We start from the raw sequence: 242681 nt of genomic DNA on the forward strand, positions 1-242681 counted from the left end.
GCCACATGGTGACACGAGGATGTTGGATAATATTACACAAGTGCTGCACCTCAGCTGCTCCCACTGACATCTATGGGACTTTATGGGATCATCAGTAAGTCAGGCGCTATATACTGTAAGTGTTTATGTTTCAGAGAGGTGTTGTAGGAAAAATACTCAGGCTGTACTGAAAGAAACAGGAATTTTAATGTTTAGTTCAAAATGACCTGTTCCAAAGTTCATCTCACATTTTCTTTGCTGTTTGTCTTCTCAATTTGTTAGTGCTCAGTAGAAAAGAGAAACAACAGATCTGCTCTTTCTTCTACATTTCTTGCAATTATGCTGATTTAAATTCTGCAATTAAGCAGTTGGAGGTGAAATATTCCTGAAAGATTCTGCAAATTCTAGCAGGACTTTTTAAAGGCAGAAATGCAAATCAGTATCCAAAAATAAATTTAGACTTGAACTCTTGGATTGAAAATTACCTTCCTGCGTTGTTTCTAGGACATGTAAAATTACTCTGACACCAGCAGAGGAGCCCATTAAATACATGACTGGTCATGTATAAATGAACCTCTTTGCTTGGGCGGGGAAGACAGTGACAAGGAAGATGACCTTTATTAAAGGTAAGACACAATTTAAGTAATTCTGTCTTTTGTTAAAATGTTTTTTTTTGCAAAGCAAGGTTTCTTCATATGAGCATCTTCCTATATGCTTATTTTTGAAAAAGTGTTTCACCAGTGGTGATAATGACCATTAAAATATGAATTATATTGATAAGAACTTAGAGATTTATGGCCTTGTGGTGGAAACTGCCTTTTTATATAACTACTTATTTTCAAGAAGTAATTATCACGGCACACCCAGAGTGAAACTGTGTTGCTGTAAATGCTGAAGGGTATACAGCAGTGGAATGCATACCTTGATGGTGATTTAACAGCCTTGGTGTCACTCAGGCATTCAGCTGAGTTGTACTAAAGTGTTTATGTACTTATAGTTTGAGTCATTAGGATAGACTCTGTACAATACAAGGCAAATACTAAACAGTTGCAATCTGTCATGGTTCACTTTTAGTCTTCAGCATTATCTTTAGGTGGAAATTTTCTTCTTTTGATTTCTTCTGCTTTTTGAAGATGTATTTATTCTGTGCATTGCACGATATGGTCTGTAGTTGCAGTTGCAGAATGATGCATTTCTATAAAAGGTTTTAATAAATGATTCTCAAAATGTTTGAAAGTTGATACTTGAATAAACATGAAGATTTCTGGATACTGCTCTGAAGTATTTAAACCTTTTGAGTATAGATTTTGAACTGCAAAATTCATGAAAACAGGCTCTGCAATGGGAATTACTTTTGTAAGATTCTAGTCATCAAACCAGTGATAATATGAGAACTGTATTTTGATGTTTCCTCATCAGACTAAATCCAGAGGTGCAGAGAGATGAAAAATAATGTGACAAATTCAGTTTATGATATACTTTGAAATCTCACTGGACACTAGTAGTAGAGGGAAGGCCTCTCAACCAGTAGTTAGTTACAGTCATCCTGATGAATTTCTAATGGGGATCATTTTTGACTTGTAGACTCCCACAGACGTTGATCTCCACACAGGTTAGAAGGAAGCTCCAGGATATAAAAAACAGTAGCTTTCAAGTAGTTCAAAACTTGAATAGATTAACTCAATAGTTTTGGAAATTTAACGCAATATTATCAGTTAACAGCATTCTGCTTTAGGAACAGACAATGTTGCCCCTTCTGAACTTATCTCTATAGAAGAGTTAAACATCTTTTGAAACAGAAGAGTCAATGCTTCTTTTGAGAGCATACACACAGATATTTTCTTTTATCATTATCCATTGTTCTAAAGAACCATTGCTTACAATATCCTTAACTGCTCAGATAAAGAAAGAATACACTACCCAAATCATTTGGGAGTAGATTTTTCTAAAGTTTTCCAAAGCTTTGGGCAGTCATTGGATTCATTAATATGGGATATTCCAAAATTCCTTGCAAGTTTCTTCCAGAGCCATATTATTCATTATTTTCTGTGTGTGTATATATTCATTTATTTATTTTTTACAACTCCATTAAAGATTACAGTCTCTAAGGAAAAAAACATCAATATCTGTGAGATCTAGGCTTACAATTTTACTGAATTATGGAACGTTTGATTTGTAGTTGATTTTTTTAAAAAGTTTGCAAACCTATTGAGTGAATGTTGATGAATAACGTACTCTCAAAAATAAAGAATAGCTAGTAAGAAATAGAAATCAGCTACGCACATCATAGCAGTCGCATAGGTATGCATTTCTGATCTGTTGACCACTGCTCAGCCAAATTTTATAACACCATTGGAGAATTATATCATAAGGTTTGCCAAGGACTCTAAGACTAAGATTTGTGCCAGGGAGTCTTGTTGTGTTAATTATGTGTTCCTTCCTACTCCTTTTCTATATAGAATTTTCCTGAAAAAAAAAAAAAAATAAATAAAAAAGCATGCTTCTTAAAATGTTAATTTCCTCTAAAAGATTATTTCCTCTGCTTCAGGAAGTTGGCATGCAGCAAACCACTTCTAAATCAAGCTGCAAGCCGGTACTGTAAAAAAACAAAGAGTTTATTGGTACCAGACATTTGTAAATAAGTAATTGACACTCATGCTATAACAATAAGCAATTCCAAAAAAAACAGGGAGCTGCCAGAATAAACAAGTTTGCAATGAGCTCCATCCAATGCTGTATATCCATCAGGGTCAGTCCCATCAGTGGTGGTCAAAATAATAGCTCTGGAAGCAGCTGGAGTTCTGCAGCGCAGAAGCCCTCTCCTGTTTTTGTCTTTCTTCCCTCTCTGCAGTTTTCTAGTAGGATTCCTAGGCATGGGCAGACTCCTAGCTATAGCAGTGCTGTCTGAACAGTGGTTCAGAGGGTTGGCAACAAATTTGAAACCTCTGGAATCACTGGGGTTTGGATACGCAGAGAACCAAGGTGAGATGCGTGCCTGGAGCACAGTGGCTCAAGGCTTGGGATTTTGAGGGAAAGGAATCGCTCACCACTGGGGCAGCGCTGTGGGGACAAGGCTCAGGAGCAGTGCAGGATGTGTTTGTCCTTCCTCTATTCTTGGTGATTGCACAGGGATATGGTGAAAACATGGCTTTTACAATAGCATTTAATTAATTTTTGAGGCAGAGTCCCCTTCCGCCCATATTTCAGGCTTTTGGTTGGCTCTCTCCCATCCACCCTCCCCACCACCATTTTCTGTGCTCTCTCCTTACCTCCTGCACTTCTGCCTTCAACAGGTCTCTGAAAAGCTGGCAGAACCATGAGAGGGGCCACAACAGACCTTTGCAGTTTTTCAGCAAATTACAATAATTATGCTAAAGTTAAAAGTTAAATGTCATGTAAGAATGCGTGTAGGGTCTGCGTTGAACCATAGGCACTCTTTGGTAACCATGGACATGTTAAAAATGTATTGGATAATGGGGCACCTGCGCATAAAGTTTCTGTTCAACGGAGAGTGAAATGTTATAATCTAAATAGGTGATGGTGTCTACACAGCTCTTTTAGAAAAGAAATTTTTGAGAGTTAGAGAATGGATCTCAAGGCTCCTAAAAGCCTTGGCTTGGTGTACCTGCTATATGATGAGTTTCTGTTGGCCTTGACCTTCAAGATACTTTTTTAAAGTGTTGTTCCTAGAAGGAAAGACAACTGGAAGGGTGAAAAGAAAATTCTTTGATAGAATTTAACTCTTTGATTGGGGGGTGAGGTTGCAGATCTCTGAAGTGAAAACTGAAAGGGCTGGCAAGTTGTTAACAACGAAACGTTTAGGAATGTCTCTTCTTACTCTCCAGGTCTGTGTCCAAGAAGGGTCATGTGTCTTGTTCTTGTCTTTTTTTTTTTTTTTTTTTTTTTAAGTTGGCACAAATAGCAGAAAAAAAGCCAGAAAACAAAGAAGATGTATAGAAGATATACGGAATTCCAGTGAATTGTATTTTGGTGTCAGATTGGTGTATGCTGTTGAAAGTAAGTGCATAAATCTATTTTAATTGCTTGCATTAAAAAATAAAAAATAAAGTTTAAAATCATAAATACTATAGGTTGCAAACAACACAAGACAAAGCAAATAGTACAGTAATAGATACACGCCCACATATATACTGTAAATCAAATATATGCTGCTAGACAGTAGAAATCCATTATTTTTTTTGAAAGTTAGTAAGTTTTTCCAAAGAGATGTTGCGTTGCTGAGGCTATTCTAGGCTAATAGGAAGAGTATTTTAATTGTTCAGCAATAATCTCTTCAGTACTTGTGTCATGACAGCAGATTTCTGAAATGTTACTGAGCCAAAGTCACTCTTAATTCCTTTGATGAGTGAACCAGTGAGTGAGAGCAATTATCCCCAAATTTAGCTGTTCTTTTATTCTTAAACTGATGTATAGTTCCCCAAAATATTAACTGAATAGCTTCTAAACACTTCAAACTTCAGCCTTGCGAAACTGCTTGCATGCTATTCAGTTCAGCTATGTTGCTCAGTATTTGTGGTGTGCGAAGAACTGCCTGTGCCTATTGTTTTTGTTCCCAGATTAAATCTCTGAAGGCTTTGGCAGTTTCAAACTTTGTTGAAGTCACTGGGATCTGAAGATGCTCACAACTTTGTAACCCTTTTAACAAACAACACCATAATAATAATAATAATTTTCAAAGGCCTACCCACCAAATACTGTAAGTAACAGTAGCAAAACCTTTTCATTTTGTACAAACACCAGTGCTTCTGGGAGACCATTCCATTCTCCAAATGTACATATGTTTGAGCAAAGGGTTCCCAGAAACAAGCAACAAGAATATTGAGACCATTGCTCAATAACCACGGTTTTTATTTTGCAATAGTTATTGAGATCTGCAGGGGTTTTCCTGGGTTCAAAACTTGGCTGTTTTTAGTAGCAATATTTTCAGTTGTGTCATATGAATTGTTTCATTTTGTTAGAGCTGAATGCTGTTATCTGCCATTTCGGAATTGCTAGCTATGTATCTTGGAGCAATGTAGTTGTATGCTGTACAAATAGCAAAAACCTATAGCAAAATGCTGTGTAATTTGAAAGTTGGCTGTACTCTCTGTGAGTCTCTCGGGTTTGTATCACTATCCAGGGGATGTATCTGAGCACCTTTGTTATTTAGCCTGGTTGATTGAACATTATGCACCTAGATTCACTACTTTCAAAACTTATTCTTGAATGTTCAGGTGGAAATTCTCTCTCAAGAGATATTTATTTTAATTTTTTTTTCATATAGATAATTGCCACTTAAGCCAGTTTTGCGGAAATGACACATGGAGATTTTAAGATGACCTTCACATGTTTTACCGAAACTTAGCCTACATAGGGTTTTGAGACACAAGTACGATCAGATTCTTTTTCTTGTACAGCTAAAAAGCATATATGCTTTTTTCCAACAGGTTTGCATAGCCTTCCAGAAAGAACTACTCTTCTTAAGCAGCAGGTAAGGAAAAGAACTTGGGTAAAAGATTTGGGGAGGAACAGGAAAGGACATTTAATATATTTAATCTTATTATACATTTTTCTACATTAAAGTCAACAGGCTGCAAATATATTCTGCTACAAAGCTTTTTGTAAGAAATATCTCTATAAGAAAATACATCTCATTAAACATTTCCTGTAAATAAATTATCCCAAATAACTACGGTTTGTAAGAGGAAAAGGGAGGGGGCTAGGCCAATGATAGGAAAAGATAAAAATTGCTGAGAGCCCATTTCTGCAATCCCCCCTCCCACCCCCCCACCCCTCGCTCAAGCTGGGTTACATTTTCTTTTACATGTCATCACAATGAAGGCAGTAGAGCTCCTCTGTCAGTGTAAACAACACTTGCAGAATTGGTTCCTGTATTTTTTGAGTATTTGAAGTGATGCTATTTGTAAGCCTTATTCCTGCTTCAATTATGCGAGAAAAACTCCTCTGAAATAACCAGAGTTAAACTGGTAGGACTGTGAGATTAAAGTCTGACCGAGACTATTAAAAACAGAAGAAACTATCTCAGAGCAGTCCCTCTAGACCAATAAAAACCAACTCCAGTAGGGAAAGAGGCTTGTGAACTACTCTTATTTATACTCTTATGAAAGATAAAGGTAACGTAGCTGAGGTCTGTGTTCTAATTAGGAAATCTGAGTAGGGGTGTATAAAAGCTATAGCTTTAAAACAACCACTGATAGAGACATGTCAGTGGAAAAAGGTGTTTAAAGTATGGGTGACATGGTCTTAAAACTATATACTGGTGTCCTTGCTTTCAGAACTGATTAAACAGAAAGATCTCTTGTGTTATAAAACATGACAGTGGGTAATTTTAGACAGCTAATTATGGTTTAGCATTAGGTCAGTTATAGAATTGGACTTTTTAAAAAAATTATCAGTCTCTTTACCAATGTCTATACAAAGGAATACTTGCAAATAAGTAAAATAAAAAAAAAAAAAAGTTTGAAAAGACCTGTGATAGAAATCAAACGATGTAGGCTGTCCTTTTTTAACCAGTACACAAACAATGTAGAGTTGTTAGCTGTTTTCACAGTCCACGTACTTCCATCACTCCTGGCAGAACAGTCCAGACTGAGAAAAGATCAAGTTCAGGTTGGATACACACGAGCCTGGTGTGCTGCAACATCCCATGATGCTTAACAGGTCAGTGTGGTCACACCATCTTCTTGCAGCCTTTTCTGCTGGAGAGGAGGTGCTCACAAGAGCCAACTCTTTTTTCTTTGCTACCTCTAAGAAACAAATCCATTTACGCTTCTGCAGAGTGCAACCAGATTGAACACTGCTAGCAAACTGTGGCCCATTGCTACAATTAAAATGTAAAACTCTGAGTTTATAGTGCTATGGGCTAAATCCCCCAATGAGTGCCTACACTGTCTGTTACAACAGCAACAGTGGCACAATTTCATAGCTCTTCATGTTATGTACTTCAACACTCTGCTGTCTCTTTTGGAAATGTCTATAATGCATGTATGTTTAGGCAAAGAAAGTATATTTAGGACTAACGAGCAACTGCCTGTATATAATTCTGGATTCAGCATGCGTGTATTTGCTTCATCTGTTCAGTCCAATGTATACTAGCAGTAAACCGAGACAAATACAAGCGATTAAGTACCATACTATGACATTGAACTACATAAAGCATTTCAGTTTACCTAAATATACGAAATAAAACCCTGTTTAAAGGCCTCTGACTAGAGAAATTGCTGCTGTCTTGGAATCGCAAGATGGCAAGTTTTCACCTCTTTTGCAAGGGCCTGCAAAATGTAGCACTCGTGTAGCACTCTTGTCCTGCAGGAGCGCTTTGCTGAAGTGTCAGCCCTGAATGACGAGAGTGTATGGACATTCACAGTAACTGCATTTCCCTCTCTCACACCTGCCATGTGTATTTTAGTGACCAATAATGTGTTGACAGACAAGCCTTCCTGGAATGCACTGCTTCCTATATGTACAATGTATACAATTTATTTAGCAGGCACTGTGATGCTGGAAAACCCCTGTAGCCCATACACTGAACCCCGGAACATCATGGGACAGCACAGCAAGGTAAGTGGCATTAATTTCCACCGCGCTTGTTTGCATACTAGCATTTTCCCACAACCTGTAGGAGTTATTTACAGAAGAACTGCACAGTGGGAAATCTCCAGCTGCTCTTGTGTTTGCCACCAGCTCAAAAAGAAATGCGTTTGTGACTTCTTTCTACTCCTACCCTAACTGTTGCTTAAGCCACTCCTCTTTCACGTGCAGTCCTTGTTTCCCACCATGCTGTAACGCATTAAATACATACAACCACAGTCACTTGATGCTGCCTTCCCAGTCCTCACTCAGATTTTCTGACATACGTGAAGTCGTGATTTAGAAGAGGAGGTCGCGTCTTTCCATACTTTGCAAGACAGCCCCTTGGCACAGTCACATCGTTGGAAAATCTCCAGTCCATGGGAGCCTTTCTTGCGCTGTTTGGTGCACACCTCCCCCTGGTGCAACACAGGCTTGCAAATTTTGGTCCAGAAATGGCGAGCACAGCAGTGTCCTTCAATACAGTCTGATGACCGCAGGCAGGGATCGCCTTCGTGTCCTAAAAGGAGTAAGCAAACTATTTTACCTCAAGGGAAAATGTGAAAATACAGGTTCAGTGCAGTCTGATGCCAATGAAGCTCAGAAAAAGGAGAGATGATATTTCCATCTGTGGCTATTTGAAGGACATAAACACAAGGGAAGAGATGAATTAGGAAGGTTTGGGAGGGTAATTGGTGCAAACTCTCCCAAGACTTAGGAAGGAGACTACAGGTTTGTAAGCACAATGCCAAGTGCTTAATTACATGACTGTTATAAGAGGAGGATGTGTACGGTCTTGCACAACTGAAAAATGAATTTTCGGTCCCCTCTGATACAGAGAAGACGGCAGATGCTATTTCAATCACAGGAATTGTTGGTTGATGTTACATCGCTTCTGGAGTTGTGCTCTGAATTCTCACGATAGAGATTCATGACCTGGGAAATGACTGTTGCTGCTTTGCATTGCTGTACTTAAACAGCAATAACAGGAGAGTTACTAACTAACGAGACAGTGCAGTGCAAATGCGCTCTTACCTTTTATGTGTGACAGCTTGGACTGTGGCCTCCCTAAGTTTTGCCATCCCAAATCCTTGCTAGCATAATGACCGTTCTTCTTGTTGCGGGGCCCGTCTAGAGCAGGGATGTGAGGCGTAAGGATGCTTTCAGTTACAGGTACACAAATACCTATGGGGAAAAGTCGGTCAGTCATAGATTTCAACAAGAGGAAAAGCAGCTGAGGAACATACTTGGGCTAGGATTGGGACTGGAACCATGAAAGCGAGGGGGTGCTGGGCTCAGCTCCAGCAACTCTCAGCTCTCATCACGGCTCTGTCACTGATCCCTGGCCCCTAGTTTCATCACAGCAGTGCTTCACTCACTGTCACTGTCTTGCTGTCACACTGGCTTTATGGTCTGAGCATCTGGAGACTGCCTTGGAGACATCTCTCTCTGATCTCAAGAGGAGAGTGTGGGAATGTAAACAGTACAGTTAGACCCCCCCCCCAGGGAAAGTATCCCTAGGATTGATTGGGTCTCTTCTGCCTCCTTACAAATATGGATTCTTTGCAGTTTTCCTGCAAATCAAGACACATTGAATGCAGCACTTGAAAAGATGCTGTGATTTTTGTCAGTGGCTTCATCATCTGGCGGTTTCCCCAGCCCAGAGGAGGAAAAAGTCTGGTTGTACACAAGCCTTAAACGTAAAAACTACTATTATAGATAATGAAGTGGAGAAAAGGTTTAAAGATACATTAAAAATACATACATATATTCCTTGCAGTGCAGGATATTAGAAATGGCAACTGTGGCTTCCTGCACAGGCGTGCTTCAGGGAGGGGGAGGAAGGGGAAGGAGGCAGGGGAGATTGAACAGCCTCTAGCCTGGCACAGCTTTTGAATTTCAACTCATGCTGCACTGTCACAGCTGTCCCTCTTTTCCCTTCTTGCCTCTCTTCCCTTCCCCTTCCAAGCTAGGCACCATCTGGTCCTGCATTGATATGACAACCATGAATCCACTTGGTCTAATTTTACTCTTTAATGGCCTCTATTTCTCTTGGCTCGTTCAGCATAAAACTTCCCCTGTCCAACCACACAATGGATATGCAGTTATTAAATGGAGTCACAGATCAGACTGGTTTCCTATGATTATTAGATCTTGCACTTCTCTAGAATTAGAAGAGAAAGAAGATCACTCAGCATCTTTTCTAAGCCAAAAGAAAAAGACAAGTAAAGCTTATAGCTGATGATATTTTCAGCTTCAGTAAAAATACTGGATAAAATCCCTTCAGTAAAAGGGATTCTATTTTGATTTAGGAAAGAAACTGGAGTTACCCAGAAACAAATACTTCTGCTGAGAACATTTGGAAATCTCTTTTCAGTAGATACTATCAAAATGCTGATTTTACAGAGGGAAAAGAAGAAATGACCAAAGAAGTACCATTGTTGCAGCGATTCCCAGGGCAGCACATTCCATCTCTGTGGCAACGCTTCTTCTTCCTCCGGCATATCATGCATGCAGATGTTGCTTGATGAGGACTGTGACAGTACCGCCCGACTTCACATTCCTTATCGTTGGTGCAAGGATAGGCCTGGTGGGTAAAAAGAAAAGTGAATCAGTGTGCAAGGGATGTATATAGTCCGTTTCCAAATAAAATAAATAAAAATGAAGAAACCTGCAAGTGAGATACCATTTGCTTCGACTAGGAGATAGAGGTAGGGACACTTTACAGCAATACTTATGCTTAAGCTGCTGGTGGAACTGTATGACAACGTCAGGAATTACAAAAATACAACCAGGTCCCTTGGTGATCATCTTTTCTTGCCTCAAACATACGTTGGCACAAGAGAACTTGTAGTTCTGTGGGTTCCAAGTTCTCAGCCCTCTGATTCATAGACGAGAACTTAAAACTCTACAGTGAAGAAAAAAACAGAGCCAGAAAACTTGTCTCAGTAGCTGAAAGTCCTGATACACTCTGCAACAGGCAACGTTTGAATTTGTCTTAATTCCATGAAGGAATTTTGCTTTGACAGGTGTCAGGTAGGATAGTAAGGTCACTGTTCTTACAGTCAGTGTCCACACCACACTGGTACAAAATTCCTTTGTAGTTGCACCACTCCCCACTGACCCACACCATTTGGAAGAAAACAAACATCTCCATTCAGCATTTCACTTTGATAACCTTTACTTTACGTATGTGCTTAGTATACTCCTTAAACCTGCCAACTGTTAGACAACGTCCCAATGGCATACAGCACAAAATCTCTTGCACATATAATTTCATGAAAGCAGAGAGAGACATACAAATTTTTCCCATTTTCATCAAAAACAACATTATCTTACAGGAAGACTGTCTCCTAAGCAGAGGGTGAGAAGGTTCTATATTCTCCTCTAAAAAGAGAGAAGGGCAAGTTTATTGCTACAAAAGGAAAAGCCACGATGCTTTAAGGACACATAATGACACCATCACATTCCAGGATCCCTTCTGCTGACTCCCACACAGCTACAAACTATGCTCACTGTCTGCATCTAATTTTGCTGCCTATTAAATTAATCATAGATTTTTTCCATTCCTCAAAATTATACTTGAGGAATTTGTTTAGATAAAAAGATGAGAATAAATTTTGGGCACTTTCTGGAAAATGATGTTTACACTTCCTCAACTAATTTTCTCCAGTGTTTTAAATGAATCAAATTGTTGCTTTTATTGTTTTAAAAATGACTCCTGCAATTATTTAACACAAACAAAAAGCTCAATTGACTAATTTTCAATGTAGAATTATTACTTTTAAAATATTTTTAATCAAGACTTGATTTTATTGTTCTCAGGAAAGACAAACATGGGGGCTGTTGAGAATTTGCTGTGAAAACTATTCTTTTACATGGAGAAGTACCTTTTTCTGTCTCTGCGCCATTCTCTTGAGAACTGGAGAAGAAAGAGGTCTGATAATAAAAACATGCAAGATTTTCTAGCTGGGTGGACCCACGCCATTTTCCATGTGATTTCATTAGTTGTTTTCTTTTTCAAAATGTATTTTACAGTAACAAAAGAGCTGCCTGGATATTTCCAGAGTGCTGCTGCTCTGTTACTCCTGCCCTCTGAATATATGCATCTTTGAAGAGTGAAGCTAGAGTGCAGCTGTTTGGAGTAACTAGGCGTGTGCATAAGGCTTTCTCCCTTAAGAATAAGCATTTCCTCTCAAGTTCACCCTCATTCATCAGAGGAGGTCAGATCTTTTAGCTAGGAGTAGTGATAAGAGACAAATGCAAATGCTCACCTGCATGGTACACTCAAGGCGTAAGTGGATTCTACCTATTCTAGCAAAGCAGACCTAGATAAAATGCTCTCTGCTCAATCTTATCAGTCCTTCCTCTTGGATTTTTCAGCAAGGAATAATCACCAAAAAATTATGATATAGCTAAAGTAAGACCTTACTAAACTAAATAACTGAAAATGCAGAAAAGTAATTTTGTATAGATCTGTGCATGGTTTTACTGAGTTTGGAAAATACTAACACTGCTAGCAGAGGGAAATGCAAATAAAAAACAGATGAACTAGCTAAAACCTGGAGATGAAGGCATTTTAGACCCTTGTCTGTCATCAAGACCTTCATAACCGCATCTTTTTTCCAATATGGGCATGTGGTATACACCTGCAACTTGTCAGCAAGAAGCCTACTTGCAGTTTTCTTTTGGTTCCTCAAATAGCTTTAAAAAAAAGAGTTCCCTGATTCTGAATGGTGCTAACGAATGCTCTTGCGTACCATATCTAGTGTCTGTTTTACTTTTGGCTTTTAGGCTGAGTGACATTTAAAAGACATCTAAGATATGCGCCTCTCAACTTGATCTTTAAGAATGGTGAAAGTAACAAAAGGCAATTTTGACATTCAAAATTGCCAAGAGAAGCAACATACACGTAACTCAGCCTTTAGTCCCACTCTAGAGCCCTGTCCTAAACCGAGATGACATTTTTGAAATTAAAAATAAGCCAAAGCATTCCCCTACCACAGGCCAACGACTGCAGCACATCCACAAATCATTTTGTGTTACATGAAGCTCGGACAACTGGCAAGTCCACTCAAAGCCCCAAAAGACCAGCTGCCAGCCAGCTCTGTGAAAAACCTCCTTGCAAATGCCTGATGCCATCAGTTGCCTTGATCTTTCTTCCAAAACCGCCATCCATTTGGTATCTTAGCTATCAATCACTGGGAGCTTGAAACAAAAATGTCTACACAGCCTTGTCTCCTAGTCACTAGACATTCACTGGAATAACTCCTACCTCCCACAAAGTTATTTCTCCCTCTTCACCGTGCTCAGTATTCAAACACAAAAATGAAACAAAATAATATAGTGTGTACATAGCCTTGGCTAACACGAGGGAAGGAAAATGTGTTCATAATTGTCCCATTGCCAGCAGTAGCTGAGCATCTAAGTATAAATATGTACATATAGTTTAAGATACAGGATAAAGAAAAAATATTTGTAAAAACATACAAACTAACAAGAGTCCATGCATAAGTCAAGGTTTTCAGAAACTCTTACACCACAGTGCCTAAAACACAGTCTTTACGTTTGGAGAATAGCAGAGAACATTTCCTATATACAATGCAAAGACACAAATCAGTCCCAGATGGAGAGGGAAAAAGCAAGCTGTAAACCAGCTCTACTTCCCCAGCAATGATAACTAATTCTACAAGGCACTTCATCCCTTCACATTCTTCAGCTCTACATATCATTTTCTGGTCGTAAATCTCTATCCACTAAACACGGCTTTGATATTATGGGAAACCAGATGAAACTGAGATAAAATATGTAGCACTCCCTGAAGCTGCATTTAAACAATCTTGCTTAATTTTTTTTTTTTTATTTTTTTTTTTTAGCCCAGATTACATGCAATCAGGTCACTCCTAGCATGGTACAACCTAGATTTGCCTGTGATAGCGTCACATTTCCAGATTGTTTTCTGATGAAGGGCATTGTTTGCTGAGATGTTTTCTCCTCAGACATGCCAATTGGTTTTGTATCCTCCTATAAAATATACTGCTGAATATCTGTCCCAAACCAAAATGCACAGAAAAGATGTACTGGATTTTATCTTGGGGGTTTCAGGCTAGATATTTAAATGGGTGCTGCTCTTTCTGAGCCAGGATGTCCCTTACATCAGTCCACTAAGACTAACCTTTACCAACTAAGTTATAGCAACACACAAACATTATCCTTTTCTATTTTGAGACAGAGGGAATCTCCATTCTGGTCCTTCCTGAGTTTGTATTCAAAATGCCAAGAGTACATGATAGAAATACCCAAGGATGCAGTTTATAAAGGGGGAAGTGTTTTTTGTTTTTTTCCTCCAGAGTTGAAAAAGTCCTTCCAGAGCCACTACTGAGGCTCTCTCCTTTGTGTTAAGTTCGCAGTGAGGCTGAGGAAGCAAGTGATTATCTCGCTTCCATGACTAAGTGGCTAATGCCGTGCCTTTGATTTGAGGAGCCTACAGGAGTGAGGTTTATTTCTAATTTCATCTTCCCCTTTTGCCAGAGGAAATCTAGCTTAGCACCTTTCCTCAGCTGACTTGCAATGAGGCTTTCTTGATATGTTTGCTGGAGTCATTTGCTATCCCGCACATTTTATGTGGTCGCCCTGAACCACGGAGTTTCACCACAAGCTGGAATAACACCGAGTGGTGGGGCCGTGGTGCTGTGCAGGCAGGCAGCCCGAGTCTCTCTGTCTGGCACTATAAAACGTAACGCAGAAGCCCTCCAGCAGAAGAGTAAGACAGATGCTGTAATGTGCTGAAGGGTGAGTGAATAGCCTGATGGCAGGCACACGTTATAGAGCTGTGGGAGATAAGGGCTTGAATTTCAGCGTGGCCTCCAGCAAATATTTGAAGACAGTATTCCCGGCCAGTGTCTTAGTCACCAGGCTCCCATTTGCTCATATTATGATGTCTCATTTCTTTTTATGCTGAAGCTACTCCACGCTGTGCTAGCAAACTATGTCAGAGAAAAGTGAGAAGAGCAACTGGCATCCTCACCTAGCCTGTGTCATCACTTACCCAGCACAAGCAGTCCCAGACACCACTGGCTGCAGACCCACCTCCAACACCGAGAAGAGCTGTACCTAAATAAGTGGTTTGGTGTAACAGATACCAGTACGGAGTCCCCCAAAAGCAGTTAAAGCTTTTTCTTTTTTTTTTTTTAACACATCATAAAGTCCTGGTGCAGAGTCAGTGCTGGCAGATGATCACGGCTACTACCACTCCCAGCAGAAGAAACAGCAAGAAGGTTATTTGTTACCCTCTTACCGTGGATCCTGAGCAGTGCTCAAGAAGAGAGCCTCAGTCTCATGTACCGCATAAATGACAAGCTCACTCTGGTTACCACACCAGACACTTGGCCAGGTTCTCTCTAACAAACATCCCACATTGGTTACTGGGAACTGACCTGCAGAACGGGAGAAAAGCCTCTGTCAGCAGTAAAGCTGGCAAGTGAGAGCGCTGCGGAGCTACCAGGACAATCCTTCACTGCACTCCCCCAGCAAAGAGGCAGGAGCTGCTGTAAAGGTGAGACAAAGGGCACCAGGAAATGGATACTCACGTTATCCTAGGAATAACCCTGCCTCCTAGGTACCAGCGTAGTAGCAATCACATTTAGGCAACTACTTGCACATCCCCGGTGATCCCTAGTCGTTAATACCCTACAGGAATACCCGTACTGTTAGGTTATGCTATCACATCCAGCAGAAATATTTTTCTGCTGTCAAAAGACCTCTTTTTTCATATCACCTATTTTCACACCGTGTCTGTGAGACAGCTGACCACAAATGAATTGGCACCGTGACTCAGGCTGTGCCCCACTTGTTCCTTAAGAAGAAAAGCTTATTTTCCTTATTCCAATTAATTACACATTTATAAAATCTAAAACAATGGCTGTTGGAGAGGTGGAAGCTGACCTCTCTACAGCCAGTGTGCTAACTGGGTGATCGCATAATTTATTGATCACATAATTTATTGATCATGAACTGAACTGTAGGTGAGAGAACAGGGTTTCCACCCTCCCCATTAGAGCCGAACAATAGAGCTTGCTGCTCTTTGCTCTCAGGACTGTGCACGTTGCTCAATATCCCACAGCCATCAGGCACGATGAAGCAACCAACTGGCTCAGTCATGGTCCTCTCATCCTGCTCTGGACAGGGCAGAGCTCTCTTTCTGAGCAAGGACTTTGTTCTCGTAGAGCAAACGCATGAAATAGCCACAGGGGTGCCAGGTCTGCTTTTGCTTTTCTCTCTCTCTCTCTCTCTGAGAATTAATTCAAAGTAAAAGCATGCCAACAAATTAGGAAATGCAAACATATGCTTTCACCAAATAGCCTGATGTCAAGAATAATTACAGAGAATACAAGTCACTGTTTGACTCCTTGGGTTAGGCTTGATCCTGAGCAGAGATCTCAAAATTGTTTTGTTTTTTAGCAGATCAGGATTGATGGGGCAGTTGCATGCAACACGTGGCCTGTAGAGCTGGATGAATACATTGCACAATGGATTTGTCCCAGTCAACTCTGGAGAGGGAATGAAGATTCTCTCTGTGCAAGGCAATGAAAAGACCTAATGGGATCTCACAGGACACAAACCTTTGTAACAATGGAAATAAGAGCTCTTTGCTCAGAACCACATAAATTGGATAAAACAAAATGGAAAAGAAAAAAAAAAAAAAAAGCACAAAACAAACAAACAAACAACAAAAACCCTCCTCCTATAGCTTTTTTTCCTGCAAGGCGACTGAACTGCTTTCTGATAGCTTCTCACATGTGTTCAGACAAATCCACGTCTAACAGACACACTTCGCCTCGCTTTCTCCTAGCTGTGAAGCAAGCATGTAAATTAAGATGCGGATGGGAAATGACCGCCATTTACTACTATTTTGTTTTTAATCCCAAATGAGAAAAGAGCTTATCAGCAGCCATCTGGAGCAATGCAGTTTTCCCACAGCACTGCTGATGTTGCTGTTTTCTATTCTTAGCTCGACACAAGCATAGATGATAGCGAGGGACCTCACTGTGCACAAGCAGAAAGCCACGGTTAATTTATCCCATGGAGGAAATCACGCTGTGCTCTCAGACAGCTCCAGACATGGATCCTGTCTCAGACTGATCTCATCAGAAACTCTCAACTCTCGGTGACTGCTGTGGCACAGACCCTTCCTGAAAGCAAAACTCACAGTAGTTGCAGTGAAACAGATTTACTCCATTCAGTTGCCATGACAAGCTTAACGATCCAATCTTTTATTTTTTTCCCCAAGCCTCTTTCTTGTTCAAACATCTCTGACCCACTTCTCTGCCAGACCCAGCGAGAACAGCACCATCTTCTGCCTCTAGGTTAAGCACAGACACTTTCTTCGAACAATAACTTATTTTTAACTCTTCAGCTTAAAACAACACTGCTGTTTATGAGGTCTGATTCAGTCTGACATGGTGCTACATCACGGATGTGTACATTGCAGCCTCCAAAGATCATTCCTTCAAACTGTGTGGCTAATGGCCCCAGAAGCCTGCCTTATTAAGACAATAAATATTCGTGTTTGAAAGTAATACTCAATCCACTGCTAGACCACCAGGGGAAGAACATTTCTAAAACATGCAGTAGTCCAAGCTCTCACAATTTGCGAGAGCCAACGAAAACTGAGATCTTAACAACCAAAAAACAAACTTCACTGAGGGCTCTCTGAACCGGCACGGCTGCAGGACTCACGCGGGTCCTGACTCAGGCTTTCCTCATCCCAACAAAATGTCGTGGAAAACAACCTCCTGCTCGGCCAGCGACAGGGACTTGCACGGGGAGATGTGCTTAGGGAGGAAGCATGTGGCTGCAGTACCTGGGGAAAGAAGTCAAACACCTTAAAATAAATACGGGAGCTGTTGCCCTATTGCACACACGGCTCTCCAGCACAAATGGGACCTCTTCCAGTGTGGCCAGAAGACTTCCAAAGACCTTTCATCTAATGGAGTCTCAATCGTACTGTGATCTGATGTGATCTCCCAGCCATACAGTGGTCAACTAGCATTTCTGGTCGACAACACAACCTCTTGTTCAACAGCTCACAATTCAACACCTGTTCTTACCTGTTCTCTGGTTTGTGTCCTGCTGGGAAGAGGTAAATGGGGAGTCTCTTTATAGCTGGCCTTGCCTTCAGGAGGACATACAGAGAAGCCAAACTAGAAGGCTGTAGTGCTGAACTGAGTTACTGCAGAGTCACAGAGGTGCAAAGTTAAAGTGGCTCAGTTGAATGCCTGGGTAAATACCGCTATTTGCACTGTGTTGGCCTTAATTTAGTGTGTTCCACATCAGCTGTGAAAGTATAAACTCATAGGTTTAAGACACTTACACTAATACACCTTAAAGTTTATTCACCTCAATGCTCCTTCGATTCCTCATCTAGATAAAACCTGGAATGAGCTCTATTTCCAAATGACTTAAAGGCCAGCACACTATGCCCAAAACATCTTCAGATATATGTTAGTTATACCACAAAACAGCATAAAACGACTGCCAGGATGCATATCCGCCAGGATATCATAGTTCCCAAGGCAGCTCAGCTCTGAGTCTTTCTGTGCTATCACACCTTTAAGGTAAGTTACCAGCCTCAGGCTCATACTGGTGTCACTGCTGAATCCTCCCACGTCAAAGGAAGCATACCACGTTTCCTGCACTATGCACGCAGGTGCTCAAGTTTCTCCTCCCTCCCTTGCATCACAACCATGGGACTACACAGCATTGCTCAGCATTTGGAGAGACCAGGAGTCTCCTACACTGCAACAAATCTTGAGTTTGAAGGAGACCTCCTCTTCCATAAAACTGGTACCTTACAAAAGAGATGACTAAAAAGGTTCAAAAGCTTGGGGAAGAGTCATTTTGTCCCCACATTTTAGGGGTTTTGTCCCAGTGTACATGTATGTGGTTCATATTGCCTGGTAAACTACCACCAACAGCACAACAACAGACAGCATCAAAACAACGTTAGGTAATCCTTGAAGCCAACAATGTAGTGCTAAATCAATGTGACAGGAAGCCTCTAGGTCTTGATTTTATGTCATTTTCGACTGCATCACCAAAGACCGCTCAGAGAATAAAGGTTTGTTGACACGCACTTTGTTCTATGTCCAGCCTCCGCAGCAGACTCTTCTTGTCCTTTTATCTCTGCCTTTTCCCCACCCCTTCTCTAATGGTTTTGCTTTTTAGTTTTGTCTCTAATTGGCTGTTCCAGAGTAGGATTCTTCTGGCTTTTTGATCAGCGTGTTTACTGCTATGGATGAGCAGTAGGTTGCCAAAAACAGTTTTCCCTCGGGATCTATTAACTCTAGAAGTAGGGGTTATTTTATTCATCTCAGAACATTGCCCAGATGGAAGCAGCTAGCAGATCCTGTGGCACAGAAAGTAGCAGGCACTAAACTGCAGGTAGGTACTCAGATATTACGACTGGGAGTAGAGTAACATTGCTGGGAACTGGCAGCAAGTCACTGTTCAAACACCTGGATCTGCATGTCCCCAAACTGTGATACACTCTCGGGGTGGAGCTTTTATTGGGAACCATCCCTGCAAACATGCATTCAGCAAGAAAGATGAGACGACAGCTTTACTTTCCGAAGTACAGCTACTGAGGAAACACACTTCCTTTGCTTTTACACATCCACAAAGTCTAGGAAAAGCAAGGGGGAAACCCTGTCATATTGAAGTCGGTGCAAAAATTCCATTTGTCTGCTCCAGAGCCTGGAGAGAAAAACGCTTCCAAGTTATAACCATTTGTGCAGTGTCTGCAGTCCTCATCCTGGAAAGGACTCCTAGGTATTCCTTGCAGAGTTCACTTTGCACAGCAGAATACACAGCGTTTAAGACACTAGTTTTCAAAATGCAGTTTCTCTGGCCCTCCTGCTTAAAAGGACAGCCCTGAAGGAAACATGAGTTCATGTCAGCTGGAGAGACGGCCAGAAGAAGACGAAGACGACGAAGGATGTTTCTTCAGATCTTACATTTGGTCTGCATAAGACTAAGAAACAGGAGGAACCTGTAACGCAACCTGGCTTTCCCCATCACAATAGCAGGAAAAATTACAGTACAGGAGCTGCAGCTCCTCATCCTGACTCCTTCCAGCATCGGCTGTGCTTGCAGCAGGGCCAGCAGTACTCATCCACTGGGACAACCTGAAGAGCTGCCATCCTGGGGCAGGGCTGGGGCACGGCCACCCCCTGTCGAGTGGTGAGCCTTGGGTTGCTCCCTGTTCGGCTGGCTCCTCAGCAACAGGGAAAAGGAAAAAACGTAATGCGAGGCTATTAAGGCAAATTATCACACTTGACACAAAGGAGGCCAAAGATGGCAGAAAAGGAAAGGACCCTTACAGCGTCATTAAAAAGTCATCATGCTCTTATTAGATGATTAAGTTAGGGCTGCCTACTCGACTTCAGCCTGTGGTAAAAATCGTAGCAATCAAGGTTTCAACACTATTTACCCTTTTTTTTTTTTTTTTTCTCCTTTTCTTTTAAAATGCTCCTAGTTAATTTTGCACAAACAAGCAAGCATGAACAACACAGCAAGGCAAGAATAACTTGTGAGTAAAACCAGATGAACACTAACATATTTACATAGTGTAATGACTTCACTATTAATTCAAACAAACCCAGGCCCCAATTCTCCGAAGAGAGAGCTCAGCACATGCAGTCCAGGAGGCAAGAACAGGGTGGCTTCAGACTACATTTCTGTCTGCAGCCCCGGAGTGAGCAGGGGCTGCTCTTGGTTTCAGCCTGCAATAGCCACCGAGGGACCATCTTTCATTCCAGACATCGCACTCTGACTACGCCCTCCTCTCGCTCTTACGGGCCCCTTTCCATCTCCAGGCAAGACTTCTCTCAGCGCTAGGGACCATAGCACAGAGGGGATGGGACAAAAATGTGGAAATCCCTTAGGGTCACAGTCATGCGATAAAAAAAAGAGAAAAAAAAGTAGACTCAGGTTTTGTATCTGCAGGGGATGGGGGTGCAGAATAGTGGCAGTCGTTTTTTGATAAAGGTACCAAAAAAAGTCCAGAGAAAAAGATTTAATCCTACGCAGTTCATAGATCAAGTCAAAAAGGACACTGTGCTCTTCTAGTGGTGATCAGCACACAATTACCTAGGATTCTGGCACATAGCATTGGATTAACGATAGGTCCAGCCCCCATCCTCAGAATAAGCTGACTCTGCAGCTAAGACTGCAATTTGTCCTCTTCCCCGCTACATTTTGCCATATTTTCTGGACTTATGTTTTCAAGCACTCTCGTCTAGTCTGAAAATAATATTCTTTATGTGGAGTTATGGAATCTCCTCTTTGTTCCTAGATGTCTTGGATGTTAATCAACATAAAGTCATTAAAAAGTTTAATCCCCTATGCTTGGCACAACATCAGACTGCGAGCAGTTTCTTTGTAACAGTCTTTGGAATAAATATCCATTAAAGATTTGTTTTTTCCTTATACTGGTCACCCACATTTTATAGTGGGTGGCCCTTTCGTTTATCCCCTTACTGTATTTCCATTTCTGAAGCTAATCCAGATGCAGCAACCTGATCCCATTTTTCAGTTCACGCAAGTTTATTGTAATGAAAAGTTCCACGTCTATCTGAAACTTGTTAGGAAAGCCAAAGAAACAGGAACCATGGCAAAACTGCACCACCTTCTTGACAGCTTTTATTCTGCGTGAGTTGGATTCTCCAAGGTAGTGCATGCCTCGCTGGCAAGCATTTTTGCATTTGGATGCCCCAGAGTGCAAACAAAAGGGTCAAGCCATTCCTGAACTACCCTTGTTGGGATTATTTGCATCACAGCCATGCCCAGAGGCAGTGTCTAGGTGCTGTGCTCCCCCACAGTTCTGTATGGTCAGCTTTTCAACTGCTGGGTAGTCTTCATAAGCAAGACCAAACAAGGGCAGAAAAAACATTAAGGTTGTTGGTTGGTTGGTTTTGTTGGCTTTTCTTCTTCCTTTTTTTTTTTTTTTCTTTTACACAGATGGAAACAGTAGAGGTGATTAAATGGCTCGGCTATGCCAAGGCCACATAAGAAGTCAACTATACACAAATAATTTTTTTTCCAGCCCCCACCCAATTAACTGCAAGATTCTTCCCTTTTTCTGAACTTGTACCCTTCCTTTCAGATGTGCACATTAGAAGTGATTCTGTACCTTTGGCAATTACCCCTTTTATAAGGGGATACAAATACAAATCAAGGCAGCCACGTTTACCAAACAAGTATGAAAAAATAAATTCCTACTTTCAAGTCTTAGCCACGATGTGTATTGTACATAAATAACCTGATTACCTAAAGCATATTTTACAGTTGAACATATTCAACCTGTTTAAAAACTGCCTTGTATTTCTTAGAGCATAGACATGTGCACAACTTGCCGTAAGCTCCATGCTGAAATGAACTGTTGACCATGGCTATGTGACTGTGACAAAGGAAGATTTCCTTACTCACTTCTTGCTAGAGCGTTTGCTGGAAGACATAAAGAAGATGTGATTTACTATTTCCCTTGTGCTACAGCAAAAATAAAAAAATAATAATAATGTTGTATTTTTTTTAGCTAGAAGTATTTATAACTGAGTCCTGGGTAGTTCAACTAGCAGCAATGCAACTTCAGCATTCAAATGCCGAATGCTATTTATCTGTTTGTGCTTGTGAGAACATATGCATATTTGTAATAGCTAACTATACACAGAGCATGATTCACCTCTTAGACAATGGATTATTTCCCTTGTTACATTGCAAGGAGGCAAAAAAAAGCAGACGAGACTGACAAGAATGAAAAGTACTTCATCACTGAAGAGTAATGAAGTGATGCTGGATGGCTTTCCCTGGTCATGGGAAGGGTATTTTTCCCACGTCAAGCAACTCTCTTCCATTTTCCTGCTCTTCATAATCTCCAGGAGACAGGGCTGCACAGAACAGTTCACACCTGAAACAAGCAAGACAACGCAATGCCATGGCAGGGCACCCTCAGCACCATGCTCTGACGAGCTCTCAGGCTTGAGGATTTCTCCCCCCTTGCACCGTACCAGCAGTGCTGGTGGTGGTGGTGGTGCACCCACCCTGCTGGAAGAGCTGCAGAACCCACCAGGCAGCTCTTCACATTTGCAGGAGTCTAAATTCACCCGTTTACGTGCTTTGTGAAAAACAATCAGTCAGTCAAACAGAAAACGTGACCTTGCACGTAGACCACTCAGTCCTGAAACAGACACAGTTCCCACTGGCTTTACAGGATTTTCCAAGTAGGAAAATCAGCCCATCGTGCTAATGTAGCAGAACATCGCTGTTAAAATGCTACAGCATCTTCTAAATCAGGCGCTTTAACTCTGCAGCTTAGCATTTTGAATCCTGTCCAGAGGAGCACGAATAGAAAAGCCCATCCCTGGAAACACTGAAATTGCCATTTTCATTGCTGTTGGTACTGTCAGTGGCACCAAAGGTATCAGCTTCTACTGCATCCTGCTTTGCAAGTGCCAACTCTCCATGTTCAGTGTGGATGCAAAAGCTAAAGGAAGCAGGAATGACTCCCTCTGGCCCAGGGGAAGCAACCCCAGTTCCCACAATGGGAAGTTGCTGCTCTGAACACTCCTGTAAATCCCTGTCCAGCGCCTGGACTCTCAGAGGCCTTGCTGGAGTTATGTTCTTACAACATTTTTTTAGACCTATACGGGCAGGCTGCATTGAAAGCACCAGTTTTATTCCCGAAAACCTGCCCTTGTCCCTCTGGTGCACTGTTCTCATTTCAATCAACATTCTCTGGACCTGGCCCAGAGACAAGACAACGCTCTACCTTATTAACCTTAAAAGGTTAAGGATTAAAATCCATACAGTGGAGAGAGATGCTTTATCACTAAACGAGAGTCATTTTCATCATCATAATTAAAATGATCAGTCAGAATTCTTGGCTTGAGGGTGTCGGGCCACCTTGCTGAGCTGCCACAGAGTATATGAATCAATACGTATGAATTACTTTAAATTTAGTATAAGTAGTAGATAGCATATAGTGTGCATATCGAGACTTGATATAATTTAAGTATCTTTAACCAGGTTTATTCAATGGAAGAGATCTTTTTCTCTATTAAACCAATGCAATCACGCTGAAATCTACAGCCTGAACGCATACAGGAGCATTGGGATCACTGGTAGCAGTGCAGATACTGAGAGCAGCCCCTCAGCAAGCCCCATCATACAAGAACTGCTCCTCAGTTAGGCTTTGGCGCGCTGCAGAATATTGACTGAACATGAAAATGCTGCCACGTTACTGCTACGGCATTTTTCTAGCACATTTTGACAGAACATAAACACTCTGTTTTAAAACACCCCTTTCCAAATATTTTCTCATTTTCCCCCACCTTATATTGACAATGCAGTGCCTCTCCCAGCTACTTACACAGACCTTCGCCGACCTTCTTTCCTTGTTCCTTTTCAGTGCCAGCTTCTTTTTACTTACGGTTGAACCGCAGTTGTTTACCGTATACCAAAATATTCGAGTTAATTATCTTAAAGTCTTGAAGTCAAAGTACATATGGTTTGGAAACGAGGGTCTGTCTTAGGCCTGCCTTTCATGTAAATACGCGCACACGCACACGGCGGGATGGAAAATGCCTGCATGGTACAGATTTGCCGAGGAACGTGCAGTAGTACCCTTATCATCCTTATCGGGTGTAACTCAAGAAAGGCTTTTGAAAAGTTCAAAAGAAAAGCAGCAAATTATTGTTTTAATGAGGCTCCATTAGGCAGGACTCTGTTCATGCCTCTCCCGGATCCCTGTTTTCATTAGCACGCAACATGAATAACAGCAAAGCTATTTGTACGGCACTCGCTGCTCGGGCGCAGGCTCCCACTCTTTCTAAGAGAAGCCCTGGCTTTCTTTTAGATGTACAATCCAGCCCTGCTGTTATCTGCTCTGGGAGAAAAAAAGAAAAAAACACTAATGCAAATTAATGGGAATTTTGTGGCTGGCCAACAAAGGGGCTTTCCCAGCCAAAATCAGAACAAAGGTTTTAATTTACTAAGTAAATCAAAAGCTAGAAGGCATAATCTTGCAATCTCTCCCTAATGTGAGCAGTCCTTGCTGTCATATGGGATCTCATGGTTTTGCCGGGCTTCACAATGGGTTTACCCATTAAAGACTTCACACATGAGTTAAGATGTGCAGAGCAGATCATAAATACATGGCAGCACAAAAATATTATGCAATGTAGATGTGTTAGTTGGAAGCATTCGCTTCTAAGTCGGAGCAACTTGGAAAAACTCTCAAAAAAATGCAAACAAACAGTCTGTTTTGTTCACAGAAAAGCTCAGGCTCTGTGCGTCAATTTTTCTGAAACCCCACATCCACTCATCTGTGCACGGAGCAATGTCATGGTCTGACAATGCCTTCAAAAAGTCCATTTTGTACTTCCGAAATGAAACCCTTTCAAAGCTTAAATAATCTGCTTTTGTAGCCTAACCAAGCTCATAAATATTTAAGTCATTAGACACATTTGCAACTCTAAAAATATTTTTAAAAACATCGCTGTGTTCAGAAAAAGCAGCTGTACAGCACTCCATAAATCTACTTTTTCTGCGTGTTCTGAGCAGAACCTGTTTCAATTTCAGTTCAGCACTGCAGAACAAACACATCTGAGAGAACAGGCCAGTTACTTTTTGATCCTGAGCCTCTCTCCATCTGCAATTACAGCTAAGGCAGCGCTTATGTTTCGGCTGCTCCATGCGGCCACCAAACCTACCCTAGAAAACAACCAAAGACCTACAAGGCGTCTGGTGCACGCATGGCCCCGTTAGTTCTGGTGGGATCACCGGCCAAAGGGTTTGCCCTATGTGAGGGAATATGGGAGCTCTGGGCTCTGAATATCAGGCTCCTTGGGGCAAAATAGCAAATACCTGCAGAGCTGTAGTCAAGTCCCAGCCAAAAGAGGTGCTGGATCTCTGCCTGCTGTGACAGCTCTGACTTGGGCGCCCTGCGTCGCTTCTCCATGGCCCACCAAGCAACGAGCCTTTTAGTGCTCCAGATTCTGCCTAAGTTTTGCCCCAAAAAAGGGCCTAAAGTGACTGGTAAAAGGTTTGCTGTCCCGGTCTCCCCCTGGCAAGGTGCTTTCTGCCAAGGGAGCTGTGAAGCCACCCCACAGTGGGGCACAGCACCTCCCGAGCATGTCTGCACCCAGTGTTTGCTGCTAACAACACCTCAGCTCTTGGCAAGGTGCCGCCACCCTTCAATTTCCAAGTAACTACCAAATTCAGCATAAGGGAGGGGATGTTTTCAAAATTCAGGAATTAACGCACTCAGAAAGCATTTTAACCACTTTTGAACATTTGATCCTACCCAAGACTTTGCAAGAAGCAGTACCACTGAAAGGCTACCTACCAGCTGTCCGATGTGGACCCTCAGAAGAGAATCACCAAGCAACACAAGCAAGAAAAGACTTTTTTTTTTTTTTCCAATCTGCTTTTCTATAACAGCCTTAGGAGTATCATATCACCAAAAGGAAAAACAACAACAAAAAGTGCTAAGAATGAGCTTCAGGTACTGTTTAGAGACTGGTTTGCATCCACAACCAGGGCTGATGACTTCAAGGGAGAGTTTCTCCTAGAAAATCCTATTTAGCACGAGGCAGTGTGTCACAGACTCCGTATTAAAGCTACCACATTCAGGATTTCAAGGGAGGGAGGCTAAAGCCTGTACACAGCGAGGCTGATGATTTCGTATTTAAAATTCCTTCACTTATATACACATGACACGAGCATATAGCAGAGAGATAACATGGGACCATCCTGGTATATGGCAAATAACAACAGAATATGACAAACCCCCATCATTTTCAAGTATCTTTCTGATAATATTATTTATACTTACAATTTCTGTCTATTGAGAGGCAGCTGAGGAACCTCAGTTTCAGACAAGACCTACATTGTCCTAAGCAAGTGGGAATAGGAATTCCAGTGTAAATGCCAGAAGGGTTCAAATCTAGCTCTGTGGTGGATTTACAAAGAGCTGAATGAGGTCCAAAGTCTTTAAGGATATGTCAACAAATCAAATTGAAAACACAGCTATTCCAACAAGGGATCTGTATGTACTTACATACCGCATATTGGCATACCTGCCATGGGAGAACTGGGTTTGGTTAACGTAGTTAGGAAACTCTTCATTTAAATTTTATTTGCTTCTCTCTTTTGAAAACAGCTTACTAGTTTCTTTTTTTCTTTTATGGGCCACCAAATTACATGTGACCAAATGTACCTATTTAGTGAAAATGGGTTCCATTAGTATGTAATCTTATCCTTGCATTGTTTTCTTCTGAAGGAAAATAATGGGGAACAGGTGGTGATGCTTAGCATCAGGCTCCTGTTTCTAGAATTACAATCTACTGGGAGCCACCAGCAATCTCTGAAAGCTGTCATAAGTGCTCAGGAACTAGTATGATCCAGAGCACACTCAATACATTAAAGCGTCTTTTTGAAAATTTAAGTAGGTGTGACAGGAGAAAACTGGCTGAATGGCGCAGGGATCCTAACGTGTCCCTGCAAAGGGTCGTGATTTCCTTCTGCATCCCACAATAAATAACTCAACCTGGCCTCCATTTCCACAGCAGAAATTAGACATTTAAAAAATTCAAATAGGTACCATATGCACTATAAACCTTTCTGGTTTAGCATTCAAACGGAGCCGCATTCACGTTGTTGGAAAATATGGGATTTAGATTCTCCTAGAAGAATATTAAAAAGCTGTTCCTTTACACTTATTTATCCTTTTCTCAGTATGACAAAAACAGCTGTGTTGATAAATATCTCCCTGATTTAGTTTGAAAACCTACTGATGTCACACCGCGCAAATTCACCCCGTGGGTCACGACACCGCGTGACGAATGGACATTTCTTTGTTTTATCAATCCCATCCTTGTCTTACCAAATGGGAAGATGTTGGGAAATAATTCCATACAACTGACGACTGTGTTTTCCAATGCCTTCTCATGATGAGCATGAGTCAGAAGCAACACCAGCTAGAAAGGAGCTAAACAAGCAAACAAGCATTATAGCCACGGTTTAAAATTTGGCACCAAAGCCAAGGAGTAGGACAAAGGCAACGTGCATTTGGCATGGCAAGTTCAATGGACACACAGCTTTCCAGAAGGAGATGCTGGAGGCTGGCTGATATGCCCAACTACTGTTTTGCACTAGATCTGCCAAGATACACACTCGCACGAGGAAGCACTTAATGCAGGTTTGCTCTCCGGCATTACAGTCTGGGAATGACAGAATTCAAAAGGAGATATTTGCAGGGCCAGATTTTGTGTTGGTGGCAATTGGCAATCACCCACTGATTTCTACAGGCATGTGTCAAATTACACCAAGCAGTCAGATTGTACCTCTTGCATAGGGACATGATGGCAATGTTGCATTTATTGTTACTGTACTTATTTCTTTTGGGACACCTTGGTCAAAGTCAAAGCAGTCCCTGCAAGTTGCAATCATTTGAAGCTAGGCTAACGTCAGCAGGTTTGGGGCTGGAACATGTGTATTTTTGCTATTTTTGTTCTCACCTGAGTTAGCTTTCCTCTAAGAAGGCAGCATGGTAAGCTGCAATTCTACAGGAACCACATTCCAAATCAACAGTGCTCAGGAAGTGCTTTTACTGCTCCTCCAAGTCCTAACGCAGAGAGAATCACCTTTCTCCAAAGAGACTCACATATGTGGTTCTCCTCATGAAGCCTACGGCTGTAACAAAAGAAAATGACACGGTGCCCATTGCTTTGAAGACATGATAGCAGGAAAACCACCTTATAGAAGCAAGACAAGCCCAGTCCACAAACCAGGGAGCGATGGCCAAAGACAAAGGTGTTAGGGGAAAGAGAAGGGCAAATATTATTTGCCCTCTATGCACATCATGCTAACAACAAAGCTTTTCTCTTTAAACTCTGTTTAAACAGAACTGTTATCACAGATTTTGTTTGTTTTGTTTTTAACCTAAGAAACACTAGCCTGGAGGTACGAAACCGCTAAGTCTTAATTTGCCTTTCTACCTGAAATCAGGCAGCCGATGTAAAGGGCTGTGTTAAACTGTCCCATCAGATCTATCCCAAATAAGCAGGGTTCTGAATTTTCTTAATAGAGCAAACATTTCCCACACTTAGCACTCCTGCTAACCTGCATCCAGCTACAGTGCCTGAAAACACTTCTGGCATGTGCAGCACCAGCAACATTCCTGACCAAATGGACAATCGCAGAATTATTGTTACTGGTGGTGACTGAACCAGCAAAAGTGCACAGCTTGATCCCAGGAAAGGTTTAATCTCCAGAGGATGAGATCATCCTCAGCCTATTTTGTGAGCTGACTAAATTTAGACACTGGCAAACAATTCACATGAAAGCAGGTTATGCCATTTTTCAAGAAACATGATTCAGAATAACTTTACTTGAATTCCAAACTTCAAACTTATCTTCTTATCTAACAGTGTTTAAAAAAATGGCTATTCTTTGATCAGTGAATAAGACTGAATACTGATGTTTAGCATCATGAATAATTTAAGTTTTGAAGAGATCTCATTTCTGGAAGGCCTTTTTTTTTTTTTTTTTTTTTTTTTTTTTTCTCCTCATAACAAAATCCAAAGGTTTCATGTCTTTATCAAACTTCCCAAGAATATGTCCTTTTATTTTCTACTTCTTACCTCTCACAAACTCACAACTTATAACCTTCCTGCTTAATCCATAGACTGTAAATAGTATATATTGCACATATATGTATATGACCATAAAGTTTTAAGTCAGCTGTAATGTACAAAACAAACAAACAAACAAAAAAAGCTATTCCAGTGGAAAACACAGACGTTGTCCTTTCTATACTATTTCTAAAATTAAGTCCTTGGCTAAATTCTTAGAAGATTTTAAAGCTAGAAATGTTTTAGTCACTTTCTGAATTTTTTTTTTTCCACAGCCTGACTGATCACTCTCTAAGTCAATTGCAGCATAAATTCCCCTAGCCTGGAGCACAATGATTTTGGATTTAGCTCTCATAAATATCACAAACTTATAAATATTGTACTGCTGAAACTTAATTTTTTTAATGTGTGAAGCAATTGTGATGAATCCTACCATGCAACAACTATGTGAGAGCAAAAGATAAAAAGGGAATTGAATGCTCGATTTCCACGGATCTCCCTTTGTGATCAATTTTTGTAGCCTTCCAAGCACCAGATGATTTTACCATCTTTTTTTTCAAAGAACAGGACTCTTCATTTTCAAAACCATGTGTTGCCAAATGAATCTCTAGTGAGTTGTATTATTCTGAACCAGCTGGGAGATGGTACATGTACAGGCATATACATATTACATAAGGGATGGAGTTCATGGTACTGTGATTTCAACAGTTTGCTGATAAACAAAGTGATTACTTTTTGCCAGGTTGCATTTCTCCACGAGCAGAACATGAGCACTTTGTGGCAGCACACTTTGTAGACAAACTGCGTTGCCCTGCATTTGACGCAGTTGTTCACCCCTCTCAGTTTGTAAAATCTGGATCCAATTTTCAAATGAAAGATCACTTTGCTGAACATTTATTTTTACTGTGGAATTGCTTTACCAATGTTTGGTGAATAGGCTCTTTTCAACCTCGGAGATTATTTATTTAGATATTTTTTTTTTTCTCTTCAAAACGTTGGTGGAAAATGTTTGCCTGCTGGAGGGGCACCACATGCTTCTGATCTGAAGGTTGACTGACTTGTACTGCCTAAAAAGCACCTTGTCAGCAAGCAGAAGTACAGGCAGGAGGTTAAATGGTTGTTACATATTGAAACGAACTGGGAATTGCAGCCCGGGCTTCCAATGTCTGTCAGATGAATTGAGTTCCAGTCTAATTCAGAGTCCTGGGAGCTTAGGTTTCTATACGCTGAGGAGTTTACAAAACTGAAAACTATAACATCACAAAGAGATGGATGAGCGAGAACTAAACACACCAGCGTGAAAGCTGCGAAGGATGAATGTGGCAGTACCCCACTGATAAAAGAGCAAATACAGGTTCCCAAAGCAAATACTTTTCCTATCTGTGACAAATCGTGGTGTAGGAGAAGGCTTCTGCTTAGAAACCATAAAAGGATTTTTGAGTACTCCACATTTTTTTCGTTGTAGGCTTAAAAAGAAAAAAGAAGCTTTTCATCCCAATATTTTTTATGGGAAAATGGACCAGTCTCAAAGGAATCTTGCTCTTTCCATTACATGTCTTTTTGTTTCCTCTTAAGAAATAAATGCACTAGGTTCTGATATTTCCAGGAATACTGGAACCAGAATATTTTGTCAAAAAGTAGAATTCTAAAAGTAGAATATATTAGATATGTATCTTTTAAAAACAAGTATTTCCAAGGCAAATTTAGAAAAGCTGTTTATTTAAACAGTATCATTTTCAACCACTGTGCTTCCTATTATACTTTATGACATGTAACACCATTCTGTATTAATTTCATCTGTGTCTTTCTTCTCCGAAACTACCCCGATTACCACTGTGTAAATGTTTGGATTGGTCATCTGAGTTATCATCTCCCGAATGTTTTGCGTTACTGAAAATATGAATTTATTTCAGAAAAGAGCATTTCCACATACCGGGGAATTTCAGGCGGCATACAGTGACGAGATTTTGGAATCAACCCCATAAAAGTTTAGTATAACCGATGACTCAGTAGACCAAGCAGTAGACTTTAAAAGACAGGCTTTCCCTCATAGGCGAATCAAGTGGTCCTTTGTGCTTTTGAATGAGGTGGTCATCCATCGAATGCAGCTCCTGGAGCAAGTTTCACAGCATTCGGTTTCATTTGCACCCCCAAACCAGCAGACCTTCTGGGAAGGTAATCCCTGCTGTTTCTCCAATACTTCGTGCACCTAGAATTGTTTGAATGAGTCGGTTCTTTTATTGCAATTTAACTTCTGCATATGTACCTTCTAATACTGGTAATGCAATGCTTTGCAGACATTGCAACACTTTGGAAGCTATAAGAAATTATTTTAACTATTGTATGAAGCCTTACTGAATCCCAAGAAGAGACTTAAATAAGATGTTAAATAAATAATTATTTAACAACAGTTCTTTGCTTTTAAATATACCCTCTTGCAAAGGCATAATACCACTGTCCTATGGGAAGAATTTCGAGTTTTCAATGAGTTTTTGAAAACGCTGACATGAGAAGTGACACAGACATGTTGGGTTGCCTGTAGACATAGCACCATAGAAACATTTAGGTTGGAAAAGACTTGTAAGATCATCAGGTTCAACCCTCACACAACAAGTCCACCACTAAACCATAGCCCTAAGTGCTGCGTCCATGCATCTCTTAAATACCTCCAGGGACAGAGGCTCCACCACTTCCCTGGCAGCCTGTTCCAGCGCCCAACCACACTTGCCATGAAGAAACTCTGCCCGATATCCAGTCAAAACATCCCCAGTGCAACCTGAGGCTGTTGCCTTGTGTCCTCTCACTTGTCACCCAAGAAGAGGCTGACACCCTCCTCGCTCCTCTCAGGGAGTTGTAGAGAGTGGTGAGGTCTCCCCTTAGCCCAAGTTCCTTCAGGCACTCCTTTTATATCTCATTCTCTAGATGCCTATGACATCTAAATAGGTGGGATGATTTTCAAAAGTGATTAAGCACCTAGTGCCTTTCATCTACAGCCTGTAATCATTGCTGGAATCTCAATTTGAAAAATCAGCCAGCATACCTAAAAAAGGTCCTGTAAAAGGGACCTGACAGCCCCACATTAGCCAGAAGAAAAATCAAAAACAACCCAACCAAAACAACAACAAGCAAGCAACCAGCCAAGCACTTGTGGCCCTTGTAAATACTATATCACATTATAAACAGTGTGCTCAGATAACCAATACAGTATGTATGCACAAAACTGGCAGAATAAATGTATACACCATTAGTTGGGATTTTATTTTATTTTTTTTTAAATAATAATAAAAAATCATGTCCTACATGTATAACACTGTATTTTCAGGCTGTGTGAATTCCCACCTTTGCGTGATGCAGATGGACATCTGGTGACATCAGCATCACAGTGAGGAAAGACAACCCCACCACCCCAGCACCTATAACACGGTGGCTTTTAGTTAGGTTCCCTACAATTTCTGGTGTCACGAACCTGAAAGATGAAGTGAGAGATTCTTGGGTTGACTGCCATCCTGAGCTGCTCTTTGTTCTCAGCTGTCTGTATCCATCTGTAGATGGAGCTTCTGGCACCAACTCAAGAGGAAGGGATAATTTGCTGTTGAGACCAAGTTTGCTGACCTTATCTATGGGAAGCTCTGCCTTCAGAGATCTGAGCAGAAAAATGAAGGTGGATGCTGAAGGCAACTGTAAGTAAATTCATTGAGCTACAAAGAATTTGCCATAGAGGCACCCCACAAAGTTACAGGATGTGCTTATGAAGTTTCTATAAAATATGAAGATACTCAGCCCTATGTATAATGATAACCCGGGAGGACAGAATTTACTCACAACCACAAAAGAGCTTGAGGAAGTAACAAAGGAAAGCCCCTGCAACCAGAAGACTCTCCCCTCCCCAAACAAAAATGCTCATTCTGAGTGATGAATGGTTTGAAAATCTGAACCCTTTCTGAAAGTATTTACTTCCTTTAGCTGACCAAATGGTAGCAAAGTTGTTTGAAATGCCTACCCCCACTTGTGTGTGCTACATACTTTGTAAATCTGTCCTAAGCCTCTTTGTCTATTGCTTCGTTTTTCCATTTCCTTTTCATTACAGTCATGTTTTCCATTCACTGCAGTGATCTCTCTGGAATATTAATGCGTAGTCTAGAAGTCTCTCTGGATAACAACCCCACACCAAAGTTTGTGGGAGTATTCACACTGATTTCAGTGGACACTTCTGGACCTAAAGCTCCAGTCCAGCAGTGTACTTAAATATTTGCCTAACTAATATTTGTATACATGCATCCTAAGCTTGATGAGCAAGCCAACATCATGAATACTTACATTGAACCAGATATGCTTAAGTTTCTTGATAAATTGAGGTAACAGGCTGGGTTATTAATGCTATCGATAACAAATTGATACTAGTTTATGACATTAATATAAATAATAAATTTATATTGGTAATTTGCTGTTGTGTTTAGTACCTACCAGTGCAATCTCTCTTCTCTGTGTTTGTCTCATCTCTGAGCAGTTCCATATGGCTCCCACAGCACCACAGGGCGACAAGCTATACCATATGAAATAGTAGTTCCTGGCTCTCTGATAAGCGCACACTGTCAGCTCTTGGTTCTTCTAGGAAAAATACCAAATGATAGCTCCCCACTCACCCTTTTCCATGCCATTCATTATTTTCTGTCTTTCGGTCCTGTGCTCCCACAAGACCAAACTGGGTGATGTGTCCCATTTAAGATCTCCTGTGTTGAAGCACTTCTGCTCTGATTACCCCTGCTGTCCTCCTTCCCCATCCATCCCAAACTGCTTTATATATATAAATATGTTTTAATTTATTTTATTTTACAAAAATGTGTGCAGTTTCTCCATAAGAGCAGCACAGCAAACTTAAAAGGGGTATAAAAATGAGCTTGTTTTGTTCTCACTTCCTGTTATTCCGCGTGGCTTCCCCCCATCTCTCTTTGCTGCTACTTCAACATGAACTGTCTGACTCCAATTTAGAAGTTATCACTGAACGTGTCCAACTGTGGTCACATTAGGTCCTGTACAGTGTTATACCTACAGAAGTGCAATTTCACCCAGGGTTTTATTTCCCAGATGCTCAGTATACCGGATTTTACTGCAGATCTTTGTGGACTATATAAGTTCTTATTGTTTCGAATATGTTTCATTAAAAACGTATGTGCCTCACTAACCCACTGTTTTCTAGATAATTTTCCAATTGAGCAGCACCAATCTCTAAAAGATTTGTGTAAAACTTCACTTACATCCTCCCTGCATTGTGAAAGCTGGCCATTTAGTCCCCCTTATTTTTTCCTGTCTCCTGATCAGATATTAGTTATTTTAATCAGGTCTGAAATGGGTTACCTCCTGGCAACTCAGTTTCTTTAAAGCTTCGGTACTTGAGCTGTAGCTCCATTCACACAACAACTTGACAAGCAGTGGCAAACTGCTTGCCAGAAACAGCATCGCTTGATTTTGATCTGCCATTAAGCCTTGTAAAAGAGTGCTACTTTGAAACATTAACCTTGATGTTATTTTTACAAATATGATTAAGGCTGAGTATTAAGAGAGCATTTTGTGAGGCAGGCTGGAAGGAAGGGGGAAGCCTCAGCCTCACACATGTTATCAGGACAGCAGAGCATTTGAGGTTTTTTGTTCTGGAAAATATTCAGGTGAAACATACTGTGAAAATAAACTTTAGAAGAAGCAAATGTTCACAAAATGTCTTCTCGCAGCTACCGTTTAAATTAATTTCCTGCCAATGGGGTCATTCTGGACAGGAGGGGATCAAAAGTAAAAGCAGTGTGAAACTTTGCTAAGTTTTCCCAGCATACAAGCACGAAGACTTCCAGGGAAGTCAGCAGCCCCAGGAGCAGCCGAGCTCCTGATCCTGCGGTAACACAGACACGTGTTGGGCTACCGGCAGTGCATGAACCGCGTTCCCGGCTGGTCTTGTGTGCTCGTGCACGGCTCATCCCAGCTGAATTTCAGCCCTGCACCACCTAAACGGCCTTCAGCTCCTCTAGAAACCGGTCTAAGGGTAAAGCTCAAATTCAAAGTGCTACATCTCAAAAGGCTTGCATGTCAGGGGAAGGGAAAAAAAAGAAGAAACAACAAAAACACACACGCGGAAATTGAGACCCAAATACTGACCAGTACAGAATACAATACAGCCAGAAGGAGCACTGGAGGTCAAACCAGGGAAAGAGAGGAAATCAAATCCAGAAACTAAGTGTCAGATTCTGTTGTGCAATCTGTTTTCAAAGAATCAGCTAAATCTGAATTAGCGAATTGCACATCGGCTTTTGCTCCTGCCACCGCTACATCCATGGGATCTGGGAAATGGCTTAGACACATCTCTGGAGAACAGCATGGGTCCGGTGCTTCCAAAAGGCCGAAGTCAAGACGTTCATGTGTCAGATACATGTGCCAGGGTAGCCGTCCCAGCTGCACAACACATGATGTGTCAACTGCTTTACATAGGGTGGGTCAGGAAGAGGCTCATTAAAGAGAAAAGCTACAGCTCTGCTTGCAACATCTCTGCATCCTTGTCCGGTTTGACACCAAAAAAAAATAAAAAATACACTGCTTTCAGAAAAGGGTTACTCTGGATGGAGACTGAAGTCCATACAGAATGGCCAGATGAACCACGTCTGGTACATCGGATACAGATCCTTCACTGACATTTCATATCGTTATTTCATTGAGGGAACAACGTAAATTATTCTTACTTAACTTTTTGTGTAGTAATGATTATAACAAAGTACCCTAATGAGTAAATTCTGACCATCTTATGTAGGTGGTGAAAGACAAGAGCGCTTCTCCTTGAGCATACTTTGCAGTGAGGGAGTCTCAACCTAATGATTTCTTCCGAGCTGAATTTCTCCCCTGTCTGGAAGTGGCCACAACCCCTCTCCCTGAAGGCCCCCACAACCTAATTCCCACTGGAAACACTCAGAGAAGTTGGTACACAAACACGGACTAACCTCTGAGGTGGCTTTCCACACTGCAGTGTGTTTCGCCTCTCGGGTCAAATTTTGCAGAGTTAGGAGCATTCACATGGCATTTCTGGGCAGCGTGAGCTTCTTTCTGTGGCCACATTTTTCTGGTGCATCTGCTGGGAAATGGTTCTGGAGGGAAGTGAGTTACACCACTTCTTTGGGTACTGAACTGTCACTGCTGTGGACGCACCCCTCAGCGGACCTGGAGGCTATCCCTGCATGACTGAAGGTACCATCGCATGGCTGTTATAGAGGATAACCAGGCTGGGCTCCTTTTCCCCAGCCTCGACCCGTCTGTTCTGACCCTTCAGGCCACAGAGCATTGCGGGTGAGAAACCCCTTCAGTCCCACTGAAGTCGCGAGTGACAGCACGTCCCAGACCTGGAGCTCACGCATCGCCATCATGCTTGCTTGTACAATGAATACACCGGCTTCTATTTATCCAAAACCTTTAAAACAAAGCCAAAATTAGAAGCGTTATCCTGCTCTTCATCTGTTTGGTCCTATCGGAGGAGGATTCTGCGGGTAGCTCACCGAGACAAGAGCCTGGAAGTGGATGCCCCCTCCAGTGCTGAGTGGTATCTCGGCTAGCCCGGCCTGTCTGTGGTCCATGCCTCTTCTGAAAAATGAAAGATTTTCACAGTGCTAATCCCCGTTACACAGGCAATCTGCAGCCCATTTGCTATTCCTTTTTGGCTTTATTTTTAACAGGGCCTTAAAACATATTTTTCCTTAAAATGACAACATTCTTTTCTGCCCTCTTTGTTCGTGGGGCTTTGTGTGCTCATAAACAGTTTAAGAGTTCCCTTCACACCTGCGATGCACATGTGTGCCTGTAATAAAGGCTCTCTTATCTATCCTGCGCTGATAACTTAAGAGGACAGTGTTGAAGAAAAGGCACCGTAATTGGGACTGCGATAAGCAGAACCAAACCCAAACCTACAGCAGTGACAGTAAGGCCAGCATGCCTGGGAAGGAGGGAGACTGACACATGAAGCTCCTCGGAAATCTGTTTTTCAAGGTGCCCAGGGTGCCTTTGGTTTGGCACTCTGGTGTTTAAACTCTCCATAACCTGAGTTCACTGCAGTGCAGAAATAACAGAAATCCCCACTTGCATTTCAAATGAACATCTGCCTGTCAAGCATCTCCACGCGTTCAGGTCTTTAAACTTCCTACAAATGTTTTTTAATGAAGCTGTCCAGACTTTGATTCATTCAAAATCATGCCTCCCTGTTTGGAAAAATCAGGAAGGAAAGTGGGGAAAAGCTAATCCTGAAACATTTGACTTCCAAATTCATTGTTCCAAGTGCCCAAAGTTTCAGCACTCCTGCCAGTTGATCACCCTACGCTTCAAGTGAGATCCAAAGACAAAACCACTCTTGTACATTCACTAACAGTAATAATATTGCCTTTCAGCTTTTGGTTCCTCTCCGTCTACCACTGCTGTTTAGCCAGTACTTACACCAAGATTTTCATATGCATACAGACAAACATACAAGCTAAGAAAGCCTGAGTTCCCATGTCTGAAATCCTTACAAAATTTTGCACAGCCTTGCACATGTTATATGTGTGTGCCATACCAAGAAGCAGAACCTCTTTTTTTCCCCACATATCAGAAAAAGGTCCTTTTTTCCCCATTCAAGTCAATTCCCTAGAGCAACGAAGGGACACAGTCACCCTTATCCCTCCTCCTGGCCCTGCAGTAGAGCTGAGGAGCTGTGAGGAAGGCGAGCAGACCTGCGAGCCCCGGCCAGGCTCAAAGACGCACGGGAACAGCCTGCATCACCCCAAGGTCTTGCTCCATCCTTCCTTGAGCTCCCTGCACTCCGTGTCGCTTATTTGGAAAACCGTGCCAAAAATGCTTCCCAATTAACGTAATCTGAGCTATGCTGCAGCTATGCTGCTACTCAGAAACAGCTTGCTCAGACAATGCCCCCTGGAGACTTGTTTACACAGCGTGGAGCAGATCGGCACGCATCGGACGGCCACGCCGTGCCTTCTCCTTTCGGCTGCCTCCTGGAGGTTACGCTCCGCTCCCGCTGCCCCGGCTTCAGAGCCGAGGTCTCAGAGGAAGGAAAACCCCAAATCGGCCTAACCACAGGATGGTTGGGGATCTGCGAGGCTTTCCTGGTCCCTTTTAGCTTAAGCACTGGTACGAAGTCTGAGAGAAATTTCCCTCCGCAGAGGAAAGCTTAATCTTCTGGTTAGACACCACCACACACTACAATTTGATACTTAATAAATTCTCTCAAAGCTATAATACAAGTATTCACTTGGTCACTTATCCTTTTAGCAATAAAAAACAACCGAGAGTGAAGTTCGGTTGCAATTTGTTGCAGCTGCTGTGGCAAGGACCCCCTTGGAAAGCAATTTCCAGAGGATTCTTCTTGTTAAAAACCCATTTCCTTCGCGAGGAGTGGGGTGTCTGGAAGATAGCAGTGGGGACAAAACCAAGCACAGAAGTTTACAAGCATTCCTGAAGAGCTTTTTAAAAACCCTGTATTTATTCAAACAATTACACGAACATTTCATGCAGCTGAGCAGCTTAGCCTCTCCACCAGAGACAGACTTCCAAGCCTGACTTTTGACAGACGTTTTTCCCCAGTGCCCCCTGAGAAGACACGGGCGGCAGCATCAACACTTGGCCCCACCATGGAGAAGGTATGGATGTTATCTCCTGGTGTCCCGGTCCTCCCATGGCTTCCAAGATTTCCCTTCTGCAGCACCGACCCACGCTTCCTCACCCTTCCTGCCACAGGACCTGACTGAACCGCTTTGCCCTGAATAATACACACGGTGAATTTAGCTTTGTTGGGAGAAACAGGGACTGAAAGGGTCTGGAGGAACAACCCCACAGCGTTCAGCTCACACTTTATGGCGCACGGTCAGCTCTGAGGCTTAGGTGGTGTCGTTATTGCTACCCGAGTGGATGAAACTGAACTTGCAGAATGAAACCGGACTGAAACCTCGGGATGACAAAGCTGCTAAAACCTTCAGGATGTGCGAAATGCATGAAACAACTGCTGTCTTCACATTTACTCGATGGTTCCCATCATCCCAGGCCATTAATGAGATGATCTCCCCATGAAGAGAAGAAGAAGGATGCCAGGCTATTTATAAACACTCACAAATTTACCCTCAGGTAGCACACCAGCCTTCTCTAGCCTGTCAGATGGACACCCTGTTCGCTGATGCAAACCCACGATGGTAGCAGCTTTTTTCACCACCTTCCTGCTTCTTCAGTTATTATTATCCCTTCATGTCTTTCACCATACCCTCCATCTACACACGAAAGCTGTATGTTAATAATCTAATCACAACCTGTAACTCTTTCTTTGGTGAGGAATGCCACCATCCTCTTCATCTCTAAATGAGGAGATGCTCATTTATCAGCTCCTGTCCCCTTCCATCTCTCCTAAAAAATGTCAGGGGAGACCTGGCGTGAACAGGACCCCCCCCCCAGCTCTCCTCCTACCCAGGAGAAGTGGGAGGTTTACAGCTCAGTCTCTGTGTGCCGGACAACCTAACGCCCCCCCTATAGAGAGATTCACAAAATTTTCTTTTTTATCATGGAAAAGAGGAGCACCTCCCAAGCAAGGTCACCACGAACTGGAAGGGAGGCAGGCTCTGCTCTTTTGCTCTCAAGCCACCAGAGAAGAGACAGAAACACAGCAAGTTCTGCAGCCCGGACCTGTGCTAACCCTGCCAGCTAAGGCCAACAGAAACCCCATCTAGCCTTTTTTTTTTACCCAGCTTTTGCTCAGGACACAAACTGTCTGCCGAGCCCAAAGCTCCTGCCTGCAGCTCTATGGCATGTTGGACAGAGGTTTTCCTCCTCTAACATCTACGCTCTATGAGAGCTCACCCTGAAGAGGAACCATATAAGCAAAAGCACTTTTGTGTTAAACTCTGCATGAACACAGTCATAGTAAAAAAAATTATGGAAAGCACCAGTAAATCTAGGCACTGTAAGAGCAGGTGGAGGCTTCCTTGTAGCATCGGGAAGCCCCAGAGCTCCTTTCATTAGTGACTTCAGAAAACAGCCCAAGGTATTTGTGATGGGAGCCAAGACCCACTTAAACACAAGACCCAGATTTTGATGGCTCCCTCTGAGTTGACATGAGTGCTTGAGACTGGCCACCAGAGCACTGGGGCTGTCCTCTGTGAAACGCTATGGTTTCGCTGTTTAAAAAATTAATAGGAAGGGAAAAAGTCATATGAAAGCAAAAAGGTTAAATGCAAGATGGTAGCACATCTGACATTGCTTTTTTTTTTTTTTTTTTTTTTTTTTTGACACCGTATGAACCTTTCTGATGCTTGTGGGAATGAGCTGAACTAGGTTAACTCCAACGAGATTAGTCAGGCTTAACATCTTGCACTTCTGTTGGTGGTTTTACATATGATGCTCGATCCCCTTTCCAGAGACCTTGTTTTATGCCAAAATGCCTCACTTCGGGAGCTTTGCTGAAGAGATGCACCATTTTGTGTATGCAAAAAATTACGATATGTTTACGTACAGTAAATCATGCCCTGTGGATGAAGGCAAAGTGAAGGAGCTCTTCCCTCACAAGAGGCATTACTTTCAGTGACGCAATGTCTAGTTACGAATGAGATTTCAAGAACAAAAGTTTCCTGCTCCACCACGAACACATCCCATTTGCAATTCCTTTCCAGAGATCTCCATTTTCGGCATCTAAGCCTTGGAGGGAAGAGATCAGAGTGCCAGCAAGCCACTGCTTCGCTTGGCGCAAGTGCCAAAAGGCGCAGACCGCTCTCCCATTCACCGGCCCGATGAGTGCGCTTCTAAAAGCATGCACAGCCTGGTTCACACTTACATGATGCACGGAGAATGAGGCAGAGGGCTTGCAGAGCAAAGCAACACCTCATTCCCGAGCATGTGCAGAACAGCCCACCTTCGCTCGCTGCTACAAACGCTCAAACAATGCCATTTGCGGTACACATGTGCAACGTGCATGTCTCCGAGATTCATTACTGTGCAGATGAAAATTCAATCATATCAAAGCTTAGCTTGAGGAAAGACCCAAGGGGCTGAGCTGTGTGCTTATGCACTTTGAGGGGGGAAAAAAAACAACAACCCTTAAACTTTTTTTTTCTTTTTTCTTTCCCCTTTTTTTTTTTTTTTTTGGTAGAATTATTCCGGTATTTTCCTTTAGTAAGAACAAAATAGCTGCTAAATGATTGAACTCCACATCCCCTCTGCTTCTATCCATCTATTTTCGTAACTCTTTCGTTTCTGTACAAACACTAATGTATAAATCATAGATGGAGTTAGAGTCAATCCCAAGAAAACTGTAACTTAAATGAACAAAACTCATCATTTTGTTTGAAATCTGCTGTGTTTTGGTCCTTTAGCACAGCCATACGTATCATTTTATACTCTTTCTCACCTTACTTTTTGTAGCTCTTTCTAGAGCAGAGGATTCCACAGTTTGGAAGGCCTGCAAATTCACCTGTTTTCATTGCAATTTGAAATTTGCTTGGTTTTCATCAAGTTTGACATGAAGATAAATCTGCCCTTCATCAAAACAGAAAAATTGTACCGAAGAAAAGTGATGGTTTGGGGACACATTGTCAGCATACATCCTGTACTTGACCAAAAAAAGAAGAGATGAACGTACATGTTCTCTGATGAAAATAAAGACTTTTGCAGGGAAAATTCATTTTAAACATACAAAGCCAACCTGATCTTAGGCAAAATTAATATATATACATAAAATCAACCTGATCTTCTTGGCTTTTGTAGAGCCCTTGCACATCCATTGGTGTAAAGCTCATAGAATTTGATTTCAATCTAAAGATGTCAGAAATGCAACCTAAGACAGCCAAAATGCAAGGATTTTCATAAAAAGTTATCCTTGGTTTCCTAACCTATTATCTAAATCCACAAGGAGCGTTACCGGTGGAGCAAAAGCAGAGAGGCAGTTTCTGTTTTTCTTCCCTGTTCCGAAGGATCACGGCAACCTCTCCTCCTTAGATCTGTCACAAATGTCCAGGGACTGCAGCGCAGGCACCGCGCCACAGAGCTCCCCGGCCGGGGCTTCTGCAAGCCCAGGTGGGAAGGGAAGGTCTCTGCCTTGAAGCAGAGTTCTCCAAATCATTGCTTTTACATATGTAAAAAAGGATTGTTCGGATATACTTTAAAAAAAAAAAAAAAAATCCCAGAAAGACAAAACCGAAGAGGAAAGCCATGCAGGCAAAACAAACAGAAGCAGGAGCTTGATGGGACTCCTCCTTTGCGGAGTTAAATTCCTCCTGAGTGACATTTCCAGGGTGAGGCATTTGTAAGTACAACTGTAAAAGGACCAAGGCTCAACTGACAAGCCATGAGATATGAAGTGCTTGCAAGACGCATCCGGTGTTGAGATAATTAAAATCAAAATTAAACTCGAGCTCTACTTGCATCTGTGAAGCATCAGTTAATCAAACATAATGAGTTAATCAGACTCATTTTTCGGAGGGCAGAACGCAATCATGCATCATCTTTTGTCTTGTCCTTGGACTCCGACAGACGCTAACTCTTCTAAGTATTTGCACACCCGACAGCACGTCAGGGTCCTGGACATTTTCTAGGCACTGCCGCGGCTTTAATAGGAAAGAGTCCTAATAAAGCCACTTTATAGGAGCTTTTACTCTATATTAAGAAGTCAAACAGTAATAACAAATTAACAGGGACTCCAAGCATGACCCGAGAAGGAGATAATACCCTGCATCCCATATTTTTGCAATCCAGAGACAAGCCACTCAACTATTTAGCAAGACTGCTGCCAGTAAACCAGTGTCTCCCAGATTCCTAACAGAAAAGAAAAAGAAGAAAAAAAAAAAAAGAGCAAAGAATACATTTTCTGGTGACCTCTGCAGATTTAGCAATCCTGTGCTTTTTTGGGTTCTGTTTTAATTTTTTCATTTATTTATGTTTTAAACTGCTGCTGGATGTAACTTCTAGGTATTGTAATTAATTTATTTTTAATCCAGTGGCGAAATAATTCATACTGGCCTGGTTTCTAGCTATTCAAGATATTGCGGTTACATTTTTTGGTGTCTTTGGTACATTTTACTGCAGCATTCTCAGGGCGCTGCAGTCAATTACTAAATCTCATGCTGTTTTACTTGCTCCAAAGCATCATCCAAGCATTTTCTAGCAAGTTCTTGTGGGCTGCTATGTCCTGTTTGAGAAACACATGCGTGTCCACGCGCTGATAGGTACGAGATCAGCGTCACTGCAGACGTTTTGATTAATGCCTTCTCGGTTTGGTTTCTGTGGGCTCGAGGCTCCTGGCTCAAGCTGGGATAGAGTAGAAAAAAATATAAAAACCTACATTTTAAAAATTAAACCAAGTGCATTTGAAAAACAAAGGCTTAGCTGGTATCTATCATGCCTCTGCAGTGTTGTAACCTGCCCCAGCTTGGTCTCTCTCTCTCGGGCACCCCACGGCCGTCCTGCTTCTCCCCTTCGCTGCTGCTGCTCCCGCTGTGCGCGTGGGGGAAGTGGGAGGGATGGTCCCAGCGGGAAGCACAAACCCAGCCAGCTGCTCGGCGGCAAGGGGAACGAGAGAGAGGACTTGCTGGGGATAAAGAGCCGCAAGAACGGCTTTTGGGAAGGGCAGAAGGGCAGAGAGCTGCAGATGGGAGAGAGAAAGTGGCTGGAAGGAAAGCCTGGTAGTGCTCTGCCCACCAAATCGCCAAAGGCTGCTGAGCACGAGGGAGTGCGAACCCCAGCAATGATGCAGGTCACGGAGAAAAGGGTGGACTACAACCCAGAGGCAAGAAATCAAGAAGGTGGTGAAGGGAGTCAAAGAAGCATCACGCAGAAACCTACGGACGGCAGGGATTGTCGGTCCCAGCTGCGACACGCGGGGATTTCTCTTCCACATTGCGTCCTGAGGACGCAGGAGAGCTTGCCCCAGCGCAGCAGAAGCTGTGCCTAACACGCAGTAAATTAACACACCACTGTCGCTGATCCGGCCTTGTTATTTATGGCTCTATTCGCAGCCTTTTATTTAATTAGAGAGATGATATATCCGTAATGATTTTCTAGAGGGGCTAGCTACTGCAACATTAGCTATTCCTGGAAGCCACCCCTCTAAATCAAGCTTTGAAGGGGAATTGGTGGCAGGCAGTACGCGGTGCTGACCCCCCTGAAAAGTAACAGTCCAACACCCGCTGTACGATCCTATTTCTGAGCATGTTTTTCCCCTGTGCAAAGGCTGTAGACACTTTGTGATTCCCTGTGAAAACGGGAAAACATTAGCAGTTTGCAGAAAGGGGAAAACAGGAGTGATGGTGAAGAACAGCGAAGACAGTGAAATCTCACCGCTTTAGCACGTCAGTGCTTCTCATTCCCTGCTGATCCAAGGCAGTAAAGGGAATAAGAACAGAAAATAAATAATATTCCTCAGAAAGACATAAAAACGCAAGTCTTACTAAAACCCACGCTTGCCCTGCTGGTCTCTCCAGCAAGCCAACTCAGCTTGCTTCGCTCGCACAAGTATTTTCATTAATTTGAACTGGAACTTTGCCTGACAAAGGAGCACAGGATCTTCCTTTTCTGGGCAGCAGCACTGTAACCACCAGCTGAAATACATCAACACTCCAGATAAGCCATGAACTATTGTATCCGTTGATTTATAGCTGATTAAAGACTCCCAAGTTGCTCCTAGTCCTACAAATTAACGGAATTGAAAATGTGGCATTAACGTATTAAAGAAGCACTCTGAAAGCGTGTTAGGCTACCAAACTAAATGAATAAACAGGTTGCAGGCTGATGATCCTCTGGTCCTCACAGTAGTTTCGGTGAGAGTCCTCCGATTCCCACCGCACGTATCAGCAGAGAGCTCAAGGCACACCTCAGCGCTGTCACAACAGCCCGTGCAAAATCCTGTTAATTTGGCTTGAAGCTGCATGGCCCTGGTCCTTAGTGAAATTATTTCCAATTGTACAAGGTACTCAACTCACTATTTCATGGCACGGAGATAGGAAAAGTACTTCCATTTCTGATGTTTTATAAATTCCATTACTGCAAAAGACTGTTTGGGAAAGAAAAGCGTAGGCAGCTCTACTCTTGACAAATGGCAATATGAAACTTCAATACAAAGTCCCATCACCTTAACAAATCAAGAACTAACCTACTAAGAGAGCAACTTCTAAAAATTATCACAATGTCATGTCTTAAGTGGTTGAAACCACTTGTGAGACCATTGTAAAAACACAGCGGCTTACCAACCCTGCAACTGGAAGCATCGCCAGAGATAAAGTCCTGCCACAAAAGCAACTACTGTCTTTTTTCCTTCTTTTTACTGCAATTCTGTGCTAACTATTTTGCTTCAGGTTTAGGGTCAAAAATAATATCTACAATTACTGCTAGCGAGTCTGAGTCGTTTTCCTGGTGCACGCTGGTGTGAGCCCACGCAGCACAGAGAGAGTGGAAGCAGCACTGACAGCCCTGGACAGGAGGTGAGGCGTCTGATCCTTCAGGGGGTTTGCTCAGGGGAGGATGGCAGAAAGAGGCTCCCACAGGTGAAAACATGGTAAGGGCTACAAACGGGATGTCCTACCATGCCTGCCAACTCTTCTACCATTACAGAAACTTGCAGTTTTGTCTCTGACTTGTGCGTTCATGCCGATAACTAGAAATCCAACAGCTCAGATTGGCAAGCTAGGGTCAAATCTTGGAGATGCCACTGATGGGCAGTACAACCTGTTCTCCAGGAACTAGACAAGTCGTACTCAATCATCCTCATCATTGTACCGAATACCCACTGAGGGAAGGATGGGGAAGGGTGGCAGGACCTCTCCCAAAGGCAAAAAGTTCCCATCGTGCCTGGGGCTGTACACAGAAAACAAAAGAAAACCCAAGGAGAACATACAATAAAGCGTGCCACGCTCCTGTATTTCCTCTAGGTGATTTAGCATAATAATTATTACAACATGCACGAAGAAAGAAGGCAGTACTTCAGTAACATGAAACTGCAGCGCAGCATCTGTTACTGAACTTTGCTCAGAGGTAAGGAGAGGCGACCAGATTCTGGGTGAATTATAAAACAATTGGGTGGTTAGGGAAAAGAAAGCTTGGAGAAGTTTAAAAACAAATTTCTCCCACGCAAACCCCAAAGCTACCACCCCTGTTATTATGCCTGCACACAAACCCAAATGATAACATCCAATTATTAGGAAGCTGATGTGAAGCACTGCAATGAATTTAGGGGGTTGCTTGAAGTTGCAGCTTCTCTGCTGCTTTAAGGAAAATGTGGGCAAGACAGAGACCCTTAAGGCACCGAGTATTTTGCCTCTTTAGTGCTGAATGCTGGCAGCTCCCTTGCTGCTAACACTGTTTGTTGCTTATGAAAAGCAGCTGTCTTTTGAGGTACTAATAATACCCGATCATAAGTAATCTGTATTTTTCTGAAGTAGCCTACCTCCTTCAAGAGCAACATTCATACCATCCAAGCTGAGGCTTGATGGAGAATCGGAGGACTGATGGCTTAAAATACTGCTTTATGGGTTACCACAAACAGAGTTGAGAGAACATTTCCTATCAGGCTTCCAAATTTCAAAGCAGGCTAGAGAGACAAGAAGACTCTGTAGTTCACGAGCATGTTAGGTTCTCCTTTTTCATAAGGTTCCCACAACCTTTCATTTTCTCCTTACACTCAGACTTCGCGTTCAGGGCTGTTACTCCCTGCTTATCTCATCTGGATATAAGCGCACGGAACTTCTAAAACCACTGGAGCGTACTGGAGACGAGAAACCTGGAATTTATTTTCTGTCATATTAAGCAAATGAATGTGCCCAGACCGATACCACTGGGACAGCATGACTTCTCGTTCTCACATGGAGAAACACCTCAGAGATTAACTTCCTAGGAGGGATTTTTAAAAGCAGATTTCTTTTGCCACTGGAAACGCCACGTCCACTTTACGGTCAAATTTTCCTCACCTATTCAAATTCAATTTATTCAGCGTCTTAGAGTTAACAAGAAATTTCTTCCTTTACTTCCAGCAACCCTTTGAAGGATCCAAACAAAGAAATACTGAAGATGATTTTCTTTAGATTACTCTTTCTTTCATCAGTTACTGATCCGACAGAGAAAAACTAAAGGTTTTAAAACCTTCCAGCTACCACTTGCAAAGCTCCCAAAGCCTCTTCTGAGATGACCTTGTCCCAGACAACCCGGATGAATAAATTAATCAATGTAATACAGTAAAACTTTGCAAGCAACATGAGAGGGGGACGAGCAATTCTTTGCATATAGCACGCAGACGGACAGACACTCGAGCAACGAAGCGATGTCCTACCTCTCCTTGCCGGTGATAGTGCTTGGGAGGTTTTCTCATCTGCTCTAGCATTTTGCCCTTCTTACTGCTAGCAAGCGTCAGTCCCTGGTGGATGCCTGCGGATCTGTTGGTTGCCTGAGTTGGAGCCTCCCCCATCAGGGTGGACTTGATGGAGTTCACCTTGGCGCTGGAGCTGTCTAGCTGGGAGCTCTCCACGATCAGGACCGCGGCTAGTAAGAGGAGACAGCAGGAGCACTTATTCCACATCAGCATGATCATCTCCCCTCCCCCCAAAAGGATTATCTTTCTTTTTCTTTCTTTCTTTTTGTTTTTGTTTTGTTTTGTTTTGTTTTTTTTTAAGGCAAAGTAAAAGAAAAGAGAGGTGTAAAAAGGTTCGAAAAAATCTCTCTCACAGCTGCTAATAAGGCAACGGGTTTCACAGCCCCGCACTCAGGGAAGTGCTGTTCTGAGAGAGACGGGAGAAAAGCAATAAAAAAAAAAGAACTCCCCTGGAAGAAAAAAAAAATAAAATAAAATAAAAATAGGTGTCAAGTCTATAGGCACTGAGCAACTATCGGGTCTGTGCAGTGGTGGCTTTTTCCTCCGGGTCCTTGAGAAGTCCAGGCAATTCTGTAGTGCCAGCGAGCAACAAGCTGTGAGGCAACTGCGCCCGGGCAGCTCCCGCCAGCGCAGCCCCCAGCACGTTTGCTCCAGCTTCAGAGGCAGAGCGAGCGAGCGAGCGCCTTCCCCCTCTCCTCCTCTCTCGCCGCACAAGCCAGCAGAGAGGAAACTCAAACCAGATCCAATCCGAGCAGCACCGGCAGAAGCTGGGCTTCGTTTTCTTTCACTCTCTCTCTCCCCCTCTCTTTACTTTTTATTCCCCTCCTCCTTTTTTTTTTTTTTTTTTTCCTGTCTTCTGCCTCAGCCTCTGCAAACAGTGGGAGCGAAAGCGCACGGTCTCCTCCTTCTCCTCCTCCTCCTCCTCCTCCTCCTCCAGCCCGTCACCGCTGTGGGACGAGGGGCTTGGGGTGTGCAGGGGACCCCAGGGCAGGCAGCACACCCCAGGGGCTGTCCCCCACCCACGGCAGGGCCACGGGGCTGGGGGCAGAGTCCAGCAGCTGCTCGCTGCCCCCCGGATTTTTATAGGCACCCCCAGCCCGGGGGGGACACCCTGCTCATCTCCCCCAGCTCCCACCTCAGCCTGGTGGGGCCACAGATGCTCGGGTACCCAGCTGGCTGCTGCCCGGGCTCCCCAAATTTTGCCAGCTGGTGGCCGACCCTCAAGCCCCATCACCTGGGTGGCTGTCACCCCCGGTGCCACAGCACCAGCACCACCTGATTTGGGGAAGAGAAAGGTGACGGACACAGGGGGCAAAGCCAGCAGGGCTGGGGTAAAGCCAGCTCCCAACTGGATTTTAAATTGTTCTACAGGGTATGGTGCTTGCTGTCACCCAAGTATCAGATGAGCTCACCTTTACTGGTTATGAAGTTAGAAACAATCTCATTAGAGCCTTAATTTCTGAAAAAAAAAAAAAAAAAAAAGTAATTTTCTGAGTTTAAATTTCGCTTTTTCCTGCACTCATATCTGCAAGGAGGAAGAAGTAGCAACTAAGTCAAATTAGAGCATTTGTCTTCCTCACAGCCGTTTCCTTTTTCCATCTTTGCTCAGCCTTCAGTAAATTACAACTCTGTCTTCATCTCTAATAATTCCTGACAACATTTGTAAGGGAATGTGCCTAGAAGTTCAGAAAGCAATTTGCAATCGCACAAGGCAGCAATAAAAGCCAGTCCTTTCCGATTGTTTCTGACTTGGCCTTTGACACCTAGCCCTCCCTGTGCTTCAGCCCTGCCAAGCCCCAAAGGCAGCGCGAGCAGCTCGCAGGGCCGCAGGAAAAGCTCCAAGAGATAATTTCATCAAGAGCTGGCCGTGATCCACACCACCACCACAATCTGCAGAAGAGCATCCACAGAGCAGCACCCAGCCCACACGGATGCACGTGAGCTGCCTACACACACGAGCACCCACCCACCCACCCAGGCAGGCTCATGCTGAGATGGGGAGACACGAAGCGGTGACAGCTCCCAGATTTGTCATCAATCCCGAATTTCCTCTTACTGCTGTCACCGCCTGACGTAGCCACATTTCGTGTTCTTGCTGGGGCCAGCACGAGCTGTAGCTCTCACCTCTTCCTGGCATTCCCCATAGGTGTGACGGCGGAGCCTTAGCGCTGACCTGTCCTGCTTCGTGGCTGGTAACAAATTCACAAAAATACAGCTTCTGCAGGTTTTGCTGCGTTCTGGGCTGCAGGACCACACACTGGCATTTTGGCTGTGATGGACGCTCTCTAAAAAAAATAATAATAATAATAAAATAAAAAAATCCACCCGTGTTTCTTTTGCACAGGAAGCAAGAGAAATGTGTAAGTCAGCAATGGAGCACTGACCACCAAAGTCGCCTCGACTAAGGGAGGATTACAAAGAGAACAAAATAAGCTGATGAGGCACACAAAGAGAATCCATGACAATAAAAAAACACAAATGATGACCTCATGCGAGTACCATTCAGCTCTTCTTGAAATAAATGGACATGTGTGGTATTAAAAAGAGCCACGCAGCACCTAAAAGGACCAGACTGTAAGCGTACTGTGTCTAAATTAAAGATAATATCCATTAATTACTTAACATTAACATTACTTAACAAACATAAACATTAACATTACTTAATAAACATAAATAGCAAACTGCATCCCAAATCCCTTGACGTAAATCAGAAAGTCCCCCAAAAAAACATACCCTACAGAAATGTGAAGAAAATGGGGTAGGAACGATCACATCTTTTCAGATATTTAAAAGCAGATGCCCAAACTCATTCCTTTAATCAGGCTGGATTCAGCTAAGGATGAAGTTAATCAGTCGGGGGGGCCCTTCCCTTCCCTGATGGTAACTACAAGTCGGGTTTGCTACCACAGTTCTTGTGTGGTAAGGATAGGTAGTACTCAGAGAAACAAGATAATTGCTATTTTGTTGGTTTTGTTTGTTTTTGTTTTTGTTTTTTTTACTTTTAATCAGTATTTAGCCCATGCTTCAGCCTGGTCAAATGCATCCTTCCAAACTTGGCTGTGGATTTCCTACGCTCCTCATTGCCTCAGTCACGTCCTTTAACGGCAGAATTACTTGACAACATCTACTCAAATAAAATGGCACGGAGGCAAAAATCTCAAGGAGCATCCCTGTTTTCCAGATGTATGACTACTATGTGCTACGACCTAGAATTTCAGCGACATGAACAACTTCTAAAACACATAAGCATGCAACTATGCCTTCGTATCTCTCCTCAGATAAATTAATGTGCCTTGTATAAGAAAAGGAGGCTTGCCTTTTGTCTTATTTGCTTCCATAAACAGAAGAGACACAACGAAGCTTGTACTTATAGCCAAAATAGACGCTCATACCCTGCAAAAATGTTGGAGGTTTCAGTGCTCCAAACACATTTCTGATTTACAAATGCTTTGGTGTTTAATTACACTTAAAAATTTAACGGAAAGAATTGAGTGGCCTTAAACAAACAAAGATTTTCGTATAGTTTTTCCAGTTTCACCACTTTCTCTTGCCAAAATCAAAAATGGCCAAAAAAAAGTATTTCCATGTGTTCATATTTTCATTGAGAATCATCAAAATTTTAATTGATTTTCTGCTATACATTTTTCTGTATGAAGTTGTGTCCCCCCCCTTTTATATTTTTGTCCAGGACTAGATCCATTGATCCAACTAGATCCATTGCAGCCTTTTTTTCTTTTTTTTTTTTTTTCCCCTATGTTTATTAGGAGGCAGAAGAGGGGATTTCATGTGGGTGGGAAAGACATGGAAAAGATGAGTAACCTTTTTTTTTTTTTTCTCTTCATTTTTTTTCCATTTTCCTCTGAAACTTTTATTTGAAATGAATTGTTTGGGGGAAAAATCTAGCAGAAATGAAGATAAAGGCAATAAATAAATGAAGATAAGAAATTAATATATTCAATTCAAGGACAAAACCAAAATACAATAAAATTAGGAGATCCTTTACCAGACCTCCTCCAAAGGGCCAGAATTATACACTGCAATTGCAGAATATTGCAGGCCAGATTATAATCCTGCCTACTTTATAGCAACTATATTTTAAGTCACTTGACTTCAATTGAACTGGTTTTGATTTATACCAGCCTTGGTTCAGCCTAACGTCCTATGTTTTTCTTTCCCTTAAATAAACAAAATTACCTGTTCTTCAAATTAAATCTGGTTTTAATTCTGTATAAAGCACTTTGGGATCCTTGTTGTATGAAAAACTTTCCCTGACATAGAGGTGTATTGTTTTTTGTTATTATTTTTTAGGTTCACCAGCTGCACTGAATTTCCATTGCCCCTTACAGCAACTCTCGCAGCTTGGATATGGCCAAATCTCCTTTAGCACTGCCCCTGGGGCCTACTCTGTGCTTTATTTAATTTCTTACTTAAAAAAAAAAATAAAATTAAAAAAAATGCTATCAGGGCTATCGAGCAATAGCGAGTTTTTCTAAGACTGTAGCTCAACAGTACATCATTTTACTTTAAGAAGTATATTTTAGGAGTTCCTTCCTGCCCTCTGTCCTCATCTCTCTGTGGGGGTGCATTTTGGGTTTACCTCTTTCTTTTTCCACTGCCTTTGTGAAGAGGGTGCAGGAACTGGGCATCGGGTGGGGACAAAGGGTGAAGGGAGCCCCTGCTGTGGCATTTGCCCCAAACGCCTCGTGTGCTGGGACTGCAGCCCCAGAAAAGTGCCCGGAGGACTTGTTGGGGTGTGCAATACCCCCAAAAAGCACAACAAATGGGTGTCAGCTCCAAAAGTGCACATTAATGCAGTCTATGGGCACCACGAAGCCCTTCTTCCCAGGTGATAATTCCATACTAGCAGCAGGGGAAGCACTCTTTAGAGCTCAAGCCGTGTTTCCACCAGCATTTTAAGGCCAGGGTGAGATCTGCTGCCCTGAGAGCTGGCCTGCTTGGCGCATCCCCGAGCACCGCACCGCAGCACACGCTACCAGCAGGGTTTGTGGGCCACGTAGAGGGGTGCTGGCGGCGGCAGCACGGCCGCAGCATCGCTCCTCGCTGAGCTGCCACCACAAACAAGCCCCAGCAGGGGCTCGCCACCAATTTCCGAGCAGCCCAGCCACATCGAGAGGCCCCAGCTCACCTCTCCCCCTAAAGGTTCCCGGCTCCCCAAAACCGCCGGCAAGCGCGGCCGCTTGTGCAAGAGCCTCAGCAGGAGGCACGGCCGCAGCCCGGAGAGAGGCAGGCTCGCAGCGTGTGGCCCCGGCCACGGAAACAGGGACAAATATCCCAGCCTTGGAGTCTTGCTTTTTTGGGTCCGATCCCTAACGCCATGCTCGTCATGCGCAGGAAGGCGAAGGATGCCATAAAGCTGTTTTGAAGTCCGTATTTATGATTTTTGCTCCTGCTGATTCTTTTTTTCCAAAAAGATGAGTACTGAATGTTATTGTTATTCCTCATAAATAACTCCTTTTCTTGATTAAAACAGTCCAGGACAGTGTCACAGTTAATTAATGACACGGGGTGCGACTGGCTCGGTCACTCCCGGTTCGGGATTTCAATCAGCCCCGCTGATGACCATTAACCCTTCGGAGGGGGAATCACCGATTTCTTGAGGGGATGACAAAAGCAGAGGGAAACAAATCCCAGACCACCAAAAATAGTAATTACTGACCAGCATTGCCAAATACAATAACCAGTCAATTACAATTATTTTAAGCTATTTGATTATTTTCTCCAAAAACTCTTTGATACATCACGGCACCGCATACAGCCGAGGCAGCAGGTGTTTTGGCACCAAGCGGAGGGGAGGAGGTGCTGTCCACACGGAAAGGTGTCAGCAAAGCTGCAAAAGATGTGGGTCTCACGCACCTGGAGCAGCAATGGTCAGGCTCCAGCCCCAGCACGACACAGCTCAGTGCCCAGCACGAGGTTTTCCAGAGGAGCCCGACGCGCGCACACAGACACGAACTTGTGGTAGCCCAGAAAGATGCTTGTCTTGATATGGAAATAGCTTAAATTTCAGCGTCCCTCCCCGCAGCTGCGTATGTTGGAGGGTTGTTAAAACCATAAAAATACTTATAATTAGCCATTCTACGTACACCCATTTTCTTTGCGATATTCTTGGCAATATTGGAGCCGAATTACTCAAACTTTCCGAAGAAAAATAACTGTAAGGAAAATTCCCTTCTCAGGAATGAAGGCAGCAGAAAATTCTGAGGTCGAAAAGGGAATTAGAATGGAAATCATTGTGCAACCTTAGCTATAATAAGTACTGAGAAAGCCGATTGCTATTTATTATGTTTATCTCGTGCTTTCTGATAAATGCAGTCGCATCTGAGGACTCTGTGTCAAGCATATAAAACAGCAGCTGTAAACATATTGCTTTGGCTTGCAAACCTGACTTAAGCAAATGCTTCTGGAGCTAGGACATTGTATCCACAAGGGTGTAAAAAAAATCTCACTTTCAGAAAAAGAGTAGACTCTGCTTTGCCTAAAAGTGAGATGGGGAAGGTTGCTTACTTCTCCGTACGATTGCTCAGTTTTACTCCTTGTCTTTATTTAAGACAACTACTCAAAGACAAAGAGACAAGTCTTCTAGAACGTAAACTCCTGCAAGTTTTTTCTAGTACACAGCCACAGAATGAGGGGATAACATGATACCTGATAACATGATACTTAGCCACAATACAAAAATTTAAGCTGAATGTTCAGTTCATTAAATAGAGTCAAAATCAATCCTACTAGCAGCCTAATACGACTCTAGTTGATAAAATAAGGGTCTCATAAAATAAGAGTATCACTTTCGAAGTTCCCCTCCAACTGGGTTGCATTCTCTGAAAAAAAAATGTAGACTTTAAAAACAATTGTCCTAAATAAGGGACATCCCATTTCTGTTCTTAATGACATAATGTTCTAAAGGTCATTTCTGATCAATGTAATCCTTTTATCCTCACATGTATACAATAATCTACCATATATATATATAAAATAAATGTCTAAACAATAAGTAACTTTGAAAAAATATTTGAAGTATTTGATATTCGCAAGTGGGTTTCATCTCTTGGGTTATTTTTTTTTTCTCTGATTTGTTTCATTTGGAACAGTTTCTCCATTGAAATGCTGACATAAAGGCTGGTCTCTGATCACCTGTAGAGGTGTGCTTTCCAGGGGATGTGATGGTTGTTGTGAAGAGAAATAACATCCTATATGCAATTTTCCCCAAAGTGGGAAAAGAGCAAAGAAGTATCCCACTCATCAGACAAAATAAACTTCAAGACAGTGCCAAAGACAACCCATCTCTTTGCTCTGCCTGTTGGAAGCAGACAGAAAAAAAGAGGTCCGATCCATACTGGTTTAATGGTGCTGCCTATAAGGCTGGCAAACCAAATAGTAGCAAAGTCGAGAATTATGGCACTATTTTTTTTCTACATATTATCTTCTGAGAGGGCAAGATTAAGGTAGCCATTCAGTGAGCTATGCGGGCTGCATTCCTAGCCAGCTGCACGAGTGATGGAGAGCAACTGCGAAGCTCAGTAGCTGCAGATAAGGAGAATGCGTTGGGGTTTTTCTCTTGCACACGCATTTATTCTCCATTTTCTGGTTGCAGTGGTTTTCCCCCTTTCCTCTCAGCACAAGGAGAAGACAAAATCGATCTGAAGGGGAAGGAAGGAGATCCTATTCTCTTTGGTGCACAGCCAAGTGCGATAGAGAGAAGGGAGCCTGCTTCACTGCTCAAAACACAAATACCCCAGGGAGCATCTAAATTTATTCCCACTCTGGTGTTTGGTAATTCAAAGACAATAACTATGTAAACCTCAGCCTAAGCTTCCATCCCAAAGCTTGGCTCTTCCTAGTGCTGTGCTCCAGGGCCTGCGGTGGCCCAGATTCTTCCAGCCGAAAGAGTTAACGGGACTGTTTTTGCCAGCCTTACTCAGCAGATCACCCCTCCGAGCCTTGCTGGAAGAATTTAGCACCCAAACCTCAAGCAGTGACTCGAAGACCCCTGCCAAAGGAACTTGTGGTTTAAGCCCATGGACACTGATGGAGTTCCAAGAGGAACAGAACTGGTCCTTTGCCTTTTTTGCTGGTATCCACAATAGGCAGCTCTATTTTTCTGCATAACAAGGACCAGAATACTGAGCGGATTAGCTGCCAAGAAATGCAGAACAAACAGACTTACATGTTTTTCCCTTTATTTCCATCATCTGACCTTTGCTTTTTATGTCTTAGGAGCAAGCTGCAACTTTATTTACATGTTATAATCTAGATGAAATGCTAGCTTGTGTGTAGAAACTATGTGGACTTTGATCTTGGAATTTGATTTTCCTTTTTTTGTTATTTTCTTTTCAAAGAAAAACACAATGAATTGATGGAAACACTGAAATGTTAAGTTTTAGGATGACTCTCATTTCATATTTCTGATTCCTTCAGCCCAGGCTAGATCTTTTTGGGTTCCCTAGAGGCTTGAACCATTAGTTCATAGTTCACCATATTAACTTGCATCCTGACATAATAGGTACTGAAATGGCTCATATTGCCCAATTCAGTAATGATTTTGAATCCCTGTAGAAACACTTCACTGCAAGAAAAGGTGTTATTATCCACCTCAGAATCGTATAAAGTACCAGCAATTAGAGAACAAATGGGTAATGATTAGAACAGAACTCACACGATGAGAAACAGAGCAAAAATTAATAGGGAAAGGGAAAAGGTGCAAGTAGAGTCAAGAGGAAGAAGTAAATGAGAAAATAATCTAGGGATTTTTATGGATATTTTATAATAGGTTTTACTACCCCAAGATGTCAAACCTGCAGCTTATTACAATGACTTTTTTTTTTTTTTTTTTTCATCACACTGATGAATTTTGAACATTTTCATTTTAAAAACTTGAATTTTAAATTCCTAGGTATCTGCTTAGGCTTGGCTCTGACTGCCTCTGTACAAAGAACACATCACTTCTTTTATACTTCTTTCATCCCACGCCATATGTCTGGCCAACACTATCTTCCTAATTTTACAATGAAAATTATTTGCTGCCGTGCTAGGATATTCTTAATTTTTCTTGGTGAGGGATTTTCACCAAATAGCAATAAATAGTCTGCAACACTGATCAGGGAGGAGGTGATGAAGAAAGAAAAATAAAGTGCTAGTTTCTACATACAGTTTCTTATTAAACCAAGGCATCATTTCTGATGTTAATTTTCTAATTTAAGTGTAATAAAATATATATAGATATTTATATCCACATATCACAAGCATACTCTTGTGATAAAACCCATGCTACTTTACCTAAAACTCTGAGCGAGAGAAGGTTCTTCGTGGGAATTCTATAAGCAAAGTGAAATTAATACGGATTTACTGTTACTATATCTGTATTATTTTTTAGCAGATGTATTTAAAAGATCTTCACGTCTTTTCTGTTATCTCTGTCTGCACTGGTTTACAGATGACCAGCAACTCAGCACTACAGGGACAGGAGCAGGAAACATCTTTGTGGAAATAACCCCTTCCCAACTTGCATGGTACTATTTTGTGACTATTTTGTGTACAGGCTAAGAGACTTTGCATTCGCTACCACCTGTGCCCAGCAGAGTCACTTACAAACCAGTTACACAATCCAGGTGGCTACTATCAGTGGTAGGTACTCACTCAGCAAAAGCCGCTGCCTGATATCATGCAGTCAGTGCCCAGGAGAGAATATTTCCTCCTGGGGAAAAAAAAATAAATCAAGGTGATTAGAAGCTCTCACACACATGTGCACGAGTTGACTATAATATTATAAAAGTTACCGTTCTGTTCCTAAACACTGAATTTACAGATGCCTAGCCAATTGCAGCAGCATTTGATAACCTTCTTATTCTGCAGCAACACTGATGTCACACCGGGTTTCGAGGTGGAGCCTGAATCATTTTCTGATCACGTTGATTACACTTACACCACATTTAATTTACTCTAGTTGTAATTCCTTAGGTGATCTTAGAAATGGGGAATACTTTGTCAATACTAAATGTAAAACCTCTGCAAACCAAAGGGGAGCAGTGTGTGTCCTCGTGTCTCTTGAAACCTTTTCTGAAACCTGTTTCGGAGGCCGCCTGTCAGACACCAGCTCCCCGAGACAAACGAAGTGCCGCTCGTAGAGCAGGAGCGTACGTAACCTGCTTTCTGCAACCACACGTGCTGCAAATGAAGCTATCAAGTGCACTGACATTGCTGCCTTACGGCTTAAAATAACATCCGCGTGACGCCTCTGCGCTGTGCCCTTAGCTCAGCTGGGGATTTTCGGAGCGCTGGGTGTGCTTTCAAAGAACACCGCTCCAGTTCCTGTACAAGACGCGAGTATCCTGGCTCTGAAGCTGGGAAACAAAGTTAAGAATGTGTGGGTTTTGGCTTCAAAATTAACCATGCTTTAGTAATCTGGTATACCAAACTGTTTCTTATTAATGTATCATGCAAATACTCTCCAGTCCTCCCACAAGTCTGACACTTTCCCAACATATCAATAGCAAATGTTCTGTGAAATGCAACTTTTCTGATGTAGGCCACCCTGACTTTCAGTGTGATCTCAACCCACCATCCCAATCTTCATGGCAGATGCCGAGCGGGGCCGTTCTTTAATAAGGGAAACAATATTGGAAAAAATTGTTTGATACATCTTGTTCGGTTTTCTTCAGTCAAGAGCCAACTGCCTCCCTCCATCCCCCTCCCTTTTTTTTTTTCTTTAATGAAGGCTGAATGGATTTAAGCTCGCTGTGTTCCCTGAGTCAAACCGTAAGGTAGTTTAGGGAGTGGCTGGCACCCGTCCCTCTTTCACGTACTGTCTCGAAATGCGTCAACTTCAACCCAGCTGCTTTCTGTCTCGGTGCAGACGAGTGGGAGAACTGCCCACGGGCTTTTGTCACACGAGAAACGAGCTTCTCGGAGGCTGCATGGCGCCTGTCCCCCTCTCCCAGGGCGCTCTTATTTCACGTTGCTGCTGCCCCATCACCTGGCCACACTAAACAAGTTTATAGGCCCTTTTCCAGACCGTGGATGTGGCTAAGCCAAGACGTGGCAGTGCCACATCAGGCCACCTCCAGGCACTAGGCTGCAGCCTGAGGCACACACATCGCCGGTTTTGGCCCAAACGAGATAGTCTGAACCTACAGATGAGGGATAAGGGAGGAGCAGATAGTCAATGGATGTTTAGTTTTCATATGCTTGTGCTTTATGTCTTTTGCACTGTAATTAAAGCCATAGTGTTATCTACTCTCCTCTGCCGCAGCCGTATCATCTTTCAGAGGCTTTTTATAGGCTCTACTTGCAAAGAGAACCTCAAGGAACGATTAGGACAGATAACCTCCTCTGGTTTTTAGCCATCCAAAGCACAGCTTTTCATCTCCCCCCTGTTTTTAACGTTATCTGTGCAGATGCACAATGCTCTTTTCCCCGTAAAACCGTGCCTGGATGGACACCAAAGGGAGATGCAACAGCCCCAGCAAGCAGTGAAGTTACAGAGACCCTCTGCAGGAGTCTTCGCTGCTACATCCAATAGAACTGCTGGTCATTTTTTGCCTGCTGTCTTTCAGATGTAGCTCTTGGAGCTAGGAGATGAAGGGCAATGTTTAGGAACAACACAGGCTACCACTCAAACAAGCTCTGTTTGCACCAGTACGAGCAGGAGTTAAAAACAAAACCTGGGTGAAGAAGCCCAGGTCTTGACGCAGGGCTTCTAAAGCAACGTCTTCTGCCATATTTTATTTACTCTTTGCTTTACCAGTCGGTGCAATACCTGCATCCCCTCGCTGGAAGTTGCCACAGCTGCAGATGACAAATGGCTTTGCACTCAGGCATAATTCGAGATGCAACAGAAAAAGGAGGGGGAAAGCAGCTCTGCTAGGCTTACTGGATTATGCCTTTTTAACCCCCCAAATTGAAAGCAACTGGAAATACTTAGGAAATTCAGGAGATTTAAGGCTTGTTTATACAGCAGATGAAAACAACTGACCCAAATGCCTCTACATTTAAAAGCTCTGAGGTAGAAGAATAGCTCATATATTAAAAGTCACCAGGCCCTCTAGGTTTGATCGCCTACAGAAAACTAAAACCTAATATAATTGTTTTTTAAAAATTGATTTCCTTTAACATGTGTACAAGATTAAGTGGTTGCAAATAGAAATGCTAGATATTCTGAAATACTTACGGGGAATATCTGAGTTGCTTATTCTGGCAGCTTCCATAAGGAAGTGGATCAGTATGGTATCTGCATTTCCCTCCCCACCCCCTGGAGAAATATTAAGGAAAGAAAATATTAAGGTAAGAACAAAGAACTGGATAAAATGGATGCAGAGATGATAACAGAGACTGAAAGACTGGTCTAAATGTTTTTTTAAAGTCAAATTAGCAATTGAAAGAAGCAGACTGCAAGTTTTCTGGTTGCAGTGCATCTCTGTCTGATTTATACCTGGTTTATTCTCCTCCATCAGAATTTCTGTAATTTCAGGATTATTCAGCACGGTCACGCGCCCTCTAGTGAGCTACACAGCGCTTGCATCTTGCTGGCTGGGGAGCTGTCATCTGAGAGTTTCTTCTCTGCAATGCCCTGTGCTATTTCTCTCTCAGAGGCTCTCACCGTGCCTTCAGCCTGAGCCTCCTGAATCATGGGGTTCTCTGTGAGCCCCTCTCTTAAGGGCAAAGGCTGAAATAATCCAGTATCCTGAATTAGGGAACACGAATACTTACCCCATCGAGCAACGTTGAAAGCAAAGCTAAACTTTGGCACTGTGGAATCCTAATGCTCCACGGTAGCGAAGTATCAAAGGCACAGCTCAGTGTTTCAGGAACTTTTTCATAAGATATTTCATATCCTGAAGGGAAAAAAAAAAAAAAAAATCTAACTTGAGAAACAAAGGCACTTGGCATTACCCATTCAGAAACTGTAGTAACTGTACCAATACACACGCTGCTGTTATGTATATGCCCTCTCCACAGGCACTCTGCTTAGTGAAGAGGACTGAAGTGTCTTCCCTGTGAAGAACATCTTCACCTCTCCGAACATCTCCTATGATGAGACTCTGAACAAGAATCTTCTGCATTATGCCCCATAAGGCTGGATCATCTGTCCACTTTCAGACAGTAGCCATTTGGAAACGGAGCCCTGCCAGGCAAACAAATGTCATGACTGCTGAGCAAACGGTGCTCACAGCAGGTTTATGCTATGCTATCGCTTGGCTGGTGGATATTTTTCCTCTGTGGGCTCACATCAAACACATCGAGATCCTTCATGGGCCTCACGTATCTTCTGTGGCACTGGCTGGGCAGCTCCCCCTTCAAAGCAATGCTCTCTCCTGGCTAGGTAATTCAGGTCTTAGTCACCAGCTTCACCATTCACACAACTCAATTTTAACACTCTTAAAACTTGAAAGGATTGGATTCAAACACAGGACTTGCTCAGAGCTTACCACAGTTCCTTGTTGCTCATTTCTGCCCCCAATGCATCATTACCCACATCCTTACAAAGAGTTACTCTGCCACAATACATAGCATTTGGCTTGATAGTAATAATGACTGATTCGTATGAAAAGAGCAATTGTTCTTCCTATTGCCAACGGTAACAATAAAGCATCCTAACTCACTCCATACAACATACAAATGCATGGAAAACATGATTCTTATTTTATGAAAACTATTATAATTCTCCATAATTAATAAAAATTGCACTATATTTATTCTGAAGGAAACAACAAAAATAAAGAGAGGCATATGAAATATGAATACTTTTAGTGTTAATGCCTTTTCTCTAGGTATACTCGGAAAATGACATAACACATCAAGAAAACGAGCTGCTGACAGATTAAATATTACGCTTGGAATGCCAGTCACATCTGAAAAGTATAAACTATCTTTTGGAAATGTTAATTTATTTATTTATTTTTAATAGAAGAGAAACTGTTGCATCCAAGTTATGCGGTACAAGTGATTGTAATTCACTGCTTTGCCACACTACCAGCTTTAAAAACAACAACAAAAAAAAGCAGCATAGCAAATGTGTTTTCCAATCCTTGGGCTTTGGCATATTTTCCAGCCACTAAGTCCTGACCTGCACACTTCCATTAAGTCCTTCTTCAGCTCTGTTAGGTTCAGCTGTGCACTTAGACTGGTGGTTGAAACACATTTTAGTCTGATGGTATGGGCTCACCTAATTACAGAGATGCATCAGCCCTAAAATCCCCGATTCTGTAGGAAATAGCTGCTGGATTACAAACATGTTTTTCACACAACCCTATCTCCTCCACGTAGGAGTTGCCGTAGGAGTTACTAGTGCTGTCTGCAAACCTCGTCAGCCCAGCCGGAGTGGTTGGAATTTCTCCACGCTGGGCAACAACAAACGAACTTCGCACGAAGACACGGATCTGGACGCTGCAAGGTAGTTATTCCAGGGGAAATTACGGCTGACAGCATAGCAGAGTCTGGTTAGCAATCCAAGTGACATTCTGGAGTATGCAAACGATTAAGTAATAATGTCTGGACTGGACCAGAGCAAGACACATCAGACTCCACTGGGAACTTCGGTGGCTAAAAGAGCACTAAATAATCTCAGGAATCTATCTACAGATTAAAGATGAAAACAATGCTGTTACTTTGCTTATATCCCTTCAGTCTGGTTCACAGCTTTGTCTTTGGAGGATGCCTCTTTCCCCAGCTAATGTCTAGCCTGGATCTGTAGCCAACACTTTATAGCAATAACATCCATTGTTTGGATGAAGAAAACGTATTGGTTAGCAACGAAGTCTGATTCTTATCACAGAATCGTCTAGGTTGGAAGAGACCTCCAAGATCACCTAGTCCAACCTCTGAGCTAACACTAACAGTAAACCATATCAAATATGGTCTCCTTTCTTTGGAGAGTCCATCACTGGCCATACCCAAAGGAAAATGAACACAAACGTTTACTGTTCTAATTAGAAGCCCTCATAATTGATGGACATTTATTTCCAAAGCTTTCACTCAGCAGTATAGATCAAGATGTGTGGGCAGACACAACTACACGTATACTTGGGAGAACAAGTCTCACCTGTGATGAAGGAAGATCATCTCTTCTGTGTAGACAACACCCTGCTGAGTTTCCCACTGGTGTTCTTGCCAAAGTAGAAAGCTCATGATCCAAATACAACGCACTGCTTTTGGAAACCTTGCCCAGGGCTCCTTGACCTGGTGTAGGCAGACATTATTTTTACAAACGCGTGTTTATTTTTCAGATCAGGCCTGCTGTCTCGCCTTCCCACCTGAGCAAGAAGCAGAGTTTTGGAAATCATCGCTGCCTCTTTATTAACTTCTCTGTGCAAAAAATGTTTTTCACATTTCCTTAAGGGGAAAGAGCACAGAAATAACATGTCCTGCTTTACCCAGGGCACAATTTCACCTAAACATACAACCAGGCAACATAGTGTGGCAAAACACTTCAGCTATAAAATTCTGAATAAAACAGCACAGAAACTACCCCTCACCTCTCCCCCATCTAAAATCTTGAATCCCTGCCAATCCAAGCATAATCATCTTGGACAATACGGTAATTTGGACTCTGCTTTCAAAAGGAAAAGTTGGACACTTCCCTCTGAACATTTCTTTTTTTGTTCCTTCTTTTTGTTTGTCCATGCCCAAGTTAAAGAATTTTCCACGTGGATTTTGGAGCTGCTGCCCCCCTGCAGTTCACCTGCCTTCAAGAAGGTTGTGCTATTCCTCTGACACCCAACGCAATCAAAGAGAGCAATCACAACTGAAAATCTGAGTTAGGGTTATAGCTGGAGTGATGGTAGAAGACAGATATCAGTGCTCATCTCCTCCTCCTGCAGTGATTAACTCATGTTGCCTTCTGCATTTGAGTTCATATGTATTTTAACTGCTTGAAGGTAAATAGGGACTTAGGGGTTTTATGGACATGGTCAATAAGAGAGACATTTTCTGAACATTAAGAGTGATGTTAGACCCTTGGTCTATCCTACCTGTCACCATCTGTTGTTCTGATTAGAGGTGGCACAGGCTCACACGCTGCCCTCTAAATATGAGGGATCCTACCATAGATCCTGTGCATCTCCATATTAGGTCTCAAAAGCAGTCCTACCAAAGTCTTACAGTGTAGGACAGGAAAGTCTCTGAAAACACCCTCCCAGGCAATAAAGGATAATCAAAGGTGTTTCAAAAGAAGTTAAGCAGAGCTCTGAAGACCAAAGAAGAAAGCAGTCTATGTACATAAAACTTGTACTATGTCATAAATCTAATCCACGTCTCTCATTCAGAATTAGCTGCCCTGCTCTCGCTCTAATGAAGTACAAGGCCAACATATTCTACCCACCTTCACTGAAAGCCAGTAATGAAGCCGTGTGTGTCTCTGTGCAGCATCAAAACAGATTTCACATGATTGTTTTAAATAGCAAGAGGACTGCATGGAAAGATGTCTGTATTTTCTTAATAGCTGTAACCACACTACATAGCACATGTCAAAATTCTGAAAAGAGAACAGATTCCTGATGCTTTGTACAATGTATATAGTTTCTTTGCTTTGATGTCTCCGCTTCTTTATTGTATTAAATTATCTGGATTAAAAAAGACAAAAAAAGAAGGTTGTCTTTTGTCTTATTACTGAACTGTCAAACATTATTTGAGCTAAGAGAACAGCCAGGGCCTCCAGGACAATTTGGGGAATGGAGGAAGGAAGGAGGAAAGTAGTTAAGTGACCTGCCTATTTGCAGATACTGCAGTCACAGAGATTGCAGGGGGATGACATTGTTCTGAAACTTGCTAGGAGCAACTTCTTTTTAGCTTACAAAGAAAGGGATCCTACCCCATCACTCTTCACGGGAGTTCAGCATCCCTCTCACATCATCTTTTTCTGCAATTCTACCTCTCCTATATTCCTCAGAAAGGGTTTTGAGCAGCAGGATGCAGTGATGATCACAAGTGTCTCTGGTCACTGCTCTGGGAGTGGTGGAAGAGATTTCTTGCATGCTTTGTCTCCTAACAAATAAGCATGACATAGAGAAAGATCCATTTCTCTCTATTTTTATTATTTTTTTTTAATGTCTAGGGAAAAATGTCTGCCAACAGGACTTATATTCCTTCCACTGATTTTTTTTTTTCTTTACCTGGAGCATCCTTACAATTAATACCAGCTGTTGCGGAGAAGGATTTTGGTGCCCTAAATAGAGATTTATGACTTCAAGGAATAAGCAAGAGGAGCACAGAAATCTCAGAGAGAAAAGATCCTGCTGCCATGGCAGAGAGCTGTACATCAAATAGACCTGTCTCTGCAGAGGAGCTGAAAAAGCGCTCCTTCAAATCACTCATGCATTTGTAGCTCTGGATAAAAAGCCTAGCCCTTTGAAGTCAAAGGCAAAACTCCAGATGACTTTAGTCTGGCCACAGTTTCAGCTTTGGACTCGAATTCAAATGCAAATTTAACAAATCACCAGGCATAATATGGTTCGGGTTATTACAAACTAGGCACAAGAGAGAGAGAATCGGCTCTGCCGGATCGACATCCTGTGTGCTGGAGCTGAGGCTTCTCTCGCCCTTCGCTCGGGCTCATTCACTGCAAGTTCCCACAAGCTCTGCTCACCACACGGTTCAGTCGAAGCACAGATTCCAGCCTCTAACCCTGACAATAGGCTTGGGTTTTCTTGAACTGAATAGTCCCTTTTGTAAAAATGGTCCCTGAAGCTCCCTGTTCAAGCAGCTGGGAGACTGGGGTTTGCTGACCTGGCCCGAGACCATTTGGGCCCCGGACATGCACAAATCTCTTTCTATAACATCAGAAATGCTCAAATGCTAGCAGATTGTGATAAATTGCTACGTTGAGGTCCTAAGAGGGAGAATTAAAAGTTTAAATGGAAAAATGTTAGTGGAAGTGACATGAACTTACAGGTCTGCAATTGATCATATTTAATAAATGTTGCTCGCGTATTTCTTGATCTGGAGCCAGTGGTTAATACAGGCATGAAGAAATGTAAGCTCCCCCACCCTCCGTGGGCTGCTTCTGAGCCATAAACAAAGCCTGACAAAGAGCGGAAGCGGCTGAGGTTGGTGTTTAGCACCGCATCACGAGCCCAGCGGAGGGTAGAGGGAGGAGAGCACAAGGTAAATCCATCCCTGGAGGGCTCCGGGTGGCAATGCCTGCACTGCTTCCTGGAGCTCCGGGACATGCTGCTGCTCCCCCTAGAACAGACAAAGTGCATTTGTTGTCTAGTTCTTAAGCAAAATCATCATTATATTAAATAAGTAGGGAGATAAAGATGACTGCTAGACACACAGCATGCAGGAAGCTCCAGCGGCAGCAGCACCGTGGGTCAGCGTGGGACTGGAACAAACCACTGGAGGCAGGAGGACAAGAAAGAGCAGGATGGTGACGGCTGATACTGCACCTGATCCACTACAGAAAATAAATGAGACACACAAAAAAAAAAAAAAAAAAAAAAAAAAAAAGGTTTAAATTAATTTCTTACAGCCATACCTAAGTATTATGGTTTGCCAGGCTGGCAGTATGAGTAATTTTGCAGCCTGCTGTAGTGGAGGAACACCCTCACCAACAGTAAGCGCAGTGTTTAAATTCTGAGCATTAACCTTGCTCCTTTTTTCTTGCCTACCGAAACAGAATGACTCGACTAGAGTTCCTTTCAACAAGACCAAGAAGAGTAACATTTCTCGTAACAAGGAACCTATTTAAACTGAGGCTGGCAAAAATGGTGCCAATTCCTTCCATTCTCTGAAATGCTTTCTCCTTTGTACTTGCTAGAATTTAGGCTGCGGAGGATTTCCGTGTTAACGCGGAAAGGTCTGTTGACATGCAAAGACTAACACTTGAGAGGTCCTGAATTTATTTGGTATTGGGATAAAATCACCAACAAGTTCACTCATATTAAGAGGCTGTGTAAATATTGCCTCATAATTCCATGTGTAACTTCATTCTCGCAGAGACACTTGCAGCTTAACAAGGATTTTATTTGCCATGGAAAATTAAAGGACAGCATCCAGCAGATTGCACAGACTCTCCCAAAGATACATGTCACACACAAAACTCCTGGCAAAAGCCAGCAAAAGGAGAAGCTGCTTAGCAAGCAAATAATAGCGCATCATTGCAAGGTCACGGAGCTGAGTTTACAGGACAGTGCTCACCATTTAAAATTAGCCCTGAACAAAAGCTATTGCCAAAACAAACCCTTTTCTTCTGCTGTCCTTAGGAGATGGACACAACAGCCTTGGGGAAATTCCAAGCTGAAAAATCACCCTTGGTGGTTTTGGCCTCAGCCACATCCTGCTGCGAGATACAGGATAGGGGCTGCCTGCTCTTGCAAAGCAGGAGGCAGCTGGGGAACACGCTGTCCCTCCTGCCAGGAAAAGGAGGAAAGCTGAGAGTAACATGGCACACCGGCTCTTGTTTCGTGTATAAACAGAAAAACAACAACTGCCTCTGTAATTTCACATACCAGAAAAGAAGAGTATTGATTATTAACCCTCACTAAATCTTATGCCTACAGGAGCTCTCTTCCCATCAAGATCCAGCCGATCCAGGTTTTGTCCACCAATTTGGCGATGAGTTGGAAAACCATCCCTGAGGCAATGTTATTTAAAACAAAACAACCTCTTATGCCTCTTGAAATCTCCTTTCTTTACAGTAAGCACCTGGCCTACTCTGCAGTAAAGATCACCATATGGTATGTGTCTGTCCTGCTACTGCTCTGTCATTTCCACTCCTATTGCTCATGTTCTGCCATCTTCTTAAATAAATACCCCGTCAAATATGCATATACATTGAATGTATATGTTGTTTTTATAAAGGAAATGAGAACAGAGATCAGCGTGTGGAGAAGAGCATGGAGGTTGTCCTGCCTATTAAGACCTTCCTACATATATATATTTCATGTTATGCTTTGTTTTGTATCTTCTCACTTGTTGGGTTCTGCCTGCAGTTGTACTCTGAGATGGCATCAGCACATCACGCTCTGAGCTTCCACCTCTCCTTGTGATGGTGTTTTCACACAGCATGATGGAGAATTATAGCCTGAAATATGAACGCCAATACAACTAGCGTGACCCCATCATCCTTCGTAGCAGGGCAGCCAACCACCCCTCCTTAATGGTCTAAGCACAAATGTTCCTTCAGAAGGGAAAAACAGTCTTCATTATGCCTGGTAAATTAAAATCTAGTTCTTGGGACTGTGAATGTGTTTAATAACAGGACTCTACACAGGAGCTACACAGGACCTATGGCACAATAAGAGGGCACTGCTAGCATCCAACCTTTGATTGCAGGAATTCCTCAGACACAGGTGGCAGGTTCTCTTTGATCACGAAAATGCAAATGCACACCTCAGGTTCAGCGCGACGTACTCTGAGAACTCCCTGGGAACGTCACAATCTGAAACCAAGGTATTTCTATAAAGTTCGGACCCGACAGCTGAGCGTTTATAGAGCTGTTTTCAATTACAACATTAAGTCCAACAGTTTAAAGCCAAGACTCCTAATTTACAACAGTACTTGTTAATTTACAACACTGAGCTTGTATAACGTTTAAGTAAACACTGCACTTCTGGATGACAGAAAGCTAAACAATGAAATAAAACTTCAGAAACATATCTACTCCTGCAGTTTTCAAAGAGCTTCCAGTTCTCCAAAAACAAACAGCTCCCAGCTGCCCAGCATTTATGGTCATGCCTCCTGTACTGCTAAATATGTAGAGAGAAAGGGACCAACAGCTTCAACATTTTTCATTCAGATGATCCTTCCACCAAATCAGATTTTAAAGGTAAATTCAACTTTTGCCTGCTGTAATTCTGTTTTGGTTTGTGAAGAGAAGGAAATAGAAGGAAAAAAAAATAAACAAAAACAGAAAGACTAAGGATAAACAGGAAATGTACTTTATTCTTACCACTGAAGAGCTAGCTCAGTCCTCAGAAGTCTGTCTTCCACTGAAGCTAAACCCTCATCTTTTTCTTGAGCCTTCCAGCTGGAGAGGACTCCCTCCTGTTTCAGACTTCTGTGGCTGAAAGTAGTCAAGTTGCAGGCTCCTCATCCTAATCAGCCATTGCCTCACCTCCTTTCCCACTAAAAATCTCAGCTACCCTTTTTTTCTCTCCCTCACATGCCACTCTCCTTTCCTCACTCTTGCGGAGACCTCAAAACGAGGGATGATCAAACAAGTAGGAGCTGTGCAGGACGTCAGTTTTTGAGAAGAACACAGAATCGTAGAATCATGGAGGTTGGGAAAGACCTCCACCTGGTCCAGCTGTCCCCCTGCCACCAGTAACATCTACAATATATATGTCTAAACATCCAAGACGAGATGGAACACAAAACACTATTTTTCGATGAATTATTGCATGTGTCACAAGAGGCATACGCTTCATTTAAGACATCCATGTAACTGAAATTATCATTTTTTTTTTTTTTAACTCATCCCAAAAGCCTGCTGTTTCCAAAACGCTGCTGAGGACGATTCCCTTTAAGGTCTCTCTTGGTTTTCCTCTCAAGCCTATAAAACCAGAGCCCTCAGAACTTTTGAGTTTTATCCTCAGTAATGCGTTTGGGAGAACATTTCAATATGGAAGCCCTCGAAGGGGCAGGAATGCAGAAAATGTGTTTCACAACAGCCTGCCACGGTACAGAGTATGAAGAAAGGACTCGGAGACTGGAAAAGCTGAGGCATGTTCAAAGAAGCTGAGAGCCTGAGGGTAGGTTTTGCAAAGCCCGAGTAATGACTTGAATAACACTGGTGAGCCACGGAATAGGACCAAGAGCATCAAAGGCCTCTTGGGGAGAAACAGGAGAGGACAGTGGCTTCACAACAGCTTCGTGAATACGCGCTACTTGGGATCTATAATGCCATAACAAATGAAAAGGGTTTAATAGACAATATTCTTTGGGGGTGGGTGGGTGGGTGGCAGGGTGTGCTGCGTTACCAGCATTTAGTCCTTTGGGAATATTCGGCATATTTGTGAGCAAAACATTGTGTAACAGCCTAGGAAAATGCCCTCCAGACTCTTCGCCAGGTCTCTGGAGCAATCCAGCTAGAAGCATATACAGCCTAGTCCAGAGAAAGGCCAAGAGCGACAACTCCTTCTGAAATTAATGGGATTTTTGAGTGTTCAGCATCCCACAGCTGGCTGAGCTCCTTTATGTGGCAGTAACTGCAGGCAGCTCTCTGGCTAGGGCAGGGAGAGAAACTCCGAGTTACCAGCCCATACAGCACCCTGCCCAGCTGGCATTCAGCTGCCATCACTAAGACAGAAATCCTGAAATTAATTGCTGGCTCATTTTTGAAGGCAAAATTCCCAAGGACACCAATGGGATTTTGCCTAGGATAGGATGTTAGCAAGGACTCCAGGCTTTGAATTATTAGTGATAGACGTTAAAAAAATACCAAGGGATGCTCTCCAGCGAGATCAAATACCACCCATATAGCTTTAAATTTGGAGCGTTTTGTCCATTTTCTTAGCATCTAGAACAAAGACCCTATTTATCTTTGTCTTTGTTCTACACACAGATACATCACATTGAGGTTCTCCTCTAAAGAGCTCAGAACCATATTTAAAGTGGATCTCTGCAAGTAGTAAACGCTTTAAACATACTAAAAAGAGCCACATTCATTCCCTACCAAAATAAACAAACAAACAAAAAAATCCCAAACACCACAAACCCTACAACCCAGAAATAGGAAGAGTATTATCACAATACTTGAGCGGGACTGAAAGGCGAGCACTGAGTGATAAAACAAATACTAAGACACGGGATGTTTGAAGCAGAAGGCTTAGCATGAACTGGAGAAGAAAAAAAAAAAAAAAAAAAAAGAGTGTAATGCTACCAAAATGGAAAGCTTAGTGTTTTACAGAAGTAAAATTAAGTTAGCCTAAAAGACACATACAAGCCACGTCCAGCCGAAGTGCTCTCCTGTAACAGGATACACGCCTAGCAGATAGTAGAGACGCAGTAAATGTCATACAGGTTCAGCAGAGCAAATCTTTTAATACCGTCTTCCTTGACATTTTCATAAGCCACCAAGGAAGACACAGACTAGATGAAACATCATATTCAAGGAGTTCTTAATGGCTGACTAATTGGAAACACATATGCAGATGTGTATATACAGAGACATTCCACAGGAGCCCGTCCTTAATTGGTTATTTCCACTATTTTTAATAACAGCTTGAATTATAATGTTACCCGTGGAATTAAATAAATGTCTAAGTGGAAAAGGACTGCAATGACACTGGGCAAAACGGTCATTTTTCACAATAACACTGATATTACAGAGAAATAATCTGGGTTTCAAAAAATATATAAAAAGAAGGACAGACATAGGGTTGGGACTAAAAAGTATGAATTATAGATAAATATCCTTTCCTTCATTTAGCAGAAAGAGAAGGCACATGAAAGAATATACTGCTGATAAAGACTACCCATAGTTAGGCCACACAACGTAAGAAGCCTAAGAAGCCAGAAAGACAAAAATGCATCATTCCCAATTAGTGAGAGCCCATGGGGCTTCAAGCAGGACTAGAGAAATACCAACATAAAAGCATAAATCACAGCTAAAATTACATTAGTAAAGAGGCATAAAATAGGTATCTGAGTTCTTTCTCTCTCTCCTTTTTTAAAGCCTGTTTTTATGTCTTGAAAGTTCAGGAAGAAAATTCATCTTCCCGTTCCAGTTACATTTCACCCAGAATCACCCCAAGGTCACACGAAAACTAGTGGCGCTGGCTAATGGTTGGAAACAGAGGATGTAACGTTGTGGAGGGATGCTACTAGGGAAAGAGAGAAGGGGCTGTCTGTGGAAGCATGGCACAGCAAACTCCAGCACTCCTACCTCCTGCAGGGAGGAGGTTTCCATCAGCCCAGTCTCTCTCCTCACTTGCCCTCCCCGCTGGGCTTAGAAAACCCTCTCAGTATGCACATTCCACATTCCTCTGGCATATCAAAGACATATTAATACATTCCTAGCATGGCACTCGAGGGAAAAAGTATGCCCAAGAGATGTAATTGTACTCCCAGCTCTCTGAAAGTGAAATACGGTCCATCTCTATCAGGAGGTACAAGCAACGCATAGGAAGGAATATATTTACTGGAGTAAAGATGGCACATGAAAATGAAATTTAGCATGGTTTGTTTGAATGCTTTTTTTTTTGTTTGTTTGTTTTGTTTTAAATTTGCACCTCCTGAAAGCACTAATAAGCTTCAGAGATCTGTACCAGTGCAGAATCCCACGGACAGCAATGGGACGGCAAGGGAGCACGAGGCTCACCCAGGTCTGCACGCTAAGAGATAAAAGCAACGCCTGAGCGTCTGGCTGCATCCAGCACCTACGGACCTTTAACTTACACTAATTGACATCAGAATGTCCTCTTGCAGTAAATCAAAACGAGTTTTGTATCACTTTGTGGATGACTTGGTTATCAAGTATTGGACGCAGGCCCAGATCTTGCACAGCGAGCTGAGCAGCGCAAGGGTATGTCAGCACAATTTGCAGTGAAGCCATAAATCTGCTGAGTCTCTCTATGACACCAAACACCAAACTGAGGTGAACGCCGTAGTCTAGCAAAATAAAACATTTTATATAAATTGCTTCTACAGCGTGTTGCCTTACATTGCCATTTGCACGATAAATAAGAGAGTTTCAGGTCGTACACAGAAATGCAAAAGGAACTGTTTTAAGGAAGAGGATTCATCCCCATGGGCTATGAAATAATGCTGTTATGGTACCTTCAAAATCTGTTGGAGTTTCGCTATTGAACAAAATGCAAGCAGATTTGGACGTCAGTGAGTGGATTTTCTACAACACCTGTGGATGTTTTTAATTCCTGAAGTACACATGATGTCCCAAGACTGCATTTGGCATTGGAATGAGATGATTTTTGAGGCAACGTATTCCCAAAGTATTCAAACATTCTTCCTTTTCTCTTTATTTTCTTCGGTAGTACCTGCTGCATCACACCAGATTTCATTCATATGTTGAGAGAACACAGGATGCTGGAGGTACCCGCTTGGGCATCTTTCCCTATTCATCTGAATTTTTATAGACTAAAACAGCAGCCTTTGCTTAACAGCATTTCATCTGTTTCTTAGAAGACACGGAAACAGAAAATGACTGGAAATGTACAGTATAGAAAGCACTATAAGAATTAAAAAGAAAAAAAGAATGCAACCATGGTCTATTTTTCATGTTTCAATGTGCTATTTGTAACAGCCTAGAAAAGCCTACTCATTAACAGCAGTTGTTCTAAAAACATGCAGCAGTTACTAGTCATGAGCATATAAGTGAAGGAATTTGAGATATTTATAAGCAAGCTTTTGACTTTGTAGATTCCTCAGTGGTTTTCCAATATTAAAAAAAATAACAAAAAAATTAAAAATTACCAAGCACTTGCTAAATTTATTAATCTTCAAACCACAGAAATACAATATTCATCTTGTCTGCCAAATAAACTACGGATACCTTCCATATCAAAATATGTTTTAGCATATACTCCGAAACACACTGTACAAAAGAGCACAGCTGCTTGTTCCATTTTACGAGTTTCAAATAAATGCTCGGATGATTACGAGGAAAAGGGGTCGGAAAAAGGCACAGACAGCCAAAGGAGAAAGTAGGCATGCATTATCACGACACTAGTCCACTCGTTTCTTTAATGCATCCCAGCCTGCGTGCAAAAAGCCTTCAGAGGCTCCACAATCAAAACTTTGTGCATTTTCTCACTCTGAAAATCCTAGCGCAACAAAATGAGCCTTGCAATGTGACCCAAAGGACAACAAAGAAAGTTTTTGGCAAAACGATAAAAGATGCAATTTCCATAGCTATGGCCCTCTAACTGAGAATGTCCCTTTTTGATTAAACCAACTATGAGATCATCTCCAGCGCTGAGCAAACAACTGCTATATTGTCATGCCAGGAGTATGTTGCTATTTGTGCTAAGGCAGGAAGGCTTTCCACTTAACACTTAATTTATTTTTATTTAAACATTACATAGCTCTAACATAAAACAACGAGAACCTGGTGCTGACGGGTGTGATGATCTCTGCACTCCTGCTCTTCGCATCCAAAACGGCTTTTGGTCTTTTCAGACATAAGTAAGTCACTCATTCCTCCGATGGAATGAGGTGATTTCTGAGGCAACGTATTCCCAAAGTATTCAAAACTAGTTGCAGACAAAATTTGCACTTACTTCCTCAAATCAGTTTCTCTTCATGGTTTTGGTTATCTTGATCAAAATCTACCTTGGGACAGATATTTCTGAATAAGGTGACTTAGTTCTTAATAAAGGGACTTACATAGCAAATTTATGGAAGATTTTTTGGTGCTGTTTTGTGATTATTTTTTTTTAAGCTTTTTTTTTTTCCTGCTAAAAGAGTGGCATAGGAGGCAGTGTAACAGTCATTAAAAAAAAAAAAAAAAAACAAAAAAAAACACTGATCCAGCCTAATGTTATAGGAATGTTACAGACATAAGGAAGAAAGTGCTTCACAATCAAAAATAAGGTTAGGCGAGTGAGGAGAAACATAACAAAAAAAAAATCTTGAAGTGTTAAACTGAATAGAAGATAAATACAAATGCATTGTATTGACTGGACTTATTCTATCTGCTTCCAGTGCTATCTACAGATCACTAATCAGGGGTGGTATGATTGCAGAAATATAATAACTGTTATTTCCTCCTCTTTATTTCCAAGAAATAGTGCTAGTGTTCAGAAAACCTGGCAGAAGTACACAGCAATAATCCAAAGGCATAGTTTTACATTTAAAAGCCTACAATTTCTCAACTTGAAATCTGCTATTAGGGCCAAATTTTACAAAAGGGCTAGAGTTTCATACTCTTGCTTGCTACCAATTTTCATCTCAGGTCTTAAAAAAACACTCTTCTCCAGCTCGAAGGATGTTTAAAGTGAATGCAGAGGTATCTGAGAGAGGCAACGTAATAAAAGTTTCCAGCAAATGTTGTCAGAGTTGCTACCCACCAATCCTACTGCAAACTTGTGCAAATAGAAACGGATTAAGCAACCATAATTTGCACAGACACCTTCACCCCTATTACAGAAAAAGGGACATGAGGGACATTTGTCTCCTTCTGTAATTTTATTTTTTTTTCTTAAACTTGCTGCAATCATCGTCTACCCCTCTACTATGTAAGAAATGCAACTCTGATTAAGAAAAAATTGCAAGCGAGAACCTGGCTGAGTATCCAAATCGCTGACCCTCTCATACCTCAGCTTCTGTGAGATTTACGTTTGGAAACGTAAAGCCATGACACCCTTCAGTGTGAAGAAGAGCACAGCAATATTAAGATTTTGTTCAGCTGCACTGTGTCCTACAGTTATAAAAACGTGGTTTGGGGTTGAGTTAGGAGAGAGGGATGACAAATATTGTCACTTGCCCAACGCCACAGAGCAGGAACGCAGCAGCATGGAAATAGCTTCCAGGCCATGATCGGGCTCCATATTATAAGCAGTTAATATCAGGTACCTGAAAAAAAAGGTTTGATAGCTTAGGAGCGACTGGCTGTGCTTTGATGACATGAAATATGTGCTGCCTTATCAGCATTTAATGCCATCTCCAAATAATAAAGCGAAGGAAGAGAACCAAAGCTGACAGAGGAATTGAAAGGGGACCAGTGATGATGTCAGTGTTGCTAACTGCACTATCTAGATTCTTTTTATTTGATCCCTTTCCCATCAGTGATCTGGGCTGGCACAGAAAAGCTTTGTGGTATTTCAAGTTGTGATACTTCAAAGCTCTGTGCAGTAGCAACAGCAGAGCATAAAAAAGGGAACTTGGATCAGTGGCTTCAGCTCAGGATGATAAAGCAACGTGCATCAACAGGGACGGATCCTGGAAATTGCCTTCACCCCTCCACGAGAAGCCCCTCCCCAGTGTCCTGACCTCCTGCAGAAGATCTCCTTTAGAAATTTTGGAACACAGGCTCTAATTCTTGCTCTAATGGTGCTTTTTCCTGCAGATCACCTTGCCTCTGTGCAAAAGACATTAATATCCTACTTACCATCCTCCAGGGACTCACCGTTGCCTTAATCACATACAAAAGTTCATTACAATTGCTAAGGTAAAAAGCATTATATGGAAGTTTTCAATCAAAGCCTCACAAATCAGTAAAAGAAATGAGGGGAAAAAAGGTTCAGTTGCAGATATTCCTCTTCCAAGTGTGAGCTGCAACTAATTTAAAGTGCATGTTAGAAAGGAACGCATCATCTCGCTTACCAAGAGCTCAAAAACCAGGGCAGACAAATGGCTCCTGAGAGGGCGATTCCCAGGGACAGCCCGCCAGCAATCCCCCATTTTAATCCACCACGATCAATGACAAGAACTGTATCAGAACAGTCAGCTCTCCCTTTTGCTTCTTACTTTTCGTTACAGGAACTAAGCTGCTTAAACCAAACGTTGTGCTGGTTCATGTTGGCAAACCTAGGACACCTAAAGATGTTCTCTGCATAAGATATTATGGCTAAGTACAAATTGAATTAATATGATATTTGGAAAGTATCATTGTGTTTTGAAATCAATAAAGTTAATGGATAGCTTTGGGGAAAAAAAATAAATCTGTAGGGCTGTAGCGATTCAGTGCAGCCTTAAAACAGACCTATGAGTACGGTAACAATTTTACACCATTTCTGAGAGCTTGGGCTGTGGACATTTGTTGTGATGGGCAGCAGGTGTAGGGAAACTGCCAGCGAGAAATTCCTGTCTGGTAATACTCTCACCCAGCCACCGCTACCGACCCAAGATATGGTTTTCATCCTATGCTGTTCCTACACAAACAACCTGGAAGCATCGTAAGGTGAAATATCATGTAACATTTTACACCACCCCGGCTTACTTAGGGGGGTATTAAAGCCGGATAACGCTGGCTCTTCTACACATAGCCTGCATGCTTCCTATGACCGTCTCACAACCATTACTGTCTCTCGTTTTTTCCTGCTGATGAGAGCAACTTGCTGCAGAGGTACCTTGCCTGGGCTGGGACTTTACGTGTTTTGTATTATTAGCCTTGCAGGAAAATAAGGAACAAGAAAAATCTCTTCTTTTACCCTGCGACAATGCAACCATATTCTGATTTTTTGGTTTTAAACTATATTTCTTCCAGTACCAGTATTAACCAAAGAGGCAGTAATTTTTTAAATAGAAGCCCATGATCAATATGCAAGGGATCTGTATAATTTTGTATCTAAGTTTGCTTGGAATACGCCTACCAAAAATACAGGAGTGGATAAAGTATTAAAAAAGGAAGTTAAAAGAGTTTAAATAGGCATTTACTATATTTTCCTAAAGCAAACAGTAAGTTAACCACTTCCATGGTTAAGCTCTGCTGTCTATTGTTTTCTGATTACAAGTACAAGTCATTACAAACTGCACTTTCTTAATAAAGAGTCCTAGAGCAAGGATTTTCTGCAACAATTGTATGAGGGTTTTTTCCAAGTGGAAATAATTGTTCATCTATAAAATCAAGGAAATGTGAAAGTCCAAAAATCTTACCACCTATTAGCTCCACAACCTAGGTAGAAACTCAACAAACATGTTCCCACACTGGGCTGGGGGAGCAGAGCCTTGCCAAGCCAGACACATACGTTCCTCAGGAAGAAAACATAACACCTTCCAAAGCGCATAGACATTTACTACATTTATGCTTTTTTCCCCATAAATAATTATTTGCACACCAGATTAACAATTTAAATTCACTCAGAGAAAACAAACACCCTCTGGGGAACCGACCCTTAATTTGCCAATAGTGCCTTCATTCTGCAGCTACTGTTTTTCATGGCTCTTTAAACAGGAATACATTAAAAAGCCAACGGGATGGTTTGAATTCTGGTATTTCTACGACTGCAAAGCTATCTTACAGCTCTTCACATCTCACTCTTTGATGCTGGATTACCTTTCTTTGGCCTATCTGCCAAGGGATAATGTGCCAGGAGCCTTTCCCTGCAGTAGGCAAGCAGCCAGGACCCTGACATTACCTGCGCTCTCATTGACTTTGTTTGATGAGGGTAGGGCTCTCCAATTTCTCCACCCTGCCGAAGGGCAGAGGGATGCTACCAGCTTTTAACATATCATAAGGAGGCTATTCTCATTCCGTAGATTATCTCAGCTTGATCACCACAGCAGGTCCGTTCCTCATCCAAAACAAGAGGAACCAACCTTTTAGCACCACGAAGGTCTTGGGAGAGTTTGGATGTTTTCCTGCCACGCTGCTGGCCCTCGCGTACAGTAAACACCGGCATCTGGTGGCAGCTCGGAGAATCACAGCCCGGTGTTTCCGAAGGCACAGCAGGGAACATAAAATAGAAATACGTCTTTAAAGATGGTAGCTTATGCATGAATTGATACTCAATGATAAGATGACCAAACCTCTAATCATGACCATCAGCTAGATCAACATCCTTGCAAGCTCCTCGTGACAGCGTATTTATATTCTTGGCAGGAAACCTGAGTCAGCCAGTTTCTAGTGCAAATCTGATACGAGTGGTTGATCTGAACCCCATGGAAAAAGCTCTAAAGATAGTGCCGGTGGACAGGGCTTCTGCTTGTAGAGAACTGGATACTGGAACTTAGACAGTGCTGCAATTTGTATGAGATTAGTCTAAGACTAGCGCCAAGTCATTCAACTGAGTTCATATCATCAGTATAAAGCTGTAAAGTGAGGGTTTGTATGTGCAGCTATTGTCATTCCCATGTATTTTTATGTCTGTTTCAGTATCTCCTACCGCATCTCTGCTGCAACACCAGGGAGCTTTTCTTCTGCAGAGTCCAGCCTGATACTGAATATTTTACATAGTGTGAGGAGTTTGGAATGAGGTTTGTTTATGTGCCTGGAGTTATATGTCCTCATCCGAACCAAAGTGCTCATACTTCTGAGCTTCATGCATTACTGCTCCTCAGGAAGCTGTCTCCCCAGACATTATTCCCAATTTAGAAGAGCAAGTAAACACATTTGAAGTATGGCAAAATTGGAAAGGACTAGCAAAGTAAGTGCAAGAATGATGCTAGGGCTCACTTCAATCTAGTTCATTCGCTTTCTTCAAAAGCAAGGTTAGAGAGGAGTAGACGGATGACCTCGTATGCCTACCTGAGAAGAAAAGGAGACTGATAAAGGCTATTGAAACCAAGCAGGTAAAATACAAGACACAGCAGCAGAGTGAATAAATTCAGATGAAAAATCAGAAGGGTATTTCTACTGAGTGAAGCTGAGCTATTCAACCAGCCAATACAAGGGCAGTATTGACTAGCGCTTGAAGCCTTTAATTCAAGATCGGATGTTCTTTAAAAATACGTACACTGTCTCAGATAGTTCCTGACATGCCACAGAAATCATGGATTAATAATCTATGGCCTGAACCGTGCAAGGAGCCTGACCAGATGATTTTAACAACTTCTGGCCTTAAAAATGTATGCGTATATGGTACCAAATTGAGCGTGTAAATAATTCCTTCCCCGTTTGCTAATTGCAATGATTTCAACAGGCCAATTGAACACCTTTAATTTAATTATGGGATTACATGTAATACTCACAAAAGACCGTGATTCGGATCTGTTGGAGGTTACAGATGTCTGTCCAAATAAAGTTGATCATATGGCCATTCAAAGCCCAACAACATTCTCAAGCAGAATAAAGAATATTACCCAATGCAAATTGACTTTTTTTTTTTTCCTCCCCTCTTTGGACAACCTCTTTAGAGGTTTGGATCTGCATAACAGCTGAGTCAACTTCTCTTTACAGAATCTGTTCTGATCAGACATTTAAAATTCTTTGAAAGTAAAAGCAACTTGGAAAATTAAATTGTGTTTCGATTTATCTGACTTCATTCCAAGTCTATTACATATCAGATGGTTTATATTTGAGACTCTTTTAAAGAAGCAAGCAATATTCTGGAGGTTCGTATAATTTTTAACTTGATGCATCGCAAAAAGGGGCTTTATAAACAATAATGACTCATTGGTGCCTAAGACATCACACCACGTCAAAATCATACCACGTTTTTTCCCAAATTCTTTCTTGCTTCCATCAGGCATAAAAAGCCATTTTATGCTACAGAAGCCTCTCATCGAGAGCCTCAGTGCCTTGTATAGGTTTTCTGAATTCTCCATTTCTGAATTTAAATACATAGAGGCTACACATCAAAAATAACCTGAAGGCCTTTGGTCTTCCTCGTATGAGAAATGTGAAGAAAAGACTCCAGTCACTTCGCTTCTGTTTGAGTCTGTCGAAGGAGAGGCAGATGGATAAACTAGACCAATGTTGAAATGACTTGCTTCCAGCACCTCCACAGTTTTGGAAATCACATCTCCCTGAGCACCTCAGATATCCTTTTTCTAGGCACACAAAAGGATGCAGACCTACAACAAAGGAGCTTTGTGTGTTTCACTACCCACCATAGGCATTAAACTCTTAATGGCTGACATGTCTGGAGCTGAAAACTGCTGGCAAAACATTTCTTGTTTTTCTCTCAGTCTAGGAAAAGGAGATATTGCTTCTATATTAAGGTATTCCGAAATGAGTCACCTACAGCAGCGTAACCTGCCATTTCCATTTGGTAACAACAGAAGACATCAATTTTCAAAATCTTATCAGAAGTCACCAGTCCGTAGGTATTAGTGGCGCCTACTGAATGTTATCCAGGGAGCTAACTGAAAACATCTGCTCTTTTACTTCACAGCAAATCAATAGATTAAATCAACGTTCTCTTTCCTCCTTTATTCTGTTCAATAAAGGCATAGGTTTTCTTTCATTTTTCTTCTATTTCTTTTAATAACCCACTTCTTCTTGCAAGTCAAATCCAAGTATATTATAGAGATTTCTGTGTCTCTTTCTGGGCTTACTTGGGGAGACACATATCTATGCTCTAGCAGAAGACAAGAAGAAGTAATTATTTTTGAGGCATGTATTTACAAAGGGCTTGGTAAAATTATACCTAGTGTTTGGACTGCCGCCCAGCAATACTAAAAAAAAAATAGTAATAGGTACTAAAACAAAAACATACTAGGACGAATAATGTTCATTGCCTTTTTTTCAAGTCTATAATTCATGCTATAAAATTTGATGTTATTATTAGAAATACCCACCTCTGCTCTCATACATTTCACCAATGTGATACAACACCACAAGTGTGAAGCATGACGTGTTTTGCAGAGTCACCCACGTATTTAGGCAATTTCTGACTAGATTCAAAACTATATTTGTGTGTTTGTAGATACTGTATCATCCCACCAGCACCACTCGTTAGACTTGCACCAGGATGTACCAAACAATACAGCCCAATACCCAGACTAAAGTATTTTATAAATGAAAAGCACACTTCCCTCAAGTAGTAGACAAAATTAAGCACTTCTGGACTGATGAAAGATTAAAGTAGAAGTGGTCAAAAAACAGAAGGAGGAACTATCTTTTCTACAGCACAGTTGGTATTAAAAATTATTACCGAGATAGCAGAACTGAGAATTTCTGTACTTGCACTATATCAAGATGTGTAAACGTAGCCTGAGGATTACCTTCCCAGTCCCTGAAAGACAGCTCTAGATAGGGATCTGTAATATTAAACTGAGAACAACTTTATGTACACAGCTTGCACCTTTTCTGTTACAGATGGAGATTCCACATTGCTTATGAAGTCTTAATTCACTGTATTTTGACTTTATAAATGAAGACACTTTTACCCCTGACAGGTAGATGTAAATAAAACACAGGAGAGGCATGTTTGACTTGAGCCAAAATTGTGTTATATTCACGACATGCATTGCAAAGCTGCTACGGGAAGCACGTGGAAGTTTTATTTCCGTACGTATGAGAAGTTGATAAATATAAACAGAGCTAGCCTACAACAAGGTGACATATACAAGTATATAAAATCCTTTAAATCATGCAGGAAAGATAAATCACTGCCTGACCCAGATAACAAGAGCTCTGCTAGCATACTTTGTAGTATATTGTATCCATACGACAACCTGGCAGAGGCTCCCACATAAAGCCAGTAACACGGGAAAGGGGTATTACAGCATCCACTCCCTGTCTTACAACCATTTGGATCGAGGCTTTTGCCCCATGTCACGGCCGGCACTACTGACTTAAGTCACAGTAAATCAAACCCCGTTTTGGCTCAGTGACTATGAAAAAGGCAGTATAGGGATCCCAGCACCATGTCATCTGAGGTTTCCCATCGGCACAGCACAGCAACTTTACAGCCTTGCTAAAGTGAGCTAAAGCCCGAGGGAACGTTCCCCAGCGGCCTGAGGTGTGGATAAGGAGGATTTTGAGGAAAATGTAATTGAATACGGTGTCAAGGTAAAAAAGGAAGGACACAAAGAAACATCTCTTAGGACAAGAGAAGAAGCAGAGACAAACACAGGGGAAAAATAAAGAAGCCACAATGCACTGCTAAGCAAATGTTAGGCTGGAAGGGTGTAGTGGCTCATCAAATCAGCCCTGACTTGGGCCATCTTGTCAGCCAGAAAGGAAACTGATTTAACTGACATCTGATGAATGACAGAACAGCAAAGTCAGTCTAAAAGTGGGATATTGTCGCTTTCTATCTCAGTTCCCATGAACAAAGCAGGTTTTTTTCATTTAGGTTTTCTCTTTGTTAGCTATTAAAACAATGATGCCTCACTTGCTACCGAACAAAAACAATAAGAAAACGGGAGGACCCAAGATGCCTGAGACCAAACCCCATAAAATAATTAAACTTCAGACCTACCCAAATGCTGACATCAAATGTGTAAGAGTCATTGATAGTTCTCTGTTTCATTATGGGAAACAGAGATTGATGAAACACAGCTGTGTTCACAGCAATTGATGGCATACATCATCATTTCCACAGCATTCACATTAAATTACTTAGCAGCTATAGTGCCAGTATAGATTATGGGATAACCCAGCCCTTTCTTTTAATCTCAGGCATCTGGAATTTCAGGGTCAGACGAACTTTTTTTTTTTTTTTGGTAGGCAAGAGAGACAAAGTAGTAATATCAAAAGAATGAGAGTACCAAATCTCCTCTAAGGAATATGTATTCACACAGCACTCAAAAATAACATTTAAAGTAATTCCTAAATTTTAATATATATTAATATCCAACCGCAGAGCGCAGGAAAAGGGAGAGAGGCTTACGCTTACAAGAAGTTCAAAAAACATCCCGTAAAACTATTGGCAACCTAGAATCCTTCTATATGAACCTCAGCTGTGAGACTTGCGTATTTGCATTGCGTTAGACAAACCAGGAGCTCCATGCCCTCAGAAAGGCAGCTGATGTGACCAAAGGTCCAAACGATCCCTTCTAACCAAAGCTGTGTGGTACTTAAATGCAAGACCTTTCTGGACAGTGTTAAGTTGATACTGAAATTGCAACCAAGCTGCTTTAACACAGGAACCTCAAGCACTAAACAATTCAGCTGAAACCCAGATGATGTGATTACAACCGGGCAAGTGCTTTACTTGCCAATTCGAGGGTTCAAAGACAGCTTCTCTATCTGAAATAGCCTTTAATTCGAAAGCAGACTGGACAAATAATAAGCACTGTGATCATAGTATGTAAAAATAAATATATTTTTATATATCTACGTATATAAGAGGCAGCAGCTGAATGCATGTTTAAATAAGAGGCCAGGCTAATAAAAAGAAAACCCTGTATTTAGGTTATTGTTTTAAAAAATTAAACTCACCACGATATGTAATAGAGCAACAGCATAAGGAAGCAGCAGCACAGTAAAAAGCATGTCTTCTAAAACTGCCAAGGACAGTTTAGTCTAAACCACAGTGTAAATTGTGAATAATAAAAACAGGAAACTCTGGATTTCCAGTGGACTAATCTTTATAAAATAGCAATAGCCTCGGGAAACCATAAAAATAAAGCCACTTGACCATGTTATTGATTTATGAAAATATGTTCCAGAAACCCCCCACCTCAAACATGCACACATTTCCATGCCATCTTTATGATCCTTTATGTTCTACAAAATGCAAGTTTCCCACCATTTTACTGAACTTGGAGGTGACGGTTATGTTACAGCTTTTCTTTCCACTGTGGTCTCTTGGTTTTCTTTGCCACACACGTTAGATACTCTCTTACTTATTATCCACTTCATTTACAAGGTAAATTTTGAAAATGTTTCAGGAAAGGTCATAAAAAAAATAATTTAATTTCTAGGAGTTTCAGTAATAAAGAAGGTAAACAACTTCATCTAAAGCAAGTGAAAATTATCAAGGTCATTAGAGACACTCAGCGTTCAAAGCAGGTTTGTTGTTGTGTCACTAAATTTGTGTAAAGGGAGTTCACATTTTTGACATTCATCACGATAATTTAAAAGAATACATCTCATCTATCTTGAGCCTAGCAGTTTTAAAGCATTTCAAATGAATTAGGGAAATATTTTGAAGTTCCATTCAGCATCGTGTGTTCAATGTCCTGAGTCACTTGAAGGAAGAAAGCAACGTCATATTTCTTGAAACTCTTCCACTATTTATGACACCTGATGACTTTAACCTACCTGGTCAGAGTTTGTGTTGCTTCTACAAAAATAAATAAATAAAATATGGTATATATGTAAAGAAATGTGCTTGCCACGGCCACAATTTTAACCTGAGAACAGTCAGCTTTGCCAGCCTGCTCTGACTGCCAAACATCCGACCTGAGAGCTTCTGCACTTTGGTGCTCCTGCACATCAGCTGGGAAGCTGCAGTAATTAATCCAACACAAGGGGATGATATTCCACCTCAGATCACATCCCCAAAAGACATTCCTTCCAGCCTGTTGAATGAGAATGCCCAGAACGTACCCACTTTGCAGAATTTGTCACCTGTAGTAACTCTGCTTGTAACAAGACAGAACCTGGCAGCAAATAAGCATAGAGGTAGAGGAAAGGTATCCAACATTGTCTTCTGGGATATCTCAGAGAGAAATGGATGAACTATGAAGCATACCATATTTATTCCCCTTAGTCGACACTGCACAGCAACCTACTGTAAAAGGGTAGGACTAACAGAGAAAAAAGAAGAAATTCTTCCAAGTCAGCTGAGATACTCCCCACCTAGGAAGACGCTGCCCACCTGAAAAGTGCTTTGAATGTTTTTATCTCAGTCTCCAACAGCTAAATGAAATTATATGCTGCAACTAATAAGCTCAAGGCACTGTTTCATCTGCCTTAGCCTATGTCTCAGCCATCCCAGGACAATCACGAACCCGGATGATCGAGGGGAGCCAAAACACACTACACAGAGCATATCATTCCATCATTCCTTGAGAACAAAATAGACTCATTAGCCTATTGTATGCATTTGTACACATGCAAAAATACAGCTGTGCACAGCTTTCCTCAGAGAGAGGAGAAGCAGCCTGGACCCTTTTCCAGGCTGGATGGTAAAGTTTCACGCTCCCCGTTTTTGGCAGGTAGCTCCATGTCACAATGACATTCCTGTTTTCTGTCAAGGCCAGGCATGGGTTTTTATTTTCTGCACTTGGAGAAACACCTCCCTGTCCTGGGAACTTTGTGCTGCAAGTATTTCCCCTCCTTGAAACATTTGTCCTACCTGAAAAGGCGCTTAGCGAGTCCCCACATCCTCATTCTAATCAGGGGTCCCCGAGTTTGATTTATGGAAGCAGTAACTGAGCCACACTGCACTATGATGAAGCCGTTCAGTAGTCGCACAGCTCTGCAGCAGCCTAGCACAGGGCTGTTTGTAAGTGTGATTGCTTGCTCCATTGGTCAGGTGCCATTGCAGAGCCTGGGGAACAGTGATGTATAGCAGTAGACTACATTTTCATTTTGACTCCACGTTTGATCCTCTGGTGAGCTGCAGGAGAACAATTATTTGCTGCTTTAGCTAGGCTGGGTTGGAATCTAATGTTACAATTGATGAGGAAGGGCAAATTCTCTCCCATGTCTGTTTTTGCTGAGATCCCATGTGCTGCTGAAAACAGAATAAAAATTCATCATGTCTGTTTTATGCCTCAGAGTAATTCCTCCACACCTTGTGTCTTTTCCCCTGTTATCCCAATCACAGTGCCTTTCCATGCCCCTGCTCTGCAGGATCAAGCACCTCCGTAAGAGGTTTCTGTATTTCTTAAATAGCTGTATTTTCAGCTCCGTCTGCCGATGTTACATGACTGTGTGATATACCTACCTACCTCAGTTGACTACGTGACTCATAATTCCCCCTCACCTCCTGCTGTTCACAACTTGCTCAATCACAGAGCAAGAAAAAGGGGTGCCTGCTTGCATGACTACTGCTATGAGGGGCAGGAGTGGAAGTGTTTTCTCCCGACCCCATGCTCCCACATAATGTAGAGCTGTGTCTTTGAGACTCAAGCCATTCAGTGCTTCTATCTATTTTATTCTTCCTTCTCCGAAAGTGCTCCCTGGGCGCGGAAGCAGGTGACACCCTCCAAGAGCATTTCTGATATGCAAATGTCTGCAGGGGCAGCTCTCTGGGTGGCCCGTCTCCAAGATGGGAAAATCCCCAAGACTAGCTCTGCAGAGCCCAGCAGCGCTTACACAGGGAGCAAGACAGCAGCGGTGGATATTACAGTAACTGCACTGGAAAATTCCCCCATCCTCCCCTGAGCATCTGCTCCGCACGTGGTGAACAGACCTTCTTTGTCTCTTGTCCAGCAACATGCGAGTGAACCCGAGTTCCCCCAGGGAATGGAGGGATACAGGAGAAGTCAGCATAAAGATTTGTGCTGGAAGGATAAAAGATAACAGCCTGTCAAACTGCAGACCTTTAAAGCTTAACACTTTCTTTCAAATTTGCTCTCACACTGCTATCCGCTGCCAGGATATACGAAGTTTGTGACCCCGACTTACATTTACTGCTTCTTAGCGAGACATTTCAGAAAGGGAAAAAATGGAGAAAAATACAGTGTATAAACAAAAATACAACTGGTAACTATTTGTATCCTCAAATTATGTTGAGAACTGTTCAACTTGTAACAACCACAACTGTGCGAGACAGCATACAGGCTCGGGCAAACGTTTTCTTTGGTCATGTCTTTGCAGAAGGCTTTATCATCTCTCATGCACACCTTGCTGCAGCTCCCTCAAAAAGTTTCACTTCGCAGTTTCTTCCTGATAAATTCAAAAGGCCAAGACATCGGATCTTACCTACCTTGACATCCAAGCCCAAGTCATGTGAACTGAACAGGATTTCATGTGGAAGCACACAGCAATCTGAGATTATTCAGAAAAGCATGGACTAAAAGGTGGCTTCAGCCAAGTACAGTTAAGTCAGCACACAACACCTGAAAAAATTCCAATTAACAACTGAAACAAATTCGTGCAGTACGAGGACAAGACCATGCTGTGTGAGGTCCCAAGTCCCTAGCAAGATGTTTAGTTGGCAGCATGTGTCTAGGCTGGTCCTTCTGCAGCTAGCCCTGTGCTTCAAGTTCACAGTGTAGACAAAATCACTTCGGTTTTTGGTCTGCAGTATGTTTAAAAGCATTACTATTTCATACTTTGAGTAAGTCACACAGTTCCAGTAACTATTTTTCCTTAGAGGAAGAACAAATGGCCTCAAAAAAGCATTCTGCCTAAATAGAAAGACTACAAATGCACCTCAAGGGACATACACCATGTACTGAGGTGAAAATCCTCAGCTATTTCATAGAAGCTGGGGCAACTACTACACACACATGAAGTGTAAAAATGGTGGCTCAGATTTTTAACATTATCAAATAAGCGAATCAAGGAATATTTTGAATTTTTCTCTGTAGTACTGTTGTATGAATGTGCTGGCTGACTCTCTTCTCAGGAGGCAGCTTAAACATCCATGAGACAGGATAAACGTCATTTAATTTTAGAGCCCATGGAGGTATCTCGCTTCTAAATGAACACTTTTTGAAAATATTGAGGTAAAGAAAATGATCGGTACAGAATCAGTATCAGTACAACCATTTCTGGCAGAGAAGGGCGCAGTGCAGTAGTGCTGGTCCCTACAAAACCACCTCTGACCCTCAGGGTTCACCAACAGAAGAGAGTGCAGCATGTGTCTGAGATCACCTGGATCCTCCATCCCACTGCTTGGGTGTTTCTTCCTTGCAGCTACCTTCTGACAAAGCCCACCCAGGGGCTAACAGGGAAATCCATTAGCTGCTGCTCACCTGGTGAACAAGAGGGTCCGTATCCCATCGTGAATCCCCCGTGCTCTCCAGCCCCACAGGCTTGTCCATGATTGCATTTCTTGTTGAGTACAGATCCGCGTTTGGATATTGTGCAGGATGGAAATTCTCTCGGTTTTCTGGAATTCATTACAACCTTGATCCACTCCAAACATACTGGGAAGCATGAAACAATAGAAAGAGCCTTCCAACTGTCACCTTGGATTTGTCATCAGATGTGGAATATTATAGGAAAACTTTCAAGAGGTGAAATATATATCTTCCAAGCTGGCAAAATATGCAAAACAACACTTCATCATCTTTAACTGGCTCTCAGGTGTCTCCCCATACAGTTTAGCTGTCATTGAATTGAAGTTATCTAGACCAAGCCTGTCAGAAGGGTTTTAAGCTTTATTGAGGGTCAAAACCATGCAGACAAAGACTCCACCCATTTCAATATTTCTGGTGTTATAAAATACACATTTCTGCAGTGAGGCTATTGCCTGTTTATATGCCACATACCTAGTCTGCAGTGCATCTTTTAGTGCAGTGTGGCCAGCTAAAGCAACCAAACTGTATCAGCTCATTTCTACGACGCAAACTCACGGCAAGCTATCAACAAAACCTGTACAATGGAGCTTCCCAGCTCTGTTGTGCCATCCATGTAAAAGCCGAACATATTTCATCTGCAGTAAAGTCAAGGCTGCTCTGACTGAAACTTGAAACACAGCCACCGGCTGCTGGTCTGAAGTAAAACACAGTCACTGCTGTAATTTAAATGTGTTAGTTATAATATTTTCTTCTATGTTTTAATGCGGTGTTGGCCGAAACCCAACAGGGAATTTTTGACAACTTCTGCCCAGCTAGAATCATCAAAACCATTTTAAGTGACCCGTATGTGATCAGTTGGAAAAAAATATATATAACACAGTAGCTATATAAAAATAGTCAATAATTGATTCAGCAACTATTCTTCATGTAGTCATCTTTGGTATTAAAAAGCTATAAAGAATTTAATGCTGCAGGCTTTCTGCTGCTAGTTATTTTTCCTAGCACAGAAGCACTAAAATCAACAGCCTCTGCCTCTCAGTAATAAAAGCATAGGCCTATGTATCTACATATTAATACTGTAACATTTGAAGATTCTGTGTCTCGGCTAAAATGAGTCCATCTGTTGTGCTCTGACTAAGATATTCCCATAAAATACAGATGCAATAAGAGATGTACAGTTGCAGTCTCATGCTTTGGAGTTTAGGAAAAAAAGCTAAACCTTCTGTCTTGAAGAAAAAAAAAAAAATCTAAGGCAAACCAACTAAGCACAAATGGCTTCATCTTTTGATGTTGCTGGATCAAGCATTCTTTGCTGGCATGTTCAGAATCAAAAGAAACATCCTGATAATGAGACATAGTGTTTTTGTGATCTTTTTTGATTTCCTGTATTAACATTAATGAAATAAAGAAGGCAACATCTGAAGTCTAAGGTCTTCATTCTTCCACAGCACAAAGTCCTTTGTGGCCAAAACAGAATTAAAAAATAAGTTCTCTCTCAGACAAAAAACATATAAATCTGTTTTGCAATACGCAAACCTATTTCTTATTAAGTTTTATGTTCTCTACTCACTTCCCTTATCTGTTTGCTCATGCTCCATTTATGTGAAGATTCACATAAATGCTCAAGCCATTTGTGTTGTTCACATCACCAAGACAGGGTCTACCTGAAGCTCAAAAAGATGCAGAAGTACCTACTGGCCTATACGCTACTTGAATTTCACCTGCTGCTTGTATGCTTATGATCCTTTATGGAAGGAATTATTCTTAACAACCACCTAGCTCCCAGACAAAATGTTTGGGGAAGAAAAAAAAATCTAATTAAGCATCTATGAACAGATATGATGCCAAAGAAACGACTGTGGAAATCATCCTCTCTCAAGCCAAAGAGAGTTGGAACACAGCTTTGGCACGTCCCACTGATACGCCTGTCACCTCTCAACTGATTTCAGAGGAGTCTCCATTTCTGGTTTTGTTCACTTCTGCTAGGGTGAAAATACAACATTGCCACTTGTAAGCATAGACACTAAACACCATCAATTTGAACACTGTTCCAGCTGAAAACTGTTTCAGCAATACTGAAAATTTGCAGTTTGCTGAGGCACTCAAACGTGTACATAACTTTAAGGAGTTGATTCTGCTGACTTCATGCAAGATTATCCCCAAACCAGAACTCTGGGCATACGTAACCTTCCTCTGCATTGAGTTAGAAAAAATATATATATCTTTTTTTTGACCAATTTAATAAGATACAGCTACAAATGTGATTAAAGATGATATCTTGCCAAGGTGGCCAAAGACGACAAAGTCAGCCATAGCACAGAAGCACTTCTTGTTGTTTTAGCCCTTTATCTGCCCTGTAGAAATAACACTGTGTGTGTATGCAGCTTTCAGAAAAGGAGTCTCGAGCTCTGCTTTGTACTGGAGGAAGACCATTTGTGAGCCTCCTGTTAGCCATCCAGGATGCTGAAGGAAAAAAAATGGGCCCCAGGCAATTTTCCACCTCTCTCTCTCTCTCTAAACATTAACATACAAAAGTAGGACTCAGAGAGCCAGCAATAACAGCCCCAAAGAGCCTGCAAACCCTGTGCTTCCCCATGGGACACCCTAAAGGTTACAGACAGAGGATGTTTGAGTCTCTTCCATTTATACCAGATCACGAAATAACATTTGGTAGAACAGCACAAACTTGCTCTACCATCAACGTGAGCACAAAAATGACACTTCTCCCATGTTAGCCAGAGCCTAAATTATACACACTTTGAGATGGGCACTGAAGGACAGATGACACCTATTCTGATATAAAACCCACCAGGGCAAAGTTACCCTCTCCAACCACTTTTCAACTAGCAAAATGATTCTCTGTTTCATCCTTGATATCACTTACCAATGACATATTTGGCCCTGTACTATGTACTCTAACACTGGATTTGCCATCTTATTAAACCGCTCCATTTTCACTCCTCCTTGGTGTCCTGTCTACCTCAATTCTGCAGCCAGATATGACTCTGTTCAGCATACAACCTTTGTATTGCCACCTCTTTAAAAGGAAAAAATAAAAAGTTCCCATTGTTTTGATGATTATACAAAAGGTTACCCCTACACAGGTTTCTATAATGCATAAGAGAAATATTAAGAGAAATGAGGTATGAGAGTAGATGTTAGTCACAATTACTTCCCTGAACTTAAAAATTAAGACGAAGGATGGATGCTTTAAAGAATCTGATTTTTTTTTTCATGATATGTTCTGTAAGAAAAGTGTCCTTCACTTAGACAGTAAAATAGTAATAAATGTTAAATGACCACCGACTGGACCAAAACACACTGAAAAAGAGCATCATTCTTTGGACTTCCAGTTTAGCTACTTCATCATTCCTATTAAAGCCTTATTTTGGGGTATCTAATTTCTCAAAGCTTATGCCTGCATAAACATTTAAGCTTCTTATTAATATAGCTCAGCTTATTTCTTTTTATCTTAATATATTCAGTACCTCAGAAGGCGCCACAGCTGGAATGCAGCTCTTGGATATGATCATAAGTGCTTCAAAGGGAATGGGAGAGGTCAGCATGCCTGAAAGAAAAGATATTGCCACTGCCAAGGACCAAAGAGATTGTGACAAGATGGGAATACGGAAGTTAATACAGAAAAGGAAAGACAGCGAACAAAACCAGGGTCAGAACCAGCAAGGTCCTTGTTTCCCTGGTAGGGAAGTTAAAATACTTTGCTTTCTGTAAAACAAACAAATAAATAAATAAATAATCAACGAGCTGATAAAACGTTCCCAAGAGGCAACTGAAGTATGATAACCTGCAGGGGTACAACAGAGAGATTCGTTACAGAAACGTGAATCAACTTAGGGAAAACACAAGCACTGTATAAACCTACATTATTTCTGAGAAACAGCCCACACTGCTTTTTTTTCCAAGCTAAAACACTGCGAGGTTCTGACATATTTGAATAGCTGATTGGGCTGCTTTTGTGTGCACACATTTAATTTTTGGCTTTCATCCCTTCTGGAAGTAATGAAATACCTTAGGAAAACGCTTCTTGCAAAAGAAACATGGTGTATCAGTTTCGTTCAAAGCAATATTAGTAAATCAGTGTAAATGAAATCAGCATTTGCCCCCAGTTGGTTCAGAGGGAACAAAGTTCTAAACTTATTAAGAAACTTCAAAGGCAATATGAAAAGGAAAAGGTCTCATGAAACGGAACATTTATACGGAGTTCCAAGTAGTTTGTGCCCATACACAAATATTTGTTCAGGGATTATTGTTAATGAAAATTCTTCTTATTGAGTTCAGCCTTTGTAACATCTTTCAATTTTCCTAAATCTAGCCACGTCCAGCAAAGCAAGCGCTCCAGATGTTGCAGAGTTTTTACGACGCAGACAGATGTCTCATAGGTAAGGTCACCTCGACCATTTCAGCTGCCTGTGTTCTGAGCTGCTCTGGGCTGCTCTCAGCCCAGTTGTTTCCCAACGCACAGGAGGCCGAGTCCCTTTGAGGTAAACCATAAAAAAGCAATGAAAAAGAAAAAAAAAAAAAAAAAAAGAGGATTTCATACATTCATACTTAACACAGCCAAATACTCAACCACTCCAACATTAGCTCCCAGTCCTCAGCATGTGCGTATGTAAATTCCCTCTGACAACTCATACATCTGTGAAAAGTTCACGTAACAAAAGCTGCATCTGACAATCAAGTTCAGCGATGAACTCACAGAGTTTGGTGAAGAACAGACATGGCAGGAGAGTCATCTTGTCTGCTGAATGAATCCAGATAACATCTTATCAGTCAACACTTCTTAACACTTCTTAGCACTAGCAAGAACCTGCAACTGAGAGCATCAATGGCCCAAGGCTTTCATCTTTTTTTTTTTTTTTTTTTTTTTTTTTTTTTTTTTTTTAAAGAAAAACATTAAGTTTGGGGGAAAATAGGGTGGAGACTACAGTTTTGGAAGACCAAATATTCTACTTTCCCTACTGTCCCACCCCAGCACAGTCTTTAATAGTTTTAGGGTATGTCATCCTCCAACCACAGGCATATCCCCTGGCGCCTGTGCTCAAACACATCCCAGTTCTTTCGCTGGATACAGTCCCTATCTGTTACACCTCGATACTAGATTATGCCGTTCTTCTGCTTGTCATTATCCTCCAAAGTACAGATGTGTTTGAGATACAGGTAGGCAGATTTACGCTGAAAATTGACCTTCCAAAAGCCTAAGTAAATACAATTGCTGTATTAATTGCAGACAGTTGGGAATTTGAAAAATCTGTATATAAAAAAAAAAAAAAAAGGCTGATCAAAAAGGCTGCTTCTAGTCAGAAAGTGTGCTACCAAGGAAAGTTATGCTAGCAACATTAAAGAAATACACATAAGCCCAATAAAGAAATTGCTTAGCATAGGTTATTAAATATAACAATAAAATTGTACCACTTAAAAATTTCTAAAAAAGCTTCACACTGTGCAAAGCCCAGAGGTACCCAAGTGGCAAACGAAGATAGCAAAGTGTCTGAAGTTACAGCCTGCCCAGAAGTGCTTACTCATGTCTCTTTGCACCTTGTAGAGGATGCTGACTATTGGCACAGGCACTCTGCCAGCAGCACAGCTGAAGCCTGGAACCAGCTCCATCAGGAAGCTTCGTGAGCCCACGCAGATCCCTGCCCCGCACCCAATTCCTGCATGGCCAGTTCCAAGGGCTGCAAAGTCATAAAAGCCAGGTTCCTCTCCTGAACTGTGCAACTGGGAAAATGAATCTGATTTCTCACCATAGCACATTTCAATTTCTTCTTCTCTTTCTTGGTTTGGAACCTGGAGGTAACTGGAAAATGTTAGGGGCATTTTTCTTTAATACTGTAGACTCATTTTCTTTCTATAAAATATCTTCGGATGTCCTTTTAAAAGACGACTCTGAAGACCAAAGGTTTAAAAAAAAAAATCACTAAATATCACACAATTTAGCATAAAAATTACAAGGATTATCAATCCATGTTTTGAATGAATTTGGATGAAATCATCATTTAGGTTTGGTGTTACTGTTTATACATGTTCTTAAACAAGAATTTGCAAAGCAACTGTTTTAACTGATTTTATCAAAATTAATTGCAGCCTGGAAGTCCGTATTAATATGGTATGTCCTACAAACAGCAAAAATCTCTAGCCTCTGTTTCTTACTCTGCGGGTAAATGCACCCACCCATTTTTCTGGCTTACATCAGGACATTCTGGCAACCAAATTACATTCGCTATCACAGTATCGAAGCCAGCTCCAGTAAATAAGAAAAGCTGCTGAAATCAAACTCGCATCTTCTGGTTACAGCACTGCAATCGCTTTATGAAAGGAAGAGCCCTCGACAGCAGAATGCCTTCTAGCACAGCGTGGAGCAAACGTTGAGTAGCGGATGGTCTGCTGTCCTCTATGTTGACTCACTAGAAAAGGTTTTTGCAGCATTTGGGTTTTCCCTGATGACTTTTCGCCTGAGTATTGATCACACTTGACTCCACTTGGCTCACAGGAGGCTGATGGTGTCACACGCTCCAACTGTGCCTCTGCTGGTCTGCCTTGTAGCATACAGAACAATAATCCATTTGAATCGATGATTCTTTTGTAAACGAAGCCAAACCACACGATCAGAACACTGTGATTGCATAGAAGGGCAATGAGTGACATGGGTTATTGACTGATTAATACTTCGCTGTAGCAATAACACAAGCTTCCATTGGAGAACATCTGGAAACATTACAGTGCAATAGCTCTTCAAAATAATGAGGTCTATCAATCATCCATGTGACCACTGAATATGAAAGAGCTTCATGTTGTCTATAAAACAACCAGACTTGATGCTACTCGCTCATGACTGGTGATTTCACTTTGGCCAGGACAAATAGGTATCTGCAGAGCAGCTGCTGTAATCATAATATAGAGGATCTTCTTTGATTGGATTAATCTGCCAAGACTAGGGAGCGCATGATGTAGAAAATAGCTCACCAAAGAAAAGAACAAAGCCACAACTACAAAGGTAAATAAGTCAAAGAGACTTAGCTCAACAAGATTTATGGGAGTTATCAAATCTTGAGCATGGCTTCACCCACACAAATGCTAACAAAAATCAAAGCTGTTGTTTTCCTGGTTTTATTTCTGTGTTTCTAAATTATGCCACTTCAGACAATACAGGTAAGGCACGTCATTATTAATCGTTTCAGTAGAAACTAAGTAAGAGTAACACGTAAAAAGGAAATGCTACCATCCACAGTAAGCAAAAAGACTTGGAAAACGAGGTGGAATTCCTTGTTGTGAGAACTTAGTGCTCACTAGAGGCAATGTGATTTCAAAAAGGAAAACCCAGATGGTTACACGAGTGACTTGCACTATTCAATACAACCTTGGCTTAGTTCTGCAGGGAAAAGCAAACTGAACTGCCCGGTCTTCCCAGCTGGTTCCACTCTCCAGCACTGCTCAACTGGTCAAGCCCATCACGTCTCCTGCTCACTGCCCACATCGCAACGCCTTCCAGTGAGCACGAGCAGACTGCGGGAATGGGCAAGGAGGGAAAGGCAAGAGAGGAGGAAGGATGGCAGGAGGATGGCAGATGGCAAGGAGAAGGAAAAATGACATAATGAGGAATTCCTGAGGTTGCAAAGACAAAATTCAGAGTTTGGGGCGGTAGGTTAAGAGGCTCTTTGGTGAGGCAAGTAGAATACCCTTGGCTTTTTCCATCTGAAAGTTTTCACAGATCGAATATTCCAAAATATCCAGACTTGGGCAACTAACACTACAGCCCTCAATCTGCATGCAGGCACCAAATCAAAGGTCTGAATTTCTCTTACAGCTACTACCAAGGGGAATTGCTTCAAATTGCTGGATTAAATGTATATGGAGAGGCAGTTACTTGGCTACAAAATATTACTGACCCACCCTCTTTCCACACATTTTTCCAAGAAAACTGATAAAAGGCAAGTAATTCTCCCTTACTGTCCAAAATGCCATTTCACAAGAAACTTTTGACCAGAACCCTGAGTTCAGGCAACACACAAGTTCATTACAAAGTCCATTATTATCTTAGTAGTATTCCCTCTACTGTTCAGCCTTACCTTTTCTCATTAACTTTTCCTTTCTTTGTTTTCCACTCTGCCTAGGTGGGGAAGAAAAGAATTGGCTAGACCAATCCCAGTCCCAAAAATGAAGGTAACAGAAACAACTTTGGAGTAGAAAAATCAAAGCCATATTGTTATAATATTACCTCCCTCCATCACTATCCCAATCACTCATTCCTTCCCTTTAAAAATATTGTTTTGAGAGGTCCATAGATGAAAGCTATAAAGTTTTACAGAACAGCACAAAGTACAACTGCTTACATGAAAGTTTGTAGACTACAGAAACCTTCTAGGCACGTAGAAGGCCAGTGAATTGCACAGGATACCAAAAGGAAAAGTAGACAAATTGGTAATCTGGCTATTTTTTCACCCCGTTTTGGGGAAGGAAAGATCTATCCTCCATTTACACCACGATCTATAGCACTGCAGCATCAGGAAAGGGAAAGCCAGCCAGCACTATGACAAGATGTATCTTCTGACTCGTAACAGGCAGCACTTTGTGAGGCATGGCCTGGCTTGTGTGAAAGCCAGCTCTGGACAACGCACAGAAATCATCGAACAAGAGCATTCCAGAAGGCAGATTGGGACTTTCTGAGTCACAATGTTTCCTGGCTGCTTTCAAGCAGCACAAGGATTTGTTGCCGCTACCCAAAACCTACACTTCACGAAACCTTTATATCCCTGAGGGACATTTTTTGGGCAACCTTCTCGTAATGTACATCCTCTTGTATTGCCTAAAAGGTCGCTCATTTGACATCAGCTCAACTTGCATCAGCACCCATGCTCACATCACCAGGTGGGAGATTCAGCTGCCCTCATGTCCAGGTAACCAGCAAACAAGGGCAACAACAGGAGCTTGCAAAGGAAGAGTTGGTAAATAAATCTGTTTCTCGAGCAAGTACCTGCTGTACTTGTAAGCATGCTACACCGCAGTGCTTGGAAAGCAGCTATTTATAAACACAGAGACGAATTAGGCTCATTTTTCACATTCAGTACAAGACGGTTTCTCAAGATCAGATTGATGATAGGGGTGAATGCCGAGTCTGAGGCCAGATGGAACGCTGCCCTCTCAGATCAATGTAGAAAAATGGTCTTTTGCCAAACAAATAAACAGACAGAAGGAAAAAAAAAAAGGAAAGCAAGCCTAATTATACCAACCTTTCTAAGAAACATTTCCAAAAATACTTATTGGCCTTATCTGGAGTGGAAAGTTTCAGAAGAAGCACCAGAGGTGTTTTATTTTAGCTTGGCATGAGTAGTGAAATTACAGGAATGACTTCTAAGTGTGGCAAGTGCAGCTGCTGCTCAAAGACGCAGTTGAAGGGTTCTACATAAAACCATAAAATCCCTGAGAGACTTGTAAAGAGCTGGTATGGTTTCTTTTGAATTCAAGAACTTTTTTCTTTCTTTTAAAGAGCCAGTTGGCTTCTGTTGTAACAGAGCTCAAGGCAACACCATTAAGACAATAGTGGGAATACAATGATCAATTGCTCCCAAGCATTGCCATGTTCAAGGCTAGGCCCTCTAAAATTCCTATTAAATGACACCAATCCAAAGATTTCAAATAACAAGAGGAGAAGACTTGCCAAGGACTCTGACCTCTCTTAGATTTTAGCAAATCACAGTTGCTATACAAGAACAGGCAGAAGCAATTAAGAAGCAAGAAGTTAAATGCTAAACAACGCTCGCCAAGCTCGTGTTGTGACTAAAGGAAACATTCCTGCTACGTGTAAATTTGGGGTGGGTAGGGTTGTCAGATGCAAACAGAGCTTTGCACTCGGATAGGTAACTTTGCACATGTACTTGGATGAGCTTTTCTCCCGTGTGGGGGAGAAGAGAGTATCAGCAAGCACAGTGCTGGGAGAAAGGGCTTCTACAGAGAAAGAAGCAGAGGTTTTCAGCATGAAATTCTTCATAAAACACAAACAAGGAGGAAAGAAAAACTTGTATCTTCATCACTGAAAGTAGTCCTGAACATAAGATCCATAACTGAAAATACTCTCTTTACATAAATCAAGGATATTTTAGATCAGAAATGTAACCAAGCACGAAAAGCGTCACATCTTCACACAGGGTGTGTGTAATGACCAGTAACATCAAGCCACTTCCATCCAGCATAGACTAAAAGATGACTGCATTCAGAAACAAACTGTAGAAGAAACAGCGTGTCAAAGTGAGGTTTTTAGTAGCAGTGAATGTCATCAAGAGAGAGAATAAATACTCTACAGCTATATTTTCAGGTATGCCTCACTTTGTGCCCCGGCTTCAGGCATGAAGCTTGCCCATCTAACAACAACATTCACAAGATTCACAACACAGCTCATCGTCTGATTTTGAACGTGAACAGTTTGAACTTCCACATGTAATAGGAACAGAAAAATGTTGCTGCAACACTTTAACTCTGACATTTCCTACTGCTTGCAGAAAAACTTCTTCCATTGGTTTCAGCAAGCACTGGAGCTGGCCTGAAGTCATGGGGAGTCATTGGCTGTTCCTTGTTTTGAGAGCGGCTGGAGCTTCCTTAGTCTGCAGCAACAAACCTCTATTTAATAATCAAGAAAACAATCTGCACACCACCTCATTTTTTCTTAAAAGCAAAGGAAAAAGAGAGAAAAATAACGCTTAGTAGATTTAGAAGCAAGTATTTCATTCTGAGCATCCCTCCACTGGTAAGGATGATGATTAACTCAGATTAGGCACATCAGCTGCTAAATTGGCCTACTGTAACCCCTGTGGGCTTTCTGAGCTTTTTACTTCTAATAACATGTGTGATTTACCCCTTAAAGTTATGTTTCTTCAGGCAGAGGACAGGCAGCCTAGCAATATTTTATGCTAGCACTCAATCCCCACATCACTGGCTTTATTTTCTGCCTATTGGTTAGAGAATTAACCCTCAGCTTTTCTTCAGGACAAATAATAACTAATTGTTCGTACAATGGTGCTAAAGATAACCAATTTCTCAGGCTCTACCAAGATGAAATATGTCTGCAATTTCCTATTTTCTGGGTCCCCTTTTTTCCTCCTGTCTATCCGAAGTATCAGCCTCAGCTTTCTTCACCGCTTTGTTTCACAGTTGAGAGGCTGCCAAGATTCATCATTTCCTGCTTACACAGCAATCTAAACCAGACCTTTTAATCAGATTCTTTATTGTGAATCCTTTTCCTTTGCACTTCTACCTAAGACTCGTGAGCCCTAAGAATTAGAGAAGTGCTAGTTTATTTCCATTGTCTCCTCTCATTTCTGTTCCTTAAAAACATATTCACACTTAATTTAAAAGCTACCATACACAAAAAATATAGAGAGATAAATAGATTATCCTTGAACTCGTACCATTTTTAATGCTAGATGAGGGCACTGACTAAAATTAAGTCAATCTCTAACTATAAAATTCAAAGTAAGGATCAGTTCAAGGCACAGATTTGATACAGATCACAAACCAAAAGACCAATATTTCACAGTAAAAGTATTTTAAAAACTAGGCCCACATATGTTAGAGAGCATTTTACCCAAATTATCATCCCTTGGCAAGTAAGAAATGACTGTGGAATATTATTTCCCCATTACTTTTCTTTTTTTTTTTTTTTTACCCAAATTATCAAGAAAGATAGAAAACTAGATTTAGCTACTACTCTAAGTCCCAAGCAATTGATTTTCTTTCAATATTAGTCCTGGGACACAAGAAAGAAGGGAAGAAATTTTCTAGATCCAGCATACAGTAGTTCTAATATAAGCATTTTATTTTATTTTTTAATGGAATAAAAAACAGTTATATGGGTTTGTGTAATTTTCATGATTAAAACTTGGAACAGTTTTACCAAGAACTTGTGCTTTATCTTCCTGGTTAATAAATAAAATAAGCTTGTTAAAAAAAAAAGCACAGAAGTCAATTCTTTAATAAGCACAAACTAGTATGTCTGTCCTTAGCCCAAATGGAAAAGTACATATGATTTTTTACTGCTGGGATATGAGTCCAGAAACTTGTAATTAGTCATTTTCCTAACTGCAGGCAAAGGGGGAGTTAACAGAAAAGCAGTCCTCTAACACTCTTCATCTTCTACAGTTACATGTTGACAACTCTGTCGCCTACTAACTTCCAAAAAATTAGCAATTATTTCAAAGCTTTTTATTTATTAGCTTTTTGCTAATGAAATTAGTAATTGAATGACTCAGAGAACTGGCTAGAGCTCGAGCCATACCCCTTCAATTCAGAACAACCCCAACGTGTCACTCAAAGGAACAGTTATCTGAAGGTTATCTCCCTTGTCATGCTGTTTGGTGAGCTCCAAGACCTAGCAGAAACTGGGGTGAGAGCAAATTCATCCTAAATTCACATTCAGACTACATTCCACATACAAATAGCCAAACTAACTTTTAATTCAACCAATGCAGGTTCTGATAGCTGCGTTGTCAGGAGCAGGACCCAAGCAAGAAGCTGGAAATAGTTTGTGGACACGTCTCAGCCTGTGGCATTGGTAAAAGGTCAGCCCACAGGTGGTTGCCTTTATTCTTTGGCATAAAGAAAAAGGATTCAATTCCTTACGTATTTGATTCTTGTTCATACACTTGCTGCTGTTCCTATTAACCATGTAAATGCTTCACACTTTTGTTTTAATTGTTTTAAGAATTTGATGTCCCTGTCCTTCCGCTGTGAGCTTCATAGGCTTTTTTTTTCAGCTTTGCTATTAGAGAAATCCCAGTCAGAAGATGAGCATATGAAAGGGGCTAGAGCCCAAATTCATATGCTCAGGGTTTTTGGGGGGAAGAAGGGGAGCAAGAAGTGATGCTTGGTAAATGGTGATGGCAACGGAAGGCTCTGGGACTCTTGCACTGCCAAAACACTGACTTCCAAACACAGAAAATCCTTGTGTATCACAGACTCCATTCTGTATTTTCATATTTTGCTTGCTAGCTCCCCAAAGAAAGAAAACAGGATAATAATTGTACGTTTTCAAAACCAAATTTGCTGAATACCTTCATTGTGCATGGATGAATAAGCAACATTTTTTGCATTGAAACATCTCAAGCTGGCATTCTCTGGCTACTGACTGCTCCTTGAACCATGGTCTTCTTGTTCGTAATAGATTTGGAAAAGCACAAAAATACTAACCTCGTGTTTTCTGCTCACCCCTTTTCCCATAGCTTATTAGCCATTAGTATTTTAAAGAATTCACATTTTTATGTCGTGTTGTAGAAGCACTCTGCATCTGACCCCACAACACAAAGCACAGCAGGCAGAATGTTACCGGGGGCATGGCGAGGACATGGGACGAAAAAGAGGGATGGGAGGGGGGCCGTTCACTGGAGGGCTGATAAATATGCTAGAAGGCATCATAAAAGTACACAAACTATATTGATTTAGAGCACTTCTCAAAAGTACATAAGTCAAAAAAAGAAAAAAAGAAAAGGATTTTTTTTTATTTTTTTTAACACCCAAACTCCTCAATATTCACTTACAAGAGAAGAAAGAAACGGGTCCTTTTCTAAAAATCTGTCTAAATTGAACTATGAGTTTCTTCTGCTCGTTCTCCACTAGGAGTAACTATACTGCCCTTAGGTATCTTGTATTCCATCAATGCTCTTCAGACATCACAACTAATAAAGCAACAGGACACAGGCAGCTAAACTATAAGTCCCTATCTGCATATAAATATGATTTTTGTAAAATAAAGGAGATTTTAAAATATTACCAGCCAACTAAATTCCTATTAAGTGACAGAAGACATTTTTAAGGTGATTAGAGTATAAAATCATTCAACACATACATTTAGTGTCAGAATGAATTAGTTATTATAAAGAAAAGTCCATGTAGCAAGTATAGCCAATTGGAATAAAAAGGTAAATGGTTCTTAAATGTATCTTTTGTTTTTTTCATATTATAGTCTATATACATGCTTGAAAAACTGTTTCCATTTTCTGCAAGGTATATGAGAAAATAATTCATTGATTACAAAATCATTCTCCCACGTGTAAATATATGTAGAGCAGTCAAACTGTTCAATACATCTCTGTCGGTATCAGCTGGCAGAAACTGGTTTCACATCACAATCTGTAAGAATCCACAGAAATCCCACGGAAACTCCAGCTTTAACAAGGAATAATTTAGCCCAGGTCCCTTCACTTGCTAAATACAGTAATGATTACATCAGAAATGGTAAAGACAAGCCATTATGCCGGTCTTTTAGTCTTCATTATGTGTTCTTACAGATGTTGTTCATTTTCATATTATTACCAGATTACCCTCAGAAGTTCCTGAAGCCATCTTATTGGGGAAAAATTACTCAATCGCAAGGTAATTAATACAAGCAAATTTTATCCACCTGATGAAAATGATGCATTTGACCCAAAGACATAGATTTCTCCATATTAGCTTAATATGTCAAAGTAAAATATCTCACAGGGTCTGCAGGGCTGAGAGTAGAAGTTATCTGCAACTCCAAAACTACAGCATCATCCCTGTTAAATTATCCAAAATCAGTACTTTGTTCAGTGACGAAATAATTTAATTTTGCTTAAACAGGTTGCAGCTTAAGAGTAGTCCCTTCCATGGTTCAAGTCCTTTTGTCAATTTGAGTGGAAGGTCTTAGTTAAACTGTGCTGATTTCTTGATGTCCCCTGAATATTTTTCTATAAAAAGCAACATAAAATTAACAATGCAACATCCTTCAAATGCTGGAGGGATTACCAGGTTGCATGTAGCTCTCAGAAATGAGTATAGCTCAAAAATTGTTCGTGCAACTACATTTTCTTTGGCCTACAAGAAGTTTCATAAAAGATGCATGCAATAAGGGAGACTGGCCAGAAGCAGCCTGCAGAACAACTAAATAAATCATTTGATTAGGTCTTAACAACTGCTAAAGAAAAGCACAGAAAGCCCCAAAGAAAGGTCAGTACCTCTGGGAAAAGCACAACCAGAATCTTTCCTGTCGCGATGAATGTGAAGCTCATAGATCTCCCAGAATTATGACTTCTTAGTCATAACCTAAAGTAGCTCAACATGAACACATTGCACATATGAACAGCAGCAACTACAACTCCAATTCAAGCTGTTCCTTGAAGTCCTTAGAAAATAATAAGGCATTCGAGACAGAAGGCTGCAAGGCTACCTAAGCTTTGACAGGCTCCCATATAGCAGCCTTTGTCTGATTCCTGCAGGCATAATGCACGTTCAAAGCACCACCTTCCACCCTAAGTGAGTCAAATTAGGAAAGATAAGGGAATGAGTGGAAGACCTAGAAATGTATTTGTGATATTACACAGTATGGCAAAGCTGAGCTGGAGGCAAAGTTTCAGCCCATCATAAATGGCAAGCAAAAAGACTCTAAAACAAAGGGTTTAGCTGAGGCACTGAAAAGCAAAACATGGTCTCCAAAAAAACTCACAAGCTTGTTTAATTAAAACTACACACTATTAGTCTGCTTGTAACACTTGTTATTAATTTTCCCCCAAAACAGAGTGCCAAGCAAGGTGAACGTTTACATGGGCACTCGTGAAAATGTGAAGGACTATCTGTAATGTGGTGAAATTCCTCAGTCCACGAGGCTGAAAGTGCTTTAAGACTCCCCAGGTGTAGGGCAGGCTTCTGCATGGCATTCGCCTTTTTATTCCCATGGCATGGATTCTCTTCTGAGATCTCATCCCAGGAAGGTCCTAGAGATACCCTTGAAATTTTAGCTAACTTTCTTGCAGAACCTCATCCTTCTGGAATAATCTGGATTATATCCCTCTGGGCTATTTTACTCCTTTCGATGGCCTTGCACGTGGCACCAGCCAGAGGCACAAACAGGCTGCAAGCAGAATTCAAACATCATTCAACTTTACTTTCTACGCAGCAGTATTTTTGAGAAAGTCCCCAGACGATATGAAACCACCTAAAATACTTTGGGATTTGTTCTCTGAAAGCATTTGCTCAGCCTGACTGAGCTCACTGTCTTTGACCTTGGTCAACTAAACCATCTCCTGTCATATAAGCACGCCTGTATCTTCTCTGCTCCCGCTGAAAGTGCTTTTTGAATCTCCTCTAGTCCGCCTCACAACATCTGGCCTCTTTGTTCTGTCTTTATTAATTTTCCATTGCTTCAAACCTCCTGCCTCCGGATAGGAAGAATAAAACCTAGGTTTCTCAGCCCGCTGTCACAAACTATTTCCATCTCAGCTTCCAAAAGGTATCCCCGGTCTGCAAGGAATGTGGTGAAACCCTGGGCAGAAGCAGCTGAAACACATTTGAAAGAGATTTATAAACAATTAAGAAGGTCGAGAAGTCTTATAAGACAGTGAAGCCAACTAGAAGACACCAGCTACACGGAGATTTGGCAAAGTCACCACAATCATACTCTTGGGAAAGTTCAGCCCAGAGGTGCTTGTGTGCCCTTGGGAAATGGCATCGATTTCCCTGCCAAAGTTTATGGAAGCTTTATCCATGAGGGCATGAATTTACACCAATTCATAAATAATGAATAGTGAAAGACGATTTAAATAAGTTATTTGCAAACAACTCACAGGCCGGAAACTTTTGCTTGAAGTGTTCTCTCAGCAGTTTCAAAACAATGAGCAAATTCATTAAAAAAAAAAAAAAAAAAAAAGTCTTGCACTTCAGTAGACCACAAACCAAAAAAAAAGGGTAACATTTGAATATATTATTTGCTACAAATGGATCACCCTTCTCTGGATGAAACTCTTGCAATGCTTAGGATAAATTGAACTATTGTGCCTTTTCAGTTTCTTTCTCCATTTTACAGAAGAAGGGAACATTTGTACACAATAAGTAAAAATACTGAGGATCACGTTGTAAAAGGAACACTGAAAATCAGTCTGTGTGAATCCAGAAAAAGCACATCCATGCAGAAGCTGTTTCAGATAGGCTCTAAGACGGTCTGCTAAGTAGGAACAGCCACATTTCTGCAGGCTCACACCTGTGTTAATGCCAACGTGACATCAAACCTGATATATACGAACCCTGCTCGGTTTCAGCATAGTGCAGCTGCAGAAAGCAGCCCCATCAGGCACACGTGCCTGGCAGTGACAACACAACGTGGACAGCGATGAATCCTGATGTATAGGGTGCCCAAATGGCTTCTCAAAAAATGCACATGGAAGAAAGATGTATTTTTAATGCAATATATTATCGTTGCATATTAAAAACATTTCCAGCAGTTACAATATATTGTAAGTATAATGGACCTGCCACCCTTAGATAATGTGAATATATGGAGAATGCTGGTTAGCACACATGCTTTCTGTAGTTGAAAATAAAATGTATTTGACAAATGGTCTTAGCTGCCTTCCTATTCTCTCAGTACCTGGAAGAATATGATATGGTTGTGGAAGAACTCGAGGTTTTCAGCGGAGCCCACAAGGCATTAGACATTAAAATCCCACAGAAATTCAGTGGGAAATAGCTTCCTGATTCCCTCCAAAACGCTTTTAAAGAGTCAGGCATAATTAGGATATTGCCAAATTATAGTCAAGTATCAGAGTTTATTCATATGTGGAGGCCAAGTAATGATTGACATCAGTCGAATAGGATCGGACAAAAAATGGCAATGTGCAGGTATATGTAGGTAATATCATTATAGAACTGGAAAGCACATACACTTCTTGTTGTCTGTGAAGAATTACATGGGTACTCAATAATATTGACATAACTGTCAAAACGTATGACTACACACATATATTCTCACCAACTCTAGAGTGTTTCAGTATTTAAATGCATAACTTGTAGCAGAAGCAGCCTATGAAACAAAAATGCATGTGCATTTCAAAAAAATACCCTAAAAATACAAATCTGTAGAAATGTGATATTCTTTTTTTTTTCCCCTCATAGGGCAAAAATATATATATATATTATTTTTTTTTCTGGAACAGTGGAAAAACTATTTCGGGGTGAGCCCATTTTTATAAAGATTAATGAAAGAGTGGAGAATGAAGTGTAAAACAGGTTAGATGCTTTATAAGCAACATAAGGTGGACAAAGTAATATGTTCTGGGTGATACAGACCATGCAGCACACCACCATTTCTTTGGGTGTTGAGACAATAGCTGATGAATGAAAAGACTGGAAAGCATGCGAATGGAGTGGTAAACTGCAGCCCACAATCTACATCTAGAAAGTGATGATTAAAAATAAATGAGGACAGCCAGCCCTGAGCACAAACAGCTCTGGTGCACACCTACAGCTCTCAAGCTGTGTGTCTTGTGGTTTATAAAGACGATGGTTCTTTTCAGAAACCAGCTGCAGGCCACAAAAAGGTGAGATTAAGGGAAAAAAAAAAAAAAAAAAAAAAAGAAGAAGAAGAAAAAGAGTTGCTAAATAAGCAACTCTTGTTCTTCCTTCTCCAGGAAAGAGATGACTTGCTGAGCACCAACAGTTTAGTGCCAAGTTTTACATCATTTTATTTCACTGATATTTTTGGTGGTCTTTTCCCTTGCTACCTACCTACTTGGGAAACAAAACAAAAAAAAAAAAAAAAGGGAGGGGAGGGGGAACAAAGCACTAACATGGATGAAAGCCTTCTGGAATACTGATAAAAACTGAAAAACAGCTGACTTTTTTCGACTTTTAGCTATGATTAAATTGTAAAAAAAATCTACACCACCTGCCCCACTTTTCCCATCTTGGAGCGTGCCACTTCCTAGATTAAAATATTTCAATTTGAAAAACAAAACCAAAAGGAACTGGTAACAAACTCATCCAAGAGAAAGCAATACTTTCTGAATTTTCCGTATCAAAGAGTCAAATTTTGGCATGGGCTTTTTCCCCCGACTTGATTTCCTGCTGAGATGGTGAACAACTTGAAATTCTGAAATCTGACTACAAACCTTTGACAGAAGCACCACAAGCTCACCCACACTGCTCTTGATGAGCCTACAAGCAACGTGTTCTTTAGCAGACAACACGCAGAGGCTGACAACACGAGGCTGATCCTGGGTGAGCACAGATCTAGACACCCAAGTCTGTATGAAAGTACTTGGTGCACACCTTGCAACAGGATCGTGAGATGAAGTATCTTTGTTTTACATTTCATTTCTTCCCAGGAACATGGCTGCAAGATTATGTGTTATCGCACATAACTGTGTTACTGCTACATTATTGTACCAATTACACCTTGTCTATGCTATTTTTCACATAAACAGCGTTGACAGAAATGTATACTGCAGCCCCAAGGCTGTAGAAACGTGCAAACTCCCAAATGGAGCTTTTATTTTATCCACATTGCTGTTTGATAGATCTGCTATTAGGTTCTTCTTGTTGTCTGCTGCTAGTCTGTATTTGTGCTTAAAGTAAAACCCTGGCCATTAAGGAATAACACTATACAAGAAAATTATCAACCGATGGCAGAAACCATTTCCATAAGAGACCTTATGGCTGTAAATTAAACTGTTTGGTTGGAAATACTTTATAACTAAGAGTTGTAATTCTTAACAGCTTAAAATTAACTATAAAAATAAATAAAGAATGAAAAATGAAAAATGTAGTAAGAAAATCTTAATTCATTTTCTTTTCACTGTTGCTTTGTCTGTGACAAAGGAAAAATGTTAAAATACATTTTTTCTTTTTAACTAGGAAAAGGTTTTGTTTTGTTTTTCTTCCTCTTGTAGACTTATGTCCCACAACTACCTCTGACATCAATGAAATATTGGCAGTGAGTACACTGAAATTTGGATCAGATCCCATACCAAGGATTTCACCTTATTTTGATTTAGATTAAGAGGACAGAATTGGCTTTGAATTTGGTTTCATGTCAGAATTTAGTGTCATGGTATATGAACATCAAAACGCTAAATTAAATTATACTGCAGTTTATACTGAGCAGGTGACTTGCAGTTTAAATACATTGGAGTGTAGGATCGGTCCCAAAATCTAGCTGATTAGCATCCTAACATTTGCAGTCACCAGCAGCTGATAGAGCAGCACGCAGTCCAAAGCCCTGAGGAAATTACGTAGAGGATAACCAGCTGCCCACGGGATGGACCAGCTCACATGAAGTCTCTGGACACCCACAAATAACGTGCTGCTCTGCATCTGCTCCCTTCTGTCTCACCCCTAAGACAGAATCCAAAATTGGAGTTATGAAGGACAGATTGTTTCCACAATAAATTTTTTTCTCCATCTTCTGGACTCAGATATCTGAATCAAGGAGAGAGACCTTTCATCCACAAACCTCCTGCTGCAACAAATACTGTTTTAGAGAATTTGACTTATCCTAACATTTTTAAATAGTTTCCATAAAGAAAAGAGGAGTGTTGCATCCAGAAGGGTGGCATATAAAAAGAAAAAACAATAGCTGGGCACATAGCTAGAAGCATTGTGTCCTTGTCAAGGTTCACACTCCTGGGATTTTTTCATCCATTTACTGTTTAATACAAAATTGTAAATAACCTCTTGAACAGGGAACAGAACTTCCACAGTTACTAAAAATCAGTTCAGATAATCCTAAGTCATTTTGTTATCTGTATAAAATATCTAATTCCTTTTTGACTCGCTAAATTCCTGCCTTCCATGACTCATGTGGCGGAGTTTCCAGGCCAACCACACATTATATTGGTATTTCTTTTCATCACTTTTGAACTTGCTTCCTTGAAATTTCATGAATGTGCCCTTGTTGCACGACCCTCTCTGAAACCCCTCTTTTTTTTATTGTTTTGTTGCAGCCCTTTTTAGCCGCAATTAGAAGATTTGTCTCCAGGAAACAATCCTAGCCTATTCATTTTGATTTCTTTTATTTGCATGAACAATTTTCCACAGGATAACTAGCACAAAGCATTACTCTAAATGATACAGCAGAGCAGGTTTCTATAAAGACATTTAATATTTTCCATATGATCCTTCACTCCTGTATGTTGTAGTGTATAGCTTACAATTGCAAACACAGCTGCACACTAAACTGTCTACAGCAACATCTTGATGTCCCTAGGCCAAGCAACACAAGTTATTAACATCTATATTAAATGCAGCTACACTTTGCTATAATTCTTTGGAGAACAGAAAATACTCAGTAGTCCATTGGATTCATTAATGATTCCATTTACGCTTACATTTCCTACATGCCTACAGTTTTCTTCATCTCTTCAGAAACTCGTTTTTACCACCCTGTTTCACACCACCACACTCTGCCTGCTGAGCTGTCATCCCATGCAACTGAAAAAACATCTTTTCAGAGTGCTACATTGCATATAAAATCACTAGGAGGTGTAAATGGAAAGGCAAGGGTGGTCATTCAATCCTCTTGTGTCTGTAGACTGCAAATTTCTGAATAAAAGCAGAAGTCTGCTATGGAATAAAGTTGCTCCAGAAGACAGACTAGCTAGATCACAAAGGTAATAGGACTGTGTTCCCTCTGCACTGGAAACACTCAGACTAGGAGCACTTGAGGGATGGGAGAGAAGGGTTTGTGTCACTTGGGAATTTTTCTCCATTGTCAAAGAAATTCCTCGGGAGCCACTGTCATTGTGTTTGCAGATTCTCTGCGACAGGGCAACTACGCAAAGAATTGGGCAACTAAATTGTGAAAAATACATTCACGAAACTGCGTGTTCATAAATATGGGAAAAACAGGCACTTGCACATTCAGCAAAACAGAGAAGGAATCAAAAGCCAGTACAGACAGGGAAGACCAGCTTTTTCCTGAACTGTTGCGACTTGACAAAGCTCCTTGGAAAAGAGGTTCTGACTGATATTTAGGAGGTGTAAAATGAAAATATATTCCTAGAGTTCAGGAAAAAAAAGAGAAACAGAAGGAACTAGTGCTGAGACTACTCTCCAGAGTCATGGACCACCATGCAAGAAATGCATGACAAAAACAAGCATTATGTTGCACTCCCTGCAATGTTATTAAGTGGTGATCAGTGAGAGCTCTGGGTTGGAATTGGTAGCTGTGAAATCTCGGTATTCCTGCAACAGCAAATTTTACAAATGTTTGAGGAAAAGCTATAAAGAAAATAAGGAATTAGCTATAGGTCTCACTTCAGTTGTTAACACTACCTCTCACAAACCAGCAGCACGCTGGAGCCAGGATTTTTGGAAGGATGTATCAGTTCTGGCTGGAGCCAGAATTTTTGAGTGATCATTACAGATCACTGTCTTATAACCATACATGCTATTTTTATATCCTCTCAAAAACACAAATCTATGCTTTTGCAACTATCTTGCAGTCAAGTCTGTGTCCAACAATTCTGAATAACTAGAACAGCCATCATACATGAGGACTTCTAACCTCTGTGCAAAATGATTTTTATCTTATCATTCATTTTATCATTTATCATTTTATCATTTATCATTCATTTTATCTTATCATTCCTTACCTCCCAGACAAATTGTGAACTCTTTTAAAACTTAAGGGAAAGGTGTGTAAGAGAAAAATACAGCCAACTGGTGGGATTTACAAAGCCATAAATGTTACCTCAGGCAGCTATACTTCAGAATAGTAAATGTGCCATTTTGGAACCTAAAGAAACCATACAGAATGGGATTAACAATATGAACCTCTGGAAAAACATCACTTGTGTAGGTTGCTAAAACCAGATTCTACCGGTATTATTTTCTATGTGAAGTGGTTAGCCATCTGGCATATGGGTAAGCTACTTAACAAATCAAATGAAACTACTGAAAAATATAAGTAAAATAAGACTAGGATGAATAAGAAGACGAGGTGAAGAGAATGTATTCAGTTAGATAAACACGGTACAAGAATATGTTCAAATTTACCTGTGCTACCTAGTAGCAATCTGAACAAGTCTTAAACCGTAGTTAGGCAAGAGAGCAGGTTTCGGTTTATAAACTAAACAACTGATGCTTTGGGTCCTGAGCTCTATTTAATCAACCTATCCTAATTATGAGTATTAGTGAAGTTCCAGTTTTCAAACTGTTTCCTAGAGCACATCCAAGTACACTTGTGGTGTGTTGCAACTGCTGCTTCTAGTTTCATGTCCTGTTTCTGCCTTCCTAACTGCTTGCTTGCTTATTTTCTCATCGTTCCTCTTCACTAACAGATGTTAATTAATCAGCTATATTTCAAGGAAACATTGTTACGAGCTCAGTACTGGCCAAAATCAGACCATTTCAGAACTTAAATATAAATCATATAAATATAAATATAAATATAAATATAAATATAAATATAAATATAAATATAAAGCCTACCTTGAATAACTTTTTCAATACATTTAACCAGAGTTGGACCTCTGCAGCAAAAGCCAAAATCAGACTATAGTTTCTCTAGGAATACACACAAGATTTGATGCTCAGATCCATCTCTAACAAAATATTCAGCACAGAACATTCAGACACATCTTGAAATTAAACATTTTTCAGGATTTCTTTTGTAAAGAAACTCAGATTTTTGTACCCTTAGACAGCCTACCTAAAATATGGATATTTCAGTGAATGTTAGCAACCTATAAAGAGCACCGTACTGTCACCACTTTTCCCCTTATGAAACACAAACAGTAACTTCACAAACCAAAAGTCGCGGTGCTTTATCGGAATGGAAACAATTACTCTCTAACAGAAAAAATATATATATATTAATGCAACACAAAGGGTGTAGCAGCACGAGCTATTAGGGGGAAACTAAGGCTTGAAAATTATTCAAGTGCCATGCAGAAAAAGTTTGTAACACTACTTTCTGCTTGGGGTAAATTTCCCACTGACTGCAGCGCCAGATTTGTCCTAAATAATGGGGAGAACATTCTGTAAGAAAAACACTGTGATACAGAGCCATGTTGAACAACTTCTTTGGGTTCTAGCAAATGCTAGGAAAGGTGCCTCTAGGGTGCTCACCCAATTAATTCATCTCTGATATTTTAGCCCTATGCAGATTCTGCTTTGGATTTTTTTGATAAATATCAGCCCTGCAATATTACCAAGTTACGGTTTTGTTTTTATATTTTTTACACTCTTGGAACAAATGTTGCTGAGGATTCAAAATCATGGCTACTTACATGTACACTGCATAGTGAGTGTGAATGTAACCCTATTTTTGTTAGTGTAACAACAAAAAAATGAATTAGTAAATACTATTTTCAAGTTTTAACTTTCAAAGATGGCAAATCATTGAGAGATCTTTGCTGTAACGTGCGCAAGGAATCAAGAAAAAAAAACTGAACATCCACACCTTTCCCTCAAACCAGGTTCAAATCTGGTTCACCACGCAGGGATCTCCAAAAGCAGAGTAACATCCCAAATTACTTCTGACACTTTTGGCCTGAGTGGTCTCCCTCTGTCAAAATTAAAGGAAAATCCTCCTCATGTCAGAATCCGCGCCAAAAGATGGCGAGCAATAACACTCAGGCACTTTTAGCAGAAAGAGAGGTGATAACAACTGACAGAAGGAGCAACATCTCTTGCTGCTTTGGAGTATTTGCTGTGCATTTTGGACAGCTGTGAAAGTAGGCGTCAGCAGTCTGTATATCCAAGCCACATTCCAGTCTCTTCTGTTTTAAACCTGATCACTGCCGTATGAACCTTTCAGCTGGTAACCTATCATTTATTTAGCACAGCCTGGACTGCAAAAAACTCCTTGTGCAATTCAAGAAAATAGCGTGCGGCACCTTCCCAGACAACACCCCAGATTATACAGCCTGCTAGTGCTTTTGACTTATAATGGTTGTGAATCTGGTGGAAGATGCTCCTAACCAAAATGATAACCTTGATGAAACTGCTTCAAATTTCACTTGCAATGCAGAGCTCGTGTTGAAGAAACAAAAAGGCAAAGAAAAAATGTCATTACAGGAAAAATGATTAAAATGATAACTCACCATCACCGATCACTTTGTTCCCAGGTGTTGTTTTCTTTTCCTGTTGAAACAAAACCATCACCATGTCAGACACCTGACTTGACTCTGCTACACAAAACAGTCAACAGCTAAATGTCTTGCTACAATTTAGTGTACTTTCTCCCTCCAAATTATTATAAAAAAGCTTAAAAATTGCATTACCTATGGCCCAACATTGGTATGCTGGACAAATGCAATACAGCTAAAGATACAACCAGCCAATATTCTCAGATAAGCATTTCCAGTTCCAGCTCCTTTAGTCAGTCTTTCGATGGAGCACCCTTGAGTCCTTCTTACAACGAGCCATTTCTTAATGCTGCACCACCGACAGAACGACTGTCTAATAAATGTCTATAACGATCTGAACACTGTCACCCAATAAATTCTCTGTGGTGACACTGGAGATTGGTGGCACCCTGCTCTGTTCTTTTTCTGCCATATTATATGATACAGAACAAGAAGTCAGGAGTGATTGAAAAACTACAGGTCTTTTGTAAAGAGCTCTAGTCCACTGCCCCCCCTGTGGCCACGTTTTTAGAGAAATTCATTCTTTTTCTAACTGATACGTTCAAAAAGACTTTTTAATCTGTTGCATTTTGATTAACCACAATAGAATTTTGCTAGGTGAAATTAGGAAACCAGAGCAAAATGCTAAATATCGAATGATTAAGATGAGTAAGCCATGATTTATTAAATAGCGCATTGATACTTTGGACATGTGCACTGGGACACAAAACCTCAGCCATGCAAAAACATCATCACATTTAGTAAAAGATTTTAATCTCAAGGTTTAATCTGGTATCACCAATGGAGGTGAACTGGTTAATTATTTTATTTCACATAACAATGAAACCCTGCTCAGGTACTAAGTGAAGCTGTTGCTATAATGAAGGAAAAATAGGCGGGGGAAAGGGAAAGAAATGGTTGAGAAAATGCAATTAATCAGAACAAAAAAGGCTGCAACGTTACCATTTAGGTTTTTTGTTTGTTTGCGTGTGTTTTTTTTTTTTTTTAAGGAATAAGTTTCAATCTAGGATTATTGAAAGATTATATAAAGATTATACATGCAAACTTTCAAGTGCTGCTTCCAGTTGCCTAAAATCTATAAACAAAAAGCTGAAAGAAAAAAAGAAAAGAAAAGAAAAAAAAAGAAAAAAAAAAAGAACACCAACGCTAACTAAAAGAAAGACTTCTTTTACCCTGACATACATTTTGTACAAAATAAAAAAAAATGTAGAAATATACTGAATAATTGCTGTAGTTCTGGTACAAGGCCAATTGCTCAACCCTACATGAGGAATATTTTGAGGAAAACATAGTGAGGTATACAGCTGGAAATCCAGGCTCACACAGTGGATAGAATTGAAATTTGGGGTCACAAACGTGACTGAAAGCTGAATTGGAGGGGGGAATATAGGTATCCGTAACAAGTACACCATCAAGAGCTAAACTTAGCTCAGCATTGTGTGTTTACATTCCCATCAATGCCTTTTCAAGACAGGGGGAAATTTTCCAATGGAATAAATTCATGTCCAAAGAGAGAAATCCTGCTCTACAACATGATTTATCAGAACCATTGAAATTTTAATTCTGATGAGCCAAGACCACAACAAGGAAGCTCACTGGCATCTGTAATTGTGAATATTACCTGACCTACGAGGTTTCGTGTGCAGGCCAGGAGGACAGTGTGTACAACTGAAACAGACTTTTGGAAACGGCTGTACAATTTCCATCCCTGAAGGCTTTAAAGAACTGGCTGAATATGTAATGAACATTTCAGGGCACAGCCAACCTTGTTTTGGAATACATGAATCTGTAGATTACATTTTCATGTGCTTTCTAGCCCTACTTTTTATCATGCTGTAACAGAGAAAACATTTCAATGTATATACTCTAAGCATTGATTTCAGCATGGTCAGTACGGCCTGAACAAGTAATACAGTCTAAAGTACACTGATTCTAATAACAACATTAATGCATTAGTAGCATCTATTTCATTACTATCAGTATTGACTGACAATACCACCTGAGCCCCTAGCTTGTCCATCAGTAGCATGGCCCAGCTGCTACTCCTGAGGCCCTCATGGCACTCCCAAGCTAGGATTTTGTCTGAGCTTCAGACAAAGATGTGTGAAAACACCTGATAAGTTTGTCAGACTTGAGGAAGCACCCACATTTGTCCTTGGCTTTTCATTAATCACATGCTCTGATGTATATTCATCCAAGCAGATTTTCTCCTGCAGCTCTGAAGATAATATAATATTCGGTAATGGAAAAGCAGAGACGTTCTTCGTAAGTGAGGTGTTGTTTCTTCCTGAACCTAACCGTGTCGTATCTGCAGATTGAAAGGTTCTTTGAAAAAATGAAATGGAGCAAAACAACAGCTGCAAGGACAGTGAAAACTTTTGGAGTTAAGCCACTGTAATGCCTTTATTTTGCTAAACGTCTTTTGATGAATCATTTCTAGCTTCAACTGCCAGTGGCATTGATCAAAATGATGTGCTTTGAATAGCAAAGTCTACAAAGTCTACAGTCTTTCATCAAGGATCAGATGTTTTAAAATAAGCCTAAGGTGTAACCTGCACATAAACCATTTGCAAGGAGTTAATAAAAACATTCAGTGAGTACAGGTAGGCAAGCATCACGGTGCTAAGAAATTGTTTCAGAAGAACTGAAACACCGTCATCTCCACGTAGCTAAAGGAACACAACAAATAATTAGAGATTATTTCAGTTCCATTCACTTCAGTAAACTAGGTCATTTGACTGAGGGAACCTTGGAACAAGGAAATGATTAAAACATGACCTTATTCAACAAGGATGCTAAACCTGGTCATCTTCTGTACTGCAGATTAAAATAAATTCTTTAAAAAAATAGATGCTTAAAAATTCAAATGGATTCCTCTTATCCCATGAAATGGCATCTTATTGTGTTGGTTTTTTGTTTTGGTTTGTTTGGTTGGTTGGTTGGTTGTTGTTTGTTGTTTTTTTTTTTTTTTTTTTTTTTTTTTTTTAAAAAAAAAGAGTAAATGATTTAATCAAACTATAGAAGACAAAAATCTGGAAAGATCTTTTTTAGAAAAATCCATCTGGGCACTGTTTTGATTTCATTTTCCATGGCTGACACGCCATTTTATGCTGCAGGTGGGTAATCACAAATACAAATTTTCATCTACAAAAATACTGTTACCTTTTCGACCCATAGAATTTGTGTATAGGTTCATATGGACACCCAATGTTATCCAAAAAAAAAAGCCATCTCATTCACTTTTAAATTCACATAAAACAGATCACACAGTGATCAGAGAAAAGTCACAAGGAGAAACAATAGCTAAATATGACAGTGGGAAGGACATGCTTAGTTTTAGCTTTTAGAGACATGAAACATGAATAGAGCACTTATCTTTCCAAAATGTCCCACAGGACACCAGCAGACTCTGGGCTCTGTACATAATATAATACCAAATATACAGAGTTTCATGTACAGAACAGAAATGTCATTCCCAAACTGTTTTCACTCATGTTTGCAAGTTCTAAAGTAGACAGCTACAATAAGAAGAAAATAAAAAAAGGCAACAAAGATGTCTTTTCTACAAATTCAAGATCCCTCCCAGTGAGCGTTCAGCCTCTTCTTTCTGGTGCAGCTTCAGTTCCAGCAGAGAGGAGGGAATCAGAAGGAGGAGGACAGACCACCACCCTGCAAGCTGGAATGAGATGAAAGGCGACAGGCGTGTGAAATTGGGAAGGCGGAAGGGAGCGTAGCAGATCCCGAGTCAATGGGTACAGCAGTAGAAGCTCACGCTATTGTTTCTTCTCTCGCAGACATAATATCTTCACTTTCTGCCTTAAGCCTATGCTTTAGACAATTGTATAAACCATAGCGAACTAACGTTATGCTTTATGCAAGAGGAAGCAATACCCAGCAGAGAACACAGAGAAGGAAAAGGTCTCTGACTCCGAAGCTGAATAGCCTTTGTATTACTATGCTACAATCCTTTGACTTTCCTTCCCTTTCAAAGAGAGCCTTAACGTGCCTCCATGACAGCACTCTCTGGCCCACAAAGAAAAGTCTGCAGGTATTTGGTATTCATCATTTAAAATTTAATTTGTGTAGCTTCCAGAATGAAGTTATTGAAGCATTTTTTACTTTCTCCTGCATTACTGTCAGCCAAGCTATACCAAGAGAGCCCCAAGCCACCACATATAAATAACACTGTCATCAGTCTACAGCATCCTGGAACAGCCCCGTTGTTCCACATGAAGCAGGTTTGATTTTTCAAGGTGGATATGGATTACACAAATCCACAGCTCCACCTAGGTGTAGAATACCCAAGTCCCCACGTTATCTGTGCTGTCATTTCCACAGGGAGAAAGAGAAGAGAGCTGAGGAGTGAAACCAATAATGGCTCCGAGCTGTTTCCCTAGGAATTGCTGTGCTCCCATTCCCCGCTCTCCCAGTCCCTTATAACCTCTCTGCACTTCTCCATCTTCTTCAACAGGCTTTCAAAAGTAGCACTTCATTATCTCTAGGCACTCTTGGGAGGATAAATACACAAAAAGTTGCACATTAAATAATAAAGCATTGGGAACCAAAAGTTCCAGCAGGGGTTTCATTTTATAGGGATAATTTCTTACCCTAAACAGGTTCTTTCAGGCAGCTACGCCCTGCAACAGGCACCAGAGAGGATGTCTCTGTGTTTGTTCCTAATCACACTTTGTGTGTTCTGGAGAAGAACCACTAAGAAATGTTTTCTGAGTAATACTTTCCATTTGATCTGCCATCGTTAATAGAAGAGCACACTATTTCATTATGTTTCTCTTCCTGGCAGGCTGCACAGTAATTGCACACAGTAGCTAGAGACAAGTGGACTCGCAGTTCTGGAACGATGAGCAGGAAAGATGAACAATTTGTAAATTAGTCTCTTCTTCTCGTGGTAACAAACAACTGAAGTATTTATTTAAAGGAGGGGGAAAAAAAAAAAAGTTTTACACCAGCTGCATTTTGCTGCACACTGAATAATGTCAACATTTTATGAAGGGTTTTGTACTATTCAAATAGTAAATGAGCTCCAGCTCCTTCCTGGAGTTCATTATTCCATAAACTTGACTTTCATGGGGGTCCAAAGTAAAATAAAAGGATTTTTGAGTAAGAGATGCCAATTTCAGATAGTGATTAGAGTGTGTTTTATTACATTGCTCCTATTGTACATAACATTGGAGAGTCAACTCCTAGATCAATCCCAAAATGTGGTTTGTTAGTGAGGTTGGACTGCTTGTGGTATGTAGCATGGGAGTCATGCCTGCGAAAGACAAGAAAAAAGAAAAAAAAGAGCCCAAAGAATGTGGACACAGAGTGTTTTTTCCTTACTATAAAAGTCAATCCTCTTATTGCCATGACAGCTAATTATTTTTATTTTGTTTTCCTGAAACAAATCTTCAGAAAGATCACACTACAGACTTTAACTGCAGGTGATTTTTTTTTTTTTTTTTTTAATGGAAATAAATCTTTCTTGTTAAAATGTAGAAAGTGATTCTCACTTCAGCATCCAGATCAGCTGGTGGGTTAATACATCCCATTAATCAGTAGAAACTATTCCACAGTCCAATATATCTCACCTTTAGGACATCTTTTTTCCCAGATGTTCTAAAATTTTTTCATCATTTTTCAATCCACTATTCCCAGTTATAGCATCTTTTTTTTTCAAGTCTGAGGTTTTGCCCTCTTTGTAATTTGCACATAAAAAATACAAAGTCATCACAGTCCGTCTTTGGAAATGATTTGGCCAAACTTTCCATGCCCAGTTTTTATCTTTCCTCATTAACATGTTCTTCCACTCTCTTGAGCATGTTTAATTCTTCATGGGCTGTATTTGAGAGTAAAGATCAAAAAATGCAAGGAAGAAGATGGTCTAAGATAACATCCAAATTTTTTTCCAGCTAAGTTCATCATTAGGCCTCATTCAAAACTGCCCTAGAAGAATATTTTCATACACAGAAGATTGGTTATGAGGAATAACAAACAACAAAGCAATTTATCCCCTTTGTTTGAAGCACTTAACCCTAACTACTTCGGGTAGTTTCCACAGGGCTGACACACAGGAAACCGATGATGTACGGGCTGGCACCAAAGGCCTGCATGATGGGTGGCTCTGAGATTTGAAGGAGAGGGTCAGCATCGCAGGAGAGAAAGCAGATGTCTTAGAGGCTGATCGTATAGGAACAGGTATTCACAAAACATAGGAAAACTGAACATCCAGAACACAGATCTGGATGTATTTTGAAGGGGGTGGGCATTAAAAGCACTGTAACTCAAGGCTGAACCCAGTGTTGCAAGAATTAACACAATATTAACAGTTTATAAGATTGAAACTTCAACATAGCATGTTAATACTGTGCCGTGACAGACCTGCTCCAGATGCACCTGAAGCAGCCAGCTTTATCTTTGCCAGGGTAGCAAAATGCAATAGTGCAGCAGCCTGATGAAGGCCCAGCATACATTCAGTAGCCAACGTATACTCTGCTGCAAATCTACTGCTGCAAATGCATAAACCAGTTTGAGTTAGATAGCTTAGATATTCTATGATATGTCATGAGCTGCAATCATTCCTCTGATCACAGTATAACCAGGCCTAGCTAAAAATTTAGATTTTTTTGTTTCTTCCTCTTAGAGTATGAGAATTGTATGTGCGTATGTAGAATTATATAAACTCATATATATACATTTTCTATACGTATAGACTTAGGGTTCAGATTTGAGGGTGACTCTGATCCATGGAGTTTCAGATGCAAAACCAGATTTGAGGAAGTTACTGCAGGGAATAGAAGGGTTCAGAGTTCTAGTGTGCAGTAAATTGATGGAGATTCTGGAACTAATATGTACTTAGTGCAAACAAAGGAAATAGGTACATGTACATTAAAACAAGAGGATACCAGTTTTGATCTTTTTAACTAAGAAAAAAAAAAAAAAAAAAAAAAAAAAAAAACACTTCAGAGCAATGCTCCACAGGTGCCATATACATTCTTGTAACAGCTGTCCGTTTGGACTCAGATCTGGCTCACCTGTGAAATGCTGTCCTTTCAAACAATGCCCAGTAAAATCACAACCCTCTGTGTGCTGGTGGGTACAAGAAACCTTCTTATACTCAAGGACATTTCTTCACGCATAAGGATTTCTGCTTCCATCACCTGAACGGCCCATCTCTTAGAAATGCTAAGACTACCAAGGGAGAAATTTGCGGTTTACACGCTTCTTACACAGTATTACATCTGGCTAACAAAATAAAGGGCTGTTTTGCAAGAGGACCCACCGCTCAGCAGACTAATTCTGTCATGTTATTGCCAGCTGCACCCTGGGGTGCACCAAGCAAGGCACCGCTAGCTGGCTGAGGGAAGCGATTGCCCCACTCTGCGCTGCTGAGGCCTCACTTCAAGCATCGCGTGCAGCTTTGGGTACCACAGCATAAAAGGGACATAAAACTGTTAGGAAGTGTCCATGGGAGAGCCACAAAGATGGTGAAGGGTCTGAAGGACAAGATGTGTGAGGAGCGGCTGAGGTCCCTTGGTTTGCTCAGCCCAGAGCAGAGCAGGCTGAGGGGAGGCCTCATGGCGGCCTGCAGCTCCCTCATGAGGGGAGCGGAGGGGCAGGCGCTAAGCTCTGCTCTCTGGGGTCGGGGACAATGACAGTACCTGAGGCAACAGCAAGAATTTGCATCAGGCTGGATGTTAGGAAAAGGTTCTTCACCAAAATAAGTGGTCGGGCACTGGGCCAGGCTCCCCAGGGCAGCAGTCACAGGAGTCCGCAGTCCCCAGGGCTGGACTCGAGGATCCTTGAGGGCCCCTTCCAGCTCAGGATATTCTGGGACTCATGGGACTGCACTGTTACCCCAGTGCCTGCAAAACTAAGTCTCAGTGCAAAGTTCACAGAGTGATGATTCTATATTCCTTTTCCCAACTTGAAATCTACATTAAAAGGGGTATTCAAAGATAAGAGGGCTGTACTTAGCAACATACAAGTCAAGAAATTTTTCAGAATTTCTTTTGAGTACTTCCCATGTAGTGTTCCCCACTCTCTGGGCACCAAACACAGAAGTTAAGTAATATGAAGGAATATTTCATGCTAAAATATAAGTCCACAGAGTGAATCTGAAACCTTTATAAAACAATTTTGAAGGGTGAGTTCCTGAATTCACTCTACTGATATATTAATGCTTTAAAGAATCCATCTCAAACTCATGAAATTCTAATCCTTTCATACCTGGAATAAGTTTTAAGAATTACTAGTGTATAATTCAGTAATTTAGCCAATGTATTCATCAGCTAGAAAAGGAGACCATGTTAAAAATTAAGCATGAGGAATCATTTTAATAAATAATCTGTGGCCCCATGAAGTCGTATGTTTCTGCATTTCTGCAGTTCCAAACTAGAACCAGGAGCAGATGCATGGGATGTGAGTTAGGAATACAGTCTTATAGCAAAACTAGTCAGATACACAAATAAAACAGGTGAGTTCTGTAAGCAACAGAACATAGTCAATGCATTTATTTACCAAAAACTTGAAAAGCACTTGAGAAGGAAATAAGCTAACAAATTAGAAAGAAAAAAAAAAAAAAAAAAAAAAAAAAAAAAAAAAAAGCTAATAAATGTCTGTGGGGATGCTCTACCTTATGACATCTGACTGTTGTCTTTAAGAGCTAAAATGCAATTGTGTAAATCCAACACCTAATACTTGAATGCAATTGCTGTCAGGAGCAAAGGGTTTCAGAAGCTAGCCCGCAGTTGAGAAATATCCCTATCAATCTACAGGACACTTATATTACTTTTTCATATATTGGGGTGGTAATGCAAGACTGTAGTATTATGAGTATGTTTTTAAATCTCACTGAGACATCCATCTCACAAACCTTAAAGTCTTGTGCCATTCCTTTGACAAAGAGTTATACTTAAAATGGCCTTAAAATGAACTTGCACTTCCCTTTCAATTGTTGGAGCAATTTGCAAAAAAAAAAAAACATTAGTGTAAAAAACAAACAAGTCACCCTACTTTACAACCACACAACTTCAATCCCCTCCCCAATAACCCCCAGTGTTCAGTGGCATGTACAATTATGAGTAAGATCAGACAAGCCCAGTAGAGGATTCATAAAACAATCGTTGCTAACAGCAAACAACCTGCCTTGTGTATCAGCAGGAAGCCATTCAATAAAAGCAGATGTATCAACAACATAAACACGGCTGTTTGACAAAATAAGATTTTTTTTTCCTCATTTCTGACCTGTTAGCTCTACCTGCCAAAAGCATAAGGCTTTATAAGGCATCAAAAGAACTAATGGAGCCTACTGATTATTAAGAGAGTCACAAACGGACAGGGCAGGTGGAAGCTTCCAGGTCATGGACACACAAAAAACTGCAAGTGGAAAAACTCAAGAAACAAGATACTCTGTTCTCAAAACTGAGTTGAAGCTTTAAGTGACTAGCACAGCATCACAGCTACACATTAAAGACTCTTTAATATAATTGTTTCTGTATTAATGAGATCCAGCCCAATTTCAGCAAAAGAGTGGTGTGGTGTTTTTTTTGTTTTGTTTTTGTTTTTTTCTTTGCCTTAATGCAACTTTGATTCAAAGCAACTGAAAAAAACACTGTGGTTTCTAGAGCTATTTAGTCTAACCAAATGTGGGCAGATCCTGCCGATAAAGGAATGATTTAACTGAAATGAATTTCTATAATCAAAAATAAACTAGGCTGGGGAGCTCCAGACAAGTCTGAATGAAAGAAAACTTTAAAAACATTAATTATTTGTTGCAGCACAGTTTAATATTAATGTATCCTCTTTAAACTCCTTCCAGTCAATCACTTTAAAAATAATAAAACATGGGACTAGAAGGGAAATAAAATAAAAATGTCTGGCTAGCTTCCCCTCTCCATTTTATTCAAACGCTGGAAAGACCCAACTAATTCACACAGATCTAAGAGCACAGAATCTGGCCTTCAGAAACACATAGCAAAGCCCAGGTTTAGAGCAGACCCGAGCCCCTGCTAACGGAGAATCCTCTTGTGCCATCCTGCTTCAAGAAGTCTTAGGGAGAGTTTCCTAATTCATTCCCAAAGTATAAAGAGAGACAGACACCTTTCCACCACCCAAAGGAGTCACAGAGGAACTAAAGAAAAGCAAAAGTAAAAGCCAACAAACCTCTCCTGGCACGCACATGAAGCCTCTCCTCACAGCTCAGCCTCCCACACTGCACCACTCGCTGCACTGGTTGCAGCTGAAAGTCATGAATGGATATGGGGAACAGCTGTCTCCCCTTGCCAGCTGAAACCCACCCGTTCTCACCTGTAAGCTGCCCCACAGGGCCTTAGCTGTTGTTCCCCAAACACTGGGGACACTATTTGGATGTTCAGACTAGGATATTTTCTCCATTTCCCTGATGGTTTGATCTTCCTAACCCAAAGCTGGAAGTCTGGGATTTAGCCATTCCCAACAGTAGCAGAAGAATGAACGTAAAGGTTAAGCAGGTCATTACAAGGGTATCTCTGGTATTACCTACTAGGAGTTGTCACACCACTCCTACTCTCCAGAAACCACAGTTTCTCAGAGCTATTTGGTTGTAATCTGGTCAGCCTACTTCAGCTTGCTGGTTACATCACACTTGCAGGAGAAAATATCTTCAAAGCATTCCTTACCCTGTGAGCTATTTGGCAAAAGGAGAATGATGAAAACTCTTCCTCCCCTGGCTAGACTGAGAAAACCCTCTGTTTCCTTTGCTCTTTAGATGTTCTGACTAAAAAACATACTATTTTTGAATTGATCCAAATGCCTCTTCTGTTACCTGCAAAATCAGGGTAAAATGTGAAGTTTATGAACACATTTACAATGCATTGTCAAATACATTTTTTAATATGTATGCCAAGACAATGTTTTTAAACACACATATTACACAGGTCGCCCTATGCTTTCCTAGTTTTTATTTGCTGGATAATGTGTCCCAGCAATGTTTCCAGTAACTGTCAATACCCCAGAAATCATTCCATGGATGCAACAGCCAGCTTGATCTTCCGCTGTCAAGTCATAGGAAAAAAGGCAGCCGGGCCATGAACTTTTACTACCCCAGCCATCTCTCGCTTTCTGCAAAATTATATTTTCTTTGTATTCCTGAAAGGCATGTGTAGACAGCAGGTACCGCAAGCCATCCTTTTTCTTTATCCAAAAAACCACTTCAGTACTAGTCTTCCATTTGGTTTTGGCCACTGGGACAAACTTGCATTTTTTTCTACAAATCATACAGCAGTGTGTCTTCAAATAGCCAGGGCTTCAGCCCTGGGCTGAAGGCTATAGTACAACATCGGGGTTTTTATTGCACTTTGCCTCCACCTACTGCCTTCAGCGGGATTGTCTTCACGTAAGCTACTGCCTACCTTTTCATTTGCTTGCCTTGGAAAATCAGGCTGGAAAACCTCTCTGATGTATGTCCCTGACTACCTGTCATTCTAGTAATATCTCTAGGACTCATGTTCTAGAATAAAGGAAAAGATTGTGCAACAATTGTGCAAAAATACAAAGCAATGGCACAAGAAAGCAAAAAATTAAAAATAAAGATGCTTGAAAGGTTCATGTTTTCTTTCCTGCACAGTAATAATCCTCAGATTAGACCACTGAAAAATTACCTGTGGCATAGTGCAAAAGCTATTCCCTTTTTTTCAAAGACTAAAGTTTCCTGCTTCAGCTGGCACATTCAGTTTTCTATGGCCATGAACATCTCCTTATCACAAAGGCTCTCATGGCATAAGAATGTCATTTGTTGAGTCTCAATCAAAATCTAGGATGATTTTGCCATCTGGATCATACTGGAATTGTCATTTCCTTCATTTGAAACATTGCAACAGTAAAAGAGGGTGCGTTCTTCCTCAAATGCCATTTCTGGAAAATTTTTCCCATTTTCTCTCCAATACACAGGCACTCCAGAAGTACTTTCATGTTAAGCACTCAGGACAAGTTAGGTTCTTATAGAGATAAAACCAGTCACTAAGAAAGGAATCACTATCTTCCTTTTATGTCTGCAGTGCAGTTATCTGTCATCCTTAATGTTTTTTCCAAACCATTTTTTGTGCAGATTTCATTATTAATTACAAGCCTCCTCCTTGCTCAGTTTCCTGGGACACAAAGTCATTTAACTACAGAGGACTATTACTTACATCGAAGACCACATAGATGCATAAAATTGGAGCTGATCTGAACTGGCTTTGCACTTTCCATCTTTTCATCATTTTCCCTGAAACAGACAGAAGCGTGTTTTGTATTAGCAGGAGGAGCTCCTGCACTAGTCTGAGGAGGAAAAATAAGTAGCCTTTATGTAAAGCTATGCGGTCTCAAGACAGACCTTTAGCAGTGCATTTTGCAAGGTGATTTATCCATTTAGAATTTGATGTTGCCGCCAACTGTAAATGTTTTGCCTGAAATCTTCATTGTGATGATTACTATGAAAAGACTTCATTCAGGGATTTAGTATTCTTGATTAATTTAATCTAAATGTTTCGATTACTTATTTTACACTGTTTGCAAATATCATAGAAAATATAAAACTTCCTCGTGTAAAGATATGTAAACTTTTCCAGTCCATGGAATCAGTCCATTAAACACACAGGAACATAATCATTTTTGCCTCAAAGTTTAGAACTCATATAGTAAGGAAGCTGTTGTTCTTTCTGTCCTATAATATGCACAGGTACATTTATATCAGATGCAACAAAATAAATATATATACCTCCCTTTGTGTCTCGTTTATCATGTATGTTAGTCAGAATCGAGACAGTCACCATAACCCTAAAATCTAGTAAATACTTTGAACAAGATAAACTTAGTTCCTGGTCTACCTGCCTGATTCTTCAGATCAGTTTTTCTTTCTTCTTGTACAATTACTCTGTCATTTTCAACAATATTTTTCCTTTTCTACTCTACAGGAGATCCTAACAACAACAAAAATTGACTATGGATTTCTTGTTTCCCTTTTGTAATATAGCCATCCACAAAACTACTCCAAAATTTGTTAATTGTGCCATCATTTTATTATTTTTTTCTTGTAAAACCGAGCAATGTTGCTGGTCCTGGAGTAAAAGCACGCATGAATTTGCTAGTTTTTGGAACACCAAGGAGGGAAAGGTACAGACTTAACTCTGCTCCCCTGAAAGCACAGGTATAAATCACTCATATTTTTCTCCTTATCAAAGAAAAGGGAGGAAACTCCTTGGCATTCTATCCACATTATAAAACTAGATGATCTTTAAGGTCAGGATGAAGGAACTGAGACAAGAGAATAAGCATCCATTCTGCATGAAAACAATGCATCTAATCATTTCAATAACTAATTCGTTGTTTTACATAAATGGAAATATCTTAAATCTTCTTTTACTTTTTTTTTTTTTTTCCTATAACCATTGTGCCATTGAGCTCAACAGAATTACTCTTGGCTTACCTCTTGTTCACTGTCAGAACCAAGACTCCTGTTGAAAGACCCCCCACCTTTGCAGAGTCTGGATTCAGGCCTGAATTGCAAAATTCTTATATTCATCTTTTTGAGTTGTGAGTTTTCACTTCTGAAAAACTGGTGAGATCTCTTTAGTGCCTTTCATGTCCAAAGTGACACAAGAACCAGTCTATCACAGAATAATCACTGACATCATTTCATTGGCGCTAATCACTGAGATTTACTACCTATTTCCTAAGTAGAAGGAAGACAAATACTTCTTAACTTGGATATGGAATTGGGCAGTTTCTAAAATATCATGTATTTATGATGCACATGCAGCTTTCAAATATGATCTAGGATGAGGGACTTGTACACATCAATTTCCTCATTGTAAAACAGAAACAAAACCTATTCTGCCTAGATTGTCAAAGTAGTGAATGCACAGTGTGTCTGCCTTACATATCAACAAGTAGCCTAACATCTACTTGGGTTCCTAACACTATGAGAACCTCAAACATTGCTCTTCCCTGGCTTAAGTTAATCTCCTGCTCAGTCTGAAATGCTTTCTACAAAGTGAGCTTCAAAAAGGGTTCTGGGTGAAGCATATCTCCTGTGATAAACCAGAGAAATGACAAGATAATCTAAATTACCTTCTGATTTGGGACTATCTGAAATCCAATTCCAGTATGAATCTGGAAGGCTATACAGAGTGCTTTCTTCTTATCTTCCTCTTTTCAGGTTCCTGCCAAATTGCGATTCTATCTTCATTCAGATCATAACATATACCCAGAATCTCAGATCCAGAAAAATAGCTTGAGTTGGTGTCACAGTGGGTAGTAAGAAAGGGTCATGACCACAAATTATTTAGAAGCAAGAATGTAGTAATCTGTGAATGAAGCCTATCAGCACTTGCCCTGAATACATCCATGTTTTAGGTCAACTTCTTTTGAAATAATGTACATAATATTATGCAATTAAAATGGTAGCTGTCTTGATAAAATATTGCTAACTTAAAAGAACCCTAACAGACTTGCTTTTTGCCATTTGACAATGGAACAAATTCTGTGGAATTGATTTCTTAGATAGGACGGATGCTTTCCATTTCCTAAAAAACTCTGGTGCCTTAATAGTTTAAGTGTTATTCATTCCCTTGTGGATTGGGCTGACAACGGAACCTAGTAATGTGAGATTGATTAAGATTCTCAAAATATCCCGGGTTTTGCTCTGTTTGAACTCTTAATTGTGAATTCATTTGGGAAGAACAGTATTCATGATCTGCCTGTAGGTTTTGCTATGGAAAGTCCTTTTAATAAGGAACAACATCTGAGCTCTTGAAATACACAGAACTTTTTTTTTTTTGCAATCCCTAGAGAATAGAAAGCCTTGAATGCTTACCAAAGAGGGTAATTCATGTCTATTCCATCTCCTAAAAACACTTCCTCCTTCAGATTTACAGTTACTAAGAACACAGAGCAATTTTGATCAAAAGAAGCAGCAGCAGCAGCTGTAAGGGAGAAGTGCTCACTTCTGATTGCTTCATCTGGAATGGAAGGGGGTAATGGCATAACTTTATTACACCAGATGCAGTGAAGGCCTTTATTTCATTTAATCTGGAGAACAGAGGAATTTGTCACATACAGAAGATGAAAATAATCTCGTTCTTCTTGACACCACCCAGGCATGATGGTTATTGGCTGGTTCCACAGAAGAAGTTGGAGTTTATGGTGACTACTTACTTACTTTCTCCTGCATGACTGTCCTAAGAGGGCTGGTATTTTGCTATACTCCAGAGACATCTTCTGTTGAAAAGTTATTTTTGTTTGGTATTTGCTGGAAAGCACTTGTTTTGGGAATGTGTGCTTCTGGGATTTGTGGTAGGCTCAAAGTTTCAACTGTACATCATAGCATACAATTTGTTTGGCACAGCGTTTATATTTAAGTTGCAATTTATTAACACTTACTCTAAGACTCTTCTCTACACCAAAGCCATTTTTGATTAGCAATATATGCTGATAACAAACGATGGCCACAGATAGGACTTTTTGCTTCATTTCCCTTCCAGGGTAGTACAAAGGATTATTCAGCTCAGCAAATGTATCAGTGATTCATCAATGTAGTATGTCACTTTGTTTGTTTGTTTGTTTGAAGACAGTTTTGGGGGTTGTTTGTTCTGTAACTGTATTTACATCATTAATTCAATATTATGGCTCTGGCTGAGGTCCTTACTGAGCAGGAGCTACCTTCAAAGTTAATAGATATGTTTTATCCACCATCTATTCTTTTGACAAATAGATTTAAAATGCTACTGTTTCTGACACCTCAGTATGGTAAAACCTCTTGGCACAAGGGGTAATATCTACACAGAATGGAGAGCAGGGGGGAGTTGAGCCCAGCATTTCTAGGCCATACCAAGTCATTAAGTGCATTTTCTTCCCACTTCCCTTAGTTTCCATGGCCAAAGAGGTGGCGCCCAGTTACAGGGGCTCTGTAAGTGCAGAACAGCAACAGAAGAGACCTTTGACGGTCCCATAACAATTTAACACCAGTTGAAACCCCGTCCTGCCAGTACTTTTGTCACTAGCTCTGCTTGCACATGTTTTGTAGTGTTTTGGATTTTTGGGGATCCAGAAAGACAGATCTTACTTCCTTATCATGATTTTAAATGTCTATTTTCACTTTCCTAAAGCTTTTCAAGCCTTTCCATTCACATTTTCTCCTTTCTGCTTGTGGCTATATTGAAAAACAACAGAACATCTTTATAATAAATATGGGAAGGATTATCAAGCACTGGAAGGCAGTGACCACTACTTCAGAGAACAAAAACGTATAAAAAGATGCTTCTGTAATATGCACAGGTACAGTGTCCTGTACCTGAGGAATTGCATCTCCTTCCTCCATTAACTGCACAGGGAGCCAAAGCTCATCATGCCTGCATTATTAATGCTCCAAACTGTACATTACAGTCCTAAATATTAGAGTTGTCTGACTGTTTTAGCCACTAGAGTAGACAACCAGTGTAAGTGTAAAATCTCTGTTAGATAGGAACAATTAAACTCATGCTTTTGCAGGATTAAACTGGAAAGTTAGCAGCATGAAAATCTGTTGTGCTTGGCACAGGTGGACTGAAACACCTTTCCTGCATAAGATAAAAAGCATCAAAAATGTGACTGTAAAGTAAAAGTTTTGGCTTTTGTGTAAAAAAAAGCATCACTGTTTCTGCTCATCTGTGAACCGGTTATTTCCTTACGCTGATTTCATTCAGGTTAATATACATTTTTGCTATATTTAAATGCATTTGCTGTTTATACAGTTCCCAATTCCGGGAAGTACTTCCTACAGAGAATATGATGTTACAACCAGCAATCACATCGTTTCCTGGATCATGACATTCCAAGGAGTGGAAAAGTGCATTATTTGTCCTTATGCCCAAGTTAATTTAATTGATTCCAAAAATTCCCTTCTTGCTTCTCACCCCGTATCCTGTTTTGTGGGCTGTCACTCTGATTTTAAGCAGCCGGTATCAGAGGACACTGATGCTACCCGAGCATCTTCCACGGTTTGTACAGAACCCGTGGTGTTAAACCACAAGAATCGCTGAATAAATGGTGCATTTCAGGGGCTCAAGCGCCACCTGCTGTGGATGAGGGCGATACACACTGTGGAAACAATCCAAAATACAGCTGTCCTTCTGAATACACGAATACCTATCTATCTATATGATCATAGGGTTGAAAAAAATGACCTGCAGGCCTGTCCAGCTTCAACTATTTTATCATTCGATAGACAGACTGTCAAAATAAAGGGGGAAAAATTGCAATTCTTTGCATACCTAAGTGTCAGGGCTGTAAAGCCAGCTTCAGATTTGAAACTTGAGCCTTGAACTTGAGTTCCTTCCCCTACACTACTGTGGCTTGGGGTTTATTCCATCCTGAGGACGCATTTAGTTTCCACTTTCGTTCCTGATGAAGAACCTAAATGAACTTAGTTAAGCAGACCCATCACAGAATCAGAAAAATCGATGCATGCCCATGTGTCTCAATATAAAAAGGGAGAGTTACACAGAGTTTTTTGAAGCAGAGAAGGGACAGGCAAACGGTAAGTCCAAGCAAGTGATGAGAAGAGCAGTCCTTGCCTAGGAAAGTTTCTGGAAGAGGCTGTCCCAGTGCTGTGAAGTACATGTGCCCATTTCTCTAATTAGCCATATCACCAGTGGAAGAAAAGAAGTGGAACCGATTGACATTAGAGAGAGAACAATAGAGTGGGATGGGATTTCTACTGATCCTACAAGCAGCAGAAAGTAGCTGATGATAAATTGTTTTAAGCAACCAGAAAAACATGGAACAGACAACTGTGGACTTGTTCTGAATGTGCCAACTGACACGCTCATAAATCTTGAATCTATGGACAAACACTGACTCATTACCACTTCCCTGTAGGCAAGAGCAATAGAGTAACACATGACAATAATATACAATTAATTCCTGCTCAGAGAGCCAGTATTCCAGCCACTCACCTCTCATTTTCACCTCAGATCCTCTTCTGAGGGTAGAGCAATCATACGCACATTTCTTCAGTCCCCTGCCCATGGATAAAATTCTTTCTGTGAAAACATAAAAATGAAAATAAGTAACAGAAAACCTGTCCAGCACATTTGTCTTCTATCCTCTACATGCAGAAGCTGCTTTCACAGCCACTTTGGAAAGAGTTGTTTGTCCTTCCCTTTCGGCCATGCAGAAAATACCTATTTGGCTGACTAACCTTTCCTCAAGCCCAAAAAGAAGCATTAACAATTCTCCGAGGGTCAGCAACGGTGGCTAGCTAATGATAGCAGACCAGAGGAACGAGCTGTCCTACCTGCTGGTGAGCTCATCCAGCAAAGCACTCATGGTTACAGCAGATGTTGAAGCTTTCCAGACACGTTTGTTCTCCCCTCCCAGCAGCAAGCTCGCACAGCACGGAGGTCTGGAGAACAACGTGGCACGGATACGTGCAGAGTGCGCAGGACACAAGAAAGGATGGCCACAGGCCCGCTACCGTGCTACTCACCAGCCTGCTCCGACGAGCCTTCTGGGCACTGAGCTGATGTGCATGGCTGCACATCGAGGAAGCAAACAAACAAACAAACAATAAATAAATAAATAAATGCAATCTTTGCTCAAGGTGCACACCTATTTTTGATTCATTTAATCAGGGGATGTGAATTTTTATTACTATTTTAAGAACCGATGTTGTTTTATCTTTCTGAAAACGTTTTATACACTTTCAAAGTGAGCTTTTGGTACTGATGAGCCTGGTTTATGCTATCTTATGCAACTCTTCTGCTAGAACTCTTATGGTATCTCATGCTAGCACTCATATAAGACTTACAAAATAGGAACATGGGGGAAAGCATCTAAAAACATAGACCCTGGGTTACAGTCACAGGAAAACAGCGTTCACAACTTCTTAACTACATTTGTTCAAGTGCTTTATTAGTTTCAAGAGGCTTTGCATCATCTTTATAATTCACTTTCCACAGATTCCCTAGCAAGAAGTTTAATGGGAGACAACCACTGAAACAAGGGTTTTTAAGAAAGGCCTACAGAAAGTGTGCCTAATATATTTTAAAGTGGCAGTCCCATATGTCCATGCTGAGAAATTGATTCCAAGATTTGTTCTGAATCCCCCTGAAGTCTGTGGAGATCATTATGGAGGGTCCAAAGTAAAGCTATAGGGGTATTGTAGGTGATTCATACTGGTCTTAATTTGTACAGCAGTAACACTGCAATGTCTCATTTGTGATCCATGGACTTCTTAAGTAAGGAAGGGATCAAACACAAAGAACAACAAAAAAGAAATGTGTCCTTCCATTAGTGATAGATAATCTTCATTGGAAGTATATTTTGATACTCACTACACATTGCTTCCAAACAAGCTACAAGCCAAACTACTCTGCAGGCACTGTTTGGTGAACAAACAAATACATTCGAGAAGACTGCAAGCAAAAAGGCAGAGCACACACCAGATAATTTCTTCCTCATGCTTTGTTCATCCATCTCTCCTTGGCAGGTACTTCAGGGGGGCAAGTTGCCACAGGTGGTGTTGATTTATGTGATTAATAAATGTCCCTTCATTCACTAAGCAACCAGTGAAATAGTCTACACATAATAAAATTATTTTATGCATTATAATAAATTAAATGGAGTGTTTTAATGCCTCAAACAATAATGGATTTTTAGTAATCATGTTCCCATCACATAATTTAAATACAACTAGGTCCACCTTTAACTAATTTCTAAAATAAAATGAGATATAGAATTATAAGGTGCTACAGCTGGTAAGAAAAAACAAATAGATTTGATCCTCCCATACTAGGCTAGTACCTTCAGGGTGTTGAGCATAACACAGGGCATATTATGTATCAGATAAACGTGATACAGAAGTCAAGCCATAAATACAGTGCAATAGGATGTTTTAGCATCAAAAGTACTTCTAGTTTTTTTTGTCAACCACACCAAACCTCAGCAGAGTCACCTCACAATCTCTTTCATGTTAAAGTGTCCTTCCAAAAAAAATAAGGTGGGATACCACAGAATAGAGACTTTAAAAAAAATAATAATTTCATTCAAAGAAAAACATTTTAAAGGAGGTAGATTTGCTACATGTTTTACGCATACCATGCAAAAAGTGGTTTCTACAACATATGGAAAGTATCTGAATCAGTAAGACAATGATCTTCATAAATCACTCCTGGTTCCAACATTAAATTATGTCTTGTTCCCTCTCTCATGGGATATTCACTGTATCTCATACAAACTCGTGGTTGTATGTGCACAGTATTCATACCTTTATAGAGAATTATGTCATATCAACACATCGAGGGTATGTAAAATGAAGAGTAAACACATTTTTATGAGATTCTGACCAGATGGACCCACATACTCCACTCTTTATCACTTCCCTTTGGCTTAAGGGAATATTCTTTTTGTTGTATATGATTTATTAAATGGACTAACCAAAACTCTGGGGAATTCTTCTTCAGACTTTATTTATGCAGCAGTGCACTGTGGGTGGCAATGGCCAACACAGTGCCACACAAGAGAATAATGTGGGACAGAGATCCCATTTCCCTCACCTTAGGTACATGAAGGCTTTAGGTTTGTTCAAGCTAAAATACATCTGCCTATGAACACAATGAGGATTTATGAGATCTTGATCAAAAGGATGTTACAATTCAGTTAAGACAGCTGCTTGTGGCTAGTCTTACCTTTCCTTCTTGTCACAGGTATGTTAATTAGACAAACAGTCAGCCTTTTGTTTTGTCTTCAAGATCTACAGCCAGGAATATTCTTCTCCTAAAAACAATGTAGAAAGAACATATGTAACTGTACATTTACCTTCTGCTTTCAGTAAACATCTACCTGTTGATCCTGTTCGTATGGTTTCAAATGAGCACCTCATGTTAACAGAGGTTCTTTATACCTCATGTTAACAGAGGTTCTTCATAACTATATCTTCACAGAGATAGTTTTGATTAGCTTTTCAATATATTCTGTTTCTTCTCTACATTTTTTGTCCATAAAGATCTTCAGAGAAAACTTACCTTCATAAGCCATCTTAGTCTATGATTTAGCATGCAATACTTAGAAAAGAAATGTCCCCAAATTCAAATTTTAGTTCTGTCCCTACTGACAATTATCTGCACCTCAACACTCTCATTTAACAGCTGCTAACGACTACTTCGTAAGGTGTGTATGCAAAATCCTACCTGACCATTGCCTTTTCAAAGACAAATGCAAGAATACACATCGTGCTTCATGGACATTATTGATATCGTAACTGATGTATTTCCTTTTTTTTTTTCCTTCAGTGAACTTTTACTGAAAAGAAGATAGAATAAAAGCAGAATTTCACAGTGTGGACTCTGAACATACGTAGACCTGAAAAGTATATAATGTCATTGTATATATGTCAAAAGTATATAATGTCATCTATGTTATTGACCATACAATAAAAATATAATCCCTTAAAAAGATGCTTGAACTACTACTACTTCAGTTATTTGTGAACTAACTGAACTCATTCTGCAATGTGCTGACAAAAGATAAACACAAAAATGCTAAAACTCCTCTTGAATGAGGATCATGCTTCAGCAGAAATTACATATCCATCTGTATCGTTTAGTTGTATGTGGTAAAGCAAACATTCTTTCTACAGATTGCTAACATGGGATTTATGAATTAATAATGTCATTGATTTGCTTAAACATTTAAATCTGTGTGGTTTGGAATTGTCTTTGGCTCTAGCAACCAGATTGTTTAAAGCGACTAAAGTGCAGTGAGTCGCAGTTATAAATAATGGCAGGGTGAAACACTAAACAAAAATTTCCTAAGTTTTCAACCAAATAGGAACAACCAAAATCAACAACTGGTCTGCTCTTTTTTTTTTTTTTTTTTTTTTGATCTAATAGATAAATAGATGGTGACTACATTTTCACTAAAATGATAATTCTTTATGCTAGTGACTTGGTTTTGAATTGAGCTTCAATCTGAAATTGTTACCTAGTTGTTAGAACTTAAAGAGGAGGCAATGAGATGTCAGTCTGCACTCCAGAGATGATTCTGAGACCAGAAATCTTCATAAAAGAGCATTTGTCCTCCCTCTGAAATGATATTCACAAACCACGTTAAGAATATCAAATCCTAGATGAAAAGAAAAGTATGATGCACAGCTTTAAATCCAGATGGAGTTTGGATGTACAGTATATAGGTAAAGCACGGCCACATTGCAATAAAGACGAATGAATAAACCACAGCTATGTAGGGCAGGTAGATGCGAAGAGAAACAAAATATCACCAGTGCTATTTCTCAATGGAGATAAGACACTTCTTTTAAAAGGAACTTCATCTGTCAAACTTTACTGGCAGAAAGCAATTCATCTTCTCCTGCGCCAGAGTGGCAGAACCGTTCTCCTGTTTTCAGAAATACAGATAACTCCTTTGGCATCGTTAACAGCTTATACCATAGAGAATAAAGCAATGAAAAATTCTGCCCCTTTAATTTAACACAGACGAGCTTTTGTATATGTAACATCCCTCAGTTAAATATATAATCTGATTAAGAAGCAGAAATGTAGCTGTTGGTTTTACATTTCCAACGGGTGTGTGTGTGCATACATACATATATGTATACATCATACTCTTTTTTTAAATGCGTGTTAAGTTAGGGGAACTAGAAAATTCTTATCTGAGATTCATCATAACTAAATAAAGCAGTTCTGGCTTTCTGATGTCTGTTTTCCCTCACTGGGACTTGCCACATGAGTGTTGCCAAATTTATCACTTATTCTTGGAATGTCTCATTTGCATCACTTACTGCTCACACATGTGCCAGAACAACGAGATCGGGACTATCCCCACCAGCCTCTGCACTGCAGTCACCAGGTTTCCTGAGCATCTGACTTCCTTCCCTAAAGTGGAGGGGCCAGAAAAATCCCTGAATATAACAACTAGTGAAATCCCTTTCCCTCACGCTGTAATGAGGTTATACTAACTACTCCTTAGTCGAGGTAAGAGTTTCTTTAAACCATAATCCCAATACTGAATTCCTGTAACAGAGGGAAAGAAAAGCGCCTTTCCATTTAAAATATCTGCTGTCTAGACCATACACAGAGGAAGATATTTATCGTGGAACAATCAGACAAACCATTTTGTAGTTATGAGACACTGAAAAATACTAAGTTTTGGAGTTTGGACATTTTGTCTTTTTGTTTTTCCCCATTTAGAAGTTGCACTGCTTTCCTTACTCCTCTTTTTGCCCCCTCTCTCCTACTCAAAGAATTCCAGAGATTAAAAACTTCCTTTGCAAACCAGCCCTCAATGAACACAGAGGTCTATTTTCAAAAAAAGTCATAAAAAAAATAATCAATGGGGATGTGTGACATGACTGGCACAGGGGTCAAGAGCTTCCCTGACATGTTTGACAAATATTAAAGACTTTGCCATGCCTTAAGTGAATTTTTATGATTTGTATTTTACCTGCCTACATTTAACCTTCAAGAATCTGTACAGCTGCTGGTTAACTCCTGCGCACGTAAATCATGGTAGCTATTTGTGTACTCAGCATCTTTGAAAAAATATTTCTGCCTATATACCAGGGGCCTAACTTCAGGCATGCGATCTGTTAACTTTTCATTCTGGAAGTAAATTAGAACATATAAGCAGCCACTCAACTTGTGAACACACCACGTGTTTCTTTAACTATACACACCCAGAAGTGATGCTGCTGCCCTACAGACCTGTTTGCTTCTTCTGGGCTCTCCAGTGCTATGCAATTTTTAGCACTAAGGGGACAAATGACAAGTTTCTGACAATCATCAGTCATCATTTTTCCTCTGATTACAACAATCCAAAACTATCAGAAGAGAAAGGTGTAAACTTAAAATGCCTTCACAGTCCCTTGCCTCTCTTAAAATAAAAGTGCTACATAAAATATCACATTGTACATTCCAAAAATAACCTCCTTGCCCTTCTATTTCTGCCCTGCCTCAGGCTAGTGACAAGAAGCCTCATAAACCACCACTCAACAGCAGCATCTGGCAATTTTTAAAGTTCAGTAATAAAAACAAGAAAGGGTTGATCAATTTACTTGACACTTAAAAATAAATCTAATCCAGCCAGGGATTAACAACAGGGTTTTTACACCAAATAACTTTGCCAGCAAAAGTTATACAGGAATAAAGACTGACTATCAGATTTCTAATGAACTCCTGGTCCTAATTCCTATTATAGAGAAAATACCATATCTAAATGACAATGTTTTCCTTGAGTCTTGTGGAATAAGAAAGGGTTTCTCTGATCATAGAATCACAGAATTGATTAGTGGTTGCTTTAGGGACCCCAGGTTCTGACCATATGCAAACTATTTTAGTTGTTTTTTTTTTAGGCACAAGATTTGCCAAAAACCTCTAAGCCTCATTAGCTAAGCATGAAACGCGGTACTCACAGAAGTTGCAAGCCCCCACAGGTCATGCCAACAAATCTTAAAAACTTCTGTGAGGCCTCCAGTACTTCTTTTGTTCAGGCTGGTTACCAACTGGTAAGCTCCTGAGAACTCAATGTGGTGCCTCGTAGGAGCTGTCAGTCTCTGGTGAACTTGAGATGCAATACAGGTCTCACTACACCTAGAAGTGCAAATTATTCAGTTAGTTTTGCCCTTTTAGTAAAGGTAAATGTACTTCTTAAATAGAAGTGCTTATGTAAAACAGAATTAAAGCTGGGGATACATTGTTCTTTAAAATGCAAGCCCTTGAAATGCCAAAAAAAAAATGGAAGTTTGTAGTCAAGTACCTTCACTGTTCATCATTTCAAACTCTTTATGCCAACTATTTTGGCTACAAAGACAAGATGACTCTGCCCCAACAACTTCGTTCCACACGGGTCATCAGATTATGTTCCTTCAGTGCCTTCACGGTTGAAAAGAGCAAAGTATCTGAAGGCAGACCTGCTCCGGTGGAACTGGCATGTGTGGGAACAGATTAGCCTGACATTGGAGCCTCAGTTTGAAGACGCAGGTTCCTGTTGAGCTTCCTGAGCTGCAGGCATTAAGCATTTCCAAAGGGACGAAGAGTAAATTTCTGCTCAAATTGCTTGGTGCAGTGGGCCTGGCTGGGGTGGAGTTAATTTTCTTCATAAAGGCTCGGATGGTCCTGTTTTAGATTTGTGACCAAAACAATGCTGATAACACGCCCAAGTTTTAGCTGTTGCTGCAGGGTGTTTGCACAGCATCAGGGCCTTCCCTGCTTCTCCCCCTGCCCTTCAGTGAACAGACTTGGGGCGCACACAGGGGGTGGGGAGGGGACACGAGCAGGCAGAACTAACCAAAGAGATATTCAAGGCCAAATAAAGCCATGACATCTTCTGCTTGGGAGCTGGCTGGGCGTTGGTCTACCCATGGGAAGTGGTGAGTGATTGCTTTGTATCAATTCTTTTGTTTTCCTTCTTTCTTCTTCACCTCTTCTTTGCTTGTTAAGCAATGTGTGTTGTGACCCCAAGTTTTCTTGCTTTTCTTCTTCTTTTCCTCTTCCCCTGGCCCTCTGGGGCTGGGGGGCCATGGGTGGAAGTGAGCAAGTGGCTTTGTAGCGCTTAGCTGCCTACTGGGGTTAACCCACAACACTTGGATATCTTGATCTACGTGCCAAGACATTTCAGAGCCAATAAGAGAAAACATGCCAGAGTTCAACTGAAATGAAACCCGGCTACATTACTTGTGTAGCTTTTGCATTTCTCTCTGGCTCTCTTTGCTGCTGATTGCTACCATTTGGTTGCAGTTGCCTTGGGCAGTGGCCCATCTAGTTCAAAATTAAATCTAGCAGTGGCCAAAAAACTTAGGAGACTTCTTCTGTACTGGGGTCCCCAGCCTGTTTGGAGAGACCCAATAGGCTCAGATCAGCATCTGTGCTTTTTACTGCTATCCAAACCAGAACAAACCTCTGAATACTTTGAGATTCACACATCACCACTATACTGTTATTTCCTAGACACTCAGCGTTGCCAGTATAAATTAAACAAGCTTTGTAACCTACAGTTATGGCTACCCATGAAATAAATACAACATGAAGTGCAAGGCAGAGAGCACAGCTGCACTCACTTTAGTTGCACAGGTCTACACAGTTTTGACAGATTTGATGAAGTCTAATTACATTGAAATACCCTTCTGTCTTTCATGCTCAGAAATCTTCCCCTCATGTGCATTTCTCTCCGTAACACTCCGCACCAAGGGGACGCAAGGAGGATGACAGCCTCACCTTTTAACTCCCTGTCTGTCCCAAGGGCTGAACAATGGCTCATATCACATTGCAAGAGGCAGTTTTATGGAGACAGGGTGACCCCTTGGCCCAGTAGTAACATACCATTTACCTCAGGTTTCTGAGCTATAAACTTTGAATGCCAAAAAAAAAAAAAATCTTTTCATTTTCCAATATTTTCCCACACTGAGAACAACACCCTGGTCAACATGTGGGATGTGATACTGCATGGCTTCAGCAAGGAATGTTAACACACAAACACAAAGCAAAATGTGATGAGTAAGTAAGACATGGATCTCTGGGATGCCTGATTTGGCAGGGGGAAAGCACAGCTGAATAGCCACCAAGTTACTCTTGCCTCAAAACCAGAACAAGGCCCCAGAAGGGAGTACAGATGTTAATCAACTCTCTAACCCCATCCTGCAGTCTTCCATGCCCTACCAGCTAGAAGACAAAAGGGTTTCAGCTCGAAAGCCCATCCACATCAGAACATTTTGGCTTAAAGCACGGCAGTCTGGTCATCACCCAAATGTACTGAAATTGTCCTTCCACCAACTTCTCTCTTGTATACGGGGCCAAGGTTCACCTGGCACCAGCAGAGGTGATAGGTTGTCCTGTTCCTTGCTTTGATGGAGAAGTCCATGGAGCAATGCAGCTACCAAAACTGGGAGCCATGCACATGCATTTGGGTCGGAGGCCACTCGTAAGCTTGTCCTCACAATACAGGCAGCTTGAATAGAAATAGAAAGCAGCTAATACATGGCATGGACTGAAGAACACTTCAGAAGTAAACCAGCAGTTTAAAAGGGATGGTAGGGATGGTCTCTTGGGATCAGGGCTTTTTTTTTTTGGATGTGTTTGCTTTTTTATAAATGGCACTTCATATATGGAAAGCAATAAATTCCTACTCCTGCATTAAGTTAAATGGTCTAGGTCTGTTGACTTCAAAACAGCAGAGTCAGTTTACACTGACCAAGAATTACATAAACCTGTTCTGATTAAAACCACAATGGTTTGAGATCCAGACTTCCTCCTTTTTCCTCTGATATTGTTCTAATTGCTCACCACTTGCACTTAAAGTGTTACCGATCAGAGGTTTGTTACTCTTTCATTTTCCAACCAACATGATAAAAATGACTGGAGCTTAGGAAACTATTTTTACAGTAAGTAAGTGCAATAGGCTCTGAAAGGCTCTTAAAAAAGCCTTTATAAAAGTGAGGTAGACATTTCTTTATCATTGAAGTACTCATGGTTCAGAAGTTGACATATTTTTATGCTTATTGGATCAGACATGGAGGCTTTTGGTAAAGAAAGTGGAAGGAGACTGTGGGAAAGAATGTCATAACTGCAGGCAAACAACACGTTTTACCTTCACCGAAGTTGGTGATCATGATTGGCTTGACTCTGAGGTGTTGAAGGTACCGTAAAAGTGGACTGAAAGCAAATGAGACTGGTTTAGACCTTAAAATAAATAAATAAATAAAATTTAGGAGGGCCATAAAAAATAAACAACTACAGATTTAACCTTATTGTGAAAGGAACGTAATACAACTATTGCTATCCCACAATAACTATGCAGATTTTAGAAACACTTCCTTTCCAAGTCATCAACTTGCATTAAGTCTTCAGTGAAATTAGAAACACAATGAACAAAGACAAATATTTGGAGGTGTTTGCATATTACATGGAGCTACCCATTATCAGCTTCTGAGAAAATAGAATTTCTGGTTGGATTTCATCCTGTGAACGCAAAATTCAATGATATTTAGGCTTAGCATAATTTTTCTCAGTTTCTCAGATAAGCAATTATAATAATATTAAAGCTTACTTTTATTTTCTTTTTCTCCTCCAAAAGAAGTGAAAGCACTACATTAGTCTCCCTTGAACTCTGAGGCTGGTGAAGAACCCTGAGATGTCTCTAAAACTTCATTTTTAACAATTGGTGTATCAATAATACTTTTGTGGTTGTAATAAATTACTTTGCCTGAAACAGCTTTAATAAGAATGGACATTCTTCCAATTTTATTGTGGTTTGTATAGGGAAAAAATAAAATTGTATAGAATGAGGGAGGGTTTTTTTTTTATTTTATTTTTAATAATGAAGAAGCACAATCTTCAGAAGACAAAAGTTTTAGGAGAATGTCCAAGTAAAACTGGGAACATATATATTTTTCAGGGTTATTTATAGATACAAATTAATCTGCACCACGTGAGTTAGCAGTACATTCTGCGTGATCTGTGTCTAATTTAAAATATAAAATCACAAGTACTCCAACTCAGATTTTTACCATAGCATTGAATGCAGTGTCCTGCTCAGCTAGTCAGAAACAAAAAAGAAGCAAATAACACTGACTCACTAATTATTTCTAGGATATCACTGGTAGCAGGTTTTAAAAAAAGACATAATCAAATTCATTCCTGTTTTAGAAGGTTGTCATTCATCCTGAATCTCCTTCACCAAAAGATTTTTCAACCTTCCCATTTCTGGAAGAAATACTCATTAGCATCAATAGCTTTTTCCAAATGAGCATTTACATTAAAGATATAAATGTAAGAAATATACTTTCCTTTCACAGAATGCAGGAAAAAAGGATGATCTGGGTGACAGAGCCCAGATCAGTTTGCCCAGAGAGGTTGTGGAGTCTCCTTCTCTGGCAATATCCAAAACACGCCTGGATGCCATCCTGTGCAATGTGATCTAGGTGAGCCTGCAAGGCAGGGAGTTGGACTGGATGATTTCAGAGGTCCCTCCAACCTTGTCCTTTCTGTGATTCTGTGAAATGTTTTCAATTTTCATGTCTTCAGAGTGCAAGCAGTATGTAAGGGACATGAAGCAGGCTTGACTGTCTGAAAATGAGAAGAAAATTCAGATTTTTATATATGTCTCACACTGGAAACTTGCAGAATCTTAAGGCATCCAGAACAATGAGTCACTTTGGAAAATCAAAATCTTTCACTTCGAGTCCCTCCAGAACAAAGAGTAACAGACAGTACAAATGCAATTAAACTGAGGCATCATGGTTGTCCTTTTCAAGGTGCAACCATACCATCCCAGTTCTTTAGAGGGATTTTTAATTTTTTTTTCAGTTTTTAAATGAGGAAGGGTGCAGTGAATTTTGTTCATGATTGGATTACAACAACCTGACAAACACTGCACAGTGGCTGCATAAACAGGTGTTTATCTACAGTACAATGATATAGAAAAACACATTGTCCCTCTATGTTCTACGAGAGGTAGCAGACTCACTCACAGGAAGAAAATAAAAGTAATTTTTTGGCCTTTGAATGTTTTTGGATGTTTAGTTAACACTGATTCCACTATTTAGCTATGTACATGTATCTGTTTTATTTTTGCCAGAACATTTAAAAAACAGATGGCCATAAAGAATGCTACACCCTGTTTAACCATTATATTTCAAAAATAAACTACAACGTTTAGAGGAACAGCAACAAAGTCAATGCTTATTTAATAGTTTCATTTGGGATTAGAAGTAATAACAGTCGTGGTGATGTCTCTAGTAACATGCTGGCTAAACGAAATATCAAGCAACAAAAAAACTCCCAAACAGAGGCATGTGTTTGATCCTACCATTCACTGTTGGAACGCTGTTTCATTGCTGGGGAAATGGCTCCCAAGATCTTCTTGTCTTTTATTTAAAATAAGGGACCTACGCTATGGAGTTCATCTTCTCTGCTAGGGCCACTCCTTTTTGTGCAAATAAACATCAATTTATCAAACCAACTGTGCAGCCAAGAGTTATAAAACGACCTTTGGGAAGTCCAAACTGCAAAGTACATCATCCCTCCATTGCAGAAGGTGGTGTATTTGTCTATTCTCTATCATGACACTCTTTAGAGTCTTTTCTTAGTCCTCATCCCTTCGGTCTTCATCCAGTGCTGAATGAACAAAAGTTCCAAAATCTCAGAATTTTATGCCAAACGGAATTCTAGCCAGACCTAATGAAGCCACATCTGGAGAAGATAATGAAATTATCTCAGACCTTTTTTTTTTTTTTTATGGGATCTGCTGTCATTAATTTCTTTTTTTTTTTTTCTTTTTTTTGCCACTTCAGAACAGTTACATTTATTTTCAGATTTTGCACATTTTCATCTTTCTTCAACTCTCTCTCTTACGGTTATATTCTTTCTTGCCATGTTACTCCTGTCTCCCTGAGCTACACATTACATCTGCTACATTGAACTTAACCTAAGAACATTCTATTTTAAGCAGCTTTCTCCAGTGCAAACCTCAGCAAACACGAATCTGAATACAGACACACAAGATCTGAGTGCAGTGATCCAAAGGAATGGTTTTCTGGAATTGCAAGGCCAAACAATAAAGAGGAAGAAAGCAATACATGTATAATGAGATGATAAAGCAGAGAGTAAGATCTAGCAGGAGAAAAAGAAAACAAAACAAATCTACTAGTATCTGATCTTATCTTCAGTGATATATTGGACAAAATTGCCAAGGGTGACAGTTTAGTGAACATGAAGTAGTTTTTCACACTTTTCTGAGCAGCTGAACTTATCTAGTTAAACATTTTGTTGAGTCTTCAGTTAAATCTCATGTTCATATTTTAGCATTTAACTTGGAAATATGTAAAATTGCTTGGTTTATTCCATCCTAAATTAAATAGGCAGAAAATCAAAGTAATAGGTCTTAAGACTATCTACTCATATTTCCCAGCATTTTGCACTAGATACTTACAAAGTCATAAAAACATCAAAACAGGAATTTAGAAGCAAGAAAAGAAAACTGAAACATCTTCAAGTGAGATTCAAAAACCAAAGTCAAACAGAAGGCAACTACAGTAGAATATTTACTAACAAAAGAACATTGCCTGTGAAACCATTGTAACCAAGGTTTCTGGAAGCAAAATTGTAAGGTTAATCTGTAAAGGATAATTTTTTTGCCATAGCTGAAGAACAAAAGAAAATAGTGCAGTTTTTCCAAGATGGATATAAAGAAATTATCAGCCATTTAGATTGCTGTGTTTCTATCAGCCAGTGCTTCAGAAAGCAAGGAAAATGTGAAGCAACATTAAGTACTAAAATGAAAAGAGATTTCTTACAAGAGTCCTTTGATAGATGCTGAGAAAATATATTTTTAATTAATCTTGAAACATTTTTAAATGCAAAAAGAGAAGAGCAGAGGGAGAGGGAGAGAAAAGAGAAACATTCTTCATGGAGTGTACTAAATACAACAAGGTATCGTCAGGCCAGAAGCTTGACAACACTCCTGGACAAAATAAAGAAAAATTTTATGTGGATTTAACTTAATACAGAGCTAAAGAGTAGTGTTCTGTCTTTCCTAATTTCCAGATGCACACATATTTGGCAATGTCTCTCAGACTCCTCGACAGTGCATTTAAGCCCTTTGACAATGCACTTAATTTCCTCTTAGTCTGTCTTTGCAGACTCAGTCATTAGACTCCTGTGTAGTGTTGATAACTACTGAAACTAATAATTTATGAACATAAATGCCAGTTGATACTGTTTTATAAAGGAATAGTCTTATCAAAGACACCTGACTTCATTCTCAAGGGGTTTTAGAGAGAAAGTAACTGTGCAGATGTAACAGATACAGACTTTTACAAGACCTCTGACTTCATTCCATATCACAATCAGTCTAAATCATGATATACACCATGATATACCATTTTCTATACCATCCAGAAGTCATTAATGATAATTACAGTGAAATACTCAGATAACAAGGAAGACAGGTTTGTAAAATGAACTGATCTGAATTTCCTAGCTGTCTGCAGGTTTTCAGACAGTATTCATTTCAATTCTGTGAAATATAAAGCGAAGTATTTGGGAGCACAACATGGAGGCCACACCTACAAAATGAGGGCCAACAACGAGGATCCAAAGCAACCAACAACAAACAACTTCCCAGGGATATGATGTGACTTAAGACACTGCCATGCCTTTCAAATATAAAACAAGAGAACGATGAGTGGGAGAAAAGAAAGGATCTCATCTCTGTATTTAACAAAGCACAAGGGAACGCGTCATCCAGTTCTGGCATCTTTGCTTTCTTTATTTTTTTCAATTTTTTTTCAAAATTGCACAACTGAAAGCAATATTTTTTTCTTCCTTGTCAAATATCAAATGCAGCTAAAGAGATATATCAAGATTTATGCCCAACTGTAGTGCATCGTACAGTATTTCTAGCCACTGTCCCCTGAGGTCTCACTCCATCCCACTTTAAGCTCTTTTCAATCCAAATTTGAAAGCTGCTGACTATGTGAATGACTCACTGACCTTCTGTCCTCCCCATCTTTGCTGCCTATGTTTATGTTGAATCTCATGTTTAATCGTTGCAAAACAGTAAGGGATTATAGAGGGGGCAGCTCGCATACACAGGTATACAGGCATACAACTACATATACTCATGACGTAACACAAAGAAAGTTCAAGAAATGTCCATCAAGTTTGATCAGGAAATAAAAAAGCTGTTTGTACAAATCCATGTTAAGGCACTTAATTAAAAGGCTCTATTTTCAAATCCACTGGGTAAATTTTAATTAAAATTAAACCTCTGAATTAGATGCCTGAATCTTGTCATAGAGACCCTGATTATTATCCAAGCCAATAAAATTATTAAACTTTCTGACCTTCTTTATGAAAAGAAAATACAATTTGTCACTATAAGCTTCATAAACAGCATTACCAACAACTGCTTCAACTCATTCACTACACAAGTGTGGGTTTCCAGAGTAACTACTTCCTTAGTCACTAACTAAACTTGAATTAGACTGAAACCTTACTAATAGAAGAAAAAGACCACCTGCTGAAAAAGATAAAATGTGTAATGTTATTGGTCACGTTTGAGAAATGGCCACTGCCTCTGCAAACTTCTCTACCTGAACTACACCTGCTGAACATGGCTGTTGAAATACAGGTTGCAAGGGAACAGAGACGAAGATGAAATAAGGGATGCTTCTGTCAACCAAGCCACCTAGAAATTCTCTCACATTCTCCTGTAGTTTGAAGGTTCAAACTTTTCCTACAAGCAGATATCAGCGAGCTCTTCTCAAAGGTAAGATCTTCCTGAGAAACACTCAGGACAGAGGTAACGACTAAGAGGTATGACGTATCTGCCACACGTGGAATATCTTTTCTGCTATCCACCAGCTGCTTCTATTTTCATAATCTAGAATCTGAAACAAGATAATAATTCACATTGATTACTTCTCATCCATCCTGCCAACAGTGGCTGCAATGAAGGGGAAGAGGATCATTACTTCCAACCTCTGTGCAAAAGACTAATGCAGACAAAGAAGAAAAAAGCATAACACTACTCTGAAAAATGTTGTTTTGTAATTTCCTACAAAGGCAAATAAGAGAGAATAAATGCATATTCCAGCTACACAACACATGATCTCCTTTGCGGTGCATTACAGAAAACATGCCCCAGCGGCATACTGTTTGGACATATGGGTCACATTGATTTTTTGGCTGCTTATCATCAAATGCCAAATATGGGTATGCACAATAACATTTGCCTCTTTTATTCTTCATCTAATGAAAAACATTTCCTGTAGGTATTTAAAACATAAGAATGTTAAGGAACACAAAAGCATTTTCTTTAATAAAACCGTTTTTTTCCCTAAAAGATTTGACCTCTGACAAGAAGAGAGCAAAAGAAATAAGACCAGAGGTCTCCATTCTGGTTAAAGATGAACCAATTAAAGAATGCTCTAATTAAGCAATGATAAAATGTCGGGGGGGGAGGGGGGTGGTGGCTCTGGATTAATTTTTAGTTTCTATAGGACTGATTTTCCAAAGTAAAATGGAAAAGGTTAACAGGTTGTGGATCATATGGACTGCTTGGACTAATTTTTTACAATCTATGCCACAGCTTGTGTTAGGATGTACCATTATATAAGTGTATTCAGTCAGAACTAGTGGCAGTCCTAGCTGTTTTTCAGCTTCTCTGATGTTCTTCACTTTGAAGCCTGTTACATTTCAATTTCATATCTGTGAACAGAAATATGCTACTGTAATTTAGGTGGTCTTGCAAAGGATACAACCAGTGCTTTCTGTGTAGGACAGATTATAAAGATAATAAAATAAAAAGGAGATAACATGGTTACTTGTGGTTTTACTGCCTGAATGAAGAGAAGAAAGCAGTATTTTTGTCATGCCTTCATGTACAAAACAGGCAGTTCATGACAGTTTTCTACATATTATATTTACCAACTTGGTTTCAGTAAATTTATTGCAATAAATGAGATACAAACAAGGATAATATAGCTATCATCATGCAGAACTTCATAATGAAATAGTAAGAGTCTTGCTTCTTGAAGTACGAGCCTTGAGCCCTCCAGCTAGAGGCAAAGTCCTGGCAGCTTGTGATAACTATGCAGTTGTAACCAAACCCAGTCGTAGTTTCCTAGAATTTCAATCTCAAATCTCAGTAATGCTGTGCTTTTATGGACATAATAAAATAGATTTAGCTATCCATAAAAAAGAGGAAGCTTTTCTTTGTTTAACAGAACTAATCTTCCAAACCTTTCTCAGGGCATTTAATAGGGGCCAAGCAATTAAGTTTGGATCTTGAGTACAGGAAGATCCTGTATTTTTGTTTAGAATCATTTGCGTTTTCTTGCCAACTGAACTTAGTCAAATGAAAATGACAAATTTGTATCCTTCAGATACCATCTGAGTTTTCTAAGAATCTGTGGAAGGCTAGACTCTTACATGAATAGGACATACCTGGCTGGACATGAAAGCAGGGGGAAAAGAAGTCAGCAAAAACAGTATTGCAGATTTGCATTAGGGACATTTATATCTGCCTTCTTCATGTGGTTTCCATTCAGCCCTTAAAATGTAATTCTGTATGGAAAAAATAAAAAATGTGTTAAAAAGTTCTGCTGTTGCTAAACTAGGTCTCATTTGCATCTGCTGACAAAAGGTTTTATTAGCATAACAGTGGAAAGCCAATAAACCCAATAGCAGCAAAAGAGCAAACTGTCCTGACAACTTTATTTTTGTTAATGACAAACAGAAAGAACTGCATGATCATTGTCAAACAAACTCTGGGGCTGATCCAACACAGTCTGATGTCTACTTTTCAGTTTTTGACTTGAGGAAGATCATTACTGGGTTCTGAGTTTGTAGCACTGGCACACATTGCAATTCCAAAATACACTACCAGGTTAGTTGCCAGCAACCTACATATAGTAAACCCATTCTGTACTTAATTCTGTACTCCATTTATCTTCAAATTATTCTTTCTTTTTTCCCATCCTTTTCCCAAAAATATTTAAAAACATTGCAATGAAATTCATAATCATTCCCAGTTCCCTTTTTGCATTGCCTTAAATATATATGTTTCTTGAGATATTCTTAGGGGACAACCCGACTAGACAGACATTAAAAAAGCTTGGCATTATACATGAAGTTTTCGTATAAACTTTTTCAAAACTCTAGGAGAAATGTCATCCAATGCTCATTCTCTCTCTCTCTGCTCTTCAAGAAAAGTTTCACTTTTTTTTCACTATGGGAGATTCCACATCCTCATTTCTATTTTCTTGCTTGCTTTTATTTCTTCGTTTCATGTGAACTGTAATGCAGACTAACAAAAGTGTAGTCTTTGGAAATTTGCCAATACTATCCTTTAAACTTCTTCTATCCCTCCTTTGTACAGATATGCAGATATGGGAAATTTATGACTGGTAGAGCAGACCAGGTCACATCAACAAACCCTAGAGGCCAGTATCTATCCTTTCTCCAAAAGCAGTCAAATGCTTGTTAATCTCAGGCAGATAACAGCCAACCTGTATGACATCCTAATCAAGTCTCTATCAATGTAAACAGAATTCCTCAAGGAACCAGAAGAACAAAAAAAAAAAAAAAAAAAAAAAGAAAGAAAAAAATACAGGAAGTATCACAGTGGATAAGAATGTTTTATACCTCAATTTAATATTTAATAACCTACTTGTGTTTTTACTTGCTAAAAAAAAAAAAAGAAAGAAAAACACTGAAGACTTTATTAGTCTGGGTCATGTTCTGAAGCCCATTATCAACAGAAAAATCATTTTTGAAATTCCTAACAAAGTTGTAAACTACGAAATAAAATACAGAGGGGTAGAGGAGTGTGGAACTGTATAGTTGGAGAAAAAATAATTCATAACATCAATAGTCAACTGGAAGAAGAATGAATTGTCAAAAAGAGTTGATGTTATTACATATCTATATTGCAACAGTGCCTGGAAGACCTGCTTGAGATTTAGGTCCTACTGCATTAGGCAGTGCACAGAACACAATGAAAGAAATTAAAAATGAACAAACAAACATCAACAACAACAATAAAAAAACAGCTAGAGTCCAGTCACCAAAGGCTTCCCTGACAGCAAATCAGAAAAACATGACTTAAAGTTACATCACGTCATAGACCAACGAGGTGGTCCTCTGCTGTTAATTACATAGAAAGTCACAGCCGTTAACAATGCCTTCTTATTCCATGCCCTTCACAGTTACATGTTGAGAAAAATAGCATGAAATGGGAAACAAATTCCAATTTGAGAATGAACAATAACTTGGGGAGAATTTACATCAAAAAAATGAGAGTGCTAAATATTAAAGGCCTTTTAATGTTTAATTAAAACAAAGGCAAAGGTCTTTTCAAACATGCACAGTGAAAACTTGGGAATTTGAACTGAATGTATCAGAGGTACTTTTGAAAGGCAGCAAACAAACAATTACATATAATAACATGAATAAAATGCCATACATACAATCCAGGGCAAACTTCTGCAGTATTAACATATCAATGTACAGTATTAATGTGACAATTAGGTTGGTTTCTTCTTGCATAACAAGATCAACTACTTCATATCCAAGAATAGGAAATTATAACTACTTCACCAATAACATTTCCTCATATAACTTAATCACTGTAGGAAAAAAAAAAATCCTCAAGTTGTTATAGAATCTGCCTCAATCTCAACTTACATGAATCAGAAACGAGGTTATGTTAATATAAGGTTGAATTTTTATAAACATAATACAGATCCTTAAGAGTATGTTTATGTGTATGAAAGCAGATAGCAAGAAACTTTGCTGTTGACTACGTTTAGACAAATGACCTAACACTGTTTACAACTCCAGTAGCTTTGACTCCCTTGGCAAAGAGGAATTTTGGTTTTGGAGCTTTGTTGGTCATTTAGAAATAAGTTTAAAGGGAAATGTTTTGTGTGTTACTGCTGTGGACGTTTTCACCCCTTTTAATCCAAGCCCTATTTTTTTCTGCCAAAATGTGTAATTCCTTGATAACTAGTGGAATCTGACAAACTCGTATCCTCAGTCCTGACTTCCCAAGTGGCTATCACAAATAGACACCGGAGGGTAATTAAACTGACAAGATTGCAGCAAGAGGGAAGCTTGCTTATCTTGTACTTGTCAGCATGTATATAACACAGCCTTCCTCTCTGCCAGGAGCCCCCAAAGCTCTGCAAAATTGGAACCTCCTGCTTCAGCTGATTGTCTGGCAATTTGTTCTTGTTCTACAGCTAAGCACTGAGTTTCTGACTGGAGATTATTTTAGATTAAAAAACAAAAACAAAAACAAAAACAAAAAAGATCATTAATTCTTTTAAACTTACAATTTGAGTGCAATGCTGGCTAGTTGAGAGGCTTTTATGCAGGTCCATTCCAACAAAAAGACTGCTATTCCTCCAATAGTTTGTATCTGTTCTGGATGAAAAAAGATTTAATTTTCCAAACCTCCAAGGATATAAAAACACCCCAGTAAGGTACATCCACTACTATAAACTTTCCCCAATAGTATGAATGATCCAACAGAAGATGAACAGAAAGATGTCACATCTTCTGGCCTTCACTTGGGTGAAGTTACTAGAGACTCCAGTGGAAGTTTTGACTGAGAAAGGAGTTCAGTATTGGGTTTGTTACTGGTCTTAAGATCCATATCAAGTTAAAATGAGAGTTAAAATGAGTGGGGATTATCTGCCTTATCTCCAACACTGACAACACTGTAACTTTCTGGGGCTGCAAGTCACCGACTTTCTGAGCAGTTTTTTGATAACTGATGAACTTTCTGATTCTTGAACAACATCTGTTTTTCACGTCTTTTTATTAGTACAAATAAACCACCACCTAAGGACCAGTTGTGGTAAATACATAGGACATTCACACACATGGACAAAAACCATCCAGGCACTTAGTACAAACTATTCAGAAGGGTTAAATACACATTGTCCAGCAAATGGGAGTTACAACTTTATCAATATATATATGGTATCAGTTACCTAAAGTCTTGTGCAACTATAACTTGGACAATAACTTTATGAACTATATGTGATTAAGTAAATTCTCTCTCTTTATTCAATTAGAATTCCCCCATATTACTTGTCAAGTAATACAATACTCGGTGCGACTGATGAGGACAGTGTCTTGCTGTTAGTGGAAAAATAATTATAGAAGTGGTTTGGGGTAAATAGGTTTCCTGGCAAAATACAAAAGCAAATGGTTTGGTCCCCACAAGTCACTGTGGAACAAGTAGGACATTTTGCCAAAATAGCTTAATAATGTAATTTATAACTATTTATCAGCACTAATCCAAAAAGCTTGTTGACAGCAATCTGCACCTCACTATTCGGGAAACTGTTTACTTTTTTCATTTCCCCTCTGTCTTCAGCTTTCTTGCTCTAAGTTATATTGAAAAGTTTATCAGCACAACTTCTACATTTAAATCCTCCTACAACATCAACATGTTTTCTGTCTCAGTAAAATGGTGCCTAAAATTGTTTGCAATAGCATTCCCAATGTGTTTTCAATGGTTTCTCACTTAATGCCAGAATAACTGATAGCTGAAGTGCTCTCCTCTCAGTCTTCATGTGTAATACCAATTTAGTTTTGCCTTACCTTAAGGACACCAAATGCTGAACAGGTGTTTTTCCAAGATATTATCCAATTTACACTATGGCTCACCTGGCCAAAATTCAAGCAGGAAGGTAATAGACATGATATATCAGAATAGCCAAAATGAGGAAGCAACAGCCAAACCAAGTGAGAATAAAACTATTCTGTGAATTCACTTAATGTGTCTCCAGGTTTTCAAGTATGGCCCCTCAAGCCCCATTAAAGACATCTTTAAATATATTTATTTATTTATTATAAGAGAATGGATTAACCACCAGATATATGCTAAAACAATCCCTCAGGAAGGGATGAGATCATACTTGGACTCCATGCTTCTGCAACATACTTGTCTGAAAATGAACAAGCAGGTTTACCTTTTCGAAAAAGATCTCACTTTTCTGGAAAAAGAAAGAGCTCTATGGCATTTTACATTCCCATTCCTGGGGTGATTGTTTCTAGTTCATTTTGTCACTTTTAGCAGTTGAAATCTGTATAATATGAGCGCTGTCAAGACAGTAAATTCTTCTTTGACAAAAATCTGACACCAAAGTCTGCTCTTAGTTTTAGAGTTCTCAGTCTGTGCACTGAGATGCAAGACTGTGCTTTTCATAACAAATATAGAGAATCTTGAAAAGGTAAATTCAACTCTATTAAGCACTACCACAATAAGTGTTAGATCTGATTAATCTATTCACATTTTTAGTATGTTCTTACCTCATGACTGAAGTGTTACTCAGCCAAACTCTTCCTGTTTCAAGAGAAGCCTTCTTAAGCAAAACTCAACCTTAAGCTCTCCAGTTAAGAAAGAATTATACTCACCATAACCAAAACGAATCAGAAAGCATTAGTATTGGTGAACTTTGTGGTTTGCCTGAAAGGTGAGACAATTGGTAGGAGATGCTTTTTTGTAAGGCAAACGCAGCAGATGAGGTAAAGAAAATTAACAGCTGAGGAGCTAGAAATGAAGGAAATACTCACAAAATTGTCACAAAGGCAAAGCCAGACGAGCAACACCTGGAAAAGGTCAAGCCCTGCAATCCTACAATAAAGAATTCTATACCTATTACAATGCTGTGCTTCTACAGTCTCTAACATATCCATATGCATTATTTATCCCTTTCTGATCAGTCTTATTCAAAGTAGTCAGAGGTTTTTGATTACCCTTGGGAAGTTATCAATTTACCTACATCAACATGCATTTGAAGCATTTATTCAACCATAGATTAATATGTTGTTATAGAACAGATATTGGTACATATTTTATTACAAATAAAAAATATAAACCCCATTATAAGAAACAAGAAAACAATATTCACAACACAGGACCAGTTTCATTACTCTGAATCCAACTTCATCCTACTGAATTTAAGGAGTTATGAAGTTTTTATTTCCAACTCGCTTAGCTTCTACAAGAAAGGCAAGTGGAACATTTTCATTACTCAGTTTAAGAAAAAAAAATATTATTTCAGGGTCTCTGAAATAAACATTACTCAAATAAGGCAGATAAATTCACACTAAAAAAAAAAATCAAATTAATACTGTTCACGCTATTTTCTTAATTGTTTTTCTATGTGAATACTTTCCGGGTTCCACCCAACATCGGGATCTGGCAAAGATATTGAAATAAAACCAGAAAGGTCACTTTCATGCTCTTTCCAGTTCCCAATAAGCTTCTGGCATGTAACTCATTCATCCGTCTGTGGGATGCGAAGAAAGTGGCAGTGAAAAGAGCATATGCATGACAGAAGTTAGTCAAAGTCAGCCCAGCAAAGAGATCAGTTCTGACATTCAAAGAAACAGAAATAAGTGGAAAAGAAAAAATGCATCCTCACCCATCTCACCCTAGGATGTGATCTCTGTTTTTTTCTGTTGTTCTACAACATGAGGTGGGGCAAGGCTTACACCTTCGATTGTTCTGTGCCACAAATGTGTCTCTAAGAGACATTTTGAAGATACTTTAGTAAATGCCTACGGATATTTTCAAGAGGTTGATTCTGCATGACATTGAGTAGCTATCTTTGAGTTCATCAGAAGTCAAAAATAGGCAGGGCTGCTTTGGATTGGATGCTTTTAAGAAATGCAATAAGAAGAGCTGGGAATTTGGTTGGAAACAGGTAGTAGTCTGACACAGATGATATATAACAACTCATTAGAGGTTTCTGACTGCTCCAAGGAAAGTTGGTAAATACTTATTTGGAATGGACGCATCTGGAAACAATAGAATCATAAAAAAGGCAAGAGAAAAATATGAAATAATAAAACATTGTGTATAGTTATTCAACACAGTTGGGCTCTAATACAAAATACACTTGATGCTCACTTTCCTGTAAAAATAAGAATATCGGTGAAGGGAGTTACTTCTATTCTTCCCCTCCCTGAATACAATGAATTTATAGTAGGAGACAAGTAGCAGAACATCCACTTCTTTTTCAACTACAGGTACATAATGTCAACTGTCCAGCAGCCAAAGTAAACCCTCCTCAAATTCAGGTTCCTTCCACTGCCCACAAATCAAGATGGTAGACTCACGTCCTTTCTTTCTTCACAGGAACTATACAGTGCTCTCTTGCAAGCTCTTCTTTACAGAAGAAAAAGAAAAAAAAAAAAAAAAAGAAAAAATATTTTTTTAATAATAGGAGGTCTAAGGTATGCTAATACTGAGCAATCTTTGGCCTCAAAACCTTTTCCCTTCTCTTAGTTTACAAGGATACCTTTCTTCCTTAAAATAAAAGACCACAGTGAGAAAACAATTGAGAAGACAGTATTATTTCTTTAGCTTTTCCTGAAGTTCATTTTTTTTTCACCACTTGAAGATCTAGATTAATGAAAAGATAGTAACTCATATGGAACAGATGTTCTTCTACAGATGAGGAAGGTGATACAATACAAAGATAAATATTTAGTCTTGTCAAATGCAGGTGGAAAGTCATACATCCAGCTTTTTTAGAACAAAGAAAAGAAAGCATTTTTATTCCAAAGCATGTCCTGCAAGAAGTGTCCAGATTTTCTTTCATGGGTCAACTTTAACATTATAACAAGCAAACAGTTCTCATCAGAACAATCAGATTTTTTTATTATTAAAACCTTTTGTTTTTCCCTTTTCTCCTCCAAGGTTCATAGAATAATTTAGGTTGTAAGGGACCTCCAGAGTTTACCTGATCCAACCCCCTATTCAAAGCAGCGTACACAGGACCTTGTCCAGTTGTGTTTTGAATACCCCCAAAGACAGAGATTCCACCTTTTCTTCTCTGGCCAACTTTTTCCAATATTTGACAGCCATAATTGTGAATATTTTTTTCCTTAAAACTAACAATTTCACTTATTGCAACTGGTGTCTGCTGCCTCTTATTTATTACTATGTACCTCCAAGAAGAGTCTGTCTTTGTCTTTCTTCTCCAAATCCTCTCGTTACATTGCTGAAGTCAGAAACAAGGTCTCACTTCAGCTTTCTCTAAAAGACTGTAAAAAGCCATCTCTCTCAGCCTCTCCTTATACTTTGTGTTCCATTTCTCTGACCATCCTGGTGGCCCCACTCTGGGCTTGCTCGGCTTGCTCCAATATGCTAAGGTAAGGCCACGCCGCCCGACTCATCTTCTCCCTGTCCATCAGGCACCCCAGGTCCTTTTTAGCATAGTTGTCACTTAACTCTAACTAAACAAACAAACAAAAAAAAGTGTTAACGATATTTGTAATTTTAAATAGGCTTTCTGGTGAGAGATCCTGCTGTTTTGCTTTACCGAGGTCTTAGAACTCTATTGGTTCTCTTCCTAAAGAGCTTGGATTTTGATGCAGGGGTCTTACATTGTAAAACGATGACTGGGTGAAGATTCAGAGACTTACAAACATCCTTATAATACACAAACTACAACTTTAGCATTGCTGTGTGTGTTATTGGGCTATGCTACCATAACATTGCATGACGAATAATGAACCTCCTATTTTTACTTCTCAGTCTAATGTCAGATCTTTATAATCTCATTTTTAAGGAAAAATGAATTGACTCAATGTGAGTAATAAATAAAAGCAATAGCTGCATTTGTTTCATTTACAAATAACTTTGGGTTGGAACCAAACTATTTAAACTGTTTTTTAAAAAGGTCAGCTAACCAGTATTTATTATAGCCAAGGGACCTATTAGCTTACATAATACCAAGACACAGGAGGAATTTAAAAGGAAACTCTTTTAAAAGAAAGGCCTTCTGGGGAAAGGATTCAGTTGCCCTCACCATATAAACTAAAAAAGAAAAAAGAAAAAAGAAGTTTCTATTAGTCATTTGAAGATTTAAAAAGTTTTTGCAATGTATTTTTAAACATTTTAATTATTTGAAATTCCTGTATCAGAGAAGACTACATCTTTTCAACAACAACAAAAAAAAATCAACAAAAAAATGTGCTTTTTTAGTGAAACTAATGGACCAAGATGCTGTCCATGTGAACGTCAGACTAGCTCCAACAATGATATTATTTGTCAAGGCGAAACAAATCACCTCCTCAGACCTTGATCTTGGGGTCAATGACAGTGCAGTCATTGCGAGCACAGAAAGACTGGAAGAATTCAAAAAGTCTGTAGTTTTGAAGACGGGACACCAAATGTACTCAGCATTTATTTTGCATCACAGGATGTCTTATTAACATTGGATTTTCTTATCTTGTAATATTTTTTTCCTTTATGATGCTGAAAGTAGAGCTGTAAGCTCTTGACAGACTGCTTCCCAGTTAACTCAAATCACAGAAACACAAAATAGTCTGGGTTGGAAGGGACCTAAAAGACCATCCAGTTCCAACCCCCTGCCATGGCAGGGACACCTCCCACTACACCATGTTGCCCCATCCAACCCGGCCTTAAACACCTCCAGGGATGGGGCAGCCACAGCTTGTCTGGGCAACCTGTGCCACTGCCTCACTGCCCTCTGAGTGAAGAATTTCCTCCTAATATCTAATCTAAACCTATCCTCTTTTAGTTTAAAGCCATTACCTCTTGTCCTGTCACTGCGCTCCCCGACAAAGAGTCCCTCCCCTGCTTTCTTGTAGGATCCCTTTAGGTTGGCCTACACTGTTCTCATTTCAGCAGGCAATATGCAATGTATGCCAGCAACAGTACAGCCATAGAGATTTCTAAAACTCCTATCACTCTCAACAATTTGATTTAACAATAGCGTGCCTTGTACCATAAAATTTAAAAATATCATCTTCAGGTGTCAGGTGCAGATTTAAAGCATGAATAGATATAGTATCCCATATACCCTGGATGGATATCCCAATATATCAAATAATAAAGAAAGAGGGATATTAAGTTAATGTACTTAAAAAATATACAATAGCTTATTTAATTTCTATACAGATTTTTAACATCATTTCATGTAGAGTTCTTTTATATTTTTACACCTATCCTAATACTCTGCATTTCAAAGATGGCATAGAAAATTCTAAATAAGCTCATGTTTTTCAGAATTAACAGCATGTATGTACAACTGTAGCACTTCTGGGCAAGCATGCAGAACAGGACAGTTCATACTAATTCATGTGTGAGGAGACTGAATGGTGTGATACATATCACAGAATCACAGAATTTCTAGGTTGGAAGAGACCTCAAGATCATCAAGTCCAACCTCTGACCTAATGCTAGCAGTCCCCACTAAACCATATCCCTAAGCTCTACATCTAAACGTCTTTTGAAGCCCTCCAGGGATGGTGACTCCACCACTTCCCTGGGCAGCCTGTTCCAGTGCCTCACAACCCTTTCAGTGAAGAAGTTCTTCCTAACATCTAACCTAAAACTCCCCTGGCTCAACTTAAGCCCATTCCCCCTCGTCCTGTCACCAGGCACGTGGGAGAACAGGCCAACCCCCACCTCGCTACAGCCTCCCTTGAGGTACCCATAGAGAGCGATAAGGTCACCCCTGAGCCTCCTCTTCTCCAGGCTGAACAAGCCCAGCTCCCTCAGCCGCTCCTCGTAGGACTTGTTCTCCAGGCCCCTCACCAGCTTCATTGCCCTTCTCTGGACTCGCTCGAGCACCTCGATGTCCTTCTTGTAGCGAGGGGCCCAAAACTGAACACAGTACTCGAGGTGCGGCCTCACCAGAGCTGAGTACAGGGGGACGATCACCTCCCTAGCCCTGCTGGTCACGCTGTTCCTGATACAAGCCAGGATGCCGTTGGCCTTCTTGGCCACCTGAGCACACTGCTGGCTCATATTCAGCCGACTGTCCACCATCACTCCCAGGTCCTTCTCTGCCTGGCAGCTCTCCAACCATTCCTCTCCCAGCCTGTAGCTCTGCTTGGGGTTATTGCGCCCCAGGTGCAGGACCCGGCACTTGGCCTTGTTGAACTTCATGCAGTTGACCTCAGCCCATCGGTGCAGCCTATCCAGATCCTCCTGCAGAGCTTTCCTACCCTCAAGCAGATCGACACACGCACCTAACTTGGTGTCATCTGCAAACTTACTGAGGGTGCACTCAGTGCCCTCATCCAGATCATCGACGAAGATATTAAAGAGGACCAGCCCCAGCACCACATATATCCGTTTGATGAGAATATCTGTGTGATTTTACATATATTTCATTTCTGGCCAGCTGATGATCAGCTGCCATTCTTAAATGTCAACCTGGTGACCGTGAATGCACGGGCTTGTATGCATGAATACAAATACATACAAGAGGCCTGAAACCATCTGAAAAATAATTGTCTTCAAGCTTGGGTGTATTTGGACTGCAGTGCTTTTTGGCCTTTTTTTTTCTTTTTATCTTTTGTGTGTGTGTGCACACGCACACGCTTTGGCCTGTTAGTAGCACCTATGGTGACAACCAAATCCATATTTCAGAACTCTCTTGGGAGTTTGATAAAGGACTCTGACTAAATATCAATTTTTTCAAAGTACAGTCACAGGGCAGCAATGGAAATACTTAAATTCCTTGTAAACAGTATTTGAAATACAAGAATGTATTGAACTCTTTGGCTTGATCAAACAGGAAAAGTATTGTGAGCATGCCAAGAACAGGAGCTATTTTGCTCCCCACTTTTGTCTATTTTATACTGTTAAAACTCTTGGTGTAACAAGCAATAACACCATATGCGCACAGAAGAGTACGCTTTTTACACATTACGATGCTACCAGAGATAATAACAAGGTTATTTTGGTAGGGGCTGGTCTATGTGGCTAAAACAAGCCTGCTACTCCAAGAGAACACTTAACTCAGGGTACTTCTTCTGAAAGAAAAGTAACTTACCATGAAGCAGGTGAATTAAGAACTTGCAAACCAGCAATTTCCAGAGGGCAGCTTGCTCTGTATGTTAACATCACCGCTTTCCACAACCAGCTTGCCAGGCTGCACCACTGACCTCTGTGAGTGAATCATCGTTTTCTCCAGAAAACACTTTGTATACTACAAGTTGTCATGTAGCAGCAGTTCCACTTAAAAACATTAGTACCAATAATATACTAAGAGAGGAAGAGTCACACTGTTTGATATAAAACACTGAAGGGTTTTTCTTTTTTTTTCCTTTTTTTTTTGCCCCTTCTTTCTTTTTATAACCACAATGAAGAATAATTTGCAATTTATGAGCAAGAATTTTCCAAAAATGAGAAGTTCCAACCCTCTCCCCAGCAACAAAAAACATAGCAATCAGGGCTGGCAGCTGGCATGCTAAATTCCAGCTGGGTATAATTAGAAATGCCTCACATGTGGGAGCTGAGGAATTAAATTTGCTTAGCAAAAATGCAGCAATTTTGCAAACACTTCTTTTCTAAGAGGTTTTAAAGTCCCTCACTACCACAGATGTTTATTTCAATCTTTATAACCTACAAACTATTTTTTGTTAAAGGCTTGTATTAACATCCTGTTACAATAAAGGCTAATAGACTTAAATTTATTTATTTTTTTTTCTTTGCAATTGTATCTTTTTTTTTTTTTTTTTTATAATTAGGTTTTGAAGAGTGCTAAACTAAAGGCACCTTCCATCTTCATATGTTCCTTGCTGAAATCAGCATATGCCTCTCCTGGTTGCTGTTCCTCCCAGGGTGAAGTTCACCTTATATTCACAGCAAATGTTTACTGACACTACTCACTGGCAGCCAGCACAAACTGTAGGGGATCAGCTCTTTCCAACTCAAAGTTAAAGCAATGTATTAGAATCGCTTTGCACACATTATGCATTTCCCATTTGCCAGACAACGGCGTGAGGCATAATTCCGGTTATTAATACACATATTTCCAACTTTTTTAATATGCCATTACCAATATCGGTGGGTAAACAAAAATCTAAACTTAACAATAGTAAGCAGCCGTCTTTTGAAATAAATTACAAGACCTAAAATAGTTTAGGAGTTTAACTGTGAAACCAGAGTTCTCGCTAGAATTGCTTGCCTGCCAAGAGAATCACAGTGCCCCAACTACTGCTGCTTATTATTTCCATGTTCCAAAAATTTTTCTGCAGTGAAGCCACAAAACCTCCAGGCATTTACCCCTATTGGCTTTTCTGCAGTTCACAGATCCATCGAGCGATGTATTCAGGAAATACGTTTTTCCTCTTTTGACATCATTGGCCTACTTATGTTCCCCCCAGCCTTATAAGGGAGAAGAATTTGGGTACAGATGAATCCTTGTGCAAGTCACATTCCTTGGTCACTGCAGTGTCAGAGCACCATGTGCAATCAGGGAACTTCTCGTTCAGGACAAATTAGAGTACAGATGGATATATTCTGTAGAAGGGTCCTTCCTGTGGACCAACTGTACATGTTTGTACAGTCCCTCTTCTCACCTACAATATTGCACCTGGACATTCCTACATCATGCCCAGTTTGGGCTAGAACTGCTTTCAAAGTCATATGGCCTTTCTGCGAAAACAAGAGAAAGAAACTCTCTTACAGAAGAATTACCTACAGAAACCTTCTGTAGGTAATTTGTCCCAACTGGCAGTCGTGCCCCCTACAAAATACAGCCCTCTATCTCATCTGGATTTCTTTGACTAGCTTTGAGACACTGGTCATTGCTGTTTCTCTGTTTAGATTGAGGAATAACTTTAACCTATCACACTCCCGAACATGATAATGAGCTTAAAGAAGTACATGCGAAATATATATGGCTATAGTTCTCAACTCTCCACCCAAATCATGCTAAACATCACCCCACGGTGGGAATAGATGAGGTTAGGATATAGAAGAGTGTTGGGATTTAGTGTAAAATTATAGAAGAAAAAAAGGGAAAAAAAGAAAGAGAGAAGAAGATGAAGTTAAGAGTGAGGAAGAAGTCTCCCTGCAAATTAAGTTTCAATGTTTTTCTTACTACACCACCAGAAAGCTTTTTAGCCTTCCTACCCTAAAGAGTTTTCATTCTGTATTGGCCTTCCTACCGCCTGAACCACAGCCCTTAGGGAAAGTCAATGATGAAGTCCATAGCCCACATGGGAACAAACCAAAACAAAACCAAAGCACAAGCAGGGCCTCAATGAAGGTATAAAGAAAGTTTGCTGCTCGATCACTGAACTTGGTAACTATTAGTTATGAAACACTAAAATCTCTTAAAGAGTCACTTTCTGAAACGCAATCTTGCATTTTGTCATTGCTCTTTGTACACGAGGGCAGATCAGCTTTATTTATTTTAAAGGCAAAAATCTAACCTAGAGCTATGAAACAAATTACTACGGCTCAGCTTTGCATTACAGTAAGATCCACCTTCCAATGCTTATCTTTTGAATTATATTTTGTTTATTCTGAGAGACCGAACGCACGTCCTCTTTGCTTCCAAAGCTCTCCGTGAAGTTTCAAATACTTTGATACAGTGGTCAGTTAGAAGACAAACTCCAGGAATGGTGTTAAAAAAAAAAAAAAAAAAGGAAAGAAACAAACAAACCCAAGGCACCAGACCGTCCAAATCTCCAGTTCCCTTCCCTGTAACTTTTAGCAGTAGGAATAAAGTGAGTGTCTTCTAATCACTCCCATATTCTGTTGCCTTGAGCAGTGCAGGTGACCAAAACACAGATGATATTTAGAGTTCATGCATGCTTTCCGAGGTCACGTGTTTTGGGGTTGTTCCTTTCTTCTTCTTTCTAGTAACCTACAAGACTCCTCGCTATAAATTGTTCCTTCTAGCAACCACATGCCATGATTTTGCTGGCTATTTTTATTCATTAATACCAGCTGCTTCACAGTGCCTGGAGGGAACCGAAAAAAATATGTATATACGTTTTAACCATATGGTAAAAACTGATGAAGGACGGCCTTTTATGTAGGATAACCCATATTCCGTGGTAAAATTCAGACTTATGCAAAAGAGCAGGCAAAAAGGCCTGTTCCCTGGTTGAACTCTCAAGGACCTGTATCACTGCAAGTTTCTGAGCCAGATCCAAACGCACAAGTTTGCGCTGCTCCCAAGACGTCAGTAGAGCAACATCCATTTCCATCAGGGTGGACTTTCTGATCAAGTGCCTTACGAGCCTTACATCGACCTTCTGCACTGGGCTAGAGTTTACTTTTGTGCTTGAAGATAGGGAAGCACCATGCAGCTAAGCAAAAAGTTCCCTTCTGACTAGGGAACGTCTCTCTAGTCACGATGCACTTCGGTTCCAAAAATGTTCTGCTGTCATCATTGCTAAATAACTAAGGTTTTCTGAGGTTATCCAGTTTCAGAGATTAACATATAGACAAAAAGTGAATAAAGGGATTGGATAGCTGCAAAAACTATAAATTCAAATAACATGCTCTAATCCTTTAAAGTAGTAAAATTAAGGACATTAAGTGCTAGCACTTAAACAAGTAGAAAAGACTACTTCAGCAAACACATTTTTTCTATGGACAGGAACAGGTTTCCTATCTGTTGAGCACAATAGTTCTAAACACAGAATCATTAGAACAAAATATATCAAAATAGAATGGGAAATGGGGTTTACAGAAGAGTATCAACCAAAGACGGTGGAAAAGAGCCATGGATGGACTTATCCTTAAGGGTAATATTAGTATCAAAAACTAAACTAATTCCAGGAAACTAAGTTGATTTCTTTTTCCTGAGGTGAGCTGCCAAATCAATTAATGGATTATTTTTTCATTTGTTTTATAGCAAAAGAACAGGGATTTTGATGCTGTTGTTTTTTGTGCCTTTTTTTTTTTTCTTTTTAAAGACTGTGTGCATTCGTGAATTTTCCTTCGCAGTAGCCTTTCACTTTTTTATTTACTGCTTCCCTCAGGTATGAAGCATTTTCTCATTAATATAGCCAGCACATTCTCTGGCAGAAGAGAAATGGACAAGCAAGACCTGTGAAGTCTTGAGCATTCATTTATGCTGTAGCTCAATTTAAAAAATGGAAACAGAAAAATACATTTGTATCTTCAGGGACATAGTCTTCAAGACTTGCCAATGGCTTAAATAGAAAAAAAAATAAAAAGTCTAAATGTGGAGTAAAATTGGATCTGTTTGGAAGGCTAATTTTCACAGAACTCCTCAGTGATATGGAGTAGAATTAGTTTCTTAAAATGACAACAAACTGAATTTCACCACGTGATTAAAGGAAAGTTAACAGTGGACTCTTTCTCACTATGTTCTCTGTAAGTATCAAGCTAATTAAAACCATGATTTTTCTATTCTATGTATTACAAGTGGAAAAAAAAGCAACAGCTTTGCTCAAATTTAGAACAGCCTTTGTGGAATCCTGAACAGTAATAAAATCTAATAGCAGCGAAAATCTCTTCATCTGTGGCTTAACAGGAAAACTTTTCACAGTGGTTGGTATTAACGACCCGTTCCTTGCTATTGTACATGCGCCATTAAAGTATTGCAAAGACACACAGAGTGTGCTGCTCTGAGCAGGGAGATTATTATGCTGAATTCCAAAAAGCTTATTTATATGCTACGTGTTGACATTGGAAATATTACTACTTGTTGACAAAATAGAGCTCTTGTTATAGACGTTTTTCCAACTTCAGGTACCTAGAGGTACCTATTTCTGAGGTCACATCAGTCAGCTAACACCTTTTCTTCCTATAGAGTCATCAAGAATACAAACCTCGCTCAGAGGGCAATTCCAAGCAGGGCTTGCCTTCTGGATCACCACTTAGAGAAGTCAGTGCCTCTCTCTTCTTTATTGATGACATGACGATTTGGCTAGGTAACTTTTACAATTAAAGTAAGTAACCCTTAAAGCAATATCCTGCATACTACCCAAATCTCAAGGAAACATTCCAAGCCTCGAAAAGACATTGTTTGCTCTTCCTCATTGGTTTTCCTACTACTGACTTTCAATATGCAAAGCTTGGCTGTGTAGCATAAATCTTTTCCTAACTGGCAACAGAGGAAGAATGACAAAAGATCTGAAAAATCACTTATTTCTGCCTAAGGCTATGCACCTGTCCTCTGCACAGAACAACCTGAATAAGCTTATTGAGCAATATGGCATCCAGCTCACTCTTCCATATCTGTGCTAGCCTGCAATCCCAACAAAGATAATCATGTGGCTTTGTCACTGAAGAAAACAGATGAAATTCAATGGAAACATATGTTGTGGTTAAGATACTTTCTCTGTTTTCACATCTCTCTCTACATCTATACATGTATTTACAAACAAAAATACTTTATTATCTCTTGAATTTGAATGTTGAAGAAAAATGTCCTTCACAACAGTCACCTCATCTTCAGATACTTTTTTTTTTTTTTACAAGCAGAGTTTCCAGAAAGTTATATTTCCCGTGATCTGCTTTCTACTAAACAACACCTACACTACAGAACTAATCCTGCCAGAAAGAATCAGTAATTCACCTCCTGATCAGAAATTAGGATGAAACTCATCTACTAACACAATTTAATCATATTGAGTCCACTTTGCTCACCATCAGGCAACTTGTCCTGTGGAAACAGGCTAGCATTTCTGACACACATTCCCCATAAATGGAAAAAAAAAACATCACAACATGAAAAACGAATGCAAATTCAGTTGGAAAAAAAAATGCTTTAAGATGGCTGAAGACATACGTCAGCTTTTAATGTTAATTGAACTACTTAAGGCACAAATAAAACTTAATTTTATTAGTGATAAGGATAAGAATCTTCTAGGTATAAATCCAGAGAATCCAAAAATTAGAAAAGTGATAGAAGTCAGATGTGACAAGTTGCTCTGAGGAGGGACAAAAAAAACAATCTAACAATACAAAGAATATAATCTAATTTTATGTCTCTTGTGGTCTGGTGAACAAGAATTCCTCACGATGAAACAGAACTCTGTAAAGCTAGGTACCTCAGAAGCAAACAAATCAGTATGCAATTTTTTTTTTTTGCTACTGAGTTACAGTGAGAGAAAAATTAATCATTTAATTCATTATTTTCTTTATGGCATAGATAGCCTGATGTCATTACACTAAATGTAGGCTTCCATCAGAAGGAACTAAACTGAAAACCGACAAACCAAACATCAGTGGCTGGGCATCTCTTTCTTAAAAAGAGAAAACAGGCAGCAGAAAGGACAGTGTTTCAGTTCAGCTCAGATAAATACACTCCACAACTGTCTGTATAGAAGAAAGCTTAAATAAGCCTGTAATTAAACCCTATTCAGTTCCTGCTTTTTTATTTGGGCAAAAGATCAGAGCAAATGCAAATAAGTGTGTCACATATGAACAGCAGGACTGGCTGGTATTTAATTCTGAGGAAGACCATTACGGTCCTGCTTGTTCAGCAGAACTCTGCGAAGTGAAGCCTTTTACCCTTCCACACAGATTTCAAGACAACCTTCATTCTTACCACACAGGACAGAAGGGGAGTAAAAAATCCCTCATTTTGTAACCGCTGAAGTTTTCAGACAGTTTGCAATCAAGTCATTCTAATATACAAGCCTGCTCAGCAGCGTCAGGAAAAGATCAAGGTCCAACTCCTGCAGTGAAACTGTGCGAGGCTTTATTTTTAAATTTTTTATTTTTTTTTTCCCACTTACAGAAATGACTTAGCCAGGGACAAGATTCACCTCAGAACACAAGAGGGTATCTGCCAGCGCCGACTGCTGCAGAAAGAAGGCCCAAGCATAGCAGCCCGCTCTCGCAGAAGCCTACAGAGCACTTTGCACTGGACCCATTAAATTAATCCCAGAGCATGTGCAATAAGGGCAAATATGTCATTATCCCATTGGGAATGACATCTAATTAGTGCAAGGTCAACTGGCCCCCAGAGAGGCTGTGACGGAGCTCAAACATACTTGCATATGATAACTATCAATCTGCAGGATTCAGCTTTGTGTTTTCACGCTGGATTGCAAACACTTACTGTACCAGACAAGGGAAACTCCAAAACAAAGAAACTTACCACTTTCCGATTGAAGTATCCTGCCCTCTCAAAGCTTAAAAGTTCTTTTAAAACAGATTTAGCAGCTCTTGGATAACTGAGATTCGGTTTTGAAACAAGAAATTGTGATGCTCAGAATGAGCTTGGTCTTGCAGTTTCCATACAGTCAGCTCTTCAGCAATGACCCCTGCATAAGATCAAAATTAGTGAAAACACTTAACTCCTGTAGTCTCCCCCATCCCAAATAGTAATGTTTCTACTCAAAGAACAACACGTTTTTCTTTTGCTTTTTTTTTTTTTTTTTTTTTTTTCCCAATGAAGCCTGTAACAAATATAACTTTCTGGTAATTTCCCAAGTTGTGCCATCAGCAGCATGGGTGTTTTGTTCAAACAGCTCTGTGAACATCCTGCAAAGGATGTGCTACCAGATGCAGCTCCAGTGTGTCACACTGCAAACAAGGAGGCTTTCCTCACAACCATGAGTTAAAATCTCACCTTGAAATATGGCTTTTCTGACAGTTGTACTAAAAAAGAGGTATCTCATGGCTAAAAGAAAAAACCGCCTACAGATAATTCCACATTTCTAGCTCCAGATCCGGCACAAACTCTTTCAGCATCCTTGACGCTTACATTCCCACTTGGAGTTCCATAGATAGAAACACACAGAAGTAAAGTAATCACAAGCAACTGCATCTTTACTACCTCTTTGGCTACATCAAAAAAGCTGTTTCTCCCTGATGTGAAATCAGCTGGTATTTCTGGAGTTGCAGCTGTTCCGGCCTTCACAGCTCCAGTTAGGAAGGGTCTGGCTATACTGGTTATACTGGGTCTGGCTGGGACAGAGTTAACTTTCCTATTTAGATTAACATTCCACCAGATAAACAAATGGCATTTGCCTTGGCTCCAACTCCATATCCATTGCACAAGAGAAGCAGTCCCAAATTTCAGGGTCTCAGTTTCTCTTCTGCTTCACTTCTTTGCTTCAGATTCTTGCCTTTTAAGGCTTGGGGGGATTTGTTTGTTTGTTTTGAACTGTTTTTGCTTTCCCTGGGTTCTCACCTGCATTTGTAGCAGTAAACAAACCCGGAGTGCCAGCACACACCATCAGCTTTCCTGTAGGTGATGGGCGTAAAATGGAGTTTGGCCTGAACAGGAATACACAACAAGGCCCTCGGTTATCACCTACTTCATTTATAACCCTTTTTAAAATTATTTCCCTTTAATTCTTGTTTCTTTGAATGCTTCTATACTTTATAATTTTATATAGATAAAATTAATGACAACTTATTAGCTGCTATACTAGAGCAATGGTTTTAAACTTGTGAGCTGCACTTCCCAGAAAAGCTCACAAGCTACTACCATGAAGGGAACCTCAGAAGACAACAAGATCATAGTCTAATTCTTACTAAAATAACATCACCCATAAACTATAGTGCTTTACAAAGTGAAAAAGCCTGTAGGCCTGTATTATACTGGCCCTGACCAGAACTAGAAGCTCCATGGCCGCACAACACTCCCAGCCCCTTCTCTCACGGTTTTCACAGCTGACTGATGAAAGCGTAAAGTGCATGAGGTCCCTTGCAAACTGCGATGCTTTCCTGCTCACGTTCAAATCTAGAAGATTCTCAGTCTGAAACAAAAAGAGCATACTTTTATGAGAAACGGAAGAAAAGATACTTGAGCGGAATGTACTATGAGCACATATTTTATTAAAATTACGCGCGGAGATTGAGCAGACGTTGAAAATTCCACAGAAACCATGAAATGGATAAAAAATTTGTGCTGCATAGATTCCTCCTCCACACTGGAATTCTTCGCAGCAGTGGTAGTCTCCCAGTGGAGAGACTCCCAGGCACAGATCTCTGGGTTTTAGTGGGCAGGCCTTCTTTGACTTGTATTCACCATTTTGTAAGCCACTGACAAAATCTCCTACTTTATGCTCTTGCTATTACTTGGCTAGTCAAGCAGTCAAGGTTTAGTTTGTGGGTTGTTGTTTTTTTGTTGTTGTGGTGGTGTTGTTGTTTTGTTTTTGAAAGCTGCATTGTCACATTTCAGAGAACAGTGACTTCTTTCCTATCACAATAAAAGATTGGGTATTCCAACATTCACTCATGGATTAAATAGAGAAGAATTAGCACCTACTCCACAGATTCCTAATGCAATCAGATTTCTCCATAGGCAGCCAGATATTTCTTCAAGTTCACATTAGCTTAACTTTAATCCTTTTGAAACATTTTCCAAAGGTAATTTCATAAGATCAGTGCAGAAAGGCACCTATATCCTCAGTATTAGTTCCAAGATCTACAGACACGTGTAGGATCGTAATTGAATCAAGAATGGATAAAGAGGCTCAATTTTCTTTCATCAGTTACGTGTTTATGGGGAAAAACCTGAAATGAGGACTTGTTTCACGTTGGGTGGGTTTTTTCACCTACGTAAAAGTGAATCTAAGGGAAAAGATGAGATTTCTTGTTTGAAATTGTCCAGTGAAGGATGGGTCTAAGTAGGCCATTAGTTGCACTTCATCACCAATATTCAGCAAATCCTCAAAGTGAAGACAATGCAACTGTTTGAACCTCAGAAAACAAGTTGGTCCTCACCAAGAGGTATCTTTAAATATGGAAACTTTAAATATGGAAACAGAAAGATCAGGAGTTTCATGTTTTGTTTTTAAACACGCTAAAAACGTGAAAAGGAAGCTGCATATTTATCTCCAGAAAACAACTGACCGAAGAATGTTTCTCTCTTTCTGTTCACCTTTTAGACAGAACATGCTGCTTTGAATTCCCAGTTGTATCCTGACAATGACTATAGAAAAGGCACGATATTCTTTTGAAAGAGTTACATGTTACAAGGTACAGTCTTTTATTATCAGTGCTTGAAGGATAATGTCATGGGATTGTCAACCACCAACGCATCTTTCCCAAACTCCACTTTTCTCCAGCATATCAAGTGTTTCACAAGAAATTGTCACACCACTAAGGAGGACCCTGAACCAAAAGTTGGTATGAACAGGAAGCCAGCTAGAGTAGTTTTAATAATTGATAAAAACCGTGTACCCAAACTCTACATAAGTTGACCTTTACAAGACTTTTTTTTTTTTTTTTTTTTTTAATTTCACAGATGGAAAAACATCTGAAGTGCCGTAAGTAAAATAGCCAAGAATGTTTACAGAGAAAAACTATAAACCTGTAATATTCTTTGTAAAGCCGTTTTGCTATGGAGCTCAGAAGCACGCCTTCAAAAATACAGCAAAACAGTAAAACTTATGAAGAGCCACCATCATTCCAAGTGTCTCTAACTACCAAGTAAGGCAAACAGATTTACAGTTCTCAGGAAGAAGCAGTATTTTTCCTTGAAGAAATAATGGACAAAGGAGTTATTTATAACTGACCCTAATGAAGAAGTGTCAATAATATTTAGCATTTGGCATTGTGCTTTTGATGTTGACACTGATGGCACGTTTATTGCTCTGCTGTCACATAGCATGATAGGAAATTTTTGCTCACATAATTATAACACTGGTTCTTTTAGACTGTATCATAGTTTAAATATAAACTATAATAGCGGTAAACTTTTTCCTACTGGGAAGTTATGTATAAACATGATCTTGTCTCATGACTGTCTTTATTATCCAGAAAAAAAAAATAATTAAATGATCAAAATACTGCTTTTCATAGGTGGTAGAATATTGTGTTCATCAACTAGAAACAAAGCAGACCTTGATGACATTATCAATCCTGCAACCAACCTTCCACAGACTATCGGACTGTAGTTTTTCATTCCAGCAGGCAGCCCTTTTGAGCCCAATGTTTAAGGATCAAGGAGTCTCTTCTGCTTCCACTTAAGCCTTTGAGAAAGCTGTCAATGAAATCAAGTTAATAGTATGAGAGACTAATTTTTTTCTCTTTCTCTGAGTAGCACTCCTGAAATCAGAGTAACATTTCCAAGTTAGAGGAGTGGATTTGTCCTCCTGAAATGCCATGTTTGGTAATAAATCAAATGCAACAACGCTGTCCAGAGAGTGTTAACATGTGGATACTGGTTTCTCTCTCTGTCTCATCATAATTATTGCAACAAACTTAACTATCAATCATTACAGAAATAATTGATTTAGTCCATAGAAATTTGGACAAACGCCATCTGGGTGGAAAGCCTGGAGATCTGCAGGTGCTCAGGAAAACCTGAAAACTCACAGCCTAGACTGCAAGCCTTTTACTTGACATCATAACTGCTGTTATGAGATGAAGACACGTGGATATGGCCAAAATGCTTATTCTTCTCATGAGGTGAAATTTAGACTGCTAAGCGTAGGACTCCATAGAAGAAACAACTCTGTTTCCAGAGGATAAAAGAAAGATTCAGGCACTATTTCCATTCCACTAAAGTTTATGCTGAAAAAAAGATTTTTTTTTTCTCCTTTTATACACAGACAGGTAGCATTCTGTCTACAGTCATACTTCAAAGTGTTGTGTAGTGGATTTTAACATGAAGGTTGGGTGACAGTCCTTATACTGAATCCAAGGCTCCTCGGGTTTTATGACATATTAAAATCTCTGCATTCTGTTTTAAGCTGGAGCCATTTATTGTCTGAGAATTCCAGATGTGGTTTTAAAGCACTGTTTTCTAGCTTTCAGTGTAGTTGCCTTCCCCCTTCAACTTCAAAATGATATCAAGATGAGGTTTCTAGGGCAAACAGTTCTGGAAATGCTGAAGGCATGACTCTGGCTCATGCACATATACACCCTCCCATAAAGAAAAAAGAGATTTTAATAAAAACTAAACAATGAAAAGGGATACAGGTAAAAAATTCTCCAATATCACAAGAGCAGGCACAGAGCTTGCAGGAGACTCAAAGAAAACCCCTCAATGGACACTTCAAAAGACCGCTAAAAATCGAGCTATATTCATAATCAAAACGTTTTTCATGAAAGGAGACAGCAAATTTAAAAGAGGCCCTGCTACGCCAGCCCTCAGGCTTTCTTCAAGGTAAAACAATGCAACTGAGCAGAAACCTTAGCACTGACTTCCTCTGAATCACATGTTTACCCAACACCTGCTTGGCTGTTGGCAGGGAACTCCCATATCCAATAAACTGGATGTGGAAAGCTTTAAAGCTACCCTTGGCAGCCTAGCTTATCAGGTCCAGCTTGCAGCATTAAATATGGAAAAAAAAAAAAACAGAACTAGCAGCACTCTTTCACAGCAGCTTAATTAAGGGTTTTGAGTTTTAAGTTTCTGAGACCAATTCATAAACAAGAAAAAAAGAAAACACTAATTCTGAGCTATCAGTTGCATTCATTGTAATGCCATTTCAGCCAACTCACTCCAGCCTGAAGTTCCTCCTGTTGTTTTTTTTTTTTTTTTTTATGTTTAGTGGTGACAAATTCTGCATCAGATTTAAGGACTGGAATACCTTTCCTACACACCTCTGACTCGTGTTCAGGTACTACCGTAAATCGCATTCCTGTAGATGGACAGACATCCCTGCAAAGTTGCACAAAAAATCACTTTCCATCTCATTTTTTCTTGTGAATTCTCCTACATAAGAGAAGGAACAGCTTATCCTTTCCCTGTTGTTGAAGATGGTGCCATAGATGCAGTAAAATTCTCTTCTGACTCATAGGAAAGCTAATTTGTAACAGAGATGAGGGCTTCTTTCTGTGTTCCTACAGTGCACAGCACAAAGGCTTAAAGGTTCATGACTGGAGATGAGGAGGGATGCCATGTGTGTCAATGCAGTAACAGACACACACATATCCTTGTCTTTGAAGCTGCCAGCTTTGACTGGGAAAGGGAGTAACACACTGATTATAAGATACTGATTAGCACCTTTAATCCATCAGGAAGAGAAAGCATCTGGACTACTCTGTTAGCATTTTGTCAGGATGCCCGAAGTAATTTTTATTGCTTTTGTAGCAGGGAAAGGCAGTAAGTTTAACCCTCTGTGTGACCCACATGTGGAACTCCTTGAAATTAAGGAAATACGAAATGCAAAGGAGGTCCAAACTCAAGCCCCTTACAGTACCATCTACACAGCCCACGGTAGCCCTGTTCTCTTTCCACCACCACCACGCCAAGACATCCACTCACATCCTCCCCCTGCAGACTTCTACTGAATTATTCCAGATGTAGAGGCTTGCTTATCTCCAAACTGTGTCTAAAAAAAAATTGTGACCTATTCTACATGTTCCATTTTGTGTGTCTAATGCATTACTGAGTTGTTACTGTTTAGCTCCCCTACTGAAAGGAACAAAATCAGGTCAAAGTCAGCACCCTTAGCACATATCCAGGATTTTTCCATTGTGACCCTCAGATCCTTACTTGAAAAGTCATCCCAAGTATTCCCGTTAGTCGAACACAGGCATTTGAGATCTCACATAGGAAAACAGAATTCTCAGCTGTGTGGCTCTTTACACAAAAAAAATATATATATATTTTTTGCCTTTTTCTCAAGTTGCTCGTATGTACTGCAGGAATCAAAAACATCTGGAACTCATAAGTTCACCTAGGAAAGGTAGTAATTTTCTAGCATTTATTTAACTCCAAGGATTAGGGTTTGGTAATCTCCAACTACCTCATTAATCCATCTATTTTGGAAAACTGGGTCCAGACTGTCCTTGCATCGGCCATATGGATGGGTGTTATTGCTTTCGTATCTCACACGCCCAATACATCAGAATGATCAGTTAGAAGCGAGCAATCATCCTGGGACCCTACAAAAAGCAATGGATAATACCCATAAATTATCCTGTGTGAGAGCAGCAGGTAAAGAACCACTTGTAATACATAGCAATGCAGAGGCAGAAAGTGGGAGGGAAGGGGAACATTTTGGAAGCATTTCTGGAGTAGCTTTTTCATGTAAAATACAACTTCCTTACAGAAGACACTAACAGAAGAGGGAAAATTAGCATTCTACAATGAAAACATTTATGATATGGGAAAACTGCTGTTGTACAGAGCACCTTCTGCCCACAAATTGACCAGATGCTCTTGTTCTTTATCAGGAAATCCCCCTGGGAATGCTGTAGCTGTTGCTTTAGAATAAATAATAAGTTAGAATAAAGCTGAAGGCTTCTTTAATACCCAGCATTGCAAGGAATGCTTTCTAGAAGCACTATAACAACAGAGCCTCAGCATCAAAAGAGTTAAGCATGAAAACTAGATCTGCTTTTTATCACTATATTAATTTGTTTGCAGACATTCCTGCTTCTAAATTAACTTTACGGAATGACTCAACATTCGTGCTTACCACTCCACATACTGTCCAGACTTCATATAGCACAAGCAGCACTTATAAAACATCTACTTATGCACACTTCCACCCCTGTTCGCCATTCTGCCAAAATATTTTTTTGTATCTTTCATCCTAATTACTTTCAGAATCAAACCTGACAGCAAAGAGTCTCAACTCCAACTTTCAACAGCAATTCACTTTTGACCAGCTGATAATTCTTGTCCACCTTCATAGTTAAGCTTGCAGTTTTGCATGTACACCTGCACAGATAGGAAATGACTTCTGCTTCTGGATTCTGCATGTCCTGTAAATTGATGCAATCTAAAAACAAAGCCAAATTTGAAGAAAATCTGTTCAGCGATTCCGGAGGAGTAAGCTTTACACTACCAAAACAGTTTCAATTGTCACGGTTCACTGGTGAACATGCCTCTGTCTTTTCACAACTCCGTCTTACTTTCTTGCCTCTTACAGAGGTATAAATCCCGCTAAAAGTTACTCTCTGTGTCTCTTCAAACAGACAGAGGAGGAAAAGAGAAGAAAGTCATTCTCAAAGCATTTGTCTTAAATAGTACTGTGAACAAGTAACCAAAGACTGCAAGCAGTATTCATCCCATTCATTACACAGGTCCCTTCATTACAACCTCCCACCATCCAAAAAAAAGAAAATCTAGATGAACATGCCTCATCCAGGCTCTGTAGCAGGCCAGTTTCCTCATTTTGAAAAACATTCTGTTTTGTCATTTGTACACCTCTTACCAACAGAAAAATAAGTTTCTGTGAGAAGGATACATGAAGTTCCTAGTGAACAGGCTAAGAACAGTTATGACTGTTCCACTGATTACCTGCAAATACCTGAAAAGATCCCAACAGATCAGTATTACTGTGTACTTAGGGAAGTATTTTACTTTCTATTTTTCATGTTTTTCTTCAGCAGTTAATGCTTCACATACTGAATTAACCACCTTCAGGATTTTGGAGGAATCCTAGTAGAAGCAAATATGCCTTGTCTGTCATGGAAAACAATGAGATTGCCCTTATGTTGCCATTGGAGATGTTGAAAAACAGATACTTCACCTTCAGGACTAAGCATTTCTACCACAGGAACTGCAAGGATCTAACGACTTCAGTTTTTCTTGTGATAATTCTTAAACATGAATTTGAGGTCAGTGTGCCATACTTCTTGTTGGTTTTTTTGTTGTTTTTTTTTTTTTTTTTTTTCTTTAAGTTCATCCTGAATGACTGTAGCTGGAACCAAACCCTGGCAAGTGAAATCAAATAGGATAAAACATTCCCTATTGACACATAAGGCAAGAAGCACAAAAAAAAATATGGATTAGTTATCAATTAAAAGAGTAAAGTGTTTTTCTTTTTTACTCATTACTTGGTCGTCTTTACAGGTCCACAGCAGAAGGGAACTATTGGATAACTCAATGAAGTCCAAAAATTAACAAAGAAAGCAAAAAGTTTAATTATGCTGCATAAAGAACTCTGCTTTTTAATTACAAGTACTGAAAAATTAATGTTAAAAGCTTCTGGAGAATAATAGAGTAACCTTTAACAGTAATTTTAAAGCTGTTATTTTTTCCATTTCTTGAGCACCTATCCATAGTTAAGGGTCTAATTATTACACTTTCTCCTACAAACTACTGAAAACAGAAAATATCCAGCAGTTTAAATAACATGAAAAAAGCTGCATCTATTTAACAGTTGCAGAATTCATAGGACAGAGGCAGTAAAATATATATATATATAAAACAAAAAGACAAGAATTAAGAATCCTACAGCAAGAATATTAACTGTAATAAAAGACATTAAAACCAGCAGCTAGTTAGGTGCCAGGACATAATAAAACCCATAAGGACAGGCAAAGAATGATGCTAAGTTAGGGAGAAAGAGTCTGTTTTCAGAGAAGAACTTCCTGACCGACACCACAACAAAGCAACACGAACGGTGACTGTGTGGTCCCCTTTCTTGTAAATAAATCAGGCGTCAAATGTTGATCTGTGGTTCATAAGAGGCCTAAGCCTTCTCCAAGGATTTGTAGTATTCTGTCAGCACAGTCCAAGCCTTAGGAGCCATGAAGCCTTCCGGTGGGTTTTGTCCTTCTCGAGCCAGCTTGCGCATGCGGGTCCCTGATATAAAATCGAAGTCTTCGTGGCTGAGAGGATAGGGGTGGGAGTAAGGGGAGAGAGGGAAAAGAACAGGTAGGGAGAGGAAAAAAAAAAAAATAGTTAAAAAGAATGCAAAGTTACTCACAATTCTTCTGCTTTTTTGATAACTTAATGGAAGTTCTTCTTGGAAGTATAATCTGATAGCAACTTATTTCCAGACATTTGTCCATCAGTGCCAGTATATCTTTACACACCCACTACAACACAGAGCTTAGGTAACTCCTGAGGTTTAGCAGCTCGGTCCAACTCATCTTCTGGGAGTTGGATCGAGTCTGTGCCTTCATCTAGCCTGGCTTTCTCTCTCTGTGAGGAACTCTGCTGAGAGACAACTCTCTCCTCCACCTCCTGTCTCAGTTCTCTGTCAACAACAGCAGCCATCCTATTCTGCACCCTCATCCTCTCTGCCCCAGCAGCAGCCCAGCAGTCCACCAGTTGCAGTACTGGTTAGAGAAGATCATTTCAGTGCACTAGGGAATGGAAGAACAACATGGCAGAAGATCTCATAACGAAGGACAATTTGCAGAACAAAAAGTAAACTGATTGCTGATTACTGATCATCATTAACAGGACAATCTAAATTAAAATCAACTTCTCAGGTAAGTGGTGATAAGCAGCAAAAGTTCCAGTCAAGTTCAGTTCCTACTCCTCACAACAGTGAAACAGTAAAACCAAGACAAGAGTGCCACAATCCTACCAAGTGTTCCAAAGAAAAATGATTTATTCTTAAATTAAATATGGCAATTTTACTTACGCCATTTGTTCAATTTGCAACATGTATCCATTACTCATTCTTTGCTTGTCTGTTTGAAATAAAAGCCAAGTATTGATCTCAGATGCACATGCCTGAGACAGAAACAAGAGCCAAGTGTGTGCATCAGAGGGCAGAACTTGGCTCTAAGTGCTGAGCTACGCTCAGTAGGGTATGGAAGTTAGCAAGATGCAGAAAGCATTCCACAGTTCCCTTTCACAAAACCACTAACCCCATAACTTTTTGATTTGGATTGTATGCATCTACACAGCAGCAGTGCCATACGTGCTCTTTGCTTATTGCTCTTAATTCAGAGAGCGATCTCTGAATTAGGTTCTTGAAGCGCAACAGCAAGGCAAAAAACCCTACTGTGCTTCAATTTTGCAAAATATAAATTACGCAAAAATAAAAGCTTTAAGCTGATGCAAGCCCATCAGAGAAAGAATAATGTCACCAGCATTAAGAACACCTGTACATTTTGTTCCTTGGTGCGGAGATGCTCAGTGCTTACTAACACCGCTCGATGGTAACTCGAGTTCTTTAAGAACTGTTTCTACAAAACCTGTGTGGTGAAATGAGGAGCCTGGTGAATCTTCTAGCAAAAATAAACAATAAAAAATTAAGTCTTTAGATGACTGGGAAGATAAGAGTAAAGCAAGTGCTATGAAGTTTCTCTATGTTTTCTACAACACCAAGGTCCAAACACCAAAACTACATTGTTATGTTTTATTCCCTCCTTGCCCTTTAAGATTGCAGAAAGACTCAAATTCCTCCATGCCCTACATGTGAAATAACGGGACCAAGGCAATAAGTTTACGTGCACCATAGAAGTTTGCTTCAATAAGGACCCCATTTCCTTCAGCTTCCTCTTATCCCTAGTTGTGGCTGTGCAAGAAGCAGCTGTAAGGATGGGATAGAGAACTACCCAAAAAAGAAAAATCCACTACGAAAATCTAGAGAAGCCTTCGAAAAAGGACAGAAAAACATTAATAAGGGTCATTTAAGAAACATGCTACATTCAGTATAGCAAAATATTGCTTCAATAGTCATTTTCAAACATTTCTAAAGTACAGAAGTACTAAGTGGTGCCTTCCCAAACTTCTGTTAAATAGGATTCACTTTTAAAAATTACTTTAATTAGTAATCCCTAAATTGACTCAATATGGAGCTTTGGCAATATACACCCTCCATTTAAATGGTCCAATCATTTTTCCTTTTTTTTTTTTTTTTTTTTTTTTTTTGTAAATTCCTTCCTTTTCAATTTTCTGCTCAAGTTTCCAGCTTAATTTCCCCGGCATTTAGGTGTTATTGAAATAAATAACACCTAAGTACTGCCTTCACTAATGGCAAAAATAAATTCTCCTGGGTATCTGAAAGTGCTACGTCTACTAAATAGAAATGCTGTAGTGTGATATGAAACACAAGCATTTTGAAACAAAATGTGACTTACTTCTTAACAAAAACTTACTTCTTAACAAAAGAAGACAAAAAGAAGAGTCCAGTAACTCTGTCCAGTGAGCTTTGAGAAAATTGGGAGCTACTCAATGTAAAATGGACTTGAGCAGAACAGGAACTGCATGGGGAAATGTTTGACCATTAAAGCTGTTATGGAATTAAACACAACAGCCATCCAAATCCAATTCTCAAGTAAAATTTGGAATGAATCTCAGTGAAAATCAACTCAGCCTTTTTTTTTTGAGCACGGGATTTAAGTGCTGTTCAAATTTCTATTCAGTAGCTGCTGGAAGTAGCTTTCTTTGAGCCACACTGCAAACAAGTAAATGCCTGTAAAAATTATTTCACTTTTTACTATCAATCAAGTTTGACTAGTATTGATGTAATATTCGGTGCCTACACAATTAAAAGCTTTCTCAAAGTTTCATTATGAACTTAAACATGAAGAACAGTGCTCAAGGCTGACTTCAAGCTCGTAGTTCTTACGACAAAACAAGCAAGCTATCACCAGTTTGCACGTAGGAAACAACTGTATGCAGATGCCCACAGTCCTGTAGGTTCTTGACTCTGCTGCATCTTCAAGCTGTCCGTAGAGTACTTCAATACAATAACCGAAGGGAAAAAAAAAAATCTCTTCAGCAATTATTCCCTGCAGGTTTAAAGGTTTAATCAAAGTATAGTGCATTTTATACAGCTGATTTTCGCTTATCATTTATTAGGAAGAAGTCTCTTCCCTATAAGTGTTCTTTATACTACCCCGTACCAGCTATTCCAGCCAGATGAGTACAAACACACCGATTCTGGGGAGCCCTAACCTTTTCCTAGGGTATCTGGCCCCGTGCAAATGACCTCCCTGAAATTCCCATTCCCTGCGGAGAGCAATGTCTCTAGTGGGAATCTGAGGGTCTTAAGAAATCACTCGTAAAATCAACACTCATGACAACAGTAAGGACCCATGCACTCGCAGTTTCACTTATTCATTAAAACAGTTTTTCTGGAAGCAAACATATAGAAATAGAGCAATAACATGACTTTGCTCTGCTGGGACTTCAAAACGTGTTCTACTCAGCTGGCAAACCTTCAGATCCAATTACTTCCACAGACCTCTTTATCTCAGGTTCAGTCTTTTAACACTTCTCCTTTTCCACCTTCTTATTCCCTGAACAGAATCTGTCAGGAGGTGAAATCCAAGCTTATAATGCTTCTCGGGAGGATTTCGACTGGATTGAAATTTGCCTTCGCAGTGTCAAGTTGTGACCTACAGCAGCACTTCAGCAGGGCACTGTTCCCTACAGCGTTAGCCTTTGTCACGTCAATCTGCATGAATGTCTGGGGAACACCCTGCCATGCTGAGCGAACCAGCTCACATCCACTAGGTTCAACACCAAACCAGTTATGAAAAAACTCTGTGGGAAAGCGAAACATAACCTATATGTTTAATAACATCATAAGAAAGCAAATCCTCTACTTGGCTTGCTGATTGGCAGAAGGGTTTAGGTATTTTGAGCTGCTGTGGTGCTTTAATGTATCCTAAATGATATACTAATGTTAACTGAGAAGCAATATTTCATGGAACTAAATTAAGATGCATAATCAAGTGTGCCTGTTTCAACCTCTTGCTGCCACTTTAAAATCAGGTATCACGCCAAACAAGTTTGGAACAGTACGTGCTTGGCTGAAACAGCTACCTGTAAGTATGATTGATATATGCAAGCAGCTATGACAACTGTATTTCATAGTTTATTCCCAGGACTTTTAAAGTCAAAATCATCACTGCTCTTCAGATACCCATGCTTCATTCGCATTTCACAAAGCACATGAACAGCCTGCTACAGTAACCTTACTTATGGGTTCCTTTTAGCTGAAGTGATCTCATGGGTTTTCTTCAAGGATGGAAAAAAAAAAAAAAAAAAAAAAAAAAAAAGCCATTTATTCCAGACACTGCAGGGAGGTTTTTCTTTTTTTCTTTTTTTTTTTTTTAATTATTTTTTGGCTGTACATGTGTTGGGTATTTTGTTGGGTTTTGTGTTGAATTGTCAGACTAATTTCCTTTCTTAATTATTTTTTTTCCTCAGCAGCAGTCTGTGGCTGCATTTTTAGGACCGGTCTTCAGCAAAGAATTAGGAATCGTTGCTCACCCAAACAACTATTAAGCCACCAATCCCAAAGTACACTTGTTTGTGGTAACTGAGAGGCCTTTTTGGCTGAAGAAACATACCGACTTCTTCTGAACAGATTTCAGCATTAGGTAGTTGTTTATGGGGTTCTTGTTTTTACTTTTTACACTTCTGATAGTGGCTCTCAGATCACTGGAAGTTCATTGGAAGGTCTCCACTGTAACTACAGCTCTCTCTGTAAATATTTCCAAAACACGTCTGGCCATCTTCAGCTACTGATCCACATTCAGTTCTGTTTCAGGAGTGGCTGAATTTAGACTACCAAGGCACAAGGAGTTACCAAATTTGGATCTCGGAAAAGCCAGGAACCAGAACGAGTGCTGTTCTCACAGCAGTCTCCATCTCAGGACCCAGCTGCCTGCTGACATCTGTTCCCTTGAGTCACCAACACGGTGGAAATGGCACAGCAAAGAGAACAATGACAAAGAAATGACAGACCTCAGCTTTTTGCCTGCAGTTACCAACACACAGGTCACACATCATTCCAAAAAGCTCCCTTTGGCCATTGCTTGGCGATGTGGCCCTGTGGATGACCGGATTCCTGGTGAACGACTCCTCTGGGGCAGGCCTGAGCTTGCTTGCAGGACAAGAACTGTGAACTCAGGAGATTAAGTCTCCCAGACCCAAAGCTAGGATTTAAAATCTGTGGTGGTCTTCAGAAGTCTGCACCGTGACACATACCTGTTGTAAAATTAGGAGGTCGTGGGGGCAGCAGCTAAGACATGCAGCTCACCTACAGCTCAGTCTGGGGGAAACCCACAGAGTAAATGCTTGATGTAAGCTTCCATGCCTCTGTCAGTGATGTAAGCTCTTGAACTGCCTATTGCCTGTCAACTATCCAAGCCTCAAGGAATTGAATTAGATGCGACAGAAGTCAAGTTACCCGTTCCTCAAACAAGCCAGAGCAATGCTTCTCTGCATACGGCCCTCTTCCCCACATTTTCACATTGTGGTTTCCACCACGTAAGTGGTGAGCTCAGGAAAGACTTACACGAACATGACTGTTTCATACCCAAGGGTGCTCCAGCAGCACTGACACTCATGTTTCCAGACAACCCGCTGTTCCCTGCCATTCTCCTTACAGAGCCGAACACCACATGGTCCAGGAGTCTATGTTTTTGGCATTACAGACTATCTTGAAATGCAGCCAGCTGCACCCACCCAGGCTCTAACTCTGTCTGGAGCCTACCACAGTGTTCTGCCTATGGTGAGCAGGAGCATGAATGGTTTTCTCTTCGAGCCTGCGTGCATCTGCATTGCCATCTAGAGGTTTGCTGCCACACTCCAGTCCAGCCTGCAGCTTACAAACAGCATTCAGAGAACGACAGGACAAATGGTCTGCATGCTGACAGCAGCAAGGTAAAGCTGCATGGTAACAGCTCTATGAGCTTTTTTTCCCAAGACAGTGACAGAAAAAAAAAGCCTCAAACTAAAGGCAAACCTCTTATCAGAGGTGGTGTTGTGTTTTTGTGTGTTTTAGTTGTTAATCATTTACTCTGGCTAATGCCAGAGGTACACTTTTACTCCCCTTGATCTAAATCAAATCTATCCTGCACCAGCAGAACTCTTTCACTTTGGTCTTGTTGTATTTATCTTGGACCTGGGCAGGCCTCACCTGGAGAACTGTGTCCAGTTCTGGGCTCCCCAATACAAAAAAGACAGGGATCTCCTGGAAAGTGTCCAGCGGAGGGCCACAAAGACGATATGGGGCCTGGAGCATCTTCCCTATGAGGAAAGGCTGAGAGACATGGGGCTGTTCAGCCTGGAGAAAAGAAGACTGAGAGGGGATCTCCTCGATGTGTATAAATACCTGAGGTGTGGGGGACAGAGGGATTTGAATATCTCCTTCTCTGGAGATATTCAAGGCCCATCTGGACGCCTACCTTGGCAGCCTGCTCTAGGGTACCTGCATTGGGAGGGGGGTTGGACCCGATGATCTTTCGAGGTCCCTTCCAACCCCTTCAGTTCTGTGATTCTGTGCTCTTTCAAACCAACCCATTTAATCACTTGGACAATAAACAAACAGGACAAATACCCGTAGCATCTACTACAACAGCCTTTTGACTGCTATGGTATAATGCATAAAAGCTGGGACAAAACTAGCAAAATTTACATCAGGATTTAGTTATTGTGCACAGCAATGAGGGTTTCTAGGCACATCTCAAATAATGAATGGCACAAAGGTAGTGAAGTATTCAACAGCTAGGGGCAGTAAGTGTAGGAAGACTTTCATGTCACATGTTAGGAGTATCCTTCCCTCTAATTTTATTCCTTCTAATAAAAGTGCCATCTGCGTCACTTTGTAGGTCTGGTCTGATGCTGCTACCCAGAGCTACACTTGGTTGAAAAAAAAAAAAAAAAGAAAAAAAAAAAGACACCCGGTTGCAATACTATCCAAAGAGATGCTTCAGAGCACTGAGGGAAGCCTTATACTGGAATGCTGCCTAAATGGGAGGAAAGAGGAAGGAAGAACAACATCAGCAAACTGCAATTGCTAAATAAGCCTCCCTGATTAGATTCTATTTCAAAACATCTGCAGTGTAGTAAATCATCAAATTTCCAAACACATATGGACATTGTAGAGTAACACACAGCGAAGCTATTTTAATTCTTGTCAGGTTTCAGCAAATTTGCCTTTGTCTTGCTGCTTCTTATTTCCAAACAATGCAAGAACTTACCGTAAAATTAGATTTAGTTGTGCAAGAGAAGATAACACTTTACAGCTTTCAAAAATAAAAGCAGGCCAGTTCAGGTGCTTGGAATTTACTGCTGAAATATAAAGTATTCACATAACTTGTGACTAAGGCTGAGGCAGCACAGTATCTACTAAAGTATAATTAATTGTGAGAAACACAAGATGCTGAATAAAATATGTTGGTTGATTGCCACAAGCCAGTGACATCTTTGGAGACTCTGTATAATTGTAGCATAAGCAGCTGAAAATTTTCAGTTATTTATTTCAGTTAGTATTTCAGTACTAACTTCAACTGCAGCTTGACTTAAAAGTAGTTTCAATAATCTGAATAAAGAGGTTTAAACTAAACTGACAAATCTCCTTTCCAGTTCCACTCACTGACACCACAGCAACACATGCAGTAAGTTTTAGACTCTGTTATGCCACATGCAAATAATCTTGGGATAGTCAGAAGACAAAATTACCTGTCCTGTAACTAAATCATAAAAACAAAAGCCAGTTAAAAACTCCTGGGTCACACAATGGACTTCGGGCACCATTTTGCATTATTGTTAAGCAAGCAGCTAGTTGCCACTACATTGTCCACTACCTTCCTTCTCCCTGCTGCACTCTCCCATTGATTCTCCTGCATCACATCTGATGCTTACCTGACACCAAGCAAGCATATTTAGGAAGATAAACCAGCAGAAAGCTAATCCTTCCATTAAAACGAGTAATAATATTTTCCTGCAGACCTAGCTACTTGTGCCAGCTTGTTCCAGAATTACACAAAATCCAGTACCTGGGAGGAAAATGGGAGCTTCCAGTGGCAACTCAAGTTGCATCAGGTAAGTTGTGCTGTGGAACTGCACCCAAATCATGGCTGAAGTCAAGTTGTATCAGTGGTCTAAAAATGCCTCTGAAGACTGGTATCTTTTAGCTATATAAAACTAGTTAAAAACTACTCTTTTACTGGAGGGTGCAGGGGAAGAAAAGGCAGCTGCTGCTCAAAATGTTTTAGAACTAAAACACGACTTACTGCTCAGAGTCATAATAGTCCATGCATTTCTTTTTCTTATTATAAGCTGCAACTCTGAAGGGTACAATTTCCAGTGCTCGCAGGCCTGGGGCCATTGTCAACACTTTAGCACCGTGGGTTGGTTCATACAGATCTTTCCCAGTGTCAGGGTGCGGCATTCCTGCTGGATCTCGCCCTACGATGTAGAAGTTAGCTCCTGCAACCATCCGTGATCTGCAGTGCCACTGAACCTAGAACACAGACAAGGGAAGAGGTTAAAAGAAAACAATTAAAAATACGACCTTCAAAATGTGTGCACTGTTTAACTACCCCATTTCACCCCCCCCCAGTCAAACAGATATTCTTTCCACTACAGAGCCACACCAGAACAAAGAATCAACTATGTGAATCACCAAACTTACAGCTAAGGCATACCACGCTCCTGTTTCATTTGCATAGCAGGATGCTTAAAAAACTACTTACTTTACTAGTGTTTGGAACAGCATAAACTGAGGATTTAGGTCCTGCTATCCTAAAGCAGTCTCAACAACACTAAATTACCTGTAATGGTTTAGTAAGGATTTAAATTCACTGCAGTCTGATACATGATTTTCCTTGTAGAACTGGTTTTTGTTTTTTTTTTTTTCTTTCAAGGTAATTACTGGGAATGCTAAAAACAGAAAAACACTAAATTGGTGCTTATGAAGCATGTCATTTGAAATCTCACAATTTGAAAGATGTCCATCCTGTTGACAGCCATACTGAGCTTGTTTCTGCAAATCATTTGCACTACAGCAATAAATCTGGTACCAATGTCTTTTACATAACCTACAGAAAATGATTAAAGGAACAATCTCTTATTTCTTGGCTATACACATTATTGACAGGCTGTATTCTGAGGTCACAGATAATACTGTAGAGGTTTGGAGAAAATTCTTATTCTATCCAGAATAAGGACTGTGGATTTCATTCCTTCTCATATGTTCCTGAGTATGAGAATGAAGTAGAAGACTTCTATGAATTCTCAGAAAAGGTCTACGGGGAACATTGCAAGATTCCCTGCAGTAACTCACTCACATAGCTCAACTGGATCTGGACTACAGTTCCAGTTCTGAACTGAAAGGCACTGCAAGCTCTGCTTGATCAGTCAAACAGCCACTAGAAAGGAAGTGCCCTCTGTCTAATTTATTTCCACCAGTGGTATCTCCTACCTATCACAAAGCTACCACAGAATTAACCACTTGAGCCTAGTCGGAATTTGAACTTCCACAAACTCCTGGGGTTCCAACCCAAGTCCTAGCTTTTAAATAAAGTATTGCCAAATAATTATTTCATATACATGTAAAAGCTTTGACATAATTCTCTCTAAATTAAGTTTGCCAAAAAATAAACGAAGCCGTTTTTTTTTCCCTGATTTGTGTATAGCCCTCCAATATACACACTTTTCACTTCATAGTAATCATCTCAAGTATCTGAACACTCAGGACAACCGTAAGATGCAGTAATTGATCTTGGAATTCCTTCTGAAACAGGTCCTAAAAAGAAGGAAAGATGAATTCATTGTCATGCCCTTCTAACTCTAAGGAAAACGAGCATGAGAACAACACTGTCTTCTGCCCTTTCCAAACCAAATCCTTCAATCCAGAACATTCTGGTTGATAACAGAGGGATCTTTTACAGTTTGATTTCCCAATAAGTTTAGTCTTCTCTGTCCACTAAAAAAGCACCACCCATGAACGTCAGGCACAGCACAGAACAAAATATTTTAGTGCACTATCAGAAGGGTTAGGCACACCAGCAAAAGGTTCCGGTTTTGCTGCTGTTGATTTAAACTCCTGACGTACTTACCTCAGTTGGTCCAGCATACATCATGGGGGAAGGAAATATAGCCACCACCGTTGTTTCTGGATTCAAGATCCCCTCCTCCAGCACCGCAGCATGCTGCTTCATGCGCCACATGAGAGGAACATCGTCCTCCTTTGTCCAGCCTCCAAGCGGATGCAAGAGCAACACGGGGCGCCTGTAGCCACGCTCCAAAAGCTGCTTGTGAGTGTCCTGCATTAGAAGCGCGTGCCCGTTGTGCACTGGGTTGCGTAACTGGAACGCAAAGACAGCATCTACAGAGGAAATAAAAAGACAAAAGATAAGGAAGGCAAGTTATTTTATCGGGAGTTGTAGGACACATAACCTGGAAAGAACACAGAGACATTTTCTGAGCATTGAGGGATGAAGCTAGGGAAGCTGAAGTCAAACAGAATTGAATCTGGCACAGGTTGCCCAGGGAAGCTGTGGAATGTCTTTCCTTGGAGATACTAAAAGCTGCCTGAACGTGGTCCTGAGCAACCAGCTCTAGGTGGCCCTGCTTCAGCAGCAGGATTGGATTGACCTCCAGAAGTCACTTCCATCCTCATACAGCCTGTGAAATCTAGAGAACGGGTTTTTATATTTTTCAGGTGTCAAATATATTTACTGGGGGAATAGCTAAAGCTATACTAGTGTCTTAAACCAGCAGATCCTGGAAATAATGACCATGCTGAAAAAAGACAGGAACTCGGGACCAATACCAGTTTGCTGATGTTACACCCTTCCTTCACACTTAGAAGTGGTTTGCAGGTGCCTGCCACCTGCAAAGGTGTCACCTGCCACCTGAAGGGAGTAATGATCAATTCTTTGCTTTATGGTATTACTTAGCCTCTTATTTATTTGCCTAACAACTGCTTAAGTGAGAAAGACTGTTTTGTTTCTTCCACAATATAAAGTTAGCAACTAGCTCAGTTTTTAATTGTGATGCATTCCACTTGCACCCATTTACTTGCATGGCTGTCATAAGCTTTGTTCCCCAGAAGCAGCACGGAATGGACTTAAAACAGAAGAGCACGAAAGCTCAGCACTCAGCCATACCCCTACAGATCAAGTTGAATCTGATGATATTTAAATCACTTTCTACCACATTTTAACATTATCTTTTCTTGCATTAATAACATGTCTAGTGCACATGGAAAGACAAAATCAGAACCTCAGGGGTTACCACCTCTTGTGCATTTTGGCAAGATAGTACCTGAGGTTATAAAAACTATCCTTGAAACAAGGCTTGTCCCTGCAGTATTGAAGCAGCAGGCATTTGGATAAATCTTTGTAGGAAGAAACAAAACAAGAAAAAATTACTTACCAGCATTCATTTCCTTGAACTTCTGTCTTAGCTCAGCTGGAGTGAGACGGTATTGATCGAGTCCATCATTCCAATAGATACGATCAAGGACCTGTAGGTCTCCACCTACCAGCCAGTTCCCTTGCTCCATAACCATCTAGGAAAAGAAATGAAAAATCCATGCTGGGATTGCTTATCAGCCTGTTCTGAGCATTGAGACCACTACAAAGGGGGCACAATATTTACAAAAGAGAGAGTTCCAAGTTAATTGCATTTAACGGTCTGAAATCAATCACCAATATTAAAAAAATAATAATAAAATAAATCACTGGAACATAGTCCAAACATGTTACACCACTAATCCATGGCAGACTTATGCCTTTCTTTTAGAAAGAACAGAACTTACTGTTTTCCCCCATCTCCTCCAATATATAGAAAAGCAAGAAAACCATGTTCTTAACCAACATTATTATATAACAACAAAAAAATATTGGCTGGAAAAGTTAATATACTGAGTAGAATGAAGTTGGATGCTTTACAGTTTTTGGTCAAAGCTAATGCACTTCCAGTATCATGCAGCAGTTCACATGGTTCTGGTCAGCAATAACATATCAAATAAAACAGTTCTAATTTACTCATCTGATTTAATTTATGAATAAAATCAGATCTTTAAAGTAAGACAGCTTTTGGATTTGTTTCACTTCAACACTTTATCAAGGCAACATGTATTGTACGCTCACTACAATTCTTTTAGTATCGTCCAACACCACCTCACCCTTTATCAAAAGAATACTTACAGCAAGCTGCCTAACATAATCTATCAATGGCCATAGAAATCAACAATCTGATTGATTTTTGTCAACACATTGCTTTTGAAAGGCTTTTTTGGTCTTGTCTTCAAGCTTCATATACATTTCCAGTCATTTTTAAGCCTGATGTCATTTAGAGATGACAAACTTCCTTGATACAACAGAAGAGTTTGTGTGTACCAAACCCACGAGTCAAGATGTTACAATTAAGTGTGATTTTTGTTCTTTTCCTTTTTTTTGGTTATTTGGTTGTTGTTTTTTTACTTTGAGATACAGACAGAGGACCTGCTGTTGGAGTTAAATGATGCTGCAATCACCAAACCATTCCCCAAGAAAATGCCAGATTTTGACATCTTACCAAGGTGTGAGGGAAAAGCGTGAGAAAAACATGAAGATGAGAAAATCAGCACTACGTTAGCTCTCAGGCACCCAAGGATTTCTGATGAATTCAGAAAAGCCACAAGATTTATGTGCTCTCATGATGCTACAAAGCACATATTCATTGATATGCTGTTGCGATACCACTACACACACCAGTACAGACATAAGACGGTTTCTCATCTTCTACGTTAGTATCAGCCATGTCATTCTGATATTGCCAATATATAAGAAGTCATTCAAATCTTTTCTGCATGAGATTTTCTTAGCATTTCTTACATTTATGTTACTTTAAGTTTTCAATAAAAGGGTAGTCTTACGTTCATCAGCACAGAACACAGAGGACATCTTCCAGAATACTCTTACTTGTATCTGGCAGGGTATGTCCTTTTCCAGATATACTCTTAACTGTATAGTTGGAGTTGTAAAGCTTCAGTCAGTGAAAGATGTCATTACACATTTTTAAGAATTCAAAAAACCAGTTTTCAGACAGGTATAACCATCAGTCATACAGCTGCTTTTAGAAAACATCAAAGGCTTTCCCTTTTAATTGCAAGCTCATAATTTGAGGTTTATTTCCTTTTATCTGATTTTAAGTCGTATATGTAAACAAAGAGATATTATAGAGACAGAAATGGGAAAAGAAACATATTTATGGGCTCCACAGAACTATAATGTAACATTTATATCATCTTTCAAAAACTAAACTCAACAGCACAAGATGTTATAATTAAAATACTTCAGTATGACATACAGATAAGGTCAAGACAATAGAACATACTGAGCACAATGGATGGGAAGTAACTCCCCAGAGAGTTAAATTACAAACTCTCCAGGAAGGGTGCTTGTTTCAAGGGCATTTAAATCAGGCAATTCTCACGTGCTCCACATACAAGCAGAAAAGAAGTTTTCTTGCTTCCGTGATGCATGTGTCCACCTATTAAGGAGTTTTGATGACCCATCTGGGTCCACAGGGGATAAATTTCCTAGGCACTACACTCCTCTGTAGCACAGATTCTCTATCCTAAATTCATTTCATGGGTACTTATGGACATCAGATTTTCAGACTGAGTACAGACTACTCAACAGCTGCACTCCACAAAAAAGCACCTTTGTTTCCACTCAGATGTTTTAACTATTTCTCCAAGAAGTTTTGGTGTCAAAATACACCAGTCACAGACATCAACTCGAGATGTCCGCAGACAGGGCAGGTAACAGGACTAGCTTTTCAACTTTTAAACACACACCTTAATATAGGGATGTTCCTTGCACGTCGTTCCCCACTGCCTGGCACAGCGCTCCTCCTTCCTGTGCTCGTAGAACTCCGGGTTACGCAGAATGGCCACGCGGCGACCCTCGTACACCAGCGCGATTGCTGTACACCCATCCAGCCTCTCTTTGTCTTCCTGCGTAGCTGTTAGCACTATAGGCACTGACAGGTTAATGACTCCCCCTGCAGAGAGAAAAAAGCCATTATCCACAGCAGTGGTCATCAATTACGTTTTGGCAATCTAACCTCCTAAAAAGTTACAGCCCAGGCTGTAAGTTTATCACACAGCAGACTCAAGTGTGTATCTACGTCAGAAAAAAAGAGTCGAATCAGGCAGACATTTTGCATGGTTTGTTCAGCTGAATGCTTACCAGCTACTAACTTCTGAAAATAACCCAATGCATCTGAATTTAAAGGTTATGTGGTCCTCATTTTTAAACATTTACTTCACTGCTAGATGCTAGGAGTCTTGTTTTTCTTCACTACAAGGGTAAGATTTAAGAAACCAGTGGAGTAAATACTGCAACTATCATACAATTGCTTGAATTATAATAAAAACAGATTTAACAACAGAGTGCAAAACTCTTGGGTGCTCTCCAGGAGAAAAGTCATGGGCCCATTGAAGGTAATTTGAGTTTTGCTATTGGCTTCAGTGAAGACAGGCTCTAAATAAGGCTAGTTTGCCCATAATTGAAGCAATACATATTTTAAAACCTTCTCAATCATACTCTAAGCATGATAGGAAGTTAAAAACAATGAAGCTGGGTGAAATGGATAAGAGAAAAAAGGTAAGTAATTCTTTCTACCTCCCTTCCTTTGCAATTCAAAGGGAAAAAGTGTGCTGCATATCCTCTCCTCAGCGGAGTCTCACCATCCAGTTATTTTCAAAACGACTGGATCATAAAATTGAGCTTGGCAACAGTCACAGGGATGGCAATTCGCCACTCCAACTTTGACCATTAGTAAAAGCCTCTTGCTTTAGCAGCAAGAAAATAAACACTTCCAACTGGGAAGAGATCTTTAAGTGGTTAATCATTAAAATGTTGTGAGACTGCAACAATAAGTATCTCTAACACTCATCTTCATCTAATGAACTAACTGGAAACAAGGGTAACGTAGTTAAGTGAAATGTTCTGTTGTTGTTTTGTTTATTTTTATTTATTTAAAGTCAGAGGAAAATAGCATCAGCATGAGACTATTTCAGGTAAGTTAAGCTTTAAGGTGAGAATATCAGCACACCTGCACTGATTTCCGTAACACAGAAGTCCATCTATGTGAACACTGCATTTAAGGCCCAAAGGACAAATGCATTGCAGGTATTTTGTCTCCCTCTTACTGTTATTTGTTCTTCATAGCTCACAGTTTATTTGTAGCACCACAAGAGGTATTAAAAACATGTGCAAGAGAAATTTACAAATTCCTAATATTACTATACCTGAAATACCTATAAAAGGCTTTAAAAGCCTTATAGAAAAATCTGATTTACAGAAGTTAACTGGGCAGGAGCTACAAGCTGTTTTAGCAGTTAAATGCATAGCAACTGCAGGGTACAACGCATCTGGCTTGGCACTCAGAAAGGCAAATGGAATGAAGACCAAACTAGTAGCCCAAAAAGCTATCGCAAACTTGAGATGCTCCAAAATAACTGGATGCCCTCATGTAGGTACAACAGTACCTCAGAGACTTCTGAAAAGAGGAACTGGAAAAGTTTGGAGACAACAGAAGAAGTGAAAGACACTGAAGTGAAAGACACGTGACATTTTTTTCCTGCTATTTGGTCTCCAGTAAGAGAAGAGTAACACAGTAAAGATTCCTGTCTTCCTGTTTCCTTCTATCTCTTTTTTCATATAGCGTGCAATAAAACCCTAAAAGTTTGAATAAAACAGTCTTCTAAGAAGAATAAATCAAATAAATGACAGAGAATCAAACTCAAATTTTAAAACCTGATGATATCACTTGTCAGCTACCTTAACTAATGTTCATTCTTAGCCCATTACAAATACAAAATAAAATATATTTGTTTAAATCATCATAGGGTAATTGTTACAGTAGAGTCATTCAATTGCATGTGACAATTGTACATAAACAAGCCCATTCTCACATTCTGATTTCATACTTGCAACTTTAGCGTGCAAGTTACTTCGTCGTCCTTTCCTTCATCACTATGGAAGAACAAATCTCTTGCTGTTCCTCACAGAGCTAAACAAATTAAATTGCAATTTCAAGTTCTAAAATAAATTCCTTCCAAACAAATCGGAAATTTGGCTTTCAGGTTTAAATGTTTTCAAAAGTGAAAACATTTCCAAAATATAAATTAGAATTTGTGAAGGCAAAAAAGGAAAGGCACTGATTTTTCAAACTAACATGGTGATAGGAATAAAAAGAATAAATACATTAAAAGTAACAATTTTAGTACCCTATTCTCTTAGCTCAGACTGTGCAGAAACATGAAAAAGTGTTACTACACCATCACTAGACAGCAAAGCATCAACAGTGTTCCAGAAATACGATTAATTTCCTCTAATATGATTAGAAATATGATTAATTTCCTCGATTTTACTAACAGAAATATCTTACCATCAAGGAGACAATCAAAGTGAAGGCACTGTAGGTATTCTCTCTCTCTCATAAAGCCATTCAGGGGCGTTGCCCAGCCTTCTGCCAGCACTTGCACCCATTGCATATCCACCTTGCAAAGAAACAGAGCAGATAAAAGTTGTTGCTCGATGGCTGACATTTAATGGTAATTATCTTAGAACATGATTTATCCATAAAACACAGTGTAAAAGGAAGATTTCTTGGTGTTATAGTCTTAATCACAAAAAGTTCAAAGTCTCCAGAAGAAAAAAAAAAAAAAAAAACACTGTTTGTGACTTTGGCTATTTTTCAGTCTTGCACTTAACATCAAATATCATTTTGTTACACACAAAAGCGCTTCATTTGTAAATGTTTGAAAATGTTCAACTTAAATAAAAAAAGGGGAACTGTAGTTATTTTAAGCTCTTGGTTATCTTGCCTTATGAAAAAATAAATGCAACAAAAACCTACACCACATATAGTTACCACAAAAATATCAGAATAAGGAGGGGAGGGGGCGTGTGAATACTAACAGGTTAAATCTTAAAACAGATTAGAAAGGAAATTTTTATTGCAGAAAGTAGTGAGAAAATCCAGAAGTGAAATTCCCTCGGGACTAGCACTTATTTCAGTTTAAGATGTATCATCTTACAGGGAACTTCCTTCCTTACCATTTAAACAGTCACACTATGACTTAGTGTGTGGCCTTTATTATTTCTGCACGTGCATTACTAAGACTTGGTCAAGAGTCTTTGACAAAGGACGAAGTCCACTGACTTCACTTGTGCAAGTTTCTCTTGTAAAAAGCATGACTAATTTTATTACGTTGTTTAATTTATGCTGAGACAAGCGTAACACAGATTTTCTTCCCTAGCTGACGTTATATACTTGCTCGATATTTAATAAACCCCTGGTTAGGAGTAGAGGGAGAAAGAATTTGTTTTGGAGATGGGAAGCAATTTAGAGTGCAACACTACAGAAACTTAATAATGGTGACCCTACAAATTTATTCCAGAGCAAAGCAATATATAGTTTTACAGATACACGTGAAAAGAATCTAGAATGACACAGAGTGAGGTCACCTCTCAGCCTCCTTTTCCCCAGACTGGACAACCCAAATGTCGTCAGCTGCCAGGCACGCTGCTGGCTCATAATAATACTGTTAAAGTCAGTGAAAAAACTCATGCACTGTATCTGTGTTTAGACCTAATTCTTCAGAAAAAAAGATTACCAGGAAGAACAGACAAACAGCCAGAAGCAGCTTTGTCTAATTAAATTCCAAGCTGGAAAATAATGCATTTAACCGAAGTAAGAACAGAGGCAATTAAGTTGATCCATGCTTTTCCAAGTATTCTCTGCTGGAAGCCAGAAAAGTAGCATGAACTCATTCTAACCAGAAAACAAAACGAAACAAAAACTAATAAATTAGATCTGGACACCTACCTGTGTAAGTACCTGATCACTTACCTCAAAAAGTTCACAACTATATATAAGGCTTATATATAAGGCTACTACTTTAACCTGAAGGTTATCAACAGGGTGAGTGAAGCAGCAGCAACTGATTTCCACCATATTTCTAGGTCATTACAGTTTTAAAAAATACGTATTTATGAAAGTAAGCTGAAAATTCTTCTAGAAACAACTATCCATAGAAGGTATTCAAGGCATGATTTAGTCTATGGACGAGGGTGGAAAAAAGTCACTGTAAATTTAATCACCATGCTTAGGATTAACTAAGTAACACTACTTGAAATACCAGGCATTACTTAAGAAGTTTCACCTGTTATTTCTAAAAAGCAAAGGAAGAAAAAAACAAATGCTGTGATGTTTCTCAAGAAAAGGAGAGAAAAGCCTATCGAGTTACAACCTGTAACCAGTACAGGTATTTTGACTATACACAGTTCTGCCAAGCAGCAGACTGTTTTTTCAACTTCAACAATGAGATAACTGAACACACAATACCTTATTTATTTCCAAGGTTAACAGAGACTCAGCATCAGTTTTGGCCAACTGCAGCTTGTTTTCTGGCACATACAGCTCTTTCACCTCGTAGGAGGCATCCACTGGTACAATGTCCTGTACAAAAGGAATAATCAGAATTTAGCGTTCGGTCCAAACGCTTCTTGGACACTAAACACAAGGTCAAGAAGTAAAATTCGACGCTGTACTGCTCTGTGCCAAGAAAATGTGCATTAAGTGATTTTTATTCGTTTAAAAAACAACAATGATCCGAGATTATGATATATGGCTAGCAACGCTGCTGGCTTGAGTAATAACAGTGAAACATTCTGGCAAGAAGATTTTTTTTAAACTAAGTACCTCATACAATTATAACACTTACCTTGTAAATATTTAACTACTGAATTAAGGGCAGTTGTTATGACTGATTAATGCCTATATTCGCTACAGCAGAAAGGATGAGTGTGTGCTTTTATAGATGCTAAAGAAGTATAAAAAAATGTTGTAGAGACTGAACAAACTTACAGACTTAAGTAACTGACTATACAAGATGTGTCAGCAATGGTAATAGGGAAGTAAACTGAAAGTCATTAATACAGAAGTATAAATTGGATGTGTCACCTACAGCTAGTAAAGTAACACCAGTGTCCTAATTATAACTCAAATACCACAGAATATCACTTTTATATTGGGAAAAAAAAAAGGGGGGGGGAGCTTCCTCCATGGGTTTTAAATAAAACTTTCTCAAGACTTTCTCATTTCACTATACTCTAGATCTTAAACCCCTCGTAAGGATAAAGGCACACTTCTGAGGAGAGGGGAAGAGAAGGGAAGGGAGTCATCCGTGATAAAATTTTGAAGAGTCTCCTGACAGAGAGTTGAGTCAAGCGTCAAAACCCAGTCCAACATTCCAGTGATACCCAGTAGGAAAACATTAGTGAAAAACAGCAGATATTTCTTTTTTAAAACGGGGTTTTAAGTTACTTCTGTAAAGTAAATCTGTTGGAAGTGGAGTGGGAGGAGGAAGCTCACCCACAGAGCAAAGTATACATAAGCCTGTAACAAGAGCACAAGGAGTTATTTTTTATTCTTCCAATATTTGCAATCCATAGGAAAGGGGTGTGCCTATAGGAAAGGCAAAGTTTGCCCAGGAGCATTAAAGCATTTATCCAAGCACTTATCAGGCGTTAGGCACCACCTCAGTGGAAAGTCAAAGAAGCAGGACGATGAAAGGAACTGGGAGACAAAATGATGGCAGGAATGTAAAGAGGTGGTGAGTCTAGCTAGCTCTTACACTGTTGGTGTCTCCAAAGACAAATAAAAGAAAAATGAATAAACTAACACTTAGAGGAGGCACTGTGTATGGAAAAGTTGAACCATTACGTATCAGACTTCAACTGGGAAGTGATTATTTTAGATAGCAACTTAAGCAAAACCTGCCCCGTATTGCAGAAGCAGAATTACAGCCCAGCAATGCTGCAGCAACCTCCCCATAGCAGTAAGCCCAGAACCAAAGAAAAGCACTGCCTGCTGCTACGAATCGCAGACTTCACAAGCAAAGTACAGTGACTGGGTCCACATTATGCTGCTTCCCAGAAGATCCTGCTCTGGACCCCAGTTTCTTACCATGCCATGAAGTTCTAGCATTACAAACCATCAAAAGCTTAACATAATTGTGGCTATTAAAAGGTTTTTGTTGTTGTTGTTTGTTGGTTTTTTTTTTTTTTGTTCAAATATTATCCTGCTTTTCGTGCCCCACTGATGGGCAAAACAATGGGAACAACAAAGGTCTGACAGTGCATTTTCTGCAAACAACCCCTGTACCTCACTGCGGGGATGCAGACAGCCTGAAGGCAGCCCCAGCAATGCTGGCCATAAAACCAGAGCAGGCAATCCAGCCCTGCTAGAAAAGCAGCTGAATCCCCACCACCATTGCCTAAAGAATCAGGTAGAAAACAGTGACGACCACAGCCATGGCCACACCAGCACTGGTATTTCTACCCAAGTGCAAGAAACAGCCAAAACCAGCTTGATAATACTTTTAATCTGGGGCCATTTAAGCCCCTACAAGAGCAAGCAAAGAGATTGTATGGCTTGAGATGGGCTCATTTTTGTTGTTGTTGTTTCATAGATTATTTTACTTTAATAAAGTGCAACATCAATATGATTATGGCACATTACATTTTTTAATGAGTTAAATATCTAGATAATTTGGAGGATTAGTAAATCTAGGCTCCCTACCAGACACAAAAATGGTACTTAAAACAGGTTCCTAGATTTTAAATAGCAGCAAGAGGAATTCAAACTGAATGAATGTTAGGGAAATGCTAGGCTAGCAGGCCATCTAGTGACCACTTTAACATGGCAAAGTTAATCAAAGATTCATTCTACCAACAGACAAGTTACACAATAATCCTCTACACTTACCATTTGTCATTACATTTGAACAAATAACTGTAAAAGAAAAATAATAGAATATAAACTAGATGCTTTATTGGAACATGTGCTATCTTAGACTGTGATGCCAGTTCCTTGCTGATGCAAGCATCCTGACAGCCTGCAAAGAAGGGGCCCTCAGGCAAGTTTCCAGTAGATAACCATTCACAGGCACCATCTGATTTGTAAGACCAGTTATTCAGTAACGTAAATTCATATTAATTGATGTGTGAGGCCACAAAATAGTTTGTATTTGGAAAAAGCAAACAGCAGTGTTTGCTTGACTGTAATCACTGATGTTTTGATAGCTACAGCTTGCAGGGAAGTAGGTTTGTCAATACATTAAGAGCAAGGAAAAAATGGAAAGTGCAATGACAGTTATGATCTTAAAAAAAGGGAGGTAAGATTTTCTGCTTCTTTTCTTCCCATCAGGTCTGTTCTACCACATTTTCAGTAAACTGATAAATTGTTTTCAATGTATTAATCTTAATCTATGACCAGCTGAATTCAAGATCTTCTCTAAAGTGTATTAAGCAACGTTTCTGACTGCTTTTAGGTTGACAATATACTTTTTTACATTTCATACTTTTAGAGACCATTTTCTCAGGTGACACATCAAGATTACAGCATTCTGAGCACCCTCATCATTACAGGAAAGATGGTTTGTTTCAAGTAACGTAACTAATGGATTGGGTGTAAATGCACTACTACGTGAATAGCTGTTGCAGAAATAAAATTCTTCATCAGAAATCCCTTAAGCACCCTCTTTCTGCATGCCATTTAACCTTATTCCTCATCTTCCATCCTCATCCCATCTTCAGTTTCAGTAGAACTGTCAGTTTTCAGCATTTGGTCATTCAGTGGCGACAGGATTACCATTCAGGCTAATTGGCAGCTTATTTCTCTGAGATATGACCTCCTTCTCTAACTTAATTAGAGCTTGTTTGTGTCACTGCACTCAGGTTCTGCTGGCTGTAAGCCTGAATCTTCCATGATGCAAACAAAAAGAAAACAATGACTGGCATATAACTCAAAGCACAAAACACAGTGGATTTTTCCTGCTTTGGTATAGGACCAGAAGGAACAGACAAAGATACCTAACACTTGGCTCTCAAAACTATAATAAAACAATGATTACAGCTTTCATACATGTGCAGAACAAATTACTACGGCTCATGGTACTACCAACGTTCAAAGATTTTCTTCTAAGCACTCTACTCATACAGTATGAAAGATGAGATGTTGGCATAAAGCAAGTGTGATCTAAAGGAAATAGATCCTCGTAAAATCTTGCACTACTTATGGCTTCATTTGGGATGAAACTGAAACATCCTAACTCTACCCTCAAAAAGAAAAAACACATGAATCATTCTCAGCTTGAGTATAAATCCCACTGGATTAAAGCATCTGTTTAATTGCACTCTACAGTGAGAAATTCTCCAGTGAATGTATTTCTAGAAGATCCTGTATTTGGTAAAAATTCAAAAAATAATTTAAAAAATTAACAGAGTATGAAAACTACATTCAACGTGATACTACGATCAATTACAGAACTACTTTCAGCTCACCAGCAAAACATTATAGGGTTTGAGGCTCTTTTTCCCTCTAAGTTGGTTTGTGAGTGTGGATATTGACAGAAACAGTACAATTTTCAAAATGCAATGAAAACAGTACAGTTAAAAAAACAATTCTGGAAGTAAGTGCAATTAATATATTTTTTTTTTAGAGAGCTTGAGAAGTTTCTTTCAAAGCTACGTGCTTATTTCTCCAGAAGGCCGTATAAACCAAAACAAAGCTACATCATCTTGGGAGGAGTTTAAAGAAATAAAAATTCTTGAAGTAGGACTAACCAAAAGTTTCAGTCCTATCTCTGACCTACCCATCCATAAATAAAGAAGGGAAGGGTTCACCTGTGTCATCCACTGTAGGTCAGCTATAAATACAGACCTTGTTTGGAGGAGCAGGAAGTTTGAACCCATTCACTGAAGAGCAATGAAGCTGGTGGAGAGACTAGAACATGACTTAAGAGGAGAGGCTGAGGGAACAAGCTGCCCAGGGCAGTGGTGAAGCATCCATCCCTAGAGACATTTAAGAGATGTGTGGACGTGGCACTTAGGCACACGGTGCAGTGGTGGAGTTGTTGCGTTAGGTGGATGGTTGGGCTTGGTGATTTTACAGGTCTTTTCCAACCTAAATGATTCGGTGGGTCTGTGATTACTGCCCAACTGGAGTCTCCGTGACCAACACAGATCATCCGTGAACCAAAACCTTGCCTGTCCCTTTTCCCAAACTGCAGAAGTTAAAAAACAGAGAAGAAAGCAAAAGACATGCAGCGGCGACAAAAATGACACCACCGCTGTACCCTATTACACCATTCAATGTAACTGCAGTTTGTTCTTTAAAAACCACAAAAATATACACGCTTTCTAGAAAAAACAAGCAACCAAACAAAAAACAATCTGAGCTGGTGATATCCATTTCTGTAATACCATTCAGCAGTATATTTTCAAAGGACAACAATCATAACTCCAGCATAACTCAAAAGCAGGAAATCCCTACCTTAAAACACGCAAGTTCTCCTTAATTCTCTAAGCAATGAGAAGAAATCAGCGGTATTTTGATGTGGGAATTACGGAAATTTAATGCTGAGGTTTTGGTGGGTTTTTTTGGTGGTGTTTTTTTTTTTTTTGGTTATACTTAAAAGCTTATGAAGTTTTCTGCTCATCCTGGCTTACATACTTACTGCTGTAAGTATAAAACTACCAGCACAGTCTTGCACGGCCTTTATGCAGCACTTGCTTTTTCCCCAGCTTCTCCCACGACGTAACGATGAGCCTTATCACAGAATCACAGGGGGACCTCTGGAGGTCATCTAGTCCAGTTTCCTGCTCAGAACTGAACCAGTTGCTGTTGGCTGCTCCGGGACTTGGCTAATCAAGTCTGAAGTAGCCCCAAGGATGGAGCATCCACAAATTCTCAGGGCCGCTTGTTCTAATCACTTCCCTCAGCCTGCTTTTGCTGATACGGTACGGTACGCCATCGGCCTTCTTTGCTGCACAGGCAGCTGCAAAAACACTTGTAAATAGTTTGTCATGTTGCAAACAAACAAACAAACAAAAAAAAAAAAAACGGGTTTGGGGCCTGCTGCAATTCGAGCTTATAACCAAGGTGATCACACAGTATTTTTAATCACAGTTTTGATAAGCCAGGGAGGAACTAGATAACATTGAGGACCGAGATCCATAAAGAATCGCTATGGTTACAGTGATGGTAACTGTGCAGTATAATTGAGGGAAAAAAAATATACACAGATTATACAGAAGAGCAGAATCCATGTCTACAAGCTTGCCAGGAACTGCCACCCTCAATTTCTATTTTGCTTGAAATTCTCGCTGCTCCAAAATACAGCTTTTGAATACAATTCTAAGGAACTGTGTGAATACAGTTATGAAATCAATGCTTTCAAAGACCAGGAGGACCACCTCCCTAAATGCAAGTATGATATTGAGCCTCAGAAGAGAATGTTCCCAGGCTTAGATAAGAACTCAACCTTTGGCTGTAATTTGGAGGATAGGTGGTAGATGGAATAAGAGAGGGAAGGTTTATACGTACACTCACAATGAATTGATCTAAGTAGAAGTACATAATCAAATTCCCAACATTTGTGGGTTTCTTTTGTGGTATTTGCAGAGCTGCTGTAATATTATGCCCCTAAGAATGGGACTTCCCTACAAAAGCAGTTAAAAGCCACTTTTCCTCAGTACAATGAAAGGTAGGTACTAGAAATGCAACTCTTTCCTTATATGCCTTTGGCACTTCCTTAACAATAAGGGTGGCATTTCTGAGAAGTAACTTCTTGAGAAAGCATTTCCCTGGTTAAATATTGAACCGATTTCATTACTGAGGAATATGAGCTTTGTGTCATTAGCTAGATCAGCTACATTTGTTGACAGGAAAAAACAGCTAAAACAATGAAATCTCCATAGCCAAGCATCTGCAGTAGGCTTGCTTGACAGCATATTGGATGGTATCAGCAGACTAAGAGCCAAACTTACCAAGCCCAAAGCCACACACATGCCCTTCTGACTATGGATTGAGCAAGGACTCATTCATTCAGTATTGAAAGGAACTTCTCATGTGACTCAGGCTCAGCAGCTTTAGCAGATACAGTACCTCACACGCTAGGTCCCTGAAAAGAACTTTGAAGTGTTTTATTTATTGCATTCACATGCAAAAAAAAAAAAAAAAACACCTATCCAGGTGCCCCTCAAAACTGAGTTACACCACACAAGAACTTTCCAGACTCAACAGCTGCTTATTTACTCCTCCGTGCAGTTTCCTCCCTTTTTTTCCATAACGTACTGAACATATTTCTGGATAATACCTGATACATTTGTTTGGCGTCAGGCTAAACAATATATAGGGGTGGCTAGCCGGGGGAGGGGGGCCGGACTGCTCGGGGTTAGGCTGGGCATCGGTCAGCGGGTGGTGAGCAATTGCATTGTGCATCACTTGTTTGTACACATCATTAGTAGTAGTACTATTATCATCATTGTATTATTATTATTATTATTATTATTTTCCTGTCTTATTAAACTGTCTTTATCTCAACTCACGGGCTTCACTTTCCATTTCTCTCCCCCGTCCCAGAGAGGGAGTGGGGACGGTGAGCGAACGGCTGCGTGGTGTTTGGCTGCCGGCCGGGTTAAACCACGACAGAACCAAGTTTCCATTTCTCATGAAATAATAAATGCTTCATATTCTTAATGTGTATCTATGTATATCCCCATCTGTCTGCATCTATCTCAACATACACACATTTTTTCAGCTGTGCTGTCTTTTACTACCATTATTTTCTGAACTAGTAGAAGAAGAGCCCCTGAAACTCAAGGATTACCAACATCAAGAGGACTTCCTTACAGTGTATTTCACAGCTATTAAAAAATATATATTTGTAATGCTGCTGTCTTACAGATCTTTTCTCAATAATCCAGTGCAATTAGTAAGGAACAAAACCACAGGTTTTTCCAGCAAAGGGAAACCTACCAGAATTATATTTAAGATATCACTGGGTTATATATTGCCTGTTCAGCCATGCCTTGGTTTCATTGTCTCCCTAAAGTAAGCAACCACCAAGACATCTTGCCATTCATTGTACTATTCTCTACAAAGAAAAAAAATGTTAAGATGTGCTTTAATCAAAGGACAGAGCAAAGCTGCCTGGGCCAGAAGCCAGCATTCAGCATTGTGTACCAAATGTACTAATGCAAGAGTTGCTTGTTGGCACACAGCTTTCTAGAATTGTGAAATCTGAACTGGTCTTCCCACAGTAAGGATTTGCCACCTCCCATAGATAGGTCTTATAAAGCTCTCTCCTTTTTTTCTCCAGAAAATATTCAGGTGAGTATTAGGGTACAAGTCTAGCACTCTGCTGTGGTTTTTCTCCCGTGTCAGGTCTCCTGAGCAACCTTGATCAAGCAGTGAATTGTTAACAGTTTTCTTGAAAATTTAGAAAAAAAATAAATCTCTCTGAAGGTGTACTGGCAACAGAAAGCCACAGTGAACTCAGTGCTGACTATATGATGAGGTCTTTTTGCTTGTACCAGCTTCAGGACTTGGCGGAGCTTTACTCAAGCTACTGCATACACCTGCAGTTCCCCGTACATCCACCTCACAAAGAGCATGAGGAACTGTCTGTTAGAGCATCTAAATTAAAATCATGGCCATGAAATGTCATCCTGCTACTCACTGACTACAGGTAAGAATGTAAGGAGACAAACTCCTTCTGCACAAACATTAGCAAACTCCTTCCTATCGAGGTGAAGACTAAGGAGAAGAGGCAAACCAAAGCCAGAGGGGTGAACTTGTTGTTACCCTGACACGTTGATCCTTCTCCCTCTGAGTGATTACCATACTCTGTCAGGGAAGGCAGAATGGCATATAAAATTCCATCCCACACCAGAAATAAAATTCACCAGTCACCAACCTTAAGCTCTGCTTTCTTTTCAATATGAAGGCCTTGACACTGTCTGTAGAAGCCAGCTTATTAGCGTATTAGGTAACACTGCTGCTTAATATAGCTTAAAAACATTAGGATGAGAATATCAGCAGTTCAGGACATATATAAGGAACATCTCAGTTAGGATATGAACTGCTGACAGATCGAAGCTGAGAACTGAAGACAATAATTACTCTGTCCATTCTCAAAATGCCACTTGCCTCCTTCTTCCTGACCACATACTACTACCTCCTCTGGGTCGTCGAGTCATCGTGTCTCATGCAACTCTGCAATGAACTGGTGTAGGTCATTTAAAAAACACCACCCCCTAAGGGACAATAAAAAAAGACTGGGGTACAGTTTCAAGACTATAAAGCCTTCTCATGATGACTGCCACCACTTTTGGGGCTTGTGTTTGTTTTTCAGGTTGGGTAATGAACTGAATCCGCTTCCCAGACAACAGGAGTAACACTAGAGCTTCAGAAGGGATGGTGTAGATGACGTGAGGGAGGAAACAGACCTGCTTTTTCAGAAGCTATAAACCATTAACTCAGCCTTATCAGGAAGATCAGCTTCCTGAAGCAGTTGCTACCTAACTGCAAGATCACTTTTACTACTACAAAAGAAAAAAATAATGCAAAGGAAGGCCAGACAATCACAGCAGCCCGTCAGCTCAGATTACTGTGGTACTGCATCCCTGTCTCTTCATGTTTGCAGTACGTACTAATAAATACGCTTTAGAGACAAAGTAAAAAAAAATGAGATTTACAAAAGCTAGCAAGCAATTTAAACGTTGACAGTCACTGCTGGTTCTGTAACAACTGAGACAACTTCTCTCCCTTAAAGTTATCAGTTATGATAGTGAATATAAATGAATTTTTTTACTTGTCCAAAGATAATTCACTTGGAGACCAACATTGTTGCAATATTTAGGTTGAAAGCAGGACAATTTTAAAAAGCTAGAATTTAAAAACTTTAAGTCTTTAACTCGAAAATTCTGAGTTTCCCAGTACATACATTCAGATTTCATGCATCAATGCTTTGAAAAAGCTACTAAGATACAGCTGCATTGCTGCTCACCCTCTCCTGAAGAAGTTCCACAACTTGTTGTATGCAATCGTTCACATCACAGGAATCAGTTTTCAGCACAAGCTCTGGGGCTTCTGGTTTTTCATACTCAGAGTCAATTCCAGTAAAGCCTAGAGAACAGAAGACAAAAATCTTAAATGACTTCTTCCAAAAGATGACTGCATTTTAAGATTGTTCACGTAACAGTTTTCAGGACATAAACAAGGCATGAGCACAAAGCGTTACTTTCCTTAACAGATGACTGCTTAGGGGAATCATCTGCTTTTTTTCTTCACTGGGCTATTTGCTAATCCTACCACATGACTGCATCTAACTTCAGCATTCTGCAGCATGTGCATTGTATACGTTTGTTGGTGTTTGATTTACTCTGTGAATAAAAGAGGTAGCACTGACAAAAGAGCCGTGCACTTCAACACAGAGTTAGTAGATACACATCCAGCAGCTGTCTTTCATTAGTAGCCATGAGGACTATTTTCACAGACCTTGTAAGTGACTGGTGACTCCTGTTCTGGCCTAGCTGGCTAGCAATCTGCATTGAAACAGAGGAGATTCCAACCAACCATGCACGAACAAGAAGGAAAGTCAAGCTCAGTGTCAAAGCATGCGCTGCTACAGATCTCATCTCCAGCAGAGACATCAGCTGGGCTCTATTAACTGGACACCTGCATCCTCCATACTTGTAAATGCAAACACTGTAATTCGAGTTTTGCACTTCAGATTTAAATATTCTCTAAATTAGTAGCTTTGTTCCACATCTGTGAAAAATACCAATTGCTGCAGTACCTGATGTGAAAAAGAAAGGCCAGTGTCTGTTCCAAAACCTGTGTACTTTAAGAGTACCTAATGACTAAGGAATGGGAATAGGAGAAAAAAAAACAAAAACCTGTCCCATTACCATTCTTAGACAAAAGGAAGACAACAGAAGTTGTAATTAACAGGCATGTCCATTTAATTTCCAGCCTTCATATCAAGTAGTTCATAAGACACAGTCACTGCTAGATTCCCTTGTAGGCACTGAATACCTCAGTACCACTTCTGAAGTTACAAAATTCCCTTGTGGGCTTTGTAAAATTAACAAATTTCTGTGTTGCACAAACAAGGATTCTGTACAGTACAATAGCCTCGCACCTTTCCCACGCAAGGCATCTTGCTATGATTCTGAGCAAACCTGACTTCAGCTGTATTTATTGCCCATTCTTCACTGCGTATTTGGCAGAAGCACTGAGCTTCAACCAAGTCATCTGGAGCGTCTCGGGTTTCTTGAATTTTGTGTCAGCCTTGATTAATAGCGATGCCATCATCAGAGCATGAGCAAACTCGACCCATGAAAGTGAAACCTTTAAAAATTACTTTGCTTCTTAATAGAGGTGAAAAATGTTATCAGCCTCTTCTACCTAAAATAATACAGAGCTAAGAGCTCTTTAAACAATATTTTCAACAAGTCATCACACTTTTAGTTGTTTTGTAGGGCGAGGTTGCTTTTGTTCGTTTGTTTGTCTGAATTAATTGCAGGCTGCTGTACTTCAGAGTCTTAACGAAGTCTGGGGACAGAAAATTATACCCATGGGCACTAGCACTGAACCTTGATTTCAAAATAAACAAGTTAGTCTCTTTACAGAAAGATGGTGACACTGCATTTTGGAAGGAAAAGTGGGTAATTCATATGAATACAGTTCTTTAGAGACTTAAGAGAAGTATCAGGCTCTTTTTAGGCATGCAAAGCAGGTAAGACTGTTCCTCAATTCTAAGAGCTTGCAATCGAGAAGCCTTGAGCAGATTACACAGTTTCTACGTGAGGATAGGCACTTTTGCCCCATTACTGTCCTATGCATTTATAATAGTCAGCTGCCCCAGGCAGAATTTGATCCCAATTTTCTGCTCGGTCCTATCCCCAGTTCAGCCATTTGGAAAAGTGACACACTCATAAACTCGAGCTCACACACTTACGTGTAGTCCAGTTACAACATTTCACCTATGCAGAAAGGACACAACTACATTTAGGTTCACCTTTAATTTCTCCAGCTCTGGCTTTCTTATAGAGCCCCTTAACATCTCTCTGTTCACAGACGTGCAACGGAGCATCCACAAAGACTTCAAAAAAAGGCAAACTTGCCCCTTCATGAATTCGCCTGGCGTTATTACGATCCTGAAAGGAAACAGGAAAAAAAAATACTAAGAGATTGAATCCACATAACATTGGTATTGCTTTTCTGCTTCTGAAGTTCATTTTAAAGAAGCTGATAGCAAAATGTAAGCAAATTCTCCAAGTCTGAAGAAAAGAAACAACTTGAACAACTGATGCCCCACCAGCTAAATCCGTTTTTTCACAGTTCTTCACACGGTCCCGGTTTCAGAAGTAATCTCAACTTCTTTCTGTACTTAAGTTTAGTGTTTCTGGAGTTTGAACAATCACCTCCAGAAAATATTAATGTCAAAAAAAAAAAATAGCAAGCATTTTATCCTGGCTAAGTTCAGTGACAGGTTCTTGTAACTCAAATTCTGAGTGACATTTCATATTTTTTAATTTTCCCTCACGCTATCAAGAGGGTTTTCACATTTACCTGAGTATATGGAGAGATGAAACTAGTGATGCACACCAAGCCAGCATCTGCAAACAGTTTGGCAACCTCAGCAATCCGACGGACGTTTTCTTCTCTATCTTCAGGTGTGAAGCCCAGATTCTTATTAAGGCCTTGGCGAATATTGTCACCGTCCAACGTGTAGCACGGAATGCCATGGCATACTAAATACTCCTCCAGAGCCATGCTAACTGTAGTCTTCCCAGCACCTGACAGACCTAATTGAATTAAAAAAAAAAAAAAAAAAGAATTAAATTGAATTAAAATAGGTATTGTAAGAATAAAAACAAGTTGGGGTGAACTGTAGCACAGGTACTACTACCAGTACAATAAAAAAAGCAACAAGTGCAATGCCTGGTTCTGCCTTTCAGAGATGCTTACCCTCAATACAAGCTAAGTGCCTGTTACACAGACAACAGATACAGGGAGAACGAGGCACAAAATTAAGTGTGCTGCTTGAAAAAGGTGAAGAGTCTGGCCTTGAGAGCTGTTGCTGTTCACAGAGGTGGTACCTATTGCCCAGTGCTGCTGTGGCTGGCAGTTGTTTCCACCTGAGCAAGCTACATTCAGAAACCCAAAACAGAGTTAAGGAGATGTTACAATTGCATTAGATGAGGAAGCTCTCACGGTCAAGTGAATTTCAGTCAACAGATGGGGCTCAGACCAAACCACACTGTTCTGACTCCTTGCAGAGTAACAGCACTGAATTAGATCACCACACAGAGAGCAGAACTGTGTCTCTCTCAGGACTCACACACAGCAGTCACGCTCCACTAAGCAGAATGTGTCAAAAACAAGCAAAGGCAATTTGAATATGAACCTTCAGTTCAGAAACTTAGGCAACAAACCTTCACACAATGCAGAATGTCCTTGCTTGCACAAAGTCTACTGCTTGCTTTAAGCTGGGGATGCGTTTATGTAATTTTCCAGACTAGAATCTAGGAGTTTATATGAAGTGAGTGCTTAAGCTTAATACAGGGCAATCAATTCTTAAATGGGACACAAACTCAAATCTTGGTAAGACAACTTTAATCCTCTGTGTAAGAAAAATGGTAAGGGTAATGGTAAACAAAAAAAGAAATACTAATAGTAACACTACTAAGTGAATAAAGCTGCTTTGATTTTTATTAGTGATGGTTAAGATTTATTTTAGTGTTCAGAGAAAGAAAAAAATCACACAAAGCAACAGTCAGTTTAGTATTACTTCAAAGACCTTTACAATAAAGGGTGACAATCAGACTAAACAAGCACTTAGTAAGAAAATGCAAAGCAAACTTTGAGAGCTGTAATAGTTTAGGGCAATTTAAAGATGAAGAGTCACAGTACTGGTTCATCCTTTGCTCAGTTTAATATCCACAAGACACAGAGCAGTCTATTGAAAATCAGAATGTGTATCCCAGGTCAAGCCCGATACAAGAGCCTATGCCAACACCTGTATCTCTCTTCCCCTCTGAATAAAAGCCCTCCTGTCCACCTCTGATTTCTTTATGGCTTAGTTCATACTCCAGTCTCTGAAAACAACTGCAGAGGTGTGAATAATGTTTTATCATCTATAAAAATTATCTACACTCAGACAACTCAAGCTTCTGTTGTCAGTGCTTACTTGTCTGGCTTGAAAAGAGCAACAGCTAAAAACGATGAAGCTGAATGTCGCGACTTAGGCCAGCAAGAGCTTGCCAGAAGGGGAGGTCCTGCTCTCTTGCCTCTCTTCACTCTCAGCATCCTACCTGCATTATTCTACCACCTCCGGCGCTCATTAGCCAACTCAGTTTGCTAATCTTTTTTTATTTATGTATTTATTTATTGCGCTAAGTGTGTTAAGTTCACTGATGATTGAGCAAGTTGAATCAGCTCAAGGTCAGACTGGGCGGGGTGAAAGTAGGGCAAGGCTGGGAAGAGAACAATGTTCTTTTGGCAGCAGTTAGAGTCGGAATGATTTGGGCTGGAAGGGACCTTACAGATCATCCAGTTCCAACCCCCCTGCCACGCACAGGGACACCTCCCCACTACAGCAAGTTGCCCAAAGCCCCATCCAGCCTGGCCTTGAGCACCTCCAGGAATGGGGCACCCCCAGGTTCTTAGGGCAGCCTGTGCCAGGGCCTCACCACCCTCACAGTCAAGATTTTTTTTTTCTTGTATCTAAACTGATTCTACCCCTTTTTATTTTAAAATCATTACCCCTTGTCCTATCACTACAAGCCCTAGTGAAAAGCCTCTCCCCTTCTTTCTTATAAGCCTCCTTTAAGCTGAAATGCTACACTAGTATTTCCCTAGAGCCTTCTCCTCTCCAGGCTAACCAACCCCAGTGCTCGCAGCCTTTCTTCACAGGCATGTTCCAGCCCTCTGATCACTTTGTGGCCCTCCTCTGGAGCCACTCTAACAAGACCATGCCCTTTTAGAGCAGGATGCACTCCAGGTGGGGTCGCACAAGGGCAGAGTATGTGGGGAGAATCATCTCCCTCAACTTGCAGCCCCCATCCTAGAAGACAAGCGTGGCCATCCAAACTGAGATTGCAGCTACTCACCATTTCCTTCTCATAGCTCATGTTTGTGGTTTGTAATTTTGTTCCTGCACCTAGCTTGCTATTCACTGAAACGTTCAGTGTCCCATGCAACATCTGGTTTCCAACATGTAACGGAATGTTAAAGTTAAGGTCATTAAACAATGATCTATAAAAATCAGCTTTGAGCTGGTAAGTCTTTAAAATAACTTACTCAAAAAATTGTATTACATTATTTTACACATGAAAGCAACACTTTCCTGTATTTTTGATACATTTCTCAGTTTTTTTCCCCACTATGACCCTCTAACTTCACAGCAGAAGACATGCATTATAGTTTCACTCTCAAATAAATCTTTAGAATTGAAAATTGATCTCTGAATACATCTTTCCTACACTACTATACCCTAATTGCTGACAACAGGAGAGAACTTTGAAGGAACTGTACCACCACAGTTTCAGCCTCCTCAGCAGAAACTAATTAAAGAAGAAATTTGGCTGCATTTTTTCTCTGTGATAACTAAAGAACTCCGAAGTTAGTGTGTTAATGCTTCAGAGAACTTTGAAGCACAGAACAAACAAACAAAAAAATCACACTTATGAAACAAAGCTACCTTCCAGGATTTACTTAACACTCTCTTTTTATCATCAAAACAATTCAGTGGGAAAAGACCACGCTGACTTCAGAATAAGCCCTGCTATGCTTTGTCACAACATGCAATTGCTGTCCAAAGGCATATGATTACAACAAATTGTTATTTCAACCCAAAGCCATGAACATTACAAAGACGGGATCTTTACAGAAGTGATTCAGAAAAGCAGACCGTATAAAAAAGGTTTTATATATTAGCAGTTGAAACAGACAGCAAGAACAGCAAGAATGTGGTTAAAAAAACCCACACTCCAACGCACTCTAAGAATTAATCAGTGGACAGCGATTAATTTAACGTTCCTAGAGCACTGAACAAAATGCAATCTCAAGTTATTATCTGTCCCAGAGCAATTTCTTGATAGTCAGCTTAAAAAATAATAATTAAACTGCATCTAGTGCTCAGATGCCACGAACATTCAACTTTGGAAAAAAAAAAAAAAAGGAGCTACAGATAAACAGCTTTTCAGAAGACAAACTAAAACAAGACACAAGGATCCTGAGAAATCCCAAACCGTACCTGTTAACCAGACTGTGCATCCTCGAAAACCACTTCTTGTTCCAACCACCTGGCCTCTCTTATTTCTGCTGACATGATGAGCTTGGTAGGTAACGTTGGTTGCCCTCTGCATTCCCTGTGGAAATAGCAGATGATTAGGTCTTTAACTTCTGATAAGATAAGGTGGCAACGTATATCAAACCTTATTCACAGGCACAAAGGAGGACTTGGAGACCTGTGAATGGAAAGCAAAACCAATGCCCAATCCATTTACTGCAATGTCAAAGGACACAAAGGAAGTTAAACACCCACATACCTTGTGCCCCTCCTCTGAAACTTGGGTTATCAGGCTAGTCAATTGTTTTCATATATAACCAGTTGAAGAAAATCAACCAAAGAGAGGGAGAGGAACTGCTAGACCTGACTCCTATTCGAGTCGTTAAATCTAAGGAGAGCGAGTGGATTCCTCTCACAGAAATGAAGGTTTCAGTCATAAGCAGCCAAACATTGGCTCACTTTTAACTCATAAAAAGACACCTTCTCATTGCAAACTATGCATGTGATCCACCTTTCAGTTCAGCAGTCGCACCTCTGAACCACTCTGCCTTTTTCTGTCTTCAGTCTCCAAAATTAAGACAGTTACGATATATTCTGAGTCCTTCCAGAAAATATTCCTAAAGTGACTTTTTAAAGAAAGTGCTCATAAAGATGTGGTTTTCCTGATAAAATTCTGTTTTAAAAAATCCAGTTAAGACTTCCTTAAAGCTATTTATTCACCATAATAAGCTGCCGTATCATCTTACATAAGATGACATTGCTGTCAAGCACATTTCATAATCTAAGCCAAAGGAACAGGAAGATCAGCCCCAACATTCCCTTGAGTTTCGCTGGTATCTGATTGTCTGAACTTTGCTCGTGAAAGATCAAGACCTTAGATAACCAGACCAAGCACGAACAAGCTAACAAAATGAAAAGAAATATTCAAAAAAAAAAATGAGGAGAGGGGTGGAATTGTTTGCTTATGTAATGTTGCTTTGACTTCTCTCACTTACAAACATGTTGCAAGGTATTTGCATTATCTTCTCTTTCATTATTGTATCAGTGATGGCTGGAAAGGAAAGCACTTAATCAAAAAAAGGAGGGAGGATACTCATCTATCGAGTAGAGCAGAGAGCTGTATGACAGATAAAAGTAGGCTTAACAGAGAAGTGTTATCTGCTTATGATTTCAAGAAATGCTGTTGCATCATTCTTCTATAGAACAGCATCTCAAAATCTAGTTTAGCCATAACTCGATAGGAATGTATGAATATGAGCAATTTTATCTGCCCCTGCTTCCGTACACAGCTGGGCTTGTAGCTGATATGGACAGAAACTCAAGTTAGGAACAGATGTTCACATTTTTAAATAAAACAGATCTATCTCACTGGTGACAGTCCAGCACCTAAAATTAAAGGAAAACCGAAAATCAAGCCGTAAGAAACCACCACCTGCACAGGTTATGGCTGCTCTTACTCACCAATTGCGTTATCTTCAAATAACTTATCTCCTGCAACACTGCTTGCAGATAAAGTCAGTGCAATAAAGCTAACTAAAACCAAAAATCGAAGAGGCTTCTTGCAGTAGGAACAATTAACACGCTACCTATAACTGGAGATCGTGGTGAACAAACGAAAATTGTGGAATTAAAGACGTGGAAAAGAATTTAGGGACTTGCTCTTCAACTGAAAGGAAAGACACTGCGTGTAATGAACTAAGACATTAATAGCAACCTTCTCTCTCATTAATTCCACCTGTAACACACCGTGGTCTCCAAACATCGCTCCCCTGCCACCGTCTCAGTAGAGCTGCAGCACACTCGTAACAAGCCACGTGTCCCCCAGACACCAGGTATCTCGGATTGCCTAACCCAAGAGCTCTGCCTGTACTTGAACGATTTCCAAAGCTTAGAGAATTTCCAAGAAAGCATCCTACAGAAAATTTTAAAACAAACAAACAGCACCCGCCTTGCTTTTGACGCACAGGATTATCTCTTATCATACACAAATACTTTACAGGTCAAATGCCTCACCCAGCAAGACTTCTTCCAGCCCGTACTCAGTAAATGGCATCAGTTTCCTTCGTTTTCCAGAAGCAGCAAAGCAGCAGTGAAACTGAGCCAGGCATTTCCCTAGCGCTACCCTTACAAAACACACGAAGCCCTGAAGAAGCAGGCAGAGTTCATTTGTTAAATGATGAGAAAGACGAGTTTAAGAAGTAAACACAGAAAGGCATTAAGTAAGGAATTAGATGGGAGAGACATCACACAGCATCAGCGAGGAGGCCAGCAGATTGCTGGAGCTGAAGGCACAGCCAGCAAGCTCAGTGGTGGGACAATAAGCACATCTATTAGGAAATACTTAAGAAGCTGACATCTAAAAACTAATCTTGAGGTGCCCAAACAGATTGCATGCACTCAGAGACACTCCCATGCCCAGCAGCACCACTCAGCACGCGTGCTCATGCACAGAAATGAAACGGCTCAGCCCCACTGCTGGGCAACGCTGTAGCCAAATGCTCCTTACGCTCCAAAAGCAAAGAGCTTTTAGAATTAACCATTTAACAAGTCTTGTTCTGTTACTGAAAAAAAATAATAGTAGGGTTTCTTCATCGTGCTCACTTTCCTACCAGATCATCTACCAACCACCACCACCAAGCAAACTGAACACTCGATCCTCAACAACCGAAGTTTTATTGCTGTCCCTGACACACACACGCTTACTGCAGACACTGCTCTGGCACAGAGGGGTACGTGGGAGTAGAAACCAGCGGCTGACATCAGTTGTGCTCTGAAGTTATTTAACCAGTCTTCACATTTCCGGTACATAAAAGTTGGTGAGTATCAGCTGATACCACGTAACGGCCATCCAAAATGAGAGCAGAAATAAAGAGCACTCATTTCATCTTATACTAGAGCAAAGCACTGCTCACCTTGGAGAACTCGACAACCACTGCTACAGGAAACGAAACGTAAGACAATGAGTAACAGCAAAACTCAATTTGATGAGCAAGTACCTTTTTTTTCCTTTTTTTTTTTCCTTTTTTTTTTTTTTAAAAAAAAAAAAAAAAGCTATTTTAGACCTCTTAGCCTAATTACTTCCCTTATAATAATCTCTACTGAAAGTACGCACCAGAGTTTTTCTGTAGAGAGGGCAATGAAAAAAGGTTATCAATCTCAGAGGTCCACTTAGCTGTTTTTTTTTTTTTTTTTTTTCCACATCCATTGGAATTTCCTCTCTGATTTGCCCACAAATCTGTTCCTTTCTCCCCGTGTTGCACATTAAGTGCCTCTGTACTACTTTTAAGAACTGCATTTTCATATTTTCCCTGCCCACCACGGTAAATAAAAGCAATGCTTCAGTCCCCTGCGCTGCATTGTAACTCACATCAGCTGGGAAGGCTGACATCCTTCCTTTCTCCTCCCTCTCTATGCTGGTTTGTTTCTCGCATGAAATCTGAAGCGCCGTAATAGGCTCGTATCTTTGTACTAAGGATAAAAAAAAAAGGAGTATTAACATAAAAAGCCTTTCACGGATGTGCACTGAAGAGCTGTAATGACGAGCGAGCAAGGAAGGATGACTCTGCAGCTCACTGTCTCCGGCACAAGGGGAGCCTTTCAGCATTACAGGCAGTTGACCAGGGAAATAAACACTGACATCTAAGAACTACGGAAACAGAGCAGAAAAAGAAGATGGGGATCAAAAGGAAGCATTAACGCTGCCAACTTCTCTATGCAAAGCCTTGCTAAGATAGGCAGGAACTGTATTTTTTTTTTCTGATCCTATTCTTGATGTTTTGCCCAGTTTCAGCTATCGATGCCAAACCCCTTTGATACAAGGACTCTGATCAGCCACCCAGATGTAGAAGACCAAGCCCAAATTGCAACACCAAGACCAAAAGACAGCAGAAAGGAGAGATCATTGCTTAATTGTTTTGGAGTTAACGGACAGACCACTACGCTGACATTAACTGCATTCATTTTTCATTACTTCAGAGCAGTTATGAAACGATGCTCCAGCAGCCACCCAGCAGCAAAGTTAACGTTGCCCAAAGCAGGACCTCTGGCGCAGGAAGCAGAGCATCAGTGCCACGCAGCGACTCCCTGGGCTGCAACACAGACTTCAGACCATCGGCTTTGAGGCTGGAAACATCAGAACAGTGTAAAGAACAGGCACAGTTCCTATAGAAACCATACATACCCAAGAAGCTCACACTAATTCTGTAGTCTTCTGTTCTAAGAAGACACTGAATTCCCCAGGCTAAAAATTCCCATACGCCAACAATAGCGAGGCATTCAGCACCACCTCCATAATGCAGTCGTATCTCTAACACCTTTCCATTTCCCAATCATCCCCGATATTTTCTAGGGCATTTGTACTTGTACGCCCTTACAAGTCAGGGATTCCCTGATAACAATGCGTTTTTATGGCATTTATAGCATTTATCCAGCACTCAAACAAATGGTATCTTCCTTGTTGTCTCCAACCCACTCGCTTTAATATACAGGCAGCAACTTAAGCAGACTGAACGCTTCCCATTTATTTTGCCTACCTCGACACACAAGCAAGGAGAAACAAAGTGGAAACAGTTTTAACATACAATTCTACTGCCATAAAAACTAGAACAACTGCACTACAGCTGAAAGTCTGTCCGTCCGCCTACCTAGATGAGGTTTCAGGACCTGCTGGCCAAAAGATCTGCCAGTAACGCCTTCTGGTAATTACCACCTCCAATTCTGGCTTGGAAATTTGTGCTTTGGTTTGGACAGTTGTGCTTAGAAACAAAGGACCAGCCTTAAGTGATACCCAAACGACATGACTTTTATAGTTATTAAGAAACTTTAAGTCATCAATCCTTTTTTTTTTTTTTTTTACCATGGCTTATAGCGTTATGTTTTCTCCCACTTAGATTTACAGCAAAAAAATCTTACTTTTATCCTCCTAACTGCTCTCTGGAACATGGATTGCCACAGCGATGCTGATACAGGAAGGTTATCTGAGCACTTTTGCACAGAGCAGCACCCAACCGGCCTAACACATGCTCTCCTGCCACTTCCACAGACCTGATTTACGCTAGGCTTTCTTTGCCAGCTGTTCTAAGGCTGGGACGGTTTCAAAAATCAGTGACAGAAAAAAAGAGAGACTGTTCTAAAGCACTGGGTACACAGGCAACTCTGTGATAACCACACTATGAGGAGTTTTATCTTTACTTGCAAACTGCTGCAGCAATACCACAAGCAGCTTGCTCACCACCGCTGGAGCTGAGGCATTAGCTGGCATCAGAGGGAAGAGACCAAAATGAAGTACTGACAGCCAGCAATGCGGGCAGAAAGGAAAATCAGAGCACGTCCTTGTTGCCTCATTTCACAGGTAATTCCTAGCACCTCAGCAGCCAGAGCGACACTCGGGAATGTGCTCCACAAGTCCTGCAGCCAAGCCAGCCACAAACGCTGCCATTGTGCTCTTGTGTGTTGCTCTGTAATTCGGGGTATGCTGTGCTCAGAGGCGGGCTTGGCAAGCAGACGAACACACGCAGAGGGTTCCACAGAGAGGGGCATTTTGAACAGGACCAGATACCCAAATTTCGGGAGATACGGCTCTGCTGGCTCCCCTCACGGCTGCCGACTCCGTCAGGGTGTAATAGGTCGCTTTGACTCTGCTCTCAGACGAACAGATGCGGAGTCAGAAATGCCAGAACATTTGAACATTTTTCTGTGGAGCGTGTGAATCAGCAGGATATTTTTTTCCAGTAAATTTACTGGATTAAAATGAGCACTTCAGCTGAGGTCTTCTGAAGAAAAAGGAAGAGGTGGAAGCCTTCCTCCGCTTGCCACGTATCCTGCAGGGCTGGCTACCATCAGATGAGCTCAGCAAACAGTTAATCAACTTTTTTTAAACGTGTCCCCTCCCTGGTTTGGGCAAATCCATCACAATTTTGCCTCTGATAAATTAAACGATATACAGTATCTTTTGAAGATACTTCACCGCCTACACCCAGCAATGATTTACTTCACTACCTTCTTCATGACACCTGATGTCACCTTTTCCTCACAGAAAATGACAGAACGTAATTTACCAAATACTCTTTTGTAAGCAAGTTTGAACTCGCTGGCTCGGGAAGAGGGCTGGCACGGCACAGTCTCTACTGAAAGACTTTTAGTACGGTAACAGCTTCCCCATTTTTTAGGGGCAGCTGTGACTCGTTCCTTAGCCTTTTTGTAAGAAAGCTGTGGCCTGCACGGCTTACAACAAGGCTTCAAAGATGGTTCTGCACTGTTCCTTACATACCAAATATCTTCCGGACCTTATCTCTTGTCTGCTTCAGCTCAGCATGGCTTGAAAATAATCATACATCTATTTCTCTCTCTTTTTTTTTTTTCCTTACTGCCTTGCATCACCAGAAGTATTAAGCGTTCTTGGTAAAGGCCTGCACCGTGCCTCCTAAATAGCTTCATTTTGGTGTCGGCTGTAAGCCGATCTGCCCCCATCCCCACGCACAAGAATGCAGGCTCTGGCTGTGGGTTTTTTTTTTTTCCAAGCCCTGTCTCGACGCTTTTCCACACAGCTCCCGCCGCACAAAGGACCTCAGTCTGGGGCTTCATGAAAGCCCGCATTGTACATCGCCCTCCCGAGCCCTCCTTCCTCCGCAGCGACAACTGCAGCCCCCTTCTCCTTGCCCCCATTAAGGGTCTCGCCCCCCATTAAGGGTCTCCTCTCCCCGTTTGGGGTCCCGGCTCCACCGTCCCCTCCCCATCCCCATCCCCATCCCCATCCCTCGCCGCCCCGGGCGAGACGCGGGGCAGGGGCAGCCCCTCATCCCCGCTGCCACACCACCCCCAGCGGCTCTCCCGCTCCTTCTTCTCCTTCTTTCCTCCTTTTTCTCCCCCTGCGCCCGCCCTCTCACCCAGCTCGGCACCCTGTTGCTCAGCTTCACTTTCTTGCACTGGCTCTCGGGCAGCTCCATGGCCGCGGGGGCGGCGAGAGGACGGAGGGAGGGCGAGGCGGCGCGTTGCCTTCGGATGCTCCGGGCGGTCCAAGCCGCCGCTGTCGCCGCCGCCCGGCCGAGGGTGGCGCAGGGAGGAGCCGGCAGGCAGCGAGAGGAGGAGGAGGAGGAGGAGGAGAAGGGAAAAAAGGAGGAGGAGGAGGAGGGAGGCGCATGGGGAAGGCGAGCCCGGCCACACGCTTGCGCGGCGCCATGACGCGCCCGCGGGCGGGAGATGGCGACGGGGGGACGCCGCCATTTCCGCCGGTCACCGGCAGCCCCGCTCTCGGCTGCCCCTGGCGGGCACCGGGCTGCCCCCCTGAGGGGCCCCGCCGTCATCTTTTCCTCAGGAATTAAAATAAAGCAACCCCGAAAAAAAAATAAACCAACCCCGCAGCGCCCGCAGTTGCGTCCTCGTTGTGATTGAATGGGCAAAAATTAAAAATGAAAGCGTTTTCTACGCCTGTGAGCAGGCTGGAAGGAGCTGTGTGTTTTCTATGTGTTAAATTATCTGTGAACACGCCAAAAAATGGGTCTGGGGGGGGCTCCGAGGTGCGGAGAGTTGTGTCTGCAGGGGGCTGAGGTGTGGGGATGTGAGGGATGTGAGGGATGGGGAAGGCAGCACGCGACCTTCTGGCTGCAGCAGCAGGTGAAATCCAGCATATCGCAGGCTGGCCGAGCCCAGGGTGACTGAAAACCAAATAAATCTTTTTGGTACAGTCGTGCTTACTTACAGGACTGCACAAGAAGTCCTGCTCGTGTGGGAGCTGAGAAGATTCCAGCAAGAAGAGGCTGTTTGCCTGTACTCAGCCAGCACCCAGAGCTCCCCGTCCTCTCCGGCGGCCAAAGAGGGTGGGAGCCCCCCAAAGCCGTCAGGAAAAGCGGGCACGAGGTGGTGTCTGCTGTGTCTGTTGTCTTTCATAGAATCACAGAGTCATTAAGGTTGGAAAAGCCCTTCAAGATCATCTGTTCATCACCAATATCACCCACTAAACCATGTCCCCAAGCACCACGTCCAACCTTTCCTTGAACACCCCCAGGGACGGTGACTCCACCACCTCCCTGGGCAACCCGTCCCAATGCCTGACTGCTCTTTCTGAAAAGAAATGTCTCCTCATTTCCAACCTAAACCTCCCCTGGTGCAACTTGAGGCCATTCCCTCTAGTTCTATCGCTGGTTATCGCAAGAAGAGGCCAACCCAGCTCCCCACACCTTCCTTTCCTTTCCTTTGAAGAAAGACGGCTTTGCTGCAAAGCTTTGGCATGGAGTCAAGGAAACTCTGAGCAGCAGCAGTAGGCACTGGTGGCAATGTGGTCATGAGTGACTTGGAAGGCAAGAATTGTTTCGATTGAACCTCCCACCTTACAGGATGCCCCAAGGAAAAAGGCCACTGCTGTGCTGTGCTCCGGGAAATGGCTCCTGACGTTAAATGACAACCACCAAGTTCTTGGATTCTTCCTTCAGGAAGGGAACTGCTTAGGCACAGCGCTTCAGGTGGAGATGATGTCGTGCTAACATGAGTTGAAATTCACTGTGTAAATATTACCATTTGTATTGGTTCAGGAAAGAAACTGCTTTAGCACTTAAGTGCTAATCTCAAGGTGGAAGTGATGCTGCGCTGACTAACGCCGATTGCATTTACTGTACAAACATTAGCCCATTTACAGGCTGTAGATTTTTTGTTCTTTGACATTTTAAACAGGAAATTAAAAGGCCCTCTTTGTGGTTGAATGTGTTTCCACTGCTGTATTAGAAAGACATCTTTCCAAAGTTACTATGGTGTTGGTTTAAAGCACTTTTATTTATTTATTTTTTTTTTCAAATGTGGATTGAGATTTTAAAATCCTTGTGCAAGGTAAATGACCTCTCTGAAATCCAAAGGAAAAAAAATGCTCTCAGGTCGTTTGAAGGTCAGATATAATTATCACAATGTAACTAAGATATATGGTGATTGCAGTTATTTGCTTAGGCTTGACTTGAGTGGGAAGGTTGTACAGCACGCTATCCTGCAAATAATCCAATAATCCTTCAACAGATGATCCCTCCCTGTACAGGAACATTCAGACCGTGGCAAACAGTGACAGAGACGGGGCCTGGATTTTAATTAGCAAAATCTCTCATACAGTGCTCTCCCAAGCTTGGAAAGAGCATTAGCATAGTGCTGTGGAACAGTGAGTTGGGAGCTTCTCCCTGTTGACTACTCAATTGTATTTAAGGCAGGCTTGGTTAACTGTACTTTGCATAATACTGTTTTCTGTGGCTTAAGAGTAATTCTACATGTTATTTGCAATCACACACTTCTGTTTCAGATTCTACTGTTATTTTGTTCTAACTGTATTTAATACAGATTGGTACTGTTCATTTTGCAGTCTGTGAGACACTAATGGGAAGACAGAAGTGTGTAAAAGTTGTGAATTAAATCAGAAAACACAGGCAGCTCCCTTAATGATGCGAATGACTTCTTACAGCTACGTTTGGATCCCTTTTAATACTCACATAGTGACTGGGAGCAAGACACTGAACTTTTTTAAATGCTCTCCTTAGGGGTTTTGCCTTGCCCAGCTGTTTGCTGGCAAGTAGCTCCATCCTATAAGGGGATTTTTATTTTTTATTTTTTTTTCCAGCTAGTTTCTAAAGAAACAAAGAAACTGTTAGATTAGATTTGAAGGGTGAGAAAGGAAGGCTTTGAGCACAGATTTTTAGGCAACTGTATTTGCAGCCTGGAAAATCACAAGACAATAAAATGGAGTTGTATTAATCAGGCTTTATGCACAATACTGCCCAGACAGGCTGAAGGCAGGGAGCTGTGTGATCCCTTCCTCAATGTATTGCAAGAAAACTTATGAATGGACCATATGGTAGTAAAATATGAGGTGTGACTGCAGATACAGACACTTGTGATCAGAGCAATGACATAATAGTGAAAGCAATAAAAACACATTTATGAACAGTTCTTAGATCACCTTTTATGATTATGCTAACGTTGTAAAATAAGGTATACCCATGTATGTGCATATGGTGTGTTAAGATACGAGCTATATCGTAAAGCCACACATGTAGATTAGGTAGATCAGGTCATCACCAATATTTGTATGTTTTACTGAGGCTACTGGCACAAACATGGGCCAATTTCCTCAGTTCTTGTCAACACTGTTTCAGTGAAAACGTAGACTTTTTTTTTGGTGTACAGAAGATAGATGTAGAAGTCCATCCAGAATGGCCCATGAATTTTGGCTCTAACATCTTAGCCTTCTTAGACTGTTAGGGAGATGAGAAAAAGATTCTTTAAATATAGGAAGTAAAGACGTGATAATTTATACAAAGATTTGGAGAAAATGCAGAGCATCTGAGTTCTTTGTTAGGTTATGTGTAAGCTCTGCATACATTGTAAGTTCAAGCTCCACTTCTCCGAAACCTTTCCCAGTGGATTGATTTAGATATGCAAGCCAAGTGTTTCCAGGACTTCAAAAGCAAATTTGTATGGGAGCACTTAGTGAAATTCAAATTAATAACCAATCTCTGATAAATTGCTAATAAATTATTTCTTAATCTGCTTGAGTTCAGAAACAGTTTTCATGGTAACAGGTGTTCTTGCAACTGTTCTCTTTGGATCTAATGTGCAGTACACCTGTGTCCTTGCTAAGTGTTGTCTGGTAAGAGAAGAAGGGGCAGAAGTGACAATATGTGCTAAAACTTTGGCCAGTCTGAGACCCCAAAAGGACTTTGAAGGAAAGAAGACTTTGGAGAATAATTATCTATATCTTTGAAGGAAAGAAGACTTTGGAGAATAATTATCTATAGCCAGGTTCTGCATGGCCAGCAGTTATACTCTCTAATACCAATCAATCCCAAACACATAGTATAAGTCTCAGTGTGTACTATGTTATCTAACGGAGATATGCGGTACTGTAACAGAAATGTAGGTACCCTCAAGTTTTAGTCTTCAGGAAATTTGAGCTACTGACAAAATTAGGAAAATGGTGAGTTGTTTTCAATTAGGTTATATTCTAAAGAAATGCAGGAGAAATAATCAGCTTCTTTTTTTTAAAAAAAAAAATAAAATTAAATTAAAAAAAAAAAAAAGATTTTTTTTAAAAAAGAAATTAATCAAAAATCAAAATATTGAAAAATTATAATGTCTGATATTTTTAATACAGTGTTTCACTAGGCAAACTATCCCAATATGTTACTTGAAGCAACACAGCTAAATCAGGCTTTAAGATGTCCAGAAATAGACAAGTATTTTGAGAAGCTTCCAGGCATCAATTATAATAAAAAAGGAATGTCTGAATTAGAATCACAGAATCACAGAATTTCTAGGTTGGAAGAGACCTCAAGATCATCGAGTCCAACCTCTGACCTAACGCTAGCAGTCCCCACTAAACCATATCCCTAAGCTCTACTAATTAAACTTGACTTCAGCCTAGAGTCAAAATATTCTGCTGTTAAAGACTGGTCATCTGTTTGTGTATGACTGATTTACAAAACCAGAAATGTGTTAGCTAGAAGTATTACCTTCAAAATGCACATTACCTTATTTCTAAGAAGGAAAACAGCATTAATGAAGGATTCTGTGGATCCACCTACTGTAGACACCTTCAATAAAATGAGCAATTTGGGCAAAAATTCCTTAAATATTGCAATTCCCCCCCAGTAAGCATTCTGATCAAATTCCAGTGACATGACGTTCACAGAAACATGCGTATATTCCAGCGTGACTCAGTAGTCCTGCAGGCAGACTGCAGTTTTGCATTTTATTTGAGACAGTTATCACCTTTCATGTAGATGATGCTGCCTACATTGAAAAGACTTATTGCTGTTCTGTTGCAATCGTTTCCAAACTTTATTTCTCACAAAAACTTTTCTTCTTTTGACACCATTCTGGTGAGAATGCCTTTTAAACAGATAAAGTGCTTTTCTCAAGCTTTTCTCAAGTATTTTTCAACACTGAAAGTGGGGCAATGAAGCAACCTCTAATGGCTCCTAACCATGGTGCTTCTTACTGAGTGGTCTCCTGTTGGAGGTGCTGTTTTCCTTCTGCCACGATGTTTGTGCAGTGGGAAAGATGGTAGCCAAAGCCAACTTTAACTTGCTACCTGAGATTACCCAAATTAACGTGTGGATACTTCACCTGTAATGCAGCTTGTGCTTGCAGACAGCATATGTTCACCTCCATACAAAACACACAAATGCAGGAGTCCCGTATAGCTCCCAAATCTGGGAAAGATGGTAACACAAGAGATGTTTCTGGGAACCCACTCTCTGTCTTCAGCAAAAGCTTTTAATAAGTTCTTTAGTATTTGGATTGATGAGTATGTCCTGCAGAAGAACAATCCAGCCCAGCTTTTTAAGGAAGCCACAGAAAGATCAGCAGAATTGCTAACAAAAATCCTTGGTGATGAGAATGCCGTTTGTTTTCCGATGTGCTGCTGAACATTCAACCGAGATTTCTTTTCATGGCCCACAATACCGAGGATTAGAGCTCTCTGCCCAATTGTGTTGCCAGCATGCCCTCTGCTGAGTTTGCTCTTTCGACAGATAAACCCAGTCCGTGTGCCGTCAGCGTTCGGGATGAAGGGGTCAGCCTTGATCTGTTTTGGCCAGCAGTGAGAGATGACGGCCGCTGCCGGCGCCAGGTAATGCAGCGATGTTAGGAGAAGCTGCACAGATGGCACACAAGGTGACAGGACAGACAGCAGCTCTGTGCTGTCCTACAGAAGGCCATCTCTCCCAAAATTCAGGAGGGGTAGATTGTGGGAGGTAGTGGCTAGCAAGAGGCTACTAGAACCCTGCCTTCGAGCTCCCACCGAGGTGCTAAGTGCTCGCTTTGTGCAGTGAAAAGTTGAAATGCAATTCTAACAGTACCACAAGGAAGCTTTCCAGGTGTAGAGCAAAAGCGCATGGTGCACAGGTTTGAAAAGTTGATACTCGTGCTCCGTATTTTGGAAAAAAAAAAATACACAACGCCTCTAGAGAATGACCACTAGAGGTCATTCACCGAATAAGAAATACTTCAGGCTGTTGCTGTCCTGCTTGGCGATTTTCTGCTTTGGGGATTATTTGTTTTGTTTTGTTTTGTTCTTTGCTGTTAACAACATAACGAATGAACATTGCAGGAGAGCTAAGTATAGACTTCTAAAGATAACTGTCTTTGGAGGTGATTTTCCTTGTACTCTGTCATGAGTGCTGACATTTCCACATTTTCAAGGGGTGCTAGTTAATTTGACTTTTTTTCCCCACATCTCTGAATGTGATGTTATGCAGGGAACAAAAAAAAAAAAAAAAAAAAAAAAAATTTAACTAACTAACAAAAACTTGTGGTAATCCTGCAAATAAGATAGATTATGATTATGATTAAAAATGGAGTAAAAGAAGGTTATCAGGCAGGCAGATCGGAATGTGCTTAGGGAAGAAAAGTGGGAGAAGGGTGAGCAGTTACAGGTCCTCTCAGCTGAGCAAGAGACAAAGAAAAAGTAGGCAGTGGTTCTTACCCTAAAGCCAAAGGACCAGCTCTTCTGAGCTCTGAGCCTAGGGGGAAAGATGAGCTGAGGAACAAAGTGAACATGAACAGCTTGTTTTCACAGGAAAGAGGACACACAGAGGACTTCCACACTTACCAACAAGCCTAGGACACAATATCCCTAGGAATGTTTCATCAAATCAGTACTGCTGAAAGGGACGTTCCTCCCATTAGTAGACAGTTTTCAACTAAAGTAAATAAATTGTACATTGCAGAGTAATTTCCTATGTCTCTGTGCTACTGAGTTGTTTTCTCACCAGCTACAACAGTTCTACCACTTTTCTACTCACTACCTGCATCATTAGCTTACTAATAGTTCTTGTCTTTAGAATACAAACAGATTTTCTTAACGAGTAAAGCCCTTTTTCAGGAACATTTTAATATAATTTCTTCTCCAGTCATTTGATTTGTTGCAAATGGAAAGTGAACCATTAGAGTGCTTTTCAATAATTTATTACTCTCCGCATGCAAATCCATCCCCTAAGTATAAGACGTTTAGGAACAAAATCTCCATCTCAACTTGAAAACATTTTTGGACTGCTAAATAAAGTACTGTGTCACGGCCGTACCCACCTGTTGGAAACAACAGTAGCAGCCTGACTGTTTGCCAAGGAAACAATGGCATAATTCAAGACTGTGACTGAGCTGATATTAACCCCAAAAATGATTTATTTGGAAGAAATTTTAAGGAAAGGTATCATCGTTGTCTTTAGCAGTTTTGTCAAATACACAGACTTTCAAACTTTAATGTTTCTAAGGGGAACTAGCAAGAAACGAAATGATTCAGAATCAAATATTGCCCATAATAACTTTAAAAGATTGAAAAAGCATTTTGTGTGAAAGTTTCACAGCTACACACGGATTCTAACAGATTGGTGAGCTATCACAGAGCCACCAAGCTTTGAAAGATAGCTTCGTAACAATCTCCACTGAAAAAGTACATTAAAGGATTCAAGAAGACCACGATCAACTTGTGGGAAAACAGGGCAAAGATCACACAATGTATACTTGCAGGGAAAAAGACATTTATACATCACACCTCCATTATTTTTTGTCCAATATCAGGCATTTTGATGTGCATTTTGGAGGAGCATCTAGAACCCATAAAGCCACATAGCTGCTAACCATCCTTGACAAACAGAGCACTTCAAATAAGTCTGCAAATTACTACTTGACTCTAAAGGTTTTGAGTTTATCTTCTTGTGTTTCAGTTTCCTGTTGTATAACACATGAATAATGATTCTTTTTACTGCTTTGTAATTCGTTAATTTGAGAAAAATGCTTTGAAATTGGAGATTTTTTTTTATATCCTAAATATTATTATGTCAAGTACATTAAATAAAGTTATCCTACTGTGATGACATTTACCAGTAGTGAATTATAAAATATATTTCAGTGGAGAACACCCAAAGGCCCAAGCTAACAGAGACTCAAAACACATTTCTAATACAGTTCATAAGGCATTTAATCCCTGAGACTCAAGTGAAGAACAGGCGAAACTCTCCTGTACTCTAAAATATTTATCAAACTGCAGACATTTTCATAAAGGTTAAAAAAAATATATTTGCCAGATGTGCAAGTCTGAAGCAGCTTTAACTGGAAGTCTTTTTTCAAGACAAGGGAACTTGGAGCTCATATTTTACCAACATAACTGCCTCAGTCTGCAACAGGGTGCTTTACCAACCCAGGCTATGGCAGAACCATTGCAGGCTGTTTTGGTGTTGCTTCACGCCCACTTTTTGCACCTCAGTGCCCAGGACAGGTTCTCATCTCAGCTTGTGGTCAGAGGAAGGCAGAGACCAGCCTGTGAAGCATTTGCACCCAGATCTCTCCCTGACTGAAGTTGGACTAGATGATTAGTGCCCTTAATCAAATCAAAAGGAGCTGAAGGTTTTAGCCTTTTTTAAGAGGCTTTCAGCCCAGCAGCTAAGGATCAATCTCTAAATGCTGGAGTAATCGTCTATATCCTTTTACTCCTTTTGATGTTCAAGAGCAATATGCTGCTATGCTGGCAGACACACCAGCAGATCTGAAATTGGAGAAAAACAACAATATAAGCACAAGCAGTTTAGCAGTTCCTCCTGAGGACACAGTCAATTTTGGTCAAAACCATTTATCTAGTGACCCAGACTCCTCTCTGTCTCCTTACAAGTTCTCTCTTACCACTATAAACAAGGTAAAAAATGGGAGGGAGAGTTTTATACAGGTCTCCAAAACAGAGACCTTTTAATCCTTTTCAGCTTTGAGATCACATTGGAATAATCTTTTGAGTCACTAAAGGCCCCTCACCGTAGAGCTAAACAAGATCACAAGGGTGACCCCTGGAAAAAGGTCTAGAGTTGTTGTTACTGTCTGAAATAGATTCAGCAATCTCTTGGGCAAGCTATTCAGCGAGCAAACCAGATGGGATTGCATCCAGAATCTGACATTTCATTCGGTGACAGCAGATTATGTTTCCGGGCTGGTACCTGTCTGTTCAGCAAAGCTGCAGCTTTGAACGGGGGGAAGCAATCCTGAAAAACATCGCCCCAGGAATGATGCCTTGGAGACCTTCAGAACAGAACACAGCGAGGTGGGAGAAGGGTAAAAAGAGCTCCTTTCATTGCCGTGTGGAGAATGGAGAGAGAGAAGGAGGCAAAGAAACTAAGAGATACGGTATATAGCTGGTGGGAAAGTTTTCCTGAAATGTCAGCCTGTAACGTACCTCGGTAAGAATGAATCATTACTGTAAGCTGTGTCCTTATTATGAGCCTTTCTTTGTGGTTGTAACCTTCCTGCCACTTCGGATTCTGTCAGGCTTTCTCCCCAGTATCGAATGGTGAGAGCTGTGCTGCAAAATTATGCACTGGCTGCGCTCAGAACAGACTTCTGGCTTCCTGATGAATATTCAGGCAGCAACTACTGTGAGATGTTTGTCGTGTTCATTTTTTTGTTCTTTTTACCATTCAGAACCTAGGAAGCAGCATATTTTTCAGTTCATTGCCTTCAGGTTAGTTTACCAAATCATTTTTTTTTTTACAGATTTTTACCAAAAACAAACAAACAAAAATGTTCTGCCAATTTGCACAAAATGCAATAACTTACTTTCATACCAAGAAGAAAGGACACAATAACGAAGGCTTAAGCTTGATAACTTCAGTTTCAGTTTCACTGTCCACCTAGAGCCACTGGGCATGTACACAGCCTGAAATAAGAACCTCGGCTTCCTTTAGCAAAGAATCCAATCCGATAATCTGGGTGACTGTCACACATCACTATGAATGTACAGTGTCTATTTGGAGCACGTTTGTACTCATGGAGCAGTTACAAGGATTGGAGCAGTCTCTCTGTTTATGAGCTGTGCTTATCTTGGACTTCAAACATTAACTCCAAGCCACGTGTCATTTTGTTACCTACATTTTGAAGCAGAATTCCAAGGGAAGTTGGCATAAAATCATAACATTTTGGCTATTATCTTTTGGACAAGGAGAGGCTTGTATGACGATACACCCTTTCTAGTCTGCAAAGGGAGGAAAGGATGGGGCATTTAAACCACATATCACCTGGTTGCAGAAGGTGGTGAAAAAGACAGAAAGTCTTATGACAGAGGGGTTGAGAGCTTAAAAAGTAGGAAGAACTCATCTACTGGATGAGCATTTTGACCCAAAGCAGGTAGAGCAATTGCTGGAGGGAGTGCAGTCACAACGAACAGATAGACTTCTAGTTATGGGAAAGAGAAAAGCACACTGCATTTAGATAGTGTCTTCTCACAAATAAATTTGGTATCTTACAAGTAACGACAGATCATATTTTAGTTCTTTTTGTAGCTCACTTAGGCTTTGCTGTCACATCTGTGTATGCCCAAAGAACAAAAACACGACCCAGAATTGTCTATGCAAAACAAATTCTTCTTGAAAGTTTGTTTAAACAACAAAGAAGTCTGGAGAGTCAACAATAGGCACAGGAGTCAGTTTGCTGAACTGTATGTTCAGTTTCAAAGGGAGCATTACTTTGCACCTCACAATACAAACACAAGTGGAGGACCTGGAGTCTCTTCAGACTGCAGAAACCTAACACATGCCAGGCCCAGTGGACTGGGAGCAAACAGCACAGTCTGGTAAGTGTCCAAGGAGCAGACTGACCTGGTTTGTGGCTGCGTTAACTCCTGTATTTCATTGTGTTTCAGTTGGTCCTGACAGATGTGACCACATTTTGCTTGGCATTTCTAAATCCTTATATAGATTATATTTGTGTATGGCCTTTAAAATCCATGCTCAGCATTTAAAATATATTAATTTACATGTTAATTTACAAAGGACTCAAGTAGTTTGCAGCAGAGTGTTTAATAGTAATTAGAGAAATTTTAGGAGATCTATTATTGTGATGAATAATTTTTCACGTTAACACTATTACTCAGAGTTGGATTGTAATGATAGGAAAAAACTACAGCCATGCAAGAAAAAGAACATTTCAACAGTATGCTTTTGTTCTCTAGAAAAGTGTGCTGCAGAATCATCTTTCAAGATGTTATGAGAGAAGGAAAAATTAAGCTCAGAGTAACTGGAAAAAAGAGAACATTTGGATAGGAAGGACAAAGAAGCATAACGGAAGAAGTTAAATAAGGTAGAAGACAAAGAAAGCTTTGAATTTGTAGAGTGAGGTGTACCTCTGGCAGAATCATCACTGTATTCATATCCAAATTTTCCTTTATAAAAAGCCTTCCATCTCAATCTTCTGTTAGTCTGGAAATCAAAGCACATGATCAAGAGAAAATTACTTGAATTGTAGGCTTTCATATATAGTTGTCTTTTCAGGAAAATTGTTCTTCCCAACTAAATTTTAGAGACAAGTGTCAGTACTCCATAAACATCATTGTGACACTTCCAGTGTTAACATATTCACTGATGATTTAGGGAAATAAACAAGTGCTTCTACATTGAGCTCTGACCCTAATGTGTCTAAATAGCTATACTGACTACACTGAGGTAAGGCAGCTTCAAATTTCCCTCTGTAGGAGCTTGGCAATGCACTAGAGTGAAGATCGTGATCTTATTACCGGAACAGGGTGGAAATTTTACACAGAAAAGTGCAAAATTCAAAAGTGCAAAATTCACAGAAAATCCTGCAATTATCACCGGAAGGGTCGTGACAGGCAATAAAGTTATTTCTTGTTTGTGTTATGTATTATCTCAAACTCCTCTAATTAACCAAAAATACATTCAGACAGAGATGGAAATGAAGTTCCTTCTAAATGAATCATTTTAATCCTGCTTGTTAAGTTTTTACTTATCCTTTAGAGCACCTTTACTGTTTTACTACATTTTTTTTTGATTTAGCAATAGTATTTTCATAGCAAACACGTTAAGACTGTTTCAGCTCACATTTCTTGGAGTTCCTTAGCTCGGTAAAGCTGCTACTTGACTTCATCCAGAGCGTGGTTTCAAAGCTGTGTATGAACAGCTGGCTACCTGCTGTGGGGGTGGCTCCATGTGATCGGGAGCCTTTGTGTCTGGTAGCTTTGATCTGCTTCAGCTGACCCGTATCACAAAACTACCTCATTTCTTGCTGCCACTCACGTTCACCTTGCCTCGTGTGGCTGGAGCAGTCTCCATCTACTTGCATCCTAAGCATTTGTCTATACATACGGTTTTACAGCAGAGCTATAGTGACCAGTCCCTAGTGTGCAGAGAGAGGATTTAGCAGCGAAAGTTGTTTTTTTTTTTTTTTTTTTTTTTCAGAGTCCATTTTTAGCTACTGGCTGTTCCCTTCTGATTTTTTTTTTTCTAGTTTGGTTTCACAGAGCTAAAAATGAGTGAGGCGAGCTCTGTGGAACCTGTCATTACAGCACTCAGCGAAAATTACGCCAGATGAAAGCCTAGTGCAACTATTGTGGGAAACCACATCAAGAACCAGTCTGTGTATATTTACACAGCAGCCTATAAAGCTTTATTGTGATCTGACATATGACAATGTCCTTCATAATCTTCCTGTGTAATTGGAAATTGTAGAAGTACAGTTTAATGCAGCTTTTCTAGCTCAGAGAACACATTCTTCTCAGAGAATTTTGCCGATTTCTTGGAAAATTTCCCAGAGATGTAACTAAGCAGGATGGGCCCACCTGACATAAACAGAAGAAAAGTGAAGAGAAAGCCATAAGTAACTTACATGCTTGTCTTTTAAACATCTCTGTGACTGTTTAAGTGTATAGGGAGGTGTAGATACAGAAGCTGAACTTTTGTGTTCAGCCAAACCATAAAACCAGTCATTTCTTCCCTACAGACACCGTGTCATGAGAGGGCTCAAGGCACAATGTTGGCTGCCAGTTCTTTCCTACAGAAGAACAATTTGTTTGACATGGAGAACACAAACAAACTTCTCACAGACTTTCCCACCTTCCCCTGCACTTCAAACAATGCGAGCTTTTCATGCTGTTTACTCAGAAAAAAATGTAGCCGAGATCCAGCAGGTGGTTTTCCACAGCTTCACACAGGAGAGGAGTCGCAGAGCTGAGAACTAAAAGCTGGATGATCTTCTTCTGAGGCAGCAGAGCGACGTGTCTTCTGACTGAAGGAGACACGGTAATGGTCAGCAGCCCTGATCCAACACTTCTCCACACTTGGTACTTTTTAGTACAAAATTCAGCAGGTTTGGATAATTTCCTTTGCTCCCCTCTTCGGCCTCGCCCTTTCCATCTAAGACCACAATTTTCAGGCCATTAGCTTGAAAGACTCTATAGTAGACCTAACATTTACAGCAGCCCTTGTGGTACATCTAGACAAGACAGCCCTCCCTTCAGAATCTGTAATCTCTCACTTCAGACCTTATATTTGAAGCCCTTGATTCACTGTGGTTTAAAAATAAAACAACTTTGAAGCAAAATGAATTCTTTGGCAATATGGAAACCCGCAGGCTTGTGGCCCTTTTGATCGGCCTAACTGATGCCCCTGGAAAGAGAGGCCTTCTCCTGCCTTAATAGGCATGTCCCTGAAATAGCAGACATTGACCATCTCTTCACATTTCAGGAGGAATTTAACCAAAAAACATCATCCGAGAGACATTGTTTGCAAAGATGTAGAATAAGTCACTGTATCTCCTTGAATACCGCTGTTAAAAAAAGGAAGGCGTCAGACTAGAAGAGCTTTCTTTGTGGGCCTTCTGGCTTCAGGAGAAACTGCTCCAAAGTACCTGGGGCCAAGGCTTTGACAGTCATGTCAAGACAGTCATGGGAGAGTCAGAGCCTAGCGGGAACATTAAGGCCTTCCATATTTCCAGATAAATGGTTGCTTCACAGCAATTTTACCTTGAAGTGCCTCCTTTGCTAAGCAGAAATCAGATTCCCCTGAAGTCATTACGGGGAATGCTAAATGACTTCATTTACATAGCAAGGGAAAATCCAGTTCCTTTCTCAACGAGCAGGAGTTCAGATTCCTTCTTGAAATTTTTGCTGTTCTCCTTCACGATCCCTTTCTCCAGCATAGGACAAACAACGAACTTATTGTTTCACTCTGGAATGGTATTTTCAAAATTAGCTTGGATGTTGCGAAGATCTAAAGCCCAAGTTTTATATTTCACATAAAATACTAGATATGCAGGAGACAGTTTAAGATGCCCTAGAGATTTCAGTTCTCCGGTGCTATGCCAACACAGAAAAATTCAAGCCCAAATATCTGCTACATGGTAGGATTTGTACCATTCCTTATGGGAATGTCCTGATCTTTTTTTTTGCTTGTGCTCTTTGCAAATTCTGACAACAGTCTCCGGAAAGTTGTTCAGTAAAACACTGTGCAGCTGATGCATCTTTCCTGTCTTGTTTTGGGGTAGATAATGGGAAAAAAAACCCCTCCCGCGTTAATTAGGAAATGTATCTGAGAAGGTCAAGATAATATAAACGACTGAAAAAAGTGACATCTTTTAAGAACATAGCATATGAAAGAGACGAATGACTCAAACTAAGCTGATTAGTAATTGTTATGGTAAATCACGGTGACCTCCAACAGCAAAGAAAACAAGCATTCAGGGCATTCAGCGATTAACTTAATTGAGATACAGTTACAGCAAGCCTCCTCTTTTTATTCCCTAGTTTAGATACAGCCCCAGTGGGTTTGCTGACCATTAGGCAAGCAGCCAAATGAGTCCTATTTATGTCCTTATTACCACGCACAGAGAGTAAACTTTCTACCATAACTAATTTTAAAAGAACACTTCTTTCCTAAGTTCCTTTTGGAAAGAAACAGTGTGCTTTAAATAAGGTAGAGGAGTTTCAGTCATTTTTAAACCATTTATGTCATTACCATTAAAGGTAGAGAGCCTGCCTTTAACCAAAATGTAAATGACTGTTTTTATAACTTAAGGTACATGTCTTCTCCAGCTTTTCTAATTTAATTTTGAAATTAATTCACCTTTAAAAAAAAAAAAAAAGGAACTAATTTAATAAAAAGAAGGTGAATCTCCTGGATCTCAGACTGCATACATGCTACTTTGAGAAGTATGGCAGAGAAGAAAGTGTTCTTGATGGATTTGTGCCATGTTAGTGATCAGTACCTGCTCACAAAGAGTCCAACGAGCACTAGGACAAGGACAAGAAAGGGACTAATAGAGCTTGGCTGTGAGCAGCTGGGTGGAAGGAGAGAAGACAGCGTCAGTGGGAAGAAGGAAAAAGGTGGAAGACAAAGCAAGACCTCCCCTGTTTGTAGATAGCAAGATGTTAGAGCAATTCAGTACTTGGGTTTAGTTGAAGCTGAACCAGCTAAGCCATTACCATTCCTGTTTTCTGTGCAGTTTAATCATCTTCTGTGTTTTCATGTAGAAACAAGACAAACCAGCATGTGTTAATTAGAAAACATGTCTGAGAAAGATAAGATAATGCAAACAATAAGAAAGTGACATTTACTGAGACCCATCACTCATCGCTCTGCTCCTCCCTCTCTCCTGCCATGTACACCTATGAGTGAGGTAATCTTTCCTCATATATTAGCTGGCATAATTTGCTTGTATAGTTGTTTCTTTAGGCAGCTCAGTTCTTCTCTTAATAGCATAGTACCAATTTCACAGCTTATTTTTGGAATAACAATTAAAAAAAAAAAATCAGTTACAGTGTCTACTAGTGTTGCAGTGTCTTAAATAGTGAACTGAAAAGCAGAAGGCTGGTTAATAAAGCAAACAAGGCAAGTATTGTATAATATTACTAAAGATGAGCAAATATAGTATGGGAAGAGAAGAGGAAGTAACCCAGTAAACTACAAGACTATTAAACAGACTTTAATAATATACAGGGCTTTAAAACACAGCATAGGAAGGAATAATTAACACACCAAGGAAAATGTATATTAAAAAAAAAAAAAAAGCGAAGACTAAGAAAAATCCTGTTATGGGAAGCAGACTGTATGAGAACTAACTAGATGCCTTCTTTCAAACAAATACAAAACAGCTCTTTATTTTTCTAGTTAAAATTAAAAAAAAAAAAAGTAGGCCTAACTTTGATGGACCTTATTAAACCATTTGATATATTAGCCTATGAAAAATTAGCCTAGAATGGGAAAAAGCCTACTCTATAAGAGAAAATAAGAATTTAGAGGTGGGAAATGAAATGGAATCAGATCAAAATTGCAAAGAAAAACACAAATTCCATTGTTTTGGATAGTTTGTACTATCTTCGTTACTAGGGTAAAAATGCAAAGATTCAACCTGTTGCATTAAAAAGGGAAGTGTATGTTTGGAGGCAAGTTACCAGCAGAGTTCTCTAGGATTAATATGGGGACTAAAAATAGTGGATAGTGTCATAGCTAATTTTGGCACAGCGTAAGTGTGTGCTTATGACATTTTCTGATGACAAAGTTTGGAGGCAATGTCAAACTAGAAAAGGCTTGGAATATCATAAAGGTCATTGAACTTCAGTTACAGCAAGAGGATGAGGTTAAAATGTACAAAGTGCAAGGTTGTACACTTTGGAATTACTAACAGGAATTTTTACTAGCCGCTAATAGTTCACGGTTTAGAAAAGAAACTTAGGTGGAAAAAAAAATTCCTCTGTTGAAGCTGAATTATGCACTACCATGGAGATTAAACTATGAATAAAATTAGCTTTTCCTACAGACAGATAAGTGTGCAAGATATTATGTAAGAATTTGTTATGACCTTTTCTGAAATTATATAAAATAAATGACAATCTTGATAGAAGAGATTAAAAAGATATAACTTATTTAGCTTATTACCTTGTTTTTTTATTTAAGGAAAATCTGAGAAAAGGTGTATCATTGCTCTCCAAACACACTGGGGATAAAGGAAGACACAAAAAACATCAAAAGGAAAGCTACTTAAAGAAGAACTCAAAATCAGGGTACAGTCACCTGAGTATATTGCCATGAAAATTTTTTGTGGAAATCCGAAAAGTGTCAAATTGTTAGGGACATTAAGTACTGTAATAGCTTCACTAGAAGAGTACGGATGGAAGGAAGAAAAAAAAAAAAAAAAAAAAAAAAACTCTTTTAAGATGAAAGCTTGAAAAATTTATAAATGGGATTATATGACCTGTTTAAGTCTTTCAGGCAGAAGCTGGACTCCATACTCCATGATGTTGTGTGCTGTTTAGGAAAAAACAGATGAGCAGGCAACAATGAGAGTTCAGTCAAAATATAAAGGAATAAAATTTAAACGAAATGCAGCTGTGATCTGATCAACAGAGCCTAGGTTAGCCAGCAATAAACTTGAAATTCTGGAAAACTTTCCTATTCTGTTTCTTTTGCAGCATACCCAGCTGCTCTTACAAGTACTTCTGGGACATTTCCAAAGCTGCTGTGGGAGGTAGATCTGTGTCCTGTCTGTGCACTTCTACTTTTGTTTCTATTACAGCAAATGAGGTGATGATGGTTTTCAATATACCAAAAGACCAGAGCCGGAACCTCTTTTGGTAAGGCTCCTCTCTACTACCCCGAAAACCATTTTGCTCCCCAGGGATATTCCCTCAGTAGCAACAGCTTTCAAGTCTTAGCCCAAGAGTTTTCAGCAGAGCGGAGATCTTGTCATTGATGTACCTGTGACACCTTTCTACAGCTGCACAAACCTGAAGGTTTTGTGTGCCCTGAAGCCTAGCTACTTTTGCCAATGGGCGCAGTTGGTCTAATAAAAACCCCTTCTCTTTATAAAACTTTGCTTTGAGCATCTTGCTTCTTTGCTCTGAGCCCCAGGGGTCACAGCAGAGCCAGCGGGGGGACCAGGAGCAGGGGACAGTCAGGCGTGGGGCCACCATGGCCTTGCAAGGAGGCCTGCAAGCTCTGGCTGGGAGCGGGCTGTGAGGGTGGCTTGCTCTGGTGCACTGGTGAACCACGAAAGTGTCAATCCCAGTGCCTTAGGATCAACTGATTGCTCATGTTTTATCCCTAGGCCGGAAAAACTCCCCATTTTCCTCATCTTTTTGGTTCAATCTTCCTATTCAAAATGAAGTAGCCCCACTCTCCCCACAAAAATGGCCCAGTTTATCCATGACTCCTTTCTGCAGGTTCCTGAAGCTAACGCTCTTCCACAGTGATAGTTTGCCCTAGGTCATGACTTGTAAACTCTTCGGGTGGTCTTCTAAGGCAGCCAAACATGCAGGCTGTGCTTTTATTTTAAGGAGAAATGGGAAAAGCATTTGATTACAAAGGTTGCGCAAGCAGGCCTCTTTAATTTTGATTTCTTCCCACTTAAAGCTATAAATATAGCTGAAGATTACAAAGGGTTGTAAAGTAAATTCCAAAAGACAACATTTACAATTTTCCACACAGTTACACCCTAAACCAATAATATAAGGAAATCTGTCCAAAACTTTGAAGTGTTATTATAGTTTGTTACATGACAAAACACTGGAGTTTCTATGTATTTATTTAGCCAGCTACCACTCCCTCACCAAGTTTTTAAATGTGTTTGTTTGCTACATAGAAGTACATAAGGTTAAGGGGAGTTGTATTTTCAAGATATTTGTACTATAAAGACATTAAATGAAAGCAAATTCTTGTTAACAATGTATCTTAGACTTACATGATGAAATCAAGACCTGCTTTTAATCTTTTTTTTTTTTATTATTATTATTATTATTTTTGGGGGGAGGAGGGGGTGGGGGGGAAGGAAATCTTTGATCTCATATACCTATTTTCTCCTTAATTATTTTCCTCCCACTGAATGTTTTTCCTATGATTCTAGCAAGATTTAAAAAAATAATGATTTTGACATTGGATCCCATTAAATAAACAAAACAAAACAAAAGAAGACAGATTAATATTGTTATTTGTGCTCATTAGGGAGTGCACAGAAAGCAGCTGTTGGTACAGATGATCTAATTTAGCCAAATGATATAACAAAGCAATACTTAGGATTAGGATGATTTCCTTATTTAAGTTTTCCATCATCTAAACATCTCATGCCTTCCAAAACCAGATTCTGTAACTGCAGCTGATGGAATTATTTCTGAAGACCTAATTTTATTTATTTTATTTTATTTTATTTTATTTTATTTTATTTTATTTTATTTTGAGTTAGGAATCTGTCTGCTTCTATCGCTTGCCATGTGTTTTAATCTGTTTTTCCAAAGTATATCTCTTCTGCACTTTTCTGTGATATTCCCACCCAAATCAAAGTTGCAGATAGACATACTACACTGATTTTTACTATGTAGTGCAGCTTCTCTTCCTTGCTACACTTACAAGAAAGCCATACAGCTTATACAAGGAAGCTTGAACAGAATCCACTGAAGTCGTGTGTAGTTTGGCCGCTACGGTTTTGAGGAAAGCTAAAAGAAAACATTTGGTTTAACAACTGGATTGCAGTGGTGTGTTCTTGGAACAAGAACAAAAATATTTTGCCATTAAATGATAATATTTTAATTATGGTAGGAACCCAACTGGGTTGGCAATGCCTTCTTGAACCCTTGTAATACAGAAATGTGCTAACAGTGCATTTCAAGTGTTTCTATCAGGTGGATGCTATGTGGTGGATGGGATTCTTAGTGCATATAATTCTACAGTGCTATGTAATAATTTCTCCCTAATATTAATAGAAGCTAAGTCATTTCATTTTAAACAGTTCTGGCAGTTGTTCATTAAAGTATTATGCACCTAAGAATTAGTCTTAATCCTAATGCATTATGGATAGGTGTGCAGCAGTGTTGCTAGGTGTGTGCTCCAGGCATGCTGTATGAAGTGGGATAACTGAAGCTGTAAAGTGTCCTTTGTGTGAACACGCCACAAACATTTTTTGAAAGTCAGTATTTATAGGCAAGCCAACCTGAATTCCAGGGCTTCTGCAATGGAAAGTTGCAGTTAGCAAAGAATACACCATTTGTCCCTTCTGTAATTTTAGACAAGAAGGGAGAAATGCTAAACCAGTTAAAACCACAAAGCCAACTACAGTTACTTGAGCAATTTACTGAGACTACCCAAGGGCATAAGTGTGGGTATTTGTGCCTTATACGTGCTATAGGATTCATCATACTCCTCAATGTTCTCACCTCTAAGGTTCAAAAGAAGAGCATGTAATCATTTTCCAATAGCATTGCTTTCCCTACACCACATATTAGACTCAAAACTGGCTTAATGGAATGATGGCATGTTACTAATGCAGCATATCAGTTCACTGACCAAAATTGTTGAAGAATATTTGAACTTTTATAATGGTAGCAATGAAGTTGGAAGAAATAAGATGCTCTATAAAGTAGAAAGAAAGGCTTCAGGAAAAAAAAAAAATCCTTATGTCTATGCATGTTCCTTGTTAGATGCCCAAATAAGGTGGCTTTTTTGGAATTTCACTTAATACTCCTCCAAAAACTACTGTCTAAAAGCTTCTTGACTTGGTCATCAGAGCAACCAAAACATTAAGTGGTGTATACATGCGGGCTTCACCACTTGAATAACACTCAAGAGAAAGGCTTTGCATTGGTTCTTCAAAAAACACCATTGACAGCAATCCAGATCATAGGTCTCCTCCCAAAATGTACCAAAAATTGAGTGAGTGCTACAGATTAGGAAGGAAAAATCTCACTAAATATGAAGTGAAAATTTGTTTGTTACTGTTCACTAATTTCAGGGTCAGACTATTTTAACTTCAAGCTGTACCTCATTGCCTCTTTCAGGACACAGAAAATAAACTACCTTTACCATGTTCTTCAGAGAACTCCATACAGTCTAATAGGGTCAGATTCATCTCATTTAATTTTAGTTGTTTATACATGAGAACTAAGTGGTCTAGTCTTCTACAGCTATAAGGAAGAGGAGAGAAGAGAAGAGAAGAGAAGAGAAGAGAAGAGAAGAGAAGAGAAGAGAAGAGAAGAGAAGAGAAGAGAAGAGAAGAGAAGAGAAGAGAAGAGAAGAGAAGAGAAGAGAAGAGAAGAGAAGAGAAGAGAAGAGAAGAGAAGAGAAGAGAAGTGATTTATCAAAACTGTTTTTTTGGTTTGGTTTGGTTTGGTTTGGTTTTGGTGGGTATGTTAATTTCTGTCTTTAGATCAGCTAAAGAAAGTCTACATGATGTATATAAATTACCAACCAAGGTTTTAAAAAAGCTAAACCAATCAAAACGAATTTCATCATCTGAAACTTGTCTGCACCTCTGTCATACAAAGATTAACAATTTTGGAACACAGCTTTAAAAATAACTTAGTCCTTTAGAGTTTATGGGAAAACAGAAAACAGTTGGGTTTCTATTGTATTCATGGAGATAGGTTTTATTAGTCTCCTCTTTACAGGTCTTTTCAGACATGCTTCACTGAAACGGAGGGTGAGTAAATATATCTGGATTTGGTACAGAGTAGCAATCTGAAATCAAACAGTCTAAACTGAACTCCATTTTCCAGTATCTAATCAATGTACTGATTCAACAGCACACCTTTACTTGTAGCAGCCTGATTTGTAATGTGTTAAATGTAGGAAAGGTTATGCTAGACCTGGAGAATTTCATGACAAGAATGTGCATTAAAAACAAAGCAAAACAAAACCCGCAGGTTTTACTTGCAGACTCTAACCTCTGAAAGACTCCCACAGCTGAAAACCTTGGAATGCCTGGAGTGTTTCCTGAGAAGTTAATGGGGTTGAGGCATCTTGAGAAGCACCTTTAAATCCAGCTGGCTTTATATGCTTTAGCATGTGATCCCTCCACAGTTGTCATGGAGTAATTGTGTTTTATATGCAAAGTTTGATATGCATAGCCAAATCCTTCAATATTTTATACGTGTATATATATTGGTAACTCAAGCCGTAGACTGTGGTGTTTTGAAGAGAAACAAGAGCTACATTCAAATGAACTAGCTCAGCTACTGGAAGCAGCGTAGCCATGGCAGCATGCAGTTCAGCGTCAGCTGTAAAATCTGCCTGTTAAGGTAAGTAAATATTTGGACAACTTGCTGGCAGCATTCTTGTGCTACAGCAGTTCTACTAGTTAGCTAGCTCATGTGCCACTCAGGAAGGCCTCAGCCTAAGACAGCAGCGCTGTGCCTGTTGGCTGCTTGGTGCCTTGCATGACAGGCTGAGAAGCACTCATGAAACAAAAAAAAATAAAGAAAAAGAAATGAAAAAATATACCAGTTATTTATAAGCATGTGTGTGGTAATCTCTTAGTCAAAAGTGTGAGACTGTACCAGTTGCTTACGCCCGTCCTCGAGCTCTCAGTTACTATTCCTCCCCAATACTCTAGTCATAACCAGTGTATCCAGGGAATATTACTCGTAGGTATATGTTTTCCATAAACAAGATGTTTACATATTCATCCAATTAGTCAGATGATCACTTTACAAGCTCATTTTAGTTTCTGCACTGATACACTAAGGAGTCCAAGAAGAATTGTGGCTTTGGCAGGATTGTTTCAGGGTGTTCATCGAAGGCCTGACTCCATTCCTCTTGAAAACTGCAAACCTGGAGCACGTCAGGAAGTTGCTTTATAGCATAGACCCAGTTCAGGGGAATATCTATGTGGTAAGATGCTATACCATGTGCTGAAGTGTGCTAGTATCAAACATCTAGGATTGGTCATTTAATACTCACATGGCTTTGTTTCCTGCCCTGGAGCAATAGAAACAGGCCAGCATTTCTGGGGCAAGCAGATATCCCACTGAAGTGCCTTCTGAGGCCTGTTACCTAAACTTACTCTTCACCTGTGCTTTTATATACAGTGTCTGAGGGTAGTTTTTACATGGTGATTAAGGTATTATTAGTAATCGAATGATTGTTAGAAATCGCTGCAGCTAAGCCAGCTGACTTTAGAGTTCTGCTGCCCTTAAAATGGATTTCGGTAGAGCTTTTTTTCCAGCATCTAATTTGTTTTAGATATGAATAATTTACAGACTTCTTTTATGAGACACTATAAAGGATCGATACAGATATAAAACATACCCACTACTGTATATGCCAGCTACTGCAAAATGCCATGCTGTTCTTTTCACAGAACAAATTGCAAACATAAACACTGATTCAATACAGATTATTTTCTTTAAATCATACAAGCTATCCATTAATTTGGTAGGTAAGAGAGATTCTTAGTTCTTTTACATTTCTTCTAATTACAAAGTCAGATACCCCCAAAAAGAAAACAAAACCAAACACAGACGAAAAAAAAACCACAAGTGTTGCTTTTCAGTGCTCAGCATAGGTAACAATAATAGGTATTCTTTTCTCAGGATTCATTTCTACTTTAAATGCGTACAAAATCTCTAACTGCTGAAAGTTTCTGCTGGGAAAAAATAGGATAAGCTAAAATTAGGAGCAACGTTGATAGTTAGAACCTGTGTATCCAAGATGGGGGCAGCAGGGTGTTTGATATTTTATCACATTTTAACATATTTCTGCTTTTAGGAACTTATTATGCACAAATAAAAATCAGACATCAGGAAGTGCTGTTATTTAGTTGGCTTATGCTCATTCGGCTCTACGGTTTCTAATAGAAATGCATTTGTCTGTGAACATCTAAGTTCTGCAAAATACAAATCAGTCTTCATGCTGTAATAGGTAAGCTTCAGAAGCTAATATTGATGTAATTATGATAGTCGGCTCCATCTATAAGGATTTGGGTCAGATTTGAAAGTTTTCTGAAAGTGCATTTCAGAATTAAGTGATGTACCTGAGGCAATTTACATGAACAGAACTGAGGGGAATCTACAGTACATCAGTGCCCTGGTGTTTAACCTGAAAATTGAATTGGCATTAATATCTAACTGCAATCTAGATGCTTAACCTCAAAAAGTGGACAGAAACCAGTGAAAATGGTTACTTGCTGTAAACAGCAACATCTTCCATACACCCAGCATTTGTGGTTTTTACTGTGGAACCTCAAAATTGCTTTCCAGAATATGTATACGCAGAGTTTGCCACCCGCCAGTACAAGACAACAGAGCAGCCAAGATTTGCCTGGTTCTAAAAATAACATAAAATGTATCTTCTTTTCCTTCTTTAATTTTGGAGAAAATAAATATTTAGAAGTTACGCCTAGTTTATAATCAAAACATAAATTTTGCCAGGCTCCCCGAGCCTGACAGGTTCTGCTAGTTCTTTGTTTGCAAACTTGTTTTCGGTGATGAATTAACACAGGATTTACCCTCGGGGTAAACACTTTGTGTAATGTCCAATATGTGGAGTATAATACAAACTTACCCTTCCTCGGTCTGGCCATTATTGTTAAAATTTAAATAACAAAATAATATGCACCTACACTTTCGTTTGACCCTGTCTGCTCTCGGTGTTTTAAACTGCATTCCTCCACTCCCTTTGCTCCTGAGAGATTCTCCAGTGCATTTTATAGTCTGGATTAAAACCAAAGTTCTCCAGCTACCCTTACAGGGGACTACTCTGTGTATAATATTAGCATGACTCAGCACCCTCCTGTGCAGGGCTGTAAAACCTAGACAGCTACTGGTGGGATTTGTTGATGTGTCTAACTTGTCCTTTTTCCTTTAAAACTTAAAAATGTCCTTTAGAATCATTTTGCAATTTCAACTCTTCCCATTATCTGCAGCAAAGGGAAAAATAAAAAAAAAGGCCAACCCCACTTCTCTTCACGCTGAATAGTTTCATTTGCAAAGTCATCGGAGAAGCGTATGGCTTTGGGAGGTATTTTTTATCTTCCTCTTCAGTGCTTGGGGTTCAGGGGTACCAGAGGCTGTGGAACCAGCAGCAGCAATGGCAGGCTCCTTCTGGCAGTGCCAGCTCTCGTCCCTGTGCTGCATTGTGCACAATTTGGGAATGGCTCACTGACCAAGAGCACTGCACATACCACAGAAATTGCCATTGGAAACTCCTGTTCTAAGGGCAAAGCAGAAAGTGCATCTTCCAATGTGCCAAAATAAAGAAACCCACTTTTTTTTTTTTTTTTTCCTGTAAATATTTTAAAATGTGTGATATCAAGAGACTAGAGAAGTCTTCAGTTTACACTGCCATAGTCTGATAGACCTTCAAGAAGTTCCTTATATCTCACTGGAGCTATTACAAAATGTGCTATCTCTAGTACCACAGTGTGCTAAACCACCTTCAACTAAGATAGTTACGTGCAATGCATAGAAGAGTGTTGAATGTCATTTCTTGAATATTAGGGAGAAATAATTTCCTACATTTTCGAACTTTCTGTTTTCTGTGCTGTTTCTGTATCACCACAAGAAGATTTGCATCTCAGGAGACCCCTATTTTTATTTTTACCTTTATGTTGCATCTCTTTCGTAGAGATGAGAACATTTTCAGCAACTGACAAAACTTGAGAAACTTGCCAAAGCCCAGCAAACCTCCTTACTGATCACATTTATAATGTATCTAATAACTGCTAAAACTGAACAATTTTGGAAGGTAAATTGCCTTTCTCTGCCTGTACTACCTGTATGCAAATTAAACATTAAATGCACACAGCTTTGTGTATACTTGCTTCCAGTGTCTTTTTTGTTTGTTTGTTTTTCATTTATTAAGATTTTCTCCTTCTGTTTGATGTGTGACCACTTTAGGAAACCATGGGATCCAAACAAGTATTTTCAACTTCAATAAGAAAACGCAAGAGTCATAAAATGTCAGAAATGTCTATCAGAGGTGTTTTCTCAGCTTTGACTACCTGACAATATTCTTTATATTGTCTAACACAAGTTTATGATCAAAAGTGATAAACATTTTCACAGGGGCAGTTAGAATTTGGAGAGGGAAATGTCAAATAGATAAAAGGAGAAAAACGTCCCACTGAAGTGATTCAACACTGGTACTCCTTGACCAAAGAAGTTATGGATTCTACATCATTGGAGATGTTCAAAACTTGACTGGCCAGCCCTAAGCAACCTGATGGGGGCTTGAATTTAGCCCTGCTTTGATAAAGGGTTGCCCTGCATGATCTCCAGGGGTGCCTCCTAACCTAAGCTCTGCTATGATCTTCAGTTACCTGCCTGTGCCCTAAATTACCTTACATTTCAATCACAGGAAGAGGTGGAAATACTGCAGGCCAGACAATTTATAATAGGAAATGAATGCTCAGTATAAATCTATGGTTTTTTTTCCACATGTACTATTTTAAAACTTAGTTCCCAAACTGACTAGTTTGAAATATATTTTTTCGTGTGTTTATGGGCTCAGCTGCTCTGTATTAACTCTAAAATAAGCATTTATCATGGAAAGCTTGACCCAGAGTTAATTTTAGAGGTGCTAGCAAATGCTGCTGTTATAAAGCCTCTTTTCCTGTTTACAGTGAGAACAGATCTTCTCTTTTCCTCATACTTACTGTCTTGCCAAAACCAGAGGTCATTAGCAAGGTGAATCTCTGCTTTTTCAGTGCTTCTGTCAATATAATTTTA

At 40.2% G+C, this 242681-nt stretch overlaps 3 protein-coding genes and 2 long non-coding RNA genes across 13 annotated transcripts; 1 reads left to right on the forward strand and 4 right to left on the reverse strand.

The window, feature by feature from the left end:
* Positions 1-482: 482 nt before the first annotated feature.
* LOC311436262 lies at positions 483-6828 on the forward strand. The gene is made up of 5 exons (XR_014692706.1): positions 483-605; positions 3889-3996; positions 4557-4696; positions 5427-5470; positions 6578-6828. It is a non-coding gene; the product is annotated as an uncharacterized lncRNA (long non-coding RNA).
* Positions 6829-6961: 133 nt separating this feature from the next.
* On the reverse strand, positions 6962-59845 carry DKK2 (dickkopf WNT signaling pathway inhibitor 2). Of its 5 annotated transcripts, XM_084518284.1 has the most exons (8): positions 59789-59845; positions 57259-57316; positions 49729-49889; positions 49017-49063; positions 47566-47774; positions 10006-10156; positions 8605-8754; positions 6962-8089 (listed from the first exon to the last, which is right to left on the reverse strand). In XM_084518284.1, the coding sequence occupies exons 5-8, from the start codon at positions 47698-47700 to the stop codon at positions 7839-7841; spliced, it is 687 nt and encodes a 228-aa protein (XP_084374410.1). In that variant the 5' UTR covers positions 47701-47774; positions 49017-49063; positions 49729-49889; positions 57259-57316; positions 59789-59845; the 3' UTR covers positions 6962-7838. The 5 variants fall into 5 exon arrangements, with proteins under 5 accessions (XP_084374410.1, XP_084374407.1, XP_084374408.1 ...); XM_084518281.1 differs by lacking the exon at positions 49017-49063; XM_084518282.1 differs by lacking the exons at positions 49017-49063; positions 59789-59845 and adding an exon at positions 58425-58747.
* Positions 59846-60326: 481 nt separating this feature from the next.
* LOC311435597 lies at positions 60327-122928 on the reverse strand. Of its 3 annotated transcripts, none has more exons than XR_014692254.1 (4): positions 122820-122928; positions 112614-112653; positions 62660-62796; positions 60327-60452 (listed from the first exon to the last, which is right to left on the reverse strand). It is a non-coding gene; the product is annotated as an uncharacterized lncRNA (long non-coding RNA). The 3 variants fall into 3 exon arrangements; XR_014692255.1 differs by having other exon boundaries at positions 62660-62870; XR_014692256.1 differs by lacking the exons at positions 112614-112653; positions 122820-122928 and adding an exon at positions 63938-64158 and having other exon boundaries at positions 62660-62870.
* LOC311435596 (uncharacterized protein) lies at positions 64870-77880 on the reverse strand. Its single transcript, XM_084516777.1, has 4 exons — positions 77776-77880; positions 77113-77208; positions 65891-66010; positions 64870-65796 (listed from the first exon to the last, which is right to left on the reverse strand). Exons 1-4 carry the CDS (start codon positions 77856-77858, stop codon positions 65457-65459), a joined length of 639 nt encoding a protein of 212 aa, XP_084372903.1. The 5' UTR covers positions 77859-77880; the 3' UTR covers positions 64870-65456.
* Positions 122929-174707: 51779 nt separating the features above from the next.
* Positions 174708-216627, reverse strand: PAPSS1 (3'-phosphoadenosine 5'-phosphosulfate synthase 1). Of its 3 annotated transcripts, none has more exons than XM_084518286.1 (12): positions 216340-216627; positions 209420-209534; positions 205732-205967; positions 205178-205316; positions 203162-203280; positions 193651-193764; positions 191689-191800; positions 189089-189294; positions 186676-186811; positions 185355-185623; positions 183528-183757; positions 174708-175421 (listed from the first exon to the last, which is right to left on the reverse strand). In XM_084518286.1, the coding sequence occupies exons 1-12, from the start codon at positions 216397-216399 to the stop codon at positions 175283-175285; spliced, it is 1875 nt and encodes a 624-aa protein (XP_084374412.1). In that variant the 5' UTR covers positions 216400-216627; the 3' UTR covers positions 174708-175282. The 3 variants fall into 3 exon arrangements, with proteins under 3 accessions (XP_084374412.1, XP_084374413.1, XP_084374411.1); XM_084518287.1 differs by lacking the exon at positions 216340-216627 and adding an exon at positions 212823-212858; XM_084518285.1 differs by lacking the exon at positions 216340-216627 and adding an exon at positions 212159-212278.
* Positions 216628-242681: the final 26054 nt, after the last annotated feature.

This window comes from Aythya ferina (assembly GCF_964211825.1).
Source record: "Aythya ferina genome assembly, chromosome: 4".
NCBI lineage: Eukaryota > Metazoa > Chordata > Aves > Anseriformes > Anatidae > Aythya > Aythya ferina.

Coding starts and splice junctions, on each gene's coding strand:
- DKK2 (XM_084518280.1), bottom strand. CDS start 47,823: ATGATCATGCTGATGTGGAATAAGTGCTCCTGCTGTCTCCTCTTACTA. Junction 10,157..47,565: donor ACTATCACCGGCAAGGAGAG/GTAGGACATCGC, acceptor TTTACCCACCAG/GCCTATCCTTGCACCAACGA. Junction 8,755..10,005: donor TGGGAATCGCTGCAACAATG/GTACTTCTTTGG, acceptor TTTTCCCCATAG/GTATTTGTGTACCTGTAACT.
- LOC311435596 (XM_084516777.1), bottom strand. CDS start 77,858: ATGCCGGTGTTTACTGTACGCGAGGGCCAGCAGCGTGGCAGGAAAACA. Junction 77,209..77,775: donor GACCTTCGTGGTGCTAAAAG/GTTGGTTCCTCT, acceptor TTTCTTCCTGAG/GAACGTATGTGTCTGGCTTG. Junction 66,011..77,112: donor GGTTGTGGAGCTAATAGGTG/GTAAGATTTTTG, acceptor TATTTTCTGTAG/TGGATCAGGTGCAGTATCAG.
- PAPSS1 (XM_084518285.1), bottom strand. CDS start 212,263: ATGTACCGGAAATGTGAAGACTGGTTAAATAACTTCAGAGCACAACTG. Junction 193,765..203,161: donor TGGAACTTCTTCAGGAGAGG/GTGAGCAGCAAT, acceptor CCTTTTGTACAG/GACATTGTACCAGTGGATGC. Junction 183,758..185,354: donor TGTATGCTGGACCAACTGAG/GTAAGTACGTCA, acceptor TCTGTGTTCTAG/GTTCAGTGGCACTGCAGATC.